This window comes from Hyperoodon ampullatus (assembly GCF_949752795.1).
Source record: "Hyperoodon ampullatus genome assembly, chromosome: 8".
Lineage (NCBI taxonomy): Eukaryota > Metazoa > Chordata > Mammalia > Artiodactyla > Ziphiidae > Hyperoodon > Hyperoodon ampullatus.
The window spans coordinates 114,293,508-114,581,865 of NC_136921.1; the positions used below are offsets into that span (position 1 = coordinate 114,293,508).

Consider the following 288,358-nt stretch of genomic DNA (forward strand, 5'->3'; position numbering starts at 1 on the left):
GAGATGATGTTTTCTGTGTGTTTAATGGAAAAGTCCTATGTAGAGCGAAATTATTTTCCTGGGATGGAAGATATGTGAAAGAGAACCAGCCACACTTGGAGGAGGTATTAGCCTCTCCTTTATTTAGCTTAGAAAAATCATTCCTTCCCCCCCACCCCCAGGGAAATGTCTGAGTCACCTGAAAACATATGTAGGCATTGTTGTCCTCCCTCCCACAAAGAAGGGCACAGGCTTCACTCAGCTGTGTGTTACGAAGAAAGTTGTGTATTTAAGAACTTTAAAAGGGAACAGAACTTTATTGGATATTGATTGTTCCTTGTAGAGACGCAGGGCTGTGGCTGTGTTTCGGCCCGTGCACTTGATGGGGACTTGTCCTCGGGGACCATCTGGAGGGCGCTCGTGGACATGGCTGTGGGGAGGTGTGAGGGAAGGGCTGGCGCCCGTTGTCGGTGAGCCCCTTTGGCCATCTCTTCTCGCGGCTGAGGACACTCAGCACAAAGCACGTGTGGACAGCAAAGGGCCAGGCAGCATCAGAACGTGTTTGCCTGCCGGAACTTATTACAGAATGGATTTTGTGTTTAAAATCTGAGTATTGTACATAAGAAACCGAGAGGGTTTTTTTGCCTAAATGTGCCCAACTTGTATCGATGGGTGTGTGTGTGTGTGTGTGTCTGTCCTCAGATGAAGTCAGAGGGGGTGGGGGGTGAGGGCTGTTCCCTTTCAGCGGTCTGTCAGGGGCGGGGGGGCCCCTGCTCCACCCCGTCGTCGTTTCAAGCGCTGTGGGCCTCAGGTGGGGAGGGCGCCTTACTCTGCTTACGGCTCCGGCAGCTGGTCAGGGCTCCGGCACTGGGGTGGCATTCAGCCTCGGATGGTGAGTGGATACCTGACCCCTGTGAGCCTTTGGTAACCTTATTTTTTATAGTAAGTACTCTTCATAATTTTCTTTTTCACATTTTATTTTATAAGAGTTTTAGGAATATTTTTGCATGGATCATTGTAAACAGAAGATTTATTTCTGATGTCTGTAACATAGTGTGTTTACTGATAAGTACTTTAAATTGCTTCAAGAGCACTTAACCCACCTTTGTGTATGTGTATTCATGTGTGTGTGTGTGTGAGTGTGAGTAGCAGCATTTACCCCAGGCACACTGTGTCCACTTCTTCAACCCTTTGTTGGTAATTCCATCTGTATAGTGGACGGTTTGTGATATCAGTATGTTCTAAGGGTTCCAGGGGCTGAACAGAGAAGTTGGTTTCCCCAGTTTAGCGTAATAAGTTAGGAGAAAATAAGAGCTTAGTATATGCTTCCTTTAAACGTCCCAGTGTGCGCACACACAGAAACACACACGCCGCTACCTGTAAGGGTTGGACTCATTTGAATTCAGGAGGAAGTAATGAGAAATTATATAGGCTGTTTCTTCCAGCTTGCCTGAGACTTGGCACACACAGGGTGTGTGTTTTCACGAGCACTGAATTAAATGGTGTTTCCAAGAGGAAGAAAAGAGTGGGTTTCGTTTTCTCCCCATTTACATCAGCTTTATAAACACTTTACCCCCTGTAATTTCTAAAAAAATCTTATTTCCCTTTTGTGAAGTTGAGTTGGGAGACTTCATCAAATACTTTGGCATTATGGCATACACCTGTGTGGAAATCTTTTCAGTTTTGAAACTGTCGGCATCAGCTATCAAATATGGAAGGTAGATCTTGTCTAGCAGGTGAGAATCTGGATATAATGAATAGTAACAAGACTATCATGTTGTAATTTTAGCAGCATTTAGTTCCAGTAAAATTAACTAAGGAATAGAGCTTCTGTTATAAAGTTGCATAATTTGATATCCTAAGCACAATAGTAGAACATTCAGAGAAATTTTGCATTTTTTATATGTGACATTCCTAATTTGAGAGTCTTTCAGCTAAATTAGTTATTTTAGAAGTTGAGACAGGGCAAGTAAAGGAGCTAATTCCTATAAACATAGGTATCATCATGGCTATTTTTTAAAAATATTATTCTACAGCCTTCCTCTAAGGTTTAGAAGGTATGTTCTCTGCTTAGGGAAATCTTGTTTGGATCTGGGCCGGGTGACTGAACGTTTCACGATGAGTGACGGTCCCATCGTCTTGCTGCCTCTGAGAGCTGAGGCCAGCATCCGGGCCAGGGCCATTCATGGTGACAAGCACAGAAGCGCTTCCAGAATCTTTTATGTCTCTTGTGTTCAGTCTTCTCTCAACATTCTTATTGGTTTGGTTATTAGGCCTACCAGTTGTATTATGTGACTCTGTTTCTTGAGTGCTATGCAAATGTAGTATTTACAGGAGCCGAGTGTGGTCCTGAGCTGTGGGCTGGACAGCTGGTCGGTACGCGCCCTGCCCTTCCCAGGCTGGGCATGCAGCGCCTCGCTCCATCTGCTGGCATCGGCACTTCAGACAAGAGGAAACAGATTCTTGGGCCTTGGGATGTACTAATCTCTGGTAGTGCTGTCCTGCCAGCAGGTGGAGAAAGGATGGCAGGCACCAGACGCGTCAGTATTGGGGCCTGCTTTTTAAGAAGGAAACCCAGACTTCTTCACCTGTCCTTCGTAAACATTTGGAAACAGTGTTACTCTGACCAGTTGGGCCACCTTCTCCCTATCTGGCAGCTAACGGCTGGACACCCCAGTTCTTGCCAGCCTGGGCATTGCCCAGACGGGACGCCTGCCTGACTTCCTCTGGCCGTGCAAGGGCAGGCTTAAGGGTGTGGGGCTTGAGGTGGGGGGGCAGCTTCTGGTTCTTCTCTTGGTGCTTTCTAAGGACGGGGTGTGTCTCTAGAGAGGGGCAGTTGGCAGAGGGGAAGGTGGCCCGCGTGACTCTCCTCTCTAGCACATTTCACATGTTGGTGTGTTTTTTTCTCCTGAGCTGTTTGTTACTCAACCTGAGCTTTCTGAAAGGAGCCTGCAGAGGACACGCTGCAAAAGGAGGGTCTGATCTTTTCAGGTAGAAAGTTGCAGAGTTGATTTTACATGTTTCAGAGGATTTCTCTCTTTCCCCACCCTATTCACTTGAACAGAAAACCTCTGGGGTAATCTTATTTGAATCCCCAGGATCAAACGTCAAGTCACCTGGGACAGGGAGATGGAGGAGAGCCTGGCATCTCTGTGCAGGGAGCCTGCAGTGAGCTTCAGGGGGTGCTATGCTCCCAGGATTGGTGTGTTGGAGGTGACAAGTGTCTTGGCTTGGCCTCCCGAGCCCTGCTGGAGTCTCCTGTAGGTCCTCGTGGAGACCAGTGGTCGGTAGACTAATTGGGCTGGACCTGAGGCCAGCTCTCATGTGTTCCTGGCGGGGTTACTGTGATGGCCACTCGAGAGAGACCCCAGGGAGCCACTGTTACTGACTAGGAAATTGTTTTTTGGTTTTTTTAAAACGATTTTGGAATACTGTTTTTTTTTTTAGACCGTTCTCATAGTACTTTTTTAAAACGTAAGTCAGCATTGTCTTCCAGTGTTAAAGGCCCCCCGACCTCTGCATTGAACTTAAGGTGTCAATCAATACAAAGGAATGGAATACCCATCCTGAGCCAATTCCATTATGTGTAAATTCGTACTATTTTCATTTTTTATGCAATCTGATGAGTAGTTGAGCTCAGATTTAAAATTCTTAAAAGCACGTTTATTGTAACAAGAATTGTTATGTATTAATACTGCAGTTTTCAATAAAGATTGACTTGTGTTGCATATTGTGATTTTCATGATTTTTCCCCATAGGTTTTGTCTCCAGGTGGCTTGGCCTGGATGGAAGGTGTAGTGTCTCTCAAGTTAGGAAATCCACGGGTGTCAGGCTCAGCCCCAGTGACCTGGGCAGTGTGTACGGGTGTGAAGGTAGCAGGTTGTGGGGGAGGGGAGGGAAGCCCCCCTCGTTCCTCCTCTTGTGGTCCTGTGGCCTCGGTCCTCCTGGGAGGAAGAGACGTCCTTCCCCATTTCACCAAGGAGGAAGGTGAGACCCAGAAAGATTACGGACTGCCTGTCCCCCAAACTCACTTCAGCTAAACAGACTGACTCTGGAAGCAGCCAGGCAGGGAGGTGCTGAGACAGCTCCCAGTTACCCAGAGCCTCTCGGAAGCCTCTGTCCACCAAAGCCCTGGGGGCCTAGCTCATTCCTCTAGCCTTAGGAAAGGCCTGGGGTAGAAACAGATCAAGTGGCAGGGGACGGGAAAATGCAGAGACTCCAACAGAAAACAAGGCCCGGCAGCCAGGTGATTTTTCACAAGTTTCTTTATGAAATTAAATGTGGTTTCTGGCTTGGAGGAGGTGTAGTGCAAGAGTAGCTGTACATGCTGCTGAATTCCCATGGGCCACAGGGGCGGCTCCGTGCCCCAAGCCAGGCCCTGGCCACACCCACTGGTGCCCCTCCTCTGTGGGAGGTGGGCTGCCTTCCAACCCACATGCCCACCAGCCTCTGGGTGGGTCAGTCCTGGGTGCTGGGCCACAGAATTCAGTCCTTATGGCTTCTCACGCTCACTTAGGGTAAGGCAATCTTTCTGTGTCGCTAATAATTCTTTTTCTCTACCGTTAGAAAAACAAAATCTGAACAAAAAATACTGGAACCAGGTTCTGGAATCACCCCACGGCTACAGGTAGGTGGACTGGTCACAAACCCTGACGGAAGTATTCAGCTGACTATGGTTTTCTTTCCACTATAAACAAACACGTCACAAGTGAAGAGAGGGTGTCCAGCAGCCAGGAGTGTCTGGAGGGGGACTGGGAAGCACATACGGGTGGGCTCTGGGCCAGATGCTTCTGTGCAGAATTCCAGGTTCCCACCCACCAGGGACGCAGGCTGCCTGGTCCACCAGCTGGGGGCCTGCAAGGAGAACAGGAGGGCAGAGGGGCACACAGCCTGGCCCTGCAGGTGGCCGAAGGCAGAGACGTCTCCTGCCCAGGGAAACCAGGACCAGGAGGGATGACGAGATGTCCCGAGAAGAGGGTCCAAAGCGGCGTTCTCACACGCGCTGGCCTGGTGGGTGGTTCTGAGCTGTGGCTCCCAGGAGGCCCCGCACAGGCCGCGAGGGTGGCGGGAGGTTCACGTGCTGGGGGCCTGCCTCTCCAGCCAGCGTCTCCAGCGCCCCAGTAGTGGGGACGAAACCGGGAATGGGGGCACCGAGCACCTCCCACCTCCAGTTTGCGTAACAGGCAGAGGAAGGCCGGACGTGGTGAGCCTCGGGGAGGAAAAGCTGGAGGCCCGCCGGCGGGGGCAGGTCCAGATGGTACCATCGGCGGGGGCAGGGGCTCACTTGCGGAAGGGCGCCAGCCGGCTGATGCTGTGCCAGAAGGTGGATGGCTTCCGCTTGGGCTCTGCCAGCACCAGGACCTGTTGCTGGGGCAGGCTGGTGGGCAGGGCCGGGTGCTTCTGGCGCGTCAGGTAGTAGGGCCGGCTGAGGGCTGGGCAGGGGAAGAGAGCAGGCGTCGGAGGTGTGTCGGGAGCCGGGTGGCACAGGGCAGAGCCTGTGGGGGGAGCGAGCTGTCCCCAGGCTGCCTCCGACACCCAGCCTCACTCCCCTGGGGCTGACCACACCCAAGGGCCTGGGCTGCCCTCTTCGGTCTGCAGGGGGGATGGCCAGGGGGCATGGGAAGGCGTGAGGCCTGGAGCTGCTCTTGGCGGGGCGTTTAACGTTTCTGTAGGAATAGGCTGTTAGTTCCTTGCCAGGAGGTGCCTAGGCCAGCTGCCAGGAAGCAGCCCTGCCTGGGGAAGTAAAAGCTGGCACCGAGCAGCACTGGTGCTGCTCCCGGGAGCCTGCGGGGCTGGAGAGCAGGAATATCCACCGTGTCCCTAAGCAGGCTTCCTCACCAGCGGTCCCTCACCACCAACCTTTGGGAACACAAACCTGCAAAGGGCAGTGGGCACCTCTGAGGACCCAGGCCCAGCCGACCCTGCTTTGGGCCGGGCTGCCGTGGGTAGAGGTGGGACGACCACCTGCTTACCTTTGGGCTTCCCGACAGCCTGCTGCTTGCTGGCATTCAGCATGGCCTGCTTCCTCTGTAGCTGGGTGATGGAGAAGCCTGAGGGGCCACAAATGAGAGCCACAGCTGCCCTCCCACACCCCCCTCCTCCCCCCACCGCGGTCCTCTTGTCCTGGCACCGGCGCAGTCTCTGTGCACACGGCCCCGCCCACAGTACTCGGGGGCCCAGCATCTCGCCCCGCCAGCCGGGCTCGGCCGCCCAGGCGGAGGGCGTGCTCCGCAGGCGCGCTCTGGTGCACCTCTGGGCGGCCTCCCCCGTCGCTCACCCTGCCCGGCTCACCGACGTGGCTGGTACCTGCTGTCCTTTCTCGGCCCTGCGGAGGCGGCTCCTTTGCCAGATCGAGAACCGACCTGGTCCCCGCCCAGCGTGATGGCCCGGGGCCCAAGGACAGGAGGGGGATGCCGTGGGGAGATGCCGTGCTCACGTGGGGCGGGGGAGGCTTCTGGAGACCGGCGCCCACCTCCCACTCCAGTGTGTGCATGGAGCGTGTGCATGCGTGCGGCGGGGGGAAGCGACCCACGCCTGGGGCCGAAACCACGACGTGTCCCGGAGCCTCGCCAAACCCCGAGGTTCTGCCCGTGTGAGCGCGGCCTCTCCCAGTCTCAAGGTCACGCGGACTCCCCGGCACGGGGGCAAGGAGGGCTGGGCGGGCCCTCGCGGTGGGGCCAGGCCGCGCGGGCTCTCGCACCTGTCTCCTGGTCCAGCCGCACCTGGTCCCGCTCCCTGGCGAAGGCCTTGAGCCAGCGCTGCTTCTGCTCGGGCTTCTTGGCGCACAGCAGCTGGCTCTCCCCCGAGGGGCCGCAGCGCAGCCGGAAGGCGTTCCTGATGCTCACGTGGAGCGCCCCGTCCTTCCCGTCCTCCAGGTCCACCACCTCCAGGCCATCCATGTCCAGTCGGCCCTTGTAGTAGAGCACGTCCCGGCGGAGAAGGTCCTGCCGGAGACGCCGTGAGCGCCCGGCCCCTCGGCCTGAACCATCCTCCTGACCACATCCGAGGCCGTGCCTCACCTTCTGGCCTGTGACCAGGAGGGCTGGCGGGCTGCACCCACCTCCCCAGCAGGAAGTGATCTCGGGAGGGAGAGCGAGCCTGGCTCGGCCCACGACCACATGCTGAACCCACGGTGGAGGAGCCGCTCCTTGAGTTCACGGTTACTGGCTGGCCTGGGGGTCTCTAAACACCCACAGCCTCACGGGGAGGCAGACAGCAGGCCAGGGCCCACGGTGCGCAGCAGAGGAGAGCATCAGTCCACCGAGGCCAGGCCAGAGCCAGCGCTCAGGAGGGCTGCCCGGCCACTTGTGCCATGTTTTGAAAGGGGAGTAGGAGCCAGCGGCAAAGAGGAGGCCTGGAGGCAGCTGGGACGGAGGAGCCCAGGGTTGGGAAGGGGAAGCTGAGGTTTGCAGGACGAGAAGAGCTGGCTTGAGAAGCGAGCAGGGGCTCATCAGCAAGGAGGGTGCTCTTAACAGCACTGTGTGCTGGTCACACTCTGAGGGCCACCAGGCTCACTCTGTAGACAGCCCCCTACCGCGTGGGTGTGTGTCATTTTCTCTGGGCAGCAGGGCCCCGGGGAGAGGAGTGTGTGTGTGTGTGTGTGTGTGTGTGTGTGTGTGTGTGTGTGTGTCATTTACTCTGGGCAGCAGGGTCCCAGGGAGAGGAATCGCGTGTGTGCGCGCACGCGCGTGTGTGTGTGTGTGTGTGCCTCATTCTGGGCAGCAGGGCCCTGGGGAGAGGAATCGTGTGTGTGTGTGTGTGTGTGTGTGTGTGTGTTTGTTTTTCTCTGGGCAGCAGGGCCCCAGGGAGAGGAATCGTGCACGTGTGTGTGTGTGTGCGTGTGTGTGTCATTCTCTCTGGGCAGCAGGGCCCCGGGGAGAGGAACCGTGTGTGTGCGTGTGTGTGTGTGTCATCCTCTCTGCGCAGCTGCTCCCAGGCCTCGACCTCACTCCCTCCATTCCTGCTCTGAACAGGTCCATCCAGCAGGGAAGAGTGACTCTGGTACCTTCTTACAGTAGATGAGCTGGTGGTCAAAGAGAAAAAACATCCTCTGCTGGCTCTTGGCTTGTGGCTGCGTGACACGGGTCAGCTCCCCCGAGTGGATGAGTTCCGAGCTCCTGACCAGGAGATCTTCTCCCTGGGGGACCCAAGGGGAACCGTGAGCCGAGCGCTCCCATCCTGGGGCTTAGAGCAAGGCTCTGCTGGGCTCACTGTCCTGCCTCTATTGCTGGCTCGGTAGGTGGGGTCCTTACTGGCCCTGCCTGCCCACGGCCCCCGTCGGGCCAGGGTCTGCAGCAAGCAGCAGGCCATAGAGGAAGGGGTTGCTCTTGAAGCCCGAGGAAGTGGGGTGGAGTCAGAAGGCGGTTTGGCCTACGAGTTGGTCATCTCCGTTAAATGAGGCCCCACAGCAGTCAGTGGCGTGAGCATTTGCAATGTGGCTAATCCCTATCAAGGTGTCATTTAGGTAAAAGATACACCGATTTTGAAGACTTAGTATGAAATCAAGACTGAGACTATTTCACCAATGGTATTTTACATGTTGATTACACGTGGAAATGATATTTTGGATATACTGAGTTAAACGAAACGAAACATCATTAAAGTTAGTTTCACCTGTTTCTTTTTTTCATTTTTAAGATAGCTCCTAACACATATAAAATTCCCTCTGTGGCTCACACGGTACTTTGATCGGACAGTGCGGCTCTCGAGAACAGTTAGACCTGGCTGGAAGTCACTTCCGAGGCCCATCTTTTCAAAGGGGTTTCGGAGGTCTTCCTCTGGCTCAGTGTTACTTAGTACCTGGAGTCCTATCATCAGACTTCACACTTTCAGATGAAGCCCTACTGCGCCCGGTTCCTCCAGGAAAATGCAAACCACAGCCAGGCGTTGTTGGCAGCCATTCAGTTTGGGATAAGTGAGTTTGTGAGGGTCCTTGGTCAGGGCTGGGCCTCAGAACCAATCATCAGGAAAGCAAAAGCCAGGCACCCAAAACAAAACACAAATCAAACACTCAGCCCCTCTCTCAGGGAGCCTAATTTCGTATTTCTAGGATGGGGCCTAGGAATCTTGTTTTTTCACAGATTTTACGGTTGGTGGGCAGGGTTGGAGAGAACAGGACAGGACCGTCACCGTTAGTTCAGGCCTCCGTGCTGCCTTAGAAGACGAGACTGGCCCACCTGAGGTCAGGATTGTGTATGCCAGGAAAACGGAACCAGGAGGCTCCGACCGGTGGCAGTCCGTCTCTGGTCACACTGGCAAGCCTGGCTCCTTCTGTTGAGAGCCCCAGAAGTTAACTCGAACTTGGGGGCCCAGCCTGTCCCCGGAGGCTGGCTGGCTGCACCCTGAGAGGAGCATGTGGCATTTTACACGTGCCCTGAGCTCTTCACCAGGAGGGAGGCCAGCAGGCCTGCTCTGGGAGCAGCGCTCACGGCCTGGGGCTCGGACATGGGCCGGGCTGGCCCGGCAGAGCCCCAGCTCTCCCTCCTGACACTAGCTTCTGTTTGCTGGCTCCCAGGAGCACGGTCCCCTGCTTCAGCGCCCTCCTAGATTTCTCAGGGGCGAGCATGGTTTTAAAGCCAAGGCCAAGCCCCACGGTATTTTCTGGGGGTGTTGGGCCCTCACCTCCCAGTCCTCTATGGAACTCTGCCACTGAGCGATCTTGTCGATGTTTTCAAGTCTCCGTTTCCGTTCGTTGATGAGCTGGGCCACATTCTTCATGGCATGTAAGGCAGCTTCCACGTCCTTGAAATCCCTGGGGCGGAACAGAGGTGGAAGAGGGCTTATGAGATCAAGAGCAGAGAAGGGCTGGGAGCCTCCTGGAGCCCCCCCGTGGAGCTGTTTCCCTCTGGGGCTGTGCCCTTGGGCCATTTCTCCACCCGTCAAGTGCATACCCCCATCTTCTCCATAAACAAGGCACAGAGCAGAACTTAATATCCTATTCAACTTTATTCAGCCCAGTCCCTCACTGCAAGGATGGCTCATGAAGGCTGGGGTTGTTGTACGTTTCGGTCTGTGCCGTCACCCCAGTGCCCGCAGCAGTGCCCAGCACACTATAAGCCTCAACAAACCTCCCCCAGCAGCCTCCTACCTGTGCTGGGGGTGCGTGTACTTGAGCAGCTCAGCAAGCTGCAGAGGGTACTTGCAGATCTTCTGCACAGGTGTCAGCAGGAAGCCGTCCAGGGAGATGTCGATCATCTTTTGCAGCAGCCGGCAGGCCTCGAAGAAGTACACGTACTTGCTGAGCTTGGCGAGGCGCGAGAGCTCCACGCAGGCGTTGGGGTGGTTGTTGCAGTACTCTGAGTAGATCTGGAAGTCCGCTTGCTGTGGGCACACAGCTGGAGGTGAGGACGGCTGCCTCCTGCCCACCCCCCAGGCCACGGGCAGTGTGGGGGAGGGGGCAGGGGAGGGAGGCAGCTCAGGGAGCCCAGGCTCCGTCTACCTACGTCTTTGAGCACAAGCCACGCAGAACCGTGCCCAGGGACGTGAAAGACCCCAGAAAACTCAGGCATGCGCGTGCCCGTCGCCACCTAGCTTTCTCTGCAGGGCCCTCAGCAGATATTTTGACAGCATGCCAGGTTTCTGGGTGAAATCAATGATACTAATAAAGAAGGGATATCACGGCCCAAAAGGAGAGCGGGGAGATTAAGAGAGATCCCGACGGCCGTGCCTCCCGGGCTGTCTTCCTCCTCAGCCCAGTGTTTTGCTTCTTCCTCACAAAGCTCTGGCCTCACATCTGAAGACAGCCGCTGTCAAACTCTACTCAACACCACGTGACAGAGATATATCCACGTTGCGTGTGTGTTGTACGGGAGACCGCTGTGCCTGTTTTTGTGTGTAACCTTCAAGTACCTGGAGCCAGAGGGAGACCTAGGTCTGACCTAGGACTTCGTGGACTTGGGTGGGAAAGCAGGGTAGCGGCAGCTGGCTGCCTGGCAGGCTGCTGTGATGGTCCCACTGGGTAAGGCTGACGGCGTGCCTGTTAGACATGCCCTATTTCCCATTCCCCTGTCACAACTTTGCCTGATGAATAATTTGGGACCCAAATTCCCACACTCACTCAGGTACCCAGACCCACCACCTGCTTCTGAGGTCACCCTCCTCAGCTTTCCTCCTGCCCCTGGAGAGGGGTGGAAGGGCCTCCCCAACCCCCCACTGCTAGCAGTTGGAAAGGAGCCCAGGTTGTCCTTGATGGGCTGAGCTAGGCATCCTCTGCTCAGCCCCACGTGACTGCCACAGGAGAGGGATAAAAGCAAGAAGGAGGGGGCTTCCATGGTGGCGCAGTGGTTGAGAATCTGCCTGCTAATGCAGGGGACACGGGTTCGAGCCCTGGTCTGGGAGGATCCTGGAGCGGCTGGGCCCATGAGCCACAGCTACTGAGCCTGCGCGTCTGGAGCCTGTGCTCCGCAGCGAGAGAGGCCGCGACAGTGAGAGGCGCATGCACCACGATGAAGAGTGGCCCCCGCTTGCCACAGCTGGAGAAAGCCCTTGCACAGAAACGAAGACCCAACACAGCCAAAAAAATAAATTAATTAATAAACTCCTACCCTCAACATCATCTTAAAAAAAAAAAAGAAAAAACAAAAAGGAGTCCACCTAGCCCAGACGAGTCCAATGAACCTGGGCTAAATGTCAGCTGGCATTTAGAGTGGAAGTAAGAGCTAATTCAACCTCAGTTCCAGTGTGCTCACGGTAAGAGGAATCCCAGCATTCGCTAGGAACAGCCCTTGGGGTGTTCAGCAGGCGGCCCAGCCCACCTCTGTGCCAAGCAGATCCTTTCCGGGGCCAAAGCCGAGGCCTGCCTGCTCCAAGGAGCCTTCTGCAGCTTGGTTTGCCCACCTCACCCCACCCGGACCCCCAGAAGCAGAGACACTTCTAAAGCAGAGTGGAAGGGTGACAGCGGTCGGGGCCAGGGCAGAGAGCCCCCAGCAGAGACGGGGCGTCAGGGGCTACTGCACACGGGGAGGGCCTCGGGGGCGGGGTCCCGGGGCGGCTGCTCACGTGTTCCAGGAAGCAGGCGCCCAGCTCGCTCAGGTGTGGCCGCTCCCGGTTGAACTTTTGTTCCAGCGCCTTCACGAAGGCCTTCTGGCACCGGTAGATGTCCTCGATGTTCCCGAAGATGGTTCGCAGCTGCTCCTCGCTGAACATGTCCACGCGCTTGCGACACTGCCGGAGGTAGCCCTGGGGGCGCGGCGGCCAGGCTCACCGCGGGTCCCCTCCGCCCCCGCCCCGCCAGCCCGCCTGCCGCGAGCCTCACCTCGCAGATGTCGCGCAGGTGCCTGATGTAGTCCCGCTCGGTGCTGAGGATCTCGTTGATGACGTTGGTCCGCATCTGGTCCTTGCTGCTCTGCGCCTCAGCCCCGCCGTCCCCGGCCCCGCCGCGCCCGGCCCCCAGCGCCGCGTCGTCCGCGGGCTCGTCCTGGTTCACCCGCAGCTGCAGGCAACGCGGCCGGTCAGCGTCGCGCGGGGGTCAGCGCCCTGCATCCCACACGACGGCGGCGGCGGGGAGCTGAGGTTCGGAGGACCCACCGGACCGCAGGGGCAGGAAGCCGCTCCGTCACCCGCACAGCGCCCGTCACCCGCACAGCGCCCGCAGGGACAGGGGACGCCGGGTCCGAAGGCGCCCCGCCCCCCGTCCTCCCCCTTACATTCGGCTCTGCGAGGCATGGTGCTCGGAACCGGGCACAGGCTCACTACAGGGGCTCGGAACCAGCGCCTGCTCATACTGGGCCCTCTAGGGGCTGTGAAGGGAGCAGACGGGTGATGTGGCCTTGCCAGCTCTGGGACTGTAACTAGGAAAGGCTCCGGGTGCAGAGAGCGCTGTTCCTCCGGGAGGTCTGGGGCAGGAGAAGCACTCCCCACCCACGGCCCTCTGCCCGGTTTGGAGGCTGCGCCTGGATTCCTTCCCTGGAGACCAAAGGCTGCCTTAGGTCTGGGTTCGCTCCCGTGATCTCTTGGGTTAAAGACTTAGCTTGTCCCTGCCTCAGTTTCCTCAGGCGTAGCGATGGCTCCCAGATCCCAGGAAAGTTAGAACTGAGATGCCCCGCGCAGATGGTCTGCACAGCGCTTTGGAGATGCCTGGGAAGCCCAGCTGGCTGTGGCGGCTGTGCTGTAACACGCGGACACCGCCCCCCCACCCGCGCCCAGAGGGGACCACATTTCTGACCCGTTCTTCTCTGGCCGCTGAGGACTCCTGGAGGGGGGAGGGGCAGGGTTGGAGTTGGTGGTGGCGCAGGAGGAAGGCTGTGTCTCGATTCCCAGGCTGGGCTTCCCGACACCCACCCGCCCGCCCAGCCCCCAGCCTGCAGTCCCAGCGCAGCTATGAGTGGGAGGTCCACGCGCAGCACCTCAGACCCCAGAGCAGTTTCAGGCTTGCACCGCTGAGCAGAGCCAGCTGCCTCTTTACGGGGCTAGGAGAAGCTCGGGCCAGTGCCGTACCCGCACAAAGCTTGCTGGAAACCAGCCCTCGCCGTCAGCGACCCGGCCCCACCACCACTCTCTGTTGGTGGCATCCATTACTTCGATGACGTCCCCGGCGTTGAAGCCCAGTTCCTGGTCATCCATGGTGACATGGTCCCAGAGTGCTTCAGCACAGACCACACTGCCATCGCTGATGAGCTGGGGAGAGAACCAGGGAGGGCAGGTCACGGGGGTGAGGGGCTCCTGCCCTCTGCCCCCCGCCCCTGGGAAGGGGGGATCCTGACTCGTGGCACAGAGGGGCGGACGGAGGCTCCCTCTGAGCCAGCCGCTCTTCGGGGGGCAGGGCGGTGCCCAGGGCACGTCTAGACTGGCGGTGAACTTGATCCTGGACTGCTAGAATCCTGGGGAGCCACAGAATCTGAGGGCGAGCATGCTGCTCCCTCCCGCGCACAGGGCACACCTTCCTCCCGTCCCCCCTGGGCCGTGATTAAACTGTTGCCTCTCAGCTTCCCCCCAGTGTCACTGCTGTGCTCCGTGATGCTGGCCTGGGGCACTGCCGGCTGCATCTCTGCTTGTGCCGGCTGTCCCCTGCGGCATCGGAGGGGACCTGAGAACTGGAGAGGGAGGGGGCTTGCTCCTTCCTGGTGGCTTCCTGTGGGCCTGCAGTATACCACCTGATTAGCAGCAAACACCGCCCCCCCAGGTCTGCTGGTGCCCAGCCACTGCAGTAGCTGGATCCGGTCTGCAGTGTTTTTTTTTGAACGCTCGCAGAGCCAGTCTTGGCCCCCTCGGCACCAGCTGAGCAGCACCCCTCCTCAGAGTTCTAGGCCTCCAGCTCACAGGATTCTCAGTTTTAATTATTCCAGTCTTATTTCCTTCATTCCCCAGCTCTAGAGAGGAAGGAACGTCTCGCAGTTGCCACCTCTGTAACAGAAACCTCAGGGCTGCTCCTGAGCACTTAGTGACTGAGTCACCCACTTTATACCTGGCTGACAAGTCTCTATATTAATTTCTCTCTCCGGAAATGACTGGCGTGGTTCCTCCCTCCCGCATGATCAGAAATCGCGGTAGGACGGATGCTCCCCTCCCAGGCAGCCCTTGTGCTCAGAGCTCCAGTTTGCACTTGGCTGACTCCTTCCTGCTCGTGTAACGTGGGCTCAGTGTCTACTCCGTGAATGACCAGTGGCTCTGTGAGCTTCGGGCAGGAGGAGCAGTGGGCTGGGGGCTGCCCAGGAGGTGAGGTTCGTGCCCCTCTCTACTGGGACCAGGTGTCGGCTCTGATTGTCACAGACCTGGGCTGGCTCTTTGGCTAAGCAGTCAAGGCCTTGGGGCATCACCAGGCAGGGGCTCTGTGCTGTTTCCTCCGCTGGAGGAAATTGACCCCCCTCCTCTGGGGGGGTCACTTGTCTCCACGGCACCCCAATGGGACAGGGTGAGAAGCGGGGGGGGTGCTTGGGTACTGGAGCCCACTCAGGCTGGGCCCTTCCTCCAGGATAGGGCCTGAGAAAGCACGTTCACAAACCACCATGAGGTTCTTCATGTTTTCTTGGGTTTAAACCCGCTCCAAACCCCGGTGAAACCACTCTTCAGAATAATCCACAGCTTATGTGTACACCCATCCTCAGAGCAGCAGCTGTTCAAGGGCTGCAGATTCCCGTGGCCCACCCAGGGGCCCTGGGCAGAGAGCACTGGGCTAATCCTGGGGGCTGCAGGCCTCCTCAAGAAACCACTGTACTCATCCCAGCTAAGAAGACCTACTACAGGCTTGTCCTCTTCTGCAGGGAGAAACCTCCGGGCTGCAGTGCGGCCAGGATGAGACCAGAGGATTCAGCGAGGCCACGTGAGAAGAGCTAGCCAGCTGCAGCCCGGGAGCAGGCATCAGGCTGGACGGCCCACAGCCGGCACACGGGCACAAGCGGGCTGCCGCCCAGCCCTCAGAGGATCTGGCCCTAGACCCAGAGGAAGCAGAGTGGCTCAGAGGTGGTGTAGTTGAGCCAATGAGGACATGGCTGCAGGTGAACATTCCCGTACAGGGACAGTGACCAAGGGTGAGTTGGCCCATCAGGATGGAGACTATTTGGGAAGGCTTGTATGTTCTGAGTAATGAGTTACGGAGACTGGGGAGGGTTCACCCCTGGAGCTGCTTTCGTAACCTGAGGTTTGAATCTGGCAGGGAACAAAACTTCTGGTTGATTAAGCTTTGTAGTTTTGATCCTGGGGACGTGGGTGTTCTGAGACTCCCTGTTCCTGCAAGCACCTGCCAGTGCACATTCACAGGCTGGCTAATGGGATGCTACGCTCTGATCTCGTGAGAACAATCTGCTAGATCGCAGGCGGATGCCGTCCATCCTCAGGTCACACGAGCTGCATGCGCTAGTCTCCAGGACAGCATGGAGGTAGTCCCCACTGCTAGAGCCCAGGCAGGGAGGAAGCACTGCAGACACACCCGACACAGCCCAGCTTCTGACCAGTTCCCTTCCCAGGTTAGTCCCACATGATATTAATCAGGTCAGGCATCTCCCCCTGTCCCCACCTTCCCTCAAATGAGCCCTGAGCAAAATCCCCGCTTGCATGGCCCAGTGCCTCCTGCCTGCCCCCGCTTTATGCCGCCAGCCTTTGCAGAGAGGTGCGGGTCCTCTGCAGGTGGTCTCCTGCTCAGCTTTGGGAAGGGCTCCAGGTGTGGGGCAAAGAGGCAGGCTTCCCAGAGAGACCAGGATTCCTTACACCTTTATGGACAAGCCCCCATACCCATCCTGACCAGTCACCTAGAAGCCCTTGATGGCAGGGGGCAGGGTAGGGTGACCTTTGTCACTTCCTTGTCGCAGCGACTTGCTGGGCACAGGGGACTTGATAGACACACAGCCATGAGCAACTCCCCTGATATCCCTGTGCCTCGGTCCCCATCAGAACCCAGAGTAACAGTGTGCCCTACCTGGGTCACCAAGCTCCCGTGTAGATCCACAAATAGGAGGTGCTCAGACAAGATAAAGCTGTGACATTAACCATTTATGTGACATCACTAAGACAAGATGTAGCTCCAAGAGGTCAGAGACGCATTCTACTTTCAGGACAGCCCGGAGGCTGCCAGGGCCGGTGCTGAGTGGGTTTTTGGACAGAGGCCCTTCCTGGCACTCTGTCTGAGGTGCAGCTGCACTGAAGCCAAAACTCAGGCTGGGCAGGCCCAGGGGTGAGGGTTCCGGGCTCCCTCCTGGCCTGGCAGTGGGGGGCATACGCTGGCTCTGAGGTATGTATGGGGTGTTTATGTAGAGGCAGGTGGGGGACTGTCCCGGACGGCGGGGGGCAATTTCAGGACGAAGACAAGCCACGGACAGGGTGCTGGACCCCCTTTTGTGCCTCTGAGAGTTTGACGGGACTGGGAAAGCCAGGCTCTGCCACAAAGCGCCCCTGATGACCACCCGTCCCCCTCCCCACCCTGCCCCACCTCCCAGCTGTCCCACACACGCACGCTGGTGGAGGAGTCCACGCCGACAGTCTGGGAACACGACGCAGATCCCACGGGCCTCCGCGCACGCAGCCCAGGGGTGCCCACCTGCAAGGGGCAGGGTGGGGGGCGGCCGTGCCTGCAGTGGGGGGCACACTGACGGAGACCACTTATCTAACACCTAAAGTGGGAAAAGCAACTGCAGGCAGCATAAGCAGAGGAGCCCACTCATCCTCAGACATCTCTCAACCCGCACAGAAAGGCATGTCCAGATCCGCTCACACGGTGGTCACATGTGCAGGGTTCCCTGACAACCAGACAGCCGCGGCCACAGCTGCATCTGCACCCTTAGTCACAGTCACACACACACACACACACACGACAGACGTTAAGGACCCCATGGCACATATGTCACCGCTCCCCGCCCTGAGTCACCCACCCGGCCGTGCCCCGGGGGACGCGCACACAGACGGGCCCCAGCGCACGGGTTTGAGGGGTAGGCCTCCCCTCGTGGGGCCGTGCGGGGCTCTCGGGGCCCCGCCTCGGGCAGCTGGGGGCTGGGGCGGCCACAGCCGGAGCCGGGCGGCAGGAAAGACGCGCAGCGGCGGAGGGGGCTCACGCCGGCGCCACTCACCCCGGCGGTCAGCGGAAGGCCAGCAGGAATATCAGCACGACATTGATGAGCACGAGCAGCGCCAGCACGGCGAAGACCACCACGCGCTGGGCGCCGGGGGGCAGGTTGCAGCGCAGGAGGGCGCGCAGGACGCTCCCGGGCGGCGCTGGGCGGTGCCGGGACTGCGGGGCCCTGGCCATGGCGCCCAGCCTCCCGGCTCCGCGCGCCCCGGGATCCCGCCGCGACAGGGCGGCCGCGGGGCTGCCGGAGCGCCCAGAGCGGGGGCGGAGCCGCCGCGCTCCCCGGGCCGGAGCTTCTCCCTCGCCGCGCGCGCCGCGTCCCCCAAGACCCGGCCCAGCGACCCGGCCGCCGGCGGGGGCAGGGCTGGGGGCGGGGCCGGGCCGGGCGGTTCCCTCCTGCGCCGCGTTCGGCCCGGGGCGCCTCCTCCCGAGGGGTCTCCGCGGTCCTGGCTCCGCGCGGGCCGGGCGCATAGATGACCACGGTGGCGCTTGGGGTTCCGGGGGCCAGGGGTTCTGAGTCCTAACACCAAGGGCTGCCCTTGGCCCCGACAGCACAGATGAGTAAATGCAGCTCTGAAAGGTCGATTTGCTCTGTCATAAACTCGCCCAGGAATTTGAACTCTGGACAGACGGGCGCGGATCCTTGCTGAGATGCTCCAGAAAGGCCCTGACTCAGGACCTCTCCTACTGACCTTGCCCATCAGAGCGGCATTTTGTTCCTATGGGACAGCAGCTGGCTTCTTCAGCCGCTAACCCTCCCTCCCCAGTTTCACTGAGGTATGACTGACAAAAATTGTATATATTTAAGGCGTACGACTTGGTATTTGATTGTATCAAGTCACTGTAAAATGACCACCACAATCAAGCCACCGTGGTGGCTGGATGACCATTTCCATCTCCTCACAGAGTTACCATTTTGTCTGTGTGGTGAGACCACTTTGAGAACTAACCACTCAACCAATTTCAAGCACAATACAGTATTGTTAACAATACTCCCCACGCTGTACGTGAGATCCCCAGAACTTATTCATCTTGCATAATTAAAACTTTGTACCCTTTGACCAACATCTTCCCATTCCTCTCTCTCCCAGCCCCTGGCAGCCACTCTATTCTCAGATTCTGTGAGTTTGACTTTTAGATTACACATATAAGTGCAATCATGCAGTATTTGTCTTTCTGTGTCACTTAGCATAATGTCCTCTAGGTTCATCCACCTTGTTGCAAAGGGCAGGATTTCCTTCTTTTTTAAGGCTGAATAATATATATACCACATTTTCCTTCATCCATTCATCCGTTGACGGACACTTCGGTGTTTCCATATCTTGACTATCGTGAATAATGCTGCAGTGAACATGGGAGTGCAAATATCTCTTCAAGATCCTGATTTCATTTCCTTTGGATATACACCCAGAAATGGGATTGCTGGAGCGTATAATAGTTCTATTTGAAATTTTCTGAGGCACTTCCACACTGTTGTCCAAAGTGGTTGCACCAGTTTACATTCCCAGCAACGGTGTGTAAGGGTTTCCTTTTCTCACATCCTCATGAACACTTATCTTTTGTCTTTTTAATAATAGCCATTGTAAGGTGTGAGGTAGTGTCTCATTATGGTTTTGGTTTGCCCTTCCCTGATATTTGAATGTCCAGTAACGTTAAGCATTTTCTTTTAAGAGATGTCTATTCAGGTCTCTTTGCCCATTTTTTTTTTTTTTTTTTAATTTTTTGCGGTATGCGGGCCTCTCACTGCTGTGGCCTCTCCCGTTGCGGAGCACAGGCTCTGGACGTGCAGGCTCAGCGGCCATGGCTCACGGGCCCAGCTGCTCCGCGGCATGTGGGATCCTCCCAGACCGGGGCACGAACCCGTGTCCCCTGCATCGGCAGGCGGACTCTCAACCACTGCGCCACCAGGGAAGCCCTCTTTGCCCATTTTTAAATTGGGTTATTATTATTATTATTTCTGGTTTGTTTTTTGGGTTCTTTTTTTTTTTTTTTTTTCTATTGAGTTGTGAGTGCCTTAGAGCTTTTGGATATTAACCCTTTATCAGATATATGGTTTGCAAATATATTTTCCCACCCCATAGGTTGCCTTTTCACTCTGTTGATGGTTTCTTTTACTGTGCAAAGCTTTTTAGTTTGATGCAATCCCACTTGTCTATTTTTGCTTTTGCTGCCTGTGCTTTTCAAATGTGTCATATACAAAAATCACAGCCCAGAACAATGCCAAGAAGCTTTTCCCGTTTTCTTCTAGTAGGTTAATGGTTTCAGGTCTTACATTTGAGTCTTTAATCCCATTTTGAGTTGATTTTTGAGGGTCCAACTTCATTCTTCTGCACGTGGTTCAGCAGCTTTTGAAAAAAACCCTATGTCAGGTACCTGGGGGTTTCTACTGCCTCCCAGACAGAGCTTGCAACCTTAACCTTGCAGGGCTCAGAGCTCATGTGCAAGCCTGTCATTCCATCCACAGTCACCGAGCCCCTCTGATGCGTCAGGAGGCAGCAGCTGAGGGGGCCGAGGAGACTGAAAAGCAGCTCAGAAGTGGGCAGAGGCTTCCAGGCTCCACACTCAGCTCTGCGGCTCCTGGGGCAGGAGAAGCCCATGGAGGGATTACGTGCAGAGGCTGGGTGTTCCCTTGTGGGCGGCTGTATGTTCAGGTTCCGTGTGTGTGTGCCAGCTCTACATGCATGTGAGTGAGTGGAGACGAGGGTACCTGTGGACGTCACCATCCTGCTGAAGAGTGCAAGTGGATGCTGGGATGTATGTGCGCAGGTGGGTACCTGTGTGTGTGGCAGAGGAGGGTTGGGATGTGTCCAGAGAGGCTGTCTGCCCGCCTCAGATATGAAGGTTCAACTGGGCCTATCTGTCTAGTTGGGAGAAAGAGTCTTCTTTTCCTGCCCAGTTCTTCAAAAAACCGGCTCAAGATTTTCTCCCTTCAAGCTCTCGCGAGGATTGTGGGGACTCCCTACCGCCCCAAATCCCAGCACTGGTAAGACTGTGTGACGCCTCTGGTGGGGTGTGGCTCGGACCCCTGACTTGAGTCATTGTGCCCCTGTGGTTGCAGAGCCATCGGACGGAAGGCTGCTCCGGGCTGCTGGCCATGGACACTGGCAGGCCTGGCACTGGGGCCTCGAGCTCCCGTCTCTCGGAGACCTACGTCCGTTTGTCGCCCAGCTCAGGGCGCGCGTGAGGGGTCTGGAGCCCGGACCAGTACTGGGCTCCTCCCTGGGGCCGGGGAGCGGGTGCAAGAGCCAGGTCAGGTGTGGGGACAGATGGCCAGGGTCACAGGCACCGGGGAAGGCGGAAACTCCTGGAGAGAACGTCAGACTGCCTCCAGGAGGGGGTGCTCACAAGCCAGCCTGGCATCCTGCCGTGTTCTCTAAATGCTCCACCAACAAGCGCTGGGAGTAGGTGGGTGGCCAGACTGTCTTCTGTCCTTGGTGGCCCCACGGCCTGGTGGGCCGGGCCAGTCCTGCTTCCCACCTGCTGTGCTGGCCTAGTTATCGGCAAAGCTCCTTTTACGCTTTACGCCCCAGGTTGGAGGACAAGCTTCATTCTGTCTGCCCTCTAGGCTGCGTGTCCTCTTCCCTCCTTGCCCGCCTGGAGCAGGTCTACACACAGGTGTTTGGAGGGGGCTGGACACTCGAAGGCCCTCAGCCCCGTGCACGAAGCGGGCGGAGCTGAGGGGAAGCCCAGCTCCACACGCGTGCCGTCCTCCAGCACAGCTCGGCCTGGCCCGGAAGGGAGACTGCAATCTGCAGGGCGGTGGCTGGGCGCCAGGAGACCCCAGGCCTGCTGGCTGGGAGCCGGTCCCATCCCACAACTTGGGGTGGGGGGCGGTTAGAAAGAAAAAAGAACAATGTCTTCCAAAGACACTGCCTACTTTCAGCCCTCAAGTCTTCAGAAAAACAATCCCTGGGCTAAGAATGTCCTCAGGCCTGACCTCAGGGGTGACGCCAGCTCAGCAGAGCATGGCCGGAGCTGTGGAAGGCAGGGAGAGGGTGGGAGCGGGGTGAGGAATTGGGCAGACAGGCCCAGGCCTGGGCCCGGGTCACGGGCATCCGGCGGGGACAATACTGAAAGGAGAGGGGACACTTCTGGGCCCTGACGGTAACTCATGCTCCAGGAACTGGACAGTCACAAGGCACGAGGCACAAGTTAGGGGCAAGGGATACAGGATGAACAAGACACTGCGCCCCCTTCTCCTTCCACTGGGGCACACGCAGACGAGGCCAGGTGCCCACACAGACGTGCAGTGCCTGCCGTCACCCCGGCGGTCAGCTCCCGGAAGGCAGGATGATGTCCTCTGCACGGCTCTGTCCCGGACCTGAGACACTGCCCGACACACGCTACACACTCAGTAAATGTGTGTCACGTGCATGCAACACACGTGCGCACACCTCACACTCAGATCTTCACGTGGTCACACACGCGTGCTCCTCACGTACCCAGGACACAAAAGGGCTTCGCTGCCCCCCCGCATCGCCTGCTCTTCAGGCCAGGTGTGGTTTCGGTTGCCTCCTGCTTAGGAAATTGAAGAGCGATCCCTCCTTAGATCACCAGGAACAAGACAGTGTCCCAATTTAGAACATGACGCCAACGTATTCTTAGAAAATACAAGTGCACGTGTGAGTTTAGAGCAAGCCAGATGCGATTTAGTGTGGACTTCTCTCTGACACGTGTTGCTTCTATTTTCTCCAAGCCTGAAACCCACACTGAGCCCCAGTGAGCCTTCTCGCCTCACATGCACGAGCTGTGCATGCCAGAGGGGCCGGGCGTGCAGAGCAGGACGTGCTGCTCTCGCAGGGCTGCGGGAACCAGCCTGTCGTCGGAGAATCACCTCTTATGTCTCTTTGGAGTTCCTGATAAGGTGAATCTATTTAATGCCGCCAAGGAATCATAATGAATACAGCCTTTCCCGGGTACCCGGTACACCTGGGCACGGTGACTCTCCTACATGCCAGTGGGGCCCAGGGGCCTCATTCACCCAACACAGAGGAAACAGAGGCCTGAGACGGGAATGACCTGCAGCAGGTCCTCCACTAGCCAGCAGCCCAGCCCCTGCCCCATGTCAGCCTTGTATCACTGGAGGGGCTGTGCTGCCTGGCCCGGCCGTCCCCCTCCGTGGCATGCTGCATCCTCACCCCACCCCGGGCGCTCGCCCAGGGTCCAGGGAAGACCAGCACCCTGGGAGCACTGAGGGCTCTAAACACAGGTGCAACACCACCACGCTGTCCACTCGGTAACCTCAAATACCAGACAGGACCTTTGAACCAAACAGGAAACAAATTCTCGAAGCAGCTAAAATAGATCCTATACAATTCATGGTCTAAATTGCCTTCACTGCCCTTGGCCAGAGCCTCTTTGTTCTTCTAGAGGACTCCTGGCTCTTGGCTTTCCTCATCCAAAGCATCTTAGAATGGACAATTTTTTAAGGGCCAAAATGGCACCTCCCCACCAGCAGCATGAGGTGATGCACCAGATTCCACCACCAGGTAGGAGATGAACAGCTATAAAAAGCAGACACGAGAGCTCTAACAACACAGCACTGATGGCCAGTCAGATGACCCCACACCTCTCCAGGGTCCCGGAAAGCTTTATGTTACTCTTCCTTCCTCATTACCATCCTCGTCACTGGAGGTCGAGAACCCACCGCGTGCCACGTTACTTACGTTTGTCCGTCCGCCTGTAACCGTACGGTCATCCTATTTTACAGCTCAGCACTCAGAGGACTACCTGCTCAGATCCCCACACCTGGTCGCTGGCAGGGAGGAGCTCCCACCCGGGTGTGAGAGACTCTCCCCCTGCCTCACACGGCCTCCCACCATGGCCGGGCCCCAAGACTGAGGGCGGCCGAGTCTTCAAGAAAAAGCAAACCATTCTCCGTGAATTCTGCTCAGATGACATCATTTCGGAGCCCCTTCCATTCAAAATGGTTTATGAGGAGCACTTAAGGAAAGGCTTCGTATATTGGAAAAACCAACTTATTTGGATGTTTATTCCTTATGCGTCATGGATTTTGATGAAATCACTATTTAATGGCTATTTTAAATCATCGTTCAGAGCCGGGCCTGTGGGAAGCGCTGGTGCACTGGTGACTGTCAGGTAAGTAATGAGGACACCACACTCCCGAAGGGCTCCAGAAACGTCAGAAGCTAACTGTTCTGTACACTGATCTCCTCGTGAGAGGAAAATCTTCTGCAAGATCGTGGGCGGTCCGATTCTCGTTTTAATGAAGCAGAAATACATGTATATCATGGCCAAGAGGAGAATGTGGTGCTGTTATGGACATGCGCTCGTGTCAGTTACCTACCACATTATGTTCAACAGCCTTCTCCAAATTAAGTGAAAAAGAAGACGGGGAGAAAATAGAAGTATGAGTGAGAAAAACAGAGGAGAGTCCAGGTCTCGAAATTTCTCCTTCCTTGGAGAATACAAAAGGAGGACTTGGCATGGGGACCAGTTTTGCCTAGATAAAGTTTCGTGCTGATTTCTTCTGCTTAGGTAGGAACAGTAAAAAGTGGTAACATATACTACACAGTTGTCATAGCAACAGCAATACTCTCTGAGCTCTTGGAGTCAATAGGGAAGAAACCACGTGCCTTGCCCAGGTCCTGCCCAGGCAACTGGTTGAGAGGTCAGGGGCTAAGCCCCGGCCTCCCTCCTGCCAAGCAGAGCTTCTTCCATCCGGGACGGTGGCACAGGAGTTACATCACAGGTCCTGGGTACCACACCTGCTATTCTGGGTTCCTTCTAGGCCCCTTGAGGGCAGAGGGGAGGGTCCTGGATTTGACAAGCTGTGCTCGTGGACCCCACATTCTAAAGTGAGAGCCACAGGCTGAAACTGTGTGGAGTGCACGCCGGTGCCACTGTCATCTGCTTGGAACACAGATGTGGACATCCAGGCCTGCGTGAGTGTGCTGAAGTCGCCCCGATGGCCAGGCCGTGCGTTCCAGCCCCATCCCTTCACCCATGCAGCCCTGACCCTACCTCGTTGATGGCCAGCTGCTCACCGCCCCCTCCAGGGTGGCTGTAGTGGTGGCTGGAGCTGTGCACGTCCTCGTACAGGTCCTCCTCACTGCCTGCCTCGTCCGCACGGAGCGCCGTGTCCAGAGCTCCATCAGGGAGGGCTGGAAGGAGAGAGAGAGCAGCTGCTGAAGAGGAGCGAGGGAGGGGACACGCGGAGAAGGAAATGAGCCTTTCCGGGATAAACGCTCCTTCTGTAAGAGGAGGGAGAGGGTCTGGGGGCCAGGTTCTCGCACCATTCTTGCTGCAAAAACACAGTCTGGTTGAAAAAGTGCACTGGTCGACTTTCACACATCACTGTAAATCCCCTGCCATTCAGTCCCCACCAGCTCCGTAAACAAGGACACACAACTATGGGCCGTGGCATGACACTCGAGTCCCCTCCCGTTGAAGTCAATTCAAAACCACTTACCAATGTGTCAGGTATACATAGTATACTTTACCATACCTCATACATGGCATAAGGCCCTTAAAAATGCTAACAACTTCTTATTAAACATATATGTATATATCTCCAAAGAAATATATAGTACATACATGCAAATATTGTTTGAAAATTAATAAAGGAACACCTGTGGCACTTATCCTGTTTTAGAAAGTACCAGAATCTTAGAATTCAACCTCCAGTATATCCTACTCCAATCCCATTCCCTCTCTCTCCTTTAGAGATATCCAATACTTCAAGCTTTCTATAAATTATACCCAGGTTGTCTTTGTTTTAGCACTTATTTCTGTTGAGTTTTGCACGGTTTGACCTCATATAAATGGAACCATCCAGTAACTTTTCTTCTCTGATTGGCTTTTTTACTCAACAGCTCCTGTAGTTGTGATGATTCAGTCTCCCCGATGCACAGTCTTGCATCTTGTGAGTAGTTGCAGTTTTGCAGGTGCGCTACACTGTTGCAGAACACCGGGTGTTTCCCATGCTGTTGCTGGTACCAACGATGGTGCTGCAGACATATCCACGTGCCGCCTGGGCATAGGTCGCAGACTTTCTCCCAGAGTTTCCCAGCCTCTTTTTCATTACCGCCCCCACCCAAAGAGCCTTTTATACATTGTTTTCCTATTGACCCCAATGAAATTTTAATACCACGAATATACTATGTATTTTAAAGTCCTGTTGCTCTTTGGAGGATCACAAACCATTGTAATAGCTAAGATGTGCGCCCTCTTGGATGAAACCATTACCTGTGGAGTGAATTCATGCTCCTGGGTATAGACACCTAGGTATGGCATCCCTGGGTCCTGGGTATGCCAAACTGTCCCCTAAGCTATCCTACCAACTTAGACTTCAGACAGTGTGTAGGGATGTTTCCAACTCTACATCCTCCCAACTCTTGGGATGAGCGTTGTCAGTTTCATTTCTGACAGGCCGAGAGGTATGAAATGGGACCTTAGTGCAGTTTTAATTTAAAATTCCTGATTACTAAATGTGCTGAACATCTTATCTTCTATGTTTATGGGTTATTTCTATTTCCTTTTTCTTTTTTTTTTTTGCGGTATGAGGGCCTCTCACTGTCGTGGCCTCTCTCGTTGCAGAGCACAGGTTCCGGATGCGCAGGCTCAGCGGCCAAGGCTCACGGGCCCAGCCGCTCGGTGGCATGTGGGATCCTCCCGGACCGGGGCACGAACCCGTGTCCCCTGCATCGGCAGGCGGACTCTCAACCACTGTGCCACCAGGCAAGCCCTGTATTTCCTTTAATGTGAAGTGTCTGTCTATTAAGTGTTTATTTTTAATGTAATCATTAATGTAAAAATATATTTCTATGTATGTATAGTTTATATACATACACTTTCCCCCTCTATTCTGGATACCCATCTGTGCCACAAGTATCATCTCCCTGTTTGTGGTGTGTCTTGTCTCTTTAAAAAAAATTTTTTTTAAATTTTATTTTATTTTTGGCTGCGTTGTTTGGGTCTTCGTTGCTGTGCGCGGGCTTTCTCTAGTTGCAGTGAGCAGGGGCTACTCTTCATTGCAGTGCGTGGCCTTCTCATTGCAGTGACTTCTCTTGTTGCAGAGCATGGACTCTAGGTGCGCGGGCTTCAGTAGTTGTGGCTCACGGGCTCTAGAGCGCAGGCTCAGTAGTTGTGGCGCACAGGATAAGTTGTTCTGCAGCATGTGGGATCTTCCTGGACCAGGGATGAAACCCGTGTCCCCTGCATTGGCAGGTGGATTCTTTAACCACTGCACCACCAGGGAAGTCCCAAGATGAGGACTCTTTTCTAAAAAAGTGTAACCATAGCACATATCTCAAACAGACTATAGTCTATCGAAAGTTGTCTGTCATACCTTTTCCTCTAAGGCATTAAAAAATCTTTTTATTTTGAAATAACTATACAGTATAGGGTGTTCTGACTCTACTGCACAGAGGTCCTGTGTCCCCTTCACCTAGTTTTCCCCAATGATTACATTTCATATGACTCCAGGAAACTGCCCTTGGTACAAGACATGTAAATGGTTCTATGTCATTTTATCACCTGTGTAGATTTGTGTAACCTCCATGGCAATCAGTATGTAAGCTTTTGAGGTTGACTTTTTTCACTCAGGCAAATGCCCTTGAGATCCATCCAAGTGGTTGCTTGTATTTTTACTTCATTCCTTTTTATTGCTTACTAGTATTCCATGTAATAAATGTGCACATTTTTTTAAACATTCACCCATTGAAGGACATCCGGGTGGTTTCCAATTTTAGGCTGTTACAAATAAAGCTACTAGGAACTTTTATGTACAGTTTTTTGGGTGGACATAAGTTTTCATTTCTCTGGGATAAATGTGATTGCCCAGGAGTGCAACTGCTGAGTCATATGACAGTTGAATGTTTAGTTTTTTAAGAAACGGCCAAACTATTTTCCAGAGTGGATGTGCCATTGTACATTCGTACCACAATTTATGAAAGATTCAGTTTCTCAGCATCCTTACCAGCATCTGGTATTGTCGCTATTTTATATTTTAGACATTCTGATAGGTGTATAATAGTATTGCATCTTGGTCTTAATTTGCATTTCCCAAAAGGCAGGTGCTGTGGAACATCTTTTCATGTGCCTATTTGCCATTCATATACCTTCTCTGGTGAGGTATTTCTTCATGTTTTTTGCCTATTTTCTATTTCTATTGTTTATTGTTTTAATGTTGAGATTTGAAAGTTCTGTATATATTCTAGATATGAGTCCTTTGTCAGATATGTGGTTTGCATGTATTGTCTCTCAGTCTGTTGCTTATCTTTTCATCCTCTTAACAAGGATTTCACAGAGCAAAATTTTAAATTTTGATGAAGTTCAATTTATCAAATTTTCCTTTTATGGGTGATGCTTTTGGAGTCACATCTTAGAACTCTTCACCAAATCTTAGTTCCAAAAGATTTTCATTTATGTTTTTTCCTCTAAAACCTTTACAGTTTTACCTTTTACACTTAAACCTATGATTCATTTTGAGGTTTTTTGTATAAAATGTGAGATTTAGGTCAAGCTTCATTTTTATTGCCTATGGATGTCCAGTTGTTCCAGCACTATTTCTAAAAAAAACTATCTTTCCTCTACTGAATTGCTTCTGTACTTTTGTCAAAAATCAGTTAGCCAAGTGGGGACATTACTATCAATTTTACAGAAATAAAAAGAATTATAAGAAAATATTACCAACTGGACTGTTATACACTGACAAACTAGATAAACTAGATTATATGAGTAAATTCTTAGAAAAACACATGTACTAAAACTGACTCAAGGAGAAATAGAAAATCTGAATAGACCTATAATTACCAGGGAAATTGAATCACAAACTTCCCAACAGAGAAAAGCCCAAAATTTGATGGCTTCACTAGTGAATTCTACCAAACATTTAAATAACAATTAACATTAATCTTTCTCACACCTTCCAAAATACTGAAGAGGAAGAAATACTTCCTAACTCATTAAAGTCAGACAAAACACTATAAAAAAAGAAAACTGAAGACAAATATCTTTCATAAATATACATGCAAAAATTCTAAACAAAGGATTAGTATACCAGTAAACTACTAGTAAACTGAATTCAACAGCATATTAAAAGGATTATATATCTTGACTGATTAGGATTTATTTCTGGAATACAAGAATGGTTCAACATATGAAAATCATTCAATGTAATATACAACAGTAATAGAACGAAGGGAAAAACCCTACATGATCATCTCAATTGATGCAGAGAGAGCACTGACAAAATTCGACACTATTTCATGATAAAAACACACAAACTAGGAATAGAAGGGAATGTCCTCAATATGATAAAGGCCATATATGAAAAACTCACAGCTAACATCATACTTAATGGTGAGAAACTGAAAGCTTTTTCCTTGAGATTAGGGAAAAGACAAGGATGCCTGCTTTTACCACTTCTATTCAACACAGTATTGGAAGTTCTGGCCAATTAGGCAAGAAAAAGAAATAAAAGTCATCCAACTTGGAAAGGAAAAAGTAAAATTATTTCTGTTTGTAGATGACACAATCTTATATGTAGAAAACTCTGAAGATCCACAATAGATTGTTACGAGTTTATAAATAAATCCAGCAAAGTTGGGGGATATAAATCAACACACAAAAATCAGTTTTATTTCTATATACTTGCAATGAACAATTTGAAAACAAAAATATTTTATATTCCATTACAGTAGCATTGAAAATAATAAAATACTTAGGAATAACTTTAACCAAGGAGGCAAAAGATTTGTACACTGAAAATTCCAACATTGCTGAAAGATATAAAAAGAAAACCTAAATAAATGGAAAGACATCCCATGTTCTTGGGTTAATAGATTTAATATTGTTAAGATGACAATAATACTCAAAGCAATCTACAGATTCAATGCAATCCCTATCAAAATCCCAATGGCATTTTTATAGAAATAGAAAAACTTATTCTAAAATCCATATGGAATCTCAAGAAACCCTGAATATTCAAAATTATCTTGAAAAAACTAAGCTGGAGGGCTCACATTACCTGACTTCAAAACTTGCTACAAAGCCACAGTTATCAAAACAGTGTGATACTGGCACAAGGATAGACATATATTCTATTGGTCTAATAGAATAAAATAGAGACCCCAGAAATAAACCCTCACATAAATGGTCAGTTGATTTTTGACAAAGGTGCCAAGATAGTCATGGGGGAAAAGACAGTCAATAATAAATAGTGTTGGGAAACTGGATACCCACATGCAAAATAATGAAGTTAGGTCCTTACCTAATGCCGTATACAAAAATTAACTCAGAATGGATCAAAGACCTAAACATAAGAGCTAAAACTGTAAGACTCTTTGAAGAAAACAGGGGAAAGGTTTTATGACATTGGATGTGGAAATTATTTCTTGTATATGACACCAAAAGCACAGGAAACAAAAGAAAAATAAATAGCTAAACTGGACTACGTCAAAATCTTAAAGTTTTGTGCATCATAGGATACTTTCAAGAAAATGAAAAGGCAGCCCACTGAATGGGAGAAAATATTTGCAAATCATATATCCAATAAGGGACTAATATCTAGAAATATATAAAGAACTCCTACAATTCAAGAACAACAGCAACTACAACAAACTCATTTAAAAAAATGGGCAAATGTCTTGGGTAGACATTTCTTCAGAAAAGATATACAAGGCAGCTGCTGTGGAAAAGAGTTTGGCAGGTCCTCAAAAAGCAAAACATAGAATTACCATATGCAAGGGTGGGAGGGAGGGAGATGCATGAGGGAAGGGATGTGGGAACGGGTGTATATGTATGACTGATTCACTTTGTTATAAAGCAGAAACTAATAAAAAAAAAATTAAAAAAAAAAAGAATTACCATATGATCTAGCAATTACACTTCTAGGTATGTACCCAAAGGAATTGAAATGAGGGACTCCAACAGATATTAGTACACCAACGTTCATGGCAGCATTACTCATAATAGCCAAAAGGTGGAAATAACCCAAATGTCCATCAAACAGATAAATGGAAAAACAAAATGTGGTATTTACATACAATGAAATATTATTCAGTCATAAAAAGGAATGATGTTCTGATACACACTACAACACGGTTGAACCTTGAAAATACTATGGTAAGTGAAATGAGCCAGACACTAAAGGACACATATAGTATGATCCCATTTATATAAGGTACCTAGAATAGGCAAGTTCTTAGGGACAGAAAGTAGATTAGTGGTTACCAGGGGCTGTACGGTGAGGGGAACAGGGAGTTATTGCTTCATGGAACAGGGAGTGATGCAGAAATGTGGCCACATACAGTGGTGACGGCTGCATACATTGTGAAAACAATGCCACTGAAGTATACCTATAAAATGGCAAATTTTAAAACACATTTTATCACAATTTAAAAAATTAATTACAAAAAATCTGCATTTTGTACTGTACATGGGTGAGTTGTAGGGTATGTGGTTTATATCTCAAAAAAGCTGTTTTAAAAATTGCTTGGTTATACTTGTTTGGCACTATTTCTGGGTTCTCTATTTTGATCCATTAATTTACTTGTTTGTTCTTCTCCAATATCACACAATCTTGTTTTCTATAGTTGTATAATAATTCTTGAAATTTGGTGGAGTGGTTTCTCTTTATTCCTCTTTTTTTTTTTTTTTTTTTTTTTTTTTTTTTGTGGTATGCGGGCCTCTCACTGTTGTGGCCTCTCCCGTTGCGGAGCACAGGCTCCGGATGCGCAGGCTCAGCAGCCATGGCTCACGGGCCCAGCCGCTCCGCGGCATATGGGATCCTCCCAGACCGGGGCACGAACCCGTATCCCCTGCATCGGCAGGCGGACTCTCAACCACTGCGCCACCAGGGAGGCCCTATTCCTCTTTTTTATAACTATTTTAGCTATTCTTGTTCCTTTGCCTTTCTCGATAAATATTAGAATAATCTTGTCTATAGTTACAAAAAACCTTGCTGGGATTTTGGTAGAAATTGTGTCAAACCCATGTATTGATTTGGAGGTAACTGACATCTTCACTCTGTTGTGTCCTCCAATCTGTGGAATCTCTCTCCATACTTAGACCTTTGATATCTTTCAGTGCTGCATTATTTTAAAGCAAATCCCAGACATCCTATTATTTAATCTGTAAATACTATATAGTATATATCTTAAGAGATACAGTCTGTCTATCTGCCACACCTTCTTCTAGAAGAATTTAAAAATCAATCATCTCGGGGCTTCCCTGGTGGCGCAGTGGTTCAGAGTCCGCCTGCCGGTGCAGGGTACACGGGTTCGTGCCCCGGTCCAGGAAGATCCTACATGCCGCGGAGCGGCTGGGCCCGTGTGCCATGGCCACTGAGCCTGCGCGTCCGGAGCCTGTGCTCCGCAACGGGAAAGGCCAACAACAGTGAGAGGCCTGCGTACCGCAAAAAAAAAAAAAAAAATCAATCATCTCTTTGAGGGAATAAAACAGATTCTTTGTAAGAGTTACTACTTTTCTTGGCTCTCTCTTAGCCAGTCCCAGTTGAGGTCTCAGCAGCTCACAAAAGGTTGCTTATCTAGCAAACCTGCAGCCTGGGAGGAAAGGAAAGCAAGTTTCAACATGAGTCTGCCAATACTTTTATCATCATCTAATATCTAGCTTCCAGCACAGGGTCTGGGACGGAGGAGGTGTTTGCGTAAATGAAGGAACCAGGAGACCGTCCACAGGAGTGTGAGTGGAGGTGGCAGTGGGAGGACCACCCCAGGACTGCAGTCAGGACACCCAGGCCCAGTGCTGGTCTGCAAACGGCCAGGGGGCAGAGCTGGTCATCTGTCCTCTGAGATGAGCTCAAACTCCTTTCTGGTTTTTTTTTTAGGCTCCGGATGCTCAGGCTCAGCGGCCATGGCTCACGGGCCCAGCCGCTCCGTGGCATGTGGGATCCTCCCGGACCGGGGCACGAACCCGTGTCCCCTGCATCGGCAGGCGGACTCTCAACCACTGCGCCACCACGGAAGCCGTCAATCTCCTTTCTTAAGAGCAAGGCCCTTGGAAGGTTCACGTGCACTTAACGTACATGAAAGCATTAAAGGGTGTGGTCCTGTGCTCCGCAAGCATCTTCGGGTGAATAAATGAATGAGCACAACACGGCCGGGTCAACACAAAATCAGTCTTGATTTTGGATATTTAATTTTTATGTAGGAAGACAAGCCGGCTGTCTGAGCCATTATGAGATTCTAATAATTTAGAACTTTTAGACAGCAACACAGCTAAGAATTCTGGATTCTAGACAAAAGATTGGCAAGGGCCCCTTTACCTCTGATGAACAGCACCCGAATAATCTTCTGTCTCCACTTAAAAGGAAAAGCAGTGGTTCTTCCAGTGAGGAGAGAACGCCGCAAGGGAGGCTACTCTGTGCTGCCCTAGAGCCCTGGAGAAGAGCGGTTCTCAAAGTGGGTCCCTACAGCAGCAGTATCCCTTGGGAACTTGTCAGACACACAGTTTCTTGCCCCTCCCCAGACCTGCTGAATCAGAAACTCCGGGGTGGGCCCAGCAGGCTGTGTGACTTCAGGTGACCTGGTGCAGAGCTCAAAGCCTGAGACCCACTGTTCTCAGTCAAGAGCCCCTAACAAAGTGATTCGCTAACTCCCAGGAAATTCTGCTCCAGCACAGTCAGGGCAGACGGTCTTTTGGGGTGGCCGCAGGGCCCCTTTAGGAAACTCTAAAGAGCCTGGCATACAGTCTCAGAGTTGAAACAGGAATGCCAGAACGTTGGGGTGTCTGGGGAGGTGTCGGCAGCTTTGGCTGCTCCCCCAGCACCCACTGGCCAGGGGCTTCCACGGATCACATCTATGCACTTGTTTGTTCCTTTCTGAATTCACTGAGAAGTGTTCAGTGCCTATTGTGCTGGTGCCACTAGACACACACGGGGTTCTGAGGACACAGTGTGAATAAGACAGACACCCCCCTGCTCCCGTGGAGATCGGAGTCCGGCAGGAATAGGGGTAAACAGTGATGAAGCGGCCAGCACAGGAGCCCCTGCCCAAGGGTGTGAGGTCTTGGCCACCCTGCGCTGGGGGTGACCTGGAGGGGAGGGGCTGCGGAAGGGTGAAGCGTGTTCCAGGCAACGGAGACAGCATCAGGCCCCAGACGCAAGTGGGATGCTGTTCAAGGACACGGAAGAGCCCCAGAGATCCAGGAATAGAGAAGGGGTAAGGGACAGCAGGGGTGAGGTCTGACGGCCCTTCCTAGCAAGGACAGTTGGTGCAGGGAGTGCTGTCCTAGGCAGCCCCGGAGCATTTACCCTGAGTCACCAGAGCAAATGCTCAGGCCTCAGCCTCACGGGCTTCTCACCACTTCCTAATGACACGAACCAAGAAGGCTAAACTGTGTGCCCCAGTCTGTAGGTGGGGAAGCTGGGGCCCAGAGAGCTGAAGTTCCTTTCCCCAAATCACCCAGATCTCTGGGCTGTTTTCACCAGACTGAGTCTGTTTAAATTCTCTTCTCTCCTGTATGAAGGGTTCCTGCTGATGGTGAGTCAGACGAGGGTGGGACAGTCTGTGTTTGCTGCTGGGGGAGCAGGCAGCCCAGGCAGCATCCATTGATTCGTTCCTAACCCATCCGCTGCCCTGTACCGCCTCCCAGCTGGACCAGACACAAGAGCCGCTTCTCGCACTGCGCTGACATTCTGGTCTGGGGGCAGCAGCGCTGGCCCAGGATGGAGAGGGAGTGGGTCCCCAGGGCCCCCCATGCCAGGCTGTCCTCCCCACGCCACTGCTCTTCCTCATGTGCCCGTGTCTGCTCTGCTGCCTCTGCTCAGCTGTCGTCTGCCTTCCACTCTAAATCCTGTCCAGCTTTCAGGTTAAACAAAAAACGTTTGTTACTGTTATTGTTGTTTTGATAGACTTTACTCTTTATTTTTTTTCACTTTTTTTTTTTTTTTGGCCCAGAGGTACGCGGGATCTTAGTTCCCCAACCAGGGATCGAACCCGGGCCCCCTGCAGTGGAAGCATGGAGTCCTAACCACTGGACCTCCAGGGAATTCCCTAGACTTTTACTTTTTAGAACCGTTTTAGATTTATAGAATAATTGGGCAGACAGTACAAAGAATTCCCATACACCCCACACCAGTTTCTCTTATTAAGGTCTTACATTGACAGGGTACATTACTCAGAATTAATGGGCCAATATTGATGCATTATTATTATTAAAGTCCATACTTTTCTCAGTTTTTCCTTAATATCCTTTCTGTTCCAGGATCCCATATCACATTTAGAGATCTCCTCAGCTCAAGATTTTTGATTAGGTCGCACAAAGCCTTGCTTTTGCGTGCTTCTGAATGCTTTTCCATTCAGCAAATAAAACTTCACGACATCTATAGCACCGAATCCGAATCCCCTCTGCACCTCAAGGCTTACTCAGGGTTTTCTCAAAGGAAAGACTCTGACCTTTCGTCCTCCCCAGCCTCCCTGTTCTCTGACAGCTGAGAGTAAAATAACTTTTACTGGGAACTTACAGTGTACCGCCTACTAACATATCAGATTCAAGCCTACTTGTGAAATAGGTATTATTAGACACATTACACAGATAAAGACTTGGGGCTCACAGAGGTTAAGACACTTGCTAAGGCCTCACAGGCAGCCAGCAGCAGAGGCAGGATTAAAACTTGCCCAAATGCCACACTCTTCCCTGCACCTCTCTAGGGCCTCCGAACTGTCCAGCCTCCATAAGCACACAGCTGCTTGTTTCCCCGTGGCCTTCTCTCCCATGAGAGAGAAGGCCACGGGGAAACATGTGCTGCATGTGTCTGTTTGCTGCCATGGTTCCCTATTATTCAAAGAATTAGGGACCTCCCTGGTGGTCCAGTAGTTAAAACACCGTGTGTCCACTGCAGGGGGCATGGGTTCGATCCCTGGTCAGGGAACTAAGGTTCCACATGTCGCGTGGCGTGGCCAAAAAATAGGAAAAAGAAAAAAAAAAGAAAAAAAGAAACAAAGAATTAAGTTCCAGGGAAATCACTCAAGTAGGCCTTCATGTATAAAAGATGCTTTCTGCTTATAATTATCAATACTTCAAAAAGCAATTACATTAAAATTATGTCATGTCATGCTTAGCAGTAAGTGAAACCTGATTTTTGATACATGGCTATTTTATGTTAGACAAATGTGAAGTGGAAAATTTAGGGAATAACTTTGATTTTTTAATTTAACATAATGAGCCCACAATATAATATTCTAGATCATAGACTTTTGTAATACAAATCCAAAGAAGGCAATGTTTTTACCAAATTACAAGTTTTGGTAAATCAATATAATATAATATAATGAAATTATGTCACATAATACTTTAATGAAAAAAATCATTTTCACCTCAGTACTGTGCAAGGCAATAAAATCATATCATGCATTACTTTAATAATAATTTTCACTGCAAAAAATTAAACATCATGATTTTTCATGGTAGATTTAGCTGAGCAGTTATTTTTAACAAATTAAGCTTTTAAAAGCTTTTAAAAAATGATACAGTTTCCTACTTTTAGTACGTAAGCTGCTTAAGTTAAATGCAACAGGACAATCTTATGTATCTAAAAGATGTCTCTGCCCAAACATTTAAAGAATTAATGCCAACCCTTCTCAAACTCTTCCAAAAAACTGAAGAAGGAACCCTTCCAATCTCACTTTATGAGTCCATAACTCTCCTGATACCAAAACCAGACAAAGACAACTTTTTCTGACAAGAAAACTACAGACCAATATCCCTGATGAACATTGATACAAAAATCCTCAACAAAATACAACGCATTAAAAGGTTCATACACCATGACCAAGTAGGATTTATCCCTGGGATGTAAAGATGATTCAACATGTGATAATCAATTAATATGAAATAACACATTAATGAATAAAGGATGAAAATCACATGATCATCTCAATAGATGCAGAAAAAGTGAGAAAATTCAACATCCTCTTCATGATTAAAAAATCTCAACAAACAAGTAATAAAAGGAAAGTACCACAACATAATAAAGGCCACATATGAAAATTCTACAGCTAACATCATACTCAATGGTGAAAAACTGAAAGCTTTTCCTCTAAGATCAGGAACAAGACAAGGATGCCCACTCTCACTACTTCTATTCAGCACAGTACTAGAAATCCCAACCAAAGCAATAAGGGGAAAAAAAGATGTCCAAATTGGGAAGGAAGTAAAATTGTCCCTGTCTGCAAATGACATGATCTCATATACAGAAAACTCTGAATATTCCATAAAAAAAACTGTTAGAAGTAATAAATGAATTCGGTAAAATTTCAGGATATGAAATCAATGTACAAAAATCAGTTGTGGGGCTTCCCTGGTGGCGCAGTGGTTGAGAGTCCGCCTGCCGATGCAGGGGACACGGGTTCGTGCCCAGGTCCGGGAAGATCCCACATGCCGTGGAGCGGCTAGGCCCGTGAGCCATGGCCGCTGAGCCTGCGTGTCCGGAGCCTGTGCTCCGCAACGGGAGAGGCCACGACAGTGAGAGGCCTGCGTACTGCAAAAAAAAAAAAAAAAAAAAAAAATCAGTTGTGTTTCAATACACTAACAAAGACTTTCTGAAAAGGAAATTAGGAAAGCAATCCCATTTACAATAGCACCAAAAAAGAATAAAATGCTTAGGAATAAGCTTAACTAAGGAGGTAAAAGACTTGTCTACCGAAAACTGCAAAATATTGAAGAGAGAAATAAAAGAAGACACAAATGGAAAGATATCCTGTGTTCATGGATTGGAAGATTTAATATTATTGAAATATCCATCCTACCCAAAGTGAGCTACAGATTCAATGCAATCTCTATCAAAATCCATAAGGCATTTTGTTTTACAGGAATAAAAAAAACAACTCTGCAATTCATATGGAAGCACAAAAGACCACAAATAGCCAAATTAGTCCTGAGAAAGGACAGACATCCTAATTTAAATATATTATGAAGTTATTCAAACAATATAGTACTGGCATAAAGACAGACATATAGACCAATGGAACAGAATAGAGAACCCAGAAATAAACCCACACGTATATGATCAGTTAACTTACAACAAAGGAGCCAAGAAAATACAATGGGGGAAAGATAGTCTCCTCAATAAATGGTATTGGGAAAACTAGATGTCCACATAAAAAAGAATGAAATTGGACATTTCTCTTATACCTTAAAACAAAAATCAACTCAAAATGTCTTAATTGTAAGACCTGAAACTGTAAAACTCCTAGAAGAAAACATAGGGGAAAAGCTTCATGATATTTGTCTTGGCAATGATTTCATGGATATGACACCAAAAGAACAGGCAACAAAACCAAAAATAAACACGTGGGACTACATCAAACTAAAAAGCTTTTGCACAGAAAAGAAACAATCAATAGGGTGAAAAGGTAATCTATGGAATGGGAGAAAATATTTGCAGACCACATATCTGATAAGGGGTTAATCTCCAAAATATATAAGGAACTCCTACAACTCAATGCCAAAGCCCCTAATAACTCAATTAAAAAATTGGCTAAGGACTTAAATAGGTATTTTTCAAAAACAGACGTACAAATGGCCAACAGGTATATGAAAAAAATGCTCAAAGTCTCTAATCATCAGGGAAATGCAAATCAAAACCACAATGAGATAGTACCTCACACCTGTCAGGATGGCTATAATAAAACAAAAAAAACAAACCCAAAAGAGGATGAGAGGAGAGGATGTGGAGAAATTGGAACTCTTGCATACTCTTGGTGAATGCAAAATGCTGTAGCTGCTATGGAAAACAGGATGGAGGGTCCTCAAAAAATTGAAAATAGAACTACCCTATGATCTGGCAACCCCCTTCTGAATATTTACCCAAAAGAATTGAAATCAGGATCTCAAAAAGGTATTAGCATTCCCATGTTCATAGCAGCACTGTTCACGATAGCCAAGATGTGGAAACAACTTAAATGTCCAGCAGCAGATGAATGAATAAAGAAAATGTGGTATATACATACAATGAAATACTATTCAATCTTAAAAAAGAATGAAATTTCGCAATATGTAACAACATGGGTGCGACTTGAGGACATTATGCTAAGTGAAATAAGTCCGTCACAGAAAGACAAATGCTGCATAATTCCACTCATAAGAGGTATCTAAAATCAGCTCATAGAATCAAAGAGTGGAAGGTAGTTGCCAGTGACCAGGAGGAGGGGCGAATGGGAGTTACTAAAAAATGGGCATAAAGTTCCAGTTAAGCAAGATGAGTAAACTCTAGAGATCTGTGTACGGCATTGTACCTACAGTCAAAAATAACGTAATATACACTTAAAATTTTGTTAAGAGGGTATATCTCATGTTAAATGTTCTTAACCACAACAAAATAAAATTAAAAATAAAATTGTCTTTGCCTTATTGTGAGGTTGTCCTTAAATGAGGTAAGCATGTGAAGCTTTAATGTTTACTTTATGCAGGTTGAGCTTGCCAACACCAGTTTCAAGTTAAGTAACTTTTCAAATGTTGTTACATCTTCACATGCACAGTGGAACCCTAAATGTTAGCTGGTCTTTACATCTAACCTCATTCTTCTTGACCTTTTTGCTTGGAAGATCTGAACTTCTCTTCAGCTTAGATCCAACGTTCATGCAGCCTTTCTTTAGCCTGTTATTTAAAAAATCCTGCCTAATATGTAGTCACATCTTTTTAAAAAAATTATTTATTTGGCTGTGTTGGGTCTTAGTTGCAGCATGAGGGATCTTTCATTGGGGCACAGGGGCTTCTCTTTAGTTGGGGCACGCAGGCTCCAGAGCACATGGGCTCAGTAGTTGTGGTGCGTGGGCTCTCTAGTTGTGGCGCACAGGCTCTAGAGTGCACGGGTTCAGTAGCTGCAGCGTGTGAGCTCTCTAGTTGTGGCACACAGTCTCCAGAACGTGCAGGCTCAGCAGTTGCGGTGTGCAGGCTTGTTGCCCTATGGCATGTGGGATCTTAGTTCCCCAATCAGGGGTCAAACCTGTGTCCCCTGCATTGGAAGGCAGATTCTTAACCACTGGACCACCAAAGAAGTTCCTGACACCTTTTAAATAACAAATATAAAAAAATATATTGCGAGACTGGAGAGACCTGAGGGAATTTGTGGTTTACACTAATCTTCATGATCATTTCTCCATAAATGCTGCTGTGAGTGTCTTATGCTCCTTCCTTCAGAGGAGCAAAAATTCTTCAATTTTATATTTGAAGATACTGTATTTGTCATAAGTCCCAAGTAATTGCTGAGGTAATTCCTTTCACAGTGTTTATGGTTTTTTGAGTCGCAATAGTTTTTCCTGGATCTTGAAGATGTAATATGTATATAAGCCTCTCATATTCTACATGTAAATGAAACATTGGTAGACTTCATTTCTACTGTTCTGTCCATAGAATCAACTGCAGAATGTTCTCGCAATATGTCTTGATTCATGTTGCATGAATATGTGATTTCGTAACAGAAGGCATTCCCCACTCTGTGCTCTGAAGCCTATGGCTGTGTAACTGTCAGTGTGAGCTATCTGCGGTTGGCCACAACCCCTCTGGGTTCACATTTGGGTATTTGGACATTTTGGTGCTGCAGTCATCGTAATGGCTTGCCTTAAGTGGTTGAAGATGTGCTCCGGAGCTGGCATCCTGCTCGGTTAGGCAGTGCCAGATGACACAAAGTGGCACCTGCCCTGCCCCCGGTGGCTGGGCCTTGCCTCAGGTGGCTTTGGTCCTGGTGCTGAAAATTCAGTTGAATTCTCCAGCTTGGAGATTTCTCTTCATCTCCTGGCTCATAGTTCCAACCACCTGCTTGCTCTTCTGCCTAGAGGCCTGACAGGCATCTCAAAGTTCACATGACCTAAGCAGAACTGCCCATCCACCCACACCTGCTCGGCTCACAGGCAACCGTATCTCAACAGTCCACAACCACGCTCTTTCAGTTGCTCAAACTCAAACATACTACAATAGAAAACTATCAAACCACAAAAGGAAAAACAAAGAAAGGAACAAAGAAGAAACACAAAATCAACTGGAAAACAAGGTTTAAAATCTCAATGAAATCATACTTATCAATAATTACCTTAAATGTCAATGGACCAAATGTTCCGTCCGATCAAAAGACATAGAGTGGCAAACTAGATAATAAAATAAGAACCTACAATATGCTGCCTATAAGAAACCCACTTTAGGGTGAAGGACACACATAGATTTGAAGTGAGGGAATGGAAAAAGATATTTCATGCTAATGGAAATGATAAGAAAGTGGCAGTAGCAATACTCATATCAGACAAAATAGACTTTAAAATAAAGGCCATAAGGAAAGATAAAGAAGGATACTATATAATGACAAAAGAATCAACACATGAAAAGGATATTACACTCAACACATATGCACCCAATATAAGTGATACAAATGAACTTATTTACAAAACAGAAACAGACTCACAGACATAGAAAACAAACTTACATTACCAAAAGGGAAAGCGGGGAGGGACAAATTAGGAATTTGGGATTAGCAGATACAAACTACTATACATAAAATAGATTAAAAAACAAGATCCAACTGTATAGCACAGGGAACTATATTCAATATCTTGTAATAAACTATAATGGAAAAGAATATGAAAAAGAATATGAAATATATATATATACAACTGAGTCACTTTGCTGTACACCAGAAACTAACATGATACTGTAAATCAACTATAGTTCAACAAAAAATAAATATATGCACCCAATATAGGAGTACCTGAATACATAAAACAAATACTAACAGATAACAGAAGAAATTGATGGGAATACAATAATAGTAGGAGATTTTAACACCCCACTGACATCAATGGACAGATCTTCCAGAGAGAAAATCAATAAGAAACGAGACCCCAAATGACAGAACAGAACAGTTAGACTTAATTAATATCTTCAGGACATTACATTCCCCCCACCCCCCAAAAAAGCCCCACCAGAATACACATTCTTTTCAAGGGCACATGGAACATTCTCTAGGATACACCACATACTAGAACACAAAACAAGCCTCAACAAATTTAAGAGAACAGAAATTATTTCAAGCATCTTTTCTGACCACCATGACATGAAACTAGAAATAAACCACAAAAAGAAAAATGAGAAAAAAATGATCACATGGAGACTAAATAACATGCTATTAAAAATCAATGGCTCAATGATGAAATCAAAGAGGAAATTAAAAAATACCTTGAGACAAATGACAATGAAAACACAACCACACAAAATCTATGGGATGCAGCAAAAGCAGTCCTAAGAGGGAATTTCATAGTGATACAGGCTTTCCTCAAAAAACAAGAAAAATCTCAAGTAAACAACCTAACATACCACCTAAAAGAATTAGAAAAAGAAGAACAAACAAAACCTAAAGTCAGCAGAAGGAAGGAAATAAGAAAGATCAGAGAGGAAATAAAACAGGAATTAAAAAAAACAATAGAAAAAAAATCAATAAAACCAAGAGCTGGGTTTTGAAAGGATAAACAAAATTGACAAACCTCTGGCCAGGCTCACCAGGAAGGAAAGAAAGAGTGCCCAAATAAACAAAATAATAAATGAAAGAGGAGAAATAACAAGGGACACTGCAGAAATACCAAAAAACCACAAGAGAATACTATGACAATTATATGCCAACAAATTGGACAAACTATATGAAATGGTCAAGTTTCTAGAAACATATAGCCCACCAAAACTGAATCAAGAAATAGATGATTTGGGCTTCCCTGGTGGTGCAGTGGTTAAGAATCTGACTGCCAATGCAGGGGGCACAGGTTTGAGCCCTGGTCTGGGAAGATCCCACATGCTGCAGAGCAACTGAGCCAATGTGCCACAACTACTGAACTTGCGCTCTAGAACCCGCGAGCCACAACTACTGAAGCCTGCATGCCTAGAGCCCATGCTCCGCAACAAGAGAAGCCACTGCAATGAGAAGCTTGCACACTGCAACGAAGAGTAGCCCCCACTTGCTGCAACTAGAGAAAGCTGCATACAGCAATGAAGACCCAACGCAGCCATAAATAAATAAATAAAATTATCAAAAAAAGAAGAAATAGTTAATTTGAACAGACCAATCACTAGAAGTGAAATAGAATCTGTAATTTAAAAAAAAACTCCATGTAAACAAAAGTCCAGGACGTTATGGCTTCACAGTGGAATTCTACTAAACATATAAAGAAGAACTTATACAGATCCTTCCCAAATTCTTCCAAAAGATTGAAGAGAAGGGAACACTCCCAAAGTCATTCTATGAAGCCACTATCACCCTGATACCAAAACCAGACAAAGACACTACCAAAAAAGAAAATTACAGGCCAATATTTTTTATGAATATAGCTACAAAAATCCTCAACAAAATACTAGCAAACCAAATCCAACAACACATGAAAAGGATCATACATGATGATAAAGTTGAATTCATTCCATGGTCACAATGGTGGTTCAACAGATGCAAATCTATCAGTGTGATACACCAAATCAACAGAAGAAAAGACAAAAACCACAGGATCATCTCAATAGATGCAGAAAAATCATATGATAAAATTCAGCATCCATTCATGATAAAAACTCTCACCAAAGTGGGCATAGAGGGAACATATCTCAGCATAATAAAACTATTTATGACAAACCCACAGCCAACATAATACTCAATGGTGAAAAGCTGAAGCCTTCCCACTAAAATCTGGAACAAGACAAGGATACCCACTCTCACCACTTCTATTGAACATAGTATTGGAAGTTGTAGCCATAGCAATCAGATAAGAAAAAGAAATAAAAGTGATATAAATTGGAAGGGAAGAGGTAAAATTGTCATTATATGCAGATGACATGATACTATATATAAAAACCCTAAAGACTACACACAAAAACTACTAGGACTGATAAATGAATTCAGCAAGGTAGCAGGATACAAGATTAACATACAGAAATCTGTTGCATTTCTCTACACTAACAATGAAATATCAGAAAGGGAAGGTGAAAAAACAATCACTTTTAAAATCATATGAAAATTACTTAGGGATACACATGACTAAGAAGGTGAAAGACGTATGCTGAGAACTATAAAACATTGATAAAGGAAACTGAAGATGATTCAAAGAAATGTAAAAATATTCCATGCTCTTGGATTAGAAGAATTAATATTGTTAAAACAGCCATAGTACCCAAAGTAATCTACAGGTTTAATGTGATCCCTATCAAATTACCCATGACATTTTTCAAATAACTAGAACAAATAATCCTCAAATTTGCATGGAACCACAAAAGATCCAGAATTGCCAAAGCATTCCTGAGGAAAAAGAACAAACTAGAGGCATAACCCTCCCAGACTTCAGACAATACAACAAAGCTACAGTAATCAAAGCAGCAATATTGATGTGCCAATGGTATTAGCACAAAACAGAAACACTGATCAATGCAGCAGAATAGGAAACCCAGAAATAAACCCACACACCTACGGTAAATTAATCTTCGACAAAGGAGGCAGCAATATACTATGGAGAAAAGACAGTCTCTTTGGCAAGTGGTATTGGGAAAGCTGGACAGCTGCATATAAATCAATGAAGTTAGGACACTCTGTTACACCATACACAAAAATAAACTCTAAATGCCTTAAAGACTTAAATATAAGACATGACACCATAAAACTCCTAGAAGAGAACATAGGCAAAACATTCTCTGACATAAATTGTAGCAATGTTTTTTAAGATCAGTCTCCCAAGGCAAAAGAAATAAAAGCAAAAATAAACAAATGGGACCTAATCAAATTTATAAGCTTCTGCTCAGCAAAGGAAACCGTAGACAAAACAAAAAGGCAACCTACAGAATGGGAAAAAATATTTGCAAATGATGTGACTGACAAGGGATTAATTTCCAAAATATACAAACAGCTCATACAACTCAATAACAAAAAACCAAACAACCCAATCAAAAAAAAATGGGCAGAAGACCTAAATAGACATTTCTCTAAAGAAGACAACCAGATGGCTGACAGGCACATGAAAAGATGGTCAACATCTCTAATTATCAGAGAAATGCAAATCAAAACTACAATGAGGTATCTATCACCTCACACCAGTCAGAATGGCCATCATAAAAAGTCAACAAATAATAAATGCTGGAGAGGTTGTGGAGAAAAGGGAACCCTCTTGCACTGTTGCTGGGAATGTAAATTGGTGCAGCCACTATGGAGAAGAGTATGGAGGTTCCTTACAAAACTACCATATGATCCAGCAATCTCACTCCTTGGCATATATCTGGGAAAGATGAAAACTCTAATTTGAAAAGGTACATGCACACCAATATTTATAGCAGCACTATTTACAATAGCCAAGACATGGAAGAAACCTAAGTGTCCATCCACAGATGAATGGATAAATAAGATGTGTACATATATACAATGGAATATTACTCAACCATAAAAAAGAATGAAATAATGTCACCTGCCACAACGTGGATGGACCTAGAGATTATTATACTAAGTGAAGTAAGTCAGAAAGAGAAAGACAAATATCATATGATATCACTTATATGTGGAATCTAAAAAAGGACACAAATGAACCTATTTACAAAACAGAAACAGACTCACAGACATAGAAAACAAACTTCTGGTTGCCAAAGGGGAAAGGGGTTGGGGAGTGATAAATGAGAAGTTTGGGATTATAGATAAACAACAAGGACAGGGAACTATATTAAATATCTTATAATAACTTATAATGGAAAAGGACATGAAAAAGAATATATATATATATATGAAACTGAATCACTTTGCTGTACACCTGAAACTAGCAGAACATTGTAAATCAACTCTACTTCAATAAAGAAAAATCTTGGAGCTCTCCTGGACTCCTCTCTTTCTCTCACAACTCACATCCTAATCTATCAGCTCTGGGTTTATTTTGTTATTCAGAACCCAGCCACTTCTCATCCGTCCACCAGTGACCCCTGGTGCAGGTCACATCAACTGCCCCCTCCTCCATGGAGTGACCCAAGAGCCTCCCAGCCAGTCTCCCTGTTTGAGTCCTTGTCCTCCTCTACACAACAGCCAGAGTGGCCCTTGGTAAAATGCAATCAGGTCACATCACTCCTCTGCCTAAAACCTGCAAAGCCTGCCCTTTAATTCAGAGTAAGAGTCAGAATCCTCGCCATGGCACCCGAAGTTTGTGGCCTATCTGGCCTCGCTTTCTCTCTCCACCCCCACCTACTGCAGCTCCCATGGGCTCCTGACCCATCATCCGAAGACTAATCAGTTTGAGCGGAAGCTACTGGTAACCATGTGGGCATTAACAGCACGCCGTGCTAGTCGGAGTGGTTGATACAAAGCCACGTGCTTAAGGTCCTAACATTCAGGGCTCAAGTCCTGAAATATTGCTGGAAACATCCAGACTTTCCAGAAATTGCATTTTGTTTCTTGTCGGCTACCATCCCTCCTATCAACACTGACGCTGTCTATTCAAATGAACATATCCTTTCAGACAGATGAAATAAATTTGCCCAAGGCTTCTTTTCTCGCATTGTCAAAATATTTTCCATACAAGTCCTGTTCGTGGGCTTGCACACTGCTGAAACGTAGAATAACCTGCGTGAGGGAAAGGGGTTCAAGTTGGGATAAAGAGGGCTGAAAAGACCAGGTGTGCTAAAAGGCCCGGAGGTTTTTTTTGTTTTTTGTTTTTTTTTCTTTTGGCTGCCCCGTGCAGCTTGTGGGATTTTAGTTCCCCAACCAGGGATTGAACACAGGCCCTCAGGGCGCTCAGCAGTGAGAGCATGGAGTCCTAACCACTGGACCGCCAGGGAATTCCTGTAAAATGCCTGGACTGTTTTGTTTTACTATCAAGGGAATGTATTCTAAACCTTTCAGGTTCACGTTCAACAAATATTTTCATTTACTCCTCTGTCATGTGAACTATGTTCTTTGTCTTCATTTTACATGAGAGAAACGCTGCATCCTGGAGAGCTTTACCAGGTGACAGAGAAAACGGCAACAGAATTGAGACACAAGGCAGAGTCCTATGGCTTCAGGTCTGTGTAGTTTCCAACACACACACACACACACACACACACCTCTGCTCTCCCGATTTGCCCACGTCCTTTCTCTTTTCTTCCTGAAGATCTGTCCAAAATTAACTTAAAAAGACTTTCCATTCTGGATCTGCTTTTAAAACACAGACATGAATTTGGTGTCTAAGGCAGAAAGCTATAGGGTTCTGTAAGGATGTTAACTTCCTTTCATCATATTCCAAACGTGCAAATAAATGAATCTCCTTACAACAGTAACACTTGCTCTGACTGACCCATCCTTGATTACTCTACTTAGACAAAGGCGTTTAAGGTCAAGCAAAACTTAATGTGCCATGGCAGAGACTGTCAAAATCTCTCTCTCAACCACTCAATAAATTAAACACTTATTTTGTCTCAAGGGCTCCCGTAATAGTGAATAACTTCTATCAGAAAACTCTCCCACAGATAACTATACCCACGGAAAAAATATAAAACTGCTATCAGATGGCACTGGGGAACGACCTAAAACAGCCCCGCCCAGTGCTCTTGCCAGGGGTTTATCAATTTTAGACTTGAAAAAATGATGAGACTTTGCAAAGGAACAATTTTTTAAAATCCTATCACATGTTTGCTTTTCATTTAATTAATCTCTTCTCTCACATTTAGTATTTCCTCCTTTCTATTTAACTTTGAGTTTAACTGGCTGTTCTTTTTCTTACTTCTTTAGATGGATACTCATATCTTTGATGTAATACTTGGTGATCCACGGAGGTATTGGTCCCACTGTGCTTGACAGAACACACTTGGAATACTATGTCCTGTACTTGGCCACACACTTCCAAGAGGAGCCCTGACAAAGAAGAGCATGTCTAGTAGAAGGTCGCTAGGACAATGACATGTCTGTGAACATCAGGAAACACTGAGAGTTACCCTGGCAAAGGGGAGACTTGGAGGCAGGGGAGATGAGGGGAATGGTTTTCAGATGTCTGCAAGGCATGTAAGACCAAGAAAACTTCACGTGAATTACTTTAAAGAATGAACAACAGAGAAAAGCTACAGGAAGGCTGACTGTGTCCCAGCATCAGGAAGAAGCCTTTCCCAAAGCAGGAAAGTTTTACAAAATTAAAATTAAAGTGTTCAGTCAGGGATGAGAGGGTGACATCTGACAGGAGTAATAATGAAGGGGTCTTGCCTGTTACTGTTAAACCAGAATGGCCCTTAGCTTTCTTTGTGATACTCTCCTCCTAAGCCAAAGACTAGCCTTAGTTCTGTGAACGTAACTACCATAGCCTGCTTATCCCAGGGGTATAAATAAACATAAACAGTGCCATCGGATGGAAGAGGGGACCCCTGGACTGGATCACATGGCCAGTGCTTTTCTAGCAGAGGAATACACGCTATGCTCTGAGAAGAAAGTGGCGAGGCCAAGGTGGGGTCAGCCAAAGGTAGCCCTGAGGACAGATTTTTAAAATCAGTGTCTGTTCTCCATCCTGCCTAGTCATTACCAACCAGAATCTAGGGCACCTTATTAAAAAAATCCTGCATATAAAGTCCTGATTGCAGATGAACAGAAGAAGGAAAGGATTTAGAAAAGGATTCATTGCAAGATTCCTTTCAATGGTAGGCAAACTGCTCCCACCTCCAGTGCATTGAGAAGGCAGCCCAGCTTTTCTTTCTTTTCTCTTATTATGAAACAAATAGATTTTCATTGTACAATTTTTTAAACAGTGAGTATATAAAGTGAATAGTGGAAGATTGCCCACCACACTCCCTCTATAAAACGCTACCAATAATCTGGCATATAACTTTCTAATCCATATTCTGTACACACATATATACACACGTGTCAAGGTTCAACTTTTCAAAATTTAACTTATATACAAATCCATATGTATATGATTCATACCATTAAGGAAAAATGAAACCACTGAGCATTGAATGTTTATGAAATGGCAGGCATTAAGCTACGCATTTTACATCATTTATCTTGTTTAATTCTCCTAACAACCCATTTTAAAGCTGAGAAAATGGAGGCAAAGAAAAGTTAAGTGATTTTCCTAGTAAGTGCCTGAGTGCAGATTTGAACCCAGGACTGTCTGAGTTAAGTTCTCATGCACTCTCTTTGGTTCTAGCTCCCTCTGTCTTGAGGCCTGCAGGTGGCACTGCTCCATCATTGTGCCCTCACGGCCAATCTGCTGATGAAGAAATTTGGTCCCCATAATAGAGAGAGCTTCGACTTATGTAAACTAGACAAAACAGTCTTGACAAAATGATAGTTGCTTAATGTTTTATTAGATCCTAGAACTCCTTCCTAATGCATGGGACCATGACTTGCGAAATGCAACTTTTCAATCCTTCAAATGTTAAACTACTAACCTATGAATATGCACTTTTCTCTCCCCCTCAGTATCAGAAGCTCCCCAGCCCAGCCCAGCCTCTGGGACACAAGTCTTCCTAACTCTGCTGACAAGGCAATTCTAAGAGGGGACATGGGGTCTTAGGTTGTAACTGTATAAAAAGAGAACCTGATCTTGCCACATTTGCTTTGTCTCCCTAGTTGTTTTTTAAAAAATTGAGATATATCAATAACTGACATATAATATTGTGTAAGGTTAATGTGCACAACATGCTGATTTCATACATTCATATACTGCAGTATGATGACCACCCTGCAGTGTTAGCTGACAACTATATCATGTCACATAATTTTTTTGTGTGGTAAGAATAATTAAGATCCATTCTCTTAGCAATTTAGCAACTGCTAAGTTTATAACAGTATTGTTGACCATAATTACTATGCTGTGCATCAGATCTCCAGGACTTATTTATCTCCTGGTGGTGATTTGTACCTTAAATAACGTCCCTCAGTTCTCTCTCATTCTCTCCCCACACATATGTGACACTTGTCAAACACTTTGTTTTGTGCTGAACCTTTTTTTTTTTTTTTTGCGGTACGTGGGCCTCTCACTGCTGTGGCCTCTCCCGTTGTGGAGCACAGGCTCCGGACACTCAGGCTCAGCAGCCATGGCTCATGGGCCCAGCCGCTCCGCGGCATGTGGGATCTTCCTGGACCGGGGCACGAACCCGTGTCCCCTGCATCGGCAGGCGGACTCTCAACCACTGCGCCACCAGGGAAGTCCAAAGCCCTGTGCTGAACCATTTAAAGGTAAGTTGTGGCCATCGTAACAGTCACCCCAGTACTCAGCACGCATCTCCAGGAATGATGTTCCTCTACATGAGCACAGTACCGTGATCACATGTAAGAAAATGAACATTAGTTCAGTAATATCTAGACTAGAGTTCACATGAAAGTTCCCAGTTACTCCTCAAAGAAGTCTTTGTAACAGGCTTCTGTCTCCATTGTGTCTCGGTGCCTGGGGCAACGCCTGAATCCCTGTGATGGACAGACCTAACACTTGGGGTCAGGGGGTAACAGCTGTCAGGAAAGGCCCAGTGTTTACACTCGGCACTCACCTCCTCTTTTCCAGTTGTTATGCCTCTTGAGTTATGTTCTTATTTTACTGCATGTGTTGGTACTTTCAGAATAGTAAAAAAAATAATAAAAAAAAATTTTTGAGTCCTCAATGTGTATTAGAAACTCAGCTAAGTGCTTTATTATAATTTTGTTTAATCCAAACAGACCTATAAGTAGGCACTGTTATCTGAGTTTAAAGAAACTGAGGCACAGAGCATCTAAGTCAACCGGCCCAAGGTCGCACAACCAAAAAATGGTGAAGCTGGAATTCAAACCCAGACATTCTGACCCCCAAACCATGTAGATTCTGGACTTTACCTTGAATATAAAAACCCACGCCTTGAATCAAAAATACCTCCAGCTAAACCTTTACTATAGAATAAGCCCACTCATGCTGTATACAGCACAGCTCAGAAAGGCAGAGTCCTCTCTCGATGACAGGTGTTGCTTTGCTCTCTCTGCACCCTGATCACCTGTTTGAAGGTCTCCCTGCCTTTTGTGGCCCCACCTGAGGTGGCAGGGGCGGGGAGCCCTCAGCCCAGCCCACCCCTAACTACAATAAAGTCCTAAGCCACTACCCACTCTTTGCTCCAGCCGTTCCACACAGGCTGGGACTCTGTCCTGCTCTCTAGAGAGCCCCACTTGGTGAACAATAAACCTTTCCATACCCTCCTGGTGTCACCAGACTCACCACTGTGAGTGAAAAATGTTGCCTGCCATATCAGTAAACAGACGATGCTGTACCCACCAAGCCATCACCTGACAGCCTCCCAGATGGTGAGCCCTGAGGGAACTCAGGATGGACCAGGATGCCCGCCATCTAGCAGTCAGCCACTGCAGCCACCCGTGATGACGGTCACCCTGAGGACACTCAGGATGAGAAGCCAGAGAGCTGAGGTACGTATCAAAGGAATGATTTCAGTGAGCCCAGACTCTTGCATCTTCCCATACATAGAAAAGCATTAAGTTCCCTTAACTGGAGATGTCTGGTTTCCTTTAATTAACAGTCATCTTTTGATGTTCCGACTACCTAGTCTTTGTTGCAAAAACTTCTATCTATCCTGGCTCCCCCTTTGCCTCATGGGAGCAGTCTCTCAGGGCGATTTGAGATGCTGTGTCCTGGGCTTAAGCCCTCAGTTTTGTCCACTGAATAAAACGTTAACTCTCAAATTGTAGTCTTTTTCAGTCGACAACAGCTACACCAAGCTTGGGGGTAGGTGGTGGGGGGTTGATCTTGCCCTCCATGTATGCAAGCTGTTTGCCAACACTGGACTAAATAAAAAAGTGGAGACACTGCCTCCAGAAGGTCTCAATTGAAATGTCCCATGGGTGCAGACCATTCTTCATTCTCAAGTTAGCGTAGAGGGGCTTGCTTCCCTGGTGGCGCAGTGGTTGGGAGTCCGCCTGCCGATGCAGGGGACACGGGTTCGTGCCCCGGTCCGGGAAGATCCCACACGCCGCGGAGCGGCTGGGCCCGTGAGCCATGGCTGCTGGGCCTGCGCGTCCAGAGCCTGTGCTCCACAACGGGAGAGCCCACAGCAGTGAGAGGCCCACGTACCGCAAAAAAAAAAAAAAAAACAAAAAAACAGGTAGTCAGAACATCAAAAGATGACTGTTCGTTAAAGAAAACCAGACATCTCAAGTTAAGGAATTTAGCGCTTTTCTATGTATGGGAAGATGCAAGTGACTGGGCTCATTGAAATCATTCCTTTGATTTGCACCTCAGCTCTCTGGGGCCAGCATCCTGTGCTTTCCTCCATCCTGAATCCCCTCGAGGTGCATCGCTGCAGCGGCTTCAGTGGCTGCTGGCTTGATGGCCACAACACCCTTTGTTTACTGATGTGGCAGGTGACATCCACAGCCGAAACCAAAGATGTTCCTTTGACTGTTGAAAGCTCTGGGATATAAAAAGTACTATTTCAACCAAAAAAACTCCTTGTGCGGGATCCCTACATGAATATTTCCAAATCATTATCGCCGTTATTCTAGTTAAGTTCTTTCTAATGAAGCCCGTCAATTTCACAACAGCCAATTTCGGAGAAGATGGATCTGAAAGCTCTCAGCTAACAGACATGTGACTGGGCTTAGATTTGAATTTCTAGGCTAGGCTGTCAGGTATATTTTCTTCTCAATGTTTCTGCGTTTCAGGAGCATTCTAGCAACGGCTGTCACATATTATCCAAGGCAAGGCACTGCTGGCTAAATCATCAGTCTCTGGGACATGGCAGACCCTCGCAGACTGCTGGGCTGTCGTCTTTCTGATTGACCCAGCAAGTCTGGACAGAGTGCCTTTTAGATTTTTTCTTCACTCACCTGCCCACAGGCAACTCGTCCTAGCGCTTCTGGGGACTCAATGAAGGGTGCATTCCCATCAGTCTGTGTTTATGAGTGTCTAACCATTGACCAGAACTCTGCTTAGAGAAGCTGCAGGGACTTCCCTGGTGGCACAGTGGTTAAGAGTCTGCCTGCCAATGCAGGGGACACGGGTTCGAGCCCTGGTCTGGGAAGATCCCACATGCCGTGGAGCAACTAAGCCTGTGCACCGCAACTACTGAAGCCAGCATGCCTAGAGCCCGTGCTCCACAACAAGAGAAGCCACCGTGATGAGAAGCTCGCGCACCACAACAAAGAATAGCCCCCACTCACCATAACTAGAGAAAGCCCGCGTGCAGCAACGAAGACCCAACACAGCCAAAAATAAATAAATTAATAAATGTATATTTAAAAAAAAGAAGCTGCAGAGAATACTAGAGAAATTTTAAGAGATGGGTCTCATGCTCAAGAAGGAAGAAACGAAACTAACATTCACTGAGAAGTTATGATGCTTCGGGAATTTTCATATATATTATTTCACCTCATACAAAGACAGTATAAAACAGGAATCACCATTGTTTTATAAATAAAGAACTGAGTGAGGATTGGAGAGGTCGCCTCTTAAGAGTACATGGGAGGATGTGGATGTGAAGTCTAGCCACATCCACAGCAAGCTATTTCCACTGAGAGACCAAGATGAACACATAAGATAGTAAACCCAATTGCCAAGGAATTACAGGTACTCCCATGTACGAGAAGCCAAGGAAGAGGTGTTGTGGGCCGGAGGATGTTTCCAAGTATGAGAGACACTAGAGCTGTATCTTAAATTCAGTTGGGATTTCGGACAGGCAGAGGGAGAGGAAAGGCTTCTGGTTAGAATCAGCGGTAGCAGCTCTGGACTCTCAGGAAGATTGTGAGGGCCCTGGCCCACTGGAGAAGAAAGGTTTGCTTGGAGAACTTTGGAAAGACAAAGACAGAGAAGGTGGCTACAAATACAAATGGCTCCAAAGTCTTGTGGAATTAACCCTTTGGATGATAAATATTTTTGGCTCCTGATTTCAACACGGGCTTTGGAGTCACACAATTGTATCTCCAGATAAAAGAGTCAGTGGAACCAGTAAGGCAGCCGGTGTTCTTGAACTACAATTTTGTGCTTGACATTCCCGTTACGATCTATGGGAGATGGGACAGTCTCCCTAGCGGAACGCAAATAACGCCAACCAAGCTGGAAATGAGGAACAACAGGTTCTGGCCCTCTCGCCATTATCCATGACACACGTCACTAACCGACTCAGCCTCTGACCCAGAAGCTGTCTAGGCCTCGTGGGAGTGTTATGGTTGATGACCTGTGCTCACCATGGGGCCAGTGAGGAAACCAGAGAGAGAGACGTGGGCTGGTACGGTCGGGGAAGAGATTTTGGAGGAAGGGGCATCCCCCACTGAGCAGTGAAGAGTAGGTACGATTTGGAGAGAGAGAAAAAGATGGGAAAGGAACTCAAAACGAGGTTACCAAGTGCATGAGTGGAGACACACAAGTAGGGATAAGCATGCTGGTCCTTTAGAGTTTATTTTGGACAGAGCAATAGCTGTAGAACAGGGATTAGAGGAACCGAGCTGACGTGGAAAGGTCAACTCAGACAGGGGAAAGACACAAATGGCAGGCAAAGTGCCTCTCAATCTTGCTCACCTCCTAGCACACAGAGAGCTGGTTATGTCTGTATCTGTGCTCTTCCCAGGGAAACAGACAGTACTACTATACACACATACAGCACAGATCTCCAAGGAGGCATGGACATGGATGAGTGAGCGTGGTCACCCTTCTGAGCACACTCCAGAGTGTTCTTTCTTACATTGTAGTACACACAACTGCAATGCCCCAGCTCTGGCATGACCAAGCGCTCCAAGATCAGACTTCAAATGGCTCGGTGCAACACTGGGAAGAAAGGTACTAATGTGCTCGGTCCCTCCATCCTACAGCTGACTCCTTCAGATGTCAACGAAAGCCTGTTAGCAGGTTTTCTCCTGTGCTGTTGTTATGAGCCATGTCTCCTATATCCTATCTTGTGCAGCGAGGGTTTTGAAGTTCTGGTTCTTATACTAGGTCTTTGATGAATTTTGAGCTAATTTTTGAGTATGGTGTGAAGTAGGGCCCAATTATATTCTTTTGCGTGTCCATATCCAGTTATTTCAGCACCATTTGTTGAAAGACTATTCCTTCATCCCGTGAACGGTCCTAACACCCTTGCTGAAAATTAATTGAGCATAGATGTATGGAGCTACGTCTGGACTCTCAATTTGTCTATCCTATGTTAGTACTATATTGTCTTGATTCCTGTAGCTTTGTAGTATGTTTTGAAATTGGGAAGTATGAGTCCTCCAACTTTGTTCTTTTTCAAGGTTATTTGGCTATTCTGGTTTCCTTGAAATTCCATATGAATCAATTTCAGGATTAGCTTGTCAGTTTCTGCAAAAAAGCCAGCTGAGATTTTGATAGGGATGATACAAAATCTGTTGATCACAGGATGTCTTTCCATTTAGTTAGGCCTTCTCTATTTCAGTTATGTTTTATAGTTTTCAGTGTACAAGTCTTGCACTGTTTTTGTTAAATTTATTCCTAAATTTTTAATTTTTTGATGCTATTGTAAATGGAATTGTTGTCTTAATTTCATTCTCAGATTGTACAGTGCTAGTGTATAGACATACTCATTTCTATGTGTTGATCTTGTATTCTGGAATTCATTTATTAGCTCTGTGTGTGTGTGTATATTCTTTAAAATTTCACAGATGTCATCTGTGAATATAGTTTTACTTCTTCCTTTCCTATCTACATGAGTTTATTTATTTTTGCCTAATTGCTTACTTGCTCTGGCTAGAACCTCCAGTACAGTGCTGAATAGAGGTGGTGAGTGTGAACATCCTTGCCTTGTGCCTGATCTTAGGGGGAAGGTTTCAGTCTCTTACCATTAAATATGATGTTAACTGTGACTTTTCTGTCTTCTGGGACATTTTCTGGGACTCCCAGACTCCTCCTTCCTTGATGTCCACAGCACCCCATACTTCTCTCTACAGAAATACTAGCAACATCACCCTCTGCAATCACTCTTGGTAACATGTGCTTTTACTTCCCCTCTTACTGGTCTGGGTCCCCCACTAGGGCACACTTTCTGTGAAACCTGGGAACAGCTTCTTGTTTCTCACTGTGCTCCACTAGCTCGCACAAAGCCTGACACATGCTGGGCGTGAATGTGCCTTTGGCAGGTGTCTGACTCTGACCATTCCAGCTCTCAGCCGCGGGTCCCAGAGTGCCTTTGGCAGGGGTCCTTCAGGTCTGTGGCTTCCCGGTAGGCTCTGAGGGGAAGGCCTGTCTCCAGCCCCTTGTTCTTGTCACACACAGCTGCCACCAGCAGTCTCTCCCTTTGCTCTGGGCCATCCTCAGACACTGTGTACAAGAGTAGAAGAGAGACTCACCCGGTCCTCAGGAATAAGCCTTCCACCAAAGGAGAGTACAGAACGCAGGATGGGGCCCACGATGACAACAGCTGAGAGCCTGGGGAGGAGTTGAGTAAGGATGCCTGGGGGCCACAGTCCTCACCAACTCTGGAACCTGGCCTGTGTCAAATCCCACAGAACCGTCAGCACTCTGATCCGACATGTGCATGTGTGTGACTTGTCAGTGTCCGTGCTAAGGCAGCTGCACCTGTGGTGTCTGCCAAGTTGAAGGGTATGAGAGGGTTCCCCCTGTTTCCTCTCTTGTCATCAGTGAGGCTGGGCATTTCTTCACATGTACTCATTACTCAGGCACTCTGCTAAGCACCGCCTATTCACACCACACGCCATGCGGTCTCCTGTCATGCTGACTCCTGTCTTCCTCTCATCCATTCTTGGTCCTTCATATATTCTTTACACCAAGCCTTTGCCATTTACAAGATATTGTAGGTTGCTTTACTAGTCTGTGACTTGCGCTACTTCCTAGTCTGTGAAAAAGTCACATTGTCTAGAAGGTCTTTTGAAGCAGTGTTATATTTTAATGTTATCAAATTTATCAGTCTTTTCCTGCATATTAGGGTTTCATTTTTGGCTTTGACTTTCCTGCCCATTTTAAGGCATATATCTTTCCCTCTAGTTACAGCAGTAGTTTTGGTTTCTTATTCAATTCCAAATCTGAAAACTTAGGTAAAATGAATAAATTCCTAAAAATGTAAAGAAAATGGTAAAATTGTATATAAAATGGCATGAGAAAATGTGAACAAGCCAATAAAGGTTTAAGAAATTAAAATGGTAGTTAAAAAAAAAAAAACTTTCTGTCCCAAATCTCTTGGCCTGGATGGTTTTATACAGGAGGCTACTAATCTTTTAAAGAATAGTTAATTCAGGAATTCCCTGGTAGTCCAGTGGTTAAGACTCTGTGCTTTCACTGCCAAGGGCCTGGGTTTGATCCCTGGTAGGGGAACTAAGATCCCATAAGCCCTGTGGCACAGCCAAAAAAAAAAATTAATTCATACGTTACGTGAGTTGTCCCAGAAAGTAGAAAAGGAACAAAAACTGCTCAACTGAGGCTAGTATACTGTGATTCAAAAACCAAATAAAGGAATACAATGACAACAAAAAATCAGATTCAGATCTCCTTTATAAAAGTAGATGCAAAAATCCTAAATAAAATATTAGTTCACCAATATGACGGTGCATTAAAAATAATGCATAATGCTTAAATAAGGGTTTACCCAGAAGTGCAAGGATGGTTCCATATGAGATAATTTATCAATGAAATTCACCACAATAGTAGACAAAAAGAGAAACAAACCAAAAGATATTTCAATCAATTCTGAAAAAGCATATTAAAAAGTTTAATGCCTACTTATAAAAAAATCTTTTAGCAAAACTGGAATAAAAGAGAATTTCTTTTTTTTACATTTTAATTTAAAAAGCAAAAAAAAAACCCATTATAGAAATGTCCAAATACAGATAGTTCTACTATAATGCAACATATATAAAATCACCATGATATGTAAAATCATGCAACAAAAACTACAGGATTTGGGGAAAAATGGGGTTAGGGGAATAATACTAAAAAATCTGGTTGGTAACACATTAAAAAAGATAGGAGTCCATTAAAAATGAAAATGAAATGAAAAAAGAGGGAAAGAACAGAATGTCAATAGGTAGTGTTGGGAAAACTGGATTACTAGATGGAGAAAAATGAAACTGGATTCCTAGCAGCACATTATAAAAAAGTGGACTCCAAATGATTTAAAGACATAAATGAATGATAAAAATATGAAATTAAAAGCTCATGATATAGGAGAAATAAGGCAGTGAATGACTTCTTAAGTAAGAGCATGAAGCACAAGCCATAAGCCAACAATATTGATCAATTAAGACATTATGAATAAGATGGCAGTTAGATGACAGGCTGAGAATATACTTGCAATATTTGTATCCAACAAAGGGTGGTATTTAAATACAAAAGGAACTCTTGCAGTCAAAAAGAAAAATGTAGACACTCAAATAGAAAAATTGGAATCAGAGAAATGCAAATTAAAATGATGAGATCCCTTTATTTCCATTAGATTTGAAGGAAATTAGAAAGCTGGAACATTCCAGGTTCCAGGCAGTGGTGTGGGGATATGGTACTCTCATACTACTGGTAGAGGGTATATTGATGCAACCATCCTGGAAAAGTCACCTGGCAGCACTTAATTAAAATAAATACAGATATTCCATGGTCCAGCGATCTCTTCCTGGATATATGTTGCCCCCAATTCCCACAGTTTATAAAGAAACATTTCAACGCTGTATTTTTTTTGTCATACCAATTGTGGCTGTAGCCAGTTGAAGGCAATCTGGGTATTTATCAGTGGAACACTTGGTAAAATATGGTGAGGGCACACCATAGACGACAGTGAGAACAGAACAGCAGCACAGGCAGACCTCAAAGAAATAATGATGCAGGACTTCTGCTCTGGAGGTGGCGACTATAATTCACACAAGCCATTTATGGAGAACAGTTAGAAAAACTAGAGGAAATATAAAATACAGGCTTCAAGACACATGGGAACTATCAAGATATGAGCAACCAGGTCAGGATCCAGAGGACTGGCTCAAGCAAATAAGCCAAGTATTGATGGCTGCCTTTCCCTGGGAAAGGTGGTGCTGATTCACAACAAAGCAGAGGAATGGCTGGAGGTGGTACAATACTTTTGATACCCCAGGGGTTTGGAGGGAGAAGAAATGGATGCAAGAGCCCTCTAAGGGGGTGAGGGTGGGGACACTCTGTGTTGGGACTTCAAAGGACTACATGCCAGGAGTGGGGATAAATTATAAATAGATAGGCCCTTGCAGGACTTGGCTCAGCTTTGAATAATTTGAAACTGGACTAAGGTAAGGCTAAGTACTACTGCCCAGAGTTACTTGGCAGAAACAAATATAAATCCCCTTTGGGGAAAGATAATATCATCTTAAGTCCAAAATTATTTCTATAAACAATTCTGCAAATAGTCTGTTCGTCACAAATATAACCAGGCATATGTGGAGGAAAGGCAATATGAACAAAAGAAAGAACTTCAATAGAAACAGATCCACAGGCAATCCAGAACTGGAGTTATTAGACACAGATCTTAAAATTAATATATAGGTTCAAGGAGGTAACAGGCAAGATCGACTATTTCAGCAGGGAAGTGAAAACTAAAAAGAAACAAATGGGAGTTTGAGAGCTAAAAATTCAATAACTGAAATCAAGAACTCAATAAATGGGTTTAACAGAAAGTTAGATACAACTGAATAGTGAAACTAGGTCAGACAAAAATACTCAGAATAAAGCAGGGATAAAAAGATGGAGAGCAGAGAGATGGTAACAGACACTGTAAATTCACTTCTCACTGAGAAAGTCCACATGTAATTGCAGTTCCAGGTTATGAGAGAGAGAATGTGCTAGAAGCAATCAATATTTGAAAAGCATGGCTGAGAATGTTCCAAAATAGGTGACAGATATCAAGCCACAAGTTCAAGAAGCCCTATGAACTCTAAGCTGAGTAAATGAAAAAATAACGACAACAACAACAACAAACTGCATCGGGCATATCAGTAACACTGCTGAAAACCAAAGGCAAAGAGAAAATCTTATAAGGAGCCAGGAGGAGATATATTGACTTTAAATGTGCAGAAATTAGGGAATTCCCTGGTGGTCCAGTGGTTAGGGCTTGGCACTTTCACTGCCATGGGCCTGGGTTTGATCTTTGGTTGGGGGACTAAGATCCCACCAGCCGCACAGCACAGCCAAAAATTAAAACAAAAACTGAAAAACAAAACTGTAACGTGCAGATATTAGATCAACAGCTGATTTTCAACAAAAACAATGAGAACTAGAATACAATGTAATGATATCTTTAAAGTGTCAATTTCTATACTCAGAAAATGAAGGAATTATAGTAAAAGGAAGGCATTTTCTGACAAAGAAAAACTGGAAGAATCTCAAGCAGATATATTCAAAACTTTAAAGAAAATACTAAGTATGTTTATTCTAGCAGAAGGAAAAGGATCCTAGGTAGGAAACTGGGGGTTCAGAAAGAAATGAGGAGCAATGAAAATGTAAATATATGGGAAAATATAAACAAACACTAACTCTACAAAACAGTGATGTCTTGTTGAGTTAAAAATATAGAGAGAGGGGCTTCCCTGGTGGTGCAGTGGTTGACAGTCCGCCTGCCAATGCAGGGGACACGGGTTCGTGCCCCAGTCCGGGAAGATCCCACATGCCACGGAGCGGCTGGGCCCATGAGCCATGGCCGCTGAGCCTGCGCGTCCGGAGCCTGTGCTCCACAACAAGAGAGGCCACGACAGTGAGAGGCCCGTGTACCACAAAACAAAAACAAAACCAAAAAAATATATATAGAGAAAAAATATAAAATGAAAGTAAAAGGGAAAATTAAAATTTATGACAACAATGGCCTATAAGTCAGGAGAGGAGTATTCTAGGGTCCTTGTATTGTCTATGAAGATGTCAAAAGTACTAATTTATTTATTAGACTTTTATAAGAGGGATGTATGTTATAACCTCTAGGATAAGCATTAAAAAATAATAAAGTTTATAACTTTCAAGCTAACAGAAGATTAGAAAAAGGAAAAATAAAAAATAGTTAATCCAAAAAAGGCAAGAAAAGAAGTGAAAAGCAACTCGAAATAGATGGGACAAATGAAGCATATTTATTAAGATGGTAGATCTAAAACCAAATATATCACTAGTTACATTGAACTAAATATTCCAGTTAAAAACCAGAGATTTTCATACTGGATTTTTAAAAATCCACTCACTTGCTATTTATAAGAGATACATGTAAAGTCATAGAAAGGTTAAAAGTAAATGAATGATAATGTCATGCAAACACTAACCAAAAGAAAGCTAATGCAGCTGTATTTATATCAAGGTAGACAATAAGGCAAAATACATTATTAGAGAAAAAGAGGAACATTTAATAATGTCAAAAAGATAATATTTAAGGAAGATATCCAAATCTGTTTGTACGCTCTTAATAACATAGCCTCTAAATATACAAAGAAAATAGAAAAATTAAAAATCCTAGTGGAAGATTTAGGCGTACTTTGCAACTGACAAAGCAAGCAGACAAACAAATACAACAAGAAGACTTAAATGACACATCCTGCATCCAATAAAGACAGAATACACATTCTTTTCAAGTACATATGAAACACTGAAAATGCTGTGAAAATCAAGCAAGTTTCAATAAATTTTAAATGGTTGAAATTATGCAGACTTTTTCTCTGTCAATGCAAATAAATCAGAAACTAAGGATAAAAAGCTAATCAGAGGGGCTTCCCTGGTGGCGCAGTGGTTGAGAATCTGCCTGCTAACGCAGGGGACACGGGTTCAAGCCCTGGTGTGGGAGGATCCCACATGCCGCGAAGCAGCTAGGCCCGTGAGCCACAACTACTGAGCCTGCGCGTCTGGAGCCTGTGCTCCGCAACAAGAGAGGCCGCGATAGTGAGAGGCCCGCGTACCACGATGAAGAGTGGCCCCCGCTTGCCACAGCTGGAGAAAGCCCCCGCACAGAAACGAAGACCCAACACAGCAAAAATAAATAAATAAATTAAACCACATTAGAGAATGGCTGAAAACACTTTGAAAAAAAAAGCTAATCAGAAAACCCATATATATTTAGAAGTTAACAATATACTTCTGAATAACACACAAGCCAATGAAGAAATTTCAACAGAAATTAGAAAATATTTTGAACTGAAAAATAATTAAAGTAACATAAAAATCTCTAGAATGCAGCTTAATCTGCTTGGAGGAAAGTATATTGCCTTAATCTTGTATTAGAAAAGAGGAGGGGCCTTCATGTCTTTATTTTAACCTCACTCTTGAATGATACTTTATTTAGGTAAAGAATTCTTGGCACTTTGACATGCTCTGAAGTTATTATTGAAGTTATTATTCTCCTGGCTTCCACTGTTACTAAGTAGGCTTTCCATCTAATCTGGTTCCACGGTGGTTAATCTGGCCTCTCTCTCTCTCTCTCTCTCTGGTTGCTTTTAGTATCTCCTACTGTCTTTAGAGTTCCATAGTTTCACTATGATGAGTGTTGTGTTGTCATTACTGAATTAAAGATTCATACCTTTAATCAGTTTTGGAAAATTTGTAGCTATGCATCTTTCCAATACTTCTCTTATTCTATTTTCTCCTATTTGGACACCTAGTAAATATGGGAATGTTTCTCAAATGCCCTGGGTTATCACTAAACGGGGACTAATTTTTAGGTGATTTCCCAATTTGTAGGGTCTCAGGCTGCATGAATTGAGGTAAATTTGGACTCTATATCCATGTAAGGTACAGGCCTAAGATTTCAAATTCTCAAGGAGAGGATTTTTTCCTGACCCAGAACCTAAACAGAGACAACAAGAGTTGAATAGAATAAAAACCCCACTCTCCCACTGACGTACACCTCTTAGAGCGTCTCAGTTTTGCATGAGGTTTCTTTTTTTTTTTTCCCCAGCCTCACATCAGCCCAAGGCCTGATCTTCTGTTGCCAAGTGGACGAATAGCAACTCTAGCTGCTATGTTTTCCCATTAAACGCGCCGCTTCTCCCCATTAGCTGCAGTGTCAGGGGATGTGACTATCAACTCTTGTCTTCAGAGCCTCCTACTGCTGACACCTGGGACTTCTCTTTCATTCCTATCAGTTGAGCTGTGCAGTTAATTTTTGTTGTATTTTATCCAGCATATTGAAGGGTTTATAGCAGAAGTTTCTCGAGTTAGCTCATCATCTTGCAGAATTGGAAGTTGTAATTTTATCTTTACCAATCTACAAATTGCCAGCTGAATTGTAGCTCCTAAAGCTGTAAACTCATCCAGAAACTAATGAGAAATTAAATCTTTATTTTAACAAAGAAATCATGGAATCTTGCTCTGTAAAACGTCAGATTGGTGATTTTTTCCAATTTTTTTAACCAACACCCAAAACACTTCTACCCACAGATGTTTTACACATCTCTTTAAACTGTTTATAAAACATACTCTCCTCCGAGCCACAGAGATTAAAGAAAAAAGAAGCAGAATTGAGCTAAGCAAAAAGAAGCCTAAATTTCAGATATAGTCAATTTTCATTAGAAAAAAAAATGATAATAAAACTAACTGCTATTAAGAATTTGTTCAAAAACATAACCAGTTAATATCCAGGGATAATGATTTATGTGGATTAATTTCGTATGCTTTTTCCTACCCACAGCTCTAGGTCACAGTGATATCTGGGATGATGACCTCAGTCTTAGATCATAACCACTGATGATGGTCCTTAGGGAAAGCAGAAGGAAAGCTAAACACTGATTAAGCATCTACTATGTGCCCAATACTGTTGGGAACTTTAGATTCAGTATTTCAATTAATGAAGTGTCATTAGTCTCGTTTTAGAGATAAGAAAATTCAGGCTCCAGATTAGATACTGGGCCTAAGCCAAACAGTTCACAAGGGCTGGAGCCAGGACTTGATCTCAAGCGGGTCTGACTTTGAAGCCCATGCTAAGTCTACTCCATTAGAAAACCTTCTTCAGTATCTGCTGATATTTAATAAGCAAAGAAAAAAAATTAAATCAGCATCTCTAGATTCAACTAAATAAGGAGGAGAAATGGATTCAAAGAGTTTAGGCTGAAAACGCAAAAATGTTAAAGCAAAAAGGGGTTACTGTTGAATCCTTGGCTATTTAGAGCATTTCTCTCAGCAGATGCTTGGTGCTCATGACAGTGCTATGTGGTGTCAGGAGACAAGGAGGAGAGAACATGAGTTCTGGCATCAAAACGCTGATGGAGACCAGTCTAGCACATTTCCCCACATACAAACCACACCAGCACAAGTATCAGATGAAGGCTACAGAAATTATATCAGCTGTGTTTAAATGCACACAAAAAAAACCTGGAAGGATATGTATAGCTGATTCACTTTGTTATAAAGCAGAAACTAACACACCATTGTAAAGCAATTATACCCCAATAAAGATGTAAAAAAAAAAAAAACCTGGAAGGAAAAATACTAAAAATGTTAAGAATTGATCTAATTGGGAAGAGAGATTATGGGCAATTTTGTCCTATTCCTTTATACTTATTCTTCTCAGTTTTTTTTTAAATCACAGTGATGCTCACTGCTATTTATGATACAGCATATTTTCCTAACACAAACATACCAGGTCTAATATATTATTGAAATTACAGAGGATAGTCCTGTTCTAGGGATCTGCACCAAATGGTGAGTAAAACCACAATCAAAATCTAATTCAAACTTATAAGAAACCTTCAAATTTTACATACGTTTTGACTCAGCAAATCCATTTCTAGAAGTTTATCTTAAGAAAATAATAATGAAAGAATATAAAGATACCCAGTAGAGTGTTGTTTAAAATACTAAAAAATTGTAAACAACCACCTAAATGTTCAACAATAGTATATTAACTAAAATACCATGACATGTCCATAAAATGTAGCCATGAAAATAATACTGTTGAGGAATATTTAATGACTTCTGGAGAAGCCCACAACATATTATTAAGTGTGTGTGTGTAGGGGGGAAACAGATCATGAAACAAAACATACACTATGAGCTCCATTGCATTAATGACAAGTTTATACACAGAATAAAGATCGGCCAAATATATACCCTAATGTTAATAGCAATGGTTTCTGAGTTGGGAGATTTCACGTGACTTTTTTCTAAAATTTCTATAATGATCATACATCACTTTCGTAATAATAAAAATCAATAAAAGTTAATTCTTAAAATCTCCTAAACCCCAGGTCCAATTTCAATTTTCTGTGCCCACGTATCACAATTTCATAGGTGATCCTAATTTCCTGCCTGAGATGCTTCCAGGGATGGAACACTGCCCACTTGGATGTAGCCTGAACTGGGAGTTCTGGCCTCCAAGGCCAACAGGAAGTCTCCAGCCCGAGGCAGCCTCCTTCGGGGCCCCTGGGATGGCCTTCAGGGCTTGGAGTGGGAGAAGCCTCCTCTCCTGGTTGAGTCTGTTGCCAGTGGCCGGCCAGCCTGCCTGGGAACTCACTGGGGCACAGATTGACCTACTCGTCCACAGAGGACTTATTTGACTTGTTTTTCTACCAAAAATTCAGCCATTTATTCCATAAATTTATTGAGCATTTACTCCGTCTGTGTTAGGCAGTAAATTAGGACATTTGCACACATTACTTCCTTTAATCCTCATGAAAACCCGTGGAATCATGTTATGGTTCTGATTTTACAGATAAGAAGCCTGAGGGTAGAGAATCAGGTCACCTGTCAGCTCGTCACAGTAAGAGACACAGCTGGGACCCAAACTCCCAAGCCCAGTGTCCTTCACAGCTCTCTAGTGCTTCCCTCAGGCGACTGCTTTCAAAGTGAATTAGAAGATCAGACTTGATGCTTCGAACATTAATCTACATCTTTCACTATATTCACAAGCTGCCACAGCCAACGTGGCCTTGACACAGCTCACAATACCCACTGCTGAGGGTCTGCAGGCTCTGACCAGGACCCCAGCGAGAAGCAGTGTCAAAACGTGGAGGTCATTCCACACTGGGAGGAGACCTACCTTCACCTGGGTGCTCTGAGGGGCCCCTTCTGGGACCTTCTGACTTCCGACTTCCCAGAGCCGTCTCCCTGTGTTCCCGGCCAGGTGAGTCTGGAGCCAGGACGGTGCAGCACAGCTCACAGACTCTCCTCTGGGCTGCGGCAGGGCCGGGCACGGGCGAGCACCAGCAGCCCAAGGCAGGCTTAGTGCCCGGGGCGGCCCAGCCCTTTGCCGCCCGGCCAGGCAGGGAGGGCTGCGCTCTTGTCACAGGTCGTGGGGCTGCTGGAACCCTGGCAGACACATCAGATGGAAGACATGCAGGAAGTACAGAAAGGTCTGCTGGCGGGGTGGCTGAGACGGGTGACAACACGCTGAAAGAGTCTCCTCCTCCCTGCTGCTTGTTCAGGGCCGGGAAGCGCCCTTCCCAGCGCCCCCTGCTCCATCCAAGCTGGTGGTGCTGGGGGACGGGAGCAAAGCTCAGAGCCCGCTGACCTGCCCGAAGCGGGAGAGGCACTGAGAGAACAGGTGCGCACAAGCACTTATTAAGCACCTCCTGCCGATGAGTCTTCCCCAATTTCACCTGTGTCTCCCATCTAGCCCCTTTACGATCTGTTTTCTTGGGGAGATGGCTGCAGCCGGAACACGAAGCAGAGGCACTGGTGAAATGGAGCACGTCCCTAAGGACTCTGTTTGTCTTGCCGGGCCCCAAACGAGTCTCGCCCTATTGCTGGTGGGGGGCGGCGGTCCCGAGCTTTGTCCTGCAGTTCATGCCAGCCCTTCTGACGCCTGAGCACAGAACAGCTGCACTTTCACACCATTGCAGCTCAGACCCCTCAGAGCCAACCTCGCCAACCTTCAAGGGGCCTTTCCCACTTCGACCATCTTGGCAGTCGTGTCTGAGCTGTGCTTTCTAGCAATCAGTGTCTTCACCCCTTCCTGTGTATAAATAGCATCTTTTTAACAAGACTAGAAACTCCCTTGCAGTAGATACCTTTTGGAACGCCTGTCTGCCCAGCTCACAAGGCAATTATGATTGTTCTGGCTTCCCACGAAGACACGGCTGTCCACAGCAGACAGAGAGGGAAGCTGGCACAGAGGAGAGCAGTGATGAGCCCCCTCCCAGACCCCACTGCTGCCTGATCCCCAGGCTCTCCCTGGGCCAGGCTGCATCTTGGCTTTCTTACCTCATGTCTCTTCTTTTGCTTAAGCTTGTATCTCTCAATTTACAACACCTGCCTCCAGTCTACAGGTCCCACCTTTTTTTTCTTCAGTGTATCTTACACAACTCAGGTTCTCAGTTAAGACGACTGGATTCAGAGAGTTCGTCTAGATTATTTCCTGGAACTTTCTGGAGTGTTTCCACATCTGCCTTCATCTGCCTCCTCCCCTCAAAATGAATTATTTGCTGGCACTATTACTGGCTGATTTTAGTGAGTATAATTCAGAAGGCTCCTATATAACTTCTAACTTTGAGGCAGGAGATAGATGGGCTCCAGGCTAGACATTTACAACTGGCCTCCCGTTCACACTTCCTGGGGTGAGAAAAAGATGGGCTCCAGCCCAGACATTCACTACCAGCTCTCTGTTTACATTTCCTGAGGCAAGAGACAAACATGTGCTACATATTTATGACCAGACTCCTGTCTACATTTTGAGATCTGCACTTCAATATAAGAAGAAACAACGGGAATAGGGTAGATAATTGGACACTGGACACTTCTATGGCAGGGACAGAGAGGGGCTAAACCCTGTTAAAAGATCAAGAGGTCATACATTTCCCATCCTCGTGGCAAGGGAGACACTACACATGCACAAAAGGCTTCCCAGGGTCAAAAAGGCAGGGGAAGCCAGACCATAGTAAGTCTTGCTGTCTTCCTCCCCCATGCCTTCGTGATGAAATCCATCTTGGCTGAGGGGTGCGTGCGCACCCAGGGGAGGGTCATGAGACAAATGGACCGTGGGGTCAAAACAATACAATTGGCCAAGAAGAAGACAAAGACCCAGAAGACTACCCCCTTATAAAGGATTTAAACTTCCCAAAGGTGCGCCTCTTGTGACTCTCTTGCTGAGTTCGCCCGTGTGTCTTTCTGCATGTAGTCTGCTTTTCTAATAAACACTTTTACTTTCTTCTATACCTCCCGTCTCCTTGTCAGATTCTTCCTCTCAAGGTAGACAAAGGACTGGGGACTTAGCTTCTATCCTCTGGCCCCGTGGTCTAGTGGTTAAGATCCTGGTTTCCATTCAGGCAACCTGGGTTCGATCCCCAGTCAGGGAACTAAGGTCTTGCTTCCAGTCACTGCTTACTGTAAGCTACTGCTCACTGCTGCGTGCGTCCGAAATCAACCTGACTATCTAACCATCCCTGGCTCTAAACTTGGAGCCCAGGGGGGGCTTGTGGCATCCCAACGTGCAGGGGCAAGTAGGAAACGGAAGCAGGAGGTCAACATCTCCCAAGTGTGCCCCTCAGGTGTATATGTGCACACACATACACACACACACACACAAATTCTAGAGTCAAATGAACTTTGAAAGCACTACAATGCAGAGAAGAAAACTATAGGCTCTGAGATGTTTAACCTGCCTCCTCCAAACTTATCTGATCGTGGATCCCCTTTTCCACCAAACATCGCTCACGACTAGTGTTCTAGGCTAGCAGTCTCCAACCTTTTTGGCACCAGCAACCAGTTTCGTGGAAGACAATTTTTCCACGGATGGGAGGTGGGATGGTTCAGGCAGTAATGCGAGTGACGGGGAGTGACGGGGAGCGATGGGGAGCGACGGGGAGCGACGGGGAGCGACGGGGAGCGGCAGACGAAGCTTTGCTGGCTCACCCGCCGCTCACCTCCTGCTGTGCGGCCTGGTTCCTAACAGGCCGCGGACCGGTACTGGTCCATGGCCCGGGGGCTGGGGACCCCTGATCTAGGCCACACTCTGGGATGTGTGTTTCTAGTTTTGCTTTCATAGTAATTGCCTTGGACAACCTCCCCATGCAGCAATTTCCTCACTGCTCAACAGAGACCAAATAAGCATCTCAGATCAGATGCGGATGGAATGGAATAAACATGGTAACCTGATAGAGCAGAGGTCAATTCTAAGCTACCTAATCAATCAGCTCTGTGATGTGATCACCACTTAGTAAACTCTGTGAACTCCCATTTATCTTATTTATAAAATAGAACTGTTCTGAGAATTAAATAGAACAATGCTTAATGAAAATGGCATTTCTTCTTTCTCTTCCTCATCTGCATCCTCTCAGCAGTGTTCTTTCAACTACTGACAGCAGAGGGTGGGTAGAGAGATGCCTAGATGACAGGTCTGGAAGCCTAGATCACCTAAATTAGTGTTTTAACATGTACCCAGAATTTGTTTTAATCAGGTACAGTAAGACGTGCAGACACAGAAATGACTGTCATGAAGGAAGAAGTTTATACTCATGGTTCCCCAGAAATATGAAGCTTGGCACGTCACGCAGGGCCAATGGGGAAGTACCCGGGTTAGTCAGGAGGTTCAGGGAGTGGGGAAAGATGGGCCAGAGCCTTCACTGTGGTTTCAGTGGGAAAGTCAAGGCAAGGCGGGGTAAGCAGGCAGGACTGGCCAGTCTGAATCACTTCTGGGGTTCCAGGGTGTAGCAGCTGGCCAAGTTGTCTGGCCCCTGACCCTGGAGAGATTAGGACAGGGCACAGTGGCACTGAGGGTGACCGCCCGATAAATGAGGTGGAGCTGTGGGCGCTGGATTGGCTAGCTTGCATTTGAAGAGCATGGGCTCTAGGAATTAGCTATCCCTGGGAGGGGCATTCTCTTTAGTGTTAGCGAGGCCCCCAAATATAAAAGCATTAGGTCATACAGAAAATGAAAACATGAGGGACACAATTAGTTCTTTGTACACTCGGAAAAATGGGACCTGATCCTGTTTCTTGATTCCCAAGTTGTCAACATGTCCAGAACTTAACTCAGCATCTTCCTACAACCTATTGGTCCTGGACTGCTTACCTCAGTGAGACCATCTCCACCCGCCCCGGGCACCCAAGTCAAATGCCTGGGAGTTACAGGTACCTCTCTTTTGCTCTCTATGAGCAGCTGCCCCAGTGCTGGAACCTGATGACAAGTAGCCTTCAGTGACAGTGCCCTGAGAGACTGTTGCAACGTCAGAGAGCCATCATCCCCAAGGCCCGGCCCCTTCCTGGACTGGTCCCCAATCAATTGATGTGGAAGGATAAAGGCCTAGCCATCTCAGCCCAAGTTGACACAACCGTGAAGGGCCATTCTAGCTCCCGAGTGACTGGGAAGTGGGCCATGGCTGTTACTGGATCTGCATCACATAGCTGGATCTCTCCCTTTGCCCACGACTGCCTCCTTCCTCTCCTTTCCTGGATGTTGATCCCCAAAGACACTCTTCAATAAACATCCTGTGCTCTAAATTCTGTCTGAGGCTGTTTCCCAGGAAACCCAACCTATGACACCAATCTACTACCGAGTTTGGGCAACACCTCCTACGCGACACCTTTTGAAGTTTACTTTCAAGTCTTGCCCCACTATTACTGTTTTAGTTCATGGCCACCATCATATCTTGCTTAGATAACCACAAAAGAGTCCAGCTCCTGGCTAAAAACCTATGGTGATCTTTCAGGTCTGACCAAAGGCAATTACAAAGACATTCACCAGGGAAAGTTGCCCTCTCCAGAGCAGACCTGGTACACAGATAGCACACTGCAGTCTCTGAGGAGGATGGTGGTTACAGTCAGGACTCCGGCCCCCCAGCTGGCCATGCTCCTACACATAGCTGCATCCCTAGCCCAGGTGCCTCTATTCGGAGACCTCTTTATCTGGAGCCTTCAGCCAAGACCTTACTCAGGTGCTTCTGTTGAGATGCCTTACGGATGTGGGGGGAAACCTTGAAGACACTCTTCTCCACTCTCACCCAGTACTCCTTAACCTTTCCCTGCTACCTACCCCTGGTGCCCCATCCATAAAACGGCAGGAGCCTCTTGTTCTGGGCTCTCTCTGCAGTGAGACATTCTCCCCATCTGCGCAAATACGCGGGAAAAGGGAACATTGTGGGAGCCAGAGCTTTCTCCTCTTTTTTTTTTTTAGGCCAAAATGCACTTTATTGACATTTGTGTACATTATGAAATGATCACCATGATAAGTCTAGTAACCATCTGTCCCCATACAAAGTTATTACGATATTACTGATCATGTTCCTTATGCTATATATTGCATCCCCATGACTTTTAAAATTTTATAACTAGAGAGTTGTACCTCTTAATCTCCTTTAGCCATAGTCACCCCTCCCTCTCCTCCGGCAACCAACTGTTTGAGTCTGCTGTCATTTTGTTTGTTTTGTTTTTTAGATTCCACATATAAGAGAGATCATATGGCATTTGTCTTTCTCTGTCTGACTTATTTCACTTAGCATAGTACCCTCTTGATCCATTCATGCTATGACAAATGGAAATACTTCATCTTTTTATGGCTGAGTAATATTCCATTGTGTATATAGATACCATATCGTTTTTATCCATTCATCTCTGGACAGACACTTGGGTTGCTTCCCAGAAGTGAAATTGCTGGATCATACAGAAGTTCTATTTTTAGTTTTTTGAGGAACCTCCATACTGTTTTCCATAGCAGCTGCACCAATTTACACTCCCATGAATGAGGGTCCATTTTTCTCTACATTTTCACCAACACTTGTTACTTGTTGCCTTTTAGATAATAGCCATTCTGATACATGTGATTACACTGCTGCAGTGAGTGATTAAAGGCTTGGCTGTGAGGCACTCTCATTTTGGTGTCTAATCAATTTCGCCAACACCTGGCAGCACAGCACTCTCCAGCTCAGCTCTATTCTTGATGGACTCTACTTGTTCTCTGAACAAAAACGACTTTTCAAAGCGAAATTTGCACCCAACATTTACCAAGATAGACCATACTTTGAGCCATAAAATGAAGCTTGAAATTTTTTAAAGGAACTAAATCATAACAAATATGCTCTCTGACCAAACTGAATTAAACTGGAAATCAATAAAAGATATTTGGGAAAATCCCCCCAAATTTGGAAATTAAAAATCGTCTATACTTATACCTTAGGAAACTAGAAAAACAGCAGAATAAACCCAAAGGAAGAAGAGATAGGAAATAATAAAGATAAAAGAAGAAATCAATGAAATTAAAAACTGAAAAACAATAGAGGAAAATCAATGAAACAAAAGTTAGTTCTTTGCAAAGTCAATATAACTGATAAACCTCTAGTCAGACTGATTGAAAAATAAAAAAGAAAGAACATATAAATTACCAATAACATAAATAAAAGAGAACAGACTTTAGATACATTAAAAACATAATAGGGAATACTATGAATACTTTATACCCATACATTCAACAACTTAGTTGAAATGGACCAATTCCTTGAAAGATATTAAACTATCAAAGGTCCATACCCTGAATAAACCTGCATCTACGAAAGGAACTGAGATCATAGTAAAAAAAAAAAAACAAAAAACCTTCTAACAACAAGAGCAAAGTCCTCCAGACCCAGATAGCTTCATTTTGAATTCTACCAAACATTAAAAAACAAAAATCTCTTTCTGAAAATAAATGAGGAGGGAACAGTTATGACAATGTTAACTCTAGCTGATCCCTGTGCTCCCAGAAAACAGAGAAATCCCCCTCCTTTGGTGATCTTTTTGTGTTCTGAAAGGGCTAGCCACCAAGGACCGTCCTATTCTCCCATATTCTGAGATAAGACCACTTACACCCTTCTTTAGTGACTCCCTTTTTAAAATAAAATCCCAAGTTTTCTCCCTCTTCTTTTTTTTTTTCTTGGCTGCATTGGGTCTTCTTTGCTGTGCGCGGGCTTCCTCTAGTTACAGCGCAGGGGCTTCTCATTGCGGTGGCTTCTCTTGTTGCGGAGCACAGGCTCTAGGCATGCAGGCTTCAGTAGTTGTGGCGTGCAGGCTCAGTAGTTGTGGCTTGCAGGCGCGAGAGCATAGGCTCAGTAGTTGTGGCGCACGGGCTTAGTTGCTTTGTGGCAAGTGGGATCTTCCTGGATCAGGGATCGAACTGGTGTCCCCTGAACTGGCAGGCGGATTCTTAACCACTGCGCCACCAGAGAAGTCCTCCCCCTTCTTTGAGACTTTCCTCATTAAAGGGCATTATCCCTATTGCAATCTCCTGAGTAAAACCATCTCTTCAGTCGCCTAGTGCATCCTGTCTCTGGCGGTTTTGGTGCTGTGACTGGCATAGGGCCAGACCTTGCCCTTGGATCCCTGCTTACTCCACACAGGTGATAAGTCTCTCCCTCCTGGTTGGTGACTGGGGACCAATGGTATGTCTCATTCCTGGTCCTGTGCTCTGGACTTGTGTCCATCAGTAGCATGATAAGGATTTGATTCTGATTCCCTTTGAGTACTCACCTGATTTCTGGTGCTGGATTCTTTGGACTTCATGGTCTGACCATTTGGTGATCTGTCAACCGATGAATAGTTTATAGAGACCTTGTTTCTGTTGAGTGGAAGATGGCAGAGAATCTGGTTTGTTAGTCTTCTGTTTGTCTATCTTAAGTTCAAATCAAGAATTCCATGCCCAGCCAGAAGTGGGTATCTGGACTGGTGAGTTTTGTATTTCTGTGGTCATGTCTGACTCATGGCTGACATTTTATAATTGAAGCTATACGTTTTTCTCTCTGTATGTCTGTATACTTACATGTTTATAATTCAGAAAGGCCTTTCCCTCTCACTGTGTGCATGTGTAATATTTTCCTAAATCTAGATAGTATTACCAAATTAGATTATAAAAATCTCTTAAAGAAGCTCTATTCTGATTGGCTTAGAAATAAACATTTATATAAATTGAATATTCCTAAAATTACCAGAAGTTAAGAAAACTGAATCTCAAATATTTTCAATGTGAAAAAACAGAATTATTCTCATAGAAACTAACTCAGAAACATTTCAAGTATTCAAGTTCACATAATTTAGGTAAATCTTTCACAAATACGACTAGCTTAATATTTGGTTTAATAAATAGAGCTATGTCTTCTTTGTATTAAATAATTATCAGTGTTAAATAATATATGTGTCAATTTTAATTTTGCTTGGGTATGTTCTTCCTAAACTTACATGGGCTTACTGATTGTATAAGGTAGCATTACTTATACTAAATGCTTAAGATTATAAAAAAATGTACATTTGTATTTAACCAAACTGAATCATTACCCCTACAAACTTTCAGTAGGAAGTATGTCAGCTTGAAGATAATTTCTAAGAGCTTTAAGTAACTTAACTGATAGATATTCAATAGATATCTAGATCATTTCAATAGAATACAATACTGTATCACTGATTACTAAATATAACTTAAGTTTATGTACTTTTGCTTTTTACTTTATATGCTACAGACAGACTGTATATAGTTGGTTCTGTTAATCAGTATTTTTCACTTCAAGAAGCTGTGCTATAAGGGATGTATACAGATACAGAAAGTTGTAAGGGAATTCTACGTCATGGTCAAAGCTAAGAGGTGATGGGTTTTTAAATAAGATTTTCAAAAGGAACTTTAGTATCAAATACTATACCAATAAAAAAAATTTTGATTTTCTGTCTGTTAAAATGACAAAATTTTCTTAGATTATTGGTCTGCTCTTTTTTGTTTTTTTGGCCTGCAGGATCTTGGTTCTCTGACCAGGGATCGAACCCAGGGCCCCCACAGTGGAAGCACGGACTCCTAACCACTGGACTGACAGGGAATTTCCTATCAGTCTGCTATTTTTTTTTAAAATTTATTTTTGGCTGCGTTGGGTCTTCGTTGCTGCGTGTGGGCTTTCTCTAATTGCGGCGAGTGGGGGCTACTCTTCATTGTTGTGCGCGGGCCTCTCATTGTGGTGGCTTCTCCCATTGTGGAGCACGGGCTGTAGGTGCCACAGTAGTTGTGGCGCGTGGGCTCAGTAGTTGTGGTTTGAGAGCTCTAGAGCGCAGGCTCAGTAGTTGTGGGGCATGGGCTTCGTTGCTTCACAGCATGTGGGATCTTCCTGGACCAGGGCTCGAATCTGTGTCCCCTGCATTGGCAGGCGGATTCTTAACCACTGAGCCACCAGGGAAGCCCTGGTTTGCTCTTAATAAGAGGTTGTAAAAGGTTATTCATTGCTTTCTGTGTAATCTGCTTACATAGTAGAGATTCTGTGTATTATCAAAATCATTCCTTGTGCTTTGCTGACTTCGTTATGCACTCGATTATTTAAGAAAACAAAGGTTTCTTAGTTAGGAAAGAGCTAAGGTTCTTTACAATCATGTTTACTTTAGAAATATTTTATTAAATAGTTAGCCAAGTATTGTTCTCAGTAACCCACAATCCTATCTTAATCAGTGTTCAAATCTTCTGACAATTTTTGATCTTTTGTCTTTCCAAAATTAAATCCTAAACGATGACTTTTTGTACCTATAACTGTCTCTGTGATTTCCCAGAGGGCCCTTGGAAAATCATAAAGCATGTGTTCTCTCACCTTATAAGAAAGACAAGTGCTAGATATATTTAGGTATATTTGATACTGGTGAGTCAAATGGGAAGAGCTGTCAAGTCAGAAGAGTTGCATAGCTTTCCCTAGGTTAAATCTGAATGGGTAGGGACTTCCCTGGTGGCGCAGCTCCCAATGCAGGGGGTCTGGATTCGATCCCTGGCCAGGGAACTAGATCCCACATACATGCCACAACTAAGAGTTTGCATGCCACAACTAAGGAGCCGGCTAGCCACAACTAAGACCTGGTGCAACCAAATAAATAAATAAGTATTAAAAATTTTTTGAATGGGTAAAATACTAATAATATAAATATTTCAGATACTGTATACTGTATGGAGAGTCCCTAGAGAATTGCCAATGTCCTTGCTGTCCATGATGTGTTTCTATTCATTGGAATCCTGGTGCCACTTTTCCTGATATCATACAACAACAGTATAGTGTTGTCAGTCATAATTTCATTTACAGTTGAACAACACGGATTTGAAATGTGCAGGTCCACTTATACATGGATTTTTTTCAGTAGTAAATACTACAGGACTACATGGTCCTACCTACTACATGGTCCATGGATGGTTAAATCTGCAGATGCAGAGGAACCACGGATACAGCGGGCTGACTATAAACTGTATGTGGATTAACCCTGACATTGTTCAAAGGTCAACTGTATTTTTAAAATGTTAACTGGGTTGCAACTGTACTTCTTTAAATCTAGCATCTTGTAAGGGATTCATATCACTTACTTATGGGGTTTTATTAATCTACAGATGTTTATTAATCTACAGATGTTAATAGACAGACCTGCTCCAGACTTATTGACTCTCTCTATATTTTTTGGTGTATTCTAACTGTATACTTGGCATATTCATAATATAACTTTGTCAGAATTATTATATGTTATATCTGAAGATGTTTTCCTCTGTAAAGATGCATCCTCCGTACCGATTCCCCTGCAAATGTTCATCCATTTTAACAAGTTAGATGTAACATGAATGGCCTTCTTTGAGAACAGGGTTAATCATTATGTTTATAATTATGATGTCTAAATTTTTTGGATTGACTTCATTATCTTGCTTTGTATACTGCAGAAACAACGAAATTTCCTCGTCCATTACATTATCCCTATTATGAATTCTCATCAGATCTTTCATTTTAATGTTCTGTTTCTTGGATATACAAGAACCCCCTTTTGTTCTTACATTACCTTTAACTCATAAATTGCCATTTAGTAGACTACACTTTGTAAAGTTAAATGAAACATCTGTAAATGATATCTTTTTCTCCCTATCTGACCCCTCCAGAATTTAAAAAACTCATACTAAGTATTCTTATTTTCAAAGCAATATAATTATTTGGGTAGGTTCAATGAGAATCTGTCCTTGTTAAGAAGAGGAATACTTGGAACATTGGCTATGCAACCAAACCCTTGCCTGGAATGTCATATTTGGGAATGATACTAGTTTAGTCAAATATAACCAGACACTTGTAAGGAGCTAAGGTTGACTTCCTGGAGCCAATGTTCACAAAGCCCTGTTGGAAAAAGTGGCCTGATGTCAGGCTAATTGGGTTCCCAGCCTTACAGGTCAGTAAGGAAAGGCACTTTCTGGCAGGCTCAGGAGCTTTACGATATTTTGGAAATATTTAGAAGGCAGGAATTCACCCAAATCTATAGGTGCTGCAGGTGAGATCTAGTGGGGAATTTTTGGCTTGGCTTCCTAGCCACAGATGTACAACATTCATAAACTGGAAGACTCCATATTGTCAAGATTTCAATTCTCCCCAAATTGATCTATAGATTCAACACAATCCACATCAAAACTGCAGGAGGATATTTTGTAGATATTGACAATCTGATTCTAAAATGTACAAGGAAAGGCAAAAAAAATTAGAATAACTAAAGCAATATTGAAAAAGAAGAACAGAATTAGATGATACACATACCTGATTTTAAGGCATACTATAAAGCTACAATAATCAAGACCACGTGGTATGCGTAAAAGGACAGACCCTTAGATCAGTGGAAAAAAACAGGGAGTCCAGAAACAAACACAGACAGCTGGCTTTGGCAAAGGTACAAAGGCAATTCAGTGGAGAAAGAAGTCTTTTAACTAAATGGTGCTACAACATTTGAAAATGCAAATGCAAAAAAAGAACTTTCACCCTCATCTCAAACCTTATAAAAATTAACTCAAAATGGATCAAAGATCTAAGTATAAAATGTAAAACTATAAAACCCTCTTAAAGAAAACACAGGAGAAACTCTTTGTGTCCTCAGGTTCAGTAAAGATTTTTTGACTATAACACTAAAAGTATGATCCATAAAAGAAAAACTGTAAATTAGATTCCATTGAAATGACAAATTTTTGCTCTGCAAAAGACGCTATTAGAGAATTAAAATACAAGCCAGAGACTGGAAACAATGTTTGCAAATCATGTATCTGACAAAGTACTTCTACTCAGAATATAGTATAAAGAACTCTCAAAACCCAATAATAAGAAAATAACTCAATAAAAACTGGGCAAAAAATTCAGGCACTTCACCAAAGAAGATATAAATACGGCAAATAAGTATATGAAAGATGTTCAACATCAATAGTCATTAGGGAACTACAAATTAAAACCAAAGGAGATATTATACAACTAATAGAATGGCTTAAAAAATTGGCAATACTAAGCACAGACATGGATACAGAGCAATGGCAACCGGCATACGTTGATGGTGAGAATGCAGCTACTTTGGAACAAAGTTTGGTAGTTTCTTATAAAGGTAAACGTTCATTTACCAAATGACCCAACAATTCACTCCTAGGTACTTACCCAAGAGAAACAAAACTCACGTCCATACAAAGACTCATACACTAACGTTCACAGAAGTTTTGTTTGTAATTGACAAAAACTGGAAACAACTCAAATGTCAGTTAGTGAACTAATAAGCAAACTGTGGAACATCTATCCACTGGAATACTATTCAGCAATTAAAAGGAGAAAACCAACTATTGATATATGCAAAAACATAGATGAACCTCAAATGCATTTATGTAAGGTGAAAGAAGCCAGACTAAAAAGGCAACATGATATAATTCCATTTATATGACATTCTGGAATAGGCAAATCCATTTGGATGGAGAATAGACTAGTCAGGGACTGGAGGTGGGGGAAAGGGTTGACTACAAAGGGGCAGCTTTAACTTTTTGGAGTGATGAAACTTCTATACTTTGATGATGGTGGTGGTTACACGGCTGTTTAAATTTCTCAAAACTCTTAGAACTATACACCAAAGAGAGTCATTTTTACTGTGTATAACTTTAAGAAAAATAAAGAAAGAAGGAAAAAAAGTATGTAAGCAATTTGGCCACATCAACCTTCTGCCTGAAACCTTTCCATGGCTCCAAAAATTGTCAGTCCACATTTTCTAGCATGCAGCCACAGTCTGGTCTTCCTGTCTGCAGACTCATCTCTTGCTATGCTTCTCATTCCATACTATATGCAATTCCTGCATATTTAAAGCACCCGGCATGGTACCTAGCACACATGCTCAGTCAGCACAGGTTCCCTTTCTTCATACAGTTTTCAGCATTTGTTTATGTTAGCCCTCTCTCCTCAAAGCTCTTTCTACACCTCATCACAACAAACTTGTAGGCATTAAGGCTCAGGCAACACCTCCTCCTGATGTGTTCCTCTGAACCACTTCCTCCTATCCCTGCCCCCCATGATAGGTTGGGCCTGGCATCCCTCTTCTGAGCTTCCTTATCTGTGCAGTAAAGACAAAGATGTTCAAGCCTTGCATATTCGGAAGAAAGGACTGGCTCCTGGGAGATAGACTTTAAGTCCTTAAAATATCCTGCCCACTAACAGTGTCTTTGCGTACCTGGGGCCTTGGGACATGACAGATAGTTTATGCTAATAATATGATTTATGCTGAGCCCCTTGAGCTACACTATATTAGTGGCCTCTGTAGAGACTGGAGACTAAGTAACTAAGGTCAGTTGTGGATGCTACATGCCTAAGTAACTGACCGCCAATAAAAACCCTGGACCTCAAGGCTTGGGTGAACTTCCCTGGTTGGCAATACATGTTCTCGCCATGTTGCTGGGAGAATTGAGCATGGTCCATGGGATTCCATGAAAGGGGACACCTGGAAGCTTGTGCCTGCTTTCCCCTGGACTCTGTCCTGTGCACCTTTTGCCTAGATTTTAATTTGAATCCTTTCACTGCAATATATTGGAATTACAAGTGTGACCACTTTTCTGAGCTCTGTGAATCCTTCTAGAGAATTATCTACTGAGAGTGGTTCTGGAACATCATCCCATTGGGTTTACTTCTATCACAGCACTTACCATAATGAACTGACGATGCCTGTCTCTCTCTGTGCTGTGGTTCCTTTAAGGGCAATAACCTTGTACAATTTGTCTGCCATCTTTACTGCCTAGTGTTGTGCCTGGAACCTGATGTGTTAAATAAATGTCTGATTGCAAGAGAGGCACAGCCTTCTCATGAGTCTGATTCCCTTCTGAGCCAGAAAAACACCTCCAGGGCTTGCAGAGGAATGCAGATGTAGCATGGGTTCTCGTCCAAGAAATCATATGACACTGACCAGGTAGTGAGAACTGTCAGGTAGTGACAACTGTCAGCACGGGTAGTGAGAACCGTCAACCCCAGAAGCGTGAATTGAGAATTAAGCCTGTGAGACAACACATCCAGAATAGGAATTTAAAAAGCCTTAGCCAAGTAACAGCAGCGTGATAGCATAGCTGAGGGCTACGGAGGCTACAGGCGCTTAGGGGGAGAAGAGAACACTGGGCAGAAGAAAGGGCTATGGAAATTCCACTCTGTCAACTACATTTTATTTTCAGAATCTGCCTTTAAGGAAAGCCTTCTCCAAACCAGGGTAAGTGACATTTCAGTGGAAAATGCCAAGACTGGATATTTAAAATTCAAAAGGTCTTTGCGGGGTAGGGGGGGGACGGGGACTTCCCTGGTGGCTCAGTGGTTAAGAATCTGCCTGCCAATGCAGGGGACACGGGTTCGATCCCTGGTCTGGGAAGATCCCACATGCTGCGGAGCAACTAACCCCGTGCGCCACAACTACTGAGCCTGCGCTCTAGAGCCTGCGAGCCACAACTACTGAAGCCCGTGAGCCTAGAGCCCGTGCTCTGCGACAAGAGAAGCCACCGCAATGAGAAGCCCATGCACCGTGACGAAGAGTAGCCGCCGCTCGCCGCAACTAGAGAAAGCCCGCGTGCAGCAACAAAGACCCAAAGCAACCAAAAACAAACAAACAAACAAACAAACAAACAGTCTTTGGAAACAAGGAGGGTCTACTTACAGTTCTCTGCTGGATTTCCTGGCAAACGTTCTGCCTGGCAGGTTAGCTGTAATTCCAGCCTCAAGTACTAACCTTTCTGGCTCTGGCTGACAGCTTTTAAAATGTTTAGCAGTACACTTCATCACAAAAATCACAACAACAATAATTAAGTTTTGCTAAGGATCTTTTACTGGTAATTCTTAATCTTCCTTAAGAGGCAAACACAGCTCAATTCAACACACATATGTTTTATCTTAGAGCCACAGACCAGTCAAACGGAAATACAATATGAAATAAATGCCAACTCACTAGTGGGAACCCACCTTAATTCAACAACCCTGACTAGGATCATGGAATTCTAGAGTTGATTAGAAAAGAGGTCAGACCTTAGATTTCAATGTCCTCATTTTGAAAATGGGGTACCTGGGACCCAGAAAAAAAGCCCTGTCTGTTGAATAAAAGACAACAGTGACCATGTAAGTAGCTAAGACATTACTTCAATGTGTGAACCACCCCCCCCCAGTACGCTGCCTTTCCCTGCCGGGCCTGGCCCAGCTTCCACTCCAAACCCAGCAAAGAGCCCCCCGCTTTAAGTCACACCAATTCAGGCCTGAAGCTCTAGTCAGACATAACCTAGCTGGGCAACCTTGGGTAAGTTACTGCATCTCTCTGAGCCTGTTTTCATATCTGGATTGTAGTACAGCAGTGGATTTTTATGTGGTTAATGAAGTAACATGGAGCCTCACACCTGGCATATATAGAAGATGCCCGACAAATGCACCTTCCCTTTCTCCTTCCTATTAAGTCCTCCTCTACGGCAGCCTTTCCAACAAGACTTCCTCAACTGAACCACAAATCCAAAGGAAATTATTTGAATGCTTATTTTCTCAGTTCTCATCCCAAGGATGGCAAATAGCTAGCACCATTCCAGAAGAAGAGAAGAGAATTCACTCATTGCATATAATGGGGGCCTCAGGACATCAGGACTTAATTCTCTCCAGGAATTCAGTTGAGAGATGGCTCCATGCACTCACACAGCTGTAGAGGGTTCATGTACCCTTTCCTACCTCAAGGGTACAGGGTTCATGTACCCTTTCCTACCTCAAGGGTACAGGGTTCATGTACCCTTTCCTACCTCAAGGGTACAGGGTTCATGTACCCTTTCCTACCTCAAGGGTACAGGGTTCATGTACCCTTTCCTACCTCAAGGGTACAGGGTTCATGTACCCTTTCATACCTCAAGGGTACAGGGTTCATACCTTCATACCCTCATACCATACTACCCATGGAGAGTCTCCCAGAAAAAGGCAGAAAGTCGAGGTCTGAGGGTTCTCATGTCAACTCTTCCAACATCATGTTGCTTTAAACCCTGCCCTGCCACTGCAAGGGCAGCTCTGAGCCCCTCAAGGAGAAGCCTTCTGGGCCTTAGCTTTCACCTTGCCTGCCCTCACCCCCACCCCACCCACATACACACCCGCCCCGCACGTTCATGCACATACAGCTGCTATGTCTCAAACTCATCCACGCTGCCTCAGTCTCCCCAGTCTGGTCTGGAGAGTCCCTGCATCGCAGGGGTGTCTAATAAACCCAGGCCTCTGCCATATTCATCTGCCTCACCCCTGCCCCCGGGCAGAAGGAAGAAATGGCAAGGGAGTCCAGGGAGGCACCAGGGCCACCTCCCGCAGCCTCTCTGGACCGGTTTGCCAGTGCTGACGTGGAGCAGGTATGCCCTCCGACTCTAGAAGTGGAAGGCAAGTCATTTACGCAAAGAGAAGGAAGGTTCCTTTGCCAGTTTGCTTGAAGTCCCCCTTCGCTATTATCTAGTGTGTTTTTCTCGAATTAGGGGCTACTTAAGCACCCCAGAGAGGAGGGAAAGGCAAGTTTCAAGGGAACTGGGATGGGAGGGAGCCAGAGCGGCAGAATTCTGAAAAACTTTTAGTTGGAGGATATGCCAACAGCTGGGTGACTCAACTTTTCTGAGTTTCATGCGTTTGTTTTGAGACAGGACAAATGAGGGTCATGGAGTGCTCAATGCAGGGGTCTGGGCAGTCTTCACTTTCCTTTTCCAAACCCGTGGACTTTAGAGCAGAGTCCAGACCTTTTATCTGCCATTCCTGGTACTCTTACACCCACAGAGCCGACCTCTGGTCCTCCTCAGCCTGGCCTGTGCTCCATCCTGGAGGGGTGCGGGCGCAGACAGGACAACTACAGCGGACGGAATGCGACAAGACAACCCTGCTGCCTGCATGGCCCCCCTTTTCCTCTCTGGCTTTGCTGCTCTGACCCGGGCACATGCAGACCCTCACCTCCACTGCCTACCTGGGGCTCTACGGCTTTCACAGGCTGCATCCCCACCCCCAACCAGAAGCATAATGGGCGAACTACCTCCCTGATTCCCAGGCAGCACCTGTCTTCCTTTACAGCTCTCACTACAGGGGCTCAAAAATAACTTGAAGGTTTCCAAGAAGTAAAATATAAAGATTGCAGTTTAGCAACGAATCAAGGGTCACCACTCTGGGCTTCCTTGCTTAATTAATATTTAGGGTCAAAGTCTTCCTATCAATCTGCACCCAGAATTCGGTCCCTGGGGCAGAAAGGGAGCACTAAGGGGGGCACACAGTGCCAGGGGACATCAGAGCAATCCCATCTCAGGGAAACCGCACTGTTTCAGAGGGTCCCTCTGAAGGGACCTCTAGAGCCCCTCCTCTGGCAGGGAGCCTCAGTCCTAGAGTCAGCACCAAACACACTGAATCCGGTCCACCCTTGGCTAGTGAGCCTTCTCCTTTCTCCTCTGACTTACAGAACTCAAGGAGCTGCAGTTCGGAAAGCCAGACCTGTGGCATCGGTCAAGAACAGGCTGGGGAAGGGAAACGGCGCATCAAGGGACCACATTCAGTTCTCACCGTAAACACTCAGTTTCACCGTTGAGGACGCGCCCGGCTACGAGGGGGGAGGGGGCCGACTAGGGCTCGGCTGTAACAGGTAGAAGTGGGTGAAAACGGGAGGGGTGTGGTGGGAAATCAGAAGAAAACCCGGAAAGAGAGAAGGAATCGGAAGAGCAAAGCAATAGGAAGCCAGGAACCAAAAGATGGAAACAAGCAACAGAAAAAGTGCAGGAGGAAAGGACAGGAGGAGAGACCATCTCGAGAGGGAAGGAGAGAAGGCGCTCCAGACGGACAGACGCAGGGAGCGGCGGCGGCGCCCTTACCGGCGGTGGCCGAGCGCAGGCTCTCCAGGCTCCAGGAGCGGGACAGGGCGCCGCGCATGCCCCCGCTGCCGCCGCGGCCGCCGCACACCACGCCGCTGCTGTCCGAGTCGGAGCCTGGGGACAGCCCGGCGCTACTGCCGCCGCCGCTGCTGCTGCTGGTGCCGAGGTCCCCGCTCGTCTGCCCGCTCGACTCGCTCGGGCATTGCTGCGCCCTCGAGCAGGCGGGCCCGAGCTCCAGCCACAGGTTCGCGGGCGGCTGGGCCGCGGCGGCGGCGGGGCTGCCGGGCGACGGGGCCAGCGAGCCGGGGCCCGGACCGGGCGAGGGGCGTGCAGACGGCCGCGCGGCGTCCTCGGCCCCATCCCCGCCGCCGCACGGCCGCCGCTCCGGGCCAGCTGACATCATGGGGCTCCGCTAAGGAGGCTCCCGGCCGCCGCCAACTGCTCGGGCTCTGCGGCTGCGGCGGCGGGGACCCTCAGAGGGCGCTGGGCGCGCGGGGCTCGGGCAAGGCCAGGCGCCCACCGGGCAGGGCGCGGCGCCTCCGCTCGCCGCCGGCTCCCGGCCCCCCCGCGGGCGCTGTGCCGCTGCGCCGACCCCGGTGTGGGTCGCGGGCCCGGTCGGCACGCGCTCACGCACGCGCGCACGCAGACCTGGGGCGGTGGCGGCAGGCGCGGCGCGCGGGGCCCTGGGCAGCTCTCGGCGCCCGCAGGGCCGCGCCCTGCCGCCGGCCTTGGCGCGCGTATGTTAGGACGGGTGCATCCTCGGAGGGAGGCGGCCGGCACCCCGCAGCCACGGCGGTGAGTAGAACCGGCGGGCGCTCGCTTTTTCCCTCTAGGACCCAGCTCTGACTGCGCGTCCTTGCCCGTCTGGGGCAGGAGTGTAGGCAGGAGGTCACGCTCAGCCCTGCGAGCCGGGTCGGGGAGCGCGCTTGGTCGGGACGCGCCCCTCCTCCCCGGGCCTGCCTCGGGGGCCCCGCGACCCTCGGGACAGCCGGCCAGCAGGAGTATACCGGTCGTGCTCTGCAGTGATTAAGAAGCCATCAAAAGTAGAGGCACGGTCCACGCCAAATGATTTTAGGAAGTGTCTGGGAAAGTCCAGTGACAGGCACGATCGAAAATGGGAGCCTTGACGTAGCTCCAAGGATTCCAGGGTTTTTCAAATTTTGTTGTCGATGCGGGTGAGGGGAGCAGGGATTAGGGAAGAGAGTTGCCTTTTCCTCCGACGCTCCCAGACACCCGTGAGCCTTCTGTAGGTTCTTGGAGTGTGCCTAGAGGGAGGGTGAGGTGCCGCCACTGCTCCGAACAAGCGCGATAATCAGTGAGCAGTGTGAGAGGAAGTCCCAGTAAGGACTGACAAGGGCTAAGCAGGGCTGCTGATCGCCCCCACCCCCAGCATCACCACTCCTCCAAGCCCTAGGAGCTGGTTGTGAAGTAGCAGACGTATTAACGGCGGTGAGGATGCAATGAGAGGTCCCTGCCACGCCCCAGCACACCAGCTGGTGTAGGATGGATGCTGGAACAGTGGTCCTTCTCTCCTCTTCCCTCCATTTGGGGTCCAGTTCCTGTAGCCCGTCTCCTTCCCTAAGCCGTGTGTGCTCCTAGCTCTGCATCATAAGGGACCCTGCCTCAATATCATCTCCTCTCCTTGCAGGCCCTGTGCTATCTCCTCATAACAACTCAGGGGGCGGGGACAATGGCATGCCAGCGTTTATGTACAAAGTACAAAGCTCTGTCCAAGCATAAGGCAATACTAGTGTGTTGGAGCTTCAGTTGATGGGCATTGCAGGGTGACTCAGCCAAATCTGCACCTTGAAGGCGCCCCCCTCAGCTTACTCTTCTGGGGATCCTTCCTGACCATTCCATACCTGGTATGCACACTTCCCACCCATGCCTCCATTCTTCTCCATTCTGTCCTTGGGAAGAAGAGCTGTCCTCCGACACCCCCGCACTCCTGACTGCAGGCTTTCAGCAAGGAGAGTCACCGTCTATGTTCTTGTCCGGTTGTCCTGTTGAGGCCTGTGAACCTAGCCCTTGGAGGTAGGAAGAACTGCTGTTGGAGGATGAGTCACAGATCACGAGACACCCTCCCAATCCATCAGCACGTCTGTGGGTTCTCCCTCCAAAATAAGTGTCCACGGTGTCCATTTCTTTCACTTTACTGCACCACTACCATACTGTGTTTGGAAGACAGCTTCAGTCTCTTGACTTCTTCCACAGAGCAGCCAGAGAGGGAGCTCTAAACTAAAATATAAATCATACCATGTCCTGCTACTGATTCAAACCCTTCAGAAGCTTCTCTCGCAGTTAGCAAGACCCGCGAGACCCTGTGTGTTGGCCGCCCTATTCTCCACCTCCTGTCAGCGCTCCCTTTCCCTTGGTCTTTCCACTCCAGCCACGGTGGCTGTCTTGCTGTCTCTCCTTCCTGTCTCAGGGCCTTTGCACTTACTCTTCTTTTTACCTGGAATGTTCTCTTTGTTTTTCAAGGTATTGGCTCCCCAAACTTCAGATCTCAGTAAGTGTTGCCTCCTCAGTGAGACTTCAGTTATTCCTTTCCAGCACTTATTGCCATCTGTCAGTGGCTTGGTTATCTGTTGGCTGCCTCCCATAGACCGTGCACTGTGAGGGCAGTGGCTCTGTACCACCACGGTATCCCCAGTGTGTGCAGAGCATCTGCTGCAGGCTAGGTGCCCTGGGAGTGCCTGTGGAAGAATGAGTAGTGACCTGAAACTGGGCAGGAGGCCAGCTAGGCAGAAGGGAGCACTCCTGCTCTCTGGGGTCAGGACTTGGAGAAGGTGTTGTGTGATCCCAAGTGGTGAGTGCCTCTAGCTAGCAGCAGCCTGGGCAGATCTAGCCTGTGTCAGCCAGCCATGCGCCATGCTTCTTCTGAGTCCATTTCTCTTTCAGGTTTTCAGTAGAGTCTTATTTGAACCAGCTATCCTGGTTTCAGCTGTACTGCAGGGAAGAGTAGAGTGTCTTCACTGAGTTCTGGTATGCAAAAGGGATCCATATTTCTTAAGACCGCAGTGCTGATGGCAGCTGAAATGAACACTTACTACCCGAAGTTCAGGGAGTCTTGGGACACAATTTGGTGCAGTGAGATTTAGCCACCCCGCCCCCGGCCCCCGCACCATGGGAAGTATTCCACTGTGTATGTGGACTACTACTCAGCCATGAAAAAGAATGAAATAATGCCATTTGCAGCAACATGGATGGATCTAGAGATTATCACACTAAATGAAGTAAGTCAGAAAGAAAAAGACACATACTGTATATCACTTATATGTGGAATCTAAAATATGACACAAATGAACTTATTTATAAAACAGAAACAGACTCACAGACAGATAGAAAACAAACTTACAGTTACCAAAGGGTAAAGGGGGGTGGGGGAGGGATAAATTAGGAGTTTGGGATTAGGAGATACAAACTACTATATATAAAACAGATAAACAACAAGTTTCTACTGTACAGCACAGGGTATTCAATATCCTGTAACAAACCATAATGGAAAAATACAAAATAAAATATATATATAATTGTATATCCATGGAATATTAAATACAGGTTGCAAAGGAAGGAGTGAGAAGGTAGCAAGGAATATGATTAGTTCCATCCCATAGAAATTCTGTGAGAGTCAACTATAAACTATTAGAAGGACTGCATCTTTAAAAGTCATACAAAAATAATCAAGTGTAGGATAGAAAATACAACAGATTATTTTATATCAATTATATAATTTAACTCTTGCATCTTTGTCTTTCACTTCTTTTTTTCAATTTAAGAAAGTATACTATATGATTTCCATGTGACTATTATTCTAACACTTTTTATACTTCCCTTTTAGCCATGGATTCTAGTTGTCAATATCTCTCACATTAATATCTGTTAAAAAATCATAAAATATAATCCTAATGGCCTATAAAAAAAGTAAGGGTTCCCATATCAAACAAACAGAACAGGATAACCTATTTTAATTGGTTTGCAGAAGCCTCCAAAAGCCTTCAAAATTATGAAATAGCTTCATTAAAATATTTATTGAAAAATGCTAATTAAAAATTAAAGACACAAGAGGTACCTAAAAACAAAACAAGATAAAAACAGTAAGACTGATATAATTTCTTTCTGTCTGTCTTATTTTTTTTTTTTCTTTTGGGCCTCATTGCAAAGCTTGTGGGATCTTAGTTCCCTGACCAGGGAGCGAACCCAGGCCCTCAGCAGTGAGAGAACAGAGTCCTAACCACTGGACCCCCAGGGAATTTCCAAGACTGATGTAATTTCTATTGCTCCCCTCTATCCTCTTTTATTTGAGTGCTCATCCTGGTAATCCCTGTCTGTAGTGACCAGTTGAGAGAGGAAAGTAAAATTTCATGTCCCCTCCTGTCCAAATCCAGACACACTGGTTATTGATTCTTTCTCTCCCCGGGACAACTGTTTGTCATTATCTAAGTCTTCCTTTTGGCTACCTTTGGGAGTGGCTCTAAGATCTTGTGAGGATAATATCTTCTGCACCCTCTTTAAGAACACCTCCTAAATCCAATTCAGGACGGCCAGAAATATTTACTCTTTGGTCCAGCTGAAACCTGAAAAGATATTTGAAAGGATTTAATAACTCTATGATCAGAAATTTGGCCAGATTGGAAGCTGATGTTCCCAGCCTGTTAGGACTTTTCTTAAGGCCTTCTCCCCTAAGCTAATTGTACCAAGAGAGGAAGAAAAATATTCCAACATAGGTGGATGGGTCTTACAGTCCTTTGATATCATTTAGGCAGCAATACAATTCTATGAGAAATTAAAAACAGCTGTCCTTGTTTTACAAGTCTAGTCTTCCCAGGATCAGAGGTGTGCTTCCAGAAACCACCAATCCTTGTTAACCAATCCTCAAACCTCCCTTATTCATCTCAAAAAGCTTTTCGATATTGGCCTTAGGAAACCAAAGTCCTTGGAGGAACCTGCATTCTTTTCCTGTGCCTTTGAGCTGTAAATATTAACTCTTATCTAGGCCATTTCTTTAAAGCACAATCTTCAGAGAGGTAATTCTAATCAGGAGAATGAAAGGGGGGGAAGTCATTTGAATTTAGACAAATGAAAAATCATGTGTCTTCTCCATAAATATTAGCAGAAAAAGCTTTAGCTATCTGAACAGAAGAACTTAACTTATTCCAACTGTTATTTTGTAAATAGTGATTTTCACATCATCATACCTGTCTTGTAACTAAAATTTTAAAACGAAGCTATGAGGTCTCTGTTTGCATTTGTATAATATGTTCCTGTTTCTATATACATGTGCGGTTGATGTGTGTTATTTCCTACCTCTGAATGATATTACTAAAATTAATTTGTAAAAGAGCTGTATTCAGTTGCTTTAAAAACAAACAAGAACTTATATAAATTAAGGGTTGGTTTTTCTAAAAACTCTCAGAAATATAAACTAACCCAAATGCTTTTCAGGTTCATGTGATCCGAGAAAATATTCAGTATTAAAGCTAGTTTAAGTTCATTGGCTTAATTAAAACAGACATGTTTTTAGAGTTATCAACATTGACTATAATGCAGATAAAAAACTTTTATTCTACCTGGGCTTACTAGTCAAATTCAGGTTATCTCTATTGTAAAATATGTCAGCATCAATGAAATCTGCTTCCACCCAAGATGCTGAATCAAGACTTAATACTTCTCTTCTTCCCTTTCTTTCCTTTACTCTGGCATTGGCCTGGAAAGATAATGCCATCACCCATACCTCCCAGACCACTGCTAAAGGGAGTAACCTCTGGAATTTAGAACAACTTTTTATTTCAGACTAGAAGATTCTCTTCCCATTTGTGCTAAAAACCTGACTAACCCCTTACATGGAAGTAAACACAAATGAGAGTATGATTAGAAACCATTCCTTAATTCTTGGAGACACTGCAGATTCAGTTGCAAAGATACTGGCTTCCTGGCAAAGATCCTTACACTCTCTAACCAAAGTTGGATTATCTTTAAGCTGAGCAAGGAGATGTCTGTGCTGTGGCCTACACCACCTGCTGCACCTGGATTGACACTTCTGGGGAAGCTGAAGCTCAGTCACATAAATCACTGAACAAGTCATTTGGCTTAAAAAGACCCTTCAATGGGGTCTTTTTTTGACTTATTTGATTTTGATTGGTTTGGGTCATGGGGACCATAGCTCCAAATGCTTTATGAACATTGAGAATTATCCTACTTATAATAGTCATAATAACCTCTCTGGTGTGTTGTGTCCTCTCAAAAGCTTTAAATGCATGTTTGTGGTCACTAGCCACCAAGCAAATGATCTCCTTCAGATTGGAACACTGAAAAAGAAATGGAGGAAGTGACCTACTTAAAAAATGTGAATCTGAAGTCGTGACCTGTGAATGCCACAGATGTTCAGAAAACAAAACAAAACAAAACAAAACAAAACAAAACAAAAACCCCATAAAGCAAAAATCAAGGATCAACGAAAGTTGTGAGAACCATAGAGTGGTATAATTGAGAGTGGTGCTACTGCCTTAAATTTTGATTACATATCTCAGGGAGAGATCAAAGGAGAATTGTTAAAAAAAATTAAAAAGCCCCAAATGGAGACACTTGTGTTAAGCCCCAGTAAGACGTAATACCTGACCTAACTGCAGTTTCAGCCTCTCCCAGGAGTGGATTTTAAACCAATCAGTCTGGAATTTCCTTGTTAATATTAGTGAGGTAAACTCCCTAAGATCCCTGCCTTTCCCTAAGGGAATGTAACCTTGCCTGAAACAATCTATTCTTTTACTTCTTTGTCATACCCTCTTTCTACCTATAAAAACTTTCCAATTTGTGCAGCTTCTCAGAGCACATTTCTTCTTGCTACGTGGAATGCTGTCCGATCCATGAATTATTGAATAAAGGCAAATAGATCTTCAGTTTCACTCAGTTGAATTTTGTCTTTTAACACAAGTTGCAGCAAATAGAGAACATCAGTAGATAGATAGTAATTATTTTTTGAAAATGGAAGTTCTAGAGTTGAAGAGTACAATAACTAAAATAAAAAATTCACTAGAGGGTCTCAACAGTAGGTTTGAATTGGCAGGAAAAAAGAACCAGCATACTTGAAGAGATTGATAGAGATTATGCAAACTGAAGAACACAATGAAAAAAAGAATGAAAAAAAAAATGAACACAGCCTCAGAGTAATAAGGAACAGTCCCCCAGCACCATTATCATTAGGTGGAAGGATTTCCTGGAGGCGGGTACCAGGCAGAGACCTCCTTTCCCAGCCAGGAGCAAATGGAGGAGCACCATTAACTGCACCAACATATGTATAATGGGAGTAGCAGAAAGAGAAGAGAGAGAAAGAAGAAAGAAAAACGTCAAAGAAATAATAGTGGAAAACGTCCAAAACTTACTGAGAAATAGAAATTTACATATCTAGGAAGCACAACAAATTCTAAGTAGGATAAATGGAAAGAAACCCACAGACAGACACATCATCTTAAATATGCTGAAAGCAAAAGACAAGGAGAAAATCTTGAAAGCAGCAAGAGAAAAATTATATATAACTTACAAGGGAACCCCAGAAAGATGAACAGCTGACTTCCCTGCAGAAGCTGTGGAGGCCAGAGGTGGTGGGATAATATTAAAAGTACTGAAAGAGCTTCCCTGGTGGCGCAGTGGTTGAGAGTCCGCCTGCTGATGCAGGGGACACGGGTTTGTGCCCCGGTCCGGGAAGATCCCACATGCCGCTGAGTGGCTAGGCCCGTGAGCCATGGCCGCTGGGCCTGTGCGTCTGGAGCCTGTGCTCCGCAACGGGAGAGGCCACAACAGTGAGAGGCCCGTGTACTGACAAAAAAAAAAAAAAAAAAAGTACTGAAAGAAAAAAATAAAAAGCCTCTCAACCAAGAGTCCTATATCCAGCAAAGCTATCTTTCAAAAACAAAGGCAGAATAGACTTTCTTGGATACACTCTGAGAGAATTTGTTGCTAGCAGACCCAACTTACAAGAAAGACCTAAGTTCTTCAGATTGAAAGCAAGTGACCCCAGATGGTAATTCAAATACACATGAACAAAAATAGAGCACTAGCGAAGGTAATTATGTAATTATAAAAGATAAATTCCTATTTTTTCCTTTTTAACTGATTTTAAAACAAATTGTATAAAATAATATGTATCTAATGTATTGTTTGGCCTAAACATATAGAAATGTAATATATCTAGACTATATCTGCTAATACTAGCACAAAGGAGGTGGGTGGGAGCAAAGCTGTAATAGCTAGGAAAATAATGACAGATGGTAGAGTAATAATTTTAACAATGCATTGTTGGGTTTGTAACATTAATAGATGTAATATATGTATAACAGTAATACCACAAAGGGGAGAAAGGGAATAGAGCTATATAGGAATAATATTTCTATATGTTGCTGGAATTAAGCTAATATACAGTTGAAGTTGATTCTAATAAGTTAAGATGTACACGATAAACAACAAGTTCTTACTATATAGGGAACTATATTCAATATATATATATATATGATGTATACATATGTATAACTGTGTATACATATGTATAACTGTGTGTATACATATGTATAACTGAACCACTTTGCTGTACAGTAGAAATTAACACAACATTGTAAATCAACTAACTTCAATAAAATAAAATTTAAAAGATGTGTATGTTAAACCCTAGAGCAACCACTAAAAAGTACTCAAAAATATAGAAAATAAAAAGTAAAATGGCAGATGTAAATATAACCATATCAATAACAACACTAAATGTAAATGAATTAAATGATCCAATCAAAAGACAGAGTGTCAGATAAAAAGCATGATTCACCTATATGTTGTCTATAGGAGACACATTTTAGATTCAGACACAAATAACTTGAAAGTAAAAAGATGGAAAAAAGATGTATCATGTAAACAGCAACCACAAGAAAGCTGGAGTGGCTCTGTTGATATCAGATAAAATAGACTTTAAAACAAAACACACTAGGGGGTGGAGTAAGAGGACGAGGACATGGAGTTTGCATCACAGCTAGGGCACCTACCAGACTCTGGTGGGTGACCTTGACACCAAGAGGATGGGAGGAATCCCCAAGCAACCAGGTAGGATGTGGGGGTGAGTGAGGGGGTAGGAGAAGTGGAGGTGGGATGGGACTGGCACCCCTGAGGGCTGGCTGGAGGAGAGGAGAGGTTCCCACACCTGGAGAGGCCCACTGACCATGCAGGTATCAACGGGGATGGGGAGAGACCCTTGGGGGTTGAGAGGATTGGAGGGGAACACAGCTAGTGTTTCCTCTGCCCACTTGGGCCCTGGGGAGCCTGCTGGGGTCCCAGGCCTGATCCTCTGTGCTCCAAGGCCACCTAAGCCCTGCCCCCATATCCCCGAGTGCCTTATCTGGCCGCATTGGTCCTGATCCTCGACCCTGCCCCTGCCTAAACCCCTCCTGCCTAAGGCCCGCCCCCTACAGCCAAGGCCTTTTCTGGACTTTTTTTTTTTTTTTTTTTGCTATTGTGGTTCTGTTTTACCTTCCAGTTGTTCTCTGATTTATATTTTTATTTTTTCTAATATATCTGTTAGTTTTCTAATTTTATTTAATTTTTTTATTCCTTGTTATTGTTCTGTTCCAAATTTTTTTTTTTTTTTTTTGCCATGCCACGTGGCTTGCAGGATCTTGGTTCATGGGCCAGGGGTTGGGCCTGAGCTCCTATGGTGTGAGCACCGAGTCCAAACCACTGGACTAACAGAGAACCTCAGACCCCAGAGAATATTAATCAGTGTGAGCTCTCCCAGAGGTCCTCATCCCAGCATCAAGACCTGGCTCTACCCAACTGCCTGCAAACTCCAGTGCTGGATGCCTCAGGACAAACACCCAGTAAGAAAGGAACACAGTCCCACCCATCAAAAAAAATGAGATGACAAAATAATATGCTACAGATGAAGGAGCAAGGTAAAAACCTACAAGACCAAATAAATGAAGAGGAAATAGGCAACCTACCTGAAAAAGAATTCAGAGTAATGATAGTAAAGATGATCTAAAATCTCAGAAATAGAATGGAGGCATGGATTGAGAAAATACAAGAAGTCTTTAACAAGGACCTAGAAGAACTAAAGAACAAACAAACAGAGATGAACAACACAATAACAGAAATGAAAAATACACTAGAAGGAATCAATAGCAGAATAACAGAGGCAGAAGAACGAATAAGTGAGATGGAAGATAGAATGGTGGAAATAACTGCTGAGGAGCAGAATAAAGAAGAAAGAATTGAAGACAGTCTCAGAGACCTCTGGGACAACACTAAATGCACCAATATTCGAATTACAGGGGTCCCAGAAGAAGAAGACAAAAAAAGAAAGGGTCTGAGAAGATATTTTAAAAGATTATAGTCAAAAACTTCCCTAACATGGGAAAGGAAATAGCCACCCAAATCCAGGAAGTGCAGAGAGTCCCATACATGATAAACCCTAGAAAAAACACACCGAGACACATATTAATCAAACTAACAAAAATTAAATTCAAAGAAAAAATATTAAAAGCAGCAAGGGAAAAGCAAAAAATAACACACAAGGGAATCCCCGTAAGGTTATCAGCTGATTTTTCAGTAGAAACTCTGCAGGCCAGAAGGGAGTGGCAGAATATATTTAAAGTGATGAAAGGGAAAAATCTATAACAAAGATTACTCAGGGATTTCATTCAGATTTGACAGAGAAACCAAAAGCTTTACAGACAAGCAAAAGCCAAGAGAATTCAGCACCACCAAACCAGCTTTAAAACAAATGCTAAAGGAACTTCAATAGGCGGGAAACACAAGAGAAGAAAAAGACCCACAAAAACAAACCCAAAACAATTAAGAAAATGATAATAGGAACATACATATTGATAATTACCTTAAATGTAAATGGATTAAATGCTCCAACCAAAAGACACAGTGTGGCTGAAAGGATACAAAAATAAGACCTGTATATATGCTGTCTACAAGAGACCCACTTCAGACCTAGGGATACATACAGACTGACAGTGAGGGGATGGAAGAATATATTCCATGCAAATGGAAATTAAAAGAAAGCTGCAATAAAGTAGCAATACTCATATCAGATAAAATAGACTTTAAAATAAAGACTGTTACAAGAGATAAGGAATGACACTACATAACGATCAAGGGATCAATCCAAGAAGAAGATATAACAATTATAAATATTTATGCACCCAACATAGGAGCACCTCAGTAGATAAGGCAAATGCTAACAGCCATAAAAGGAGAAATCGACAGTAACACAATAATAGTGGGGGACTTTAACACCCCACTTACACCAATGGACAGATCATCCATACAGAAAATAAATAAGGAAACACAAGCTTTAAATAGACCAGATAGGTTTAATTGATATTTATAGGACATTCCACCCAAAAGTGGCCAAATACACTTTCTTCTCAAGTGCACATGGAACATTCGCCAGGATAGATATCACCTTGGGTCACAAAGCAAGCCTTGGAAAATTTAAGAAAATTGAAATTGTATCAAGCATCTTTTCTGACCACATGCTATGAGATTAGAAATCAATTATAGGAAAAAAACTGTAAAAACCACAAACACGTGGAGGCTAAACAGTGCACTGCTAAATAACCAAGAGATCACTGAAGAAATCGAAGAGGAAAGAGGATATTAAAAAAAATACATAGAAACAAATGCCAACAAAACCATGGTGACCCAAAACCTATTGGATGCAGCAAAAAGCATTTTTCAGAGGGAAGCTTATGGCAATTCAATCTCACCTCAAGAAACAAGAAAAATCTCAAATAAACAATCTAACCTTACACCTAAGCAAATAGAGAAAGAACAAACAAAACCTAAAATCAGTAGAAGGAAAGAAATCATAAAGATCAGAGCAGAAATAAGTCAAATCGAAATGAAGAAAACAATAGCAAAGATGAATAAAACTAAAAGTTTGTTCTTTGAGAATATAAACAAAATTGGTAAACCTTTAGCCAGCGTCATCAAGAAAAAAGGGAGGGGCTTCCCTGGTGGCGCAGTGGTTAAGAGTCTGCCTGCCAATGCAGGGCACACAGTTTCGAGCCCTGGCCTGGGAAGATCCCACATGCTGTGGAGCAACTAAGCCCATGCGCCACAACTACTGAGCCCATGTGCCACAACTACTGAGCCTGACGCGCCACAACTACTGAGCCCAACACGCCAGGGCTTCACATACCTGGAGCCCATGCTCTGCAACAAGAGAAGCCACTGCCATGGGAAGCCCGTGCACTGCAGTGAAGAGTGGCCCCTGCTTGCTGCAACTAGAGAAAGCCTGTGCACAGCAACAAAGACTCAACCCAGCAAAAAATAAATAAATAAATAAATTTATTTTTTTAAAAAAAGAAAAAAGGAAGAGGACACAAATCAATAAAATTAGAAATGAAAAGGAAGAAATTACAACTGACACTGCAGAAATGCAAAGGATCATAAGGACTACTGCAAGCAACTATATATATATAAAATGGACAACGTGGAAGAAACAGCCAAATTCTTGGAAAGGTACAACTTTCCAGACTGAACCAGGAAGCATTAGAAAATATAAACAGACCAACCACAAGTAATGAAATTGAAACTGTAATTAAAAATCTTCCAACAAACAAAAGTCCAGGACCAGATGGCTTCACAGGCGAATTCTATGAAACATTTAAAGAGCTAACACCTATCCTTCTCAAACTCTTCCAAAATATAGCAGAGGGAGGAACACTCCCAAACTCATTCTACAAGGCCACCATCACCCTGATACCAAAACCAGACAAAGATGTCACACACACACACACAAATTACAGGCCAATATCACATAGATGCAAAAATCCTCAACAGAACACTAGCAAACAGAATCCAACAACACATTAAAAGGATCATACACAATGATCAAGTGGGATTTATCCCAGGAATGCAAGGATTCTTCAATATATGCAAATCAATCAATGTGATACACCATATTAACAAGTTAAAGAATAAAAACCATATGATCATCTCAATAGATGCAGAGAAAGCTTTCGACAAAATTCAACACCCATTTATGATAAAAACTCTCCAGAAAGTGGGCATAGAGGGAATCTACCTCAACATAATAAAGGCCATATATGACAAACCCACAGCAAACATCATTCTCAATGGTGAAAAACTGAGCATTTCCACTAAGATCAGGAACAAGACAAGGATGTCCACTCTCACCACTATTATTCAACATAGTTTTGGAAGTCCTAGCCATGGCAATCAGAGAAGAAAAAGAAGTAAAAGGAATAGAAATTGGAAAAGAAGAAATACAACCATCACTGTTTGCAGATGACATGATACTATACATAGAAAATCCTAAAGATGCCACCAGGAAACTACTAGAGTTAATCAATCAATTTGGTAAAGTTACAGGATACAAAATTAATGCACAGGAATCTCCTGCATTCCTATACACTAACAATGAAAGATCAGAAAGAGAAATTAAGCAAACAATCCGACTTACCATCGCAACAAAAAGAATAAAATACCTAGGTATAAATCTACCTAAGGAGGCAAGAGACCTGTACTCAGAAAACTGTAAAACACTGATGAAAGAAATCAAAGGTGACACAGACAGATGGAGAAATATACCATGTTCTTGGATTGGAAGAATCAATATTGTGAAAATGACTCTACTACCCAAAGCAATCTACAGATTCAATGCAATCCCTATCAAATTACCAGTGGCATTCTTTGCAGAATTAGGAGAAAAAATCTTACAATTTGTATGAAAACACAAAAGATCCTGAATAGCCAAAGCAATCTTGAGAAGGAAGAACAGAGCTGGAGGAATCAGGCTCCCTGAATTCAGACGATATTACAAAGGTACAGTGATCAAGACAGCATGGTACTGGCACAAAAACAGAAATATGGATTGATGGAACAGGATAGAAAGCCCAGAGATAAACCCACACACCTACAGACACCTAATCTATGACAAAGGAGGCAAGAATATAAAATGGAGAAAAGAGAGCCTCTTCAATAAATGGTGCTGGGAAAACTGGACAGCTACATGTTAAAGTATGAAATTAGAACACTCCTTAATACCATACAAAAGAATAAACTCAAAATGGATTAATGACCTAAATGTAAAGCTAGACACCATAAAACTCTTAGAAGAAAACATAGGCAGAACACTCTTTGACATAATTTGCAGCAGGATCTTTTTTGACCCACCTCCTAGAGTAATGGAAAACAAACAAACAAACAAATGGGACCTAATGAAACTTAAAAGCTCTTGCACAACCAAGGAAACCATAAACAAGACAAAAAGACAACCTTCAGAATGGGAGAAAATATTTGAAAATGAAGCAACTGACAAAGGATTAATCTCCAAAATATACAAACAGCTCATGCAGCTCAACACCAAAAAAACAGACAACCAAATCAAAAAATGGGTGGAAGACCTAAATAGACATTTCTCCAAAGAAGGCTTACAGGTGGCCAACAAATACATGAAAAGATGCTCAACATCACTAATTATTAGAGAAATGCAAATCTAAACTACAATGAGGCATCACCTCACATTGGTCAGAATGGCCATCATCAAAAAGTAAACAAACAATAAATGCTGGAGAGGGTGTGGAGAAAAGGGAACCTTTTTGAACTGTTGATGGGAATGTAAATTGATACAGCCACTGTGGAGAACAGTATGGAGGTTCCATAAAAAATTAAAAAGAGAACTACCATATGACCCAGCAATCCCACTACTGGGCATATATCCTGAGAAAACTGTAATTCAAAAGGACACATGTACCACAATGTTCATTTAAGCACTATTTGCAATAGCCAGGAAATGGAAACCACCTAAATGTTCAATGACTGTTGAAAGGATAAAGAAGGTGTGGTACTTATATACAATGGAATATTACTCAGCCCTAAAAAGGAACGAAATTGGGTCATTTGTAGAGATGTGGATGGACCTACAGTCTGTCATACAGAGTGAAGTAAGTGAGGAAGAGAAAAACAAATATCGTATACTAATGCATATATGTGGAATCCAGAAAAATGGTACAGATGAACCTAGTTCCAGTGCAGGAATAGAGACGCAGATGTAGAGATTGGACATGTGGACACTGTGGGGGAAGGGGAGGGTGGGATGGACTAGAAGATTAGATTTGACATAAATACACTACCATGTGTAAAATAGATAGCTAGTGGGAACCTGCTGTAAATCACAGGAAGCTCAGCTTGGTGCTCTGTGATGACATAGATGGGTAGGATGGGGGGGTGGGAGAGAGGTTTAAGAGGGAGGGGATATATGTATACATATAGCTGATTCACTTCATCGTATAGCAGAAATGAACACAGCATTGTAAAGCAGTTATACTCCAATTAAAAAAATTAAAAAATACAAAAAACAAAAGACACTAGAGACAAAGAAGGGCATTTTATAACAATAAAAGGGTTAATCCATCAGGAAGATATAAGTACAAATATATATCCACCTAGCTAATAACAGAGCACTAAAGTACATAAAGCAAGAACTGACAGAAATGAAGGGAGAAATAGATAATTCAACAATAACAGTTGGAGGTTTATGCCCAAATTTCAATAATGGATAGAGCAACTATACAGAAGATCAAGGAAGTAGAATATTTGACCTACACCATAAACCATTTAGGCATAATAGTCATATATAGAACAGAGTATACTTTCCAACAATAACAGAGTATACTTTCTTCTCAAGTGTATATGGAACATTCTCCAGGCTAGACTGTGTGTTAGTCCATAAAACAAACTTCCACAAATTTAAAAGTATGGAAGTAATACAAAATGTATTCTTTGACCACAATGGAATGAAATTAGAAATCAATAATAAGGGAAATTTGAGAAACTCACAAATATGTGGAAATTAAATAACAAACTCCTAAAAAACTAATGGGTCCAAGAGGAAATCAAAAGAAAAATCAGAAAATACCTTGATATAAACGAAAATGAAGACAAAATATGCCAAAAGTTATGAAGACAGGTAAAGCAGTGCTCAGAGGGAAACTTATAGCTGAAAATACCTGTATTAAGAAAGAAGAAAAGTCTCAAATCAACAACTGGATCTGCACCTAATGACACAGGGAAAAAAAGAGCAAAATTAAACCTAAAACAAGCACAAGGAAGGAAACAATACAGGTTAGAGTAGGAGTTAGTAGAGGCACAATGGAGAACAGGAATATTGAGAAACAGAAATAGAGACTAGAGACAAAACAGAAAATAAAAGAAACCAAATGCCGGTTCTTAGGGAAAAGCAACAGAATTGACAGACCTTTAGCTGGTTTGACCAAGTGAAAGAAGAGGACTCATTACCAGAATCAGAAATGAAAGAAGGGGCATTACTTCTGACTTTCCAGAAATAAAAAGGATTATAAGAGAAGACTGAACAACTGTACACCAACGGTTAGATGACTTCGATAAAATGGACAAATTCCTAGAAAGATGCAAACTATCAAAACCTACTCAAGAGAAATAGACAATCTCAATAGCTCTATAACAAGTAAAGGGATTGAATCAGTAATAATAAGACTGCCTACAAAGAAAAGCCCACACCCAGTTGGCTTCACCCCTGAATTCTACCAAACATTGAAAAAAGAATTAATACCAATTCTTCACAAACTATTGAAGAAAACAGAAGATGAGGGAAGATTTCCCAAATTATTTTATGAGGCCAAAACCAGACAAAGACATTAAAAGAAAAGAAAATTACAGACCAATATCTCTTATGGATATGGATGCAAAAATCTTCAACAAAATACTAGCAAACCAAATTCAGCAAAATATAATGAGAATTACACGTCTTGACCAAGTGAGATTTATCTCAGAAATGCAAGGGTTGTTTAACATCTGAAAATCAATTAATGTAATACACCACATCAACAGAATAAAGAACAAAAGTTGCATGATTATCTCAATAGACAGGACAAGGATTTGACAAAAATCCAACACTCTCTTGTGACAAAAAAAACTTGCCAAACTAGGAATATAGGAACTTTATTTACCCAATAAAGGGCATCTGTGAAAAACCCGCAGCTAACATCATACTTAATGGTGAAGATGGGATGCTTTCCCCCTAAAATCAGGAAAAAAACAGCAATGAAGTCCATTCTTGCCATTTTTATTCAAATGTACAGTACTGGAGGCTCTAATCAGGGCACTTAGGCAAGAAAAAAAAGACATCCAGATGGGAAAGGAAGAAGTAAAACTGTCTCTGCTTATAGATAACATGATCTGGTGTGTAGAAAATCCTAAGGAATCCATTAAAAAACTAGAACTAATAAATGAGTTCAGCAAGGTTGCAGGATACGAGATCAATATACCAAAGTCAATTGTATTTCTATGCACTTTTAATGACCAGTCTGAAAATGGAATTCAGGAGACAATTTCATTCACAATGCATCAAAAATTATATAAAGTACTTAGGAATGAATTTTTCAAAGGAAGTAAAAACTTGTATTCTGAAAATGACAAAATGTTGTTGAAAGAAACAAAAGATCTAAATAAATGGGGAAAAAGTCCTATGTTCATAGATCAGAAAACTCAACACTGTTAAGATGACAGTGCTCTCCAAACTCATGTACAGATTCAATAAGATCCTTATCAGAATCTCAACTGATATCTTTGTAGAAATTGACAACCCGATTCTAAAAGTCATATGGAATTGCAAGGGACTCAGAATAGCTAAGACATTCCTGAAAAAGACGGGGAAAGTAGGAAGACTCCACTTTCTGATTTCAAACCTACTACAAAGTAATGGTAAACAAGACAGTGTGGTACTAGTACAAGAATAGACATATATCAGTGGAATACAGTTGACAGTCCAGGAATAAATCCATACATCTGTGATCAACTTACTTTCGACAGGGGGGTCAAGACCATTCAAAGGGAAAAATAGTCTTTTCAACAAATGTTCTGGAGCTGCAGAGGGCTTTATGTGATGCTGTGTGCAGCCATCATGCTAGGGGCTCACAGAGTCACATCTGGCCCTGCTGGCTCCACTCACAGAAGAGTGGGTGTGGTAGAGTTTATCCTGGACACCGACTTGTGGAGCAGAGGGTGGCATGCTCCCACATCAGGCTAATTCTTGACTACTCCACCAGACGTAGAGAAGAAGTGCTGGAAAGAGGCAAACCTCTCGCTAGGACTGCTTAAAGCTCCCGCACCAAGGTGACTGAACCCATGATACACATTATAGGAAAGCTTAACTTTTCCTGCTTCAGCTAGGCTTGAAGGATTTTAAGAGGAACTTGTAATAATCTCTGAAAGGATGTTGTCTCAAGTGCTACCTGACAACAAGCCATTGCTGGCTAAGAATTGATGTCTGTAAAGATAAGCAAATAGAGAAATTTCACCTATAAAAAAATTACCAGTTAAAAGAAAAGCATATGAATTTGGAAATGAATTTATAAAACATGAACAGGAGAAAATTTTACAAAACTCCCAACTTTCTGTTTTTAATGAACTTCTAGAGGACATTGGAAATAAGGTATGGAAATTAAAAACATGATCAATGAATCACAAATATTAATGAAGGCAATGAACAGCAGAGGAGGTAAAACCAGAAAAGCAAAGCAGAAGATAAAACTGAGATATTCTCCCAGAACAGAGAGGAAAAGCATAAAATAATGAAAATAATGAGAGATTCTGGGGATGGATCCTGGGAATACAATCTGTAGAAAGAAGCCCAGAAGTTTGTAATAGAGCAGTTGGAGTGGAAGCAATAATTGAAGAAAAGAAAGCTTTCGTAAGCTAAATACAGAGACCCAAGCTAGCCCCTCATATTAATCTGATGAATACAGGAATTATTCTCTTTTTTTTTAAATAAAAAGAAGTATGAGATAGAGAAATGAGGGAAGTGCCCAATGTCTCATCCCCACATGAAGAGCAGCTGAAGCCAGAGCCCTGACCTTTGACTTCCAGAGCAGTGTCCTCAGCATGCAGGCATGCTGAGGGACATGTGACATTGAGGTTTTAAAAATCTCTTATTCTACAATAAATATATCTGCTAATTAATTCAAATGAGGCTCTGAAATAATAGGAACATATGATTATCAAGCTTGAACTTGTAAGAAGTTTCTAACTTCAAGAGCCAAAATCAGCCTTGAAGATGATTCCAGGAAAAATGCTACTCTCACCCATTACTGTCTCTTCCATGAGCCTCTAAACTATTCCATGACTCAACGAAGAGTTTATGTTAGAACTCTCTTTTCCCATGAAAGGATTCTTTCAGCAGATGTCAAACACCATTTCATGACTTTGCTTATTGTGAATTTAAGATTACAACCATATCTGGGGAAGATTAAAATCCACTGCATGATGCAGCATAAGCACAGACATTTGCTAATGGAAAACAATCATGACTACTGGCTAATCTGAGTAGCCAACTCCCCCAGGACCAGCACCCAGTATGCACCGAGTCAGATTCAGAGGTCAGGACTCATGTCTGTATCAGAGCTGACTCCTCAGCACAGCATATGCCCCACTCTGATGATCAGGGCCCAGCCCCTATTCTCCCATATCATCTTTTGCTAACCTCACCTGCTTTCTACAGGTCTTTAGCTCCAACAGGATCAAACTACAGACATCCTTGAATGCCAGCCCTGTCCCTACTCCCCAAGTCTGGAAAAGTACATGTTTGGCAGGTGTAGCTGTTTTGTTTTTTCAACCCTGTCTCAGGCTTTTACTCTTCTTTATCCTTTCTAAACACCAGATTTGGCCTCTTCCTTCAGCCAGCTGGATGCCTTTAAACCATAAGGTTGCCATCTAACATAATCTGCACCTGCTCAAGACCTGAGACCCAACATCTGTCCTTGCACCAGGAGCCTTGAGCATTTTCACTGTGTCCAGCCCTTCCTGGGTTAAGTCCAGGAAGGGTGGTAGCTGTGCATGAGGATGCCCCATCCTGGCCCTCACTGGGTCCCAGTTTCCTTCTGGCACAAAAATCAGCCCTTTTATGGACAAATATGTGATGTGATGCTGCTTACCGTAGTTTTGGGAAAGGGACTCAGACAGGCTGCCATAAAACTCAAGGAAGAGGCTTGTCCCCCAGAAGGGAAAACACCCAGGTTTCATCACTAGATTAGACAACTCTCTCTCTGTAAGTTATACCCTATTACAAGTTTCAAGGGATGGTCAGTAGTTCTGCTCAAAATAAATGAATGGAGCCAGGTTTAGGGATTCAGTAATGGAATCTTCCTCAAGCCAAGAATTCCCTTTATCAGAGTGCTAGGGACATCTTCCTAATTGAAGGAGTTAAAGACAATGGTTTATTTCTCACATTCAAGCTACTTCTGCCAGACAAGTAAACACAGCTGTCAACAACATGATCTCACGTCTTGTCCTTTTTGCCAGGACACCAGAATGTGAAGGAAAAGAGAGAGGCATGTAACTCACCAATGTCAGGTATGGGCTCTGGCCAGCCCATGTGGTTCAGTCCTGTCGGGGCACTCTGGGAGAATGGATGGCTTCTTCTAGGGAGATTCAAAGACTCTGAAGAGGTAATGGTCATCTTCCTCCAGCACTGGGAGAGGAGGAAAGAGGCAGAGAGTAAATGAAGAAAAGAGATAACATGTTGTCATTGCCACATTATAATTTTTCTAATTGCCCAGGACGTTGCCATGAGCAGAGCATGCAGCCAAAATGCACACAGCTCTGGGAGGTGCCATTCATTTCAAAACCCATGGAAAAAAGAGAAGTTTCTCTTGTCAGTAGTCTGCAACCTGTATGGTCATATGTGGCAACCATGGCAGAATAGGTTGTCATTCAACAATGTGAAATGAGGACTGACAGTAGGTCTCCAAACCCCCAAATTACACCAGCTGGTCAGCCACACAGCCTGACATTTCTCCAAAAGGAAGGCTTTGTTTCAGCTATATTCTTGCAGGGGTGCTTAATTAAAATGCAACCCATGAAGTCCCTGACACCTCATAATCATAAGACAGACTTTACCCTTCAGAGAGTAAGGACCAGTGTTGCATGAGGTCTTGGGAGGGCAAGGATATTGTCCCTTTCTTTATCATTCCATTATCCAGAAATAAACTTGGCCCCTCCAGATTTTGTCTACTTTATAAAGTTACGAAATTTACTTAAAATTTTTGGTATGTATTCAAATAAATGTTCCATTTTCTTTTGTATTCCACACAAATTAAGTAAACAGTGCTTAGAAAATTCTTTTAGTGATTAATGGAAATGTAAATATACAAACAATGATTAAGATGGGAGTATGATACCCCGCTCCATCTCTTCCATTTGAATGCAGCTAAAAACCTTGGGCGGATGTATAAATCAGTTACCTAAGGGCTCTGAAATAAATGGTAGCAGGTGGGTTGGAGAAGGAAGCCAGTATTTGAAGTTACACCAATCCTATGGTGAGTTACCTTTCTTGTGGTCCCTACAGTATCCTCTGGCCTGAACTCAATAGCAGCTTAAAACTGGGTGTGGACCAAAGTACTCCAAAAAGCCTTCTCTGGTCTGAAGAGAAGGGAAAGGGACCCCAGGGGTATGAGCAAATTGGGGAAATCCTCTATGTTGTCATTTAATTCCACCCTAGACCCCCAGGAAATCCCATTATAATATGGCAGTGATGGCCAGGCAGGCACCTAAAACTCTGAGGGAGGGGGAGAATCCCTATTTTTTTTCCTATCTCTGTCCTCCTGCCCCTTGGCTCCAGAGGCAGACACAGTTGCAGGATGTATATGCCAGAGCGGGAAAACGAAAGCCTAGCTTTCTAGCAAAAAGTCCAGGAAGAGGGGGACTCCTGGAAGCCAAGAAGTATCTGGAATAATGCAGAAAGGAAGGAGATCAAGAAAATGACACCATAACGTTGTTTATGACCCCTGGACTTACCCCCAAACTGTGGTTGGGTGGATCTGACCCTAAACAGGATACTAAAGTCTTTGAGAACCAAATTATGGAGTAGACCATTTTACAGGTCTCAGACTGGCCACTGGGTGATCCACATTATCCAAGTAGCACTGAAATCACCTTGAAAACATGAACTGACATAAGAAACATAGCCCCTGAAGGCCAGTAAGAACTTGTACCCTAAACTGTCAGCTGCCTGAAAAACTTAACTATTATTCTCCATAGAAACTAAATAAGGCTCATAACATAATATTCAAAATGTCTAATATATAACCCAAAATTATTTGATATACAGAGAACTATGAAAATCTCCATAACTTATAAGGGAAAGACAACAGATCCCAGCACCAAGATGATACAGTGCTGGAATTATAAACGATTTTAAAGAAGCTCATATAATTGTGCTCTAAGAAGTAAGTGTGAACACTCTTGAAATGAATGGAAAATAACAGCAGGGAAATAGATACAAAATAGAATAGAATGGAAACATTAGAACTGAAAAATATAGCTACAATTGAAAATTTACATGGATGGCTCTTGAGGGCATTATGCTAAGTGAAATAAGTCAGACAAGAAAGAGAAAGACTGTATGATCTTACTTGTATGTGAAATCTTAAAAAAGAAAAGCCAAGCTAATAGAAACAGAGAACAGATTGGTACTTGCCAAAGGCAGGGAGTAGGGGGTAGGTAACATGGGTGAAGGCAGCCAAAAGACACAAAGTTCCAGTTATAACATAAGTCATGGGGATGTAAGGTGCAGCAGGGCAACTATAGGTAATAACACTGCATTGCATAACAGAAATAAAGGGAGGAATTGACAATAATACAATAATATTAGGGGACTTTAACACCCCACTTACATCAATGGACAGATTATCAAACAGAAAACCAATAAGGAAACAGTGACATTAAACGACACATTAGACCAGCTGGACTTAATAGGTACCTACAGGACATTCCATCCAAAAACAGAATACACATTCTTTTCACATGCACACAGAATGTTCTCTAGAATAGATCATATGCTAGTCCACCAAACAAGTCTCAACACATTTAAGAGGATAGAAAATATACCAAGTATCTTTTCAGATCACAGTGGTATGAAACTAGAAATCTATTACAGGAAGAAAAATGGAAATAAACACAAACACGTAGAGACTAAACAACATGCTACTAAAAACCCAATGAGTCAACCAAGAAATCAAAGAGGAGACCAGAAAATACCCTGAGACAGGGCCTTCCCTGGTAGTCCGGTGGTTAAGACTTTGCCCTCCAATGCAGGGGGTGCTGGTTCTATCCCTGGCCAGGGAGCTAAGATCCCACATGACTTGCAGCCATAAAAACCAAAACATAAAGCATAAGCAATATTGTAAGAAACAATAAAGACTTTAGAACTGGTCCACATCAAAAAAAAAAAAAAAGAAAAAGAAAAAGAAAATACCCTGAGACAAATGAAAATAAAAACACAACTTTCCAAAATCTATGGGATGCAGCAAAAACAGTTCTAAGAGGGAAGTTTATAGTGATACAGGCCTACCTCAATATATAAGAAAAATCTCAAATAAACAACCTAACCCACCATCTAAAGCAATTAGAAAAATAAGAACAAACAAAACCCAAAGTCAGCAGAAGAACAGAAATAATAAAGATCAGAGTAGATATAAACAAAATAGAGACCCCCCAAAAAATAAACCCACAACAGAAAAGACCAATGAAACCAAGAGCTGTATTTTTAAAAGATAAAGAAAATTGATAAGCCTTTAGCCAGGCTTATTAGGAAAAAAAGAGAGGACCCAAATAAACAAAATTAGAAATGAAAGAGGACAATTTACAACCAGTATCACAGAAATACAAACAATCATAAGAGAATACTGTGAACAATTACATACCAACAAACTGGGCAACCTAGAAGAAATGGATAAATTCCTAGAAACATATAATCTTCTAAGACTGAATCAGGAAGAAACAGATAATCTGAACAGACTGGTTACTAGTATTGAAATTAAATTGGTAATCAAAATCTCCCAACAAACAGAAGTCCAAAACCAGATGGCTTCACAGGGGAATTCTACCAAACATTTAAAGAAGACGAAATACCTATCCTCAAACTATTCCAAAAAATTGAAGAGGAGAAAACACTCCCAAACTCGTTCTATGAGTCCAGCATTACCCTGATACCAAAACCAGACAAAGACACTACAAAAAAATGGAAATTGCGGGCCAGTTTCTCTGATGAATATAGATGCAAAAATCCTTAACAAAATATTAGCAGACCGAATTCAAAAATACATTAAAAAGGATCATAAATCATGATCAAGTGGGTTTTTATCCCAGGGAGGCAAGGATGGTCCAACATCTGCAAATAAATCTATGTGATACACCACATTAACAAAATGAAGGATAAGGGGATTGATCAAGATGGCAGAGTAGGAGGACATGGAACTCATCTACCCCCCATGAACACATCAAAACTACATCTACATGTGGAACAATTACCACTGAAAACGAACTGGAAATTGGCAGAAAGACTCCTGTACAACCAAGGCTATAAGAATGAACAAAATGAAGGATAAAAGTCACATGATCTCTCAATAGATGCAGAAAAAGCATATGACAAAATTCAGTATCCATACACAATAAAAACTCTTATCAAAGTTGGTATAGGACACGGGTTCATGCCCCGGTCCAGGAAGATCCCATGGAGCGGCTAGGCTAGGCCCGTGAGCCATGGCCACTAAGCCTGTGCGTCCAGAGCCTGTGCTCCGCAACGGGAGAGGCCACAACAGTGAGAGGCCCACGTACCGCAAAAACAAACAAACAAACAAAAAAAGTTGGTATAGAGGGAAATTTCTCAAGATAATAAAGGCCATTTATAACAAACCCACCTAACATCATACTCAATGGGGAAAACTAGAAAGCTTTTCTTCCTAGATCACGAAGAAGACAAGGATGCCCACTCTCACCATTTCTATTCAACACAGTATTGGAAGTCCTAGCCATAGCAGTCAGTCAAGAAACAAAAAGGCATCCAAATTGGACGGGAAGAAGTAAAACTATCATATTTGCAGATGACATGATACTATATATAGAAAACCTTAAAGTCTTCACCAAAAAACTTTTAGAATAAATGAATTCAATAAAGTTGCAGGATATAAGATTAATATACAGAAATCTGTTGCTTCTCTATTCACTAATAACTAACTATGAAAAAGAGAAGCAAGAAAACAATCCCATTTACAATCGCATCAAAAAGAATAAAATGTGTAAGAATAAATTTAACCAAGGAGGAGAAAGACATATACTTTGAAAACTATAAGACATTGATAAAAGAAACTGGAGATGATACAAATAAATGGAAAGGCATCCTATATTCATGAATTAGAAGAAGTAATATTGTTAAAATATCTGTACTACCCAAAGCAGTCTACAGATTTAATGCAATGCCTATCAAAATACCCATGACATTTTTCACAGAACAAGAACAAATAAATAATCCTAAAATTTGTATGGAACCACAGAAGATCCCAAATAGCCAAAGCAATCTTGAGAAAAAAGAACAAAGCTGGAGGTGTCATGCTCTCTGACTTCATACTACACTACAAAGCTACAGTAATCAAAGCAGCATGGTATTGGCACAAAAACAGATACATGGATCAATGGAACATCATAGCCCAGAAATAAACCCATGCAATATGGTCAATTAATCTATGACAAAGGAGTTAAGAATATACAATGGGGAAACAGTCTCTTCAATAAGTAGTGCTGGGAAAACTGGACAACTACGTGTAAAAGAATGAGATTAGAATATTTCTTCACACCATAAAAAAACCCCTCAGAATGTATTAAAGACCTAAATGTAAGATCAGAAAGTATAAAACTCCTAGAAGAAATCATAGGCAGTATAATATTTGACATAGGCCTTAGCAATATTTTTTTGGATTTGTCTCCTTAGGCAAGGGAAACAAAAGCAAAAATAAACAAATGGGACCTAATCAAATTTAAAAGCTTTTGCACAGTGAAGGAAACCATCAATAAAATGAAAAGGCAACCTACTGAATGGGAAAAGATATTTGCAAATAATGTCTGATAAGCAGTTAATATCCAAAATATATAAACAGCTCATACAACTCTATACCAAAAAATCCTAAACAACCCAATTAAAAAAAGGGCAGAGGACCTGAATAGGCGTTTTCCCAAAGACGACATACAGATGGCCAGCAGGCACATGAAAATACAACATCGACTAATTGTCAGGGAATGTAATTCAAAACCACAATTACCTCCTACACTGTTCGTGGGAATGTAAATTGGTGCAGCCACTATGGAGAACAGTATGGAGGTTCCTTAAAAAACTAAAAACAGATCTACCATATGATCCAGCAGTCCCACTCCTGGGCATATATTCAGAGAAAACCATAATTCAAAAGGGTACATGCACCCCAATGTTCAATACAGCACTATTTACAATATCCAGGACATGGAAGCAACCTAAATGTCCATCAAAGGAGGAATGGATAAAGAAGATGTGGTACATATCTACAATGGAATATTACTCAGACATAAAAAAGAACGAAATAATGCCATTTGAAGCAATATGGATGGACCTAGGGATTGTCATACTGATTGAAGTAAGTCAGACAGAGAAAGACAAATATCATATGATATCACTTATATGTGGAATCTAAAGAAATGGTGCAAATGAACAAACAAAACAGAAGTTGAGTCACAGATGTAGAAAACAAACTTGTGGTTACCAGGGGGGAAAAGGGGGAGAGGGATAAATTGAGAAATTGGGATTGACATATACACACTACTATATATAGAATAGATAACTAATAAGAACCTACTGAATAGCACAGGGAACTCTATTCAATACTCTGTAATGAACAGTATGGGAAAAGAATCTTAAAAAGTGGATATATGTGTATGCATAACTGACTCACATTGCTGTACAGCAGCAACTAACACAACATTGTAAATCAACTATACTCCAATAAAAATTTTAATTAAAAAACATACAATGAGATATCCCCTCAGACCTGTCAGAATGGATGTCGTCAAAAAGACAACAAATAACAAATGTTGGTGAGGATGTGGAGAAAAGACAACCCTAGTGCACTGTTGGTGGCAATGTAAATTGGTACAGCCATTATGGAAAACCATATAGAAGTTCCTTAAAAAATTCAAAATAAAACTACCATATGATCCAGCAACTCCACTTCTGAAAGGAAACAAAAACAACAATTGAAAAAGATATATGCACCCCAATGTTCATTGCAGTATTGTCCAAAATTGGTAAGGTATGGAAGCAATCTGAGTGTCCATCAACAGAAGAATAGATAAAGAAGATGTGGCATATACATACGTTGGAATATTACTCAGCCATAAAAAAGAATGAAATTTTGCCATTTGCAACAATGATATAGATGGGCCTTGAGGGTATTATGCTTAGAGAAATAAGTCAGACAGAGAAAGAAAGATACTGTATATTTTCAGTTATATGTGGAATCTAAAAAATAAATGAATGAATATAACAAAAAACAGAAAGAAACTCAAAGATACAGAGAACAAACCAGTGGTTAACAGTGGGGAAAGGGTGGATGGAGAGGCAAGGTAGGAGAAAGGGGATTAAGAGGTACAAACTACTATATATAAAATAATAAGCAACAAAGATATATTGTACAGCACAGAGAAGTATAGCCATTATTTTATAACTTTATATGCAGTGTAATCTATAAAAATATTGAATCACTATGTTGTATACCTGAAACTAACTAGTGCTGTCAGGAACACTTGTGTATAAGCTTTCATTTGTATACATGTTTTCTATTCTTTTGGGTCTATACATAGGAGTGGAATTGTCAGGACACATGGTAATTCTATGACTAACTGTCTGAGGAGCTGCCAAACTGTTGTATACCATGGCCGCTGAGCCTGTGCGTCCAGAGCCTGTGCTCCGCAATGGGAGAGGCCACAACAGTGAGAGGCCTGCGTACCGCAAAAAAAAAAAAAAAAAAAAAAAATTCCTGGAACTGATAAATGAATTCAGCAAGGTCACAGGCTACAATATCAACACATAAAAATCAATAATATTTCAATATACTAAGAATCAACTGGTGGAAAATAAAATTAAGAACACAATACCATTTATAATAATCCCTAAGAAAATTAAATGCAAAGATGTAAATTTTTAAAATGTATAGGGTCTGTATCTTATATATAGAAATTTCTAAATAATACACAAAAATATTCTTAGAGATAATAAATTCAGCAGATTTTCAGGGTACAAGATCAATATACAAATATCCATTGTATTTCTATACACTAGCAATGAACAAGCCCAAAAATGAAATTAAGAAAACAATTCCATTTTCAATACCATCAGAAAGAATAAAATAATTAAGAAGTATTTAACCAAGGATGTGCAAGACTTGTACAGTGAAAATTACAAAACATTGTGAAAAGCAGTTAAAGAACAGCTAAAAAATCAGACAACACCCTGTGTTCATGGATTTAAAGATTTAATATTGTTAAGAAGGCAATACTCTCCAGAATGATCTACAGATTCAATGTAATCTTATCAAAATCACAATGGCCTTTTTTTTTCCCAAGAAATGAAACAACTGATCCCAAGATTCATTTGGAACTACAAGGGACAGCAAATAGCCAAAATAATCTTGAAAAATAACACGGAGGACTCACACACCCCAACTTCAAAACTTAATAGAAAGCTACAGTAATTAAAGCAGTATGATATTGGCAAAAGCACAGATGTATAGACCAGTGGAATAGAATTGAGAGTCCGGAAATAAACCTATACATCTAAGGTCATTTGGTTTCTTACAAGGGTGTCAAAATCATTCAATGAGGGAAAGAATAGTCTCTTCAACAAGTGGTGCTGAGTAATATCCACATGGAAAGCTTGAAGTTGGACCTCTACCTCACACAAAACACAAAAATGAATTCGAAATGAATACAAAGCCTAAAGGTAAGAGCAAAAGGTATAAAAACTCTTAGAAGAAAGCATAAAAGTAAATTTTCATGACCTTGGATTTGACAGTGGACTCTTGGGCATTACAATAAATTCATAAGCAACAAAAGAAAAAAATAGATAAATTGGATTACATCAAAATTAAATACTTTTGTGCAGCAGTAGACACTATCAAGAAAGTTAAAGGCAACCTACGGATGGGAGAAAATACTTGTAAATCACTTATTTGATAGGGGTCTAGTATCTCCATACATAAGAACCCCTACAAGTGAACCACAAAAAGATAAATAACCCAATTTAAAAATGGGCAAAAGCCTCGAATAGACATTTCTCCAAAAAAGATATACAAATGGCCAACAAGCGTATGAAGATATGTTCAACATTAGTCACTAGGAAAATGCAAATCAAACCACAATGAGGTACCATTCAGACCCAGTAGTATGGTACAGTTTAAATGAAACAACACAAAACAACAAGTGTCGGGGAGGATGTGGAGAACTGGCAACCTTCGTACATTGTTGGTAGAAATGTAAGATGGTGTAGACAACAGTTTGGCAGCTCCTCAGACAGTTAGTCATAGAATTACCATGTGTCCTGACAATTCCACTCCTATGTATAGACCCAAAAGAATAGAAAACATGTATACGAATGAAAGCTTATACACAAGTGTTCCTGACAGCACTAGTTACAATAGCCAAGAGGTGGAGACAACCCTGTGTCTATCAGTGGATGAACAGATAACAAAAACAAACATAGCCACACAATGGAATATTATTCAGTCATAAAAAGGAACAAAGTGCTGCTGTATGCTACAACAGAGAAGAAACTTAAAAACATGATGCTAAGTGAAAGAAGTCAGGCACAAAAGGTCACACACTTTAATTCCATTTATATGAAATATCCATAGGTAAATAGGTAAATCCATAGAGACGGAAAGCAGATTAGTGCTTGCCAGGGTCTAGGGAGGGGAAATGGGCTGTGACTGCTTTATAGTTGTGAAGTTTCCTTTTGAGATGATAAGAATGTCTTGGAACTAGGTAGAGATAAGGCCTGCAAAGTCTTGTGAATCTACTAAATGCCACTGAATTGTACACTTTAACATGGTTCTTTTTTTTTTTTTTTTTGGCAGTACACGGGCCTCTCACTGTTGTGGCCTCTCCCGTTGCAGAGCACAGGCTCCGGATGCGCAGGCTCAGCGGCCATGGCTCACAGGCCCAGCCGCTCCGCAGCAAGTGAGATCCTTCCGGACCAGGGCACAAACCCATGTCCCCTGCATCGGCAGGCGGACTCTCAACCACTGCGCCACCAGGGAAGCCCATGGTTCATTTTATGTTATGTGAATTTCACCTTGATTAAAAAAAAAGTGGTATGGAGAACAGTATGGAGGTGTCTGAAAAAAGTAAAAATAGAACTACGACCCAGCAATCCCACTACTGGGCATATACCCTGAGAAAACCATAATTCAAAAAGAGTCATGTACCACAATGTTCATTGCAACTCTGTTTACAATAGCCAGGACATGGAAGCAACCTGTGTCCATCGACAGATGAATGGATAGAGAAGATGTAGCACATATATACAATGGAATATTACTCAGCCATAAAAAGAAATGAAATTGAGTTATTTGTAGTGAGGTGGATGGACCTAGAGTCTGTCATACAGAGTGAAGTAAGTCAGAAAGAGAAAAACAAATACCGAACGCTAACACATATATATGGAGTCTAAAAAAAAAAAGGTTCTGAAGAACCTAGGGGCAGGACAGGAATAAAGATGCAGACGTAGAGAACGGACTTGAGGACATGAGGAGGGGGAAGGGGAAGCTGGGATGAAGCTGGGAGAGAGTGGCATGGACATCTATACACTACCAAGTGTAAAATAGATAGCTAGTGGGAAGCAACCACATAGCACAGGGGGATCAGCTCGGTGCTTTGTGACCACCTAGAGGGGTGGGATAGAGAGGGTGGGAGGGAGGGAGATGCAAGAGGGAGGGGATATGGGGATATATGTATATGTATAACTGATTCACTTTGTTATAAAGCAGAAACTAACACACCATTGTAGAGCAATTATACTCCAATAAGATGTTAAAAAAAAACAACAGTACCTGAAAGAGAAAAAAATAAATAAAGGTGGGTATCAGGGATGAGGTGAGACTCAGGGATGTGTATTTCACAAGTACTTCATAATAAAAAATATTGCTCTTTTATAAAGGGAAAGAACAAGAAACAGTTAGGGATTGGGTAAAAGGTATGCTTTTATAAACTACTGAGTCATTTTTAAACAGCTGACAGTTTCATGTAAAAATCATGGTGTCAAAATGTCCCTAGAGACAAAATCTAGTTCTCTTTATATAATTTTGATTAATTTAAGATTGTTATATCAGAATGTCATGCACCTTTATGAGTATTAGAGCTAATGCTGTCCAGTGTCTAACAGTGTTCGACACAGAGTGGGTCCTCACTGAATGGTAATTACTATGGAAAGGGCTTGAGGACAGGCCCCGCCTTCTTCAGTTCTGCCCCATTGCCTTGCACAGGGCCAGACTGCAGACAGGCAAGAGGGAGCCACAGCCTCTGTGGCTCTCAGACACATCACTATGCAGTGTCTCTCCTGCAGGCTGTATAGGGCAGAGGTGGGCAGGGGGCAGGAAAGGCAAGCAGCTGCATTGGAAGTGGGGGTACCAGGCCAAGTCTGATGACGATGGCATGTGAGCAGCTTACTTGGATTCCATCTTTACATGCGTGCATCTTCCTTTCAAACTGGGCCAACTTCTTCAACTTCCTCCTCCGCATCTTCTCCAGCCACAGGTCATCTAAACTGATGTGTGAGTGCTGAGAGATGCTCCTGGGTTGTGAAGGAGTCTCCCTGGGGACGTCCTCTGCAGAGACGAAGGGGAGGGTCCATGTCCCCGTCCCAGCAGTAGAGAACGGCCCCTGAGCTGGCTCAGTGTGAAAAGCTTTCAGACCGCGGGAGCAACTGGGCTTCTTGCCTGGGTGTTCTTCCCACGGCATGTGATTCTAGAGAACAGAGAGGAGAACATAGCAAGTGAGCCCAGTGTCCTTTCTCTGTTTAGTTTCTTTTGGGTATAAACCCATGTTTTGGTTAATCCCTAAAATACAGATGCCAGTGAAGTACTTTGTTCACAGTAATTTTGGAAAATGTGAAGATTAGAAACAAACCAAACCTTGTTTCTGTTAAACTTTCTACTTTCAAGACTATTTCCAAAAAATCAAGTCTTCTACCTTGATCAAAGAATTAGGTCTTGAAAGTAATTACTGAGCTTGGCATGCTCATTAGAAACACTTTTTAAGGGTCAGTGGCTGGGGCAAAAAGCTCTTGCCTAAACAATACTGCCCGAGAACAGAATTTGAACAGAAACACACTCAGGCACTTGTTACTCCTTCTGTCTTGGCACGGACATTAACGAGATGTACTCACACTGCACCTTCCTTAGGCGCCTGTGCTGCCTTCACTTTGTCCCGGGTTGCAGTTATCCACTCAGGCAACCTAACTGAATTTCAAAGTAAAATTTGTCCACGCTAACAGAATACTTTGTCTTCGTGTTGCACAACCATCCATCTCTCTGTCCTTTGAAATCAACCCATCACCCTGGGAGAGGAAACCTGTCTTCCCATGTGTTGTTTGAGTCTAACGACCCTCCATCCCCAGTCCCACCCCAGTGGACACCTCCTTCACAGCACCTCTTTGGAATGTCATCCCCAAGCACTTTGTGTATACGATTTGGGGGAAACACAAGTGAAATTTCTGTTGACTATTTCAAGAGGCTATGTACATACACACAGACACACAGACACACACGTATATGGAGAAAGAGAAGGAGGCAGAGGAAGGGGAGACATAATTAGTACATAATGGTTTGGTGCACAGCCTGGGAACAGGGACTTTTCAAAGCTTGCCAGGTGATTCTAATATGCATCCAAAGTCGAGAATCACTGGGTAATTTTTTTTTTTTTATTGGCGGTACGCGGGCCTCTCACTGTTGTGGCCTCTCCCGTTGTGGAGCACAGGCTCCAGATGTGCAGGCTCAGCAGCCATGGCCCACGGGCCCAGCCGCTCTGCGGCATGCGGGATCCTCCTAGATCGGGGCACGAACCCGCGTCCCCTGCATCGGCAGGCAGACTTTCAACCACTGCACCACCAGGGAAGCCCCACTGTGTATTTTTTTTTAGCACCCAAATATTGCTCTAAGTTTAAAAAGTGCTTTTACTTAGTTCCCTCCCCTCAAGTCCACTGTGAGCTAGAAACAGCTGGCATATTATCCATATCCTATAGATAAGGTACTAGAAACTCTGAGAGCTTAAGTGATTGCCTGAGTTCACACAGCTCTGTGTGTCATCACACAGTTGACCCTTGAACAACATGAGTTTGAACTGCATGGGTCCACTTGCAGATTTTTTTCAATAGCAAATAGGATCCATGGATGGTTGAATCTCTGGATGTGGAACTGTGGATACGGAGGGCTGACGGTTAAGTTACTGTATATTTAGATGTTCCACGGCACAGAGGGTAGGCGTTCCTCAGCCCCGCGTTGTTAAGGGTCAGCTGTATTCTTCTGATTCTAAATCCCATGTCCTTTTCACGCTTCTACATTGTAAAACTTCCTGTCATTTCATAGGTGGAAATAACAACTCCATAACTAAGCAAGGACCACACCTGAGACTCATTTATAACTCTCAAAGTCCCCGCAGAGGGAATGGATGTTAATGAGCACATCTTTATGCGAGACTCTCTGGTGCATTAGTACATAAAGAAGCTGTCCTCCTAAGGCTTTCAATGAGTAAATGACATAGAGCTGCCTGGAAGGAAGCCAAGCCACCCTCAAGCTGGCGCTTCCACAGGAACGCACTTACTGCCACTAGAGACGAGCTCACTTATTTTCAAACAAAAGAAAACTTGAACTTTTTCAATGCACCATCCCCTAGGTTTCTGCCAGCCTGTACCGTAGTTGTTGGCTGGGACCTCTGGATGCCATCAGTGATAGTTTTATCCTCAACTTTTTCTTTATCAGAATTTTAGAACATTATCATTTTCATAGCTTGGTTAGGGGCCTTTAGAGAGAATTCTGGCTGGTGAATGGTGTCCTAAGTGTCCTTTATTTTTTGCCTTTCTGATGGAAAAGAGCTCCCCTCCCTTCCAATTTCTCCACCTTGGGGGTGCTACTAGGGCCATATATCTATTTACTCACCAAGGAACTTTGATTTTCTCAGGAAAAAAGGTCTTTGTTCTAAGGCCATTAATTAGAGCAGTATTTGTAAAACCACCAGCAGCACCCAGTATGGTGGGCAGCCTCTAAGATGGCCATCAAAAGACTTCACCACCTTGATGGAGGCCCTTTTATGAGCTCCTCCCCTTGAGTGTGAGCTGGACGTAGTGATTCACTTCTAATGAATAGACTTTGGAAGAAGTGACGGGATGTCACTTCCAAGATTAGGTCATAAAAAGGTTGTGGCTTCCATTTGGGGGTGCATCTCATGGACTCCTTGCTCTGGGAGAAGCCAGATGACATACTGTGAACAGGGCCATGGAAAGGCTCACGTGGCAAGGAACTGATGTCTCTAGCCAACAGCCAGCGGGGATCTGAGGCCTGTCAACAGCTACCTGAGCGAGTGTGGAAGCAAGACATCCTGCAGTCCGACCTTGAGCTGAGCTCAGCCCCTGCCAACACAGTGACTACAGCCTTGTGAGAGACCATGAGCCCAAGCTTACTCAGCTGGTTCTACAGCAACAGGTAACTCCTACTCCTGGGGACTTGCTAGAGCTGCAGACTTCTAAACCCCATCAAGACTTGCAGATTAGAAATTCAGGGGGTGGGAAATGCCCACTTAGGGGATTCCGATGCAAGGTGGAATTCTCCAATTGAGAATCAGTGTGCTAGAGAGACAGGCAAATAAGAGAGAAGCAAGGTGATCAGGCTGTTCTGGTGCTCCCGTGTGTCCTAGGGTGGAGGGTCAGGGAGCAGACTTTGGGTTTAGGTAAGCTGAGTTTGAATCCTGGCTCTGGATCTTACCAGCAGTGTGACTTTGGGCAAGTAAGTTTCCTTAATCCCCTTTTGTTTCTTCATCTGTAAAATGGGAATACTAATACTCTCAGAAGTGTTATGAGAATTAAATGAGATAGTGCACATAAAACACATAGTATAATGCCTGTCACATTCAATACATCAATATATAGTAGCCAAAATTATTGTTTTTGTTAATAAGTAGACAGGGCTGAGATGGCTGAGGTGGTGATGGAGTCCTATCTCTCCGGAATGATTTGTTTTCAGATCCCACCTGAGAATGTCACTACAAAAATACTACTTAGCATTCAACTCATTCTATGATTTTTCATTATTTTGGGGAGAGTTTTTTCATTTTTATTGGGAAAAAATTCTACAAATTCTCTTTGTAGTGTTGGGCAACACAGATTCAGTTTATTCAGCTTGCATCCCAGTAAAGTAACCTTGTTACCCACAAACGAACAAGGTGCTCTCCTAATGTGTTTAATGTCATTCCATCAGCCATCACAGGCAAGGCAGATCAAAATCCATTACCACATAGTGCAAGGTATGTATACATTGTCTTATGAAATGAGAATTTTCAGAATAAAGAAGAGTTCCAATAGGTAGTCAACTTCCTGACTTTCTCAAGCCTTTCTTGAGCACATGGTATATGCCAGACAGCACTGCAAACGCTAGAGATTCAGCAGAGAACAGAATGAAGCTTGCTGCCATGGAATTTTTTAAGCAATGGGAACTCGAAGATGTACAAAACAGAGTCCCAGCTCTCCAGGTGATAAAGACATATAAATGCATAAACTTTCTTTACATATATTAAAAGTAGACAGTATGTGGGTGGTCCTAGAGATTATCATACTAAGTGAAGTAAGTCAGACAGAGAAAGACAAATACCATATTATATCACTCATATGTGGAATCTAAAAAATGGTACAAATGAACTTATTTACAAAACAGAAATAGACTCACAGACATAGAAAACAAACATGGTTACCAAATGGGACAGGGGCAGGGGATAAACTAGGGATTTCGGATTAACAGATACACACGACTATCATATACATAAAACAGATAACCAACAAGGACCTACTGTATAGCACAGGGTCAGTGGATGCAGAAAGGGCAAATGATTTAGCCCAGCACAGGACGCTATCTAAAGGAAAGGAGTTATCAGAGACTATGCAGGACAGGGGCAAGTCCTAGGGAAACATACAAAGGTTTTGGTTTAAAATCTGTGTGTGAAAGTGTGACCCTCAGGTAACCACCCCTAGCAGGTTCAGCCTAGTTACTATGCATACTCTCTTTTTCATTTTCCCTCTCTCCTCCTCAAATTGCCAGCCAACTTAAAACACCAGACGCTTATAGTTTCAAATAATTGAACAAGAGGATCCAGATTCTGGGGTAGCAGACTGGCTGACATACTTCTCCCTATTTGTCCCACTAAGTACAGCTAAAATCTTGAGACATTATATATGAAACAAAACTATGAAGACTCTGAATGGTAGAGAGAAGAAGGTACGCCAGCTAGGGATCCTAGAATGCAAGGAACAACACACCCGTGAGTTCCCTAAGTTTTCTCTGCGTCACATATTCCACTTATATATACCTCATATATAGGTCCTGGAGAATCCTGCAACCTGGAAATACCACTAGGCACAGGCATAAAGTCCCAACAAAAGCCTGCTTTCTCTACCCAGAGGAGCAGACTAGCAAGACGGAAAACTTTTAGGTAAGAACTGCCCTACTCTAGCATGCAACATCCCCTCATTTCCTGCCTTCCTGACCTAAGCACGAGTGGGAACTTCTGACCTCATCTAACTATAATGAGGCACAATTCTCTCCCAGCCAAATGGTGTCAAGAGGCCTAGAGGGTAGCTGGGATGTTGATCCCCTTCCAGTGGTAATGGGGCTCTCTCCCATGGTGTCTTCCATCCAGGGCAGTGAGGCATCCCTCCCCTGCCCCACTGGGGTGATGTAGGAGGAGACCTAGTAGAAAGCCAGGACTTTCACCACCACCTAGCATTAACAGTCCTCCTACCCCATGGGGAACATTAACAAGTCTCCCTCTGAACCATGGAGGTGTCAGTGGAGTTATAGTAGAGAACCTCAACTCCTGTTCCCACCGACCCATCAGTAATGAGACACCCCTTCCTGCAACAGATTGTCAATAGAGGCCAAGAAAAGAACCTGGGATTTCACCTACACCTGGCAGTCATGAGGCAGTGCCCACTTTTCCCCACTGGGGTGGTGTTAGAAGTGGTCTTCAAAACAGAAGATTTGAATAAGATACAGTGACTCAAATATCCAGAATGAAACAGAAATTCACTAGTCATACCAGGATTGGAGAAAATCTCAACTTGAATAAGAAAAAACAGTCAACAGATGCCAACACTGAGAAGATGCTGGAATAATCTGACAAAGATTTTAAAGTAGCCATCAAAAAATGTTTCAACAAGAAATACAAATACTCTTAAGACAAATGGAAAAATAGAAGATCTCAGAAAATAGAAAATTTTAACAATAAAATAGAAGATATAAAGAATAACCAACTGGAAATTATAAAACTGAAAAATGCAATAACTGAAATTTAAAAATTCAATGAATGGGCTCATGGGAGAATGGAGAGCACAGAGGATCACTGAACTTGAAGATAAAACAATAGAAATTACACAATATCAACAAAAAAGAGAAAACAGACTGAAAAAAAAAAAGGCTCAAGGACCTGTGAAAGATAAAGAAAGATCAAACAGTAGGGTACTGGAATCCAAAAAAGAGAGAAGAAAGTAAGTGGGGGTAAAAATGGAGTCCAAGAAATAATAGTTAAAAATTTCCAAAATTTGGCAAAAGACATGAAACTACAGATCTGAAATTAGACGAACTCAAAGAAATCTACATGAAAAAACTTCATAATCAAACTTCTGAAATCTAAGGACAAAAAAGACAAATGTTGAAAGCAGCGAGATAGAAAAGACACCTTTCCTGTAAGGGAAAAGCAATTTAAATGACATCATCAGAAACCATGAAGACCAGAAAGAAGTGGCCCAACATTTTTCAAGAGTCACTCATCAAGAAAACAATTGTTAATGCAGAATCCTATATCCAGTGAAAATGTTCTTCAGAAATGAAGGAAAAAATCAAGACACTCTCAGAGGAAGGAAACTGAGAGAATTTGTTGCCATCAGATATACCTTTAAAAAATGACTAAAGGGGGCTTCCCTGGTGGCGCAGTGGTTGAGAGTCCGCCTGCCGATGCAGGGGACACGGGTTCGTGCCCCGGTCTGGGAAGATCCCACATGCCTCAGAGCGGATAGGCCCGTGAGCCATGGCCACTGGGCCTGCACGTCCGGAGCCTGTGCTCCGCAACGGGAGAGGCCACAGCAGTGAGAGGTCCGCATACTGCAAAAAAAAAAAAAAAAAAAAAAAAAGTGCAGGATGTGAAATCTTGGAAAATTAAAGCCTCTATAGATGGCATGATCATAACCATGTTAAGTACATAAAATCTGTTTATAGAGTGAAATCTGGAAGTAAATTTAACAAAATGTTACGAATGGTTGTTTTGGAATAAAAGAACTCTTGCTTCTCAAGAGCATTGTGGAAGAAAGAAATGGGAACACCACTGAATTCCTTGCAAATTGCTCCTGCAATCACAGCCTGCCCTCCCAGGAGCAGCCACTAGATGGAGCCTCAGCCCTAGCTCTAAGTTCAGTTTCTGTCCATGACTGCCCAGGGCTTCAGCTAGAGCAAACTTTTCAGAGCTTCCCCCACCTTCCCTTCCTGTGTTCATGTATCTGCCTCTCTCTTTCCTTTGTACATGTTCTGATGCACAAGCATAAGAGGCCTTCTCACTCCTCCTGTGAGATTTGAAATAGAAAGAGGAATAGGAATGAACATTGATCCAGTACCTGCTTCATGCCTGACCCTTTCCTGGGCAGTTTACAATCACCTCACTGCTTGCTAAACACAGCAGGCCATCCAGGTGTTGGCTGAAACCCTCCGCACCGTAGACAACACCTCCTGAGCACAGGGACAATCTCAAGGGAATGTTGTTTTCCACTGTGTACATATATACACATATACATTTGTATGTATAGCACTGTTAAGTCAGTTTTATGATTATATTGTTTAGGTCCTAATAATCTTTTTCTACTACTTGATTTTACTCTGAGTTAACTAACACTATAATGTCTTTATTTTTCAATTAAGTTCTCTATGTATTTCAGATAATCAAAAATTAAAAGGAGCAATGAGCAGCTAAGTTGGAGAAATGTCAGGAAGTGGGCACTCTTATATCCTGCTATGTGTTAATGGTCACAATCATTTCAAAAAGTAACCTGAAATCTATTCAAATTAAAAACACATGTACTCTTTGGGACTTCCCTGGTGGCGCAGTGGTTAAGAATCCGCCTGCCAATCTAGGGGACACAGGTTCGATCCCTCATCCAGGAAGATCTCACATGCTGTAGAGCAACTAAGCCCATGCACCACAACTACTGAGCCTGTGCTCTAGAGCCCGTGTGCCACAACTAGTGAAGCCTGTGCGCCGCAACAAGAGAAGCCACTGCAATGAGAAGCCCATGCACCACAACGAAGAGTAGCCCGCACTCTGCGTGTAGCAACAAAGACCCAAGGTAGCCATAAATAATTAATTAATTTAAAAAACAAAAAACACATGTACCCTTTTATTGTGCAATCCCTCTTTTATATCCTGCAGAAATAAAAGCATCAATACCTCTGGACATCTGATCAAGGATGCTGTTGCAGCATTACTTACAATGGCCCCGAACTAGAAGTTACCTCGATGTTAATCAATAGAAAAATAGTTAACTAAAATACTATATAGCCATACTATGAAATAGCATGTGACTTTCAACTAGGGAACAATGTACGTAAAACCCCTGGAGGACTGTATTTGCCGTATTATTAAAGTAAACAAGATAGTTACAGAGTAATATGCGGGTATGATGCCACCGTGTAACCCTCTCTTCCCAAATCTCCCCCTTACAATCCTGTGTATGTGTGGTGATAATGCGGATCACACACATAGACTGCTGACGTTATTTCCTTCTGTGGAATGGGATTGGGAGGTTTTAAAGGGAAATTATTACCTTTTCTCTTCTACATCTGTATTGACTTTGTTTTTAACTTTACTACTAATAATTAAAAAAAAATAAGTAACACAACAAGGAAAAAATGCTTGAAAGTTAATGTCTAACTCTTTACCGATGAGGCCATATGTCGAATAAAGTGACGTAATTTCAGCCGGTCGTGATCACTTTTGAATGTCTAACGCCTAACTCCAGTGTGTTGGGAACACACCCTGTGAACTCCCACCTCTCCCAGCTCGCTTCCTCCTAAGCAGCCCACACAGGGCCTGGAGGCCGGAGTGAGTGCCCCACGCCTGTTGGTTACGGTCCACAGGGCCCTCCAGGTTGTCCCTGTGCTCAGGAGCTGTCGTCTATGGGAGGAGCATGTGCGGGGGCTTCAGCAAACACCCGGACAGCCTGCTGTGTTTAGCAAGCAGTGAGCTGATTGGAAAGGGGCCAGGCAAGGGCCAGGCACGAAGCGGGCGCTGGATAAACGTTCGTTCCTATTCCTCTTCCTCTTTCGAATCTTACGAGAACCTCGTATGCGTGCGCGTCAGAACCCGTAGGAAGGCTAGAGAGCCTGAGCGCAGGGGAGAGGGAGACCCTCGGCGCAGCTGGGTGGCTGACACCTGCCGCAGGCAGAGCGTGGCCGGCTCGCCAAAGGTGGGGCCTCGCCAGGACCCGGGAGGCAGCGCGCAGGGCGCCTGCACTTGGCCCTGCTCGGAGGCTAACGCTGAACCTGAGGCTCTTCCACACCAGCACAGTGCTGGGCACGTGGGAGACACTACACCTATTTGTCTAAAGAAGCAAAGGGACGAGGGCACATGGTTGCAGGAGTGGACAGGGAAAAGGGAGGTTTGCTTCCACAGTCCCAAGGCTACTCCTCCGGAATTTCCCCAAAGCTACCTCCTTCCGAGGGCAGCCTGACTCGTGAGAAATCCCAAGTTGGTATAGACCCTTTCTTGTCCCTGACCCACCACCCTGTTCCCTGTCGTCGGTGGATGTCTTTGCTTTGGGGGAGAGACCATTTTCTTTTACCAGGAATTTCAGAAGCACCAATAATCTCTCTCCTTCTACTGAAACAAAGTCAACTGGATCAGGTTTAGATTTAAAAAATAAACCCATAGGGCTTCCCTGGTGGCGCAGTGGTTGGGAGTCCGCCTGCCGATGCAGGGGACGCGGGTTCGTGCCCCGGTCCGGGAAGATCCCGCGTGCCGCGGAGCGGCTGGGCCCGTGAGCCACGGCCGCTGGGCCTGTGCGTCCGGAGCCTGTGCTCCGCGGCGGGAGAGGCTACAGCAGTGAGAGGCCCACGTAACGCAAAAAAAAAAAAAAAAAAACCATAAATATACTAGAAAACAACGTGAGGAAATTTCTTTTTTAAATTTCACAGCGGGGAAGGATGAAGGCTGACATACGAAAGCCTGCCTCAATCACCTGATACAAAATGGCCAAAGACTATGAACAGGCAGTTGATACACACGGGAATTCAGATAGCTTGAATTATACAGGGAAAAAGGAGACCACACAAAATTACAGTGAAATGCCAATTCCCACTTGTTAGTTTGGCAAATTCCAAGAAACTGGTCTGGCTGGGTTGATTCAGGTGGGGCATTCATGTGTGTACGTGGGACGGTCTCCATGGAAGGCAGACTGGCCTTCCTTTTCCTCCTCTCCCCTCACTTAGGGAAATGTCATGTGTGGTCCCCTCCTTCTCGCGCCTTAGAAGGTAAATAAACAGTTGGGTGTGAGTCACAGATAACTCACCTCACTCCCAAGAAGGTCCTTAAGCGAGGGTGCTGTGCTCAGGCCACAGGGATGCTGGCCTCTTTTCCTGCTCTCTTCCCTCTCACACTGGTCTAGTGCCTGCAGAGAAAGTAGGAGGCTTGTCCAGGCCTTGGAGGTCTTGGGGCTTCCAGGGGCCTCTGAGCTGCTATCCACATGGCTGGAGCTTCCAAGAGAAACCGCTGAGATGGCCCTGCCCCTGCCAGAGTAGTGGAAATCCACCCACTGGGCACCAGGCCTGGGGCTCTGGGGCTTGGGGCTCAGGGGCTTACAGGGCACACCTTGGCTTCCATATACCAGGCAACAGATGGAGCTGGAGGGAAGGGTGTGGCTGATCCCAGCCTGCTGCCTCCCAGGACTGGTGGGTGACAAAGGCCAAGACTTTTCAGGAAAGTTACCTGAAGGTAGGTATTTACCACTTTCCTGAGCGCTTGTACATTTGATAGTTGGTTCACTTTTTCTCCTGTTATCTGAAGAGACCAAATCACTGGATGACAAAGGTGTGGGGGAATGTGGGAGTGTCCAGTGATCTCTAAAAACGTAGCAGCTCTCCTTGTCCTCTGCCTGGTCCTTGCGGTGGCTACTGGTGCCTAGTGGGGAAGGTCTGGGGGGATTCAGGATCTCCGGTCCTGGAGCCAGACTCACTAAGGAGGGCCTTTTGGGGCCTTCGGCATCTTTGCTTTTCAGAACGGTGCGCCAGGAGGTCTGGTGCAGCCTGCTCTTTTTCTTCTGGTCCTTGAAAGAACCTGGAAAACAGTCACCAGTGTTCTCTTTTTCTAAAACTCTTGACTCAAAAAAATTTGCAAAGGTCTTATGAGCTGAGGCCAACCTCGCGCTGAGCCTTTTCTCTGGGGTTTTGAGTCTCTTGGCGTCGCAGCTTTCTGACGACTGTCTTCTGCTACCGAGGTCCCCACGCGTCTCCACATGGCCCCCTTCCGTCAGCCCTGCGAGCCCTCGGCCTGCGCCCTGGAAGCCCATCTCGGGAGAGGCGCTGGCGTGCGCGCCGCGTGGAGGAGTCCCGGCCCGGCCCGACGCGCTCTGCCCGCTGGCCCCCGGGGGCAGACTGTCCGTGCACAGCTCCTCGAGGCCGTTAGAACCTCCAGGGCGGCCCCCTCCCGGGCTCTCGGCGGCCGAGGGCTTGCCTTTCCGTAAGGAGGTCACCTTGGGAAACACCAGCCTCCTCCCGGGCTCCCGCGAAGCCTGGCGGAGCCGGCGGGGCGGTCCGGGCAGCCGGAGCGCACGGATGCGGGCAGGGGCTTGGGCGCCGGGCCGCTTGTCCGCACCGCCCTCCGTTGCGCGCACCCCTAGCGTGCCCTCGGGGGTCTGGGCCCCGGGCGCCCCAGCAGCTTCCTGCCTGGCCGCCGGGGTTCCGGAGCTCTGGCTGGCTCCGGGCGGGTTCTCTTTCGCAGGCGTCCCTGTGCTCAGCAGGCCCCCTGCGGCGCGCCCTTGGGAAGCCGTCTCTTCCCCGCCCGGGGGCCTCTCTTCCGAAGCCGCCTGGGGGATCAGAACTGTCCCAAGCTCTGCGGCTGGGGCCACCTGCCCAAGAGCCTGGTCTTCACCTCGCAGTCCGAGGGCTGCCGGCAGCTCACACTCACTGCCGTAAGTTTGTGGTTTCTCAGGCTGGGAAACCACACGTGGGGTCGCTCCAGCACTGTAGGGAGACCCTGGTCTTTCCTCCAGAAACTCACTGGAATGTGTTTCTGGAAGAGGACCCACTTTTCTCCTGGTGGCCTGCAGCCCTTTCTGCTCAACAGCTACAATGATGAGCGTGCCCTTAGAAGACGTGTCTGCTTTGGGCTCTAGCTGGAGGCCATCTGCCAAGGCTGTGGCACCACCCTCGTGCCCCTGGTCACACTCCTCACCCCCCCAGGGGCAGTGAGACACGGTGACTGCTGCGACTCCTGAAGAACCCTGCAAGGCATTTTTCGTGAAGTTGGGGTCTGGAACCATCACGTCTTCTGCTTCCTTGGAAGTGTCTGTCGTGTTTGCTTTCAGGGTGGTCTCTGGAGCGTCTGAGTGATTGCTTACTCCAGAGCAAACCCCCGAGTCTTTGCTCCACACCTGCGACCTGCTGCTATTGCTGGGATGATGTGGGAACTTGGCCCTAGCAGGTGGCTTTCTTTTCTCACGGAGGATATCCTTTGATGTGTAATTACTGGTTTGGTTTCCTGCCTCAACAGAGATGTCCTGAAGGCGCCTCTGTTTATCACTCACGTCCTCAGCATCTGGTGCCAGGCCAGTGCTTAGGGGTTCCTCTGTTCTGCTTTCTGGGCCGTGTCCCAACGTGCCCTCGGCTGGTACCAGCACTTCCTCTGCGTCGCAGCTCACCAACGCCGCAGTAAGGCGTGCAGAGACCGGGCAGGACCCAGAATCCTGTCCTGACTGGTTTTCCAGCCAGAGACGTTCAGAGGGCGTGTCCTGAGAGGCCCTTTTCCAGCTAAGAGCGCTGGGTTCATACTGATCCTCCAAACCAGGAGCCTTCCTCTGGGAAGCAGGAAGCAAATGAGACAGCTGGGTGGGGACCGGGTGAAGAGGGTGCTGTGTTCTCGGAGCCCATTCTGTTTCTGTCACTTCCTTCACATGGCTCCCAAACTTCACAGAGTTCTGCCCTAGAGGACCCTCAGAGTGTCTTAAGGGAAACTCTGCTATGGAATGGGCCCTGTTCAGCGTCGTCGTGTGCTGACAGCAGTGCCTTGGGAATGCCTTGCCCTTGTCACCGGTGTTTTCTGGGGCGCTAGGGCAAAGCTTGGCATGTAGGAGGTGTGATGTCCCTAAAGGAAGCTGGCAGGTGGCATCAAAGCCGGGCTGGGAGCGGAGCAAGCCTGTGTTCAGTGCGGGGCCCGGAGTACTTCCCTTCCCTGTCCTGGCTCCCGGAGGGGCTGTGAGAGGCAGCTGGGTTCCCCTGTCCCTGTTGTGGATATTCGGCCAGCTCCGGCCCTGTTCATAGCACCAGAGAAGAAAGGGCCAGACCACTGGGACGCCCAGATAACTCTCAGACCTGGATTTCTGAAGAGAAACATCAGAGGACACCCTGAGGTCTTGTACAGTCACCTCCTTCGCTGGCGGGAGGCCACAGCTGCCCGTGGGCCCCTGTGCACAGCCCTGTGTGCGGTCAGCAGTCCCTGCCAGTGGCAACTCTCGCTCCGGGCCGGCCACGTCCTCCCGAAGGTGCACGGCCCTCACCTCTCCAGCAACTGCAGCAAAGGCTCGTACCCCACTTTTGCAGGACTCTTCCTTGAAGTCAAGGTACAGATCTAGTTCCTCTTTGGGGTCAAGCCCAGGGACACCAGTTGAATGCTGCTCCTGAAGGGTTCTGGATGCTGGGGTGTCACGGCATCCCCTGCGTGCTTCTCTGTCCTCAGAGGGACCATCTGGAGTGAGGTAGATTCCCCCTAGGAGGTCACCAGGCAGGGACTCTGTGTCGGAAGCACTTTCAAAGGGGTCAATTTTTGTGTCTGATTGACTTTCACTCTGGTGGGACAGTGTCTCAAAATTGTCGTGGTCTGTTTCCCGGCTCCGTCCCTGTTCCTCTGGTTCTGCGGGAGAAGGGAGGAGCCCCTTGTCTTCAATCTCACCTTCACCTGGCAGGTGTACACTTGGCTCTGGAGTCTGGAAGGGCAAGAAGAGAGGAGTCACAGACAAGGCCTGAGGACATCTGCACACGTGTACACTGCACCTGCCTTTGTCAGAAGGAAGAAGGTTCAGAAATGTTCCATTTGTTCCCCATGTGAAGAGAAAAACCAGAGGACCCCCTGAGGTCTTGTACAGTCACCACCTGTAGGAAGAGAGTGGTAAATAGGAAACGCTACCTTTTTTTTTTTGCGGTACGCGGGCCTCTCACTGTTGTGGCCTCTCCCGTTGCGGAGCACAGGCTCCGGACGCGCAGGCTCAGCGGCCATGGCTCACGGGCCCAGCCGCTCCGCGGCATGTGGGATCTTCCCGGACCGGGGCACGAACCCGCGTCCCCTGCATCTGCAGGCGGACTCTCAACCACTGCGCCACCAGGGAAGCCCAAGAGCTACCTTTTATTAGCACAGAAAAGAAGAGATGGAGCCAAACCCAAACAGTAGGGAGAAAGTGTAGCACATAGTTAAAGCAGCCCTATTAAAAATCAGAATAGGCGGAATGAGCACGTGCAGTTTAAGTATGAACTGATGTCTGAGTCATGGTGAGAAGCATGTCTGTGCCTAATGTGTTCAGCAAGAAAGAGCAAATGAATATACGTTTGCTTTGTGTTCTGTTTGTTGTTATGTAACCAATTAAAGTCAAGGCTCTTACACTTAGAAGTGTTTTCTGAGTTAGGTTTGCTGCAGGCAAAAGAAAGAAAGGAAAAAAAACCCACACACAAGAATTATTGAAATTGCAATCATATTTTGGGATGTTATAAATGCCCAAGACAGCTTTGAGAACAGGAGGAAAAGTAGAGAACTTGTGCAAGTATTTGCAAAGTTTCATTCTCTCATTACACATTTTTCAATCAACTTGTTATAATATCATTTATATGCATCCATTTAAAGTGTATAGATCTGGGGACTTCCCTGGTGGTCCAGTGGTAAAGAATCTGCCTTACAATGCAGGGGACATGGGTTCTATTCCTGGTCAGGGAACTAAGATCCCACATGCTGCAGGGCAACTAAGCCCACGTGCCACAACTACTGAGCTTGCGCACCTCAACTCAAGAGCCTGCGTGCCCACATGCTCTGGAGCCCGCGTGCCACAACAAGAGCAGAGAAAACCCGCAGGCCACAACTAGAGAGAAGCCCGCGTGCTGTAACTAAGAGCCCATGCACCGCAACGAAAAAGATCCCACATGCCTCAACAGAGGTCCCGCGTGCTGCAACTAAGACCCGATGCAGCACCCCCCCAAAAAAGTGTACAATTCTGAGCGTTTTGACAAATGTATACACCCATGTAACTACCACCATGATAAAAATCCTATTTCCTTTTCCCAAAGAAGTCCCTGACCCTCCCCAGTCACTCCTCGTCTTGAGGCAGGAGATAGATGGGCCCCAGGCTGAACAGCTGAAGTTTCTTCCCTGTGGACAGAGACTCCATAACAGCAGGAGTGAGAGAGGAGGCTGGGCCCCGCCCAGATAAGAGATAAAAAAAAACCCCACATATTCCTCGTTCTCAAAGTTAAAGAAAGAGACCTTCCTGACTACATATGTGCAGGAAGGCTCCTTAGGGGTCAAAAAGGGAGTGGGTGCCACCCCATAGTAGGTGATGTCAACCTTCCCACAGCCCTCTTCGCTAGAATCCACCTTGGCTAAGAGATGCGCACGCACACAGGGGAGGACCCTGAGATATACCAAATACAGACTCAGAACAAGGCAAAGCAAGATGACTGGCCAAAGGAAACCTGGAAAAAATGCCCCATAAAAGTGATTCAAACAACCACGAGGGCGTGACTTTCTCTCTGAGCCCACCTGTGTGTCTATCCACATGTACCCTTTTTCCTCCTAATAAACACTTCACTTGCTTCACTACTTTCCGTCTCTATGTGGAAATTCATTTCTATACAGCTGATGGGCCAGGGCCTTGTCACTGGCCACTGGTCCCTGGTGGTCTAGTGGCTAGGATTCAGCGCTCTCACAGCTGTGGCCTGACCTCAAACTCTGGCCGGGAACAGAAAGCCTGCTTCAAGCCACTGCAGGCCGAGGCCACCCGAGACCCTCTTCCTCCCTGTGCCCTGTTTCTGCTACACAGTCTAGATTTGCCTTTTCTAGTTTTAGGTGACCAGAATATGCAGCATGTACTCGTTGGGGGCTGGCTTCTTTCTCTCAGCATAATACTCTAGAGATTCATCCATGTATCTTGGTTGTAGCATGTATTATACCTACAACAACACCTTGAACTTTGTGATAATGCTGTACCCAGCATTCAGTCCTCAGATGCTCCATAGATTCCCCAGGCCCTGAGTAGGACAATCACTGGGCCCCGCGTCTATAGCTAAGGCTCCTTCGCACAAACTTGGTACAGAAGCTGTTCACTCAACCAGCCCTTCCCAAGCACAGATTCTGAGGTCTTGTCATTAGAGGTTTCTCAAAATAAAATTGCTTTTAATCCTCTTTACCTAAGAGGAGAAAAGCAGACAAACACCAAAGCATGTGATGTGTGAGGTATTTAAGCTACAGGGTAGATTCAGAAAATCAGAAATAATATGATACTATAGTTTCGAATATGTCGCAAAGCAGAAAGGAGTTGGGAATAGGAAAGGAAACATTAAAAGTCAAACCGGGGCTTCCCTGGTGGCGCAGTGGTTGGGAGTCCACCTGCCGATGCAGGGGTGTCAACAGTCCTGGTGTCTTCTGGTCCTCTACCCAGCACCAGAAAGCAACACAGCACTGGTATCTCCCAATCCCCCACCCAACAGCAGAGAACCTCCCAGACCCCATGGCTTCAGCCCTTCCCAGGGGCAGAAGATGTCCCAGGTAGGCACTTCTTTCTACCAATGGCAATGGCAGAGATAGAGTGAGAAGCCCACTGGCACTGGGTAGCTGGAGAACAGCCAGGGGAAGCGCTCTCTGTTCTATGGGTTGGGGTTCCCACACTCACCTAGCAATGCCAGGAAGCCCAGGGAAGCCATTTCTGGACGCTGCAGACAGCACTAATAGGAATCAAGGGAGAGCTCAAGCAGAAAAATGAAGCAAGTCAGAAGAGCATTGCAAAAGCTCAGAAAACTAAACTGTCATTGGAACTGCAGCCAATAAAATAGGCCAGACCTACATACTAAATCTAAACAGGGCAGGGGGCTTCCCTAGTGGTGCAGTGGTTAAGAACCCACCTGCCAATGCAGGGGACACGGGTTCAAGCCCTGGTCCAGGAAGATCCCATATGCCATGTAGCAATTAAGCCCATGTGCCACAACTGCTGAGCCTGCGCTCTAGAGCCCGCGAACCACAACTACTGAGCCCACGTGCCGCAACGACTGAAGCCTGTTGCCTAGAGCCTGTGTTCCTCAACAAGAGAAGCCACCGCAATGAGAAGCCCGTGCACCACAAGGAAGAGTAGCCCCCGCTCGCTGCAACTAGAGAAAGCCTGTGCAGAGCAACGAAGACCCAACACAGGCAAAAAAATTAATTAATTAATTAATTAAAAAAAAACTAAATAGGGCAAATCGTTGCTAAAAGAGATTTAAATAGGATCAAGAGTCTCTTAACATGAGGCTCCTCCTGAAGATGGTGGCGTAGGAGAATGTGGAGTTCATGTCTCCTCACAAGTAGGGCACCTGCTAGGTGCTGATGGGGGACCTCGGACACCTAAGGGGATGGGAGTAATCCCTGTGTAACCAGGTAGGACATGGGAGGGAAGGAGCGAGGGAAGGAAAGTGGAGGTGGGACGGGACCAGCGCCCCTGAGTGGGGGCTGGGGGAGAGGAGAGGCTCCTACGCTCAGAGGGGCCCACTCACAGCGAGGGGATCAGCGGGCATGGACAGGGACCTTTGGGGAACTGGGGGATTGGAGGGGAATGAGGCCAGTGTCACCCCTGCCCACTTGGGCCCTGGCAAGCCTGCTGGAGTCCTGGGCCTGAACCCCACCCTGGGGCCCCCACAGGCAGCGTGGTTCCCAGGCCTAAGCCCCCCAACCAAGGCCTCTTCCAGCTGTGTGGGTCTCAGGCCTGAGCCCCGCTGCCAAGGCCTCTTCTGGACACACAGGTCCCAGGCCTGAGGCCCCTCTGACCCCCCTCCAGCCACATGGGTCCCACCTGAACCCCACCACTGCCAAAGCCTCTTCTGGCCATGCGAGGCCTGGGCCTGAGTCCTGCCCCTGCCATGGACTCTTCCAACCTCGTGGGTCCTGGCGGACCTGAGTATTGCCACCCACAAGCCCTCCGTGGGCCAAGCGGGTTTTGGTGGGTCTGAGCACCGCCCCCCAACAAAGCCGCCTCTGGCCATGCAGGTCCAGGTGGAACGAACGCAGACCCCCCTCCAAGGCCTCTTTCAGCTGTGCTGGCCTCTGTGGGCACGCCTATGGAGGCCTGCGCCCCAGCTGGCCAGCATGGGCACATGTGCTCCGGGCCGGCTTCAGGAACAGATGCTGGTGAGAGGAGCACACGCAGAGGTGGGGCTGACACAGCAGGTCCAGAGACCTACCTAGAGGTCTTGGAGCCCTACTGGGGAGGTGGGGGTTGGCTGTGGCTCACTGTGGGTACAAGGACACTGATAGAGGAGGCACAGGGAATTTTTTAATGTTTAAAAAGGTTTTTATTCTTACCTTTTAATTTTATCTTTTATTCAATTGTTTTTATTTATTTATATTCATATTATTATTATTATTATTATTATTATTATTGCTGTTGTGGTTCTGTTTTGTTTTGCCATTGTTTCATTTTTATTATGTTTTCTAATATATTTTTTAAAAATTTCCAGTTTTCCTTCACATTTTATTCTTTGTTATGGTTCTGCTCTTTTCTGTTTGTGCTTTCTTTTTTTTTTCTTTTTGCCATGCTGCGTGGCTTGTGGGGTCTTGCTTCCCAGGCCAGGGGTTGGGCCTGAGCTCCTGTGGTCGGAGCAACGAGTCCAAGCCACTGGACTAACAGAGAACTTCAGGCCCCAGGGAATATTAGTTGGTGTGAGCTCTCCCAGGGGTCCTCATCTTGGCAGTAACACCTGGCTCCACCCAACTGCCTGAAAAATCCAGTGCTGGACACCTCAACCATAAAAAGAAACGAAATTGAGTTATTTGTATTGAGGTGGATGGACCTAGAGTCTGTCATACAGAGTGAAGTAAGTCAGAAAGAGAAAAACAAATACCATATGCTAACACATATATATGGAATCTAAAAAAAAGAATGGTTCTGAAGAACCTAGGGGCAGGACAGGAATAAAAATGCAGACATAGAGAATGGACTTGAGGACACAGGGAGGGGAAGGGTAAGCTGGGACGAAGTGAGAGAGTGGCATGGACATATATACACTACCATATGTAAAACAGATAGCTAGTGGGAAGCAGCTGCATAGCACAGGGAGATCATCTGCTTGGTGCTTTGTGACCACCTAGAGGAGTGGGATAGGGAGGGTGGGAGGGAGACGTAAGAGTGAGGGGATATGGGGATATATGTATACATATAACTGATTCTGCTTATTATACAGCAGAAACAAACACAACATTGTAAAGCAACTATACTCCAATAAAGATGTTTTAAAAATGATATGATTATTGAGGGAAATTGTGCAAAGTTTCTATGGGATCTCTCTTATTATTTATTACAACTGCATGTGAATCTACACATTTAAATTCTATAAACTTACACTTAAATTACATTAAAAAGCATAATTAATGAACACTCAAAACAAAAATAAAGAATATGTTGTGAAATGCACAGCCTTACCATCAACTAAAGATGTGCAAATAGAGATGGCTCTATCTACTATCATGTAGCAGTACTTTTTCAGACCCTGAGCCCAGGCTCTGAGGATATGATGACACTGCAAGTTGTCTTTGTCTCTTATAAATTCTGTCTGGCAATGTGTGAAAAGAATGAATAACATTTTTTGGACATCGAATTTGATTCAAATTCCTGGTCCATTACTTTCTGGTTGAGGGACCCTGAGAAATGGCATACACTTTTCACCTCACTTTCTTCATCTCCAATGACAGGGGTGATTACTTACAGGGCTGATGTGCAGATCTAACAAGCTCTTATATAAGAATCTAGTACCGTTCCTGAGAACTAGAAGGCACTCAGTAACATGTTAAATTCTTTTCATAAAAGGAAAAAAGTCTTATAAAGAAAGTATCACACACAGATAGTTTTAAAGGAATGTACTACGACTTCCCTGGTGGTCCAGTGGGTAAAACTCCGGGCTCCCAATGCAGGGTGCCCGGGTTTGATCCTTGGTTGGGGAACTAGATCCCACATGCATGCCACAACTAAGAGTCCGCATGGCGCAACGAAGATCTCATGCTCCGCAACTAGGACCCAGCGCAGACTAAGTAAATAAATATTTTTTAAAAGTACACTGGATAAGATTAATGGCAGATTAGACATTCTGAAAGAAGAGATTAGTGAAATTGAAGATGTAATGATAGAAGCTATCCAAAATGAAAGAGAGAAAAAAGACTTAAAAAAAAAAAAAAAGGAACATCCTACCAAACATTCAAGGAACACATGATTCCAATCTCACCAAAGAAGTGAAAAAGTGGGATTGTTCCTCAGCTCCTTGAATGAAGATGGTATAATGCTGACACAAAATCTCAACAGGGGCAGCGCAAGACACATTAATCTCACCCACAAATATAGATGCAAAATTTCTAAACAAAATATTAGCAAAATGAGTCTAATGATGTAAAAAAAATAGCATTTCATGACCAATTGTTGAAATTATTCCCACATAAATAGATTAAGTTTACCACAAAAATAGATTAAAGGGGAAAGAAAACACATGGTCATCTCAATAGATTCAGAAAAAGTATATGAAAATATTCACCATCCACTCCTCATATCAAAATAGAAAGAGAAAGAAACTTTGAGATCTGACGGAGGGTATTCTAAAAAGCCTCCAGAAAATATCACACTCAATTAACCTCTGAAAACACCTTTTCAAGTTAGAAACAAGACAAGGATGGTTGCTATGACACTTTCAACACTGTACTAAAGATCCTATCCTGCACAAAAGACAGAAAGATGCAATAAAATACATAAGACTTGTAAAGGAAGAAATGAACTTATTGTCATTTACAAACATTCTGATAGAAATTCCAAAAGAATCTTTAGGCAAACTTATAAGCATTAATAATATCTACTGGGCTTCCCTGGTGGCGCAGTGGTTGAGAGTCCGCCTGCCGATGCAGGGGACGCGGGTTCGTGCCCCAGTCCGGGAGGATCCCACATGCCGCGGAGCGGCTGGGCCCGTGAGCCATAGCCGCTGAGCCTGCGCGTCCGGAGCCTGTGCTCTGCAATGGGAGAGGCCACGACAGTGAGAGGCCTGTGTACCAAAAAAAAAATAATAATAATAATATCTACTATATTTCTACAATCTATCAAAGAATGGGTAGAAAGTGCAATTTTAAAAGATACTTTTTAATAAAAGCAATAAAAAACATACCTCAGTACCTAAGAATATGTGTAAAAATATGTCCAAGATCTTCATGGAAAAAAGTTTTAAACTTTAAATGTGAAATTTAGATGTGAAATTTAAATATTTATTTATTTATCTGGTGGCACTGGGTCTTAGTTGCAGCACATGGGATCTTGTTGTGGCACGTGGGATCTTTTTCTTTTTTAGTTGCAGCACGTGGGATCTTTATTTTATTTTATTTTTGTAGTTGTGGCATGCGGCTTTAGTTCCCTGACCAGGGATGGAACAGGGACCCCCTGCACTGGGAGAGTGGGGTGTTAACTGCTGGACCACCAGGGAAGTCCCTCAATTTCAATTTAAAATTTTACTGAAAGACATTAAACGACTTCTGGTTCTGTCCAAGACAGAGCAGACCCATTCCTCCCACATCCCCTCTCTTACAACCAAAAAACCGTAGACACAACAAACAAGCACAGGAAGTCTCTGAAAAGTGGGAAGAAGAAGATGGCTACTTAGGAGCCTCTGTACTTGAGGAAGGATGTGAATCCATTGGTTTCCTTACTTCCTCCCACAGATCAGAGATCCTCCAGCCCTGAACCAACAATAGGCCCTAAGAAAAGCCTGTTCCTCTCAGTCAAAGGTCCAGGGAAAGGGCAGCCTCACATCAGGACACCTTTTTGGCAATACCTGCTCTGCTACTGCCAAACAGCAACCAAAACCACGTTCCCCCACCTCAGGGTTTCAGCAGGGCCGGGTGCCCAGGAAGCAGATACCCTCACCTGGGGGATCCCCCCTGTGAGCAGTATCAGTGGCCCCAGTGGGAAGCAGACTTCCTGCTCAGTGGGAACAGGTAGAGCTCTGATGGTTCTGCCAGTGGAGTGCCAGCAGGGTATAGCATGGAGCTGAACTTCGACCCCAGGCCAGCAGCAATCAGACCTAACAAGGCAGTGTGAGGAAGAGGTAATCACCACCATGCTTCACCACCACCTCCCTCCCACCCACAGTCAAGCCTCCACCCTGCCCCAGCATCAGTGAGGTGGAAGGGGTGCTGAAAGGCCAGCTCAGGGGCACTCTGCTTGCCCCTCCCCGCATCTCTCCCTTAGTGTCATCATGGCCCAGCTGGGAGATGAGCTTCCACCCCTCCCTGCAGCAACAAAGCAGAGTATGAATCAGCCCTCTGCTTGCCCCTCCCTTCCAGGCAAGGAGGCAATGTCAGTCAGTCCTCTGTTTTCACGGGGGTGCTGTTGTCAAGGCCCAGTGGGAAGTTGACATATACATCCACCCTGCCCTAACAGAACACCTCAACTGGGGAATGGCTGCCAAAAAAAGAAGACTAAATCAGATCCAGAATCTTGTAATACCTAAAATGTCCTGGATACAACTGCATATCACTGGTCATACCAAGAATGAGAAAATCACTACAAGAATGAGAAAAGGCAAACAACAGATACCAACATGAAGATGAATCAGATGTCAGAATTATTTGACAAGGATTTTAAAGCAGTCATCATAACAATGCTTCAATAAGCAATTATGAATTTTCTTGACACTAATGTAAAACAGAAAACCTCGGCAATAGACAAAAAAAAATTTTTAATAAAAAAGAACCAAAGTGGAAATTACTGAACTGAAAAACACAATAACAGAAAGGAAAAATCTGCTGGATAGGCTCAGTATAGAGTGGAGATGACACAGTGTCAAATCAATAAACTTGAAGACAGATCAACAGAATTTTCCCGATCTGAGCAATAGAGAGAAAATAGGTTGCAAGAGTGTTAACAGTCTTGGGGAGCTGTGGGATCCTAGTAAAAGGGTATCATCAGAGTCTCACATGGAGAGGAGACAGAGTATGGGACTGAAAAATTATTCCAAGAAATAATGGCTGATGATTTCTCAAATCTGGCAATAGACATAAACCTACAGATTTGGGAAGCAGAGAAAACTCCAAGTAGGATAAACAGAAAGATTCCATGCCAACTCACAGCATAATTGAACTTATAGAAACTAAAGACAAAGAAAAAATCCCGAAAATAGCCAGAGACAAATGACACTTTTTACAGCTGGCCACACAAATGGAATCACAGTGGGTTTCTCATCTAAAACTATGGAGGTGAGAAGGAAGTGGGTATTTTTCAAGTGCTGAAAGAAAAAAACCTGTCTACTGAGAATTCTACATCCAGTGAAAATATCTTTCAAGAACGAAGAGGAAATAAGGACACTAGAGAAGACATATAAATGGAGAAATGCTCTGTGCTTATGAATTTTTAACACTTTGGCCAAAAGCACTGATTCATGGCTTTTAATGTGGTGACTTAGTAATGCTATGAGCCATCTCCCCACCCTGTGAATGGCAGGATTCCAGAATATCATCAAAGATGTGGAAGAAACAATTCAGCTAAATCAGAATGAGTGACGCTTCAGCAATGTCTGATCCTCCTACGGGGAGATTATTCTTGGTTTTGGTATCTATAAAATTCACCATTTTTTATGAATTTTCTTTAAAAATTCTATCTTTACAGAGCCCAGACCAGTTTATATAAATACCAGGAGACTTACCTGATGTCCTCGTCCTTTGAACATATATAAAAATTATACCACTTTATAGCCTAAAGTATATATCATTGTAGGGCATCTGTTTTTGGTTATATTGCTAATGACCTTTAATGGTTATTTCATTTATTATATATATTCTGTCCCCATAAACTCTTTGCTAAAAGGGTCTATTTCTAGTTCATTGTTTCAGTCCTGAATACACTGTGACTGGCAAATAGAAGGTACTAAAAAAATCTTCATGAAGGGACTGATTATTATACTTTTTCAAATTTCAAATAAAATATATATTATTGCTTAAAATGATCTATGCCTAGGAAATGCTTGTTTGGTTAATAAATAAATGCACCTACCAGATACTTAGTGGCTTAAGGAGAGCAAATTTGATTTCAACTCTCATTGACTGGTCATGGCTGCCAGAAATACATTGATGAGAAGGATTTAAGGCCTCTAGAAGAAATGAGTGCCATGCTCACCTAGCAAGGTCTGCTGGGCTGAGGGAGGAAGATATTATCTATCCCTCACCCCAGCCCTTACTCTAATTAAAATATGCAGCAAAGGGGAAATACATTGCTTATGTGGTTTATATTGAAACTTCCTTGAAAATCTGTTTTTATTGCATTAACAAGTTTTTTCATATGGTGGGAAGAACAGGAACGTTGGGGCTCCACAGGCCTGGGCGCTCACAGCTGCTCTGGGATTCTCTGTTTCCCCAACAAGCACTCTCCCCCCGTCCTCCACAGGCTCCTCAGACCTTCTCTTTGCCCAGTTCTCCTGCTCTACTTCTTCTCATCTCTTCCAGACGACACACTCACCTCCTCCTCCACAGAGACTGGTCACTCAGGAATACCTTCAAACTCTTGTCTCCAATCCTTTACGTTTTCCTGAAGCTTCACTCACCCCCTTCTCCTTCCTGGTACAGATTTAGTCCTGTTCCCTTCTTCCTGTCTGTGGTCCAGATCACACCGTCTCCTGCCCACCCAGGCCCTCCTAACCCCACTGATTTATCCTGTCTTCTCTGTATGTTCACCTTTCCACTGGCTTCTTCCCAATAGCACTTCAACATAATCTCTGTTCTTTCATTTAAAATAAAACCCAAGGAAAATAAAATAAAGTGCCATGTGCAAAGAGAAAATAAAATAAAATAAATCCCTCTTCCCAGCTTTCTTGACCGTGATTCCGTCCAGCTGTGACGCTTACCTCGCATGTTAGTCTTTAACGCACTGCCACCTGACCCCACCCACCATCCACAGGAATTACTCTTAACAGGCCACCAGTGACCTCACTGGTACTAAATCCAGTGGACATTTTTGGTCTTCATCTCACCTGACCTCTCAAAAGCACTTGACTTCAACTTCTCTCTTGACACTCTTTTCCTTTGACTCTGAGCCACCACACCACCTGGATTTCTTTCTTCCACCCCTGCTGTTTCTCCCCCCTTTGCTGGCTGTTCTTCCTCCCTCCCACCACCTAAAAGTTGTTTTGCAGGTCCTCTGGTCTTCCCACACTTTGGTTCTGGAAGGTGATCTCAGTCATTCACTGATGACTCCCGAACTGTGGTCACTATCCTAGGTCTGTGTACAGGAACGGCCACTCGGTGTCTCACAGCCACCTCAAATTATTAGACATCTCTAAAATGGAACCCGTGTCTCCTATCACCCTGTTCCCCCTCCAGTCTTCGTGAATGGTACCATTCTGCATTTAGTCATATAGCCAGGAGCCTGGGACTCACTCATAACTCATTACCCTCTCACACGCAATCCTTAGCCATCTCACATTCACTTCTCTCCCTCCAACTGGCATTTCCACTTTTCAAGCCATCATCAGCTTACTTGAGTTACCAGAACAGCCTCCTGATTGATTGGTGTGCTTCTCCATTCCCATAGTGCCAGCAGACAATCTTTCTAAATGAAGACCTGAGCATTCCAGCTCCCTGCTAAGAACCTTTGTGGGCTCTCATCCGTCTTTCCAAGGCCTCTTGTCTCCCTGGCTCCCTGAAGTGAATTCTACAGGTCAGCAGGAATGAACCCCTGCACCGCAGACACACATGCTATTCTTTCTGCCGGGGACCTTTCCCCCCCTTGTTAAGTTCCACTTGTCATGCCAGGCTCAACTTAGATAGTCTTCCTCCAGGAAGCTGCCCCTGCTTCCCTTAGAGAGACCTCCTGAGTGCTGCACGGCACTGTGTGTTACTCTTCTTGTAGCATTCCCTGGACTGCATCACACTGCCTGTTGAGTCCCCCATTCTGAGTCCCCCGTTAGAGCTGAAGACGAGAGCAGTGTGGTGGGCAGAATTCGGGACCCCAGGCTTTTGCCCCGGGATCATGCTCATGAATATGTTATGTTACAGGACACAAAGGATTTTGCAGACATAATTAAGATGACTAATCAGTTGACATTAGATACAGAGATTATCTGGACAGGCTCAAGGTAATCATATGCTTAAAAGCAGAAGAGGAAGGCAGTGACTTGAGGTAGAGGTCAGAGAGATTCCAAGTGTGACAAAGTTCTGCCACTCCCTTGCTGGCTCTGAGCTGGAGGGGGCTACATGTGAGCAATGAAGCTGTGTAGAGAATTCCATAAATTCAGAGACACTGTGGGTATGAGGAGAATTCCTACACGCATATGTTGAGAGTGGAGGGAGACTGCCCTGGGGCACCCTCACACCACGAAGGCCACGGCGTGCTGCAAGCAAACACCGCGTCCGTGAATCCTGTTGCCTCTCCTTGGCTCCACCAGGAGTGGATTGTGTGAGCTGCAGAATGCCCCCCTGCTCTTGACTCTGGTTTAGTCCAGAGAAAGGAGCAGATTCAGCCTGCGGCTTCTCATCTGCCTGTCATTCTCCTCTCACACCTGCCACCCTCCCCTCAGGGCTGTGTCCTGGCCTTGAGGGGCCTGTCCTCTCAGCGCCCCACAGTGCCTGAGAATCCAGCCCCCTCCCCCACCATCAACTCATCAGCCTAATCAGTACAGCCGCTTGTGAAGCTCTTCCAGACCCAAATCCACAGTCATGCTTCCTTCCTTCCTTTTCCAATTTATTCATTCACCATCTAGAGTTGAGTCTCTACTCCATGCTGGGCTCTGAGCTCAGCACTAGGGATCTTGGGATGTGCAGACAAATACAGGGTTCGCACGCACCTCCCCTGTTGGCTCCCTGACCCGGGAAAGTATTTAACTTCCTTCATCCTGGCCCATACCTGTGGATGGCGCCCTCCCAGGCCTCCGGTAAGGACTGAAATAGTGTGTGTAAACGTGCAGGACAGTGCCCTGTGCTTGGATGTGCTCTGGCCCCATCAGTCCTGCTTCCCAGGGCTTGGCTACGTCTACATCTTACCTTCAACCCAGGACAATATTCAGAAAATCTATCCATGTTCCTGGCCTAGCTACAGCTCTAACCTGGGGGCATAATAATAACATTTTTAAGTCCATGACACAGGGTAAAAGTGTGCATAGAATGAAACAACTACTCTAGAAATAAAAGAAAATGCATTTTTTCTCTATTTGGATATTTAAATATTAATCTTAGGATGCACATGCAAAATCCTTTATTCTGCCTGGACTTGTATATTTCTACTGGCACATTCACCATACAGTTAATAGAGTGTTTCATTTAGTTTTTTAAACCTAAAAAAAAAACACAGCTAAAACAGGTCTGTTGTACCTGACAGTTTGCAACCTGTGTATTCATGATCTCACTTGATCTTCACAATTATTCTGTGTATTATTACTACCCTCTATTTTGAATTAGTAGCAGCATGGTGTTTCAAAAAAATTAAAAGACTCTGTAGTCAGAAGGGGAAGGCATTTGACTTGCCTGAACCTCAGTTTCCTTTTCTGTAGACAGAAGGAAAACACGCTCGACCATGTATGTACGTTTGGGCAGCAAATGAAATAGTAGGTGTAAAATGCGCAGCAAATAGTAGACATTCAGTAATATTGGATCTTTCCCTCTGATTTTAAAACTAACACAACTGAAGCTGGGGAAAAGTTAGCAAGTTGCCAGGGTGGCCAGAACTCCAATCCTCATCTCCTGCCTCCAAGCTCAGTGATCTTCATGCTGCCCTGTAAGACCAACTCCTTCCATCCCCGCACACCCACACGGGAAAGCAAGCCCTTGGGTGTCAGGAGGCCCTGCGCTCCCAAACTGCAGCCAGCCCACCTAAGCTGCTGCATTCACTTATCCAAACACTGCTGGTCCTTTGTTTCACAGGAGGCAAAGGGCACACATGTTTTACTGAGTGTGCTGTTGGTTAAAAAACAAAGCAATTCTCAAGGACAGACAGGCAGTATACTGCCACAGGGATTTTTGTCTCCTGGTGGCATTAGGGGATGGGAACTGGCATTTATGGGGTTTACTGTGGGTGCCTTGTGCCTTACATTCCTCCTTTCACTGAAATCCCATGGGAACTACAGCTGACCCTTGAACAACATGAGTTTGAACTGCATGGGTCCACTTATGTGTGGATTCTTTTCCACTAAATACGTACTAAAGTTGGTTGAATCCGTGGACACGGAACCTTGGATGGATGGCCAATTGTGAAGTTATAGTCAATCTTCAACTGCTTGGAGGGTCGGCGCCCCTAACACCAGCATTGTTCAGAGTCAACAGTATATTCCTCTTTCCTTCTCTAGCCTGGTGATCAGGACCAACAGAGTAACAATAATTTAGCACCTACTACATGCCAGGCATTTTACGCACCACCCTGGAAGATGGTTGTCACTATTCCCACACAGACTTAAATTCCACTGAACCAGCAGACAGGCCCTGGTGTGGGCATCTGCAGTGTGGCCCCACAGGAGGTGAGGACTCTGTTGGCTGTGGACAATCCTAGATGCAGACACTCTTCACAGTCTCTAAGGCCCACACCTGGGCCCTTCTATCACGAGGCCTGGGTTTTCTTTGTTTGCCAAATGTCCCTTATTTGGTAAGTGATACTTGGTTCTAAAATATCATTAGTATGGTGGTTAATTTTATGTGTCAACTTGACAGGGCTAAGGGATGCCCAGATAGCCGGTGAAACATTATTTCTGGATGCGTCTGTGAGGGTAGCTCTGGGAGAGATGAGCATTTGAATAGGTAGGTTGAGGAAAGAGGATCGTCCTCACCAGTGTGGACAGGGAGCATCCAACTTGTTGAGGGCCTGAACAGAACAAAAAGGTTGAAGGGCTGATTCACTCTCTCTGCTTGAGCTGAGACAACCACCTTCTCCTGCCCTCGGATATTTGTGCTCCTGGTTCTCGGGTATTTGGACCCAGACTGGGATTTACACTCTCAGCCTCCTAATTCTTGGGGCTTTGCACTCGGGTTGAATTAAACCACCGGCCTTACTGGTTCTCCAATTGCAGGCAGCAGTCTGTGGGACTTCTCAAGCCTCCATACCCACATGAGCCAATTCCTATAATAAATCTCCTCCCATATATATCTTCATAGAGCCTACTGGCTGTTTCTCTGGAGAACCCTGGCTAATACAATTAATATGGTAAAGAATGTGAAGATTGTCAGTAGGGTAGAGGCAGTGCAACAGAGAGAAAAAAGCGTTCATATCCAAGCTCAGATTTGTATTTGCTACAGGTCAGTTAATAATTCTCTGTGAGCCTCCTATTTGTCATCTGCAAAATGAGATTCTCATCTCAGGCTGCTGTTATGAGGATTAAATTAGGTACCTGGAAGATAGTATGTGCTCACTGAACAGCAGTTTCCTTCCCATATACACACACAGTCCACATGTTGTGGGTACTTCACAATTAAATATTGTAATGGTCATGAACCATCACTACCAGAAGAATAGTTTCTGCTTGGACCCCAACGAATAGGGTCTACTCTACATAAAAACTCTCCCATTCATCAGCTTGCAAGGCTCCATAAAACACAAGTGATGCTAAGTTCATGCCATTGCAAGTATCCGAGTAAAAGAGAAAGAACAAAAGGTCATTTACTAACATTTATATGAAGTACCACATTTTTATAGTGCCTTAGATTAAAAATAATTGAAAAGACTATATAAAAACCAAATCCTGTAATTCAATGTGAAAAGAGTAGTAGCCTTTAAATAAATGGTACTGGAACTATAACCATAGGCCAAATGCAAAATATACACAAAACCCCTACCTTATACCACATACAAAGTTAACTCAAAGTAGATCATACACCTAAGTGTTGGACCTAAACCATAAAACTCTTGGAAATAAATATAAGAAGATCTCTGTGATCTTGGATTAAGCAAATAGGGTGAAAAACACTTGAAACACACACACACACACAAAAGTGAAAACTGGACTTAATTCAGATTTAAAACTTTTGTCGTTTAAAAGTCACTTTTAAAGAAATGAAAAGGTAAGCCACAGACTGGAAGACAATATTTGAAAAGTATACATCTGACAAGGAAGTGTAGCCAGACTATACAAAGACCTCTTACAGTTCAGTAGTAAGACAAACAACCCAATAAAAAATGGGCAAAAAGTCTGAACAGATACTTCATCAAGAAGATTATACAGATGGCAAATGAGCACATGAAATGCTGCAGCATCATTAATCATCAGGGAACTATAAATTAAAACCACAATGAGATACCACTTTACACCCACTGGAATGGCTAAAATCCAAAACATTGATAATACCAAGCGAGGTGAGAGTCTGGAGCTCTCACACGCTGCTGGTGGGAATATAAAATGGCACAGCCGTTGGAAGACAGTTTGGCAGTTTCTTATAAAGTTAAGCAACCCTTACTGTGCGACCCAGCAATTATCCTCCTAGGCTTAAAAAAAGAAAAAAGGCGGGGGGTCGGGGTGGGGGGGACGACACATGTCCACACAAAGTTATCTGTAAGCAAATGTTCATAACAGACGTGTTCATAACAGACAAACTGGTAACAGTTCGAACGTCCGCGGACTGGTGCATGGCAAACAACAGTGACACCCCATGGGACACAACTCAGCGGCGACAAAGGAACAGGCTTCTCACACTCACACGCATGGCTGAATCTCAGAAGCAGTCTTACTAAGTGGAAGAAGTCAGACACGAGAGGCTCCACACACCACCATTTCATTTATGTGAAACTCTAGAATAAGAGGAGACCTAGACTGACAGGACGTGGGATGGGGGTTTACTAGGCAGGGTCAGTAGGTGCGATCATCTATACGATGACTGTAGTGATAGTTATGCAAGTGTACACATTTGTCAGAAGTCATCGAACTGTACACTTAAAAGTGGTGAATTCTACTGTATGTAAATTATACCCCAATAAAGCTAATTAAAAAAAAAGTTGTAATCTCTAGGAAAAATCTCCAGGAAAAGAATCACAGAAGCAGCTAATGGGGGTTGGGGGGGAGGGTACCTTGAACGACTGCAAGTGTAGGGACGGGGGCGGGTGTGGGCGGAGGCCACCCAGGGAGCCGCAGAGCAGGGCATGGGGGACGGGGCAAACCTGGACCACATGAAATTGTTAGGGATTCTCACCAGCTCTCCCCACCCCGTCCAGAAAAAAGCTGTTTTTTTCTTAAAATTAGAAAGGCAATAGAGGCTTCATTATGCAAACAGAGCCAAGAATGCAGAAGGACCTGAAATGGTAGGAAAATCTCCTCTCCTTCCCCGCCCTTCCCCAATCCCCCTCCCGGGGGTGACCTCTGTGGGCAGGGCCACACCCCTCACCTGCCCTGTCCGCTGTTTCCTTTCCAGTTGTCTCAGTGGTCCTTCACTGAAAAAGGACGAAAGTAACTACTGGACTGAGTTTGCAGCCCAGGGCTTCAGAGTTCATTCAATAGTCCTTTGTCTTCTTCATAAAATCTCAAACCTAATGTTCTCCAGGGACATTAGGTTTGAGATTTTTAGATGTTTAGAGTGAAGAAGGCCTCCCTGACTACTGTGGTTGTAGAACTCAAGCGACAGTTCCGGGTGGGCAATTGATGAGACAAAGAGCCTGAATAAATGTGGGTAAACATCATTACTACAATGTCTGTGTCTCTGTGGTTAAAGTTTAGTTTAGCTCAATAAACTGCTTTTACAGAAAGTAATCACATCCATAGCAAATTGACAGGTATGTCCACAGTTTGTAACACACAGGCCCAGGTTCAAATTCTGACACTATATCCACCGATCAGATTGTCCTTAGAGGGTCTGTCCTGCCCTGCCACAGCCCCAGGGAACTGTGCTTGGAATATCTCCCTCACAGCCAGGCAGGACAGGGCCGGGCAGGGTCAGCTACCGGGTCCTGAGAACAGTAACAGGACCGCCTAAACTTTTTAAACCTACCTTCCCATCCAGATCTCATCAGAAAGTCCCTTCCCAGACACAAGAGTAGCCTCCCCTCTTAGAAATGCTTGGGGCCCTTCTCACCTGCTAGGGACAGCTGTCCTGGAGCACAAGTAAAGTGAGGTGTGGCCTCCTCCAGAAAACTGGGGAACATGCCTGGACTGGGGAGGGAGGGAGGCCCCAAGGAGGCTAGAAAGAGCCTCTGGGTGTTTGCAATACCAGCACACGCTTCCCTAGGCCTGTTGCAGTTGGGCTGATTCACCAGGTGGGGTCACGACCCCTGAAGCGCAGGCTTTCCTCCCTCAGCTCTACCCTCCTGCTCTGTGGGACTGAGTGAAGCTGTGTCTCCCCACCCTGCCTAGGCTACACTGGCTGACGGGTGGACTGAGCAGCTCAGCCCAATTCAGCCTCATAATTCCTGAGGTCATGCTTGTTTCCTGTGCCACACCAGCTCTAGGAGCAGCCAGAACAAAGCCAGAGAGAGTCAAGGCTGGCACAGCGTGAATAATTAGAAAACACTGCCAAACAGTTTACAGTCAAGTGGGACTTATTCATTCTCCAGAATTCAATAATTTATTCAAACATTTATTTGTTGGGCACCTACTGTGTGCCAGGTTCTACACTGGGGAATCCAGATATAAAGAAGCTCTGTGCTGAGGCTCAGGGAGGTCAGCACAGAAGATGAAGCAGATAAGAAAGTGGAAAATTACACGGTCATGGGATGAGGATGAGCACAGCTGAACATACAGATTTGGTGGGACCTTCCAGGTAAGCCCAGGGCAGGCAGGAAAGGCTTCCTGGAGGAAGACACGTGGAAGTCCTGCCAGGTAGAAAGAGAAAGGCACGACAGAGGGGATATTTGGTGTTAAAGATGGATTTGCATGTCAGTCCCAAAATCCCCTGTACCCTTCCCCCTGGTAACCATAAATTCATTCTCGGGCTTCCCTGGTGGTGCAGTGGTTGAGAGTCCGCCTGCCGATGCAGGGGACACGGGTTCGTGCCCCGGTCCGGGAAGATCCCACATGCCGCGGAGCGGCTGGGCCCGTGAGCCATGGCTGCTGAGCCTGCACGTCCGGAGCCTGTGCTCCACAACGGGAGAGGCTACAACAGTGAGAGGCCCGTGTACCGCAAAAAAAAAAAAAAAATTCATTCTCTAAACCTATGAGTCTGTTTCTGTTTTGTAAATAAGTTCATTTGTATCATTTAAACTAACACAACATTGTTAATCAACTATGCTCCAGTATAAAATAAAAAAATTTTTAAATGTACTTGCAAGAGAACATATAGTGTGAAGCTATGAGTAATTTAGCAGAGATTTTGAATTTTTAGAAAAATATGTCCACAGTAACTAATCACTGGCAACTTAGTTTACATGAAGTGGGGAGAAAGTCACCTCACCGTGATGGCTGCCACTGCCCCCACCCCAGCTCTTACTGCCCCGTGGACCCTTCCATCGTCCTGGTGGGTCCCGGTGGGGCCCTGGTTTGAGAATTCCTCTTCCCTCTGCTTCCCGCACATCAGATGCACACAGTTCACGGAGACCAAGTGCCTTCTGTAGTCACGTGAATTAAAAAGAAAAAGCTGCTCAAACGGCTAAGAGCAGGAATGTCACACTGTTTTATATGCACCCCAACTGTACTTAAGGACACCCTCACTAATAAAAGGTTATAAATCACTAGGAAAAAAATGTGATAATAAGGCTCACCAGTTAGGCAGGAACCCGGCTGCAAAGGGTCGTGCATGCCCTGCTCAGGGCTCTGGCCTTCACCTGCAAGCCACTGCGTTTAAATAGCAAAGTCAACCAACATATTTGTGAGTGAAAAAAATCCACTCTGGCAGCAATGTAGGGGATGAGCACTAGAAGGTGAGAATGAAGGCCGGGACAGTGTTGCCTGTGCATGGACCTTAGAGGCCAGGTTCACTGGCTGCGGAGGACTTCCTGAAGGAGGTGGTTCTGCAGTGAGCTGTGGATGCAAGCAGAATCTGCACAGGCCATACATTAGAGAGGAGGCTAGAAGTCCAGCAGAGGGGAACCTGTGCACACATGCGCCTGGCAGGGTACATGTCTGTATACTGCTCCTGCGGGGACGATGGAGAGCTAACCTAGGACTGGAATGTGATTCTTCCTGGCTGTAGTCCTCAGCCTGCCACCAGTGAGCTTGTTTGCCATTGGGCAAAGCTTAGAGGTACCAAGCCTTGCTTTTTTCCTGAAAGGAATGGTCTAGAAGAGGTCATACTCAATAACCTTTATTTTATACTTGGAGAGAAGACTTGGTAAAGCCTGGAAAAATGATTTGCTCAAAAACATGGAGCTAACAGTAGCTGGGAAGAAAAGGCAGCTCTTCATTAAGTTGTTGATCTTTCCACTGTATCTCAATGACATTGACCCCCGTGACCTAATAACCCACTCCTCCTACACCAGTATGGGGCCAGATACCAAGGCAGGGTCCAGTGCATTCTTGTTGGATGGCTGGGGGTTAACTGGCTGTGCTATCTCCTGTCAGAGTGCATTGGAGCTGCTCATCAGGTCATCCATCCCATTCTTCTCTCAGAAACGCTTTCCCAGTAGCGGGGTTGGTCAGGCCTCCCCTGTAAGAGTTGCCATCACATCCTCATGAGACAGTTCTTAGGCCCTCCCATCACACCAGCATGGCCCCAGGTTGTCATTGAAACCAGCAGTTGTGCATGAAACCCACCAGAATGCCAAAGTCAGGAAGCGGGGTGGTAAAAGGGGACCATCTCTCATGGTGAGAAGAAGCATTGAGGCTGACTTTGCCAACTTTCTTTCTTGGTCTATCCAAGTAGGTTTTCCCCCCAAATGAAAAACACTTCTCCTTCCAAGCCCTAACTCTGCAGAGGTCTTACTGACTTCCTAGACTTGGAAGGTCTGTACCTATTGCATAGAAGAGGGAAGCAACCAGAATTCATTCACTAAGGTGAGGTGATGGATAGCAGGCACCTTCCAAAGAATAGACATGAATAGAAATGGGTAAAAGTTTGTGAAAAAGGCACAATCAAGAAGACTAATGGTCTTTCTTAAAACGGTGCTATAATTTTGGCAACACACACCAGGAGAAGTCAAGGTTTTGTCTCTCTTAATCATATCTGCATGCCCAGCACTTGGAACTCTTACTCACAGAAGCTGCTCAATACACGTTTGAATGAATGAATGAATGAATGAATGGCATGATACAGGTTGTCTCACATACATACATTGCACCAACTGCATTTAAACTGAGGTTTTTATCTCATTCTATAGGAAATTAAAGGTAGGGCAATGAAATAACATTTGTTAAAGGCCTACTTACTATCAGCCAGACTAGTAATACTTAAATCAGACAAAATAGACTGTTATAGGAGACAAAAAAGGACACTACATAATGATCAAGGGATCAATCCAAGAAGAAGATATAACAATTGTAAATATATGTACACCCAACATAGGAACAACTTAATATATAAGGCAAATAATAACAGACATAAGAGGAGAAACTGACAGTCACACAATAATAGTGGGGGACTTTAACACCCCACTTACATCAATGGACAGATCATCCAGGCAGGAAATCAATAAGAAAAAAGTGTCTTAAATGGCACTTTAGACCAAAGGGACTTAATTGATATTCATAGAGCATTCCACCCCAAAGCATCAGAATACACATTCAATTGCACATGGAACATTCGCCATGATAGATCACATGCTGGGCCACAAAACAAGCCTTGGTAAATTTAAGGAAACTGAAATCACTTCAAGCATCTTTTCCAACCACAATGCTATGAGACTAGAAACCAACTACAAGAAAAAAATTAAAATGGCAAAACCACAGACACACGGAGGCTAAACAATATGCTACTAAACAACCAATGGATCACTGAAGAAATCAAAGAGGAAATAAAAAAATACCTAGAGACAAATGAAAATGAAAACACAATGATCCCAAACCTATGGGACACAGCAAAAGCAGTTATTAGAGGAAAGTTTATGGCAAAACAAGCTTATCTCAGGAAACAAGAAAAATCTCAAATAAACAACCTAAACTTACACTTAAAGCAACTAGAGCAAGAAGAATAAACAAAACCCAAAGTTAGTAGAAGGAAAGAAGTCATAAACGTCAGAGCAGAAATAAATGAAATAGAGACTAAAAAAAACAATAGAAAAGATCAAGAAAACTAAAAGTTGGTTCTTTGAAAAGATAAACAAAATTGATAAACCTTCAGCTAGACTCATCAAGAAGAAAAAGGACAGGACAATAAAATCAGAAATGCAAAAGGAGAAGTTACGACCAACATCGCAGAAATACAAAGGATCATAAGACACTACTATGAGCAACAGTACACCAATAAAATGGACAAACTAGAAGAAATGAACAAATTGTTAGAAAGGTACTATTTCCCAAGACAGAACCAGGAAGAAATAGAAAATATGAACAGACCAAATACATGTACTGAAATTGAATCAGTAATTTTAAAACTCTCAACAAACAGAAGTCCAGGACCAGATGGCTCCACAGGTGAATTCTATAAAACATTTAGAGAAGAGTTAACATTTATCCTTCTGAAACTACTCCAAAAAATTGCAGAGAAAGGAACACTCCCAAACTCATTCTATGAAGCCACATCACCCTGATACCAAATCCAGACAAAGATATCACAAAAAAAGAAAATTATGGGCCAATATCACTGATGAACATAGATACCAAAATCCTCAACAAAATACTAGCAAACCAAATCCAACAATACATTAAAGGAATCATACACCATGGTCAAGTGGAATTTATCCCATGGATGCAAGGATTTTTCAATATCCACAAATCATCCAATGTGGTACACCACATTAACAAATCGAAGAATCAAAACCATATGATCATCTCAATAAATATAGAAAAACTTTTGGTAAAATTCAACATCCATTTATGATGAAAACTCTCCAGAAAATGGCATAGAGGGAACAAAATAAATGCCATATATGAAAAACACACAGCTAAAATCACACTCAATGTTGAAAAGTTATAAGCATTCCATCTAAGATTGGGAAGAACACAAGGATGCCCACTCTTGCCACTTTTATTCAACATAGTTTTGGAAGTCCTAGTCGCAGCAGTCAGAGAAGAAAAAGAAAAAAAAGGAATCCAAATTGGAAAGAAAGAAGTGAAACTGTCACTGTTTGCAGATGACATGATACTATACACAGAAAATCCTAAAGATGCCACCAGAAAGCTACTAGAGCTCATCAATGAATCTGGCAAAGTTGCAAGAAAAAAATTAATATACACAAATCTGTTGTATTTCTATACACTAACAACAAAATATCAGAAAGAGAAATTAAGGAAACAATCCCATTTACCGTCTCATCAAAAAGAATAAAATACCTAGGAATAAACCTACCTAAGGAGGCAAAAATCATGTACTCTGAAAACTATAAAATGCTGATGTAAGATATTGAAGGCCACACAAACAGATGGAAAGATGTACCATGTTCTTGGATTGGAAGAATCAATATTGTTAACATAACCATACTACCCAAGGCAATCTACAGATTCAATGCAATCCCTATCAAATTACCAATGACATTTTTCACAGAACTGGAAAAAACTGTTTAAAATTTATATGGAAACACAAAAGACCCTGAGTAGCCAAAACACTCTTGGGAAAGAAGAACGGAGCTGGAGGAATCAGGCTCCTTGACATCAGACTATACTACAAAGCTACATGAATCAAAACAGTATGGTACTGGCACAAAATCAGACGCATAGATCAATGGAACAGGATAGGAAACGCAGAAATAAACCCACGCACTTATGGTCAATTAATCTATGACAAAGGAGGCAAGACTATACAATGGAGAAAAGAGAGTTTCTTCAACAAGTGGTGCTAGGAAAACTAGACAGCAACATGTAAAAAAATGCAATAGAACATTTTCTAACACCATATACAAAAATAAACTCAAAATGGGTTAAAGACCTAAATGTAAGACTGGATACTATTAAATTCCTAGAGGAAAACATAGGCAGAACACTCTTTGACATAAATTACATAAATATATTTTTGGATCTGTCTCCTAGAGTAATGGAAACAAAAGCAAAAATAAACAAATGGGACCTAATTAAACAGCAAAGGAAACCATCAACAAAATGAAAGGACAACCTATGGAATGGGAGAAAATATTTGAAAATGATGTGAGTGACAAGGGCTTAATTTCCAAAATATATAGGCAGCTCATACAACTTAATAACAAAAAAAAATACAACCCCCCAAATGGGCAGAAGACCTAAATAGACATTTCTCCAAAGGAGACACACTGATGGCCAACAGGCACATGAGAAGATGCTCATCATTGCTAGTTATTAGAGCAATGTAAATCAAAAGTACAATGAGGTGTTGCCTCACACTGGTCAGAATGGCCATCATCAAAAAAGTCTACAAATAAATGCTGGAGAGGGTGTGGAGAAAAGGAAACCCTCTTACACTGTTGGTGGGAATGTAAATTGGTGCAGTCACTATGGAGAACAGTATGGAGGTTCCTTAAAAAACTAAAAATAGAATTACTATATGACCCAGCAATCCCACTACTGGGCATTTACCCAGAGAAAATCATAATTCAAAATGACACATGCATCCTAATGTTCATAGCAGCACTATTTACAACAGCCAGGACATGGAAGCAACCTAAATATCCATTGGCAGACAAAGGGATAAAGAAAAAGTTGTATATATACACAATAGAATACTACTCAGCCATAAAAAAGAATGAAATAATGCCATCTGTAGTAATGGATGAACCTAGAGTATATCATACTAAGAGAAGTAAGTCAGACAGAGAAAGACGAATATCATATGATATAACTTATATGTGGAATTTAAAGAAATGATAGAAATGACCTTATTTACAAAGACTCACAGACATAGAAAACAAATTTGTGGTTACCAAAGGGGAAAGGTGGGGCAATAAATTGGAATTTGGGATTAACAGAGTCACACTACTATATATAAAATAGATAACTAACAAGGACCTACTGTATAGAACAGGGACCTATATTAAATGTCTTGTAATACCTACAATGGAAAAGAGTCTGAAAAAGAATATAGATATAGATATAGATATAGATCTGAATTACTTTGCCTGAACATTGTAAATCAACAAAACCTCAATTAAAGAAAAAAAGTACAATTTAAGAAAACAAAAATCTGAGAAAATTCACCCCTGGTAGACTCTCATTAAGGAAAATCTAAAGGATGAATTTGAGATAGGAGAGTAACTCTAGTTAAAAGAAAGAATGAAGAGCAAAAAATATAGCAAATAAGTGGGTAAGTAAAAATGCACATGCACTATATAAAATAACAATAATAAGATCTAGGGCTTCCCTGGTGGCACAGTGGTTGAGAGTCCGCCTGCCGATGCAAGGGACACGGGTTTGTGCCCCGGTCTGGGAAGATCCCACATGCTGCGGAGTGGCTGGGCCCGTGAGCCATGGCCGCTGAGCCTGCGCGTCTGGAGCCTGTGCTCCGCAACGGGAGAGACCGCAACAGTGAGAGGCCCGTGTACCACAAACAAACAAACAAACAAACAAGCATCTAGTAGCATTAAAAAAGAAAACATAGCAGTAAAATACAGTATAACAATATCAAAGAAGTCAGTAAAGGTAAAAAATTAATGATCATTGTATTAATCCTGAGGAAGATAAAGAAATTGAATCCCTTAATTTGGTAAGTTAAATACGCATATTATAAATCTTGGACAAATATGTAAAGAATGGAGACAGTGTGTATCTTCCAAAAAGAGTAGAGAAAAAATTATAATAATTATAAAATTCAGAAGATTGAAATAATTCAGTGTACTTTCTCTCTTCCAATGCACTTAAGCTAGCAATCAATAATAAAGGCTTATCTCCATATATTTAAAAAGTAAGTAACAATTTATAATAACTCAAGGATTGGAGAAGGAATACCAATGGAAATTAGATAATGTTTTGAACTGGAAGAATCAGAAAATACCACAGATGAAAACTCATGGGATGTGACCAAAGCATTACTTAGCGGGAAAATTTGTAGCCTTAAATACTACAAAAGAAAGCTTGAACACTAATCAATGAAGCATCTTTTTCAAGAAGTTGGAAGATGAATAAAAAAATAAAACAAAGTTAAGTATAAGAATGAATATAACAAAGCTAAGAGCAACAACTAATAAAATAGAAAACCAGTACATAACAGCGAGGTCCAGCAAAGGAATACGTTTTTTTAAAATACCATTAAAAATCACTCTAGAATACGTAAGATAGCTGTATAAACCTATTCCTTTTCTTTCCAGGTTCACAGTACAGTAGCATTTCCCAGCACTGCCTGAGTGGTTATGGCCTTGTGACTGAGTTCTGGTCAATGGAATGTGAGTTGAAGTGACACACACCCTTCTCAGCCCTGGCCCATTAACCCTCCACGGGTGTCTTTCATCCTCTTTCCCAGCATGATAGAGGCAAGCAAAGCAACCCTGGAAAACATGTCATGAAGATGGCAGAAATATGGAAAAGGCCTGGGTCTTGAATCACTACTTAGAGGAAAACCACTGCCGACTACATACACCTATTTAGAGAAATAAACTATAATATCACATTTTGGCTTGTTGTTGTTTCAGAACCCAGGAATACCTTAGCTAATACATTCACAAACCTCTGATAAGTTTGGTCAAGGAAAAGCGAAGATACACATAACAAATATGAGGAATGAAAAGGAGGCTGTCTTCACACATATTTCAGACCTTAACGATATTAATAATGTTTTATGAAAAAAAGCAAATTAATTTGAACAGTTAGATGAAATGGAAAAATTCTCAGAAAAATATAATTTAATAAAACTAGACTCAATATTGTTAAGATATCAATTTTCTCCAAATTGATCTGTAGCCAGTGTAATCCCATTCAGAATTCTAGTAGGTTTTTTGTAGAAATTGTAATGTGATTCTAAAATTTATACAGAAATGCAAATTTCCTAGAATAGCTAAAAAGTCTTGAAAAAGAACAAAATTGGAGTACTACACGGCCTGATTTCAAGACTTTCAAGACTAAAACTACAGTAATCAAGACAGTGTGATATTGGTATAAGGATACTAGATTGATGGAACCAAATAGAGACAAAGGATTAAATCATATGGGCCCACAAATAGACCATTTTGTTGGTGCCAAGCTAACTCACTGGGAAAAGGATAGCCTTTTCAACACAGGATGCTGGACACACTGTATATCCACATAGAAAAAAATAATCTACCAAAAGTGACTCAAAAAGAAATAGAAATTGTGAATACCTCAATGACCATTAAAGGAATTGAATCAATACTAATTTTTTTTCCACAAAGGAAACTTTCTTAGCAATTTTTACCAGATATTCAAGGGATAAGTAATCAAAATTTTAGACAGTCTATTTCAGAAGCTTTTTAAAAAAGGTAACACTTGTCAATTCATTTTATAAGGTTAATACATTACTGATCTCAAAATCTTGCAAAAACATTAATGAGAATGAAAAATTACTGACCAATTTCATATATGAACAAAGATGCAGAAATGTAAAACAAAGTGTCATCATATCAAATCCAGCAATATAGTAAGAAAAAAAATCCATAATGACCAAGTTGGGTTAATACCAAGAAGGCAAGGTTGACTAAGAGAAAAACAATTAATGTAACGTAACATAACATTAAAAGAGAAAAATCATATGATCACACCAATAGATGCAGATAGAAAAGCTTCTTTTTTAAAGAAGCTTTAAATTATAAAATTAAACATCCAATCACAATAGACTGGGGAGGAGCTTACAGGGGCTTCTGGAGTGCCGGCAAGGCCCTGTTTCTTGGCCGATGTGGTGATGACATGGGTGTCTGCTTCATAACTATATTTTAGAAACTGTACACGTGTCTTACGTGGTTTGGGATATCTTAAATCATACAATAAAAGAAGAAAAATGTGTGTCTGTGTGTGTGTGTGTGTGTGTGTGTGTGTGTAGTAAGGAATATACCAGGCTCAAAAAATAAAGTTCCTTTGTCCGTTGCTTCCTGTTCAGCTTCCTATCACTCTAGGTGATGTAATTCTTTCTAAATTTCCCATGAACCTTGGATAAGCCTGCCCGCCAGAGCAGACCATATGCAGAGGTACACATGATAGCACACCCTCAAAGGCTCAATGTAGGAAACACCCCAAGCTCAGAGCTGCTCCAGTGAGGGGGGATGAGCCTGTAATGGGGTGCACAACAAGGGCACACCAGATACGGATTAAGCGGAAGTGATGCCAGTGCTGGGGAGAGAGGTAGAAGTGTTAAATGGATTAGTAACAGTATCGAAAACTTGTAAACCATTTCATTTAACTTTTCAAAGTATGTACTTTCAAATATGGCACCCCACTGAGTTCTCTCCTAGAGTGCTGTGAGGTAGTGGATTTTGTCCTCATGTTACTGGTGAGGAAACTGAAGGGAGCCTGGAGAGGCCAAGCCTTTTCCTGGTTAGGGCAGTTCCTGGGAACAGACCTCAGCCTGCAATCAGAGACTGTTCTACGGGAAGCTGCAGGGTTCAAGGCCCATCCCCCCAGCCACTTCCTGCTGGTCCAAGAAAAAGAGTACCACATCAACAATATTTCTCAAATTCTTCTGCCACTTGGGGCACTTTCAGACACTGCTGTGTGTTATGGTTACCTGTTATCTCTCTCTCTGAATGTTTTACTTTTTCCAACGCACAATGAACGGCTCAGAACAGATATTGTGACCTGCCTTTCAGTCCCCAAAGTATCAAAAATCATGTCGGACACCACATAGTAGGCACACTATTAATGATCTCAGCTAACACTATTGAGTGCTTTCAAGTGTTTTTAATCATAATCACAGCTTCTGACATAGATATTATAATCATGCCCATTTTACAAAGGAATACACTGAGGCATAGTGGATTTGAGTAACACACATGATATTATACAGCTAGTAAATGGCAAAATTAATAATCTTACAATTGCATCTGGTTCAGAATCTGTATTCTTTAACCATTAAACTAAATTAAATTGAGTTTCTCTGAATGCTCTTCTGTCTAATCATATGCCACTACTTATATTTCTTCATGTTCTTGCCTCCTTCAACAAGCCTTTCTAAATTACTTGGTGAAACCGTTATATTCTTTTCAGAATTCCCATACCACTTTTTGCCTTCACAACATAAAATAAAATTGTTTTAGATCAGTATGAGGAGAAATAATGATGGTGACGGTGATGATAATAGTCAACATTTGTTGAGCACTTACTGTGAGCTCTCCATTATTCTACGGACTTTACATGAATTAGCTCATTTAATTCTCAGAAGTACCCCAGAAATATACACTATTATTCCATATTTACAGATGAGGAGACTGAGGCTCAGAAGGCTAAGCAATTCCCCCGAGGCCACACAGCTCGTGACAGAACCAAGCCTCTGCCTGCAGATGACTAGGAGATTGATTTCCTAAGACCTCTTGGAAAACAACCCTGCCCGCTGCTGTTAGACCATCAGAGAGAGAGCCCCAAATACCTGCAGTCATTCCACACAGCCTCTCCCTGCCCTGCTTCCCGCCTCCATGGACACAGGTGGGCCCTGCCACCAGCTCTGTGACCGGGTCAGGGCCAGGGGGTTCTGCAGTTGACTCTGGTTTACCCAGGTTTGAACAACTGAGTCAACACCCACGCAGGAAATTTAGAAAAGTGCCGTAAATAAGAGAATACGGTATTTTCAGTGTGGAGGGGCGGAAAAGAGGCACTTGAGAAATCCATATATCCTTGAGTTACACTTTTTTTCCTGAAAAAAATGTTGTTTGATGGCATAACGACTGCCTACCACACTAGTCCAGCATTCCAGAGAAATGGAGAGGGAGCTCCGGTGTCCCTGAAGACATCAGGGCACCTTCATCATTCAGGGAGTGCCCGCTGCCCTGAACATGCTCAGTATCAGCAGGAAAGGAGAAGCCTCCTTAGAAACCACAGGGAGCTCCCCCAGGTCCCATATGCCTCTCCTTAAACCCTGTATGAGAGGATGACATGGTTTCTACCTCATTTCAGTTCAGCAAATACTTACTGACTGCGTTTTAGGCTCTAGGCATTGATAATACAAAGACGAATACGATTTCTGAAATCTCATTCAATCAATTCAATTCTGAAATCTTCCTCAAATCTTATACGGAAGACAGATATGCAATAGGCAATTCTAACTGAGGGGTGAGCACAAAGGTTCTATCAGCTTGCTCCTGAAAGATCTCAGTTTCTCAGGGATCCTGGAGCACAGCTCTTAGGGTCGGAGATGGAGGGGAAATAAGAGGAGCTTCACCAGGAGCTCTAGGTGAGGGGCAGAGGGCTAATGAAACCTTGGGCTGAAAGGGGAAGCCCAAGTCTTTCAAAGCAAGCCCCAAAGAAACTGAAATAAAAAGAAAGCAAAAATGAAGAAAAGCAAAAATCCTAGACAGGATGTCAGTCCCCACGGAAGACCCCCACCCCAGGGGGCCTGGCCAGCAACAGGGATGGAGGAGGAGCTGTTCCACAAGGTGGTTGAGAAATCAGGACAATTGCTCTCCCGGTGTTCCCCCAGAGCACCTTTGGGAAGTCACCATGGCCTTGACTGCACTAGTTTCTGGCATTTTGCTTAGAGTCGGGAGCGTCAGGGAACAGGGCCAGCGTTTTGGACTTCAGGCCTGAGGGAAGGAAGCAGGACACGGGATCAGGAGAGGACTCTCTCTTCCCGACACCTGGCCCAGCCACTAGTCACCTCTGCCTGTTTCGTCTCGAATGATCTCCTCTCTGTCTTGGGCAGTGAGCTCTCCTTCCCACTGACCATTCTCAATATCCAGCTCACACTGGCATTTTTGACCCCCGCATCCCAGCTGCTCTTGACTCTTGTGAATTCTGCCTGTGTACCAGCCACCCAGACAGACCAGAGAAGTGGGGACTTTCTTTTCTCAGCCCACTCAGCCTTGGACTCAAACCATCCCCTTTGGGCCCAGGTGGCTCTCCTCCAGCACACGTGCCCCAACTGGACTTTCCCCATCAAGCACACTGAGCCTGGGGAGCTCTTGGCATCTGCACTCTGCATCACCATCCGTCCTTATCTTCAATTCACCTACACTCGAGGGCCACCTCCAAGTCGAGAGATTCTGGCCACATTTTCCTCTCCCTCCTCAGAATCTCTGTAACATTCAAAATATCAGAAGCCTTGGGCAAGAAGAGGATGCCTCCAAAGACAGTATGCACACAACTGTAGTCTCTTTGCTTTATGAACTCCCACCAGCAAAGGCAGAAGCCCAATGTCTTAAGTCATTTACCTTGAATATCATCTATGTTGACTGTGCTACCCATGACCATGCTTATTGTAGCCATACATTGACCCGAGGATGACACCCTCGCACCCCTTCAACATTTTGGTTTCTGACTCACTGCCAACCCTCCCCAATGCTAATCTTGCCCTAATTCTTGGCAATTTCAATATCCTCCTATGCAGCCCATTGTGTCAAGCTCTGTGTTTAGTGTTTTACAAATAATATCTTATTTAATCGTCACAACTCATTTCTCAAAGGAGGGAAACGAGAGTTGGAGAAAGTAAGCGATTTGCCGAATTTTGCACTGCTATTTAGAGAAGCTAGGATTCAAACCAAACTGCTCATATTATAAAGCCTGTGTTCTTGAGTGCTATGGTGTGTCGCCTCCTCACTATTTGAAAAATATCCACATTTTCTTGGAAGGAGCTGAGGACAGCTAACACAAATGGAAGAGAGGGTTAGGGGATTTCCTTTACATGTCTGTCACTGTTCCTGGTCATCTTTCATATTTACAGTTCAAGGTACTGCCTTCTATTGTGAGTCAGCTCCTTCAATTATGTTGAAAGAAATCTGGGAAAGCAGGAATAGTTTTGCAGGCAGGTGAACACGGGTGCACATCCTAGCTCCACAATGTTGCACTGTTGCTTGAAGTAATCTTCCAAGGTTTCTGAGGGAAACGAAGGTTGTGTGAAAGAGCACAGGCTGTGGGACCAGGCCAACCCAGATTCAAATTCCAGATGTGCCACCAGCTGTGATCTTGAGCAAGTTAGTTAAGTCTCAGGTTTCTCATCTGCCAAAAGGTTGCACAGGGAGTTAAGAGGGATAAATGAGCTAGTGTATTTAAAGCCCCCAAAGCTCTGCACACAGTATGTGCTCAATAACTTATCTGACAGGCTATGAGGAATAGACGAGCTAATGTATCTAAGTGACAGACTCCTGGGAAATGTAGTTTCCTCCCTCGTTCCTTCTCTCCCTACCTCACTCCCCATCAACCTCTCCCATACATACTATACTTCAGTTACACCCAACTAGTCAGCATTGCTCAACACACTTCTGTGCCTTTGACCGAACTGGATGCTCTATCGGAAAAACTCCTACACTGCCTCATTCTGGCATCTTCTCATGACCAATTCAAAAGCTACGTTCTCTCTTCTGTGTTCCCCAAATGCCCAAAAGGTTACCACGCACCTATTTGTACTTCCAGAGCAACGTTTACATCTCCACTGTGAACACCTCATGTATTACAGTTATTAACAGCCTGTGAGCTTCCTGAGAATGGGGACCATGTTTTATTTCTTTTTGTATCATTAGCCCCATTTATATTTCCTGGCATGTACTAAATTCTATTCAATCCAACTGAACATACAAAGGAATGAAAATACTATCGAGAGAAGCAATCCACCATGGGCCCTGAGTATCCCTACACATACTTACGGGGTAAGCCAAGAATGCAACTCCATCTCTACTCATTTCTCAGGGTTGTGTTTTCAGTGAGCAACCTTGAGGGATGAAGTAATATCTTCTTCCAGGACAAAAAGCAGGCTTGCTATAAAGGAAGTGATTGTCTAAGCTCAGTGTCCCTCAGCTGTGACACAAATCCACTGCTTGCATAATATCCACTTGGGTCCTCTGCACTGACCTCACAGGACTTGAGTGGGGGGCAAAAACAACTGGAACAGACATGATGCTCTTGCTGCTTGCTGAGCCATGAGTAATAAAGCCCCTTGTCTCTGACTCAGGAGTCTCATGTCTTCTTCCAGCCTCCATGAAATAGTAACAGGTTAATTTACTATCTCAGGGGTCAGCAAACTGTGGCCTTGGGCCAAATCCAGTGCATGATCTGTTTTTGTTCAGTCTGAATATAAGAATTTTTTAAAAATATATTTTAAAGGTTATTTTTTAAAAAGGATGTTGAATATGTGACAGAGACCTATTGTTGCCCACAAGGCCTAAAATATTTATAATCTCACTCTTAAGAGGAAATTTTTGACCCCCCCATATCATCTTATGAGGATGGTAAAATTAAATCTAAGTTTCTGACCAGTTCCAATTCTTCAGTTAATTTCCTTAGAGCAAGAATATCATAGCTTCCTCTCAAGGTCTTCATAGCACCCAGCACGTGGTTAATACTCAGACAAGGCTCAACCAAAACCAAAGTATCCCTTTCACAAAGATTTAGTGCCTGGCACTGTTTCAGGACCTGGGGATATTGAGGTAAAGAAAAATAATCAAAATCCCCAACCTCATAGAATTGATATTCTAATAGGAGAGATAAGCAATATACAAATAAATACATCTCAGGTTGTGGTGAGTACTATGGAGAAGACAAAAAGGGGTAAAGAAGATGAGGAATTCCAAAGTTTAATTGGGTGGGATGGGGTGGGGTGGAGAGAGCTGGCTACTATTTTATGCAAGGTATTCAGGGAAGGCCCCTCTGAGAAGGCAGCATAATTAAGTAGGTCAATGCCTGTCTGGGATCTATAAACATATAGAAACCTGACACCCAGGGGAAATGAAATTAAAAGCACATTCCATGTCCACTTTCCAGCTAATGGTTTTCTGATCTAAGTACATATTCGAGCTGGGCCCCATCCAAGAATGTCCACCTTCCCCACCCTGCATCCCCAAATCCTCCCCAGGAAGTGCCACTTCTACACAGGTCTGTGGAGGTCACTAATTTTGTGCAAGTTAGAGCCTGCACATTTTTTGCACTATATCCTCATCAATGAGTGCATCCTCATAATCCTACTTTGGCACTAAATGCCCCTAAATTAGGAATCACTGTACTTAGACTCTGATTTACTTTATTCTACCAAATACATACTAATTCCCTGCTCCAACAGACACAAGTGATATATTCAAACATATCTAAAAACGACTGATAAAATGCATATATACATAAGAACCACTGAAATTTTGCTTTGATAGAAAGAATGCTGACACTGAAAGGACACAGGCTTTGGGATCATTCTGAGTTGAGTCCAAGTCCCTCCTTCACCCCTTGTTGCTGGGCAACAGACCTCAGGTAAGTTACTTTAACTCTTATAGACTTAGTTTCCACATCTGTAAAGGGAAGCTAATAATACTTATCTCTTTAAAAAAAAATAGATAATAGATGTAAAGCACCAAGCACACAGTCAGCCACACAGAAAATGCTCTATAAGGGTTGGTATTTTAATTCACAAGTAGTACATGTATCCTTCATCCACTCAGTAGGCATTCACTTATTGCTCCTATTTCTTGCCAGGCAGTGTCAAGTGAAAGGGCTCTTCCAATCAAGGAGACTACAAAGTGGTAGGTAAGACAGCAAAGTAAATAAACGATGATATGCCAGTGGGATAAGAGCACATCAGGAAAGGCTTCCCAATATGAACAGCTGAACTAACTCTTAGCCACAGAAAAAGTAGACATTTCAGACGGAGGCAATACATTATGATAAAGGTTGGAAGAATATGTAGTTTGGTAAAGCTAAATAATGGGAGTTACAGGGAAGGAGAAGAGTGCTAAGAGAGAAATAAGTCAGATCAAAACAGCCTTGATTTTCATGCTAAGGTATTTGGGTCCTAAAAACAACAAGGAAAGAACCTCTGGGTTCCACATGGGGATGCAATTAGAGTGGGGCAAGACTGGAGACAAGATGAGTTATGAGGCTGTCCAGAAGTAGATTTGGGAGTTGGGAGGGATATAAATGAGACTGAAATAGACTTGTCCATGGAATATCTTAGTAAAAGTATCCAGTAGGCTGACAAATGTAAGAGTGAAATTTGAGCTGGAGACTGCTTTGGGAACCAACAATATGTACATAAAGCTATGTGAATGAGATAATCTAGGCTTTGTGTGCAGAGTAAGAATAGAAGAGGGCTGATGGAGGAGCCCCAAAAGACATTTATAAGATGTAGAGGGAAAACAGAGCCCAAGAAGGAAACAGCATAAACAGAGAATTAGTGACAATGAAAATCAGAGCATTTTATGATTTTCAAGTCACGTTCCAGATGAGTGATACCAGACTAGAAAGCTCTGAGCTCCTGCTCCCCGACAAAGTTATATACTAAAAAAAAAGCAACCAGAAGCTGTCTGAACCAACTTTGTATATACTTTGAAAAGCAATCAAGAGTTTGCAGCAATCAAGCAAATTCCAAATCAAGAAAAACCCATCTTCAAAATTGTAGGAAAGTTTTGTGGTGTTTTTACTTACCCTAACCCCTCTCCCAATCTACTTTAGTGGTACTCTTGGTCTTGAGCAGCTGCAGCCCAGTTCCCAATTCCTCCACTTGAACTGGAGGGAGCAGAACAGATCTTACTTGCAAACTATTGTCTGTTATAACCTGCCTGGAGGATACCTGAAAGATTTACTTGTTCATCCCTGTCTTGCATAACTCAGAATGCAGGTGAGAAAAGTGGCAGGCACTGCTATTAAATACGACAAGTGGACTAAAAATTCAAAGATGCCTAGGGCAAGAGATTTGGGTGGAGACATACAGTAGACTATCTAAGGCTGGGAGGAGAAGCTGGGGTGAGGTGCTTTGGGAAATGAGGAAATGCAAAAGCAACTGTAGATAGAGGGGAAACTGAGAAAGCCATGCATGCCCAGGCAAGATGCATGCCCAGAAAAGACCTGAGAGGACCTTAAACATTTACCTGGATCTAATCTCTAGGCTCAGAACAAGTCTAGCTAATTGGTGAAGGACTGCACCAGAGAAGAGCCAGTCTGTAAAGACTACAGGGGTGGTTGTTCTTTCTTTGTTGTTCTTATTTTTGATGGTTTTGTTTGTATGTCTATCTCGACTCTTGGCATTCAAGGAAATATGTTTCCAAACAGTAAATGAACATGAGCTAAAAGAACAGAGACTTCAGTGAGCATACACAAGCACACATAGCATTTAAAAGTAGTTTGGAAGAGTCTCAAAACAAATGGACTACTATGACCTTCAATAAAAACAACAACTGCAATAACAGCAAACCATGGGGAAAGGCAGAAGTCTGATTTCCAGAGTTACTACATAATAATAACCAAATGCTCAATTTTGGCAAAAATCAGAAGATATACATAGAAACTGGAAAATGCGGCTCATTCAAAGGAATAAAACAGATTGAAAGAAATCATCCCTGAGAAAGCCCAGACATCAGTCTTACTTGACAAAGACTTTAAAACAACGGTCTTAAATATCTATAAGAGATAAGGGAAAACATAGACAAAGAACTAAAAGAAACAAAGAAAACAGTATATGAACAAAATGAGAATGTCAATAAAGATATAGAAATAGTAAAAAGGAACCAAACAAAATTCTAGAGCTGAAAAGTACAATTGAAATGAAAATTCACTAGAAAAGTTCAACAGCAGAGTTGAACAGGCAGAAGAAAGAATCAGTGAACATGAAGACAGGTTATTTGAAATTATTGACTCTTAAGAACACAGAGGAAAGAAAATGAAGAAAAGTGAACAAAACCTAAGGAATTTGTGAGACACCATCAAGTGGCCCACATACACATTTTCAGAGTCCCAGAAAAGAGTACACTGAGAAAGGAGCAGAAAAAATTATTTGAAGAAATAATGGCTAAAACTTGAGTCTATAAATCTTAAAAGCTCAGAGAACTCCAAGTAAAATAAACTCAAAGAGACCCACACCAACATACATTGTAATTAAACTGTTCAAAGCCAAAGAGAGAATATTGAAAGCAGTAAGGGAGAAGTGCTTTATCACGTACAGAGATTCCCTGTAAGATCATCAGCCACATGTAGTCAGAGACCTTGGACCAGAGGCAGTGAAATGATATATTTAAGGTGCTGAAAGAAAAATACTAAAACCCAATAATTCTATATATGGCAAAACTGTCCTTCAAAAATAAGGGAGAAATTAAGGCATTTCTATATAAACAAAAGTTGAGGGGCTTCAGTATTGCTAGACCTACCCTAAGAAATGATAAAGGGAGGGCTTCAGGTTAAAATGAGAGGACACTAGATACTAACTCCAAGTCATACTTAGGCAAATACACAGCAAATGTAACATGGGCAAAAGTAATAGCCAGTGTTATTGCAATCCTGCTTTGTAACTTGAATATTAATTTTACATAGGATTTAAGAGAAAAAGCATAAAAAATAATTATAAATCTCTGTTATTGGGCACACAATCTATAAGTATGTAATTTTAAAAATAAACTTATTTATTTATTTATTTTTGGCTGCATCAGGTCTTTGTTGCTGCGCACAGGCTTTCTCTAGTTGTGGCAAGTGAGGGCTACTCTTTGTTGCGGTGCATGGTCTTCTCATTGTGGTGGCTTCTCTTGTTGCAGAGCACAGGCTCTAGGCATGTAGACTTCAGTAGTTGCAGCATGTGGGCTCAGTAGTTGTGGGTCATGGGCTCTCGAGTGCAGGCTCAGCAGTTGTGGCACACAGGCTTAGTTGCTCCACAGCATGTGGGATCATCCTAGACCAGGGATCGAACCTGTGTCCCCTGCATTGGCAGGCGGATTCTTAACCACTGCACCACCAGGGAAGTCCCTATAAGTATGTAATTTTTGACATCAAAACATAAAGAGGGTAGATGAAGCACTACTGGAGTCAATTCAAATTAGTTTGTAATAACTAGGGTATTATATATAATCTCCATTTTACCATACAGAAAATGTCCATAAAATAGCCATAATCAGAAATAAGGTAATAAAAACGTGTCACTATAAAAAAGCAAAAAAGATTGGATCAAGATGGTGGAGAAGGAGAATGTGGAACTCACCTCTACTCACATCAAAAATACATCTACTTGTGGAACAACTCTCACAGAAAACCAACTGGAAACTGGCAGAGGATCTCTTATATAACCAAAGCTGCAAGAAAGATCCTCACATGACTGGGTAAGACAAAAAAAAAAAAAAGGCATCAGGATGGGACCTGTGACCCTGGGAAGAACCTGTGAAGGAGGGAGGGTCTGCATGGGCAGGCTCTTGCCCTGCGAAGACCCCTGCAGGCTGGGAGGTGTACTGGGACAGATAGAGGGCTGGAGGAGCCTGGTCTCTTCTCGCAAGGAATGCCTGCATGCTGGTTTACTAGCAATCAGGGCAGAGAGAGACCAGTGCTGGTGGCTGCCACCCCGCTGCACTTCCCAGCCTGAAACATGAGCCAGGCAGGGCTGCTAATATGCACAGTGGCTAGGTCCTGAAACTCAGGCAGATGGGCCCTGGGAGTGGACTCAGTCTAGCTGTGCAGAGACAGCCCTGGGGCCTGGGGTGTGGTCTGGGAGGAACCTCAGAGCCCTTTGTCAGCATGGGCTCATCTTGGCCCAGGTCCACAACTGGAGCCCATTATCAGAGTGTGCATGGTGGGGTCCTGCCTTCAGTAGTTGCAGACTTTGTGAGGGCATGCATGTCTGGGTAAGGATGACACTGGAGCCCATTATCATGTTGGGGGAAGGTCCAGGGGCAGGACTAGCAGCAGCGAAATTTGTTGGCACCAATACCAGGTGGCAGATGGCTTCACAGAGTCTCACATCTCTGGCAGATAGCCCCTGGGGAGGAGTACAGAGTGTTTCCTTTACTGGCAGAGGGCTCCAGTTCTGTTCACCCCACACTGCAGCTTGGAGTCAGATCTGAGGCAGACAGGTCCTATGAGAGCCCTCCCACAGAGGCAGCCAGGTTCCAAGCAGCAGCACAACCACATCAATTTCTGCAGCCACAATGCCCTGGCTGCCAACACCAGCCTACCACTAGGTCTGGGATGAACACAACGAAGAAAGGGACATGACCTTGGGCTGCTTCTGGGCAGAACCATGGATGCCTGTACCCGCAGCGCATAGGTTTGCTGTGACCACACTTGTGGGCCTCACTTGCTTCAGTGCTAACCTTGTTAAGGACAAAACACATGCTTAAGGGCAATGGAGCCTTATTGAACCTGACCCTCAGGGCTTCTACTCCAATAACTGGGGAACAGCCCCTACCCCCAACAGGGCTGTGACTGTCATGAAGCAAAGAGGAGGCCCCACCCAACATCCAGTGCAGTCTACAGTCACAATACCAATCACACCCTCAATCAAAGGGATAATGGCCAGCATGCTCTGAGGAAAGTTGTGACTAGCATCCATAACAAACAAAAACAACGTTTGCACCAAAAATATTGGACTTGCACAGTCTACACGAGGTAGACTAATTTCATAGCGACAGTGAAAGTTAAGTAAAATAAAAAAAGCAGAGGAACTACTCCCAATTAAAATAATAAGAGAAAAACCCTGAAAAAAAATAATGAAAAGACCTCACCAGTCTTCTAGATTCAAAAAGGAGGTAATCAAAATGTTAAAAGAATTAAGAAAGATTATTGATAGAAATGCAGATCACTGTAACAAGGAACTAGAAACTATAAAGAGAAACCAATCAAAATTAGACAACTCAGTTGCTGAGATAAAACCAACCTAGAAACAATGAAGATCAGAGTAAATAATGCAGAAGATGAATAAGTGAATGACAGAGAGAATAATGGAAATCAACCAATCAGAACAGTGGACAGAAAGACAAAAGAAAAAAAATGAAAGCAACATGCAAGATCTATGGAATAATATAAAGTGTACTAACCTACTCATAGAGGTTCAAGAAAAGAGAGAGAGAGAGAGAGGAAGAGAGAGAGAAGGGGATTGAAAATATATTTGAAGAATCTATGGCTGAAAATTTCCCAAACCTAAAGAAGAAAACAGATATCCAGATACAGGAAACACAGAGGGCTCCAAACAAGATGAACGCAAACAGACCCACACCAAAATATATCACAGTTACAAAGTCCAAAGTTAAAGATAAAATTGTAAAGGTAGCAAGAGAAAAACAGTCAGTTACAATCGAACCCCCATGAGGCTATCAGCTGGTTTCTCTACAGAAACTTTGCAGGCCAGAAGGGAGTGGCATGATATATTCTAAGTCCTGAAAGGCAAAAACCTGAAACCTAGGATATTCTATCCAGAATTTCTCAAACAAGCAAAAACTGAAAGAATACGGAAATACTAAACTCAACCTAAAAGAAATGTTGAAATGTCTTCTCTAAATAAAAAAGAAGAAAGAATCTGTAGGAAAGAGAAAATCACAGTAGGAAACGCAACTATATAAAAGCATGGAAGATCACTCAAATAAGCCAGTACATAGATTTAAAAAAATCAAAAAAATTATGAAAACAATTATAAGTACAATGAACAGTAAAAGGGTAAGCATGGAGATATAAAACAGGGCATCAAAATCACAAAATGTGGGGAGGGGAGTACAAAAATGTAGATCTTTCAGAATGTGTTTGAACTTGAATGGCTATCAGTTTAAAGCAAGCAGATATAGTGATGGCTCAACATACTTGAACTCCATCATAACCACAAATAAAAAATATACAATAGATTCACACACAAAAAATAAAGGAACCCAAGCACACTACAATGGAAAAACCATCAAACCACATAAGGAAAAACAAAAAAGAAGAAGTGAACAAAGAACTACAAAATCAACCAGAAAACAAGGCTTAAAAATGCAATAAATACATACTTATCAATAATTACCTTAAATATCAATGGAATAAATGCTCCAATCAAAAGACATAGAGTGGCAGATTGGAGAAAAAAACAAGAACCTACAATATGCTGCCTACAAGAGACTCACTTCTGGGCAAAAGACACTCATAAATTGAAAGTGAGGGGATGGAAAAAGATGTTTCATGCAAATGGAAATGACAAGAAAGCAGGGGTAGCAATACTCATGTCAGACAAACTTAAAAAAAAAGTCCATCAAGAAAGACAAAGAAGGATACTATATAATGATAAATGGATCAATACAAGAAGAGAATATTACACTCATTAACATATATGCACCCAATACAGAAGAACCTAAGTACATAAAATAAATACTAACAGACATAGAGGGAGAAATTAACAGGAATACAAAAATAGTAGGAGTCTTTAACACTCCCCTGACATCAATGGACGGATCTTCCAGACAGAAAGTTAATAGTGCAACAGAGATCCTAAGTGACAAAATAGGCCAGTTGCACTTGATATCTTCACGACACTACATCCAAAAAAATCCAGAATAGACATTCTTTTCAAATGCACATGGAACATTCTCTAGGATAGACCACAAAACAAGCCTCAACAAATTTAAGAGCATAGAAATTATTTCAAGTATCTTTTCTGACCACAATGATATGAAACTAGAAAGAAAAATGGGCAAAAAATGATCACATGGGGACTAAACAACAGGTACTAAAAAATCAATGGGTCAGTGATGAAATCAAAGAGGAAATCAGAAAATACCTCTAAACAAATGACAATGAAAACACAACCTTACAAAATCTATGGGATGCAGCAAAACCAGTCCTTAGACGAAGTTCCTAGTGATACAGGCCTTCCTTAATAAACAAGAAAAACTCAAATAAATAACTTAACCCACCACCTAAAAGAATTAGAAAAAGAAGAACAAAGCCTGAAGTCAGCAGAAGGAAGGAAATAATAAATATCAGAGAGAAAATAAATAAAATAGAGATTAAAAAAACAATATAAAAATCAATAAAATCAAGAGCTGGTTCTTTGAAAGGATAAACAAATTCAACAAACCTCTGGCCAGGCTCACCAAGAAGAAAAGAGAGAGGACCCAAATAAACAAAATAAGAAATGATGGAGGAGAAACAACAATTATATGCCAACAAATTGGACAACTTAGAAGAAATGGACAAGTTTCTAAAAACATATAGCCTGCCAAAACTGAGTCAATAAGAAACAGATAATTTGAATAGAGTGATCACTAGAAGTGAAATAGAATCACTTAAAAAAAAAAACCTCCCTACAAACAGAAGTTCAGGACCAGATGGCTTCACTGGGGAATTCTGCCAAGCATACAAAGAAGAACTTAGACCAGTCCTTCTCAAACTCTTCCAAAAGATTGAAGCAGAGGGAACACTCCCAAAGTCATTCTACAAAGCACAAATACCCTGATACCAAAGCCAGACAAAGACACTACCAAAAAAGAAAACTACAGGCTAATATCTTTGATGAATATAGATGCAAAAATTCCCCCAAAACATTAGCAAACTGAATGCGACAATACATAAAAAAGATCATACACTATGAGCAAGCAGGATTCTTTCCAGGGTCACAAGGATGGTTCAACATATGCAAATCAAACAATGTGATACACTGTTTTAACAAAAGAAGAGGCAAAACCCATATAATTATCTCAATAGATGCAGATAAAGCAAACAACATCCACTCATGATAAAAACTCTCATGAAAATGAATAAAGTGGGAACATATCTCAACATGAAAAAGCCATTTATGACAAACCCACAGCCAAAATAATACTTAACAGTGAAAAGGTGAAAGTCATTCCACTAAATTCAGGAAAAAGACAAGGATGCCCACTCTGAACACTTCTATTCAACATAGTACTGGAAGTCCTAGCCACAGCAATCAGAGAAAAAAAAGACAGAAAACATATCCAAGTTTTAAGGGAAGAGGTAAAACTGTCACTATTTGCAGATGACAAGACACTCTACATAGAGAACCCCAAAGACTCCACACAGAAACAATCAGGACTAATAGATGAATTCAGCCAGATAAGAGGATACAAGATTAATATACAGAAATCTCTTGCATTACTTTACTCTAACAATGAAATATCAGAAAGAGAAAATTTAAAACAAAAAATTCCATTGAATATCATGTCAAAAAAAATACCTCAGAATAAACTTAACCAAGGAGGTGAAATACCCATATGCTAAAAACTATAAAACATTGATAAAAGAAATTGAAAATGATTCAAAGAAATGGAAAGATATCCCATGCTCTTGGATTGGAAGAATTAATATTGTTAAAATGGCCATACTACCCAAAGCAATCTACAGATTTAATGTAATCCCTATCAAAATACCCATGACATTTTTTTTCACAGAACTAGAACAAATAATCCTAAAATTTATATGGAATTACAAAATACCCAGAATTTCCAAAGCCATTGTGAGGAATAAGAACAAAATTGGAGGCATAACCCTCCCAAGACTTCAGACAATACTACAAAGCTACAGTAGTCAAAACAGCATGGTATTGGCACAAAAACAGATATTCAGATCAAAGGAATAGAATAGAGAAGTAAACCAGAAGTAAACCCACACACCTATGGTCAAAGAATCTATGACAAAGGAGGCAAGAATATACAACAAAGAAGACAGTCATTTCAGCAAGTGCTGTTGGGAAAGGTGGACAGCTACATGTAAATCAATGAAATTAGAACACTTCCTCACACTATGTACAAAAATAAACTCAAAATGATTTAAAGACCTAAATATGAAACATGACACCATAAAACTCCTAGAAGAAAACATAGGCAAAACATTCTTAGACATAAATTTTTTTAAAACATCTTCATTGGAGTATAATTGCTTTACATTGTTGTGTTAGTTGCTGCTGTATAACAAAGTGAATCTGCTATACATATACATGTATCCCCATATTCCTTCCCTCTTGTGTCTCACACATAAATTGCAGCAATATTTTCTTAGATCAGTCTCCTAAGGCAAAAGAAATAAAAGCAAAAATAAACAAATGGGACCTAACCAAACTAGAAACCTTTTTCATAGTAAAGAAAACTATGAATAAAACAAAAAGACAACTTATGGAATGGGAGAAAAATATTGGCAAATGATGCAACTAACAAGGGGTTAATATCCAAAATATCCAAAATATCCAAACAGCTCATGGAGCTCAATATCAAAAAAACAAACAACCCAATCAAAAAATGGGTAGAAGACCTAAATAGACATTTCTCCAAATAAGACATACAGATGGCCAAGAGGTACATGAAAATATGCTCAGTATTGCTATTTATTAGAGAAACGCAAATAAAAACCAAAATGAGGTATCATTTCACACTGGTCAGAATGCCTATCATCAAATAGTCTACAAATAATAAATGCTGGAGAGGGTGTGGAGAAAAAGAACCCTCCTACACTGTTGATGGGAATGTAAATTGGTGCAGCCACTATGGAAAACAGTATAGAGGTTCCTTTAAAAATTAAAAGTAGAACTACCATATAATCCAGAAATCCCACTCCTGGGCATATATCCTGAAAAGATGAAAACTCTAGTCCAAAAATATACATGCACCCAAATGTTCATAGCAACACTATTTACAATAACCAAGACATGGAATCAACTCAAGTGCCATCAACAAATGATTGGTTTAAGAAAAAGTAGTGTATATATACAATGGAATATTGCTCAGCCATAAGAAAGAACAAAATATTGCCATTTGCAACAATATGGATGGACCTAGAGCAAATCATAATAACTGAAGTAAGTCAGACAAAGATAAATATTATATCACTTATACGTGTATATATAAATAATATAAATGAATCTATATACAAAACAGAAACAGACTCACAGACATAGAAAACAAACTTACAGAAGATGATTCTTTGGGACACAAGTCCACCACCTTTTTGGTCTGCTGGCTTTCTGAATAGCTGCTATTCCTCGTCCCAACAACTCGTCTTTCAATTTATTGGCCTATCGTGTTGTAAGCAGTACAAGCTTGGACTTGGTAACAAATTTTGGTGAGCCAGACAGGGGCCTTGCTGCTTGTGGCCAGCTGCCCCACACCCACCACTGGTTGGGGGATTTTTGGGTAAGGACATAGAAGCTGCCAAGACCACTTGTCCTGAGGATCTGCCCTTCAAAATTCCCCAAAGTGGCATTGGCTGCCTTAGTGCTTGGTAGTTGGAGCAAGGAATCGACATTTGGGAGATGACAGGTTTCATATAGTAGGATTCTACCTGCTCATCCCAAAGAACCAGAGTCCCTGAAGTGTTGAGCTGAAGAGAAGACCCTGAACACAGTGACCAGAGAGTTGGGAAACCAAAATTTGGTACCAAAATTAAGGTACCTGCCAAGATGTTCCACTTACAAGGCCCACAACTGCTGCAGATGTTAGAGAAATCCTTGAGGAAGAGCCTCCCTGTGTCCTTAAAGGTGTATGGGACTGTCCATATGGACAAGGGAAACCCCTACAAGCTAAAGACCCGGGTGGACAAGTGGCCTGATTTTAATACTATGGTTAGCCACCCTCAGGAGTAGGAAATGGCAGATGACTTTGATCATTACACCAACACCTACCAAATCTATTCTAAGGATCTCAACAACTGTCAAGAATCCCTTAGCACATCAGAGGTCATCAATTGGAAATACCTTGCAGATTCAAAGTTCACAGTACAGTCTGGATGAGGTGATACAGAATCTTGTAACCACTAAATTTGTTAAAAGGTCAAGCAAACACAATGCATTCTCTGTGTGATGCCTGAGACAGTGAGGAAACTGCTTCCTTCCCTGCCAGAGACAAAGAACTTACCTACTGGCTATGGCAGACCCAAAGCCATTGACCAAGATATGTTTAAACTCTCATCCCTGGATCCTACCTATGCTGCCTTGATGAATAAATTATGGCATTTCGGTGTCAGCAATGAGAATAGCCAGAGATTCATCAAGTGCTGTACCCGGACCTTCCCCAACTTCTGCCTGCTGGGGCCTGAGGGGACCCCTGTGTCCTGGTCCCTGATGGATCATACAGGAGAGGTGTGGATGGGGGCCACCCTGCCTGAGTACCGGGGCCACTGTCTTGTCTCCCATCTGTCGTTTGTCCACATCCAGACTCTGAACAAACTTGGCTTTCCCCTATGTAACCATACAGAGTCAACAAAGTCATACAGAAAATTAGTCACAATCTGCATCATATCCCCATGCCCTATGACTTGAACCAGTGGAACTGTGTGCCTCTGTGAAGCAGCCACGAACCTGAGACAGTGTTGGGTGGGCTGGTCACATAGCAAGAGATGCAGAGGGGTGGGCAGAAAGAAAGAATAAATTGTAATCAGCAGTGAATCAGTGTGTGCTGTTTGGACTCTGAGGAAGCAGTGTGAATGGTCAACAGAACCACGAGTGTGGTTCACAAATCACTCATGAACCTCCCTTTGGGTCCAGCAGACCTTCCTATTTCCTCCACATTCCAACCCTGGCAACCACCATTCTATTCTGTGTTTCTATGAGTTAGACTTTTTTTTGGTAAGATCCCACATATAAGTGATATCATGCAGTATTTCTGTTTGTCTAGTTTATTGTACTGGTTCACAATTTTCTTTTAATGTATATGGCTAGTAAGGAAAGTATCCATAATCAGTGAAGGATAAATGCAACCCACTATTCTAAAGGTGTCATTATTCTTTCCAGCACCATCATAGTTATCTCTATTTAGAGTGTGTACATGGAATGTAGAGAAGAGAATTTCAGTAGCTTGTCATATCACAATAGCAGGACAACTTAACATCTTGTTACCAAGAAACAATACACATGCAAAAATAAAATTGTTATTTAAAAGTAACTGTTAAAATATATGTGGTAGAGATACTTTAAATTTAAGGTAAATCAGGAAAAAATCTATAAAACTGGATCTAATTTGTGGGATTTTATCACACATAACATTTGTATATTCTGTGAACTATGTTAAATCTGTAAATATTGAATATGACTTTTTTTTTCCTAAATTGACAAGATAAAAGAGTGTGGCATAGGGCTTCCCTGGTGGCGCAGTGGTTGAGAATCTGCCTGCTAATGCAGGGGATACAGGTTCGAGCCCTGGTCTGGGAGGATCCCACATGCCACGGAGCAACTAGGCCCGTGAGCCACAACTACTGAGCCTGCGCGTCTGGAGCCTGTGCTCCACAACAAGAGAGGCCGCGATAGTGAGAGGCCCACGCACTGCGATGAAGAGTGGCCCCCGCTTGCCACAACTAGAGAAAGCCCTTACACAGAAATGAAGACCCAACACAGCAAAAATAAATAAATTAATTAATATACTCCTACTCCCAACATCTTCAAAAAAAAAAAAGCTGCTATTTCTGTGTCTATATAATCTTAAAAAAAAAAAAAGTGTGGCATGTTATCAACTTGTTTCAAGTTGCAGGATGAACATGAATTATTGTGTCAAGACAAGACTGCCCTGGGTAGAAAAAGATAATTCAAATGTAATGTGCTTTTGTGTGTAAGGAGGAGTTTTATAATTAATATAGCCATTATTCTTATACCAAGCTGTAGGACAATTTATACAATTTAATAAAGGATATTACATAATGAAAAAAAGACAAAGAAAACAAACTTATGGTTACCAATGCAGAAAGGAAGTAGGGAGGGATAAATTAGGAGTATGGGATTAACAGATAAAAACTACTATACATAAAAGAGATAAGCAACAAGAATTTACTGTGTAGCACAGGGAACTATATTCCTATCTTGTAATAGCCTATAATGGAAAATAATCTGAGAAATATATATGTAACTGAATCACTTTGATGTACACCTGAAACTAACACAATATTGTGAATCAACTATACTTCAATAAAAAGCAACTTCAATAAAAAGACAGGAATCGAGGAAATGAGGAATAAAAAAAGGTTATATGACATACAAAAAATAAATAGCAAAATGGCAGAGTAAATCCTTTCTTATCAGTGATTACTTTAAATATAAATGGCTTAAACTTTCCAATCAAAAGGCATAAAATGGCAGAATTGTTTTTTTTAAAAAACTTTGGTGATCCAATTGTATGATGTATACAAGAGACTCACTTTAGATATAAAGACACAAATAGGTTGAAGGTGAAAGGACTGAAAAATATATTCCATGAAAATACTAACCAAAAGAGGTCTAAGGTGGCTATACTAAATCAAACAAATTAGACCTTAAATCAAAAACTTTTACAGAGAAAAAGACAATATAGATTGATAAAAGGATCAATTCACGAAGAAGATATAACAATTTTAACATATATTCACCAAACATCAGAGCCCCCAAATATATGAAGCAAACATTACAGATTTGAAGGGAGAAATAGAAATTCCTATAATAATAATACATATATATGACTTCAATATACCACTTTAAATATGGTAAAACAATCAAACAGAGGATCAGTAAAGAAATAGAGGACTTGAACAAAACCATCAACTAATTAGACCTAACAAATATACAGAACAGAGCTCAGGGGAAGATGGCGGAAGAGTAAGATGCGGAGATCACCTTCCTCCCCACAGATACACCAGAAATTCATCTACACGTGGAACAACTCCTACAGAACACCTACTGAACGCTGGCAGAAGACCCCAGACCCCCCAAAAGGCAAGAAACTCCCCCACGTACCTGGGTGGGGCAAAAGAAAACAGAATAAAACAGAGACAAAAGAATAGGGCCGGGACCTGCACCAGTGGGAGGGAGCCATGAAGGAGGAAAGGTTTCCACACACTAGAAGCCCCTTCGCGGGCAGAGACTGCGGGTGGCGGAGGGGGAAGCTTCGGAGCCGCGAAGGAGAGCGCAGCCACAGGGGTGCGGAGGGCAAAGCGGAGAGATTCCCGCACAGAGGATCGGTGCTGACTGGCACTCACCAGCTCGAGAGGCTTGTCTGCTCACCCGCCGGGGCGGGCGGGGCTGGGAGCTGAGGCTCGGGTTTCAGGCTTCGGTCGGAGCGCAGGGAGAGGACTGGGGTTGGCGGCGTGAACACAGCCTGAAGGGGTTAGTGCGCCACAGCTGGCCGGGAGGGAGTCCGGGGAAAAGTTTGGAGCTGCCGAAGAGGCAAGAGACTTTTTCTTCCCTCTTGGTTTCCTGGTGCGTGAGGAGAGGGGATTAAGAGCGCTGCTTGAAGGAGCTCCAGAGAGGGGCGCGAGCCGCGGCTAACAGCGCGGACCCCAGAGACGGGCGTGGGACGCTGGGGCTGCTGCCGGGGCTGCTGCTGCCGCTGCCAAGAGACCTGTGTGCGAGCGCAGGTCACTGTCCACGCCCCCTTTCCGGGGAGCCCGTGCAGCCCGTCACTGCCGGGGTCCCGGGATCCAGAGACGGCTTCCCCGGGAGAGTGAACGGCGCACCTCGGGCTGGTGCAACGTCACGCTGGCCTCTGCCGCCGCAGGCTCGCCCCGCCTCCGTGCCCCTCCCTCCCCCCTCCCCCCGCCTGAGTGAGCCAGAGCCCCCGAAGCGGCTGCTCCTTTAACCCTGTGCCGTCTGAGGGAAGAACAGACGCCCTCTGGCGACCTACACGCAGAGGCGGGGCCAAATCCAAAGCTGAGACCCGGGAGCTGTGAGAATAAAGAAGAGAAAGGGAAGTCTCTCCCAGCAGCCTCAGAAGCAGCGGATTAAAGCTCCACAATCAACTTGATGTACCCTGCATCTGTGGAATACATGAACAGACAACGAATGATCCCAAATTGAGGAGGTGGACTTTGAGAACAAGATTCATGATTTTTTCCCCTTTTCCTCTTTTTGTGAGTGTGTATGTGTATGCTTCTGCGTGAGATTTCGTCTGTACAGCTTTGCTTCCACCATTTGTCCTAGGGTTCTACCCGTCCGTTTTTTTTTGTTTGTTTGTTTGTTTTTATTTTTAATAATTATTTTTTTATTTTAATAACTTTATTTTGTTTTATCTTTATTTTATGTTACTTTATCTTCTTTCTTTCTTTCTTTTTTCTTTCTTTCCTTCCTTCCTTTAGACAATGAATCATCCCAAATTGAGGAGGTGGACCTTGAGAGCAAGATTTATGATTTTTTCCCCTTTTCCTCTTTTTGTGAGTATGTGTATGCTTCTGTGTGAGATTTTGTCTGTATAGCTTTGCTTCCACCATTTGCCCCAGGGTTCTATCCGTCTGTTTTTTAAAAAAAATTTTTAATAATTATTTTTTATTTTAATAACTTTATTATATTTTATCATACTTTATTCTATTTTACTTTATCTTCTCTCTTTCTTTTTTCCTACCTTCCCTCCTTCCTCCCTCCCTCCTTTCTTTCTTTCCTTCTTTCTTCCTTTCTTTCTTTCTAATTCTACTAATTCTTTCTTTCTACTTTTTCTCCCCTTTATTCTGAGCCGTGTGGATGAAAGGCTCTTGGTGCTGCAGCCAGGAGTCAGTACTGTGCCTCTGAGGTGGGAGAGCCAACTTCAGGACACTGGTCCACAAGAGACCTCCCAGCTCCACATAATAACAAACAGCAAAAATCTCCCAGAGATCTCGATCTCAACACCAGCACCCAGCTTCACTCAATGACCAGCAAGCTACAATGCTGGACACCCTATGCCAAACAACTAGCAAGACAGGAATACAACCCCACCCATTAGCAGAGAGGCTGCCTAAAATCATAATAAGGCCACAGACACCCCAAAACACACCACCAGACGTGGACCTGTCCACCAGAAAGACAAGATCCAGCCTCATCCACCAGAACACAGGCACTAGTCCCCTCCACCAGGAAGCCTACACAACACACTGAAACAACCTTAGCCACTGGGGACAGACACAAAAAACAACGGGAACTACAAACCTGCAGCCTGCAAAAAGGAGACACCAAACACAGTAAGATAACGAAAATGAGAAGACAGAAAAACACACAGCAGGTGAAGGAGCAAGATAAAAACCCACCAGACCTAACAAATGAAGAGGAAATAGGCAGTCTACCTGAAAAGAATTCAGAATAATGATAGTAAAGATGATCCAAAATCTTGGAAATAGAATAGACAAAATGCAGGAAACAGTTAACAAGGACCTAGAAGAACTAAAGGTGAATCAAGTAATGATGAGCAACACAATAAATGAAATGAAAAATACTCTAGATGGGATCAATAGCAGAAAACCTGAGGCAGAAGAACGGATAAGTGACGTGGAAGATAATATAGTGGAAATAACTGCTGCAGAGCAAAATAAAGAAAAAAGAATGAAAAGAACTGAGGACAGTCTCAGAGACCTCTGGGACAACATTAAACGCACCAACATTCGAATTATAGGGGTTCCAGAAGAAGAAGAGAAAAAGAAAGGGACTGAGAAAATATTTGAAGAGATTATAGTGGAAAACATCCCGAATATGGGAAAGGAAATAGTTAATCAAGTCCAGGAGGCACAGAAAGTCCCATACAGAATAAATCCAAGGAGAAATACGCCAAGACACATATTAATCAAACTGTCAAAAATTAAACACAAAGAAAACATATTAAAAGCAGCAAGGGAAAAACAACAGATAACACACAAGGGAATCCCCATAAGGTTAACAGCTGATCTTTCAGCAGAAACTCTACAAGCCAGAAGGGACTGGTAGGACATATTTAAAGTGATGAAGGAGAAAAACCTGAAACCAAGATTACTCTACCCAGCAAGGATCTCATTCAGATATTATGGAGAAATTAAAACCTTTACAGACAAGCAAAAACTGAGAAAGTTCAGCACCACCAAACCAGCTTTACAACAAATGCTAAAGGAACTTCTCTAGGCAAGAAACACAACAGAAGGAAAATACCTACAATAACGAACCCAAACCAATTAAGAAAATGGGAATAGGAACATACATATAGGTAATTACCTTAAATGTAAATGGACTAAATACTCCCACCAAAAGACACAGATTGGCTGAATGGATACAAAAACAGGACCCATATATATGCTGTCTACAAGAGACCCACTTCAGACCTAGAGACACATACAGACTGAAAGTAAGGGGATGGAAAAAGACATTCCATGCAAATGGAAATCAAAAGAAAGCTGGAGTAGCAATTCTCATATCAGACAAAATAGACTTTAAAATACAGATTATTAGAAGAGACAAAGAAGGACACTACATAATGATCAAGGGATCGATCCAAGAAGAAGATATAACAATTGTAAATATTTATGCACCCAATATAGGAGCACCTCAATACATAAGGCAAATACTAACAGCCATAAAAGGGGAAATCGACAGTAACACAATCATAGTAGGGGAATTTAACACCCCACTTTCACCAATGGACAGATCATCCAAAATGAAAATAAATAAGGAAACACAAGCTTTAAATGATACATTAAACAAGATGGACTTAATTGATATTTATAGGACATTCCATCCAAAAACAACAGAATACACATTTTTCTCAAGTGCTCATGGAACATTCTCCAGGATAGATCATATCTTGGGTCACAAATCAAGCCTCGGTAAATTTAAGAAAATTGAAATTGTATCAAGTATCTTTTCCGACCACAATGCTATGACACTAGACATCAATTACAAGAAAAGATCTGTAAAAAATACAAACACATGGAGGCTAAACAATACACTACTCAATAACGAAGTGATCACTGAAGAAATCAAAGAGGAAATAAAAAAATACCCAGAAACAAATGACAATGGAGACACGATGACCCAAAACCTATGGGACGCAGCAAAAGCAGTTCTAAGGGGGAAGTTTATAGCAATACAATCCCACCTTAAGAAACAGGAAACATCTCAAGTAAACAACCTGACCCTGCACCTAAAGCAATTAGAGAAAGAAGAACAAAAAACCCCCAAAGTTAGCAGAAGGAAAGAAATCATAAAGATCAGATCAGAAATAAGTGAAAAAGAAATGAAGGAAACGATAGCAAAGATCAACCAAACTAAAAGCTGGTTCTTTGAGAAGATAAACAAAATTGACAAACCATTAGCCAGACTCATCAAGAAAAAAAGGGAGAAGACTCAAATCAGTAGAATTAGAAATGAAAAAGGAGAAGTAACAACTGACACTGCAGAAATACAAAAGATCATGAGAGATTACTACAAGCAACTCTATGCCAATAAAATGGACAACCTGGAAGAAATGGACAAATTCTTAGAAATGCACAACCTGCCAAGACTGAATCAGGAAGAAATAGAAAATATGAATAGACCAATCACAAGCACTGAAATTGAAACTGTGATTAAAAATCTTCCAACAAACAAAAGCCCAGGACCAGATGGCTTCACAGGAGAATTCTATCAAACATTTAGAGAAGAGCTAACACCCATCCTTCTCAAACTCTTCCAAACAATATCAGAGGAAGGAACACTCCCAAACTCATTCTACGAGGCCACCATCACCTTGATACCAAAACCAGGCAAGGATGTCACAAAGAAAGAAAACTACAGGCCAATATCACTGATGAACATAGATGCCAAAATCCTCAACAAAATACTAGCAAACAGAATCCAACAGCACATTAAAAGGATCATACACCATGATCAAGTGGGGTTTATTCCAGGAATGCAAGGATTCTTCAATATACGCAAATCAATCAATGTGATACACCATATTAACAAGTTGAAGGAGAAAAACCATATGATCATCTCAATAGATGCAGAGAAAGCTTTCGACAAAATTCAACACCCATTTATGATAAAAACCCTGCAGAAAGTAGGCATAGAGGGAACTTTCCTCAACATAATAAAGGCCATATATGACAAACCCACAGCCAACATTGTCCTCAATGGTGAAAAACTGAAGCCATTTCCACTAAGATCAGGAACAAGACAAGGCTGCCCACTCTCACCACTCTTATTCAACCTAGTTTTGGAAGTTCTAGCCACAGCAGTCAGAGAAGAAAAGGAAATAAAAGGAATCCAAATTGGAAAAGAAGAAGTAAAGCTGTCACTGTTTGCAGATGACATGATACTATACATAGAGGATCCTAAAGATGCTACCAGAAAACTACTAGAGCTAATCAATGAATTTGGTAAAGTAGCAGGATACAAAATTAATGCACAGAAATCTCTGGCATTCCTGTACACTAATGATGAAAAATCTGAAAGTGAAATCAAGAAAACACTCCCATTTACCATTGCAACAAAAAGAATAAAATATCTGGGGCTTCCCTGGTGGCGCAGTGGTTGAGAGTCCGCCTGCCGATGCAGGGGACATGGGTTCGTGCCCCGGTCTGGGAAGATCCCACATGCCGCGGAGCGGCTGGGCCCGTGAGCCAGGGCCGCTGAGCCTGCGCGTCCGGAGCCTGTGTTCCACAACAGGAGAGGCCACAGCAATGAGAGGCCCACCTACCACAAAAAAAAAAAAAAAAGAATAAAATATCTAGGAATAACCCTACCTAAGGAGACAAAAGACCTGTATGCAGAAAATTATAAGACACTGATGAAAGAAATTAAAGATGATACAAATAGATGGAGAGATATACCATGCTCCTGGATTGGAAGAATCAATATTGTGAAAATGACTCTACTACCCAAAGCGATCTGCAGATTCAATGCAATCCCTATCAAACTACCACTGGCATTTTTCACAGAACTAGAACAAAACATTTCAAAATTTGTTTGGAAAAACAAAAGACCCCGAATAGCCAAAGCAATCTTGAGAACGAAAAACGGAGCTGGAGGAATCAGGCTTCCTGACTTCAGACTATACTACAAAGCTACAGTAATCAAGACAGTGTGGTACTGGCATAAAAACAGAAAGATAGATCAATGGAACAGGTTAGAAAGCCCAGAGATAAACCCACGCACATATGGTCAACTTATCTTTGATAAAGGAGGCAGGAATGTACAGTGGAGAAAGGACAGCCTCTTCAATAAGTGGTGCTGGGAAAACTGGACAGGGACATGTAAAAGTATGAGATTAGATCATTCCCTAACACCATACACAAAAATAAGCTCAAAATGGATTAAAGACCTAAATGTAAGGCCAGAAACTATCGAACTCTTAGAGGAAAACATAGGTAGAACACTCTATGACATAAATCACAGCAAGATCCTTTTGGACCCACCTCCTAGAGAAATGGAAATAAAAACAAAGATAAACAAATGGGACCTAATGAAACTTCAAAGCTTTTGCACAGCAAAGGAAACCATAAACAAGACCAAAAGAGAACCCTCAGAATGGGAGAAAATATTTGCAAATGAAGCAACTGACAAAGGATTAATCTCCAAAATTTATAAGCAGCTCATGCAGCTCAATAGCAAAAAAACAAACAACCCAATCCAAAAATGGGCAGAAGACTTAAATAGGCATTCCTCCAAAGAAGATATACAGACTGCCAACAAACACATGAAAGAATGCTCAACATCATTAATCATTAGAGAAATGCAAATCAAAACTACAATGAGATATCATCTCACACCAGTCAGAATGGCCATCATCAAGAAATCTAGAAACAATAAATGCTGGAGAGGGTGTGGAGAAAAGGGAACACTCTTGCGCTGCTGGTGGGAATGTGAATTGGTACAGCCACTATGGAGAACAGTATGGAGGTTCCTTAAAAAACTACAAATAGAACTACCATATGACCCAGCAATCCCACTACTAGGCATATACCCTGAGAAAACCATAATTCAAAAAGAGACATGTACCAAAATGTTCATTGCAGCTCTATTCACAATAGCCCGGAGCTGGAAACAACCTAAATGTCCATCATCGGATGAATGGATAAAGAAGATGTGGCACATATATACAATGGAATATTACTCAGCCATAAAGAGAAACGAAACTGAGCTATTTGTAATGAGGTGGATAGACCTAGAGTCTGTCATACAGAGTGAAGTAAGTCAGAAAGAGAAAGACAAATACCGTATGCTAACACATATATATGGAATTTAAAAAAAAAATGTCATGAAGAACCTAGGGGTAAAACGGGAATAAAGACACAGACCTACTTGAGAATGGACTTGAGGATATGGGGAGGGGGAAGTGTAAGCTGTGACAAAGCGAAAGAGAGGCATGGACATGTATACACTACCAAACGTGAGGTAGATAGATAGTGGGAAGCAGCCACAGAGCACGGGGAGATCAGCTCGGTGCTTTGTGACTGCCTGGAGGGGTGGGATGGGGAGGGTGGGAGGGAGGGAGATGCATGAGGGAAGGGATGTGGGAACGGATGTACATGTATGACTGATTCACTTTGTTATAAAGCAGAAACTAATAAAAAAAAAAATTAAAAAAAAAAAAAGAGACATGTACCACAATGTTCACTGCAGCACTATTTACAATAGCCAGGACATGGAAGCAACCTAAATGTCCATCGACAGATGAATGGATAAAGAAGATGTGGCACATGTATACAATGGAATATTACTCAGCCAAAAAAGGAAACGAAATTGAGTTATTTGTAGTGAGGTGGATGGATGTAGAGTCTGTCATACAGAGTGAAGTAAGTCAGAAAGAGATAAACAAATACCATATTCTAACACATATATATGGAATCTAAAAAAAAAGGTACTGATGAATCTAGTTGCAGGGCAGAAATAAAGATGTAGTTGTAGAGAATGGACTTGAGGACACGGGGTGGGAGGGGGAAGCTGGGGCAAAGTGAGAGTAGCATGGACATATATACACTACCGAATGTAAAATAGTTAGCTAGTGGGAAGCAGCAGCATAGCACAGGAGATCAGCTCGGTACTTTGCAATGACCTAGAGGGGTGGAATGGGGAAGATGGGAGGCAGGCTCAAGAGGGAGGGGATATGGGGACATATGTATGCATATGGCTGATTCATTTTGGTGTACAACAGAAACTAACACAGTATTGTGAAGCAATTATACTCCAATAATGATCTATTAAAAATAAAGTTTATATTGAAAGTCATATAATCTGAGTCTAAAGTTTATTTGGAAAGACAAAAGATCCAGATTAGCCAACACAATATTAAAGAAGAGGAATAAATTCAGAGATCTGACACCATCCAACTTTAAGAGTATATGACTGCTTTTCAGACTATAGCTACTTTTCAAGACTATATAGCTATGGTATTATCTATAGTATTAATTGCTTCAAAGCTATAGTAATCAAGATAGTGTGGTATTATTGAAAGGACAGATAGATCAATGGAACAGAATAGTCTAGAAATAAACCCACCCAAATATAGTCAACTGATCTTTGACAAAGGAGCAAAAGTCAACACAGTAGAGAAAGAATAGTCTTTTAACAAGTGGTGCTGGAACAACTGGACATCCACATACAAAAAATAATAATCTAGACACTGACCTTACACTTTCCACCAAAAAAGCTAAAAATGGATCATAGACCCAAGTGTAGAGCCAATGAAAAAGGGACAAAATATTGAAGACACCTCACCAAGAAGATATACCAATGGCAGACAGACTGTAAAAGGAGGCTTAACGTCACATATCCTTAGGAAATTGCAAATCAAAGCAACAGTGAGATATCCATACACACCTATCAGAATGGCTAAAATCCAAGACACTGGCAGCACCAAATGCTGGCAAGAATGTGGAAAAACAGGAACTCTCATTCATTCCTGGTTGGAATGCAAAATAGTACAGCCACTTTGGAAGACAGTTTGGCAGTTTCTTACAAAACTAAATATACTCTTACCTTATGATCCAGTAATTACACTCAGTGATATTTACCCAAGTGATTTGAAAATTACATTCACATAAAACCTGCAGATAAACATTTATAAGTAGGCTTATTCATAATTGCCCAACTTGAAAGCCAAGATTTTCTTCAGTTGGTGAACGGATAAACCAACTGTGGTACATTCATACAATGGGATATTACTTAAAGATAAAAAGAAATGAGCTATCAAGTCACAAAATGACATGGAGGAAACTTAAATGCATATTGCTAAGTGAAAGGAGCCAGTCTTCAAAGGCTACGTACTGTATGACTCCAACTATATGACATTCTGGAAAAAGATGAGTGGTGGCAGGGGTTGGGAGGAGCGGAGTGGAGCAAAGGGGATTTTTAAGGCATTGCAACTCTTCTGTATGATACGATAATTGTGGATACATGATATTCAAGTGTCAAAACTCCTCCGAAACTATACAACACAAGGAGTGACCCCATATATATGGATCTAAAAAAAAAAAAAAAAAAGGTTCTGAAGAACCTAGGGGCAGGACAAGAATAAAGATGCAGACATAGAAAATGGACTTGAGGACATGGGGAGGGGGAAGGGTAAGCTGGGACGAAGTGAGAGAGTGGCATGAACATATACAAACTACCAAATGTGAAATAGATAGCTAGTGGGAAGCAGCTGCATAGCATAGGGAGATCAGCTCGGTGCTTTGTGTCCACCACCTAGAGAGGTGGCACAGGGAGGGTGGGAGGGAGATGCAAGAGGGAGGAGATATGGGGACATATGTACATGTATAGTTGATTCACTTTGTTATACAGCAGAAACTAACACACCATTGTAAAGCAATTATACTCCAATAAAGATGTTAAAATAAATAAATCAATAAATAAAATTTAAAAAATTAAAGAGTGACCCTAATGTAAAAAATGGAGTTTAGTTAATGTATTAATATTGGTTCATCAATGTAACAAATGCACCACATCAATGCAAGATGTTAATCATAGGAGAAGCTGTCAGTGGGGAATGAGGAGAAGGAATATATGTGAACTCTCCTTACTCTCTATTTAATTTTTACATACACATAAAAATCCTCTAAAAATAAAGTTTATGTATTAAAAATTAACCTAAAATGCTCAAGTAACCCACAGAAAGGGAAGAAAAAGAAAACAGAGAAGTGAGAGAGAGAACAAACTTAAAATAAAAATAAAATGGAAGACTTAGCCCTACCCTATCAATATTTACATTAAGTGTAAATGGTCTAACAGCAATGAAAAGATAGAGATTGGCAAAGTGGATTAAAACCTGGCCCAGATACATGCTTTCTACAAGAAATTCTCTCCAAATGTAACTATATTGGTAAGTTGAAAGTGGACAAATGAGAAACGATACATCATGCAAATATTAGTAAAAAGAAATTTTAAAAGGGCTATTTTATAGTCAGATAAATTAGACTTCAGAGTAGAGAAAATGAACAGAGACAGAAAGGGACATCATATAATGATTAAAGAGCTAGTCCCCCAAGAAGACATAGCAATCCTAAATGCATATGCATGAATAAAGACAGCTGCACAATACATGAAGCTAAAACTGATAGAACTAAAAGGAGAAATAGATCTGCAATATAGTTGAAGAGTTCAACGCCTAGTTGAAAAATAGATGGAAATCAACAAGGAGAGGGAAGAGCTCAACAAAACCATCCACCAAGAGAATTTAATAGAAATTTATAGAACACTCCACCCAATAGCTGCAATTATTTTCAAGAATCCACAAAACGTGTATCAAGATAGATCATATCCTGGCCGTAAAATAAACTTCAATACATTTAAAGGGACCAAAATCATACAGAAAATGTTGTCTGGCCATAACAGTTAAATTAGAAATCAGTAATAGAAAGAACACCAAAATCTCTGTACACTTGGAAACTAAACAACACATTTCTTAATAATCCATGGTCCAAGAGGAAGTCTCAAGGGAAATGTAAAAAAAATTAACCAAATGAAAATGAAAATGCAACGTATAAAAAACTGTGGCACCTCAAGATCAAGATGGTGGAGTGGGAGGACACTGAGCTCACCTCCCCCCACAAACACCTCAAAAATACATCTACATGTGAAGTAACTCTCACCAAAAACAACCTGGAGACTGGCAGAAAGGCTCTTCTACAACCAAGGCTGTAAAGAAAATGTCACATGGAGTCTGGTAGGAAGAGAGGAGAAGTGATCAGGTCGAGACTCACTCCCCTAGCAGGGACAAAGAAGAGGAGGGGGAAAACATGGGTTTGGAGACCCTCCCTGGGGAGTGAGGGGTTCAGGCCACACATTGGGCACCCAAGCCCTGGGATCTAACACTGGGAAGACGAATGCCATTAGATGGTTTGAAAACCAATGGGCCTTACTAGAGGGCTGTAAAAAACTGAAACTCCACTTGTGGAGTGCACAATGCTTGCTTGCTCCTGGGAACAATGACAAGGAAGGAGACTGAAAACTGCTTGGGTCTCTGGCTGGTTTCCTGTGACCACCCAAGCACACATGCCTGCCTGCACTGGGTGCCTGCTCCTCTTTCTCTGGTGCTGCTCTCCACTGGGTAGAAATGCTGTTGCCAAGGAAGAGTGTGCACACAAAGAAGGAATGGAACCAGCTCAGACCTGAAACTCAGGACTTCCGTTCCAGAACCTTGGGTCCTGACCCCACCCCTGAGAGAGCTGTGACTGTCATTGAGCATAGGCGAAGCCCTGCCTCACACCTGGCTCTGACTGTAGCCCCTCTAACTCCAGCCCTACACCTCACCAAGGTGGTACCTGCCAGTACACCCCAGGGGAAGATGCATCCCATGCTCACTTCACATCCAGCCACTGGGCACACAGAGACTGCACAGGGACTCTCCCACACAAGGACACCACTTTAAGACTGGGATATGTAACTGTTTCATCTAACTTAGAGAAAGTTAACCAAAATGAGAAGACAGAGGAATTTGTTTCAATGAAACAATATAAAAAAAAAACCATGAGAAAAACCCCTAATGAAACAGAGATAAATAATTTAGCAGATAAAGAGTTCAAAGCAATAGCAATAAGAATGCTAACTGAACAGGGGAAAAGAATAGATGAACACAGTGAGAATTTTAACAAGGAACTAGAAAATATTTTTTTTTAAGTCAGAGCTGTTTTTCAATGAGTGAAATGAAAAATACACTAGGAGGAATTAACAGCAGACTAGGTGATAAAGAAGATTGCATAAATGATCTGGAAGATAGAATAGTGGAAATCACTCAATCAGAACAGAAAAAAAAACACAACAAATTTGAAAAAAATGAGGATAGTTTAAAGGGACTTCTAGGACAACATCAAATGTACTAACATGTGCATTTTAAGGGTTTCAGAAGGAGGAGAGAAAGAGATAGGGGTAGAAAATATATTTAATGAAATTATGGATAAAGCCTTCTGATTCTGAAGAAGGAAACAGATTTCCAGGTACAGGAAGCATAGATAGTCTCAAATAAGATGAACACAAAGAGACCCTTATGAAGACATATCATAATTTTAAAAAACCCTGAAAAAAAACCCTAATGAAACAAACATAAATAATTTACCTGATTAAGAGTTCAAAGGAATAGTAATAAGAATGCTAAATTGGGTAAAAGAATAGATGAACACAGTGAGAATTTTAACAAAGAACTAGAAAATATAAAGAACCATTCAGAGCTGAAGAACACAATAACTGAAATGGAAAATACACTAGAGGGAATCAAAAGTAGATTAGGTGATACAGAAGAACACATAACCAAAAATGGAAGATAGAATAGTGGAAATCACCCATTTGGAACAGCAAAAAGAAAACAAATTTGAAAAAATCAGGATAGTTTAAGGGACCTCTGGGACAACATCAAGTGTACTGATACTTGCATTATAGGGGTCTCAGAATAGAAGAGAGAAAGAAGTAGAAAATGTATTTGATGAAATTATGGCTAAAACTTGCTGACCCTGAAGGAGGAACGAGACATCCAGGTACAGGAAGCATAGACAGTCCCAAATAAGATGAATCCAAAGAGACCCTTATGAAGACATATCATAATTAAAATGTCAAAAGTTAAAAATAAAGAGAATTCCAAAAGCAGCAAGAGAAAAGCAAAGAGCCACATACAACAGAGCCCCATAACGTTATTGGCTGATCTTTCTGCAGAAACTTTGCAGACCAGTAAGGAGTGGCACAATATATTTAAAGTGCTGAAAGGGAAAAATCTATCACGTAGTACACTCTACTTAGCAAGGAGATCATTCAGAATTAAAGGAGAGATAAAGAACTTCTCAGGCAAGCAAAAGCTAAAGGACTTCATCAATACTAAATGGACCTTCCAAGTGTTAAAGTTTCTTCTTTAACTGAAAAAGAAAAGGCTACAACAAGAAATAAGAAGTTATAAGGGGGAAATCCCATTGGTAAAGGCAAAGATATAGTAAAGGCTGGTACCAAAACCAAAGACAGTACAAAAAAAGAAAATTACAGGCCAATATCTCTGATGAATATAGACGCAAAAAATCCTCAACAAAATGTTAGCAAGCCAAAGTAAACAATACATAAAAAGGATCATACATTGCGATCAAGTGGGATTTATTCCAGAGGTGCAAGGATGGTTCAATATATGTAAACCAATCAATGTGATACACCACATTAACAAAGCTAAGGATAGAAATCATATGATCATCTCAATAGAGGCATAAAAAGCATTTGACAAAATTCAACATCCATTCATGATAAAAACTCTTACCAAAGTGGGCATAGAGGGAACATATCTCAACATAATAAAAGCTCTGTATGACAAACCCACAGCCAACATAATACTCAATGGTGAAAAGCTGAAAGTGTTTCCTCTAAAATCAGGAGCAAGACAAGGATGCCCACTCTTGCCACTTCTATTTAACATAGTATTGGAAGTCATAGCCACTCCACTCACACAAGAAAAAGAAATAAAAGGCATCCAAGTTGGAAGGGAAGATGTAAAACTGTCACTATTTGCAGAGGACATGAATTCAGTAAAGTTGCAGGATACAAATTTAATATGCAGAAATCTGTTGCTTTTCTACATACACTAGTAAGTACTATCAGAAAGAGAAAGGAAGCAAACAATCTCTTTAAAATTGAATTAAAAATAATAAAATACCTAGAAATAAACTTAACCAAGGAGGTGAAAGACCTATACTCTGAAAACTCTAAGACACTGATGAAGGAAACTGAAGACAATACAAACAAATTAGAAGGATATCTCATTTTATGAACTGGAAGAATTAATATTGTTAAAATGTCCATACTACCCAAAGCAATCTACAGATTTAATGCAATCCTTATCAAAATACCCATGACATTTTTGACAGAACTAGAACAAATAGTTCTAATATTTATATGGAACCACAAAAGACCCTGAATAGTCAAAGCAACCTTGAGAAAAATAACACAAAGTTGGAGGTATCACACTCTCTGACTTCAGAGTACACTACAAAAGTACTGTAATCAAAACAATATGTTACTGGCACAAAAACAGACACTTAGATCAATGGAACAGAATAGAGAGCCCCAAAATAAACCTGCACACATATGTCAATTAATTCACGACCAGGGAGGCAAAAACATTTGATGAAGAAAAAGTCTCTTAAATAAGTGGTGCTGGGAAAACTGGACAGCTACATGTCAAAGAATGAAATTAGAACACTCCCTAACACCATACACAAAAATAAACTCAAAATGGATTAAAGACCTAAATGTAAGGCCAGACGCTATAAAACTCTTCAAGGAAAACATAGGCAGAACATTCTTTGACATCAGTTGCAGCAATATTTTTTTGGATCTATTTCCTGAGGGAAACGAAACAAAAGCAAAAATAAACAAATGGGACCTAATTAAACTTAAAAACTTTGGAAAAGCTAAGGAAAACATCAGCAAAACAAAATGACAAGCTACTGAATGGGAGAAAATATTTTCAAATGATATGACAGGTAAGGGGTTAATATGTGAAACATATAACTCAACATCAATAAAACAAACAACCCAATCAAAAAATGGGCAGAAGACCTTAATAAACATTTTTCCAAAGAAGACATACAGATGGCCAACAGACACATGAAAAGATGGTCAACATCCATAATCATCAGAGAACTGAAAACCAAAATCAAGGTGAGGTGTCGCCTCACACCCATCAGAATGGCTATCCTCAAAAAGACCACAAATAACAACTGTTGGCAAGGATATGGAGGAAAGGGAACCCTAGTACACTGTTAGTAGGAATGTAAACTGGTGCAGCCACTGTGGAAAACAGTATGTAGGTTCTTCAAAAAACTAAAATTAGAACTACCCCATGATCCAGCATTTCCACTCCCAGGTATATAGCCTAAGAAAATGAAAACACCAATAAAATATATATGCACCCCCATGCTCACAGCAGCATTATGTACAATAGCCAAGATATGGAAGCAACCTAAGTGTCCATCAACAGATGACTGGATAAAGAAAATGTGGGATATATACACAATGGAATGTTACTCAGCCAAAAGAAGGAATGAGATTCTGCCATTTACGACAACACGGATGGACCTGGAGGGTATTATGCTTAGTGAAATAAGTCAGAAAGAGAAAGATAAATACTGTATGTCATCACTTATATGTGGAATCTAAAAAATAAAACAAATGAACAAATATAACAAAACAGACTCACAGTTACACAGAATAAACTAGTGGTTACCAGCAGGGAGGGGAATGGCAGGAAGAGCAAGTTAGGGTTAGGGGATTAAGAGGTACAAACTGCTGTGTATAAAATAAATGAGCTACAAGGATATATTGTACAACACTGGGAATATAGCCATTATTTTATAATAACTTCTTTTTTTTTTTGCGGTATGCGGGCCTCTCACTGTTGCAGCTTCTCCCGTGGCGGAGCTCGGGCTCCGGACGCGCAGGCTCAGCGGCCATGGCTCACGGGCCCAGCCGCTCCGCGGCATGTGGGATCTTCCCAGACCGGGGCACGAACCCGTGTCCCCTGCATCAGCAGGCGGGCTCTCAACCACTGCGCCACCAGGGAAGCCCTATAATAACTTTAAATGGAGTATAATCTATAAAAATAAGGAATTACTATGTTGTACACCTGAAACTAACATAACATTGTAAATCAACTATACTTCAACAAAAAATAAGAAGTTAACTTTCCTAGCCAGGATACTGAATGCATACGATGAAAACCCTGAGGAAGGCATCACCTAACTTGTGGTTCACAACTAGGCCTACAGGAGGATAGCAGAGACCATGAGAACCAGATTTGCCGTAGCAGATGAGATAAGTGCATTCAATCCCTTGGAAGCAGAGAAAGGGGTTACTGAGGGGCAAAAGAGTCAGGGAAAGAGGTGACCAAAAGCAGTAAAATTGAGTTCTGGAAAGCTCTCTGAAATTCTTCCTTACTCTAGGACAATAGAAATGCTACTTGACAAGCATCTGAATTCCATGAGCTAAAGAACAGAAAAGAAACGTGTGTCAGTGAATGCAGTGCTCCTGTAACACTCATTTCTGAAAACCCACCGCTAAATACAAGATGAGATGTACAATGTCTAGAATTTGACTAGGAAATCTGCAAGTAATAATGTTAACGAATACTTTAAACTCCACTGGACACTATTCATGCATAAATAAAGCAGAGAAACTCAACATTATAAAGCACCTACTATGTGAGAGGCACAGTCCAAGATATTCACTCCAGTATTTCCTCAATATACTCACCAGGCTTAAGACACGGTAAACTTGATGTCATGCATCAGTAGAAGAGAAAGATAATTTTGGGTCAAATTATATGTCTCTGAAACAGTGTGAAATATTCAAACAATAAAACGTTTACTAGGAGAAGCTAATTCAGATATAAGCTAGCCTTGGGTGAGGTGTCATTTTAAATAATAAATAGAATGTAAATGAGGAAACAAAAAATTGTGGCTCACAGCTGAAGCCACACTGAGAGGGAAATTTATAGCACTAAATTAGGACAAGGAAAGTCTTGATCTATACTTTAAGTTCCATCTCAAGAATCTAGTTAAAGAAGAGAAAAAATAAATCTAAACAAGTAACAGGAAATAATCAATAAAGATCAGAAATCAGTGAAGTGGAAAACAAAAACAGGGCTTCCCTGGTGGCGCAGTGGTTAAGAATCCACCTGCCAATGCAGGGGACACAGGTTCGAGCCCTGGTCTGGGAAGATCCCACATGCCGTGGAGCAACTAAGCCTGTGCGCCACAACGACTGAGACTGCACTTTAGAGCCTGTGCACCACAACTACTGAAGCCTGTGCACCTAGAGCCCATGCTCCACAGCAAGAGAAGCCACCGCAATAAGAAGCCCGTGCACCGCAATGAAGACTAGCCCCCGCACAGCAACGAAGACCCAACGCAGCCAAAAATAAATAAAATAAAATAAATTTATATAAAAAAAGAAAACAAAAACAATAGAGAAAAAATCAATGAAAAGCAGAGCTGCTTCTTTAAAAAGCTCAATAAAATTGGCAAAGCTCTATCAAGTCTGACAAAGGAAAAAGAGACAAGACACAAATTACCATGTCAGAAATGAAACAGGAGATATCACTACAGACCCTGTAGGCATCAAAAGGGTAATAAAAGAATACTACAAATACTACAAATAACTCTGTACACACAAATTCAACAACTTGGATGAAAAGGACTCTTCCATCACAACACAAAATCCCATTCAACCCAGCAACTGAACTTCTGGGAATTTATCCAAGAGAAATCAAAACTTATGTTTACACGAAAACCTGTTCATAGCAACTTTATTCATAATAGCTCAAATTCAAAATAGCCCAATATTCATAATAGATCAAAACTGGAAATGGCCCAGACATCCTTCTGCAAGTGAACAGTTAGACAAACTGGAACATCCATACTATGGAATAGCAGCCATAAAAAGGAACACACTACTGATACGCACACGACTTGGATGAATCTCCAGATAATTATGCTGGGAGGAAAAAATCCAAACCAGAAGTGTTACAAACTCTAATGCATTTAAATGACAAAATTATAGAAATGGAGAACAGATTAGTGGCTGTCAGTGGTTAAAGATGGAGGAATGTGGGTGTGGCTCTAAGAAAGCAACAGAAGAGACCTTGTGGTGATGGCAATGTTAACGTATTTACAGTATCAGTGCAATATACTGGTTGTGATACTGTGCTCTAGTTTTGCAAAATGCTACCATTGGGGGAAACTGGGTGAAAGGTACATGGCATTGCTCTGTATTATTTCTCAAAACTGTATGTGAAACTATAATTATTTCCAAAAAAGTTTAACTTAATTATAAAAAAAGAATCATAATCCTACCCACTGGGTAATCTGAATCCTCGGAGTACCCTTTAAGGAAGTTGGAGCAAATTTCGTCTCCCTTTGCCATGTAGGAAAGAAAAGGCACAGACAGGCAGAAGTGAAGCTGGCGACATCAGAGGCGTGACTTGGCAACAGAGGACGCGCTTCAGTGCAGCGCGCAGCTCTGAGCCAGGCGGCACTCACCACAACTCCCACCCTCTCCCCCACCACTTGGGGAGAAAACAAGAGGACAAGATTTGGAATGCACCGCCTGGTTTGTCTCCTGAAAATAGGAAAGAGCAGAATGGAACAGACCTGGAATGCCTGAGTGGGCCTGAGCCGCTGGCTTTGGAGATCCCCTAGACGCTGGGAGCTTGCTGGGGTCAGGCAGTGAATAAGCTACTGGCTGATATGTAAAAAGAGAAAACCCAGAACTGATTTCTGTTGCTGGGTCAGAGGCGCCAAGAAGGCTAAAGCAGAGGCAAACAAAAAGTTCTATATGCTTCATTAATTTGGACAGCCAATTTCAAAATAGCTTCCTTCGGCTTTCAGGTCTCAAGAAAAGTGCAAGAGGCAATCTTCTACCACCAGGGGGCACCAAAGAACCCCAAATAGCTGTCATTTCACGGCAGAGCGGCCCTGGTCCAATCAGGTGGTCCAGATAACTTGGAGGTATCTTCTGGAAATCCAAGCCAGATTCCAGCCCCCAGGGAGTGCTCTTACCTCCGCCCTTCACGACCACACCCACTCTCCAGTATTACTCCACGTGGTTTCTGATCTATACCACTCGGGATTCATTCTTTGATCATGAAAGGCAGCTGGTATCTAAAAAGAGAACTATAACTGGAATCCGATATATGTCTTCGTTAGTTCTCACTAGTAGTAGCTAAGTAAAAACTGATCAATGTCGACCTCCGAGTTTTATTTTCTTTTTTCCTAAGATGGGAGTGATGATGATGATATTTAGGGAACCCTTACCATACACGAGTCTCTTGACAGCTGTATGAGGCAGGCACTATATTCCCATTTTTACAGATAATAAAAATGGGCACAGAGAAAATCGAGCAGCTTGGTCACAGTCACACCAGCTAGAGTTGGGATTCAAACCTGTGAGTGCCCCTTGCTCTGAAGATGAAGGAAGGCAACAAGATAGTGCCCACAGCTGCCCTGCCTCGGTAGTCTGACAAGGAGCTCTGCAGCCTCTGGGGCTTTAAAAAGTGCATTCTACAAGCCAACACTGAGCATTTGCACCTGTGCCCACGGGCGAGCCTGTGGATGCAGTGCAGGTAACATGTTGCAGGCCCGCTGCAGGCTGGGTTCCCCTGGAGGCCTCACAGAGGCACCCGCGCTCTTCGCTTCGGGCTGCCGCCACCCCGTAGCACCTAAACGTCCTGCAGTCCTGCAAGGCACCAGGGCTCCTGGTTCACACGTGTGGCTTTGAGGTCCTGGGTCATTCTTTCTTCTCTCCTCCTCTGTATCTCCCTGCAGCCCATAATCCCAAAACAATAGGGAAATTCTTCCTCCCACTGGAGCTGGCCAGAGGACAGTCTCCTTTCTGAGTGACTCTGTTAGAAACCCCATTAGGACAAAAGAACTTGCCGGCAGTAAGATTTGCAATTGTACTAGTGGTCACGGGGCAGGACACACACACAATTGGTATGATTCAGCTCAAAGCAGGAGGCTGGGAGGAAAGCTGGGAAATGGGAGTAACCAAGGGGCTTGGAGTGCTGTCGGCTGAGGAGAGGCCCAGATGGGGGTGGCGGGGCCTTGCTTTAGGGCCAAACGGCCTGTGGGTGCAGAAGCCAACCATGCCAGGTTTTCTAAGCCAATCTCAAATTTTCAGCCGCTGTCAATCACACACCCCTAATTTTAGTACAAAAACCATGGTTATCTCCTGGGCATGTTCTAGATTGGGGAAACCTTTGAAAACAGGGCTTGTGTACTGGGACACGCCTGGTGTAAGGCCAGCATCTCTCCACACACAACCTCTCATGCTTTTGTCTAAAGCTTAAACTCTGTGTTTTGATAACCAGCAGAGCAAGAGCTCAGCCCCTTTACCAACAAGGTGAACAACTTGAAATAGGCCTGCATCGTTTTTAGAATGCTAAGTCTCTTCCCTGCAGAGGGAGGAACTAGCTGTCTGCTTCCTGCCAGGCCACTGCTTACACTTTTTTTTTTTTTTGCTGTACGCGGGCCTCTCACTGCTGTGGCCTCTCCCGCTGCGGAGCACAGGCTCCGGACATGCAGGCTCAGCGGCCGTGGCTCACGGGCCCAGCTGCTCCGCGGCATGTGGGATCTTCCCGGACCTGGGCACGAACCCGTGTCCCCTGCATCGGCAGGCGGACTCTCAACCACTGCGCCACCAGGGAAGCCCCACTGCTTACTCCTGACTAAGCTGCACAGCAGCCTTGCAAGGCACCACTGGCCCACATTACCGACACTCAGCGTGTGCTCTGCCAGGGCAAGTACTCACCTAAGGCGACATAGCTGACAGATCTTAAATCACATTTCACCAGCTGCTACACCCACCGTGTTTTGTGGCTCTTCGGTGGGTTAAAAGTAGTGTCAAAACAGGGAGACAAGGTCTCTCGTTCTTCTTGCTCCGCTGGTGGCAGAATTATAAGGGAGTGAGCCAAGGTGTGCAATTTTTAATTAACAAGGAGTGGGAGGGTCTTCCCGAGATCTGAGGGGTGGACCTGAATTTCCCAGGTTGCTGGCATGAAGCATCTCCCGCAGGGGAGTCCACAGGATTTTGACAACAACTATGAGATTGGCTGTCAGATAATTTTGGAAAATGATACGGAGTTAAATTAAAAATTTTCCTACAGACTTCTCAAAGCATTTGTACGTTGCTAGGCATTTTTAAAAGTCCAGGTGTAGGAAGCTGAGGTTTAGAAAAGTCCCTTGCCCACCCCAGCTGTCCCACCCACTGGCTGGGCACCTTTGGCCAGTCATGCTCCTTTCTCAACCATGGTCTCCCAGCAGTAAAGTGAGGTGACCGTCACGCAGTGATCTTTTAGGAGGGTCTCTACTGTGACATCCATGGCTGCAGACATTGCTTCTGTGGAGATCCCATTCTCACCCTGGTGCTGACGGAGATGACCTGGGACGAGGTACCTCCTCCTAAGAGCCTCTGGTCCCATCTATGAAATAAGACTGATAGCACTTAGGTCTAGGAGAGTTGAGAATTAAATGGCAACATGTATTCAGACATTTGGCACATAAGCACACCCCAAAAGTTAGCTCCCTCCTTGTCAGTTTCCATCCTGGCTCTTAGCCTGCCTGTCCTCACTCTGGGAGGTTAATTCTCCAAACTTCACTCCCCTCAGTGTACACAATTCTGAGGGGGTTACATGGGAATGGATGCAGGAAAATAAGGGCCGTTCAAACGTGAAGCGATGCTCTTTCTAGAGGAAGGAACAGGGCCAGACAGCCCCTTCCGTCTCTCCTCGCCGGGACAGTGTCCTGGGAGCCCGTGGCCCTGGGATGCGCTTCCCCTGGCTGGATCAGTCTCCAGGCCCGGCTCCACATACTTCATGGCCATTTCTGATTTTCCATCCTGACATGCCCATCCTTCCATCTGAAATGTACCCCCTCCTGACAACCCAGTTCTCCCAAAAGTCCTCCCCTTTTCCCAGGGGCCAAGTCAAATCTCAACTCTTCCATCAAGCCTTGTCCTTGCACCTTTTGCCAACATCCACCTGCCCCATTCTCCTATCTCCTCCTCCTTCTCCAGGGCTGAGGAAGAAGCCACAAGAGGGGGAAAAGCAGAAACACACAGAGGAAACGGTCTCCAGGCCTCTGGTCTCCCCTGCAGCCATGTCTTTCTACAAGGCCCTTGTATGGGAATGACAGCAGAGGGTGAATACTGTTCTCAGAGGCAGGGGGACTTCTGCCTTGTACCAAAACCTTGAGCCTCTGCGGTCAGTGTGCCCAGAAAGGCAGATAATAGAGCTTTTCAGCTGCTGCCAGGGCAAGCCTGAGAGTAAAATGGGTCCTGTTTGCCACAATTGGTTCCAGTGAGGGGGTCTCACTCAGCCTCTTCTATGTGTGCATGCAGCTCATGTTCAAGAAACAACTCAGTTCTCAGCCGAGCCTCTGGTCCCCAAGATTAACAAGCAAAAACACAATACCATCCTTTACCCTTTTCCTCCAGCGGTTCACGTGATAAGAAGTGGCCCTTGGCCAGGAGAGGAAGGACTCTGAACACAAAGGCATCAACTCCCTGCTCCCCGGGGCTACTGGATGCAGGACCCACCCCCCTGGTGCTACTCATGCCTCTCTGGCTTCCTCCCACACCCCTACTTCTCCCTAACTGTAAAGGCCATTGTTCCCCAAGGCAGCTCCTGTGCACTTTCTGATTCTAGACACAGTCCCCGAGTCATCTCTGTCTCCCTGGCTTCAAGCACTGCCAGGGTGCTCAGTACCACCCAATAGCCATCACCTGCCTTGCTCTGCAGACCATGGGCCGCACGCTAGAGGACTCTCATCCACGCCTCGAAGCCAGGTTCTGAACAAAGCTAGGGGTCTCCCCCTGCCCTCTCCTGTACTCCCTATTCACCAGTGATACGGCATCACCCACATGGTAAGGGCAGAAACGCTGCGTCCTTCCGGACTCCCTCTCTCACTCATCCACGCCCTAGCTGGCTCCAAGCCCTGCGGATTCTACCTCCCGGGTCTGCCAGGTAAACTCTCTCCTCCCTCCTATCGCCACTGACCCAGCTGTACCTTGTCATTACTGGCATCGGTTATTTCCGTGGCTTCCAAACTACTCTGCAGGCCTGCAGCCTTACTCTCCTTACTCTGTTTCCAGACAGATCTTTCTAAACCATAAATCAGACAATTTGTCACATCATCCCCTCCACTCAAAAATCTATGAAGTACCCTCTGTGTAGGCTGAATAAGAACCCCCATGGTGTCCGTGTCCTAATCTCCAGGACCTGGGAAATATTACATTTTATGGAGAAAGGGACTCTGCAGCTGTGATCAATTCAGGATATCGAGATGGGGAGATCATCCGGGATTATGCAGGTGGGCTGGATGTAATCACCAGGGTCGTTACGAGAGAAATGAAGGAGGGAATCAGTCAGAGAAGAAGACCACGTGATGTTGGAAGCAGAGAGTGAAGTGATGCCTTTGAAGATGGAGTGGGTCACAAGCCAAGGATTAGAAGCAGCCACTAGAAGCTGAAAAAGGCAACGAAGCACATTTTCCCCCCAGGGCCTCCAGAAGGAACCAGCCCAGAGGACACCTTGACTTTAACCCACTGAATCTGACTTTGGGCTTTTGTCCTCCAGAGTTGTGAGCGAATAGATTAAGCTTCTACGTTTGTGGTAATTTCTTACAGCAGCCGTGGTAACTAATACACTCTCTATAAACTTTCCAACAGAATCCAAATACTCTAGAATGATACAAAGTCCTGCTGACTGATCTGACCTCTGCCTTTCTTGCCTCTTCCTTCCTGTTTGCTGCACATAGGCTCCAATTGTATAAAATCCTTTGCCTTTGTTCCCTAAAGACACCACACTCTTTCACACCTTTGTGCCACAGCGGGTCCTGTTATTCAGAATACCTTTCTCCCACGTTAAGCCCAGCCAAGAGACAGCAAGGTCTTAGTTCCTCTGGGAAGCCTTCCCTGCACCCCCTTGTCTGCTACTAAGGTTAATTCCCCAAATCTGGGCTAGATGACCCTCTGCTATGTTTCCACATTCCTCTGGCTTATTTTTACTGTGGCTTTGTAAGAAATTCCTCAATTAAGAAAAAGACATCGGGGAGGTTCCGTTTCAAAGTAAGATGAAGTAAGCACACTCCACCCTGCCTCTCCCACGAAATGCAGCCGTACAGCTCAGCTGGAATGCACGGAACAGCTATTTGAGGACTCTTTAAAGTAAACAGTAGCAATTCGATAGGAGAGAAAGCCAGAATTTGAAATACCACTGAGGTGAGTTTCTCGTGTTTTCACTGACATCCTCCACCCAACCTGGAAATGGGCACCAGGGCACAGAGAAGTCTCTAGGATAGGACTTTTAGAACTGGCTTTAGGAAGAGGAAAGGGGCTTGCAACATTCAGAAGGAATGGGGGCAAGTCTCCTGTTTACTGATTTTTCCATTCAGGGAAGTTACCACTGAAATTAGAAAATATTTGGAACTGAGTGAAAATGAAAATACAATACATAGTTACGAAAGTGGCCATCACTACTAGTCCCATGGACATTAAAAGGATAATAAAGGAATATTATGAACAACTCCATACCCATAAATTTGATATCTCAGGTGAAATGGAAATGCAATTGTAACTGTCTCTTACCTAAACAATTACATTCTCTGTGTGTTTATGTAGATTTGAATTACTCTCTGGTGTCATCTGCCCTCAGCCTGAAGAATTTCTTTTAGCATTTGTTGTAAGGCAGATCGGCTGGCAACAAATTCTTTCCATTTTTGTGTATATGAGAATGAATGTATTTTATCTTCTCCACTTCTTCGGTACTGTACTCCCATTATGCTTCTGTTGGCGCACTTAATTGTGTCCAACGTTTCTTGAGGCTCTGTTCACTTTTCTTTACTTTTTTCCCTCTCTTCCTCAGATTGCATTATCTCCATCTATCTTCAAGTCCAATCCTTCTTCTGCTAGCTCAAATCTTTTGAGCCCCTCTAGTAAACATTTAAAAGTTAAAAAAAATTTTTTTCTCTTTGTTATTTTTTTGTTTGGGTCTTCATCTGTTGTTCTTTTTTCAACTTTTTTTTTTTTTTTTTTTTGGTGCCTTGCCACATGGCCTTTAGGATCTTAGTTCCCCAAGCAGGGAATGAACCTGCACCCTTGCCAGTGAAAGCTTGGAGTCCTAACCACTGGACCACCAGGGAATTACCCCTCTACCAAAATTTTCATTTTGGTTTTTGTACTTTTCAACTCCAGAATTTCCACTGGTTAATACTGATATTTTCTAGTCCTTCACTGATATTTTCTGTTTGGTGAGACACTTATCTCACCTTCCTTAAATTCTTTATGCATCGTTTCCTTTAGTGCTTTGAACATCTTTATGACAGCTGCTCTGAAGTCTTTGTCGGCTGAGGCCACCGTCTACACCCCTTCAAAGTGTTTCTATTGCTTGCTTTTTTCTCCCCTGTGTGTGGGTCACACTTTCTTATTTCTTTGCATGTCTTGTATATTTTTTGTTACTGTTCTTGTTGAAAACTGGACATTTCAGATAATATATTGTAGCAACTCTGGATATTAATATTCCTCCTCTGGGCTGTTGATGCTGTTGTTGTCTGGTCAGTTGTTGTGTTTTTTGTTTGTTTGTTTGTTTAGTGACTTGACTGAACTAATCTGCAAAATCCATTCCCCCATGGTGTGCAGCCTCTGATAACCCTCTTCAGGATTTTTCTTCTTGTTTTTTTCTTTAAACCAGCTTACCTAGGGGCTATCCCTTGACCAGTCTGAGCCACTTATTGGCCAAAAGTTTTGCTTAAGTTTCCATGATTTGTTAGATTTTTTACCCTGTAAAAAATTAGTAAACAGAAACCTCAACTAAATAGAGTCTGGAGACCAGAAGGGGGAGCTCTCATGCCCTGTGATGGCAGCAGGGCCCAATGAGAAGAAAGACCCCTCTTCTATCCTGACAACTCAACCAATGAAAAGCCATGAGCTCTTTGTTTACTGTCACCCTCCCAACTTCCTTTTCCCCTCTACAAAAGTGTCTGCTTCGGGCTTCCCTTGTGGTGCAGTGGTTGAGAGTCTGCCTGCTGATTCAGGGGACACAGGTTCGTGCCCCGGTCCAGGAAGATCCCACATGCCGTGGAGCGGCTGGGCCCGTGAGCCATGGCCGCTGAGCCTGCGTGTCCGGAGCCTGTGCTCCGCAACGGGAGAGGCCACAACGGTGAGAGGCCCATGTACCGCAAAAAAAACAAAAAAATGTATCTGCTTCCCTTGCCATGCAGGGACTTGCACATGGCTCACCATGTTTGCAGACCCCAAATTGCCATTCTCTGCTGATCCTGAACAAAACCGTCTTTGTGGGAGAAATATCTGGCCGTCTATTTGTTTTAGGTCAACAGCCCTTTACCATTACATGTGCATGTGGCTTGGAAGCTGCTATCGCCATTCAGGGAGTTTACAGTTTTGTCCAACTTTAGCCAGGGACCAGTCGTTCCCTCTCTGATCACTCCTGAGAGGGTGCAGCCTTGTGCATGTACAGTCTTCCAGAATTCCAGGGATGAGTGTGGTTTTATTTTAAAGCATGGCTTCCTGGGAGTTGTACCTGAGCAAGAATAGGTCACCGTTCAGTCAGTGTTTGGCCACAGGTTCTGCTAGGACCCTTGTGCCATTGAGGCTTCCACCCTGCGTTGACAGGTCTGTATGCAGCTTGGAGAATGCCCCCGTGTCTGCTCACATCCTGCTCTGGTTGCTCCTGTGTGGCTGCAGCCGGCACATGCACATAGCCTTCCCAACTCCCAGGGCTTACTGTGATCCCAGGAGCACTCTTCTTAGCTGTCTCTCTATTAAACTTTTCCTCTTTCTGCCATTTGCTTGTTTCTTGAAGTGTCCAGTAAAGAGCTGACTTAGCAGGCTTGTGTTACTCAAACCCTGCACACTCCAAAGAAAGGACAGGCTCCTGGGAGATAACCTCTGAGTTCTTGGAATATCCTGCCTGGTAAGAGTGTTTTTGCATGCCTGAGGCCCTGGGCCAAGCTGCATCCGTTTGACCTCTGGGAGACTAGAGTCTGAGTAGCTAAGGTTAGTCATATAGGTACTCCATGCTACATGGACACCAATTAAAAACCCTGGACATAAGGCTCAGGTAAATTTCCCTGGTTGACAACCTTTACACATGTTGTCACACATCTTTGCTGGGAGAATTAAGCACTGCATTGTGTGATTCCACTGGAGAGGACACCTGGACACGTTGACCTGGATTTTTCCCTGTTCACCCTTTCCCTGGGCTGATGGAAATCTACACCTTTTCTCTGTAATAAACCATAACCATGAGTACAACAGCTTTTCTGAGGGCTATGAGTCCTTCTAGCCAATTATCAAGCCTGAAGGTGGTCTTGAGGATTCCTGACTCGTGAAGCTACCAGCTTCCTCTTAATTGCTCTCCACCAAGTCCTCCACTCTGTGTCCCAAATCAGAAGTCAAGCCCCTCAAGCAGAGCTGCAGGGTCCTCATGGCCTACCTTTTTCCTCAGGCAGAAGCCCTTGCCACAGTACAGTGCTGGGGGTGGAGGTCTGCTTTTCCTGACTGACATCCCCCCACCACTCTACCAGCTGGCAGTCCCTGGTCCTTGTGGCTTCCCCCCTCCTGGCATGGAACCCCTGTCCTACGAGTGAGCTGGGGCAGGGAATGACTGTGGCCTCAGTATTCTTTGCCTGCTGTGACTAGACCAGAGCTGCCACCGTATCGGTGAGGCTGTGGGTGTGGAAAGGAACTCCAGACTTCTCAACAGCACCTGCCAGGACACAGTTCCTGCAACATGGGGCTGGGGATGAGAATGCCAGCGGTCTGCCCCTCCTGGGGTAAACCCATAGCACCGGGCTGGGAGCTGCAGGTAGGGGGAGTGGGAGCCCTGTCTTCTCAAATATATACCTGCCTGGGATAGAGCTGCCTCGGGTGTGCCCCACAGCATTTCCTTGGAAGACGCAGGTATAATGACCCTGAGTTTATGGAAACGCCCTCCATGGAAGGAATGTGCATTGTTTGCACTCCCCCCCACCCCCAACATAGGCTCCCAGGGCAGGAGTTTCAGCCTGCTCCACTGCAGGTTCCCAAGCACCTGAAACAGGGCTTGACCTGTAGTTTTAGCACTTTCATGTACCTCACAGCATAGGTACAGATCTTTATTTCAAATATGAAATTGCCTGACAGTATATTGTGAACATTTTTTTCATATCATTAAATATTATTCTATGATTTTTTTTTTTTTTTTTTTTTTGCGGTACGCGGGCCTCTCACTGTTGTGGCCTCTCCCGTTGCGGAGCACAGGCTCCGGACGCACAGGCTCAGCGGCCATGGCTCACGGGCCCAGCTGCTCCGCGGCACGTGGGATCTTCCCGGACCGGGACACGAACCCGTGTCCCCTGCATCGGCAGGCGGACCCTCAACCACTGCGCCACCAGGGAAGCCCTATGACATAATTTTATTAACCATTTTGTTTGGATACCCTATCATTTTAAAAATCATTTCTCTTGTATCGGACATATTTCTTTGCTTCCCACGCTATTCCCACATGCATCATCAGTTTCATCGTCCCAATAACCTAGGAGGTGAGCAGGATGAAGTACGTGTGCACTTGACAGGTGAGAGAACTGAGACCCCTATCCCACACGTTGAGTGACTCGCCCAGAATCACACAGCAAGGTGACGGCAAAGCTGGGACTAGGATGCAGGTGTTCTGGCACCGGGCTCTCTCTTTCCATCCTTCAAGGCTGACCTCACTGGATTTTATCTATTATGGCCGCGTCCTCCATTCACCTGACCCACACGGCATTCCCACGGTGGCCGGGATGTTGCCAGGGCTTGTGTGGCCTGTACACAACAGTGGACCCAAATGAAGGTGTTCCTTACACACCCACCCCTCAAGTTCTGCTCCACTCATGTTGTAGAGAGGTGGAACATGCCACAGAGCCCTAAGAGCCCAAGACAAATAGAGAAAACTGCTGTTCCTGAAAGTTGATGCTCACGGACACCTGTCTCAGCAGCTCCGCCCTGGACCATGTTCTTCTCACAGTATCCAGTGAAATAGGTGAGTCAAGGCTGACCTCTGTGCTTTGCAGAACGTCATGGGATTGAAGACTGGGAAGGAAAAGTGCCAGCATTACACGCCTCCTCTAAATCTCACCTTGCAGCTAAGCCCAAACAACAAGCCTGTGAAGTAGGCAGCCTTTTACAGGTGAGAAGACAGAATTAGGTTACGTGCTGTGTCTGGAGACGCCCAAGTACACCATGGAGCTCAACTCTGCTTCCGTCGCCCACCTGTTGTCCTGAATTTTCTGCCATCACAGGTCCATTGTCAGCTGTACGGCTGTTAGCATCAGACTGCGAGGTGCTGTGTGGGATTCCCCCTCAGAAGATCCCAGCCTGGGCCTTGGGATGGGTGTGGCGGAGCCAGGAAGCCCCTCCCTCGCGGTGCCGTATGAAGGTGTCTCGTGGGAAAGGCCAGGCCAGGGAACCCAAGGAACCAGACAGGCGTGGCTCTTGGCAGGTGACCCATGATGGGAGCTCCCTGACCTGGGTGTTTCAGGCTTCTGGAAGGAGGCAGCTTCTTCCCTGACACCTGAGCAGCTTCTTGGCCTGGACGGGCAGCAGGCCCAGGATCCCCAGGGGAGAGAGAGGAGTTTGCTCTGGGCCCAGGAGAGCAACGGACCTTTCCATGTTGTCCTCCTGGCTGCCGTGGCTTTGCCCTTTTCCCACGAAGCCCTCTTGTGCGCTGCTCCTGGGCTCTGAGCAGGACGAGGACCCGCTGCCTTGAGGAGGGTTGGGCTCCTGTGCCCCCCAGCCCTTGCCTCCGGTCTCGGCACACCCACCGCTGATGTCACCCCGGTCCCCGCCCCGGGGTCCTCCACTGCCCTCAGGAAACGCCAGGGCTCACCGCATCCTGGCCCTACTCTGCATCCTCACCTCCCTCCCACTCCCCACTCACACCTGGGCATCTCCTAAGACGCTCGTGCTCCCAGCACACACTTGCGCCGATGCTTTGCCTTCGTGCACATCGTCCGGCCTCCTTCACAGGCTCCCCAGCTCGCTCCTGAGTCTCCCTCGGGTATCAGGAATCCGCGCAGGCGCACGGGGCTCCAAGGGAGCGCTTCCCACGCGCCTGGCTCCTGCGGCATCTCCTCTGTTCCCGGGCAGGGCTGAGTGCTGGTGTCCGGGTGCCGCCTCCTGTCCGAATCCTTGGCTGCGGGGGTGAAGCTGAGGCCGCTTGCTGTTGACCTTGTTGCTGTTGTGCGCCTGCCCGTCTCCACTGCGAGACGCCAGGCTCCTCCAGGGGGCGCATGTCAGCCCCTCTAGGACTCCAGCCTGTCCCAGGGCAGCTGCTCAGCAAACCCTTGAATGAAAATTGTCTCTCCTATTATAAAAATTACATCTGTGGTAACAAAATAACTCGGCGTGAGGTGCTCCCCATGTGTCCGGTGCCTTATAGACACGATTTCATCCTAAAATGAGGAGGGTGTTCTTATCTTTTTTCTGCAGATTTCCTTACTGAAGCTCGGAACGGCTGCTTGCCCAGGCGACGTAGTGGTGGCATTTGCGTTTGGAAAGGTCTCTCTGACTCCCCACCTCTGGGTGCACAAACATCGACTTGTGAGCCTTGCTGGATCCCCGGAGATGGGGCTGAACAAGCCTTCAGGGCCCCCGGTTTCCCTGAGAGGGTGGGTGCCTCCTGCAGGTCTCAGATTAGTGGGTGATGGCAGCCGTCTGGAGATTCCAGTGACTGTGTGTCCACGGTGAGGACACCGCCGTGCCTCTTCCCACCAGCACGTGGCACTGGGCTCTGACCTGCTGCCCCGAGGACCCCCACCCCCCCGCCTGACCCACTCCAGTCTCTCGGGCCAGAGGCAGCGCGGCCGCCCATCCAAAGGCCTGGCAGCAGCTCCTTCCCGGCAGGCGGGCAGGGCCTGCCCTCCTGACCTGCCGCACAGGGGGTCTCCCCAGGCTGAAGGGACTGCTCCCAGGTCCTGGCTGCAGCACACTCGTGCCCACAGTTCCTAGCTATGTCTCTCCCAGGGAAGAGAGTGGCCTTCCTTTTCGTGAGAAGACATAGCTGCGTGAGAAAGAACACGGCACAATGTACTGATTTGCACCAGAGCCGGCCCCGGGGCCTTCACAGGCTCTCCTCCCGACCGTGAAGTAATAAGCCACAGACCAGCTGGGCCCGCCCACCGGAGGACGGCAGGTGATGCCTGTTGCCATCTACAGACGCGTCCTGACTTGAGTCCTCACCGCCCTGCTTTTCCCAGGTCCCGCTCCCACCCCCACAAGGCCACCAGACAGAAGAAAGGCACGTGCTGACCTCTGGTCATGCCGACGGTCGAATCCCCGCTTCAGCTGGTACCCATCCTTCTCCAGGTGCCAACATACCTGCGCGACCGTAGCGGTCACACATCGCACAAAGCTGGAGAACTCCACCTCCCCCCTGCCCTCTCTGCAGCCCTGCTTGGGGGCCTCAGCAGGTGGTCGCCCCAGTTTAGCAGATAGACCTACTCAGAGGGACTGAGAGAACCGCTCGTGGTGGGGTGTGGGTGTGGCAGCCCCAGGAGGGCCCGCACCTGGCGGCCCGAGGCTGCTCTGCAGACTCATGGTTGGTCTGGAGCCCAACACACCTGCACAGGTAGGGGGCCTCTCCCTCGGACACAGAAGCACATGCACGGCAGAGGCCCTGGTGGCCCAGATGTCATCACGAAGGGTCTCACTGAAGAGCCTAGATTGCTGGAGGCCACCCAGTATGGTGGAAAAATGGGGGCATTGATGTTGGGTCTTGTTCTACGTCCACCCCTCTGCCTGCCACCCCCTGGAGTCTGAATTGATTCACCAACAAAATGAGGCCTCTGTTAGGAGGGACACCTGCCTGCCTGCTGCCGCTGCAGCCCCGCTAGAGGCTCTGCCATCCCTACAGTCTGTTCCCTCTGCCCACCGGCCACGTGCGCTGTTGTGTTAGGATACGTGCAGCTGTACCAGACGGACAGAGGCATTTGGCCAATTTGGAGGATCTGGAGTTGGGAATCCAGTCAAGAGCCATTTAGTGATGGTTTGGGCCACAGACAAGCTGGGGAGGTGGGTCCCGGAGCCAGCCTCACTGGAAGAGAGTACAACCAGATCCCGGAGAAAAACAGTCCTTGAATATGAAGACCCATCACTAGCCGTGTCAGCAGCTCTCTGACAGACACACAAGGGTCACCAGGAGTGCCTGCTCCCTGAGGTGTCTTGAGAGGTGATTCTGCCTGCACAAAGAGGGACACAGGGGACGCTCAGCCAAAGTGGCCGCTGCTCTGTGCATCAGACACAAAACCATGCCGATCACACTCACTGCTAGGAAGATGTGATACAGGCAGTTCTGGGGCCTGGTGGGAGCCTCTCTGGGAATGTTGGGGACTCCTTCTTTTCTCCCTGGGAGACATGTCCCTCCGTCCTGGCATGTCACTCTGAGGATGCCCTGGACGTGGGCGTTTCTTCAGGGAGTCATACAGCTCCCGGGTTGGGCTGGGACTGGGGCCTCCAAGAGATGCACACACTGTGTATCCTGAACACGTGGGAGATTTACAACTGTCCTGTTTCCTCAGTGCACAGATGCCACGAAGTTAATGACAGCTCTTGAGAGGGAAGACGGAATCCCTTTTAAATGTACACATCAATTATAAATGCATCTTGATTTCAGAAGTATCAAACTGCTTTTTGAAAAGTGTATGTTAAGCTCCAGGAAAGGTGGATTGTTGCCTTGCCTCTCGGGAGAGCGTTGAAGTGTGACTCCCCTAGGTTCTGCAGCAAGAAGGTGGCCCAGCCAGCCCTTTGGAGTGACCCCAGGAGCAGCGTGGCTGCTGTATCCCTACCGACAGCTTGGGCATGGGGCCCCGGTCAGAGATGCCTCTGTGAACAGCAAACGTGGCAACTCTCCAAACAGGGCACAGAAAACTTCCATGCACCCGTCTCCCTCCCTGTCTCTCTGCCCCTGTGACGTGACACTGACTACTTGGCAGGGTATCCTCTCCCAAGGCCCCCGTGAAGGGCCAGAGCCTCCCCAGATCCCAGCGCCCCCCTGGTTCTCTTCAGGAGCTGCTTGGCCAGGTCGGCACTGGGCCTTTTTTAGAGAGAAACAAACACGCTCTGAGATCTTGTGCTGCTGAAGGACATAGAGGGGGGCTGTGAAAGCCACCGATCTGAGGGAGGGGCAGGGAGGTGCTCCTGGGCTGGGGCTGTGGACGAGGAGGCACAAGTGGGGGCAGCAGGTGAGACCCCACGAGCGGCGCTCAACCTCCCTGGGGCGCACACAGGCAGGCAGTACCTCCTCGCCTGGCAGGCTTGATTTTCCCTTCTCACCTCTCTGCTTTGGCACCAGCCTTCCTCCCTGGCATTGGCTGGGGTGGAGGATCAGAGGTGTCCAGGGCCCGCCGAGCCTGTCTGAGGCCCAGCCCACTGTCCTCCAGGCAGCGTCCCTGGCCAGGTCCCTTGGGCACCAAGACTGTCAGCCAGTGCCCGCCCTGGGCTTCAGGGCTCAGTGCCCTCCCTCTGGGCACCTGATCCCCAGGCACGCCAACCCCTCCAGGCCCTCACTGCAGCCCCACCATGGCCCATCCCCCATGGGTAGTGTCTGGCTCATTGTCCCACTAACACGGACAACCTACCCATCCCCTACTACCCAGGTCTCAGTGACGTGGAGCAAAGGGCCATGTTCCCGGTCCCCTCAGTGAAACATGCACAGAGCTGCCACCTCACTCAACGCGCTAGAGAGGGAGAAAGAGAAACAGTAATTTGTGGCCCTGGTCCTCATGAGCTCACAATCCAGAGCAGGTCTCCTAGACTGCCGTCCACAGGCTTGGTGGGCCTCTGGGATTGCAAGCAGAGGGCGCATGCACACAAAAGCAGGGGTGCGTCCAGTGTGCGGGTCACAGCCTCTACCAAATGCGCAGAAGGTCGCTGGCCTGGTGCTCAGGAGAATTCAGAGCCCCCTACTGGGGGCCTGTGTGTGGCTGGGCTGTGTCTCCCTCATGGCTTGGTCTCCCCATCACAAGGCCTGTGATGAAACAGGACTTGGCAGATGCTGTAGATGGAACGAATGAACTGCACTTCTGGGATCAAATCAGAACACTGGGCCAAAGTGCTGGCCACTTTGGATTGGATCTGAGCCTGAGGGAGTGGCCACCTCCCAGGGGTGGCTTCAGAGGGCGGTCCTGAGACAGGATGGGAGCTCATTTGCCCTGGAGAAAGCTCCTGTCTTGTGCAAACTCCATCACACTGCAGATACAGCCCTTCTCCTGCCTGGAGACAGGGACCTCAGAGCTCCTCCCAGCCGGCCCCAGTGTCCTGTGTCCAGGCCTCCTTCCCCATCGCATTGGGGAGTTCCTGCTTCCATGTGGCCTCTCCCACAACTCACTGGTCTCCACTTGACCAGTCAGCTTCAGCCGGAGGTGACCTGCCACACGTGTCCCTGTCCAGAGGCTCAGCTCCCGCCCCGTTCCTGAGACTGTGGCCAGGGGAGGGTGACAGCCACATGGTCCGTGTGACAATGAGGAGGGGAGGTGTAGCTGGGCACTAGGCTGCGTGCTGCACGGGGTGAGGCCACACAGGCTGTCCTTTCAGAGCTGCCCTGCCCCCCATCCGCCCGTCGTCCGTGTCTTACTCATCACCCTTCGGGTGGAGGCTGTGTCTTCTCTCGGCCAGTGTTTTCCCTGGTGAATCCTCTCCTGACATTTTATCAACTCCAGGACTCACAGAGAGAGAAGGGACCGAGGCAGCCTCAGCAGGGGACAGAAAGCCAAACGTGCTCCCACCCTGGGGCCTAGTCCTCCGAGGGGCCTCACTCTTGAAAACTCAAGGTCCCCAGGCCACGTATTTTACCAACGGGAGCTCACCCACTTTCACGATCTGACAGATCACGTCATCCCCATTTTACAGAGAAACTGAGGATTTGGATGGCTGAGCCGCACCCCGTTCACAGCTAGGATTTGGAGTGGCCCCTAAGTCCACCGTGGTGACGGAAACCTCCTCTGTCTTACAGGGTCTCCCACATCTCCTTATGGCTTTTCCCCACTGAGGAATTCAGACTCCAGGTGAGAAGCAGCTGCTCTGGGACGGAGGCAGGGTCCCTAGCTCGCCGCTGGTCAGCATGGCCCCAGCACGGAGCAGCACGCAGAGGGCCTGCAGTGCAGGGCAAGGCCAGTCTCCTGGGTGACAGGGGAGAACCTGCTTCTGGAGGCTGGAGCCGGCTGGGCGGGGGTGGGGGAAGCTGGGGGAGGGGCTCAGAGCACCAACTCTGCTGGGCTGGGCGAGTCAGGAATCCAAGCGGGGCTCTGCACTATGGTCCACAGCAGAATCACAGAATCACCCCAAGGCTTTTCCCAAATACCCGCCGGGCCCCCTCTGGAGAGTTGAGTCACTGGGGCCAGGAGGGGCCTCGGCATGTATCCGTGGATATGGCTCTCAGAGGTTGGATATGTACCCGACTCATTTCCAATGAGCAAAAGGACAACAGCCTGGCATCACAGTGGAGCCCGGTGACCTCCTGAGGAACGTGAACAATGTCACGGAGCATCACCGTCAAGCAAGGCACCCTGGGGCTGTGATGGAGCCCCTCCACGTTCACGGGCACAGACGGAACACACACGTCCAGGCCACAGAGAGCAAATAGCTGGCTACGCCGGGTGACGGCGGCTGCTTCGTCAACCCCAGGTTTAGCTTCAGACCAGTTGTTTCTCCTCCTGGGTGAGATTTATTAAGTCACCCAATCACAGAATTGCTCCTGCTTCCTTAAATCTCCCCAAACCCACGTCACCAGGCCAACTCCAGCAGCAAGGCCTTTCCAACACCACCTCACAGAGCTGCAGGTAGGCACCGCACCCTCCCAGGAACCCGACGCCTGACTCCCAGGGCGAAGGCACCGGCTGATCACGCACCCCCAGGCCCTACGCCTCTCACAGGACCAGTCAGCAATGACACACCAGTGGCATGTGCCAAAGACACCTCAGCTGACTAAACCAGAAACCCTCGTCTCTTAGACGGGGCCTCCGTCTCACTGGCCCTCTGCTGCCCCATAGCCACTGTAGTCTCTGTGCCCGTGGCACCCGAGGAAGGGGGTGGAGAAAGCAAGGGGATTGTTTTCAAGGAGGGAGGAGTGCTTTGAGATGCTCTGGCTAAGAGATCTAAGGCTGGTTCCTCCAGAGAGAGACCCCGGCTCTATCGAGGTATAATTGACCTTTGGTAAACTGCACACATTGGAGGTAGGACTCGAGGGTTTCCGACATGTATATGCACCACGAAACTATCACCAGACAAGACAATGGGCGTCTCATGTCCCCACCAGCTCGTGCCCCTCTGCCATCCCACTCTCCGGCCCCCACCTGCCCCGCACCCTGTTTTCCGTCACTAGAGACTCATCAGTATCGTCTAGAAGTTTAGATAAAAGCAGCCAGGCAGCATTCGGGATGCTCTCATTCAGCCACATTGTCTGGAGATTCATCCAGGTTGGGGTGTGTACCAGCAGTTCACACCTCTCATGCTGAATGGTATTCCGCGGATGTAGCTCCATTCAGTTGTTGCCCACTTTCTCACAAGGCTCAGTCTTCACGCGAGGAAAACCACTTTCCAGGACTTTGGCTTCTCTGGGAGTGTCACATAGCCCGAGCTCTTCTGTGAAAACGCACCTTGTCCCATAACAGGAGCTGCACCAGCAGCGTCAGCCTGCGCAGCATCCTCATGTGGCCCCGTATAAGGAGATGGGTTTCCACTCAACTCCACTGCTTACAAGGAAGAATATTTGTTTTGGGGAAGAGAGAAACAGGGAAGGGGAAAGAAAAGCACAGGAGATGAGTAACAGCGTCTAGTGCTCACTCTGCGCTGGGTGATTTGTATGTTTTTCCGTGTTTTTATTATCATTTAACTTTCACAACACCCCTGGGAGCGCGGGGTTCAAATGAAGGTGGCTGTGAGCACTGAGCCCCACGGGAGAGCTGGTCTACGCCGCCCCACCTACGGGCCCACCGCCAATGCCAGGGGCCCCCGGAGGAGCATCAGCACCACACAGCACAGCTTCCCGGCCCAGGCCCACTCCAAGAAGGTCACTTCTCAAGCTCAGGAGATCTTCACCTCATTGGCAAAAAGCTTCCAGGACAGACAAATTGCCTATTTGGTACACACGTTACATGGCGAACACCCATGGCACTTGGGGCTGCCTGGGGGGACGGGGTCTATCGCGGACCACAGCTGGGATTCAGCCACGGTCACGTCCAGTCATCAGGAAAGCACATACCCCCCTCGGATACAACAGGGTGCTGTGAAGGTCAGAGGGCGACTTATGGTCTGGCCTCGGCTTCAGTCCAGAGAAACCCCGAGAACGGCCCTGTCCCTGTGGGGAGTGCAGGCAGCTCCAAGGTCCGCAGAGCAGTGCTTCTGAGCTCAGCCGTGCCCTGGAGTCACCTGAGAGCCTAGGAACCAGGGCCCGGGCCCCAGGCCTGGGTTCCAACCCACTCAGTCTGTGTAGCTGATGATTCTGACATGCAGCTGTGCTGAAAGCTGCAGCCTCGGGTCCCAGGTGTGCAGGGCTCTGGCCTGAGCCGCCAAGGAAGCAGTCCATTCACCCGTCGCTTGGGCTCCAAAGTCATATTCTTGTCATTTACTTAACCAGATGCCATTGAGCACGGCTCCATCCGGGTCCTGGATGTCACCCTCCCACCTGCACTGATCAGGCATCTAGACAGGCAGGAGATCCAGGGGCCAGCGGCAGCCCCCGGGAGATGACTGAGGAGGGCGTCCCTCTCCCACTCTCCTCCCCGACCCCCCGACGGCTCCACCATGGACAGCAAGTGCATGAGAACAGGAAGAGGATTTCTCTGTTTCCTTTTTCCTGTTTCTGGTTTGTGCTGATTGGTCCATTATATGGTCGATTTTTAAATTATGTGATATAGGATACAAAAAAAATTTATGTATGCTGTGAAATAATAATAAAACAAACACTCATGAGTCTACCTCCCAATATCAAATATGATGAGTTTTGAATCAGTACATTCATTAATTACTAAGTACAACGGAAGCATCGTTTCCACTCTGCTGTGGGATTTTCATATGGTGTGCATGGGGTATGAAATGGCTCGTTTTTGTGTCATTGTGGCATGTCATATGTGAGAGTAAATGGAAAAGCTGGGAACTTGGGGAAAAAGAAAATTATAATGTGTAGTCACGGAGTCTTCTAAGAACAGTATGAAATAGAAATATATGGTAAGTTGACCCTTAATAAAAGTATACTTAAATGAATGTGTGCATGGAGGAGTGACAGACAGTTATAACTCAGTGTGCTCCTATGACTGAGGGAAGCTGAGCTGCAAAGACAGCACAGAGAAGGGGTCCAAAGGGTGGAGAAGGAAGCATCAAGGAAGACTTCCTGGAGGAGGTGATGTGGTGTGGAGGTACCCCAGGGAAGGGAAGCCTGTGAGCATGGGGACACCACCCAACCCCTTGACCAGTGGCACATGAGTCACCGCACGAGGGGCTGCAGGGCCTCACAGGCAGTACCACCCACACCCCCCAGAGGGCTCACACTGGGTACCCAGGAGGGTCCAGGAGCCAGGCAATAAACCTCACAATCTTACAACTGGTGAGGACGAGACTGCCTATTTCAGAGATGAGGAAACCATGAAAGGACTCCTGAAAGAGCACTTCTCAGGAGCCCGAGCCCAGGGACACTGCCCAGTTCTACCTGGCAGGAGAAGCAAACAAAACATTTGGGGCCAGCAAGCCCTACACAGTACCAAGAGTGAATTCAAGCCCAGCACCTCCCTGAGGTTATAAACAGTGGCTGGAGTCTCAGGCTGGCCCTGAAAGGACCACCAGCACTGGCTGGCATCCAAGGGGAGGACAGGCACCCAGAAATGGGGAGGCTGGGCCCCCGAAGTCTAGAGAGCTGGGCTGAGCTTGGCCCAAGCTTGAAGAGAAGGTTGTGGGGATATGTCTCTAGAACCATCAACCCTGGGCAGGCTACTATGGCCCCCTGGACGAGGGGCTCCCTCGGGGCACTGACCTGGCCAAGGTTTTCCTCCCGCTGGTTGATTCATTCCCAGGCTCAACTAGCATTTCCCAGGACACGATGCTCCAAACCCCAGCCCCGCCCTCTCAGAGCCTTCATCCCAGAGGAAGAGCAGGACTCAGAATCTGGAGGTGCTTGGAAAGCATATTTTGAACAGCTGGATGCAGAGGACCTGGTGAGGTCAAGGTGGTTTCCTGAGTTCACAGAGGGAGCACATGGAAGGTCTGGAGGAAAAGCACAGGTGGCCTCTGGCCTCCGGCCACAGCTGAGGCTTGTGAAGGGCTGTGCGGAAGAGAAGGCCCCAGGGCAGAGAGGAAGCACCGGCCCTCTAAGCAGCATGACGGGCCAAGGATGGCAGAGTCCAGGGTGTTGGGGAAACAGCAGCCCTGGGGAGGCACTGAGGGCCTCACGGCAGACAGCTGATTCCCAGAGCTGGTCTGTCCCGCCCACTCTGCCCTCTCCTCTCTCTGTCATCCCAAGACACCAGCCTCTTTAGGACTCAAGGGGACAGCCTCCTCATGACCTCTCACAGGGCAGGGTCTGTGTGACTTCAGGTGCCTGTTGTGACCTTTACCCAGAAGAGCTGGAATATGTGCGTGACCCCCTAGCACATGCCCCTGGGAACTGGGGTGCACACCCTGCACGCCTAAGGTTGACAGGCTGAGCGAGTCCTGGTAGGACTTTTCTTTAATCGCGTGCTGGGTATTTGCCGCTTTTCTGCCCAGCATCTGAACAGCAGTCCTGACTGGGGGGAGGAAAGGATCCCAGGACAATTGAGAAGCTGGGCCCCATCCATCTTGGTAACAGAAAGGGGGCAGATTTCCTCCCTTCCCACCCTCCAGAGGGCAGCTCGGCTCAGTTCCAGGCAGGACGGGGGATCTTGAGAACAGACTCAACCACCTGCAAGAGGGAGGTGGACATATTCTCAGAGAGGTGCGACAGAACTGAGTGTCCAGAAGCAACCCCGCCAGAGGCGCCCTCAGCAGCTGGCCTGTCGAGCAGGACCGACTGTGCCCTGACTTTTTTTGATCCCCACCCAAGCTGGGTCCTGGGAGCTACCCCACACCCTGACAAGACAGTTCTTTTTTTTTTTTTCACTCAACTGGAGTCTATTTTTGCCTTTTGCAACCAAGAGCATTCACTAGTAAAGAAATTGTTACTAGGGTGATTATAGATAACAGACCCTTAAGGAAAGGGGGAGGGAAGTGCTGGGATTGGTTAATCCACCAAGTTGAGGTCAAAGGCAGTGAAAATATATTGGGAATTAAGTTACGGAACTCTGGCACCTCATTGCATGCATGGCGACCACCTAATTCTATCAGCCGTGGCCAAGTCTACCAGGGGCTTTGGGGGGAAATGTGACTTTGCTATAAAACCTGAGGAAAAGGCATGAAGATCTCAAGTACTACGGGGTGAGCCTGTTTCTTCTAACTACCCCGGCCAGATTAAAGGGAGAGAATAACGAACTCAAATCCCTGAACTCCCAGGACTCCCTCTGACTGTACATAAAGTGTTTCCTCTCTTTTGCAGTCTCTAGCCTGAGATATCCCTGAACCAAGAGCAGTCTGATTCCATCAATCTGTGGACTGGTAAACTAAAAAGCTAGTTGAATGGATTGCTTCCCTGATCCTTGAATGCAAGTCAGAGCGTCGTTTAGAAAAGACTGAGAGCCCTGGCCTTAGGAATGGCCGTCTATTAGGGGATTCACAAACCCACTCAGCCCCTACTCCCCTCTCTGGCTGCTTCAAGAGCCTGTGATCACCTTGCCCTGTGAAGTGAGACCAGTTCTCCTCATGTCCACCCCTGCTCTCTTCCCTGCCTCCAGAACAAAAAGCAGAGTCAGATCTCAGCATGGCCATGGCAACCAATTACTAACTCAAACTGTGGAGGAAAAGGCTCATGCTTCAGAAAATTATTACTTTGCCAACATGTACTGGCAAAGACCTGGGGAAATGGGTGGGGATGGATTGTGAGAGCATCTGACCGTGGAGGGATGAACAATATTGTGGGTCAGGATGAATGTGTTGACATGGGGGCGTGCACTCGTTCTGCAGGCGGCAAGCTAGCTCCGGCAGCCAAGGTGTGCTCCAGCAGGTGACCTGCTGGTTCACTAAAACCTCAGCTTGATATTGGCTCCCCACGAATTGAAATGGAAAGGGCAAAAATTCCTTGAAGGAATCCAAATATCTGAAGGAACAGAGTGTTGGGGTGGATTTATCAAGAGCAACCTGCTCACCACCCCTTAACTGTGTCCCCTGTAGAGCCAAAAAGACACAGAGGCACAGAGAAATACTCTGGCACGGAGAATGTCAACATCTTGGGAAATTGCCCTAAATGCTATTCTCTATCAGCTGGAGATGCTGATGAGAAATGCTGTCTTTGGTGGCAGATGGGGTGGTGGCAGATGGGATGACAGAGGATGAGAAGCAACATTAAAGTGCCAGAGGCCAACGTGAATGTTCTGATGCCACAGCTCTTTGGCATCAACTAATTGATCATGGGGCTGCCAGGGCTGAAATGCATGGGGTCCTATTGGACTTGTGTAACATTGAGAAAAAATGTAAAAAACAGGTAGACAAAAGGCTCTTAGTGTGCCTAGAACAGTGTCTGGCAGATAGTAGGTGTTCAGTAAATATTCACTGATTAAACTCCACTGTCCCTTGCCTAATTCCCAGGCTTGAGTCAATGGACCCAGAGCCCCTTCAATGAACGGGAGACTGGTTACCTGCAGTAACATCCTAAGCAAATAGTACTATGAATCTTCTGAAGGCGCCTGTACAGAGAAACACCTGGACCTTTCAGAAGCTAGTGAACACTGGCTCTGCGCTAACATGAATTCCTGGCCTATGGGAGGTGGCAGGCATGTCAGGTCATAAACGGAAGCTTGCCGTGCATCCACCTCACAGTAGCCCACTGGAATCCTGAATCTGTCCTACCGAGACTTCCCCAGCTCCAGAGGGTTCAGCTGGCAAAGACACGCTCAGTCCCTGGTAGAAACTCCACCTCAGTTCCTTCACTCATGATGTGGAAACTGTGGTAGGAAAGGGTAACTGGAAGCCTCTGGAACACCCCCTCCCCTCCAAACTAGGGAATCAAAAGCAATACTTCATCTCTGGTGACTAAGAAATCACCAGCCAAGGAGTGGAAATCCCTACTGCAGCCCTTTTCACCTTCCCAGCTTGGCTTGTTCAGAAGACATGGGACCTTGAAGCATGCCAGTGGACAGTTTGAGGTTCAACTGTGTGGATTCTCCTGTGCTGTCTCACAAGCGATCTCCTTAAATGGAACAAATCTGTTAAATCCTTGTCCATTAACCCGGCAAAAAGTGTACCTGTGTGTGTGTGTGTGTGTGTGTGTGTGTTTCTTGTCTCAACTGCTGATTCAGGGACCAGCAGAAGTCAGGTGCTTTCCCCACGAGAGGCACGGCAGCATAGCTTCACCACCCTACTTCAGGGCTTCACTGATTCTGCGCCATAATTTAGCGAGCAGAGACCTTGACCTTTCTGCCCCAAAGGACCTCCTACTGGTCTGTGGCACCACACTGACAGGACCTGGAGAATAGCAAGGAGCAAGGTACCCTCATGTGTACTGGAGTGTGGGGCAAAGATTCCATGAAAACGGGGACTTTCCAGTTCAGCGAAGCCTCAAGGCAGGCAGCAGAGGTGTCCAGTTTTCTGGAACATTTCGGAGAGCGCTTTGAAAGTGAAAGACACGTTGCTGGACTTCGGCCCCCCACCACCAAGAAAGACGCACAGTGCTGGGCAGGCGTCTGGATTTTTTTTTTTTTTTTTTTTTTTTTTTTTTTTTTTTTTTTTTTTTTTTTGCGTTACGCGGGCTTCTCACTGCTGTGGCCTCTCCCATTGCGGAGCACAGGCTCCTGGACGCGCAGGCTCAGCGGCCATGGCGCACGGACCCAGCCGCTCCGCGGCATGTGGGATCCTCCCAGACCGGGGCACGAACCCGCATCCCCTGCATCGGCAGGCGGACTCTCAACCACTGCGCCACCAGGGAAGCCCTGGCGTCTGGATTTTTGAAGCAACGTATTCCTCCTTGGATGTGCGGCTCCAACTCATTCGCCGGGTGATCCCAAAGGCTGTGAGCAAGCTTTCTGCTCTCCTTGCACTTGCACTCTCACAAGGCTGTCCTGCCCCGTTGGTTCCCCCAGTGCTCAGAGCAGAGCAAGTCCCAACAGAAGCCTCAGCCGAGGCCTGGGGTTTGAGGGACAGTTCTTGCTCCTGGACCTTGGTGGAGACTGTGTCTCTGTTATCAGCGTCTGACCGTGGGACTCCAACGATCTGAGCTCCCCAGGACGGAGCAGCATTCTTGATCAAGCAAGCAACCAAGTCAGGCACCCATCACCGAATGGTCAGTGCAGGCCCAGGCTCAGGAGGGGTCAGGATGTGGTTCGCTCCACCTCCCACTCCTGTGGCCTCACGGGGCAAAACTTCTGACCAGTGTCTGAAGGAAGAGCATGTGTGAATGGCCTTTATAGGTGGCTCTGCAAGATATACCTGCATAGCCCAAAGTGGACTGCCTGCCGTGGTGTTCGGGGCAGCAGAAAGGGAGATCCTTTGAGAGGCACATCTGCTCATCCCCATGGTATGCACAGAGAGAGGCCTGAGGTGTCTCAGGACCTCCAGGGACCCTAGGGTAGGCACCAGGTACTGGGGACGAGGGATGGAAAGGCCTCTGGGGACCGGCTGGGAACGTGAGGAGAGGGTGTCCCATGAGAATACTTCCCCAAAGGCCCTCCTTCCGAGGAGGCGGGCAAGCGAGGTGGTTGCTCTGGAATGTCCAGTGACCTCCTTCCCAAGCCACACCTGCTTGTTTCCTGAGCTTCTGATTCTGCCTGGCAGACTTCCCCTCACCTGGGTGACCTGTGACCACTGCCACGGGTGGGGAAGGACGAAGGTCCCAGGCTCACTGCTCTATAAACACACGTATGTTTTGTAGTAAGATCCTCGCAACCACCTTCAAAGGTGTGGAATTGTTGTCCACAGTTTCCAAATGGGAAAACAAAGACCAACAAATCAAAATTCAAAGGGGGGTACAGGGGGGCCTGTGTGTTCAGAGCCACAGCTCTCACACCTGCCAGGTTCCCCTGCTCTTCAAAGGCTCCTCCTGCACTCACTGAGTTTCTGAAAGGCTCCTTCCCTCTCCCCTCCCAATGTCTGTAGGCATGAATTATCCCTGTGATGTGAGCTGATTCACATGCTGCTCTTCCAGACCGGCTGAGGGCAGGGCTCCGGCAGGTCCAGCTCTGGGTCATCTGCCTTCTTGTCACTTTCCCCAGAGCTCTCAGAGCCAGAGAACTTCACCTGGACCCTGCAGTCCGCACTCTAGGAGAAGGCGTCCTCACAGCCAAGTAGAGCAGCTCCTCCCACCATGGACAGCCCCACTGTCTGGTTGCCCAGTGCACAGCTGCCCACTCTGGGGCCTGTCACTCCGACAACACTTCCCTGACTTCCCTGCCTCTGGTTGTATGCGGTTGGTCCCCGGCAGAGCCAACCCCATCCGTTTCTCACCTGGGGAGGCGGAGCTTGGCAGTCTGCAGCCTGCTGCTCCCCATGGGGCCCCCGTCGGGGCACGGGAGGTAAAGGTGCCCCAGAGGAACTGGACACATGGACACTAATGAGTAGTCCAGTAACTTGGGCCTGGGAAGCGGCGCACTTCGTGTAGAAGTCTAACACTCTCCAGGTTCCTGTTTCCCTCCCCCTGCTTAGACACCCCTTCCTCAGCACTGTGTCCCAACCCGGTCGGTATGCTGCCTCGGTACCTCGGGTATCCTCAGCCCGGGAAATAACAACATCAATCTCTTCCTGGGCACCGACTGGGCCAGGCACAAGCCGTCCTTCCCGGAACCGGCGATTCTACACGGAGGGGCCGAGGCTGCCAAGCGCCCTGCGTGCCGAGAGCGAGCAGGTGCGGGGGAGGCCGGGCACTGGGCGGTCTCCCTCGCTGAGGGTGGCCCAAGGCAGCCGTCCAGCCCGCCTCCAACGGGCACCTCTCCTTCTCCGCGATCTGGGCGGCAACGCTCCCGGTCTCCCGATCGGCACGTTGGAAAGTTGGCAGGGAGCGCCCGGGGTGTCCCCACCCACCCGGGGGCCCAGCGGTCCGCCCGGGGAGCAGCGGTGCGCTCCGGCTCTGTTCCCCACGCGTGGCCAGACGTCGCCCAGCGCTGGCCGCGGGCCCCGGGACGCCGCCTCTCACCTTAAAGAAGCTCCGGAGAAAGTGCACGACGCTGAGCATGGTGGCGCACTCGCAGCCCCGAGAGCCGAGCCGCCGAGCCAGGCTCCCGGAACGGCGCCTCGAGCCCCGCCCCCGGCCCGCCCCGGCCGCCCAGACGCCCCGCCTCCTCGCGCCCCGCCGCTCGGGCACTCCAGGGCCACCGGCGCGTCCGGTACGCACGGAGGCCTGCCGGCGCACTCCGCGGACACGGCCCGCGGGCCCGAGGAGTCCCCCCTCCCGTGGCTCGTCCAGCGCCCCGCGTTGTTCCTGGGCGGACCGGGAGCCTGGGAGTGTTTAATAAGGAAGAACGTGCCCCGCACATCTGCACAAACGCCGCACACAGGAGCGCATCCTACGCGGCGCGCGCCCCCGCGACCTGCGCCTCCGAGTCCCTGCCCCTCCGGGGGAAGGGTGGGCCCTTCTGCCTGAGAGCTTTGCTTTTCAACCTTCGAGAACTTTCAGGGCGTTTGCCCGGCATTCTCAGTTGCCAGTTGAAGAAACTGAGTCCCAGGGACGCTCAGCTACACGTATGCGCTCACGCACCCGGTGAGAGGCTAGTGTGGTCTGGAGTCCCTAGAACCGAATTCTGGGTCCAGAACCCACTCTCCCTACCTTTTTAGGTATGTTCCTGCAGGTAGGATGCAGGAGAGAATCGTCCCGCAGGTAGAGGAGAGCTTTCTGCTAAGGAGCAAGGGGAGATCCTGGCTCTTTTCTTTGTGGGGTTTAAGGAGGTGCCCGCCCAGAAGACACGCTCCCGCTAGCCACGACGGCCACAGGATTTCTATGCACAAACACAAATGTGTTTAATTTCTTTTAAAATCAAAAGAAAAAACCTGAGAATAATAATAATAATAATAAAATCCAGCCTGGATTATATTCATATTTACACACAGCCGTAAAAAATAATTTTAATAAATAAATATATTTTTTCATGCCGGCAGGGCCCCAAGAAGGACAAGTGCCAAGGGCTCATGGGCGTCATACTGCAGTCCTGCTCCAAGCCCACCACTTCTGGGATCAGGAGTCTCATGGAGGCTTAGCATCTGCCCAGACTGGCTGTGCGTGCCCCTGCCCACACCTGCCCCCTCATCCAATTCCTGGTCCACTTGAATGCTATTCCTGGCCAGCAGCACATGTCCAGTGTTGCCTGGCAGACTAGGTTTTCCCCCATACCCTACCTCTCTCTGCTTCTCCCGGGTCCTCAGAGCAGCCTGGGCAGGGCGGAAAGTCTGGGAGGTAAATGCCTAGAATTTGTGGGGTCTGGGATCAGAGCAGGCAGCCTTGAGATCATGTGTAAGTCCTGATTACTCATACCCAACCCTCCATTTCCTGGGGTCCATGGACCTTGTGAGAAGCATGTCCCTGGTGGTGGGAGGAAAGGCATTGTGTAATCTTGGTCTCTCCCTCTAAGCCCTTTTCTTTAGCTTGGGAGAGGAAGACCTGCCTGATGGGGGTGCTGTGGAGGTTAAAGGAGAAGTGAAATCTCAGAGGTGCTCAGCAAATGTTAATTCCCTCTTCTGTGTAGCCTTAAAGTGGTAAAGCCACTGGGGGTCCAGTGAAAATACACAACCGCCTGGCCACAGAGTCCACAGTTACCCGACCTTATCAGACTAGTCAAGGAGGCCCTGGATGGCAGGTTCTCAGACTTGAACATGAGAATGACCTGGTGGACATGTTAGAGCATAGGCTGTCAGGCCCACCCAAGAGTTTCTGGATAGTAGGTCTAGGGTAGGGCCTGGGTATTTGCATTTTAACTAGTTCCCAAGTGACACTGCTGCAGCTGGTCCTGGGACCACATTCAGAGGATCCCTGGTCCAGGAAGTGGGGTCTGGACAGACCCCAGGTTAGAGAATCACCATCATGACGGTTCCATTTACCAAACACCTACCATGTCCCACCCCCGGACTAGGTCCTTGCCATAGCTTATGCCATTTAATCCCTCAGCAGTCCTGGGGGAAATGACAACGTTGAATGATCAAGGGGAAGTAAGTCAGATGTAGGCATAAATACGAGGTCTCCTCTGGAGAACACGATGTTATGAGTGCTTGACTGCATTATGAAGTTAAAGGGTATGCTCTCTCTTTTGTTATTAAAAGATATAAAGGAAAAAGATCAGTGGTTGCCAGAGGTTAGAAACACGGGAGCGGTGAATAAATAGGTGGAGCACAGAGGATTTCTAGCATGGTGAAAATACTCTGTGTGATGCTGTAAAGGTAGGTACATGTCATGATACATTAGTCAAAACCCATAGAATGCGGGCTTCCCTGGTGGCTCAGTGGTTGAGAGTCCGCCTGCCGATGCAGGGGACGTAGGTTCGTGCCCCGGTCCGGGAAGATCCCACATGCACCGGAGCGGCTGGGCCCGTGAGCCATGGCCGCTGAGCCTGTGTGTCCGGAGCCTGTGCTCCGCAACGGGAGAGGCCACGACAGTGAGAGGCCCGTGTACCGCAAAAAAAAAAAAAACCATAGAATGTAAAACATCAAGAGTGAACCCTAAAAAATGTAAACTATGTACTTCAGGGGATAATGATGTGTCGGTGTAGATTCATCAGTTATGATAATTGTGTCACTGTGGTGGTGGATGTTGATAATAGGGGAGGCTACACACGTGTGCGGGGGGTATGTGGGAAATCTCTGTACCTCTCAATTTTTGTTGTGAACCTAAAACTGCTCTAAAAATAGTGTGGTTTTTTTGTTTGTTTTGTTTTTCAATGGCAGGCCTATTAGATTTGCAGAGGGATTTGCACAACGGGTTTCTAATCAGCCAAGCTCACCATGTTTAAATTCTGTGATTCCAATTTCAAGTCTATCACATTCTGCAGGTTCAGCGGTTTGGTGGGCTGTGAATTGAGTGGTCAGAGAGAAAACATTGCACCAGACGCCAAGAGGCCCAGGGGCGGGGGAAGAGCACAGGCTTGGGCTGCGCCTCCCTCCTGGTGCCCTGCCTTCCTCAGTTTACTCCTCTGTCTCAGGTCCCCAGGCACACCTAGAGATGGACCTATGCCCCAGTCAGGGTCTGGTGACAGAAACCGCCCCCTCCAGCTAGTCTAGCAGGACAGAGGTTTTAGGAAGAATATGCAGTAGGTCACAAATGTATAGGCAGGTGGACGGGGTGCTGACTCAGGGAAGAGGCAGAAATCATAAGAGGCAGCTGCAGCAGATGCGCTCAAGCTTCAGCAAGAGAAACTGCCCGTTTGCAGAGGCCGATGCTGGTGCCTGAATGTCCTCCCAGAATGTACTCTAGCCCCAAACACTTGCACTTTGCTCCTAGCTTCTGGCCTGCCCTGGCCTCTGCCAGTGAGCCTTGGGTCCCTGAGCCGCCATCAGCTCCCAAGATGTAAAGTCCAGGATTGCCTGAGTCTCCCATCATGTGCCTGCTCCAGGGAGCTGAGGATGGGGAGGGAATGAGCCTTCAGTTTCTTTGGCAGGAAGTCGGCCTGCCTGCACTGCTGCCACCAAATGGGGGACAAATTCTGGACATATTGGAAACAGAATTTAAGAGAGCTCCTCGGGACTTCCCTGGTGGTCCAGTGGTTGAGAATTTGTCTTGCAATGCAGGGGACGCCGGTTCGATCCCTGGTCGGGGAACTAAGATCCCATATGCCACGAGGCAACTAAGCCCACATGCCACAACTAGAGAGCCCATGCACTCTGGAGCCCATGTGCCACAACTACAGAGCCCACGTGCTCTGGAGCCCACACGCCACGACTAGAGAGAAGCCCCCAGAGCCCGCGCGCCGCAAGGAAAGATTCTGCATGCCCCAACTAAGATCCGATGCAACCAATAAATAAATAAATAAAATAAAAAAGAGAGCTCCTCAAGGCTGGAGAGTGGGTGACAACAAATGATGCCATTCTTTGGGCTGAATTGAAACCAAATGGTCCTTGACATAAAGACAGGTCTGCAGAGAGCCAGCTCAGACAGCCAGGGAGACACAGCCAACCCCTGGGGGTCAGCCACAGGCAGATGCAGCTTCGTTGGTGTCCCCACTTGGATGGCCTGGGAGGCAGTGCCCAGGAGAGGGGCTTACCTGCCCCCACCATCTTGGCCCTCTCATGCCCAGCTCTGTGAGTCAGATTTTCCTGGGGACTTGGGACAATGTAAAAATGCTCCTGCAGGGGCTTCTAGACTGAATCAGGGTCCTAAAATGGTGGCATGTGCAAGGGCAGAAAGGGATTAGGGAAGGTCCAGGCGAGCCCACTCTGGCTTCCCCCAGGGACCATCAGGACAAGGAAGCAGTGCTCTCTGCTCAGTGCTTACAGCCAGGATGCACCTTGATGTCCAAGCTTCCCAAAGACGGCAGATGGAGAACACCTGGCCAAGAGTGCAGAGACAAGCAGAGGGTGACACACTTGTGAGGAGCTCAGCCAAGCTCCTTGGAGAGTCCCCGAGCTTCCACGGTTCCCGGAGAACTGTTCTGTGCGTAGGGGAGGGCGATGAGGGCCTGGCGGCTAAGCAAAGGACTTGTCCTGCCCTCACCATTCCCATCCCTTTCTGCTTTTCCCCAGGTGCAGGTGCCACAACTGCAGGACAAGGGGCTCCTCCATTCCAGGCGGCTCACATACCTGATCTCACCACCTCTGCTTGAGGTAATGAGCATCCCCCCAGTCAGAGACGGGACGCAGCTTGTCCATGCCCCTGGGCACCACAGCGTCCTGTCCAGCACCACTCCCCTCCCCTGCCCTCAGCGAGCTTCCTGCCTCAGCTCACCATCCTCTTTTTGTCCCCGTCTCTCTAAGACCCCTGTGTCTCCCCTCGTCCCTTTCTCCACATCTGTCCCCCGGCCAGGCAGAGGCAGGCCCATGCAGACTCACTTCCTGGGTGCCTCTGCAGTGAGGGGAGACCTGGGAGAGCAATTAAAAACAGCCACCGGGGCTTCCCTGGTGGCGCAGTGGTTGGGAGTCCGCCTGCCGATGCAGGGGACGCGGGTTCGTGCCCCGGTCCGGGAAGATCCCACATGCCGCGGAGCTGCTGGGCCCGTGAGCCATGGCCGCTGAGCCTGCATGTCCGGAGCCTGTGCTCCGCAACGGGAGAGGCCACAACAGTGAGAGGCCCGCGTACCGCAAAAAAAAAAAAAAAAACCCACCAGTGGAAGGTGGGCACAGTTCTTGGCCATGCACAGAAGATGCTCACACAGAGTAGATGGAAGAGATTCACCTGAACTTCTATTTCACCACTTGAGGAAATCCAAATTCTAAGAGGTAAAGCACCTGTGTGATGGCTCCAGCAAGGCAGGTGGGGTCTGGCCCCCAGCAGCACCAAGCACAGCTGGAACCTGATGGTCAGGGACAGATGTTCCCAGAGTGGAGTTTGGGCTACAGCCAGGACCCTGGTGGCCAAGCAGAGTATGAGTGAGCCCTGGGGGTGAGGTCTCTCGGAAGCTGCACAGAAGGAACCTTGAAAGGGGCTGGGGATTCAGCCAGGAGGCGCTCCTGAGCAGGGCTGGGCTGGGCTGTCCACAGAGCTCCCTGCTGGATACGGGCCTGGCTCGGCCCTGAGGCCAGCAGAACCTGGAGGAACATTCCATAAGGATTCCTATGAGGGTGTTGATCTCATGGGAGTGGTCTTGTTGAGCCTGTCTCCAGGGCTGAGAGCTGCTCGGGACACATTGCCTGGAAGGGGCACAGAAGCACGGGGAGTGGGGGCCAGACAGCACGTGGGCCAGGCAGGACAGCCCTGCTGAGATTCAGGAGTCCCTGGGTCTTCCCCAAGCCACACACCTAGCGAAGACAGAGGCAGGATTGGAGCCCCTAGCTGAGAGCCCAGGCCTCTGCCCAGGGTTCCCCATCATGGACCACCTTCCTGGAGGGATGGCTGGGAGTGGGCCCGACCCCAGCCCAGCACCAGCTGACCTCCCTCTGCCCTGTCTGGGGAGCCAGACGGACACCATTCCACCCTGGACAGTGGGGACCTCTCCTGACCGGGACCATCGCACAGTGTCCGGCGCTGCCTTCCTGGGCTCTCTTGTCCCTCCACCACCTCTGCATGTGGGCAAGACGGGCTGCTCTGTGTAAGGACCGTGGAGACTCCAGGCTGGGGTGAGAGTGGAAGCCCTGGAACCCAAGAGCCTGGCTCTGCAGCCAGTGTGCGCTTGAGCAGCTCACCCAGGCCTGTGTGCCTCAGTGTTCTCATCTCTGAAATGGGGGCGAGGATAGCCCCAGCTCTCAAGGCTCTGTCTTCACAGTCTTGACGTTCAGTCATGGTTGCTCAACCCCCTTAGCCCTGAAGTTGGTGGGGGGACTAGGGGTTTTTATCGGTCCTTGTGAGGGAATGACCCCTCTGTGAGGGGCGTGAGAGTGTCTGGATGGGAGCAGCAGAGATTCTGCCCCAGTTCCCATGTGGCACCTGTGTGTGGCCGCTGAGAACCCTAACCATGCTGCAGACGCCTCAGCGGGGGAATTAGGTCTCCTTGTACTGTCTCATCTACAGTTCATGGTCATTTCAGAGCAACCCAGTAAGATGAATGTATTCCAGAAATCTTTACTGAGTACCTGATGTGTGCACGCATGATTCAGGCATTGGGAACAGTCTGCTTTGCCACCATGAGAGGATCCTTGCGAACAAATCAACAAATGGAAAATCACAGATTGGATTAAGTGCCACTGAGGTTAAAAAGTGCACCGATGAGGGAGGGAAAGGTGATTTGGGTGACCCAGGAAGACCTTTCGGATCCCTGGAGGAGAAGCCAGTCACATGAAGGCTCAGGGAAAGAAGGCCCTTGAAGAGGCGATACGTGCAAAGGCCCTGGGTTCCCAATGAGTTTGGTGGAGGAGGTGGAAAGGAGCCCATGCAGCTGTACATCAGGGAGCAGAGAGGAAAGTGGTGGGAGGTGAGCTGGGAGCCGAGGTGTGGGGACAGAACCAGAGGGCCCTGGAGGAACCAGAGGGCTCTTCCAGGAAGCTGGCCCAGGCTTACACGGTGATTGCCTCCCCTGCTCAACGGGGAGCCCTCTGAGGACAGGAGCAGGTGCCCCAGACGTCCGTCCTTGTGGACAGCTCTGCCCATCCAGTGGCCGGGTGGTGACTGGTGCCATGGGCGCTGGATCTGAGCAGAGGCCTGCCTGGGCATCGAGCACAGCTGCTCCAGACCTCTGGCCATGAGCCATCCAACGGATTGAGGGGCTTGTGCAGCTATCTGCATGTCAAAGGCCAACGTAAGAACAAGCTTCGCGTGTTTCTCTGACATGGCGCCTTCCCTTTGCCACGGAGGACCTGCTCTGTCTAGACAGGGTCTCTGAGGACCTACGAGGACTGAGGACTCCTCAGGTGGCAGGGTTAGGGCCTCACTAAAGACAAGGCTGCTAATTCTAGGAGCAACGGATTCTGCTTCCCATGCTCCCTGACTGATGTCAGCATTTCCCAGGGGGCCTTGGGAACGGGGACCTGTTCCGGTGGCCCAGGGCTCCGTGTGCCCATGCCTCCATCCCTCGGCACCCAGGGCTCCCCGTCCTGCGGGGGCAGTGCAGTCATCTCAGGGCAGGGGCACCCGGGCTCTGACGGACCACAGCCGAGGGGCCCTTCTCCCTCTGAGAGGGGAGCCTGAACCTGGAGAAGGGGCTTACGGTGACACAGGGCAGCGGGGAGTCGGGGAGCGTGTAGAGCAGGGACATTCGGAAAGCAGAGAGCACGTGGCCGGGTGTGAGGCATCCCAGCAGGGGCGAGCCCTGTGAGAAGACGGGAGGATGGGACGCACGCCTGCAGCCAGGTCAGCCAAGACGGGAGCCCGAGCACCCTGAGCCCGAGAGGGTGTCATCCCGTCTACTCCCTGGCTTCAGGCCTGGACACAGGTGGGCACTCACAGCACACCTACAGCCCAGGCCTCCCAGGCAGCCGCCCCTGCCCACACGACCCCCGCTCTGTGATCCTCTATCTCCCCTGAGCTGTGAGCTCTGAGGGGGCAGGGACCCTGCTCTCTGAGTCCCTTGGGACTGGACCCCAAGCTTCACATGTTCAAAACTGAAAGACAAATACCGTATGCTAACACATATATATGGAATTTAAGAAAAAAAAAAGTCATGAAGAACCTAGGGGTAAAACAGGAATAAAGACACAGACCTACTAGAGAATGGACTTGAGGATATGGGGAGGGGGAATGGTAAGCTGTGACAAAGCGAAAGAGAGGCATGGACATATATACACTACCAAACATAAGGTAGATAGCTAGTGGGAAGCAGCCGCATAGCACAGGGAGATCAGCTCGGTGCTTTGTGACCGCCTGGAGGGGTGGGATATGGAGGGTGGGAGGGAGACGCAAAAGGGAGGGGATATGGGAACATATGTATATCTATAACTGATTCACTTTGTTATAAAGCAGAAACTAATAAAAAAAATTTTTTTAAATAATAGCAAAAAAACAAAACAAAACAAAAACTGAATCCCTGTTCCCCGCACCGCCCAAGGGGCACCTTCGCCAGGGCTCCTCCCTTGTCATTGAGTAATGCTCTTACCCCTCCACTTAGGCAAAAAATCAGTTTCCTCCCTTTCCAAAAGCCCTACACTCAGTTGACCAGCGCTTCCTGTGGGATGTACCTCAAGCCCACCCCTCCCAGCTACCTCCACTGCCTCAGCCTTGCTCCAACCATTGCCCCTCCCCACCCCGAGGCCCCCAAGGTGGTCTTAAAGGTCTGATTCCTTCTGCGCCCAACTCAGTGGCTTCCTTCTGCCCTTAAAACAATCCATACCCCTCCCTGTGGCCTCCGGGGACTCATGCATATCCCTTCCTGGGGAGGAAGCCACTCTTCAGAGAGAAGGAACAAGACTTAGTCCTTGTGGGGGGCGGGTTAGGGGCTCTGGGACCTTCAGGCAGGAGAGCCTTTCAGGAAGAGGTGCCAACTATGTCATATCTCACGCAGAATGTCACTGGTGCCCCCGGAGGAGCCGGGCCTGGGCCCTACAGCAGGACTGGGCCACACTTTCCACAGAGCTGGGAGGTGGAACTCTGGGGAAATGACCCAGGTGCAGACCAGGGCTCTGGGCCCCTCTGGCAGGATGTTCACTGCCTCCGGCTCCCCCCGACCAGGAGCCAGGACAGGGCTGACTGCAGCAAGGGTGGAGCTGGGGCATTTTGAACCCAGAGACATGGAGGATTGGACACTAACATGACCGGCTTGGTGCATGAACACACAGCCCTCTCCCGTCTCTCCCCCGAGCCTTCCACAACCCCAGTGAGCCTCTGCGCAGCTCCCCGAAGCCACGACTCATGAACAGCAGAGAAGAGTGTCCGTAGAGTGTCTGGCCAACACCACAGATGGTTTATTACAAAGTGAAACAGAAGAAAAAGAAATGCAAAGGAAGAAAAAGAGAAGGAGGATCCCACGGAGTCAGCAATGGCAGCCTTCTTTTTCTGTCTTTGCTGGTGGAGCCCTCAAGACAGCAGCAGGGTGGGTGTGTTCGGGGACCGCCCCCCTGCACACACATCCTCAGGGAAATCACTAGGGGCCACGAGAGAACCGGACCCTGGGTGGGGAGAGACCCAGAGGGCTGGCCCAGGCTGAGGAACACCTTCCAGGGGCTGAGCTGGGACAAAAGGCAGATGGGGGTCTGCTGGAACTTGGGCACGTGGGAGCCTCAGCAGCGGCATCGAGACCTTCACCGACAGCCCCGCCTCCCTAGACCACCTCCGCGTGCCCTGCGCTTCAACCACCCCTCACGTGCTGGCATGAATTGTCCTGTCCTTGTCTGGGACCACCCCTCCACTTACCCCCATCCAGCCCCTGAATTCCTGGATCAGGGCCGTGCGTGCCACAGCTGCGGGATACTGTGTCACTGCTGGGCACCGCTTTTCTCAGTTCAGGGTCCCAGCTGATTTTAGCAGGGGTAGGACTACAACTGAGGGTGGACGGGGCGAGGATGGGTACCTGAGAGGGACCCTCAGCAGGCACGTCTGGGAGCTCGCCTTTGAGCCAAGCTCTGCAGGGGACGCGGAGCCGGGGACTTCAGGATTCCAAGGCAGAGCCTGGTTGGGGGTGCTCTGGGGTGGGGTCCACAGGGGTGGAGACCCCCAAGTGTGGGGATAAGCTGGCCACACTGGGTGTTGTGTTGGAGGCAGCCTGGGGGACCTGCTGGGAGCCTGGGCTCCGGGCCCTGCCACAGCTGGCTCTGCAGCTTGAGGCAGCTTACTTGACTCTTCTGTGCCTCCGTTTCCTCATCTGTAAAACAGAGGCAGTCCCTGCACCTGCCTGCTAGGGCTGCTGTGAATGTACACGGAGGTGTCGGCATAAGCCTCGAGTCTTGGAGGAGGTAAGGGCATTCCACTGAGCTGGGACCCTCCTCCCAGCGTCTGGCCAGGGAAGTGGGTGTTGACAAAAGAAGGAATGACAGACAGAGTCGGCTTTGATACCCACCTGTTAGCACTGGTCACCTCTGGGGCCAGGCTTTTCCCTTTAAGAGCCGTTGCATGTTTTGATTCATTTTATTATTCATTTTATTATTTTATTACTGATAAATGGCACCAATGAGAAGTGGGATGTTTGTGTGCAAAGCAGGCCCTCCCCCGAGCAGCTCAGCTCTCTGGGCCAGGCCTCCCCACCAGAAACCTCCAGCTGAGCCCTGTCAGCCCCCAGAACCAGGAGAGGTAATAACACAAGTTTCCATTAGGCCCCTGCATCTTGGGGAGCTTACTGCCTCCTATCGTTGAGGCCTGAGTGACTATGCAAAGCAGGGCTTACCAGACACTCCGGCAGGGTCAGCTCCCACGTTACTGTGTCTGTGTGTGTTACGGAATCACGTCAGTTACCACCTCTGCGTGGCGTGATCCTCAAGGAAGGGGTGCCATGTGCACCTGTGACCGTGCACCCTGGCACATAACGCAGGTTGTGACTCGAGAAGAGGGGATGAGGGTTTGGAGCAGGTTCTGGGGGACATCGTGGGGAGGGGCCTGAGCTGGGCTCAGGAGGCCTTGAAGGGCTGGAGGGAGGGGTGAGCACAGGGCTGCAGGCAAGTGCACGGTGAAGGCAGCAGAGGAAACGACCCTGATCTGGGGCCAGCAGGGCGCCTGGAGGGACCACTGGACACATCAGATTCCCAGCTTCACAGGACAGGATCCGGAGCAGCTGGAGTGAGCACAGCAGGCTGGGCTCCCGTGGCCTGGGGGCTTCCTTGGGGCTTCCTTGGGCCAGCCGTGGGGGCAGGGCTGGGCAGAGGAGGGGATGAAGTTGGGCCGGAAGACACCGGTCTCCAGGGTGACGCCACTGCTGCCTGGTCTCAAAGAGAGAGTCCAGAATGAGCTTTTGTGTGCAGCAGATTGCGGTGGGGGTGGGGCGGGTGTGTTCCCAGGCCTGATGGGGAGGGAGGGGTGGAGGGAGGAGGTGACTGCAGGAGAGAAAGGGGCCGTGAAACATGACGGAGATGCCCACCTCGTACCCTCGCCAGGCAACAAGTGGCTTCTATTTCAGGCCCAGAAGGCCAGGGGCTGCGTGCTCTGAATAGGGTCCTGGCTAGGGGCTCTGGGGCCTGAGAGAGGCACCCCATTCAGGGTGGAGAAGGCTCAGCCTGTGCTGGTCGGGGGTCGAGCAGGGCTGTGGCCACATTTGCAGGCCGCTCGGCCTTGTTCCCATGACAGGGCCTTCTGCTTCCTCCAGGAAGTCTTGAGGCAGTCCTGGCCCCGAGGGAAGCATCCGTTGCACGGGAGTGACCCCTGGGCACAACAGAGTGAGACTGGGTCCTCCTTTGAGGAGGACCGTGCAGCCGGGGAGCAAAGGGCCGCTGTTCTACTGCACTGTGTGGCCATCCGCAGTCCTGCCTTCCTTATGGGCCAGGCCAGGAAGCCGACTGTGAGCTGAGCACCTCCGTGCAAACAGCCCACCTGCCCGGGAGGCCACCCTAGGGTCCATGGGCAGGGCCGGTGCCAGAGGCAGGGTGAGCCCACAGTACTGCTCACTCCCCACACCCCTGCCACAGAGTGCGTCCCCAACACCCTGCCCCGCCCCATCCCCATGGCTGGGCCGGCAGCGGGACAGACTTGGGTCCCCGTGCCCGGGAGCCAGGCCAAGGCTGCTCTTAGCAACAGGGCACACAGGGAAAATCTGCTCGTAATTCAGGCTGTGCCTGACTGCCAGCCGCTGAGGTTACGTGCTTGTGTGAGATAGCTTTACAGAGGGACAGTGTGTCTGTGTGTGTGTGAATCATTCCTGCTTACACATGGGACGGGAGCTCAAGCAGAACAAAAAGACTGAATGAGGGTCCACCACCCGTGTTCACCACTGGGGGCGCATTTGAAAGTCTTGGTGACTCACCCTCCTGTGCAAAGCAGGAAGCTGAGACGAGATTTAGAAGGTTCTGCCCAGTGTGCATCTGGGTCTGTGTGAATCAATTCTCTTACCCAGAAAACACAGTTTTCAAAAATGAAAGCTGTTTAGCAGCAGTTTAGGCTGTGTTCACAAGAATCTTTAGATTTCGGATGAAGAAATGATACAGATGGTCATGCAATGGGCTGCTCAGGATGTCCTCTTTGTGTGGGTGTGTGCTGGCCCCTGGCTCATGGCCCTGGGGGCCTGTCCATGTCCACAGAGACAGGACTTGGGCCAGCCCTATTGGCCTTCTACCAGCCACACTCCACAGTGCCCAGACCCACACCAAGCTGGCAGTTCACGTACATCAGTAGCCCATTTCACAGATGAGGAAACAGAGGCTCAGAAGTCAAAGTAATCCCCTGCAATGTGGGAGTGGCAGACTCGATTCCATCCCAGGTCTGGCTGACTTTCTACTGCATGAACAGGGGATGAGGGTTATGTCCTGAGGATGCAACCAAGTCACAGGGGCATGGCAGGACCTCAGTGTGCATGGGGGTAGGGGTGGAGGCAGCTGGTGCTGAGCTGCCAGAAGAAAGGCCCAGGACAGGTTCCCTTTCCCCTGGGAAAGTCTGCCAGACAGAGCAGGAGCCAGTGTGTGCTTTCAACCCTAAGTCTCCTGTGGCCTCGGAAGCTTCCTGCCTCTGTGGGTATCAGGTTTCTCACCAGGGACTTAGAGGTGGCCTCGGAAGTAGGCCTTGGAGGCAGGGGGACCTGAATGAGTGCATGAGGGAATGGACATGAAATAGGGCCCCTGGGCTAATAGGGCTCGACCTAGTCACTGCCCCACCACCGTGCCCCGGCTGTCATCAGGGAGGCCAGCTGGTCAGCTAAGAAGTCCACACAGCCAGAGAGTGTGAGGCAGGCAGACACCACACAGCAGGGCGGCTGCATGCTGACCCACAGGTGGCCGTCGCCTGGAAGCGAGGTGACAGCAAGGGGCTCCGTCCTCAGGAGTACTGTAGGTCCTGCACAGGGACAGCCCAGAGTGAGACGGCCACAGATTACCTTTCTCTGGTCCCTCAACAGCCAGACCCCAACTTCTTCAGGGCAGGATGGCCCCAACAGCTGCCCAACAAAAGCCCAGCGCCCTTCATCAGAGGGCAGCCTCCCTCCCTCCTGGGTTACTCTCCGGCCCCACACTCCCACCCCTCGCTCAGCACAGCAGCTGCTTCCCGGTGTGAACAAATACTTGCCGTAGTTGTTGGGTATCTTGGGTTCCTAGGGTTCCTAGTCAGGTGGCCATGGGCGCCCTCCAGAGTGCGGTCTAGGAGAACTGCTCCCGTGTTTCCTTTATTCACACACTCACAATATTTCTCACATCACGTGTCAAGCAAGTCTCTGCAACACCAGCTGGTATCCCCTGGCTTAATTCAATTCTGACACTATCTACCCAGCCTTCCGTCCCACCAGGTAGGAGCTCCGTTCCACCAAACTGCCCCTCCCTCTTCAGAGGACAATCGCAAGGCCAGGTTGTCCCCGTTGGTGCTGAGCCACTGCCTATGAATCGAGGTGCCCACAACTGCCCCCTTGGGTTGGATAATTTGCTACAATGGCTTGCAGAACTCAGGGAAGTACTTGCTATGTTTACCGCTTTATTATAAAGGGTGTAATAAAAGATACAGATGAACAGTCAGACGAAGTGGTACCCAGGGTGAAGTGGGGAAGTGGCGCCAGCTTCCGGGTCCTCTCCCGGTACCGCCACGTGCTCACCAACGCGCAAGCTCTCTGAGTCCCACACTTCTGGGGTCTTCACGGAGGTGCGACTGAATATTAACTCCCTACGCAGTCCCTCTCCCCTCTCTGGAGAGTAGGGTGTGGGGTCGAAACTCCCAAGCTTCTGCTCATGACTTGGTCTTGCTGGTGACCGGCCCAGTCTAAGAGCCCACCCAGACTCACCTCATTAGAACAAAAACCTGGGTGAATTTCTTATCACCCAGGAAATTCCAAGGGATTTAGGAGTCCTGGGTCAGGAACCGGGGGCGGAGTCCAGACCACGTCTTTCCTGTTATTTCAGGAGTGTGGCCTCCACAGCTGCCTTCCTAGCCTCAGGAGTGGGCATCCCACGTGGATCGGCCTGGCTGCCCTTGCTCACCCTTATCTGCCCCCCGACACAGCCTGGGAGGCAGGTGCTTGGGTCCCTTTCGCCACACCAGTCAAGGTGGGGAAGGCACGGAGGTGAGCGTGGCCCGGTCAGCTGCATCTGACCCCCACAGACGCCCTTGGTCCGATGCCACTGCGGCCTCCTCCACGGGCCTCCAGCCCGTAGGTAGCTCCCGCTCCCCAGCCAGGTGTGTCGTCTGGGAGCACAGGGCCTGCTTCTCCTCCTGGACTGAGCTCTCGTCCCAGGAGCTGCCGCTGGGGCAGCCTCAGCCCCCCTGGAACATCCTCCCAGGTGCCAAGGCTGGCCCTGCAGGTGGAGAGGGACAACCACTTCGGATTGTGGCTAAAGGCCTGTGGAGAGAGGAGACCAGAAAGAAAAGAGGGGGAGGGGTCTCAACTCTCTGGGGAGCAAAGCTCTAGTTCTCGCTTTGGCCAAGGGAGATGGAGATGGGGTGAGCCAGTTGGGCTTGGGGAGACCTAGGTGCAGGGGGCCCAGGTTGGGGTGAAGAGACATGGACATGGGGGGATACCTTGTACCCACCCATGCCTGCTGGCCACTGAGCACAGTGCAGCACGGCCTTCAGCGTGGGTAGACCACAAGAGCCATCTGTTTTTGTGTGTGTGTGTGTGGTACACGGGCCTCTCACTGTTGTGGTCTCTCCCGCTGCAGAGCACAGGCTCCGGACGCGCAGGCTCAACGGCCATGGCTTACAGACCCAGCCACTCCACGGCATGTGGGATCTTCCCGGACCGGGGCACGAACCCGTGTCCCCTGCATCGGCAGGCGGACTCTCAACCGCTGCGCCACCAGGGAAGCCCTGGCCATCTGTTTTGACAGTCACAAGAGGCGGTTAGTGTGAGATCTGGGATGTGGAAGCAAAGCAGTGCCATGCTCTTTTCACACTCAGGAGATGGGTGCAGGGTCTCACAAATGCTGGTGCTCCCTGCTGGCTCACCGGGCGGAGGACAGCAGCCTGGCCACAGCTCTTCCAGCCCCTGCTGGACCCTCCCTCACCTTGGGCCAGAAGTGTTCTGCCCCTGGAGAAGGGCACCACATTTGCCCGCACGATGCCAATGATCCACGTTGGAGGTCTGGGTTCTAGCTGGTCCCAGAAATGCCAGTGGGCTTCTGCTCGCCTTGCTTTCCCCCTGTTCACCCATTTCCTCCTTACCCACTGACTTCAGGCCTCTGCCCCAGGGGCACAGACAAGAGCTTTACAAATGCTGATCACCCAGGCAGGATCACAAGCCTACAACGAAGTCCTGATCCTGTGCCACCCAAAGGGGTTCTGCTTACTCTGCTTGGGTAACTTCCACCCCCCGCCCCACCGCCACACAAAGCCCCAGCAGACCCGGAAGTCCTAGCCCTGAAATGAGAGGCTGCCTGATGAATCCCAGCTCTGACACGTAATTACTCCGTGACCTGGAGCAAGTTGCTAACCCTCTCTGTACTTCAGTTCCCTTACCTGTGAAACAGGGATAATAGTAATACCTCCCTTATAGGGCTCTTGTGAGGATTAATAGACAGTGGGTCTAAAGAACAAGTTCTATATACATTAGCTACACTATTACTTTCACCTGATGCAACAGTCTTTTTCTAAGCCCCCAGTAGGGCCTGGAATCGGTAGCTGACCCCACGTTGAAAAGCCTGTGTGAAGGGATCTCTGTCCCTGGTGCCCGCTGTCTCTTGGAGAGCTCCTTTTCTGACACTGAGGCAAATGCCTCCTTGGCTTCAGGAAAACTCAAGCTGAAGCTCCAGGCTGAAAGTGTTTTGTTTTATGGCTCTGGGAGCAAATTTGTCATCGTAATTGGTGGCCCCAGGCCAGGTTCCTTTCCTTCTAAGGAAAGTTGGCGTCCAGCTGGGCGGTGTTTTCTTTTTCTCTCAGTATGGCCTGTTCATTATGCAGCTCTCTGGAAGAACATCGTTTTTTCCGAGTTGGGCATGCTTGTCTGTGAGTGCATAGAGCTGCCAGCTGCTGAGCAGAGGGGGAAAAGGCCATAATGACTTTACTTCCCTAGTCTAGTTGTGATTAGGTTTCCTGAACATGTCATGCAACTGAAGACGCTCCCAGCAGCACAGCAGAGGTGATCCGATGGCCCGGGGCCCCATCCCCAGCCTGCTGTGCCCCGACCGGCCCAGCCAGGCAGTTCTGGCAGGGGCAGGTGTCAGGGAGTACCCAGGTCACCTGACTCTGTGCTCGTCAGCCCCCAGACCCTCACGCTAGCTCTGGTCTGGGTCTGCCATGGTGGCAATGAGCTGCCACACTCCCATGTGCCACCTGTGCAGGGGCTGGTGGGGCACAAGGAGGTAGCTAGAAGGAGGTGGAGCCCTGGGGCTGCCTCCTTGCTCTGGACCCTGCTTTACCCTGAGATCTTCGGTGGTCTTGCTATTAATCCAGCTTGGGGGGGCTTTCACTTCCTTTCTGCTTGGGGTGGATACCTGTTTCACGCGCTTTCCCAGCACAAGTGGCTCCACCTTGGGCTGGCCTGGGTGCTTCCAGGGGTGGCAGAGGAGAGCTGGTGCTGTCCTTAGGCCCTGCCCACCAGGCATCTCAGCCCCTGGCCCTCACCTCAAAGCCCCTCAGAAGAACCAGGTAGAGCCATACAGCCCTGGGCTGGAGTCCCAGCTCCCCACTTGGCAGTTGCTGCATCTTCAAACTGGGACAGCACATCCGTCACTAACGGTTGGGGGGTGCATGGGGAAAGGCAGTACAGAGCATGTGCATTGATTGGTTCAACACCTATGTGACCTCTAGGGAAGGAGGGAGGGGCCGGAAGTTGAATTAGTCACCAGTGGCCAGTGACTTAATCAATTGTGCCTATGTAACGAAGCTTCTAAAAAACTGTTTTAAAAATCACCGAAGGGCGAGGTTCAGAGAGTTTCTGGGTTGGTGGGCACGAGGGAGAGCTTGGGGCTGGTGTGGCCACACTGGGCACGGGAGCGCCTCCCCGCTTCTCACCTGCATGCTGTGCACCCTCCCACCCGGCTGCTCCGGAGCTCTACCCTTTTCTAATAAACTGCTGTTCTAGTAAGTATTGCTTCCCTGAGTTCTTGAAGCCACTCTAGCAAATGATTGAACTTGAGGAGACGTCTGACTGACAGCTGTTTGGTCAGAAGCACAGGTGACAGCCTGGACTTGCGATTGAGGTCCGAAGCGGGAGGAAGTCTTGTGGGACTGAGCCCTTGACCTGCGGGGTCCTCGCTAATTGCAGATAGACGGTGTCAGCATTGAGTGAAGCTGTTGACCCTCAGCTGGAGTCGCAGAGGATTGCTTGGCGTATGGAAAACCCCGCACGTCGGGCGGCCAGAGTGGAGCGCCGTGTGCGAGCAGAGGGCGGGGGCGCAGAGCTCTTCCCGTTCGCTGCTCAAGGGTGGTCGTGCAGCTGGTGCCCCAGAGCGATTCATCCATTCCTTCTCCAAAACCGGCGCCAGGGCTTCCCTGGTGGCGCAGTGGTTGAGAGTCCGCCGGCCGATGCAGGGGACGCGGGTTCGTGCCCCGGTCCGGGAAGATCCCACATGCCGTGGAGCGGCTGGGCCCGTGAGCCACGGCCGCTGAGCCTGCGTGTCTGGAGCCTGTGCTCCGCAACGGGAGAGGCCACAACAGTGAGAGGCCCGCGTACAACAAACAAACAAAAAAAAACCGGCCCCAGTGTTCTCCAGAAAGGAAGCTCGTGACAGCTTCTAAGAAGGCTCTTTGCATCCAAGATTCTGCGTATCCGTGAGGAGGACTGCTGCCCAGCACAGTACAGGAGGTGAGGGGCTTGCATGAAGCAGGAGTCACCAAAACTGCTTACGGGAACATTCACGTCCATGGATTCTGGTTCTGAGTGTGTGAGGCTGTGCTCATTTCCCCGAGCCCTGGATCAAACACTGTGGAATCTTCCAGCCTACCTGCAGGGAATGGAGGGCGGGGCCCACAGACAGCGTTGTTCTGGCCGTGACAGAGTGTTCAGAGCCCTGAAAAGGCAGCAGCCAGCCTGGAGGCCCCCAGGAGGAAGAGCGGAGCCCAGCCAGCGGCAGAGCACAGACGTGGAGCCAGGGCATGCCCGTCGCCCCTCCCATCGGCAAATTCTTCTGATGCTGAGCTGGGAGGCTCCCGGTCCTGCTTCGTAGGGGAAGTGATCTCCTGCCCAGTCTTAACCTGACCTCTGCACACCACAGAAGACGGGGTTTGGGGCAGGAATACAAGGTGCGTGTACGCTCCACCAACTTACTTTCACATTTTGAACACTTGGGTTAGGTTTTAGATGTGTCTCTTCTAAGCAGCATACAGTGTTTTTCTCTTTTATACGGTCTAGTGTACAAGGACCTACTGTACAGCACCGGGAACGCTGCTGAATGTTACGTGGCAGCCTGGATGGGAAGGGAGTTTGGGGGAGAGTGGATACGTGTATATGTATGGCTGAGCCACTTTGCTGTGCACCTGAATCTATCACAACATTGTTAATTGGCTGTACTCCAATATAAGATACAAAGTTTAAAAAAAATAAATAACTCAGGCCCTCATGGAAACTTAGTTGTCATTACATAATCTGGGTCAAGCCAGATTGCCCCAAATATTTTGTATTCAGTTTCATCATGGTTTGTCTCTTATGGTAGGGGCTTTACGTCTTGGCACTATCACAATTTAGAAAAATAAAATGATTCTAATTCCAACAGAATTGGCAGATAAGTAAAAAAATATTTGGCGTGACGGTTTGTGCCATTTTTGTCTTTTAACTGGAACAGTTAATCCATTTGCATTTAATGTATTAAGTTAGATTCTTTCTTCTGTTATATATATTAAATCTATCTATCTATTTATTTATTTATTTTTCGCTGCATTGGGTCTTAGTTGCTGCGCGTGGGCTTTCTTTAGTTGCGTCGAGCGGGGGCTACTCTTCGTTGTGATGGGCAGGCTTCTCTTGTTGCACAGCATGAGCTCTAGGCGCGCGGGCTTCTGTAGTTGTGTTGCACGGGCTTAGTTGCTCCGTGGCATGTGGGATCTTCCCGGACCAGGGCTCAAACCCGTGTCCCCTGCATTGGTAGGTGGATTCTTAACCACTGTGCCACCAGGGAAGCCCCCTGTTATATATTTTTTTTATTTTTATTGTTACCCTAAAATGTATAACATACCTTTTTGAATCATCAAAGCTTAATGTGAACGGATAACTTTACTCTCTTCCTAGATAAAGCAAGCGTCTTAGAACTTTTAACTCCATTTACTCCCCCTGCCAACAGTATGTTCTTGTTGTCGTGCGTGTTAATTCTTCAGTGCTTTAAACGCCTCGGACAGCACTGTTCTTCTTTCATACGGTCCATATTCATTTAGATGCACACGTGCCATTCCCACTGTCTTTCATTCCTTTCTGCATCTCTGTCTAACTGGGATCATTTTCTTTCTGTCAAAAAGTAGTTTCTGAATTTCCAATAGTGTGTGTCTGCTAGTGGAGAATTTTAATTTTTGTGTATCTGACAATGTGTTTATTTCACTTTCATTCTTAAAAAAATGCTTTCACTGGTATAGGATTCTAAGTTGGAAGTTACATTCTTTCCGTACATTGTAGGTATCATTCCACTGGCTTCCCGTGTTCATTACCGCTCTTGAGAAATCTGTCACTTTAATTCTTGAAGGTCATCTGTGTATTTTTTTTCCACTTTATTTTAATGTTTGTTCTTCATCTTGGTTTTCTGGGGTTTCACTATGGTGTGTGAATGAGTTTCTTTTTATTTATCCTGCTTCATACTCATTAAGCTTCCTGAATATGAGGATTCATATTATTCATGAATTTTGGAAAATTCTCAGTCTTTATCTCTTCAAATATTGCTTCTGTCTCATTTTTTTTTTTTTTTTTTTTTTTTCGGTACGCGGGCCTCTCACTGTCGTGGCTTCTCCCGTTGCGGAGCATAGGCTCCGGACGCGCAGGCTCAGCGGCCATGGCTCATGGGCCCAGCCGCTCCGCGGCATGTGGGATCTTCCCGGACCGGGGCACGAACCCGTGTCCCCTGCATCGGCAGGCGGACCCTCAACCACTGCGCCACCAGAGAAGCCCCTGTCCCATTTTTTATCTCCTTTCCTTCTGATATTCCAATTAAATGTTTATCCTACCTTCTTATTATATCATCTTCTGTAATTTCCATTTCCTTGCCTCTCTGTACATTAGTTTGGAAAGTTTTTTGTTTTTTTCTCTTTTTCCTTTGTATCCTAAGTCGTTTCTCTCAGAGCAATTTAATTTTCAGCTATCTTTTCTGTCCTTGGTTCATCTTGTTTCTCTTGGGCACTTCAGATGCAGGGAATTGAGTCATTCATACGTCTCAGTTCGGGGTACACAGAGTACCCCCAGTATGGCAAGAAACTTCTCTTATTTTATTTTATTTAAATTATTAGAAATTATTTTATCTTAAGTTATTTTATTTGTTATTTCCCCCCTTTTTCCTGAATATTTAGTCTCCTTCCCTCAGCTCATAGGCAACTGATCTCATATATTTAAAATATGTTCTCTTGGGGCTTCCCTGGTGGTGCAGTGGTTGAGAGTCCGCCTGCCACTGCAGGGGACACGGGTTCGTGCCCCGGTCCGGGAAGATCCCACATTGCCGCGGAGCAGCTGGGCCCGTGAGCCATGGCCGCTGAGCCTGCACGTCTGGAGCCTGTGCTCCGCAATGGGAAAGGCCGCAACAGTGAGAGGCCAGCATACCGCAAAAAAAAAAAAAAAAAGTTCTCTTTAGGTACACAGTAAAAGTTTGTAGATTTACAAAAACAGATTTGGTGAGGGGCAAAGAGATTCAGTGCCCTAATGGACTAATTTAATTTAGCTATATTCCTCAATTGCTGACACTACCAGTTGGTGCTTTGAAGATATTGTCTATTTCATATAGTATTTATTTACTCCATGTATTTATTTTCCATATATTATTTCCATATATTTTTCCAAAAAATGGAATAAATATTCCTTTCACTTTTAAGATATTGTTTATTCCATATAATTAAATTTTTTTGTTTATTCCATAATTTTTATGTAAATATTTTATATTTTAATGTTTATTCCATATATTTTTACCTACACTCCTACATACAGAAGTGCTGCAGAGTAGGTGAAGGAAAGATGTCCTTTGTTTTTCTCCACATAGGAGGCATAACAGTGAGTCACGCAGATCCGAGGGGGTGAACATTCCAGGCAGAGTGATAGAGGGATGGCTTGTGCAGGGATGCTGGTGTCAGGCTATGTCTGGCATGGCCAGGATGCCTATAGTGGAGTGAGGTGGGGGATGTAGTATGAAATGTCAGAGAAGTAGTTGTGACAGATGGTATAAGGGATTATGGGCATTGCAAGGCTTTTGGTCTTTACCCTGAGTGAAACAGAAAAAGACCCTGGAGGGTTTTGAAAGGAGCAGCAATGTGATTTACATCTATGTACACACACACGTGTATGTCTATATATATATTATTGTGTATGTATGTACATGCACTGAGTTTACGAAGTTATTTTTTTAACATCTTTATTGGAGTATAATTGCTTTACAATATTGTGTTAGTTTTGGCAGTATAACAAAATGAATCAGATATATGTATACATATATCCCCATATCCCCTCCCACTTGCGTCTCCCTTCCACCTACCCTCCCTATACCACCCCTCTAGGTGGTCACAAAGCACCGATCTGATCTCCCTGTGCTATACAGCTGCTTCCCCGTAGCTATTTATTTTACATTTGGTAGTGTATATATGTCCATGCCACTCTCTCACTTTGTCACAGCTTACACTTCCCCCTGCCCATGTCCTCAAGTCCATTCTCTGTGTCTGCATCTTTCATCCTGTCCTGCCCCTAGGTTCGTCAGAACCATTTTGTTTTTTGATTCCATATATATGTTTTAGCATACAGTATTTGTTTTTCTTTTTCTGACATACTTCACTTTGTATGACAGACTCTGGGTCCATCCACCTCATTACAAATAACTCAATTTCTTTTTATCGCTGAGTAATATTCCATTGTATATAAGTGCCACATCTTCTTTATCCATTCATCTGTCGATGGACACTTATCTTCCTTCCATGTCCTGGCTATTGTAAATAGTGCTGCAATGAACACTGTGGTACATGTCTCTTTTTGAAGTATGGTTTTCTCAGGGTGTATGCCCAGTAGTGGGATTGCTGGGTTATATAGCAGTTCTATTTTTAGTTTTTTAAGGAATCTCCATACTGTTCTCCCTAGTGGCTGTATCAATTTACATTCCCACCAACAGTACAAGGGGATTCCCTTTTCTCCACACCCTCTCCAGCATTTATTGTTTCTAGATTTTTTGATGATGGCCATTCTGACACATGTGAGGTGATACCTCATTGTAGTTTTGATTTGCATTTATCTAATGATTAGTGATGTTGAGCATCCTTTCATGGGTTTGTTGGCAATCTGCATATATTCTTTGGGGAAATGTCTATTTAGGTCTTCTGCCCATTTTGGATTGGGTGGTTCATTTTATTGATATTGACCTGCATGAGCTGCTTGTAAATTTTGGGGATAAATCCTTTACCTGTTGCTTCGTTTGCAAATATTTTCTCCCATTCTGAGGGTTGTCGTTTGGTCTTGTTTATGATTTCTTTTTCTGTGCAAAAGCTTTTAAGTTTCATTAGGTCCCATGTGTTTATTTTTGTTTTTCTTTCCATTTCTCAAGGAGGTGGGTCAAAAAGGATCTTTCTGTGATTTATGTCATACAGTGTTCTGCCTATGTTTTCCTCTAAGAGTTTTATAGTGTCTGGCCTTACACTTAGGTCTTTAATCCACTTTAAGTTTATTCTAGTGTATGGTGTTAGGGAGTGTTCTAATTTCATTCTTTTACATGTAGCTGTCCTGTTTCCCCAGCACCACTATTGAAGAGGCTGTCTTTTCTCCATTGTATATTCATGCCTCCTTTATGAAAAATAAGGTGACCATATGTGTGTGGGTTTATCTCTGGGCTTTCTATCCTGTTCTATTAATCTACATTTCTGTTTTTGTGTCAGTACCATACTGTCTGGATTACTGTAGCTTTGTAGTATAGTCTGAAGTCAGGGAGCCTGATTCTTCCAGCTCTGTTTTTCTTTCTCAATATTGCTTTGGCTATTCAGGGTCTTTTGTGTTTCCATACAAATGGTGAAATATTTTAGCTCTGTGAAAAATGCCATTGGTATTTTGATGGAGATTGCATTGAATCTGTAGATTGCTTTGGGTAGTAGAGTCATTTTCACAATATTGATTCTTCCAATCTAAGAACATAGTATATCTCTGCATCTGTTTGTATCATCTTTAATTTCCTTCATCAGTGTCTTATAGTTCTCTGCATACAGGTCTTTTTTCTCCTTAGATAGGTTTATTCCTAGGGATTTTATTCCTTTTGTTGCAATGGTAAATGGGAGTGTTTCCTTAATATCTCTTTCAGATTTTTCATCATTAGTGCATAGGAATACAAGAGATTTCTGTGCATTAATTTTGCATCCTACTCCTTTACCAAATTCTTTGATTAGCTCTAGTAGTTTTCTGGTGGCATCTTTAGGATTCTCTATGTATAGTATCATGTCATCTGCAAACAGTGACAATTTTACTTCCTTTTTTCTGATTTGGATTCCTTTTATTTCCTTTTCTTCTCTGATTGCTGTGGCTAAAACTTCCAAATCTATGTTGAATAATAGTGGTGAAAGTGGGCAACCTTATCTTGTTTCTGATCTTAGTGGAAATGGTTTCAGTTTTTCACCATTGAGGATGATGTTGGCTGTGGGTTTGTTATATATGGTCTTTATCATGTTGAGGTAAGTTCCCTCTATGCCTACTTTCTGGAGGGTTTTTATTATAAATGGGTGTTGAATTTTGTCAAAAGCTTTTTCTGCATCTATTGAGATGATTATATGGTTTTTCTCCTTCAATTAGTTAAAATGGAGTATCACATTGATTGATTTGCATATATTGTAGAATCCTTGCATTCCTGGGATAAACCCCACTTGATCATCGTATATGATCCCTTTAATGTGCTTTTGAATTCTGGTTGCTAGTATTTTGTTGAGGGTTTTTGCATCTACGTTCACCAATGATATTGGCCTGTTGTTTTCTTTTTTTGTGACATCTTTGTCTGGTTTTGGTATCAGGGTGATAGTGACCTTGTAAAATGAGTTTCGGAGTGTTCCTCCCTCAGCTATATTTTGGAAGAATTTGAGAAGGGTAGGTGTTATCTCTTCTCTAAATGTTTCATAGAATTCTTCTGTGAAGCCATCTGTTCCTGGGCTTTTGTTTGTTGGAAGATTTTTAATCAAAGTTTCAATTTCAGTGCTTGTGACTTGTCTTTTTATATTTTCTATTTCTTCCTGGTTCAGTCTCAGAAGGTTGTGCTTTTCTAAGAATTTGTCCATTTCTTCCAGGTTGTCCATTTTACTGGCATATAGTTGCCTGTAGTAATCTCTCATGATCCTTTGTATTTCTGCAGTGTCAGTTGTTACTTTTCTGCAGTGTCAGTTGTTACTTCTCCTTTTTCATTTCTACTTCTATTGATTTGAGTCTTCTCCCTTTTTTTCTTGATGAGTCTGCTAATGGTTTATCAATTTTGTTTATCTTCGCAAAGAACCACCTTTTAGTTTTATTGATCTTTGCTATTGTTTCCTTCATTTCTTTTTCATTTATTTCTGATCTGATTTTTATGATTTCTTTCCTCCTGCTAACTTTGGGGTTTTCTTTGTTCTTCTTTCTCAAATTGCTTTAGGTTTAAGGTTAGGTTGCTTATTTGAGATGTTTCTTGTTTCTTTAGATAGGATTGTATTGCTATAAACTTCCCTCTTAGTTCTGCTTTTGCTGCATCCCATAGGTTTTGTGTCATTGTGTTTTCATTGTCATTTGTTTTTAGGTATTTTTTGGTTTGCTCTTTGATTTCTTCAGTGATCTCTGAGTTATTTATTAGTGTATTGTTTAGCCTCCATGTATTTTTATTTTTTACAGTTTTTTCCTCTAATTGATATCTCATAGAATTGTGATCGGAGAAGATACTTGATATGATTTCAATTTTCTTAAAATTACGAATGCTTGATTTGTGACCCAAGATGTGATCTATCCTGGAGAATGTCCTATGAGCACTTGAGAAGAAAGTGTATTCAGTTGTTTTTGTATGGAATGTCCTATAAATATCAGTTAAGTCCATTTGTTCTAATGTGTCATTTAAAGCTTGCGTTTCCTTATTTATTTTCATTTTAGATGATCTGTCCATTGGTGAAAGTGGGGTATTAAAGTCCCCTACTATTGTTGTATTACTGTCAATTTCCCCTTTTATGGCTGTTAGCATTTGCCTTATGTATTGAGGTTCCCCTCTGTTGGGTGCATAAATATTTACAATTGTTATATCTTCTTGGATTGATCCCTTGATCATTTTGTAGCATCCTTCCTTGTCTTTTGTAATAGTCTTTATTTTAAAGTCTATTTTGTCTTATATGAGAATTGCTACTCCAGCTTTCTTTTGTTCCATTTGCATGGAATATATTTTTCCAACCTCTCATTTTCAGTTGTATGTGTTCCTAAGTCTGAAGTGCATCTCTTGTAGACAGCATCCATACAGGTTTTGTTTTTGTATCCATTCAGCCAGTCTACGTCTTTTGGTTGGAGCATTTAATCCATTTACATTTAAGGTAATTATCGATATGTATGTTCCTATTACCATTTTCTTAGTTGTTTGGGGTTTGTTATTGTAGGTCTTTTCCTTTTCTTGGGTTTCCTGCATAAAGTTCCTTTAGTGTTTGTTGTAAAGGTTTTGGTGGTACTGAATTCTCTTAGCTTTTGCTTGTCTGTAAAGTTTTAAATTTCTTCATCAAATTTGAATGAGATCCTTGCTGGGTAGAATAATCTTGGTTGTATGTTTTTCCCTTTCATCACTTTAAATATGTCCTGCCACTCCCTTCTGGCTTGCAGAGTTTCTGATGAAAGATCAGCTGTTAACCTTATGAGGATTCCCTTGTATGCTCTTTATTGCTTTTCCCTTGCTGCTTTTAACATTTTTTCTTTGTATTTAATTTTTGACAGTTTGATTAATATATTTCTTTCCGTGTTTCTCTTTAGATTTATCCTGTATGGGACTCTCTATGCTTCCTGGACTTGATTAACTCTTTCCTTTTCCATATTAGGGAAGTTTTCAACTATAATCTCTTCAAATATTTTCTCAGTCCCTTTCTTTTTCTCTTCTTCTTCTGGACCCCTATAATTCGAATGTTGGTGCATTTAATGTTGTCTCAGAGGTCTCTGAGACTGTCCTCGATTCTTTTCATTCTTTTTTCTTTATTCTGCTCTGCAGTAGTGATTTCCACTATTTTATCTTCCAGGTCACTTATCCGTTCTTCTGCCTCAGTTATTCTTTTATTGCTTCCTTCTAGAGAATTTTTAATTTCATTTATTGTGTTATTCATCATTGTTTGTTTGCTCTTTAGTTCTTGTAGGTCCTTGTTAAACTTTTCTTGTATTTTCTCTATTCTATTTCCAAGATCTTGGATCATCTTTACTATCATTACTTTGAATACTTTTTCAGGTAGACTGATTATTTCGTCTTTATTTATTTGGTCTGGTGGGTTTTTACTTTGTTCCTTCATCTGCTGCATATTTCTCTGTCTTCTCATTTTGCTTAACTTACTGTGTTTGGGGTCTCCTTTCACAGGCTGCAGTTTCGTAGTTCTAGTTGTATTTCGTTTCTGCCCACAGTGGGTAATGTTGGTTCAGTGGGTTGTGTAGGCTTTCTGGTGGAGGGGACTTGTGCCTGTGTTCTGGTGGATGAAGCTGGATCTTGTTTTTCTGGTGGGCAGGACTGCATCTGGTGGTGTGTTTTCGGGTGTCTGTGACCTTATTATGATTTTAGGCAGCCTCTCTGCTAATAGGTGGGGGTGTGTTCCTGTCTTGCTAGTTGTTTGGCATGGGGTGTCCAACACTGGAGCTTGCTGGTGGTTGGGTGGAGCTGGGTCTTAGCATCGAGATGGAAATCTCTCGGAGGGCTCTTACCGATTGATATTATGTGGGGCCGGGAGGTCTTTGGTGGTCCTGTGTCCTGAATTCAGCTCTCCCACCTCAGATGCTCAGTCCTGACACCTGGCCAGAGCACCAATAGCCTGTCAGCCACACAGCTCAGAAGAAAATGGAGAAAACAAAAGAAAGAAAAAAAAATAAAGTTATTAAAATAAAAATTTTAAAAAAGAAAGAAGATAAAGAGCAACAAAACCAACACACATTCCACCAATGATAACAAGTTTTAAAAACTATACCAAGATAAACATAAAAATCTGAAACTAGTCAGTCGCATACAGCAAACCCCAAGTCTACAGTTGCTCCCAAGGTCCACTGCCTCAATTTTGAAATGATTCATTGTCTATTCAGGTATTCCACAGATGCAGGTTACATCAAGTTGATTGTGGAGATTTAATTCGCTGCTCCTGAGGATGCATGGAGAAATTTCCCTAACTCTTCTTTGTTTGCACAGATCCTGGGGTTCAGCTTTGGATTAGGCCCTGCCTCTGCTTGTAGGTCGCCCTCTGGCATCTGTTCCCTGCCCAGGGAGGAGGGGGTTAAAGCAGCGGCTGATTAGGGGTCTCTGGCTCACTCAGGCCAGGGGTAGGGAGGCTTATGGAATGCGGGGCAAACCTGCGGCTACAGAGGCCAGTGTGATGTTGCAACAGCCTGAGGTGTGCCGTGTGTTTTTCTGGGGACATTGTCCCTGGATCTAGGGACCCTGGCAGTGGCGGGCTGCACAGTCTCCTGGGAGGGGACGTGTGCATAGTGACCTGTGCTTGCACACAGGATTCTTGGTGGCTGCAGTAGCAGCCTTAGCTTTTCAGGCCCATCTCTGGTGTCCGTGCTGATAGCCGCAGCTCACGCCCACCTCTGAAGCTTGTTTAGGTGGTGTTCTGAATCTCCTCTCCTCACGCACCCCAAAACAATGGTCTCTTGACTTTCAGGCAGTTCAAAACTTTTTCCCGAACTCCCTCCCGGTTAGCTGTGGTGCACTATCCCCCTTCAGGCTGTGTTCACACAGCCAACCCCTGTCCTCTTCCTGGGATCTGACCTCCGAAGCCCGAGCCTCAGCTCCCAGCCCCGCCCACCCCGGCATATGAGCAGACAAGCCTCTCAGGCTGGTGAGTGTTTGTTGGCACCAATCCTCTTTGCGGGAATCTCTCTCCTTTGCTCTCTGTACCTCTGTTGCTGCACTCTTCTCCATGGCTCCAAAGCTTCCACCCTGCCCACCCCCCGTTTCCACCAGTGAAGGAGCTTCCTAGTGTGTGGAAACTTTTCCTCCTTCACTGCTACCTCCCAGAGGTGCAGGTCCCTTCCCTATTCTTTTGTCTCTGTTTTTTCTTTTTTCTTTTTCCCTACCTAGGTGTGTGGGGAGTTTCTTGCCTTTTGGGATGTCTGAGGTCTTCTGCCAGCATTCAGTAGGTGTTCTGTAGGAGTTGTTCCACGTGTAGATGTATTTCTGATGTATTTGTGGGGAGGAAGGTGATTTCCACGTCTTACTCTTCTTCCATTTTGAATGTCCTCTCGAGTTTACTGAGTTTTATTGAGACAATTTACATCCATATAATTTGTTTTTTAAAGTGTACAAGTCAGTATTTTTAGTATACTCACAGAGTTGTGCCACCATCATCACTATCTAATTTTCAGCACTACCAAAAGAACCACTTCTCTCTCCTCTCTCCTATTCCTGGCAATGATTAATCTATCTGTCTCTCTCGATTTGCCAATTTGGGGTATTTGACATAAATGGAATTATGCAATATGTGGTCTTTTGTGACTGGCTTCTTCCACTTAGATAATGTTTTCAAGTTACAGCTATGTTGTGGAATGTATCAACTTCATTTTTTTTTTTTTTTGCTGAATAATATTTCAGTGTTTGGACACACCCTGTTTTCCTTATCCACTGATCAGTTGATGGACATTGGCTTGTTTCCATCCTTTGGCAATGTTGATTAATGCTGCTGTGAACATTTGCGTACAAGTTTCTCTGTGGAGGGGTTTTCATTTTTCTTGGGTATATCCCCAGGAGTAAAATTGCTGGTCACATGGTAGGTGTGTATTTATTATTTTCAGGAACTGCTCAACGTCTTCTCCAGGCATGATCCACAGAATGCAGGTTTATTCTGAATTGAGTTTGCTGTGGGCTACAAACTGCAGGAGGGCCCCCAGCAGCTAGGAATGTAGTGGAGACTAAGGGCAAGTTAAGGTTTTGGAAGAAGTACTGTCAGTGTAACCCCATGGGGCAAAACAAACCTGAGAGCTGAGAGACACCAGAGAGAGACCCGTTCCAAAATCTTTAAGAAAATGGCTAGGAATTTTGGGTTATGATTCTAATCCACCGTTCTGGATCTTTCTTTGAACCCACATACTCCCACTGGAAATGGAGGCTCAGCGTGGCTGGCAGGAAGTCATCTGGAAGCAGAGAAGTGGGTGTGTCCATGTGGATGTGTGTGAAGAGGCAGCAGTTGAGAAAGTCCTAGTGGAGGACATTCCCCACTTGCCTGAGCGGCACTCTTCTGTCTAGTGGAGAATCACAGCAGGACCTGAGTTTCTTCACAGGAGCAGCCAGGCCTCCCCTCTCGGGGATGATGTGGGGAAGCCAGTGCTTGATGTTACCCTTCACCCCAGCTGTCTTCTTCCCTCTCTGCCTTCCTCCTCTCTCCCAGGTCCCAGTCCAGCCCAAGCACTTGGCAGGGGCTTTCCCCACACAGGCAGGGGCTTCTGCCAACCGGGTATTGTCTGTCAGGTGCCATCTCGTTCAGGTTCCTTCAGACTCTTACTTTTCTTCCAATGGTTTGAGCTGATGTGAGTTATTTGCAACCCACAATCCATGCCTAAGACAGTAGCCGTCTCTGTGTGTGAGTGCACATGTGGGCAGATGAGTGCAAGCTGTTACATGTGTGGATGTGGGTGTGAGAGTATGTGCTTTCAGCAGTGGCTCCTGTGTATGTGGCGGGGGTGGGCGGGCTGGGGGTGTCTGGGTGTGGGGGTTAGCCTGGGGCTTTGAAGGGAGGGGAAAAGGGGACTTCCTATGCACCAACCAAGTCGATCCAGATCCCAGGTTCCAGGGCCAGGGAGGTACCATGGGGTGCTCTCCCTCGTCACTGGCTCTGCCTGGGTGTGGCCTGCCTCCACCACTGCTGTCAGTCACAGCCTCTCCGTGGCAGTGAGCCTTTGCTTGGGTGTGTCTGGGTGCAGCCAAGGCCTGCCTTCATGCCGTGCCTCTCAGCTCCTTCCCCAGAGCCTGACTAGACTTGTCCTCTTCAGAGGTCAGAGCTTTTCTTCTACTCACTTTTCAGAGTCAAACAATGCACTCAGTACTTCTGCTGGTCTTCACTGTGGAGCTCCTGCTGGGATGTGGTTCATGTAGGAGAGCTACTGCCCCAAAGAATCTCCCTGCAGCACCTTCACCCACCAGTGCCTAGAATTCCACTGTTAGAGACTTTAATACATTGAACCTTGGAGGATTTGAGGTCTTCAAGAAATCACAGGGGTGAGGAAAGCTCTGGAGTGGAGACATCTGGATTCACGTCTAGATTTCCCACTTACTCACCATGTGGCCTTGGGCAAGTCACTTACACTCTCTTAATGTGTAAATTGAGGTTATAATAGTTTCCATCTTATGTAGTTTATTGTTGTGAGAATTAAATGAGAGAAATAGGTGAAGCATCTAGCAGGGTGTTTAGCACAGGTGGGTGTTTGATGAATATGTATTTCATTCCTGTTAGAATGCAGGGCCCCTGGAAAGGTGACATCAGTCCTTTGTTGGAAATCAGCAGAAGATGATTTGGGCAAAGCAGGCAAGGAAAGTGCCATGGCATAAGAGGAGGCTGCAAATTTCTCTGTAGACTTGCTTGAGGAAGCCTGCTCTCCTCCAAGCAGACTCTGGATGACACAGAGAATTTAAGAAGCTTCATTTGTTCATTCATTCACTTATTCATTCTTCAAATTAACCAACAGTATTGAGTACCTACAACATGCCAGATGCTGCACTAAGTCGGGGGGGGGGGCGGCAAGAATCACTGGGTTTCCTTGGGGTCACAGTCGGCAGTCATTACATCCGAAACACGCATGCAGGTGCAACTCCTAAAGCATTTGCAAATAATGTGGATTTTACTGGAGTTTTTTTTTTTTTTTTTTTTTTAATTTATTTTTGCTGTGTCGCGTCTTCATTTCTGTGCGAGGGCTTTCTCTCTAGTTGTGGCAAGCGGGGGCCACTCTTCATCGCGGTGCGCGGGCCTCTCACTATCGCGGACTCTTGGTGCGGAGCACAGGCTCCAGACGCGCAGGCTCAGTAGTCGTGGCTCACAGGCCTAGTTGCTCCGCGGCATGTGGGATCCTCCCAGACCAGGGCTCGAACCCGTGTCCCCTGCATTAGCAGGCAGATTCTCAACCACTGCGCCACCAGGGAAGCCCTTTACTGGAGTTTTTATAAGGAAACATTAGCTTATACCACACATGAAAAGCAAAATTTGTGAACATCACTTTTAATATATTTCACTCTCTCCGGCACTTGCCACACTATCCCAGCTCTTTTCTTCCTTCACCACCCTCCTCCTCCCACCTCCTCCCCATTCTAATGGCGTCCATGTCCTGCGTCTCACTATCTACACCCCACCCCTTTTAAACAACTTTATTGAGATATAATTAACATACCACACAACTCACCTTTTAAAGTGCACAAGTCAATGGTTTTTAGTATGTCACAGAATTGTGCAACCGTCACCATAATCTAATTTTACAACATTTTCTTTCCCTCCACCCCCCTGCCCAAACCACCATACTCCTTAGTAGTCACTCCAAAAGCCCACCTTCCGCCCAGTCCAACCACTAATCTACTTTCTATCTCTATGGATTTGTCTATTCTGGACATTTCATGTAAATGGAGCAGACAATATGAGGTCTTTTAAAAAAGTGTCCGTTGTGGTTAACAAAAAGCTCCATAAAATTATCATCTTACCCATTTTTAAGCGTATAGTTAATTAGTATTAACTATATTCATATTGTTGTGCAACAAATTTCTAGAACTTTTTCATCTTGCAAAACTAAAACTCTATAGCCGTTGAACAACAACTCCTCATTTCCCCTCCTCCCAGCTCCTGGTCACCACCATTCTACTTTCTATGAGTTTAACTACTCTAGAGACCTCATATAAGTGGATTCATACAGTATTTACCCTTTTTTTTTTTGCTGTACGCGGGCCTCTCACTGTTGTGGCCTCTCCCGTTGCGGAGCACAGGCTCTGGACGCACAGGCCCAGCGGCCATGGCTCACGGGTCCAGCCGCTCCGTGGCATGTGGGATCTTCCCAGACCGGGGCACGAACCCGTATCTCCTGCATCGGCAGGCGGACTCTCAACCACTGTGCCACCAGATAAGCCCAGTATTTACCCTTTTGACTGGCTTATTTCACTTAGCATAATGTCCTCAAAAGTCATCCATGGTGTTGTGTGTTGTTTCCTTTTATAAAAAACTTTTTTCTTCAGTCTTTTAAGAAAAAAATTATTTTATATTGGAGTATAGTTGATTAACAATGTTGTGTTAGTTTCAGGTGTACAGCAGTGATTCAGTTATATATATACATGTATCTATTCTTTTTCAAATTCTTATCCCATTTAGGTTATTATAGAATATTGAGCAGAGTTCCTTGTGCTATATCCTTGTTGGATATCTATTTTAAATACAGCAATATGTACTTGTCCATCCTAAACTCCCAATCCATCCCCTTCCCACCCATCTGTCCTCCTGGTAACTGTAAGGTCATTCCCTAAGCCCGTGAGTCTGTTTTGTAAATAAATTCATTTGTATCATTTCTTTTTAGATTCTGCACATAAGTGATATCATATATTTGTTTCTCTGTCTGACTTACTTCACTTAATATGATAATCTCCAGGTCCATCCATATTGCTGCTAATGGCATTATTTCATTCTTTTTAATGGCTGAGTAATATTCCATTGTATCACATCTTCTGTACCCATTCTTCTGTCATTGGACATTTAGGTTGTTTCCACATCTTGGCTATTGTAAACAGTGTTTCAGTGAACACTGGGGCACATGTATCCTTTCAAGCCATGTTTTTCTCCAGTTATATGCCCAGGACTGGGATTACTGGATCATATATTAGCTCTATTTTTAGTTTTTTAAGGAATGTACATACTGTTCTCCATAGTTTCTGTACCAAGTTACATTCCTACCAACAGTGTAAGAGGGTTCCCACGCCTTAACCAGCATTTATTATTTGTAGACCTTTTGTTGATGGTCATTCTGACTCTTTTGAGGTGATATCTCGTTGTAGTTTTGATTTGCATTTCTGTAATAATTAGTGATGTTGAGCATCTTTCTATGTGCCTCTTGGCCATCTGTATGTCTACTTTGGAGAAATGTCTAGTTAGGTGTTCTGCCCATTTTTTGATTGGGTTTTTGTTTTTTTTTATTGAGCCACATGAGCTGTTTGTAAATTTTGGAGGTTAATCACTTGGCGGTTGCATCATTTACAAATATTTTCTCCCATTCTGTGGGTTATCTTTTCATTTTGTTTAGGTTTCCTTTGCTGTGCAAAAGCTTCTGAGTTTAATTAGGTCCCATTTGTTTATCTTTGTTTTTATTTCCATTACTGTAGGAGATGGCTTGAGAAAGATATTGCTATGATCTGTGTCAAAGTATGTTCTGGCTATGTGTTCCTCTGAGTTTTATAGTATCTCTTACATGTAGGTATTTAATCCATTTTGAGTTTATTTTTGTGTATGGTGTAAAGAATGTTCTAATTTCATTTTTTTACATGGAGCTGTCCAATTTTCCCAGCAACATATGTTGAAAAGACTGTCTTTCCTCCGTTGTATAGTCTTGCCTCTTATTTGTTGTAGATTAATTGACTATAGGTGCATGGGTTTATTTCTGGGCTTTCTATCCTGTTCCATTGATCTATATTTCTGTTTTTGTGCCAATACTATACTGTTTTGATAACTGTGGCTATGTAGTATAGTTTGAAATCAGGGAGTCTGATAACTCCAGCTCTGTTTTTCTTTCTCAAGATTGATTTGGCTATTAGGGTTCCTTTTGTGTGTCTCCAAACAAATTTTATATATATATATATATATATATAGTAACCCCCTCCAAAGAGCTGGGCCTAAACCCCACTCACACAGCCACACTCAGGGCCTTACCTCCAAACTCCAGAACTCCAGACTTGGGAGGCCCTCCTTTTGAAGTGCTGCCTCTCCCCTAATATATATATTCAACTTTTAAAAAGAAGGAAATTATATATATATATATTCATATATATATTCATATATATAAAAATATATTCATGAATATATATATTCATATATATATATCACATTTTCTTTATTCATTTATCTGTAAATGGACATTGAGTTACTTCCGCCTCTTGGCTATTGTGATTAATGCTTGCAATGAACATGGGTGTGCAAATATCTCTTAAGATCTCGCTTTCAATTCTTTTGGATAAATACCCAGAAGTGGGTTTGCTGGATCATTTGATAATTCTATTTTTAACTTTTTGTGGAACTTCCATACTGCTTTCCAAAGTGGCTGCACCATTAATGTTCTCACCAACAGTGTACAAGTGTTCCAGTTTTTCCATATCCTCACCAATATTCTCAATGACTATACCAATAGTAGCCATGGGTGTAAGGTGATATCTTATTGTGGTTTTGATTTGCATTTCCCTGATGATTTGATATCAACCACTTTCTTGTGTACCTGTTGGCCATTTGTATATCTCTTTTGGAAAAATGTCTTTTCAGTTCCTCTATCCATTTTAAAATCAGATTATTTGTTTGTTTTTGCTATTGAGTTGTATGATTCTTTATATAGATAAAGAATATTTATATATATATTTATTTATATATATATCAGATACATGATTTGCAAATGTATTCTCCCATTTCAAGGTTATCCTTTCACTCTGTTGTTTCCCTTCATGCAAAGAAGTTTTTAAGTTTAATGTACTTCCATTTTTTTTTTGTCACAGGATTTACCAAGTCTAATCATTACCAAGTCTAATGTCATGAAAGTTTCTCCCTATGTTTTCTTCTAGGAGTTTTACAGCTTGAGGTCTTATGTTTAGGTATTTAATTCATTTTGAGTTAATTTTTGTGTGTAGTATAATGTAAATTCCACTTTTATTCTTTTTCATATGAATATCCAGTTCTCCCAACACCATTTGTTGAAGAGATTTTCCCAGTTGAGTGGTCTTGGCATCCTTGTCAAAGATCACTTGACCATATATGTGAGGATTAATTTCTGGGCTCTCTATTTTGTTCTATTAGTCTATATGTATGTCTTTATTCCAGTACCACACTGTTTCTATTGCTGTAGCTTTATAACATGTTTTTTGAAATCAGGGCATGTGAAGCCTTCAAATTTCTTCTTCTTTTTAAAAGTCCATTTTGGTTTCTGGGGGCCCCTTGAGGTTCCAATAAATTTTAGGATTTTTTCCCTATATCTCAAAAAATGCTATTGAGATTTTAAGAGGCATTACATTGTATATGTAGATCCCTTTGGGTGGTATGGACAATTTCTTTTTTTAATTTTTATTTTATATTGGAGCATAGTTGATTAACAATGTTGTATTAGCATCAGGTGTACAGCAAATGACTGAGTTATACATATACATGTATTTATTCTATTTCAAATTGTTTTCCCATTTAGTTTATTACACAATATTGAGCAGAGTTCCCTTTGTTATACAGTAAGTCCTTGTTCATTTTCTATTTTAAATACAGTGGTGTGTACATGTCAATATTAATTCTTCCAATCCATGAACAAATGATGTCTTTCCATTTATTTGTGTCTTCTTTAATTTCTTTGCCATTGTTTTGTAGTTTTTGTCATTTTACAAATCTTTCACCTCTTTGGTTAAATTTATTCCTAATTATTTTATTCTTTTTGATGCTTTTGTAGGTGGGACTGTTTTCTTAATTTCTTTTTTGGATTATTCATTGTTACTATATAGAAATGCATGGATTTTTGTGGCCTACCACTTTGCTGAATTTATTTATTAGCTTTAACTCTGTGTCTGTGTGTGTGTATGCACATGTAACGTTCAGGGTTTTCTACATAGAAGAATATGTCATCTGGAAATAGAGATATTTTGACTTCTTCCTTTCCAAATTAGATGCCTTTTATTTCTCTTTCTTGCCTGACTGCTTTGGCCAGGACTTCTAGTATTTATACTCAGTAGAAGCAGTAAGTGTGGGCATCCTTGCCTTGTTCCTCATCATAGAAGAAAAACTTTCAGTTTTTTACTATTGAGTATGATTTTAGTTGTGAGCTTTGCAGATATGGCCTTTATTACATTGAGCTTGTTTCCATCTTTCTTTCAGTAATGTTTTGTAAGTTTTAGTATACAAGTCTTTCACCTCCGTGAAAGAGGAGGATATCCTGATCTTACCGTACTATTATCCCAGCTTGTCTGTATGTTTGAAAACCATTATAAAAGTTGGGAAAATAAAACACACAAAGAAGTGAAGTCTAGTTTAAATGGAAATATGAAAGTGCGTCCTGTTGTCTAGCCAAAGCTCCTGCCCTCACCGGCACAGGCCAGGCTGAGAAAGGGTCATGGATCTGTGCTTTCATGCCCTTCAAGAGATGATCCATCCAGGCTAGTGCAGGTGAGGGAGGAGGTACAGATGGGGAATAAGATGAGGGAGAAAACCCTAGGTGCTTCTGTTTAGCAGGTGCTGGTGGTGCTTCTCTATAGGCTGTCCTTTGTCATTTCTAACAGTGACCTTGCCATGAGGTAGGAAGTGGGTGATAAGGGAGCGGGGTATCTGTGGTATTCTTGGAGGATGTACAGGGACTGCATCTCTGCACCATCCCTTAACTGGATCCCACATTTTCTGGTTGACTTCTTTCTTCTTCTCAGCTCCTAGCTTTGCTGTGACCCCAGGGGCACTTCACCTGACAGCCTGCCCTCTTAGGCAGGGTCCTTTTAGGGTGACTCACACCTGATACCTTCGGGGTCAGTGTCACTTGGCTTTGGGAAAATTCACATATCTTTGCTTCTCCACATTCTGTACATACAGCTTTCCTCTGCCCAGCCCTGCCAGCCACCAGCCCTTCTCCGTTCTCTTCCTGGCTTCTCCAGGTGGGGGGGCTATCCATATCCTTCAGATCTGGGGTGCTGCCCATCTCTTTCAGGAATGTTTTGTGTCTGTTCTTGCAACAGGAATGGGCCTGTGAGTGCAGGAGCTCAAGAGGCCTCCTCCTAATCTTGGGAGCCTGTCTCCTACTGACAGGTCTCCTGCCAGGGTTGTGTTGAGGTCGAGGCCTGAAGATGGGCATGGGGCTGATGACTGGGGACCAGGGCAGGTGTGGTTAGCACCTTTCTTTGAAGTGGGTGTGTTCTCAGCCAAAACTCCGTCAAAGTCCCATTCCATGTTGTCATACTGTTTTGGAGATATAGAAATGAGACTCAGCTTGTCCTTTTCTAAAGAGGGAGGTGTGCAGTCATTGGCAGGTGCAGCATGAGAGAGTAGCTGTCTGGAAGCTCCCCATCCCTGTGAATCCAGCACAGAAGGCACTGTGTGTGGCAGAGCAGTGGCATGATCTCTGTCCCAGTAAGATCCCTGGGGAGGAAGCAAGTGTGTCTCAACAATCCCAGGGCTAGTGTGCTGGAGCTGGTGGCCAGGGTACATTTGGCTCTGACACATCTTTCCAGGGACACTCGGAGTTGTGGCAATATCAGCTGGAGTACAGCGAGGGTGGCCTTGGCCACAGCAAGATGCCCCTTCCTTACTTTCTGTCTACGTTGTGGTGGAACCATTACTAAAATATTAAATGTCTGAGCAACCACTGTCATAGTCCTGCTCTGTGCCCAGCACTGAAATGTCAGTTGGCCCATGTGGACCACCCCATCCCTCAGTGACACCACAACCAGACGACCCCTCCTGCCTGCACCAACTTTCCCAATCTCATGACCATGCACACATGATGGGGGGAGGTGGGGAGTCCTAAATTCTTGCACGTGGATTTCAGAATTGCTGATTTCTAAACGGTATGACTATCAGCTTGGCTGACTTACTCCCGGAAGGGGCTGTCACAAGCACACAGCTTCCAGAATGCGGTAGAACATATATATTTCTGTTCTATCCAGCAAGACCATCCCGTCCCTTGGGCCAGAATGGAATGGAAGGCAAAATCACCAGGGGCAGTGACAAAGGGCCTCATCTGACCTCCACCCGACCTCGGCATCCCTCCCTCCTCAATCCAATGTTAAATGGAGTCTCCTTTCACTTCTACTGGCCCACATCTCCCTCTTGGGGCTCTAAAAGGAATAGCACGTAGTCTCCCATAGCCTAGGTTGTTTTCTTGATGATCCTGCCAGGGGTGACCCCAGAGAGTGTGGAGGATGTCTGGGGAGGCAGCACAACTGCACAACTGGACTTATGGTCTGTGCTTACTGTCTGTCTGCCAGACTGAAGGCACTTGGGCCACCTCGGAATGACCTTGTGTGCATGAGAAATGGCTGAGAGACCAACAATGCATCACGTGCATTACATGCGGGTCCACCAGCGGGTTCAGGGAACTGGACTGTGCAGGATTCAGGCCTACGTACAGGTGTGTCTGGCCTGCTGGGGGGGTGGGGTGGGGCGCAGTCTGTGCTCATGACATCCTTACCATGACTTGAGCTCCTCAGTCATCTTCCTGCCAGGGAAACACACGGAGCTTCTCCTGTGCGCTTTTTTTTTTTCCTTTTTAAAAAATATCTCACTGAGGACTGGAATTTGCTTTCCAGGTAGGGGGGAGAAGGGGTGGGGCCAGCAGGCACGAGGCAATATTTATGAATTTGTTGTAACAAATCATATAAGAATTTGACACCACCACCAAAAATCAGTGATAGAAACAACAAGACGGTCCATAGACAGGGAAGAAAATAATGGATTAGTATACAGAATGCATAATGAAGTGGCACCAATCAATAAGAAAAGTATAGGAAAATGGGTAGAAGGTATGAAAAGGCATTTCACAGAAGAGCAAGTGTGGATGGCCCAGAAGCTCATGAAAAGATGCTTTGCCTCGTTAGTCATTGGGAATTTTCATTAGGGAAATGCCAAATGAAATCACAGTGAAATACTATTTTACACTCACCAGATGGCCTGATATGAAAGTTTCTGGCAATATGGAAAGTCCTGCTCTCTGTTGGAGGCAGGGTCTGTCACTGCCAAGAGGAGAACAACTTGCCAGACGCGGTGAAGTGAGGGGTGCACTCCCTATACCCAGCACTTCCCGTCCAATGAATAGAGAGGTGGGAATAGGACCTTTCTCAGCTGGTGGGAATCATCGTGAGCCATAAACCTAGTTCAACGGGTCAAGGCCAGCATCAAGAAATGAAATAGAATAGAACGAAAATACTGAGAGTACACTGCAGGTAGGGCAAGCATTATTTTCTAGAACTCTTGTAAAAATATGTGTACAGAGTTACAATATAAAATCCACTTTTCCCTGCAGATCAGTTCGAAAACCTCTTCCCTGGAGGAACTGTTGTCTGTAATTCAGGAGACACAAGCCAAGATGATACATGGCAGCACTTGGAAGAGCCAAAAATTGTCAGCATATTAAAGACCCAGAAACAACGAACTGTGGGATGTTCTAACAGTGCGATATTACAGAGCAAGGAAATATATGCACCAGAAGTGCACTTAGTGTGGATGAGTATCAGAGACTTCAAACTCTGAGAAAAGCAAGTTACACGAGGTTCTCTACAGAATGATGCCATATAAAAACTGCCAGCCAACAAGGACTGAATATAGTGTAAGGATGCATGTGCATTGAGACAAAGTATGAAGGAATGCATGGGGCCAACAACAAATACCAAATTCAGGAAAGTGGTTACTCCTGGGTGGAAGGAGGTGTTGGTGACTGGGGAGCAGTATACATGAGCAGTTTTATTTTTAAGCTAGTGTGTGGGCACATGGCTATCCATTGTGTGGTCTTTATATGCTTTGGTACCTTTTAAATAGTACTAAATAAACAAAATTCTCTTTAAAAGTCCTACCTTGTGGAAGTTTTATCAGTTTTTCACACTGAGGTATGCATAGTCGATCATCCTCTCCACCCCAGGATGAGGTTTCAGGGAACATGCAGGCACCACCCCCTCAGGAAAGCAGGCAGGTGATGTTCTGCTGAAGCAAAGACAATGGGACCCTCCGACCACACTGTCTGCGCTCCGCCCCATGTGTCTGTCCGCTCAGCCCTACGTGTCTGTCCGCTTGGTCCCATGTGTCCGTCTCCTCTGCACTGAACCCCTTGAGACTTCTTATCCCCACCTGCCATGCCTGCTCCATTCTCCACGCTTCTGCTCATGAGCTGCTCTCCCGGTGCCTGCTTCCAGTACCCTTGTCCTCACCCTTCGGGAACTTCTCCTGAAGGGTGTCACAGACGGTGCCCTTCTGGGCATCCAGGACCCCTGTGTACTCTCCTCCACCGAGTCACTTTCCGCCCTGAATATCACTGTCTGTGTGGTGGTCTTCCCACGTTTCTGAGCCCCCTGGAGGAGGGGCTAACTTGTAAGTTACTTGCTGTGTCATCAGCTCCTGACACAGACAAGGCACTTAGAATACACCAGATGATGAAGGAATGGAATTAAAATGTTCTTTATTTATTTTTTTGCCTTGTATATCTTTTTTTTTCAACATCTTTATTGGAGTATAATTGCTTTACAATATTGTGTTAGTTTCGGCTGTGTAACAAAGTGAATCAGCTATATATGTATACGTATATCCCCATATCCCCTCCCTCTTGCATCTCCCTCCCACCTTCCCTATCCCAACCCCTCTAGGTGGTCACAAAGCAGGGAGCTGATCTCCCTGTGCTATACAGCTGCTTCCCACTAGCTATCGATTTTACGTTTGGTAGTGTATATATGTCAGTGTTACTCTCTGACTTCGTCCCAGCTTACCCTTCCCCCTCCCCGTGTCCTCAAGTCCATTCTCTACATCTGCATCTTTATTCGTGTCCTGCTCCTTGGTTCTTCAGAACCTTTTTTTTTTTAGATTCCATATATATGTGTTAGCACACGGTATTTGTTTTTCTCTTTCTGACTTACTTCACTCTGTATGACAGACTCTAGGTCCATCCACCTCACTACAAATAACTCAATTTCGTTTCTTGTTATGGCTGAGTAATATTCCATTGTATATATGTGCCACATCTTCTTTATCCATTCATCTGTAGATGGACACTTAGGTTGCTTCCATATCCTGGCTATTGTAAATAGAGCTGCAATGAATATTGTGGTACATGACTCTTTTTGAATTATGGTTTTCTCAGGGTATATACGCAGTAGTGGGATTGCTGGGTCATATGATAGTTCTATTTTTAGTTTTTTGTGTTTGTTGGCAATCTGTATTTCTTCTTTGGAGAAATGTCTATTTAGGTCTTCTGCCCATTTTTGGATTGGGTTGTTTGTTTTTTCGATATTGAGCTGCATGAGCTGCTTGTAAATTTTGGAGATGAATCCTTTGTCAGTTGCTTCATTTGCAAATATTTTCTCCCACTCTGAGGGTTGTCTTTTCATCTTGTTTATGGTTTCCTTTTCTGTGCAAAAGCTTTTAAGTTTCATTAGGTTCCCATTTGTTTATTTTTGTTTTTCTTTTCATTTCTCTAGGAGGTGGGTCAAAAAGGATCTTGCTGTGATTTATGTCATAGAGTGTTCTGCCTGCGTTTTCCTCTAAGAGTTTTATAGTGTCTGACCTTACCTTTAGGTCTTTAATCCATTTTGAGTTTATTTTTGTATACGGTGGTAGGGAGTTAAAATGTTCTTTAAAAGATCAAACAATTACTCATGTCATTCACATTGCAGTTCCCATCTCCTGGCTTGAGAGTGAAGTGATAAATCATATGGTAGAGGACACAGGTAACTCACACCCACTCCCCATTCCCTGAGAAAATGGTGAGTTGTGAGGGGAGGATGGGGGTACAGACAACCTGGATTCCAGCATCCAAACTATGGCTGGTCTGCATCATGAAGGTCCAATGATGATAGTAGAAAGGAATATTTTCCCTTCTCCTTTCTTTTACATCTTGGATCTTGGAGAATCATTTTGTCTCTACCTGCTTCCCTTCCTTAAAAATTAGCTGCCCAGCAACAAAAAGAAGAAAATACTTAAAGATAAATTTAACAAAGGAAGTGCAAGACTTGTGCACTAACTACAAAACATTGTTGAAAGAAATAAAAGACCTCAATAAATGGAAACTATGTTCATGGATTGGAACATTAAGATAGTATACTCCCCAAAATGATCTACAGATTCAACATAATCATTATCAATATCTCAGCTAACATTTTTTCTTTGGCAGAAAATGACATGCTGATCCTAAAGTTCATATAGAAATTCAAGGACCCAGAATAGTCAAAATAATCCAGAAAAAGAATGACAAATGTGGAGGACTCATGCTGTGTCATTCCAAAACTTACTATAAAGCTATGGTAATCAAGACAGCATGGTACTGGTATAAGGAGAGATACGTGGGTAGATGGAATCAAACTGATGCCAGAAATAAACCTTAATTTGTGGTCAACTGATTTTTATTGAAGTATAATTTACTTACAATATTATCATAGTTTCAGGTGTACAACATAGTGATTTAATATTTCTATACATTACAAAATGATCACCATGATAAGTCTGGTTACAGCTGTCACCATACAAAGTTATTACTATATTATGGACTATATTTCCCATGCCATAAGTTACATTGCTGTGACTTACTCATTTAATAACTAGAAGCTTGTACTTTTAATCCTCCCTCCCCTCTGGCAACCACCAGTTTGTTCTTTGTATCTATGACACTGTTTCTGTTTTGTTACGTTTGTTCAGTTGTTTTTTTAGATTGCACATATAAGTGAAATTTTATGGTATTTGTGTTTCTCTGTCTGACTTATTTCATTAGTATGATACCCTCTAGGTACATCCATGTTGTTGCAAATGGCAAGATTTCATTCTTTTTTATGGTTGAATAGCACTCACATCTTCTTCATCCATTCATCTACCAATGGACATGTAGGTTGCTTCCATATCTTGGCTATTGTAAATAATGTTACAATGAACACTGAGGTGCATATATGTTTTCAAATTAGTGTTTTTTGTTTTCTTCAGATAAATACCCAGAAGTGAAATTGCTGGATCATATGGCAGTTCTATTTTTAATTTTTTGAGGAAGCCCCATACTGTTTTCCACAGTAGTTGTACCAATTTACCAACAGGGCATGAGTGTTCCCAATGGTCAATTGATTTTTGACAAGTATGCCAAGATAATTCAGTGGGAAAAAGAATATTTTTTTCAACACATAATGCTGGGACAACTGGATTTTCACATGCAAAAGAAAGAAATTGGGTTCTTACCTCATGTCATATATAAAAATTAATGCTAAATGGACCATAGACATAAATACAAGAACTAAAACTATAAAACTCTTAGAAGAAAGAATAGGAGTAAATTTTCATGAATCTGAGTTAGGCAATGGCTTCTTATATATGACAACAAAAGCATAATGATAAAAGAAAAAATAGATAAATCAGATGTCATTCATATGAGAAATTTTTGTGTTTCAAAGACTATTATCAAAAAACTGAAAAGACAACTTGCAGAATGAGAGAAAATATTTGCAAAATACATACCTGGTAAGGGTCTAGTATTTAAAATATATAAAGAAATACAATAACAATAAACAGACAAAATCCCAATTTAAAAAGGGTGAAGATTTTAATAGAAGTTTCTTCAAGTAACCAATAAGCACATGAAAAGATGCTTGACATCATTAGTCATCAGGAAAACGCAAATCAAAACTACAAGAAGATACCATTTCATACCCACTAGAATGGCTCCAATAACAAGTGTCAGCAACGATGTGGAGATAGTGGAACCTTCATACATCACTAGTGGAAATGTACAATGGTGCAGCTGTTTTGGAACACACTTTGGCTGTTCCTCAAAATGTTAAACATAGAATTGCCATATGGTCTAGAAATTCAACTCCTAGGTATAAACCTAAGAAAAATGAAGACATACTTTCAAAAAAACACTTGTACATGAATATTTATAGCAACATTTTTCATAATAATGAAAAAGTGAAAACAATTCAAATGTCCACCAGCTTATGAATGGTTAAATAAAATCGGGCATGTCCATGGAGTAGAATTATTATTCAGTCATAAAAAGGAATGAAATAGTGATGCATGCAGCACCATGAATGAACCTTGCAAACATTATGCTAACTGATGAAAGTTGGCCACAAAAGACCATACAGTGTGTAATTCTATTTCTATGAGAGGTCCAGAATAGGAAAACCTGTAGAGACAGAAAATCGATGGGTGGTTGCCACAGACTGGGGAGAAAAGAAAATGGGAGATGATTGCTAACAAATATCAGGTTCCTTTTAGAGAGGATGAAAATATTCTAAAATTAGAACAACTAACTAGGTGAAAGTTGCACAATTCTATGAATACACTAAAAACCATAGAATTGTCCACTTTAAAAGGGTAAATTTTATGGTATATAAATTATATTTCAATACAGCTTTTATAAAAATAATTAGCTTCCAGCGCAGCAGCCAAGAGTGAGTGGGGCAGGTGTAGGTGTTCCACGAGACCTGACCACAGACCCAGCTGCCTGCTGCATTACTTCTTGTTGAGTCAAACGCCTTCCCCGGGCAGCTCAGGCGTCTGCAAGCCCATTTGGGGCCAACGTGACCATTGGGTGATTAATACCTCCTTATCAACAGAGCACATTTGCCTTTATTTTTCAACCCCCTTTAAGTAAATAGGCTCATGTGGTTGGTGGTGGCTGCTAAGGAGTGTAAGCAGCAATGTACAGACAGTCATGGCCTGGGGAATTCCCCAGTAGGAGCCCTTGGCTTGATTAATGATCAGAGCCTTTTGTCTTCCACCTGACTTCTTGTGGGACCAAACAGGGGCTGAACCACTGATGTTGGGTGACCTGCTGGAGGAAGGGTCAGGTATTGGAGCATGTGTCTGATCTGGGTCATTCAACCTTCCTGGGCTCAACGTGGAGATAAGCACAGCTTCCCTGCATGGGTGTTGTTGAGAGAGAGAGAGCAAATACATGCCAGACAGACAGATGGTGCTCAATACAAGACATGGTGATAGTTATTCTTAGACAAGAGTTTCAATAAAACACAGCTCCTTAGTCTTCTCAACTTTTACTCCTAAGTTCCATCTTCTCTGCTTTCAGATCAAGTACAGTGTGAGGAGGACATTGGAGAAGACGATTAAGAGGTACAAACTACCAGGTGTAAAATAAATAAGATACAAGGATGTAATGTACAGCACAGGGAATATAACCAATAATTTTGTAATAATTTTAAATTGAGTATAATCTATAAAAATGTCATACTAGTTGTACACCTGAAACTAATATAACATTGTAAATCAACTATACTTCAATGTAAAAAATAGGACTGTTGAGCAAAAAGCAAAGAAGTATTGAACCTGCTAGAAGAAAAACACAATCTCTCTGACAGCTTCCAGGAGATACATGATGGAACCAGTGGGCATTCTTCCATGTGACTGCCCTGTCCTGGCCAGGCACACAGTGGTCCCAGTTTAAGAATATCTCAAGTATGAATTTGTGGATTTGTAATCCAGTTGAATTAATAAATACTTCTTTGTTCATCAGAAGGAGCTCACAAATTCTGTTAATACTCTTCCTTAGAGGTAGCACTTAGCTGCACCCCTCCAGCTTGAGCCCCTATCATGTCCCACCTGAACAAGCACCATCACCTACTAAGTGTTTGACTTCTTTCATATGTACCAGATCCACAGTGCCATCTCCACACCAATGTAACCTTCCTTAAACTCTAGTTTCTCCATGTTGTTCTCCTAGATCAAGAACTTTCAATGGATCCCTATTACCCCTGGAGTCAACCTCAACTTTTCATCACAGCACTCAAGGCCTCTCATCACAGGTTATCCCACAGCCACTTCCATGTCCCACACAGGAACACCAACCTGAGTTCAGCATCTTCACTTCAAACCTGCTCTTTCAACTCTTCCCATCTCCCCAATCTCACGAGTCATTCTAGACCTTCCCTGTTTGTCTAACTTGTTATATCCAGACAAGTTCTATCAGTTCATCAATTCCCCCTCTCAGACATTTCTCTTCCACTCCACCCTCTGCCTCTGCTGATCTTTCCAGCACTGCTGTGCTTCAAGATCCTTGTGTTGTCCCTGGACCCTGGTGGCAGCCCTCCAACGGAACTTCCTGCCTCTGGTTCAGCCTCCTTCAGTCCACCCTCCATACTTCAGCTTGGGAAATTTTCTCAACAATATCACTTCCCTGAATAGAAACTTTTGACCACTCTCTCCCACCACCAGAGTGATGCTTTTGAAGGCTCGCACTAGAATCGTTGGGGAGCTGATTAGGAGTCAAGATGTCTCAGTCTTACCTGGACATCCTGGTCAGAACCTTAAGCAGGAGGACCCGGACAGCTTTAGATTTAACAAACTGCTCAGGAGAAACTGTTTCTTAGACCACTTTTTGTGTGTCCCACAAGCTAAGAGTGTTTTTTTATTTGAATTTTTTCTTTTTTATTTGTTGATAATTTTTGCCAGCTTTATTGAGATACAGTTGACATGTAACATTTTATAATTTTAAGGAGTACAAAATGCTGATTTAATAGACATATATTCCAAAGTGACTACCACCATAGTGTTATCTAACACCTCCAGCACATCACATAATTACCTTTTTTTGGTGGTGAGAACATTTAAGATCTAGTCTCTTAGCAACTTTGAAGTATATAATACAGCATTATTAACTATAACCACCATGCTGCACATTATATCCTCAGAATTTATTGATTTTATAACTAGAACTTTGTGCCCTTTGACCAACATCTCCTCATTTTCCCCAACGCCCAGTCACTGGTAACCACCATTCTACTCTCTGTTTCTAGTTTGACTTTTTTATAGTCCACATTTGAGTGATAGCGTGCATACTGCTATTACTGCAAATACTTTGTCTTTCTGTATCAGACTTATTTCACTTAACATAATGCCCTCAAGTTTCATCCATGTTATCACAAATGGCAAGATTTCCTTCTTTCTCATAGCTGAATAATATTCCATTGCATATATATGCCACATCATTAGGCACTCATCATTGACAGACACAGGTTGTTTCTGAATCTTGGCTATTGTGAATAATGCTGCAATGTATATGGAGTGCAAATATCTCTTCAAGACCCTGTTTTTATTTCCTTTGGATATATACACAGAAGTGGGATTTCTGGATCATATGCTAGTACTGTTTTTAATATTTTGAGGAACCTCCATATTGTTTTCCATAGAGGCTATACCAATTTACATTTCCACCAAGGATACACAAGGGTTCCCTTTTCTCCAAACCCTCACCAACACTTGTTATCTCTTCTTTTTAAATTATAGCTGTTCTAATAGATGTGAGGTGAGTGTCTTACTGAGGTTTTGATTTGCATTTCCCTGATGATTAGTGATGTTGAGCACTTTTTCATGTACCTGCTGGCTATTTAGATATCTCCTTTAGAAAAATATCTATTTAAGTTATTGCTTATTTTAAAATTGGATTATTTTTTTCTATTGAGCTATATGAGACTTCACATATTTTGAATATTAACCCCTCATCCAATATATGATTTGCAAATATTTTCTCCTATTCTATAGGTTTCCTTCATTTTGTTGATTGCTTCTTTTGCAGTGCAGAAGCTTTTTAGTTTGATAAAGTCCCACTTACTAATTTTTGCTTTTGTTGCTGGTGTTTTTGGTGTCATATCCCCCCAAAAAAGTCATTGTCAAGAGCAATATCAAGAATCTTCCCCCCATGTCCTTTTCTAATAATTTAATGGTTTCAGGTCTTACATTTAAATCTTTAATCCATTTAATTTCTAATTTTGTGAGTGGTATAAGATAGGAGTCCATTCTTCTGCACATGGTTATTGAGTTTTCCTAACACCATTCATTGAAGAGATTAAACTTTCCCCATTGAGTATTTTTGGCTCCCTTGTCAAATATTAGTTGACAGTATATGCAAAAGTTTATCTCTGGGCTCCCAATTTTGGTCCATTGGTCTATGTGTCTATTTTTATGCCAGTACTATATTGTTTTGCTTACTATAGCTTTGTAGTATAGTTTGAAATTAGGAAGTTTGATGCCTTCAGCTTTGTTCTTCTTGCTCAGGATTGTTTTCACTATTCAGGGTATTTTATGGTTCTATGCAAATTTTAGGATTTTTTTTCTTTTTCTAAGAGAAGTGCCATTGAAATTTTGCTAGGGATTGTGTTGAATATATAGATGCCTTTGAGTAGTATGGATAACATTAAATCTTTGAGTAGATTTAACAACATTAAATCTTCTGATCCATGAACACAGAATATATTTCCATTTGTTTGTGTCTTCTTCAACTTCTTTCATCAATTTCTTATAGTTTTCAGTGTACAGATCTTTAACCTCCTAGGTAAAATTTATTTCTAATTATTTTACTATTTTTGATGCTATTGTGAATGGAATTATTTCTTTATTTATTTTTCAGATGTTTTATTGTTAGTGTATAGGAATACAACTGATCTTTGTATGTTGATTTTATATCCTGCAACTTTACTGAATTCTTTGGTTAGTTCTATCAGTTTTTTGGTGGAGTCTTAGGATTTACTACATGTAAAAGATCAGATCGTCTGCAAAGACAAATTTTATTTCTTCTTTTCTGATATGGGTGACTTTTATTTATTTTTCTAGTCTGATTGCTCTGGCAAGAGATCCAGCGCTATCTTAAATTAAAATGGTGAGAGTGGGCACTCTTGTCTTGTTCCTAATCTTAGAGGAAAATCTTTTGACCTTTCACTCTTAAATATGATGTTAGCAGTATGCTTTTATACCCAATCTGTTGAGTTTTATTTATCATGAAAGGCTGTCAAATTTTCTCAACTGCTTTTTCTGCTTCTGTTGAGGTAATCATATGATTTTTATCTTTCATTCTATTAATGTGATGTATCACATTTATTGATTTGCATATATTGAACCATGCTTAGGATTTACCTAGGGATAAATCTCACTTGATCATGAGATTTGTATGATTCTTTAAGTGTGCTGTTGAATACGGTTTTCTAATATTTTATTGAGAATTTTTGCATCTGTATTAATCAGGGGTATTGGTCTATAGTTTTCTTTTCTTGTAGTCCCCTTATCTTGCTATGGTATCATGGTAATGTTGGCTTTATAATGCGAGTTTGGGAATGTTCCCTCTTCTTCAGTATTTTGGAAGAGTTTAAGAAGGAGTGTTGGTCTTCTTTAAGTGTTTGGTAGAATTCACCAGTAAAACCATCTTGTTCTGGGCTTTTCTTGGTCAGGAGGTTTTGATTACTGATTCAATTCCCTTATTGTTGTGGTCTGGTCAGATTTTCTACTTCTGCAAGATTCAGTTTTGGTTGGTTGTATTTTTCCAAGAATTTATCCATTTCTTCTAGGTTATTCAATTTGTTGGTATGTAATTATTCAGAGTAGTATGTTATGATTTTTGTAATTCTGTGGTGTCAGTTGTAATGTCTCCTCTTTCATTTCTGATTTTATTCATTTGAGTCTTCACTATTTTTCTTAGTCTATCTAAAGGTTTGTCAATTTTGTTTATCTTTTTAAACAAAAATAAGCTCATTTTCTCCTATGTCCTTTTCTAATAATTTAATGGTTTCAGGTCTTACATTTAAGTCTAATCCATTTAATTTCTAATTTTGTGAGTGGTGTTAGTTTCTAAGCTCTAATCTTGTGAGTGGTGTTAGTTTCTAAGCTCTAAGAAAATGAGCTCTTAGTCTTATTAATCTTTTCTATTGTTTTTCTGGTCTCTATTTCATTTATTTTTGTGAGGTCCATTTTGTCTGGAGTACGGTTCAAGTTCAATGTTTCCTTTTTGATTTTTTTTTGTCAAGATGATTTTTGCTGAAAGTAAGGTATTCAATTTCCCTACTATTATTATTGTATTGTTGTCTATTTCTCCCTTAGATCTGTTAGTATTTGCTTTATATATTTAGGTGCTGTGATATTTATGACTGATATATCTTCTCAATGAATTGACCCTTTTATCATTACATTCCCATCAATAGTGAACTAAGGTTCCCTTTTCTCTACATTTGTTATTTGTGATCATTTTGATGGTAGCCATTCTGCCAGGTGTGAGGTGATATCTCATTGTGGTTTGGATTTGCATTTCTCTGATGATTATGGATTTTGAGTACCTTTTCATGTGTCTCTTGGCCATCAGTATGTCTTCTTTGGACAAATATCTATTCAGGTCTTCTGCCCATTTTAAAATCAGGTTGTTTGTTTTTTTGATATTGAGTTGTATGAACAATTTATATATTTTGGATACTAATCCCTTATCCCACATGTCATTTGCAAATATCTTCTCCATTCAGTAGGTTGTCTTTTTGTTTTTTTGATGGTTTCCTTAGCTGTGCAGAAGCTTTTAAGTTTAATTAGCTCTCATTTGTTTATTTTTGCTTTTGTTTCCATTGCCTGAGGAGACAACTCCAAAAAACTTATTGCTATGATTTATGTCAAAGAATGTGCTGCCTATGTTTTCTTCTGGGAGTTCTATTGATTCCAGTCTTACATTTAGGTCTTTAATCCATTTTGGGTTTATTTTTGTATATGGAGTGAGAAAGTGTTCATATTTCATTCTTTTACATGTAGCTGTCAAGTTTCTCCAGCACCACCTGTTGAACAGACTGTCTTTTCCCTATTATATATTTTCACATACTTTGTTGTAGATTAATTGACCATGTGTAAATGGGTTAATTTCCCATTCTCTATTCTCTTCCATTAATCTATGGAAGTGCCAATGCCACACTGTTTTGATTACCATAGCTTTGTAGTATAGGCTGAAGTCAGGATGCATGATACCTTCAGCTTCATTCTTTTTTCTCAAAAGTGCTGTGGCTATTCAGGGTCTTTTGTGGTTCTATACAAATTCTAATTTCACCTCCTTGGTTAAATTTATTCCTAGGTGTTTCATTCTTTTTGATGTGATTGTAAATGGGACTGTCTTCTTGCTCTCTCTTTCTGATTACTTGTCCCATTTTGCTTCTTTTAATTGATTTCTAGTTTCATACCCTTATGGTTGGAAAAGTTGCTTGATATGACTTCAGTGTTCTTAAATTGAGATTTGTTTTGTGACCTAACATGTGATTTATCCTGGAGAATGTTCCATGCACTTGAAAATAGTGTGTATTCTGCTCCTTTTGGATTGAATGCCCTATACACATCTATTAAGTCCAACTGGTGAATGTGTCATTTAAGGCCTCTGTTTCTTTATTGATTTTCTGTCTAGATGATCTGTCCATTGATGTCAGTGGGTGTTCAAGCCTCCTACTATTCTTGTCAATTTCTCTCTCTATGTCTGTTAATATTCAATATTTGCTTTATATTTTTAGGTGCTCCTACATTAGGTTCATATATGTTTATGAACATTATAGACTTATTTTGTGTTGATCTTTTTATCATTATATAATACCCTTCTGTGTCCTTAATTACAAACTTTGTTTTAAAATCCACTTTGACTGATATGTGTATTGCTACCCTGGCTTTTTTTCATTCCACTTCCATGGAATATCTTTTTCTATCCTCTCACTTTCAGTCTGTGGGTGTCATTATCTCTGAACTGAGTCTCTTATAGGCAGCATATAGATTGGTCTTTTTTTTTTTTTACTTTTTTTATCCAATGAGCCATGTCTTTTGATTGAAACATTTAGTCTATTGACATTTAAAGTGATTATTGATAGGTATGTACTTAATGCCATTTTGTTATTTGTTTCCAAAGTTCTTCTCAGTTCTTTTCTTCTTCTTTTAGTATGCCCTTGTGGTTTGATAATTTTTTTAGTGTTATGTTTGTGTTCCTTTTTTTCTAGTTTTTGTATATCTGTTGTAGGTTTTTGATTTGTGGTTACCATGTAGTTCATATATGTTGACCTGTAACTATATCTAGTTATTTTAGAGTGATAGTCATTTAAGTTCAAACGCATTCTAACAACTTCCATTTTTTACTTACCTCTACTTCACGTTTTGTGTGTTTGATGTCATATTTTATATTGTCATGTCTATCCCTTAACTGTTTATTGTAGTTATATTGATTTTACAATTTTTGTCTTTTAACCTTCCTACTATCTTATTTAAGTGGTTCCTCCACAGCTTTTACTATATACTTGCCTTAAGCAGTGGAATTTCCCCTTTCCTATAATTTCTTATTTCTTATTGTAGCCTTTTCTTTTTTATTTAAAGAAGATCCTTTAACACTTCTCTTAAGGTCAGTTTAGTATTGATGAACTCTTAGTTTTTGCTTGTCTGAGAAGTTCTTAATCTCTCCCTCAATTCTGAATGACATCTTTTCTGACAGAGTGTCTTAGGTACATTTTTCATTTTCAGGATTTTGACTATATCATGCCACACCCTGTCCTGCAAATTTTCTGCTGAAAAATCTAATAGCTAATAGCCTTATGCATTTCCCTTGTATGCAACTCTTTGTTTTTCTTTTGCCGCCTTTAGAATTCTCTATCTTAAACTTTTGCCATTTTAATTGTGATATGTCTTGGTGTGAGTCTCTTTGTGTCCATCTTGTTTGAGACTCTCTGTGTTTCTTGTACCTGGAAATATGTTTCCTTCAGTTTGGGGAATTTTTCAGCTATAATTTTATCAAATCTATTTTCTACCCCATTCTTTCTCTCTTTTCCTTCTGGGACCCCTATAATGCAGATGTTAATAACGTTGATGTTGTCACAGAGGTCCCTTAAACTATCCTCATTTCTTCAAATTTGTTTTTCTTTTTGCTGTTCTGATTGGGTGAATTCCACTATTCTATCTTCCAGATTGTGTATACATTCTTCTTTATTACCTAGTCTGCTGCTAACTCCCTATAGTGTATTTTTCTTTCAGTTATTATTTTCTTCAGTTCTGACTGGTTCTTCTTTACATTTTTTAGTTCATCTATTCTTTTCCCTAGTTCTGTCAGCATTCTCATTACTATTTCTTTGAACTCTATCTGGTAAATTATTTATGTCTCTTTCATTAGGGTATTTTTCCCCATGGTTTTTTCTTTTTCTTTCATTTGAAACATAGTCTTCTCATTTTGTTTAACTTTCTCTATCTCTATGAAATTAGGTAAAACAATTATTTATCCCAGTTGGAGGTGTGTCCTTGTGTGAGAGTGTCACTATGCAGTCTGTGTGTGCCCAGTGGTTTTGGTGGAAGAGTTAGATCTGAAGTGAGTGTAAGCTGCATCTTCCCCTGGGATGTGTTGGTAGCTACCACCTTGATGGGAGGTAAGGCTGGAATTGGAGGGGCTTTTCTTCTGGTCCTCCCTGCTTTTTTGATACCTGCCTGGGGGTTCCCACCTGCCTTCCCTGCTGCCTTAACTTGAAGCCACCTGAAGGACATTGTCCAGAGCAAACCAGAGTGAGGCACACTCGGATTCCCATTCTTCACCCTGGTGGGCCCAGATTCTTAATTTCCACACATCTCTACTCTACAACTAATCTGCCCCAGAGTGCCTGTGACAGGGAGAGCAATAAAAAAAACGAGATGTAGAAGAAAGTTCTGTCAAGGAAGTGGAGTGGAAAAATAAGTCCAAGGAGCAAAGAAACAATGTAAATTAAAGAAAATCTTGCTCATTAAAAATAATTGTATGATAGTCACCAAAGTGCTAAGGTGCTTAGGTTTCAAGGAATAAATTTGACAGCATGATATACACTTTTTATTTTAAAGTGTCAAGTTTTAGGATACACTGTGAATTATATCCCTTATAGCTATTTAAAAATCTCGGAGATAAAAAAAATTCTTGGGTAGCTTCTTTAAAATGTTTGGGGTGAGTAGATAGATTTTCAAAAAAATTGGGCCAAATTTTGAAAGTGGATCACCAACTGAACAACAATGCTGAGTCAAGGGCTGTGCCATTAGCATATGGTTCAATGCTCATGTACTGCCCCACACATGTGAAGTGGTGGAAGCAGCAGAGCTCAGGTGGTGCCGCGCCTGAGCCTCTGACTCACGACATTAAGAAGAAAGCCACCTCTAGGGACAACCTTCCGTCCTTGAGCCCCAAGTCCTTCCAATAACTCTCTGAGGTAGGCAGTATGTTGGCTACAGATTATAAAAGGAGACGAGGCTTTAATACTTTCTTCCCAAGATCACTGTTCAGTTAGAAGTGAGGACCCAGTTGGCTGCCCAGGCCTGGTCAGACTTATCAGACTGTGGAGCACATGAGTGCCACCAACCAGCAAGTGCAAAAAACAACCATTGACCTACCCACCAGCTGTCAATGCCACTATTATGGGCCAAATGGTGTCCCCCCAAATTCATATGTTGAAATTCTAACCCCCTCTCAATGCGATGGTATTTAGAAATAGAGCCTTAAAGAGGTTTTGAGTTAAAACTGAGGCTGTTTGGGTGGGCCGTAATACAATCTGACTGGTGTCCTTATAAGAAGGAGAAATTAGGACATGCAGAGAGACATCAGGGATGCACATACACAGACGGAAGACCATGTGAGGACACAGTGAGAAGGTGGTCATGTGAAAGCCAAGAAGAGAGGCCTCAGGAGAAACCAACCCTGCTGGCACCCTGATCTTGGACTTCTAGCCTCCAGAACTGTAAGAAAATACAATTCTCTTGTTTAAGCCACTCAGTCTGTGGTATTTTGTTATGGCAGCATCAGCAGACTAAGGTATGGGTGGATATCTTAGTGATATCACAGGAAGTAAACAATTTCTCTCAGAAGATGGGTGTAATTACACAGAAAGAAAGAAAGAAAGAAAGAAAGAAAGAAAGAAAGAAAGAAAGAAAGAAAGAAAGAAAGAAAGAAAGAAAGAAAACTCCCTTAGCAATAAGTGTGAGTGTCAAATCTTGAGCTGTCATCATGTAGAAAAAAATAGACTGTTCTTGGCTGACCTAAATGGCACAGATGGGCCATGTAGGAGGAGGCCTATCTCTATACTGGGCATGCTAACAAGTGCAGCTGAGATACTGTCCATGCTTTTCTAGCAGTCTGCCTTCTCCATCAAAAAGTTATCTCATTTAATATCTCCATTGCCCACAATAGGATTTGTGTATTTATAATTAGGAACAGTAAGCAATATCAGCAGATTTACTCTTTATTGTTATTTATGGGCAGGAGGTGGTGGTGCTGGTACTAGCTTTTCAAAAAATATGCAGTTAAATAACCTTTTTATTTAAGAATTTCAGATTTACAGAAAAGTTGCAAAAAATTACAGAAACAGTACAGAGAGCTTCCATATATGCTTCACACTGTTTCCCTAATATTAACATCTTATATGACTATGGCACAGCTGTCACAATTAATTAACTAATATTATTAATCATTATTATTAATCATCATTAATAACTAAACTTCATACTTTATCCAGATTTCCTGAGATTGTCCTTAATGTCCCTTTTCTGTTCCAGAATCATCCAAGACACCACATCTGTTTAGTTATCCTGTCTCCTTAGTCTCTTCGCCCAGAAGAGACTATGGCATACTATCCCATATGGCAGTTTCTCAAACTTTCCCTGTTTTGCTGATCTTGACAGGTATTTGTAGAGTGTCCTTCAATTTGGGCTGGTCTGACGTTTTTCTTGTAGTTAGACTGGGTTTGTGGGTTTTGGGAGGGAGATCACAGAGGATCAGTGCATTCTCACCGTCTCATCTCAAGGGAGAATGTTCCCAACAGAGCTTCTCCTGGACAGCCTGGCTAAGATAATATTTGCCAGGTTTATGCACTATAAAGTTACTTTTCACTCTCTTTCCACACTTGACTCTAGAAGTCTTAAGCATAGCTCACGCATCTTTGAGATATAACACATCACTGCATCATTTGTTTTGTTGCTGAACTTGCTCCAGCTTTGACCACTGGGGGAGATTTCAATGGTTTTCTGTGTCCTCCTGGCAAACTGCATCACTGTGTATGTGTGCGTGTGTGTGTGTAAGAAATTTCTTACTTTCTGATGCTCCAGGCTCTGTGTATTCTCTCATCAGACCTTGAATTAATCATTTCTCCAGAGAGGAAATGTTCGTTTTATTAGAGAATAGTATTAGTAACCGAGAACTGGGGGCTGGGTGTGCTTTTGCTACTGAGGTGTCCTTGCTTCTAGGTCCTCTCAGTGGACAGAGAGGAAATACACGTACCTATACTGGCCCATCTATCTACACACATATATAATTACTTTTACATTTATCCATCAGCACCTACAATAAGCTAAACATGAGTTCATACTGATGTCTCTGATTCTAATCCTTTTCCATGTTTCATGTTAGCCTTCTCTTCTTGCTTATCTGTAAACTTAGCTCCAACCGTGAGGACCTGGTGGCCACCATCTGCCAGCTACCATCACTTTACTTATCTGTTCACTCCCAGTAAACATGTTCAGTGGGTTCTGAGCTATTAACCTGTGCCTCCAGGGTAACACACTTTGTATGATTCCTATTCTTTTCAATTTGTTAAGATGTGTTTCATGGCCCAGGTGTGGTCTATTTTTGTGAATGTTCCATGTGTGTTTGATAAAAACGTGTGTTCTGCTGTCGTATGGGGTGTTCTATAAATGTCACTTAGATCAAGTTGATCGATAGTGTACTTTAGGTCATCTATAGCAGCACTGATTTTCTAGCTGTTTAATCTATCAATTAGGGACAAAGAGTGTTGATGTGTCCAGCTCTAGTATTTTAGTTCTATCAGTTTGTACCTCATGTGTTTTGATGCTCTACTGTCAAGTTTAGACAATTAGAATTGTTGTGTCCTCTTGGAGAGTTAGCTCTTATAAATTACAAACTGCCCTCCATATCTGTAGGTTTTGCATTCACAGATTCAACCAACCAAGGATCAAATTTGATTGCATCTGCAGATGCAGCACCCGTGGATGTGGAGGGCCTACTGTACTAGGCCACTGTACATAAGGGACTTGAACGCCCATGAATTTTGGTATCCACTGTGTGTGTGGGGGTGGGGTTGGTGGTCCTGGAACCAATCCCCCATGGATTCCAAAGGATGACTGTATATAACAGTTCTTTTTTTTTTTTTATCTCTGATAGTCTTCTTTGTTCTAAAATCAGCTTACATGAAATTAATAAGCTACTCTCACTTTCTTTTTATTACTGTTAGCATGTTATATCTTTCTCTCTACTTTTACTTCTAAGGTATAGGTGTCATTATACTTAAAGTGAGTTTCTTGTAGGGTCTCTTTGTTTTGTTATCTAGTCGCATGATATCATTCTCATCTGGTGTTCACAATTAGAGGGATTGCTGATATAGTTGGAGGAAAATCTACCATTTTTGGTAAGTGTATATATTCATTGCATTTATTCTTTGTAGCATTCCCCTGACTTTTTCTGTTTTCTCTGGTTTTAAGTATATATGATTCCATTGTATCTCCATCTTAACATATCATTCATATTTATTTTTAAAACTTTTCTAGAGGTTGCCTTGGGGTTTATAACATGCATTTAAAAATAATCTAAGTCCATCTTCAGATCACCTTAACTGCTTCATGTGGATTGCAGCTACCTCCTAACAGAGTTTGCTCAATTCTCCTCCCTATTCCTTGTGACATTGCTGTTATTCATGTTATTAATTCATATGCCATAAATACCTAATACATTGTTACTATTATTGCTTTAAGTAAGTCTTTTAGATCAATTAAGAATAAGAAAAATAACATAATTTATTTTACCTTCATTTATTCCTTTTCTTTTTTTTAAATTAATTTTTACTGGAGTATAGTTGTTTTACAATGTTGTGTTAGTTTCCACTGTACAGAAAAGTGAATCAGCTATACGTTTACATATACCCCTCTTTTTTGGATTTCCTTCCCATTTAGGTCACCACAGAGCATGAGTAGTGTTCACTGTGCTATACAGTAGGTTCTCATTAGTTATCTATTTTATACATAGCAGTGTAAATATGTCAATTCCAATCTCCCAATTCATCTCCCTCCCACCGTGGTATCCATATATTTGTTCTCTACATCTGTGTCTCTATTTCTGCTTTGCAAATAAGTTCATCTGTATCATTTTTCTAGATTCCACACATAAGCAAAATTATATGATATTCGTTTTTCTCCTTCTGACTTACTTCACTCTGTATGACAGTCTCTAGATCCATCCATATCTCTGCAAATGGTACAATTTCATTCCTTTTTATGGCTGAGTAATATTCCATTGTATATATGTACCACATCTTCTTTACCCATTCCTCTGTTGATGTACATTTAAGTTGCTTCCAGGTCCTGGCTGTTGTTGATAGTGCTGTGATGAACATTGGGGTGCATGTATATTTTTGAATTATGGTTTCCTCAGGGTATATGCCCAGTAGCGGGATTGCTGGGTCATATGTTAGTTCTATTTTTAGTTTTTTAAGGAATCTCCATACTGTTCTCCATAGCAGCTGTATCAATTTACATTCCCACCAACAGTGCAGGAGGGTTCCCTTTTCTCCATACTCTCTCCAGCATTTATTGCTTGTAGATTTTTTGATGATGGCCATTCTGACTGGTCTGAGGTGATAACTCATTGAGGTTTTCATTTGCATTTCTCTAATGATTATTGATGTTGAGCATCTATTCATGTGTTTGTTAGCAATCTGTATGTTTTCTTTGGAGAAATGTCTATTTAGGTCTTCCACCCATTTTATGATTGGGTTGTTTTTTTTGTTTTTTTTTGTTTTTGATATTGAGCTGCTTGAGCTGTTTTTATGTTTTGGAGATTAATCCCTTGTAAGTTGCTTCATTTGCAAATATTTTCTCCCATTCTGAGAGTTGTCTTTTTGTCTTGTTTATGGTTTCCTTTGCTGTGCAAAACTTTTAAGTTTAATTAGATCTCATTTGTTTATTTTTGTTTTTATTTCTGTTACTCTAGGAGGTGGGTCAAAAAGGATCTTGCTGTGATTGATGTCAAAGAGTGTTCTGCCTCTGTTTTCCTCTAAGAGTTTTATAGTATCTGGCCTTACATTTAGGTCTTTAATCAATTTTGAGTTTATTTTTGTGTATGGTGTTTTGTATGGAAACACAAAAGACCCTGAATAGCCAAAGCAATCTTGAGAACGAAAAAGGGAGCTGGAGGAATCAGGATCCCTGACTTCAGACTATACTACAAAGCTACATTAATCAAGACAGTATGGTACTGGCACAAAAACAGAAATATAGATCAATGGAACAAGGTAGAAAGCTCAGAGATAAACCCACGCACATATGGTCACCTTATCTTTGATAAAGGAGGCAAGAATATTCAGTGGAGAAAACACAGCCTCTTCCATAGTGGTGCTGGGAAAACTGGACAGGTACATGTGAAAGTATGAAATTAGCACACTCCATAACACCATACACAAAAATAAACTCAAAATGGATTAAAGGCCTAAATGTAAGGCCAGACATTATCAAAGTCTTAGAGGAAAACATAGGCAGAACACTCTATGACATAAATCACAACAAGATCCTTTTGGACCCACCTCCTAGAGGAATGGAAATAAAAACAAAAATAAACAAATGGGACCTTATGAAACTTAAAAGCTTTTGCACAGCAAAAGAAACCATAAACAAGACCAAAAGACAACCCTGAGAATGGGAGAAAATATTTGCAAATGAAGCAATTGACAAAGGATTAATCTCCAAAACTTACAAGCAGCTCATGCAGCTCAATAACAAAAAACCAAAAAACCCAATGCAAAAATGGGCAGAAGACCTAAATAGACATTTCTCCAAAGAAGATATACAGATTCCCAACAAACACATGAAAGAATGCTCAACATCATTAATCATTAGAGAAATGCAAATCAAAACTACAATGAGATATCATCTCACACCGGTCAGAATGGCCATAATAAAAAATCTAGAAACAATAAATGCTGGAGAGGGTGTGGGAAAAGGGAACAGTCTTGCACTGTTGGTGGGAATGTAAATTGATACAGCCACTATGAAGAACAGTATGGAGGTTCCTGAAAACACTACAAATAGAACTACCATACGACCCAGCAATCCCACTACTGGGCATATACCCTGAGAAAATCATAATGCAAAAAGAGGCATGGGGCTTCCCTGGTGGCGCAGCCTGCCTGCCGATGCAGGGGACATGGGTTTGTGCCCTGGTCCAGGAAGATCCCACGTGCCGCGGAGTGACTAGGCCCGTGAGCCACGGCTGCTGAGCCTGAGCATCCGGAGCCTGTGCTCCCCAACAGGAGAGGCCACAACAGTGAGAGGTCCATGTACCACAAAATAAATAAATAAATAAAAAGAGTCATGTACCAAAATGTTCATTGCAGCTCTATTTACAATAGCCAGGACATGGAAGCAACCTAAGTGTTCATCAACAGATGAATGGATAAAGAAGATGTGGCACATATATACAAGGGAATATTACTCAGCCATAAAAAGAAACGAAATTGAGTTATTTGTAGTGAGGTGGATGGACCTAGAGTCTGTCATACAGAGTGAAGTAAGTCAGAAAGAGAAAAACAAATACCGTATGCTAACACATATATATGGAATCGAAGAAAAAAAAATAGAAAATGTCATGAAGAACCTAGGGGTAAGACAGGAATAAAGACACAGACCTACTAGAGCATGGACTTGAGGATATGGGGAGGGGGAAGGGTAAGTTGTGACAAAGTGAGAGAGTGGCATGGACATATATACACTACCAAACGTTAAAATAGATAGCTAGTGGGAAGTAGCAGCATAGCAAATGGAGATCAGCTAGGTGGTTTGTGACACCTAGAGGGGTGGGATAGGGAGGATGGGAGGGAGGAAGACACAAGAGGGAAGAGATAAGGGAACATATGTATATGTATAACTGATTCACTTTGTTATAAAGCAGAAACTAACACACCATTGTAAAGCAATTATACTCCAATAAAAATGTTAAAAAATTTTATTGGAGTATAGTTGATTTAAAATGTTTTGTTAGTTTTTGCTGTACAGCAATGTGAATCAGTTATATATATATATATATATATATATATATATATATATATATATATATCTCCACTCTTTTTTAGATTCTTTTCCCACATAGGTCATTACAGAGTATTGAGATGAGTTTCCTGTGCTATACAGTAGGTCCTCATTAGGTATCAGTTTTATATATGGTAGTGTGTATATGTCAATCCCAGTTACCCAAATTATCCTCCCACCCTTTCTGCCCTGGCAACCATAAGATTCTTTTCTACATCTGTGTCTCTATTTCTCTTTGTAAAGAAGTTCATTTGTTCCTTTTTTTAGATTCCACATATAAGCGATATCTGACTTACTTCACTCAGCATGACAATTTGTAGGTCCATCCATGCTGCTACAAATGATGTTATTTCATTCTTTTTTATGACTGAGTAACATTCCATTGTGTATATGTAGCACATCTTCTTTACATTCCTCTGTTGATGGACATTTAGGTTGCTTCCATGTCTTGGCTATTGTAAACAGTGCTGCAAAGAACATTGGAGTTCATTATCTTTTCAAATTATGATTTTCTCTGGATATATGTCCAGGGGTGGGATTGCTGGATCATATGGTACCTCTGTTTTTAGATTTTTAGGGAACCTCCATACTGTTCTCCATAGTGGTTGTACCACTTTACATTCCCACGAGGAGTATAGGAGGGTTTCCTTTTCTCCACAACCTCTTTAGCATTTATAGTTTGTAGATTTTTTGATGATGGCCATTCTAACCGGTGCGAGGTGATACATCACTGTAGTTTCGATTTGCATTTCTCTAGTAATTAGTCATCTTTTCCTGTGCCTCTTGGCCATTTTTATGTCTTCTTTGGACAAATGTCTATTTAGATTTTTCACCCATTTTTTGATTTGGTTGTTTGTTTTTTTGATATTGAGCTGCGTGAGCTCTTTGTATATTTTAGCAATTAATCCCTTTTCAGTCACTTCGTACACAAATATTTTCTCCCATTTGGTGGGCTGCTTGTTTGTTTTATTTCTGGTTTCCTTTGCTATACAAAAGCTTTTAAGTTTAATTAGGTCTCATTTGCTTACTTTTGTTTTCATTTCCATTATGCTAGGAGAAGGATCAAAAAAGATATTGCTGCAATTTATATCAAAGAGTGTCCTGCCTATGTTTTCCTCTAAGAATTTTATAGTGTCCAGCCTTACATTTAGCTCTTTAATCCATTTTGAGTACATTTTTCTGTATGGTGTTAGGGAGTGTTCTAATTTCACTCTTTTACATGCAGCTGTCCAGTTTTCCTAGCACAACTTATTGAAGAGACTGTCTTTTCTCCATCGTATATTCTTGCCTCCTTTGTCATAGATTATGTGACCATAGGTGTGTGGGTTTATATCTGGACTTTCTATCCAGTTCCATTGATCTATATTTCTGTTTTTGTGCCAGTACCATATTGTCTTGATTACTGTAGCTTTGTAGTATAGTCTGAATTCAGGGAGCCTGATTCCTCCAGCTTCGTTTTTCTTTCTCTAGATTGCTTTGGCTATTTGGGGTCTTTTGTGTTTCCATACAAACTGTAAAATTTCTTGATCTAGTTCTGTGAAAAACGCCCTTGGTTATTTGATTGGAATTGCATTGAATCTGTAGATTGCTTTGGGTAGTGAAGTCATTTTCACAATGCTGATTCTTCCAATCCCAGAACATGGTATATCTCTCCATCTTTTTGAGTCGTGTTTGATTCGTTTCATCAGTGTCTTATACTTTTCTGCATAGAGGTCTTTTGCCTCCTTAGGTAGGTTTATTCCTAGGTATTTTATTCTTTTTTTGCAATAGTAAATGGAGCATTTCCTTAATTTCTCCTTCTGATATTTTGTTCTTAGTGTATAGAAATGCAAGAGATTTCTGTGCATTAATTTTGTATCCTGCTACTTTACCAAACTGATTGATTTGCTCTAGTAGTTTTCTGGTGGCATCTTTAGGATTTTCTATGTATAGTATCATGTCATCTGAAAACAGTGACAGTTTTACTTCTTTTCCAATTTGGATTCCTTTTCTTTTTCTTCTCTGACTGCTGTGGCTAAAACGTCTAAAACTATATTGAATAATAGTGGTGAGAGTGGGTACCCTTGTATTGTTCCTGATCTAGGAGGAAATGCTTTCATATTTTTACCATTGAGAATGATGTTTTTTGTGGGTTTGTCATATATGGCTTTTATTATATTGAGGTAGGTTTACTCTATTCCCGCTTTCTGGATAGTTTTTATCATAAACTGGTGTTGAATTTTGTTGAAATCTTTTTCTGTATCTATTGAGATTATAATATGGTTTTTAATCCTTCAGTTTTTTAGTATGGTGTATCATATTGATTGATTTGCATATATTGAAAAATCTTTTCATTCCTGGGATAAACCCCACTTGATCATGGTGTATGATCCTTTTAATGTGCTTTTGGATTCTGTTTGCTAGTATTTTGTTGAGGATTTTTGCATCTATGTGATATTGGCCTGTAATTTTCTTTCTTTCTTTTTTTTCTTTTTGATATCTTTGTTTGGTTTTGGTATCAGGGTGATGGTGGCCTCGTGGAATGAGTTTGGGAGAGTTTCTTCCTCTGCTATATTTTGGAAGAGTTTGAGCAGGGTAGGTGTTAGCTCTTCTCTAAATGTTTGATAGAATTCTCCTGTGGAGTCATCTGGCTCTGGGCTTTTGTTTGTTGGAAGATTTAAATCAGAGTTTCAAATTCAGTGCTTATGATTGGTCTGTTCATATTTTCTATTTATCCCTGGTTCAGTCTTGGAAGGTTGCATTTTTCTAAAAATTTGTCCATTTCTTCCAGGCTGTCCATTTTATTGGCATAGAGTTGCTTGTAGTAATCTCTCATGATCCTTTGTGTTTCTGCAGTGTCAGTTGTTACTTCTCCTTTTTCATTTCTAATTCTGTTGATCTGAGTCTTCTCCTTTTTTTTTGTTCATGAGTCTGGCTAATGGTTTATCAATTTTGTTTATCTTCTCAAATAACCAGCTTTAAGTTTTATTGATCTTTGGTATTGTTTCCTTCATTTCTCTTTCATTTATTTCTGATCTGATCTTTATGATTTCTTTCTGTCTGCTAACTTTGGGGGTTATTTTTTGTTCTTCTTTCTCTAGTTGCTTTAGGTGTAAGGTTAGGTTGTTTATTTGAGATTTTTCTTGTTTCTTGAGGTAGGATTGTATTGTTATAAACTTCTCTCTTAGAACTGTTTTTGCTGCATCTCATAGGTTTTGGGTCATTGTGTTTTCATTGTCATTTGTTTCTAGGCATTTTTTGATTTGCCCCTTGGTTTCATCACTGATCTCTTGGTTGTTTAGTAGCATATTGTTTAGCCTCCATGTGTTTCCATTTTTTACAGTTATTTTTTTTCCTGTAATTGATATTTAGTCTCATTGTGGTTGGAAAAGATGCTTCATACTATTTTAAGTTTCTTAAACTTACTGAAGCTTGATTTGTGATCTAAGATGTGATCTATCCTGGAGAATGTTCCATGAGCACTTGAGAAGAAAGTGTATTCTGTTGTTTTATGATGGAATGTACTATAAATATCAATTAAGTCCATCAGCTCTAATGTGTCATTTAAAGCCTGTGTTTCCTTACTGATTTTCATTTTGGATGATCTGTCCATTGGTGAAAGTGAAGTGTTAAAGTCCCCTACAATTACTGTGTTACTGTCCATTTTCCCTTTTATGGCTGTTAGCATTTGCCTTATGTATTGAGGTGCTCATGTGCATAAATATTTACAATTGTTATATCTTCTTCTTGGATTGATCCCTTGATCATTGTTTAGTGTCCTCCTCTGTCTCTTGTAACATTCTTTATTTTAAAGTCTGTTTTATCTGATATGAGTATTGCTACTCCAGCTTTCTTTTGGTTTCCATTTGCATGGAATAGATTTTTCCATCCCCTCATTTTCAGTCTGTATGTGTCCCTTGATCTGAAGTTGGTCTCTTGTAGACAGCATATATATGGGTCTTGTTTTTGTATCCATTCAGCCAGCCTGTGTCTTCTGGTTGGAGCATTTAATCCATTTACATTTTAGGTAATTTTTGATATGTATGTTCCTATTACCATTTTCCTAGTTGTTTTGGGTTTGTTTTTTTAGGTCTTTTCCTTCTCTTGTGTTTCCTGCCTAGAGAAGTTCCTTTAGCATTTGTTGTGAAGCTGGTTTGGTGGTGCTGAATTCTTTTAACTTTTGCTTGTCTGTAAAGCTTCTGATTTCTCTGTCAAGTCTCAATGAGATCCTTGCTGGGTAGAATAATCTTGCTTGTAGGTTTTTCCCTTTCATCACTTTAAATATATCCTGCCACTCCCCTCTGGCCTGCAGAGTTTCTGCTGAAAGTTCAGCTGTTTATCTTATGGGAATGTTTTTGCTTTTCCCTTCTATGTTAATTGTTGCTTTTCCCTTGCTGCTTTTATTTATTTTTTCTTTCTGTTTACTTTTTGTTAGTTTGATTAATATGTGTCTCTGTGTGTTTCTCCTTGGGTTTACCCTGTAT

The 288,358-nt window shown here is 44.7% G+C and overlaps 2 protein-coding genes and 1 pseudogene across 4 annotated transcripts; 1 reads left to right on the forward strand and 2 right to left on the reverse strand.

The window, feature by feature from the left end:
- Positions 1–4,604: 4,604 nt before the first annotated feature.
- ARHGEF4 (Rho guanine nucleotide exchange factor 4) lies at positions 4,605–222,557 on the reverse strand (the record flags this gene model as incomplete). Of its 2 annotated transcripts, XM_079710602.1 has the most annotated exons (13): positions 4,605–5,411; positions 5,952–6,029; positions 6,680–6,923; positions 7,985–8,116; positions 9,601–9,730; positions 10,067–10,299; positions 11,977–12,156; positions 12,233–12,409; positions 13,414–13,593; positions 24,455–24,594; positions 103,688–103,814; positions 114,869–115,165; positions 222,519–222,557. In XM_079710602.1, the coding sequence occupies 13 exons, from the start codon at positions 222,555–222,557 to the stop codon at positions 5,260–5,262; spliced, it is 2,109 nt and encodes a 702-aa protein (XP_079566728.1). In that variant the 3' UTR covers positions 4,605–5,259. The 2 variants fall into 2 exon arrangements, with proteins under 2 accessions (XP_079566728.1, XP_079566729.1); XM_079710603.1 differs by lacking the exons at positions 103,688–103,814; positions 114,869–115,165; positions 222,519–222,557 and adding an exon at positions 83,297–83,354.
- On the reverse strand, positions 17,480–17,650 carry SMIM39 (small integral membrane protein 39; the record flags this gene model as incomplete). The annotated part of the gene is made up of 1 exon (XM_079710643.1): positions 17,480–17,650. The coding sequence occupies one exon, from the start codon at positions 17,648–17,650 to the stop codon at positions 17,480–17,482; it is 171 nt and encodes a 56-aa protein (XP_079566769.1).
- On the forward strand, positions 174,041–174,924 carry LOC307056912 (glycine N-phenylacetyltransferase-like; annotated as a pseudogene). Its single transcript has one exon. The product of its transcript is annotated as a glycine N-phenylacetyltransferase-like (transcript).
- Positions 222,558–288,358: the final 65,801 nt, after the last annotated feature.